The sequence below is a fragment of the Elephas maximus genome, chromosome 10 (genome assembly GCF_024166365.1).
Source record: "Elephas maximus indicus isolate mEleMax1 chromosome 10, mEleMax1 primary haplotype, whole genome shotgun sequence".
NCBI classification, from domain to species: domain Eukaryota; kingdom Metazoa; phylum Chordata; class Mammalia; order Proboscidea; family Elephantidae; genus Elephas; species Elephas maximus.
The window spans coordinates 47378648-47667005 of record NC_064828.1 but is presented as its reverse complement, the minus strand read 5'-3'; the positions used below and the strand labels follow the sequence as shown (position 1 = coordinate 47667005).

General features: G+C 39.4%; 4 protein-coding genes and 1 long non-coding RNA gene across 12 annotated transcripts; 2 read left to right on the top strand and 3 right to left on the bottom strand.

The window, feature by feature from the left end:
* The first annotated feature begins 18125 nt into the window (after positions 1 to 18125).
* LOC126084325 (uncharacterized) lies at positions 18126 to 25150 on the top strand. 2 transcript variants are annotated; one of them, XR_007519017.1, is made up of 3 exons: positions 18126 to 18405; positions 21286 to 21373; positions 24636 to 25150. It is a non-coding gene; the product is annotated as an uncharacterized LOC126084325 (long non-coding RNA). The 2 variants fall into 2 exon arrangements; XR_007519016.1 differs by lacking the exon at positions 18126 to 18405 and adding an exon at positions 19092 to 19428.
* Positions 25151 to 32620: 7470 nt separating this feature from the next.
* On the bottom strand, positions 32621 to 51243 carry PSMA6 (proteasome 20S subunit alpha 6). 2 transcript variants are annotated; one of them, XM_049898630.1, is made up of 7 exons: positions 51067 to 51243; positions 43414 to 43508; positions 42693 to 42774; positions 41617 to 41772; positions 37309 to 37487; positions 35599 to 35693; positions 32621 to 32835 (listed from the first exon to the last, which is right to left on the bottom strand). In XM_049898630.1, the coding sequence occupies exons 1-7, from the start codon at positions 51140 to 51142 to the stop codon at positions 32778 to 32780; spliced, it is 741 nt and encodes a 246-aa protein (XP_049754587.1). In that variant the 5' UTR covers positions 51143 to 51243; the 3' UTR covers positions 32621 to 32777. The 2 variants fall into 2 exon arrangements, with proteins under 2 accessions (XP_049754587.1, XP_049754588.1); XM_049898631.1 differs by lacking the exon at positions 51067 to 51243 and adding an exon at positions 45049 to 45187.
* Positions 51244 to 73176: 21933 nt separating this feature from the next.
* Positions 73177 to 220547, bottom strand: PRORP (protein only RNase P catalytic subunit). Of its 5 annotated transcripts, none has more exons than XM_049898601.1 (8): positions 220457 to 220546; positions 220019 to 220112; positions 217074 to 217121; positions 216239 to 216371; positions 170816 to 170926; positions 80216 to 80364; positions 77247 to 77442; positions 73177 to 74495 (listed from the first exon to the last, which is right to left on the bottom strand). In XM_049898601.1, exons 4-8 carry the CDS (start codon positions 216341 to 216343, stop codon positions 74364 to 74366), a joined length of 693 nt encoding a protein of 230 aa, XP_049754558.1. In that variant the 5' UTR covers positions 216344 to 216371; positions 217074 to 217121; positions 220019 to 220112; positions 220457 to 220546; the 3' UTR covers positions 73177 to 74363. The 5 variants fall into 5 exon arrangements, with proteins under 5 accessions (XP_049754558.1, XP_049754557.1, XP_049754554.1 ...); XM_049898600.1 differs by having other exon boundaries at positions 73188 to 74495; positions 218801 to 220112; positions 220469 to 220547; XM_049898597.1 differs by having other exon boundaries at positions 73188 to 74495; positions 218801 to 220112.
* A 524-nt stretch (positions 220548 to 221071) lies between these two features.
* Positions 221072 to 249027, top strand: PPP2R3C (protein phosphatase 2 regulatory subunit B''gamma). 2 transcript variants are annotated; one of them, XM_049898604.1, is made up of 13 exons: positions 221072 to 221153; positions 224798 to 224925; positions 228517 to 228621; positions 229199 to 229311; positions 229814 to 229911; positions 230779 to 230849; positions 238470 to 238602; positions 239883 to 239938; positions 240029 to 240104; positions 242355 to 242491; positions 243862 to 243999; positions 246380 to 246439; positions 247858 to 249027. In XM_049898604.1, the coding sequence occupies exons 1-13, from the start codon at positions 221096 to 221098 to the stop codon at positions 248044 to 248046; spliced, it is 1362 nt and encodes a 453-aa protein (XP_049754561.1). In that variant the 5' UTR covers positions 221072 to 221095; the 3' UTR covers positions 248047 to 249027. The 2 variants fall into 2 exon arrangements, with proteins under 2 accessions (XP_049754561.1, XP_049754562.1); XM_049898605.1 differs by lacking the exon at positions 247858 to 249027 and having other exon boundaries at positions 246359 to 246415.
* A 342-nt stretch (positions 249028 to 249369) lies between these two features.
* Positions 249370 to 274946, bottom strand: FAM177A1 (family with sequence similarity 177 member A1). The gene is made up of 5 exons (XM_049898611.1): positions 274636 to 274946; positions 262847 to 263020; positions 257788 to 257854; positions 256613 to 256710; positions 249370 to 251573 (listed from the first exon to the last, which is right to left on the bottom strand). The coding sequence occupies exons 1-5, from the start codon at positions 274798 to 274800 to the stop codon at positions 251364 to 251366; spliced, it is 714 nt and encodes a 237-aa protein (XP_049754568.1). The 5' UTR covers positions 274801 to 274946; the 3' UTR covers positions 249370 to 251363.
* Between the last annotated feature and the right edge of the window lie 13412 nt (positions 274947 to 288358).

Here is a 288358-nt window from a genome sequence, read left to right as displayed (position 1 = left end):
ATTCATTTTTTACATCTCAACCTTCTGTTTTTTAGTCTCATTTCCCCTAAGGTGGCAGAAAATTACCTCAGTCAATTCAGAGATTGGTGGTTCCCTCACTCCCCGCCACAGTTCCTAGGATTTGGCCTGTGTCCAGGTGGGCTTACACAGTACATGGGGGGAGGCCAGCCTTCTACGTTCTAGGCCAGCTGTCCACCTGACATCCACTGGAATCCCTTGTCTGGTCACTTCTGGGCTGCACCTTGTTCTTGTCCATGAGGCCTCTCTGTGGCTACACTCCCCTCCATGCTGTGCCCTGCCGAGTATGCAGGAAGCTCCGAAGCCCTGGTGTGAGTTGGATGCTCAGGAAAACCACTGAGCAGAGGCCAGCAGCCCATCTGCCCAGACACGCCACTCGACCATTTCTAACCTAGGTTTTGCCGCCTCCCCTGGACTTTTCCCCAGAATCCCAGGCAGTGCGCTTTTCTCAAGGACCCCTGCAACCCAACATCTATGTACATCTTATAACACCCCCAACTTTGACCTCTTTCCAACCTAACCCCCCCTGCCAAAAAAAAATCACCAAACCCATAACGGTGGAGTCCAATTCATGGCAAGCCCATGTTATAGAGTAGAACTGCTCTGTAGGATTTTCTTGTCTGTAAACTTTATGGAAGCAGTTCTCCAGGCCTTTTTTCCACAGAGCTTTTGGGTGGGGTTGACCCACCAACCTTTAGGTTAGCAGCTGATCACAAGCTGTTTGTGCCACCCAGGGACATAGATCCCCAAACCCAAAGACTCTATCTAGAGACTGGGAAGCTTACTATTTCTCAGCAAGTAGGTTTGCAAATCCATTCCTCATGTATTTTTTTTTTAAGGAATCAGGATTCTAAAACTCCGAAGTCAGAAAGACTCTTTCTTTCTGTACTATTTCTTTTCTTTCTGCTCTCATGTTCCTTCCCTAAGGCAGTGCACACAGAATGGCCTGAGTGGGGGTGGGGGTGGGGTGGGGGGGAGCGCTCCTGAGGCGGGAAGAAGGGCCAAGCTTCAAGGAACTGTCAGGAGGAAGATCAGACGGGTATGAGGTTGTGTTAAACCTTGTGCACTTCTCAGAGCGGCTCCCAACCACCCTGTCAGCTGCTCCCCTGAGTCCCTGCTGTTTCCTGCTTGCACTCTTCCCAGGGCCACATCTGACACCACCTGGGGCTGCTGTGGTTTATGTACTTGCCTGCACCCCTCCCTGGAAACCCTTGTGGCCAGGGGCCAGCCCATCTTGCTATCCTGCGGCATCTAGCCCCACGGGCCTTGCACATCTGGGTACCCAGTCAGGACAGATGGCATCGAAGTGCCTGCTGGCTTTCACAGGCCAGGCTGGCCTTGTCCTCAGTGCCCCCCAGGAGGGCCTCAAGGGTGGGACTTCAATGAGGGGGCCCTCCTGGGCCTCTGCTTTCTCCTGAAGCCTTTCCTCAGCTATCCCTCCAGGAATCAGGGGGAAAAAGTTTTCTTCAGAGAGAATTCCCTGGGGATGAGGCCTCCCCCAACCCAAGTTTATCCCCCCAACCTCCATCCCTGCTCTGCTGTGTCTGTTGGGGCCTGGAGGCTGGACAGTGTAAACCACCCTCACCACCACCAATGGCTGCAAGAGCGGAAGCTGTAGGGAAGTGCCAGGCATCATTCTTCACTTGACCACAGCTGAATTCATGCCTCTCGGTGTTTTTATCCACCCCCATTGCCCGACCCCTGCTTCCATCTTTACTTCTCCTCCAGCACAATCAAAGCCCCATCTCCTAAGGGTCCTTCCTGTGAGGCCCCACATTTCCTGGAAATGGAGGCTGTCATGTAATCTGGCCACCTGCCCAGGAAAAGGGTCCTTCTTCCTCAGGACCCTATCCTCCCTGGCCCTCTTTCCTGGGCAGGGCCAGAAAAGACCCCAGGGCTGACTCTCAGGACAGCATCTCCAGCCATCCAGCCTCTTCAAATTGTCCCTCCATTACCTGAAGTGAGCTTATCCTGCAACCTGACGTAGTTTTGTGCTGGCTTCTCCTAGGGCTTTGCTGCCTCTCCTTTTATGTTAATTAATCCTCTCTTCTCAGCAGTATCTCTGAGCTCCACTGGCAGGCTTATCTCACGGCCGCCACTCAGACTCAGTTCTGCAACAGATGCATTGGTGGAGATTGGGAGTCAGGAGGAAAGATCCAGTTCCACCTCTGGAATTTATTGGCTGTGCCTTGGTTTCTCTGAGCCTGTTTCCTCATCAAAAAGTGAGGGGAAAAAAATCGAGGAAAAAAAATCGATAGCTACCTCACAGGAGGCACTCCTGGGTAGTGCAAATGGTTGATACTCAGAGGCTAACTGAAAGGTTGGAGGTTCGAGTCTACCCACAGGTGCCTCAGAAGAAAGGCTTGCTAATCTACTTTCAAAGAATCCGCCATTGAAAACCCTATGCAGCACTGTACTACTCACACACGGGGTTGCCGTGAGTTGGACTCAACTTGATGGCAACTGTTTTTTTTTTTTTTTTTCTACCTCTGGGCAATGAGGGCTCCATGAGTGTCATGTATAGTAGCCATGAGTTAGAGTCAACTTGATGGCAACTGGTTTTTTGTTTTTTACTTCTGGGCAATGAGGCCTCCAGGAGTGTCATGTATGTATGTATAAAATGTTGTATGTGCTATCTATTATTAGTAGTGTTACATGAAAAGCATTTTGCGTAGTAATCAGTCCTACCCCATCTGGCATTGATCTTAGTCTTACTTCTTTTTTTTTTTTGCAAGGAGAGGGATGATTTTTTCTACCGTTTTCTCCCTCTTTTTACTTTTTTTTCTTTTAAATTAGAAAGTGGAAATGGTGGCAGTAGAAAAGAGGAAAAACAGTATAGGGTGTAGATGGAAAGATAGGCTATCGGTGGCCTGCCCACCCAGGACATGCGCCAACAAATGCTGCCGTTACTGAATAAAGTTAGGAAACTGGTGCTGCGTGCCTCATCCCTGCCAACAAGTGCCAGCTCTCACCCCTGCAGGCACAGCATGGGTGCTCCCAGAAGCCTGCACTTGGGAAGCAACCCCCACCCATAGACACCACGGGACCATGGATGTCCTCCTAGCTTCCCTGTGCCACTGTGCTTTGTCACAGCTGGAAAACAGGCCATGGGGGAAGACGCTGGGCCCAGGAGACAGGACCCCAAGGAGGCACGTGCTGGGGTCACTGCCGGCCAGGAGTGAAGGACTGTTACCAAACACCGTTTGTACTCTCTTTAAGAATAACTAAGAGTCAAGTGGATTTAAAACAGGCATAGTTTAATACGCGCAGCGAGTAGAAGACAAAGAGATCAGTCTCAAAGCACTGTTTCCCGGAAGAAAGGGCTGGGAGAAATTTTATACCATGCATAAAAGGGAAATTATGTTCATTGGATTTCTGGGAAATGGTGTGTATTTTCAAAAAAGGGATTGGGTCAGGCTTTTGGCAGGAAGTGGCTGGTGGACCTCTCTCTTCTGAAATGGGTCCGAGTACTATAGGTGACATAAATCCAGTGATTTTAGTTCCTTGGCATGAGTCTTTTGATTCCTAGGCTGGACTCATTATGGGATGGGGATATCCATCAGTCAACCAAATCATTTCTGCACCTGTGTAGGATTCTGGTTTTAGTTAGTTTGCCTGAAAAACAATCTTAAGGGGGAATGTTAAGGGAACTCTGGTTGCTTATCATTTAAAATTTAGCCTCAGGTTGAGATACTGGTTTCCTCATGTCTGGCCTTTGCCATATCTTGTTTGCCTTGGCATTTTTTTACAGCCTCTGTTCACAAGAGGGGTTAATTTTACCTGAGGACCCCAGACCTGTCTCAGGAGCACAGAGTGTCCTGAGAAGGGACGGCGAATCAGGAACCCAGGAAGTCAGCAAACTTGACGACAGGAGGTCCTGAAGGTCGCAGTGGTGGTTGGCCTAGACCGCAGGCAGGCAGAGTGGGAGATGCACTACGAGCCTGGGCCAGAAGAAGAAACTGAACCCACTGTCTGCTCAGCCAGAGGTGGGAAACACCCTCAGTGTCTGTCAGTGTGGTGGCGGAACGTCTAAATACATAATGGAACATCCACATAGTGAAAGGCTGAGCAGAAAGATGAGAGACTGAGTGATGTATTGATATGAAACAATATTCATGAAATGTTAAGTGAAAAAAAGCAAAATGCAGAACAGTGTATAAAATAAACTACCATTTGTGTTTTTTTAAAGGAGGAAGAATACATGTATTTGTTTGAATATGCACTAAAATATCTGTGGCCAGATACATTGGTTACCTGTGGGGAGAATTGGGAGAAAGAGGGAAGGGAGACCTTTCACTGTACATCCTTTTGTACCTATAAAAATCTTAGAAAAAAATAAGGACCCGTACCCATACCCACTGCACTGATTCCGGCTCATAGCAACCCTATAGGACAGAGTAGAACTGCCCCATAGGGTTTCCAAGGAGCAGCTAGTGGGTTTGAACTACCCACCTCTTGGTTAGCAACCTCAGTTCTTAACCACTGCACCACCAGGGCCTGAAAAAATAAGCAGATGAAATTAAAAATAAAAGAAAAAGCAAACTGATAACGCCCAAGGGCAGGCTGAGAGCAGTGGCATATCTATAGAGAGAGGCAGTGTGGTCTAGTGGTTGATTCATTTACAAAGAGGTAAAAGGGTGTAGGGGGACCGAAACGGGCTGCACAACAACCCTAATCAGTAGCAGCAGCGCTACCACTACCCATTGCAGAGTAGAACTGCCCCACCGGGTTTCCAAGGCTATAATCTTTAGGGGAGCAGATCGCCAGGCCGGTCTCCCATGGAATGGCTGTTGGGTTTGAACCACTGGCCTTATGGTTAGCAGCTAAGTGCTTACTACTGTGCCACTGGGGCTCCTTATCACTAGCACTACTTACTAGAATCCGGAAGGAGTGAGTCTGTGGACAAGGCCTGCTTGAGAGAAGCTGTGACCTTTCTTCCAGGGTCACAGCCAGCCTGGGTGACCTTGCAGGGAGGATGTCAGGGGGGTTGATACCGATCTCTGTCTCCTCCCTCCCTCTGGCCTCCTGCTGGGCTCCCCATGGGCCAGCCCGAAATGGCAGCAGAGGGCAAGGGCTCTTATTGATGCCATCCACACAGGTCTGCCTTAGGCACAGCATAGGGTGGAGAAGGGTGGGGAGAGGAGGTGCAGGGACAAAGGAATGATCTCTGAGATAACCTGCCTGCGTATAACTCACCTCCATCACTTTGTTGTTGTTAATTGCCATGCAGTCTCCTCCAACTCATGGCGACCTCATGTACAACAGAAGGAAACACTGCCTGGTCCTGCCCCACCCTCATAATCACCGATATGCTTGAATCCATTGTTGGCTTCCAGCCTAGGCGGTTCATCTTCCAGCACTGCATCAGACAGGGTTCTGTTGTGATCCATAGGGTTTTCAATGGCTAATTTTCAGAAGTAGGTCACCAGGCCTTTCTTCCTAGTCTGTCTTATTCTAGAAACTCACTGAAACCTGTCCACTTTTGGTGAACCTGTTGTTATTTGAAATACTGGTGGTGTAGCTTCCAGCATCACAGCAACACATAAGCCACCAGAGTACAACAAACTGACAGATGGGTGGTGGCTCCACCACTTATTAGCTGGGTATCCTTAGGTATCATGGCCTGTAAAACAGAAAAAATAATCATATCTATCCTAGAAAGCTGTTATGAGAATTAAATTCATTAATCGGTGGGATGTGCTTTGAACAGTGCAGACAGTAAACACTATAAACACGAGGTACAACTATTATTCATTACAGCTTCCTGTGTGAGACCTAAAACTTTCTATAGCTTCTACTGAGGCAAGATCCGATCAAGCAGGCCCATTCAGAGAGGTGGGGGGAGGATGTGGGAATAACGATGTTATTTGCAGTAGAGTTGATTCTGGCACACGGCGACCCCATGTGTGCAGAGTAGAACTGCTCCATAGTGTTTTCAAGGCTGTGACCTCTTGGAAGCAGATTGCCAGGCCTGTCCTCCAAGGTGCCTCTGGGGGGTTTCAAACTGCAGCCTTTCAATTAGTAGTCAAGTGCTTCACATTTGTGCCACCTAGGGACTCCCATGAAATACCAATGTTATTATTATTTGGTACCACATCTTCCTGCATGAGACTTAAAACTTCCTAGAGCTTCCTTCTGTACAGTTCCAACTCATAGCGTCACCACGTATAACAGAACAAGATGTTGCCTGCTCCTGTGTGATCCTCACAATTATATTTGAGCCCATTTTTGTAGCCATTGTGTCAATCCATCTTGTTGAGGGTCTTCCTCTTTTTTGCTCACCCTCCACCTGACCAAGCATGATGTCCTTCTCTAGGGATTGATCTCCCCTGATAACATGTCCAAAGTAAGCAAGACGAAGTCTGCTTCTAAGGAGCATTTTGGCCTTACTTCCTTCAATATTACGCATATCCAGCACCTCTGAGGACCAGGTCTGTGCTGGTTCCGCTGTGTCCATTGTCATTAAACCCTCGTTTTTTAACACCTGTAAGCTTGGTGGCATCATCCCCATCTTACAGAAACCAAAAAACCAAACCTGTTGCTGTCGAGTTGATTTTGACTCATAGCGACCCTGTAAGACAGAGTAGAACTGCCCCGTAGGGTTTCCAAGATGCACCTGGTGGATTTGAGCTGCCGACATTTTGGTTAGCAGCTATAGCTCTTAACCACTATGCCACCGGGGACTAAATCTCAGAGGGTGAAGCTCCCTTCTCAAGACCCCCTGCTGATATATGGCTGACTCCAAGCCCTGCACTCTCACTGCTGTATCCATGGGTCATAGATTACTGACCCCTGGCCCCTGGTGGTGTAGTGGTTAAGTGCTACGGCTGTTAACCAAAGCGTCAGCAGTTTGAGTCCGCCAGGCGCTCCTTGGAAACTCTACGCGGCAGTTCTGCTCTGTCTATACGGTCGCTATGAGTCGGAATTGACTCGACGGCACTGGGTTTGGTTTTGGTTTGGTTGATTTATATCATCAGCCACCTACTGGTGGAAACTTAGGTTATTTCTTATTTGTTGCTATTAAAAGCAGTGCCGCTGTGGGACACTATAATGTATATACACTTGCTTGGTCATAGTAGAATGAATCCACTATCAAAAAACCAAAAAACAAACTTGTTGCTGTTGAGTCGATTCCAACTCATAGCAACCCTATAGGACTATAGAGTATGACTGCCCCATAGGGTTTCCAAGGCTGGCACCTTTACAGAAGCAGACTGCTACATATTTCTCCCCTGGAGTAGCTGGTGGTTTCGAACTGCTCATCCTTCGGTTAACAGACAAGTGCTTTAACGACTGCATCACCAGGGCTCCTCCCATCCACTACAGAGTATTTAAGACATTGCCAACCACATGAGAAAACAGCCTTTTATACTCTGGGCTTCTTTCCATCAAGTCCATGTGATCTTTCTAGGGACAAATGGTTATTTTCTGTCAAGGCCCTCTTATTTTGGGCCTAAATCTGGCCCCTTTTGTACTGGACTTAATAGTGGCTAAATGAAAACTCCAGAGACTCAAATTTATTATTGTATCCACATATTTCCTATTTCCTTTGGCTTGTGTTATCTAGGGACTAGTGGCAAGAAAGTTTGATCCCTGCAAGAGAGGATTGTCTAACCCAAAGGTTACGTGTTTCCAGTATACCCAGTGAATAACTTCTCAACCACTTGAGACTATCTTGCTGTGCTGAATTCTGAGGAGCTGAGATAACACTAGGAACAGAAGATTCTAGACCATCACTCCCTTGCTCTTTCCAGTCCTGCCTGGAACAGCAAGTTCCAATTGAGCTGGACGTAAGGGATGGAAGTAAGACAAGCCATAAAGGAAGTGGCTGCCCCTCCCATTCAGGAATGTAGAAAGGCATGCTGGGAAAGAAGCCAAGAGGCAGGGCCAGATTAAGGCACATGAGGGCCCTAAGCACTGATAATCTTTAGTGCCCCTTCCTTTACTTACTCATGCATTCAAACAGGATATGTGAGATATATACATATATAAATACATATATACACCTTGTTTATTAACATATATAGAGTAATATTAAGCACCGTGTCCCATGCAATAGACAATAACAAACAAAACTCCTTGATACATGAATTAAAATTTTCTATGTTAGATAAATATTAATAATTATTTCTTGACATTTGCTATGTTAGCATTATATTAAACTATTATTGCAGTGTGATGAATTGCTTTTGTGTGGCCTTTTTCGTCATGGTCTTGTAACTCCCACCCAAGTGATTGGGTGGGACTGTGCAAATTAAGTAATTGTGGCCCACCAAGGGGATTGGTCAGCTTTGCCATCCTGCTAGGCATAAAAGAGAGCCAATTCCAGAGCAGAGAGGGATCTCACCACCACCACCAAGGAGGAAGGACCAAGAGTGGAGTGTGTCCTTTGGAGCCAGTATCCCTGTGCTAAGAAGCTCCTGAAACTAGGGGACTGAGACAGAACAGTAACACTGAAGACGGCCAAAAGTGGTGGCAGAGAAATGGTGGCAGGAGACAGTGTGGAGGGCTTCCTGGACCATGGAGAGGGAAAGCTAAGTGCCTCTGGACAGGAGGCTTGCTGGCAGAGTAGGGTGACTCCAGGCACTTGGAGTTGCTAGGTTTGCCAAGCCATGGAGCTAGAGCTGAGCACCTTTGGGCCGAGGCTTACTGGCAGAGTGGAGTGCCTCCGGGCACTTATTGGCAAAGTTAAAAGAGCTTTGTAATACTTGCCTTAGTAGGGCCTTAGCAGGGCAGAGGCCTGCCTCTGAGTGTGGAAGGGGCTGCCCTGATGGAAGAACTGTATCCTGAGCATTCCTCAACCTGAATTGTAACCTATTGCTTCCCTGATAAACCCCATAATCGCGAGTGTTCTCTGTGAGTTCTGTGTGACCGTTACAATGAATTATCGCACCCAGCAGAGAAGTAGAGAGTACTGTGGGAGGGACGATTGGTGTCAGAATTGGTAAAGATGACAGAGAGGGGACACATGTCTGACCTCCACCTCATAGGAATCAGCCTTAGGCTGTTGATCTTCATTCTCCTTCCCCCTTGTGAAGTTAGGGGAGGTCAGATGCCGTTTTTATAATTCCCTCATGCTGTTTTTATAATTACCCATGTTAGCATTACATTAAATGTATGCTAGATTGTGTCTGCGTGTATGCCAAACATTTTAAAGTTAAAGTTATAAATATTATTATTTACAAAACTTAGGATATAGCTCTGTACCTAAATGCTATAGGGTTAAAAAGTAACTTGACTGAATTCATTCAAATTCCCTCACTTAAGTGCCTTTCTTTGTGTCCTGTCTATGGGTATCTATGGGCCTTTGCTTTGGACAACTGGTGCCCCTGTTTTGTTGGTGCCCTAAGCACATGCTTACCTTGCTTATTGGGTAATCCGTCCCTGCCAAGGGGCCACAAACCAGAAGCTTCTGATTCTTGTCTGTAAAGCCAGTGCTGGGGAAATGGGATCTTTATCAACTAGAATGTAGATCAAATGGTCAGCAGCCCCTTTCACACCAACCAGCATCACATAGATGACATACAGCGCCTATGAGCCCCAGGTTGCTCATTAGCAACATTGAACCTCAGTGGGAAAGGGGGGAGGGGGTCAAGTACCTCCCCCAAAATGCCTCAGTGGTAAGAAGATCCTCTCTGGAATCAAGTAGCCATTTGCAACTGAACCTCCTGAGTGATCAAGGGGATCCCAGCCTGAACACAGCAGAAAGGACTGAACCAGACCATAGGCTCAAAAACATGTTGGCATTTCATTCATTCAATGAACGTTTACTGAGCACCTACTTTGTGGTGTGCACTGTGCTGTGGTTATTGTTGTTAGGTACTGCTGAGTCAGTTCCAACTCACAGCAACCCTATGTACCACAGAACGAAACACTGCCCAGTCCTGTGCCATCCTTACAATCGCTGTTATGCTTGAGCCCGTTGTTGCAGACACTGTGTCAATCCATCTTGTTGAGGGTCTTCCTCTTGTCCGGTGACCCTGTACTTTACCAAGCATGATATCCTTCTCCAGGGACTGGCCCCTCCTGACAACATGTCCAAAGTATGTAAGACACAGTCTCACCATCCTTGCTTCTCAGGAGCATTCTGGTTGTACTGCTTCCAAGACAGATTTGTTCGTTCTTTTGGCAGTCCATGGTATATTCAATATTCTTCGCCAACACCATAGTTCAAAGGTGTCAATTCTCCTTTGGTCTTCCTTATTCATTGTCCAGCTTTCGCATGCATATGATGCAATTGAAAATACCATCGCTTGGGTCAGGGGCACCTTAGTCTTCAAGGTGACATCTTTGCTTTTCAACACTTTGAAGAGGCCTCTTGCAGCAGATTTGCTCAATGCAATGAGTCTTTTGATTTCTTGACTGCTGCTTCCATGGGTGTTGACTGTGGATCCAAGTAAAATGAAGTCCTTGACAACTTCAATCTTTTCTCCATTTATTGTGCTGTGGCTTATTGGTCCAGTTGTGAGGATTTTTGTTTTCTTTATATTGAGGTGTAATCCATACTGAAGACTGTGGTCTTCAAGTCTTCTTCACTTTCAGCAAGCAAGGTTGTGTCATCTGCATAATGCAGTTCGTTAATTAGTCTTCCTCCAATCCTGATGCCCTGTTCTTTTTCATATAGTCCAGCTTCTCGGATTATTTGCTCAGCGTACAGATTAAATAGGTATGGTGAAAGGATATAACCCTGATGTACACCTTTCCCAACTTTAAACCACTCAGTATCCCCTTGTTCTGTCCGAATGACTGCCTCTTGATCTAGGTACAGGTTCCTCGTGAACACAGTTAAGTGTTCTGGAACTCCCATTCTGCTCTGTGCTGGGTAGGGGGAAATAATGGTGAACCAGGCAGAAAAAGCCTGTCCTTATGGAACTTATATTCTAGTGGTAGGAATACAACCAGTAAACAAATACACAGGATGATTTGAGATGATGGTATGTGCCATGAGAGAAATGAGAAGATAAATGTGATAGAGTATAAGGGTGTGTGGGATTCCTTTAGAAATGGAGGTCTAGGAAGGCCTTTCTGAGGAGTCAGCCTTTCGCCTGAAGGTGACAAAGGAGCCAGCCATGTAAAGGGTTTGAAACTCAGCCTGGGTGGGGTACGTGGTGCCCCAGCTGTGTAAGAAGAGAACCAGGCTGGAACCAAGATGGACTCAGTGACTGTCCTCATCTGCCCCAACAGTGAGAAAGGTTTGCTCCTGTTCTGCTGGGTGTAGTCCCTGAAGCCACAAGCTATGGGCCAGCATTTCTCAAAGTAGGGCAGGACCCCTGGGGGACATGTGAGGAGATGGTGTGCATTTGGGGCCTTTGGAGGTTATTGGTCATTGCTGAGGAGTGACAGGCCATTGAAGGAGGCTTGGGCCTCAGAACAACCCCTGGCTCTGTCCACCTTCCAGACCTTAGCAGAGCCTGGAGTCCCTCTCAGGCACAGTGCATCTGCCAAAGCCTACTCAGCCCTTCTGCTGAGGATGCCCAGGACTGGCAGGAAGTGGCCAGAGCCAGGGGTGTGGGGAATGGGGCTGCAGCCAATAGAGGCCTTGGGACATGCATGGGTCAGCGGAGGCCCTTGAAGTCCCGGACAGGAAAGTTCCTCAAAAGCAAAACCAGTCAAATCGCATCGTCTGGGACAGCTGAGGCCTCGTGGTCAGCCTGGACAGCCCAGGAAGATTCCATTGCAGAAATCCGCAGGCAGTGAGGGCAGGTGCTGGCCGGAGGTGCCCAGAGCCCAGCGGAGCCAAGTGGCCCTGGCGTCTTCTCACCTGCCCTGTACTGGGCCTGGGCTGACTATGGGCAGGGGGCTCAAGGACAAGGGGGCAACTCTGGGGAGAGACCACCCCGAGGCCTCTGCTGGGCTCCAGAACCTAGGCCCGAGCTCAGGCCTTTCTGTCTTGGCTCTCTTCCCCTCTTCTCCTGGTGTTCTAGGCTCTTGCTTTTCCCCCAGGGAAAAGGAGGCTGGGAGGCCTGAGAGCCCAATGGAGCTGCCAATAAGTGGCCAGGCTCGCAGAAGGCAAGGGCCTTGGCAAGCACCATATTGCCTCTGCAGGAGCCGTGGGACTAGTTATACTCAGCTGGCGGCAGCAGTGGGCTGGGAGTTTCCCAGCTCACTCTCCTCCCTCCTCTCTGTGTGGTAAACACTGCAGGGAGGTGTGGAGGCAGAGGGAGAGGAGCAGGCTGAGAGAAGCCAGAGCCAGGCCCTGGAGGGGTGCCAGGCTGGGCAGCTCAGCCACTCCTGGCTTCCAACTTTACTTAGAATCCTAGAATGTAGTGCAGGTCCAATCCCCTACCTCCACCCCACACCCCGGCCAGGGTCCCACTAAGAGGAGTAAGTGACCCCAGGTCAGTCACCCAGCTGGGCTCTGGTGGAGTGAGAATGGGGTGGAATGCACAGGAAGGTTCCAGAGAAGGGATGGGGCAGTGGTGGAGAAAGCACTACAACATATGTCCTTCCTTTTTCCCTACAAATCATGGGGACTTTCCCGGGGTCAGGGCTGCCATGTACAGCTGTGCAGGTGTGTGCTGAGTAATGCCTGGGGCTAAACCAGCCTGTGCTTTGCTGGTTGGGGCTGTGTCCATCTGAACGATGAGCTACGTTCTTCTAGGTCACACAAAGGCTCTGTGTGGGCCAATACCTGGTGCTCGTCAGGCAGGCCCGGGGAGGCTGCTATGGGCCCTGTGCATCTGGGTAGCTGCTGGCCTGGTGTGCTCTTCCCCAGAGGATGGGTCTCAGTGGAGAGGAGAACAGTGACATCCTCAGGGCTGCACGTCTGACCTGCTATGTCAGTGTGTCAGGCTTCTGGGAGGAGCTCTCTGCCCAGGGGCGACCAGCAGGTCTGCAGGAAAGGCCAGGCTGTGTCCTAACACTGTCCCCTGCCTGTGTCCTAACTTCTGCCATGTGGCAGGGTCACCTCACTAAACCAGTCATATTTCATCCCAAGGAGCCTGAGTCATACAGGATCGGAATGAGGCGTGTGGAAGTCGAGGCCAGGAGTCAGTGTCGTACCTGCATTTGATCTGAAAAATAGAGACTGTGAGGGTAAATTACCTGTCGGATGAGTACATTGGGGCAGGACAATAATTCCATACCTGTCCTCACATAACTCACCAGGTGTTCTGATACTTAATTAGATTTAGAAAAACAAATCTGGAAGCCCTACCTGCACAGTCAGCGAACATCTTTTGAATACCCCCAGGTCCCAAAGCCTCAGCAGGGAAGCAAAGAAACCATTCTCACTTGCACGGAACTTATGTTCCAGTGGGCTAGACAAACCAAGAAGCAAGAAAACACACAAAATCATCGCAAATTGCAATAAGCAATGTGGGGGAAATAGCATGCCAAAGTAATGAGTAATGGGCTTACTTTACATGCTAAAGGTGTGACTGAGCTTGCCTTAGTTCACTTCTGAAATAAGATCATAGAAAACCCACCCAAATCTATGTCAGAGGAAAAACAAGCCTTCGAAATACCTCCAGACCACACAGCCAAATTAAGAACAACCAGCTTCCCTGTATACCTACCCTGAGCTGCAGCTGCTCCCAGGGAGAGGGGCCTGTGGGAAGGCTTTACCCATGGCTGGAGGGCACAGGTGCCATGGGAGGGGTGCTCCATTTTCACTCAGGGGGCTGGATGGATTCGTGGAAAAGGTGAGGAGCTGAGGTTGGTTCTGAAAAGATGAATCCAAATGTGCGGGCTGGCAAAGGAGAGGCCTTCCAAGCAGGACGAGCAAAACCTGGAGAGCCAGGAGGAGGTGGAAGCCTCTGGAATGGGGTGCAGCAAGGCCTAGAAGAGAGGTCTGAGCCGGGGTGAGGAGCAGGCCTGGGGCCTGTGCAGCCAGACAGCTCCCAAGGGAAAGACACATTCCAGTCCTCTGTGGCCCCTGCTGTAGCTGTTTCTCTGGCTCCTTCGGGGCTTTCCTACACCTTCAACCTGGCCAGAGTCCTGAGAATCAGAGTCCCTCGGGGGCAAGGTCCAGGGGACTCCTGGGGGAGGAGGGCTCTGGAGAAGGACCCCCAGGAGAAGAGGCTGCTCCTCCTCAGACCTGGCTGGCCTGTTCCTCTTCAGAGAGTGCCAGGATACAAGAGCTGCTGCTGAATTTCTGGCCATTAACACAGAAACTTGGGGGTGGGGAGCTTGTCAAGAAGAGGAAGCAGCTGCTCCCTGGTCTGGGTCCAGCATGAGGGTACCCGCCAGTGGTTCTCAAACTTGTGGGCACAAGAGTCAACTAGGGGTGGAAAGACCTGTTAGCATGAAGAGTCCCTGTCCTCCTTCCTTTCCTCTGAAGTCAATATTCAGGGCGGGACCAAGGGATGTGCAGTTTTAACAAGCACCCAGATGATTCTGATGCCATGGGTCCAAGGCCCGGGAGGTTGGATTTATATGATCCAGAAGCCACCAGGTAGGCTGGGAACAGGTGGCCCACTCCAAGGCATGGCAGCTCCAGAGACCCCAGGGCTTCCCTTTGGTCAATATCAGTGCCCCCACCCTACCCCACCACAAAGTCTCAGAAAGGGGACTTTTCTTCCTGGATCCCTACCTGCTCATCGTCTACTCTAACAAACCAACAAAGGCTACACTAGAGACTCCAGAGCCTGCCCCGCAAATTATCAATAATGTTTTTTTCCTACCAGAAACACAGCCAAACAAAGCAAACATGAGGATTTGTGGTGGCCTTGGGTCTGGGAATCCAAGGCTGAAATGCATTTTGCCTACACAGAAGTCCTTGGCCTCTCAGCGCTCACACCTTGTGAGGATGTTGTCAATGGGACTAAGATGAATATTCCAGAAGGAAGGCTTGAAACCACCAGGCAACAGAGAGAGCTCACAGCTTCTAAGAACCAGGAGGTGGTGAGGTGTAAATTCTCTGCCCACCCCCACAGCTGTTAGTTGCAAACAGCAGGAAGGACTGGGCATTTTGGTGGTGAGGAGGGTCAGGGTGGGATGGATACAAGGAGGCAAAAGGAGGGCATCAGGGGTTCAGACATGCTGCCTCACCAGCCACCCCTTTCCAGGGTCAGGGGGTGGCCGAGGTGCTTGTTTAGGGGCAGATGCGCCTCACTGCACAAGCTTGCAGGCCGCAGTTAAGGTTCTTACTCATCTGCAGCCTGCTCTCTCCTAGATCCTGAGCTGCAGCCTGGCAGGTGGTGGGGAGGGTGGCTTGTCCGTGAGGCTGCGCCAAGGCTCTCAGTGAGGGGCAGAGCAGAACAAGGCTTCTGTCAGCTCTCCGCCAAATTGTCCTAGTATTCCAGTATGCTTCATGGGAGTCAAAGATTTTGCCCTGCTAATTCTCTCCCCTTCCCAGCCACACTCCTAGCTCTGGTCTGTGGCCTTTCTTCCCACAAGGGCTGCCATGTGATGAGGTTTGGAGGGGCTGCTCTGTCTGAGGGAGAGAGAAGCCCCTGAGCCCTAAACCTCTTCCCTGGCTTCAGGCTGGTGAGACTCCATGTAACCAATCGCAAGAGTAATTAGCTGGGCAATACCATCCAACAGGAGGCAAATTTTGCTTTTAAATCATAAGGCAAAGTTATTTCAACTTGCTCCTTTTTTGGCTTTATGCCTCGTTTGGCCTGCACCCTCATTGGGAGAGTTCAGTATGTAAAAAATGGGGAAGCTTTCTGCTCTATGGTTATTGTTATCTCACCATTGTCCATTCCCACTAGTCAGTCTTTTTGAGGCCTGAAGGGAGACTCTGGCTTTCTCTTATAGGTACAAACTTGGAGTTTGACTCGGAACTTGAAGTTGGGTGAGAACTGTAGAACTTGGAGCTATTTGTGGATTAACTCTGCTGAACTTCTTGTTGCACAAAGTGAGCCTGCATGGTATGGTTAGCTGCAGCCTGTGTGACACATGGCCCCCGAACCTCAAACAGACCTGACTTTGAATCACCGCTTACCATCTGTGTGATCCCATCTGTCAAATCGGCATGAAAACATCTACCTCACTGAATTGCTGTTGAGAGAGTCGAAGGAGGTGGTGCTGATTTTTAAAGCGCCTGTTCGCCAGCCTCTCCTTGGAAACCCTATGGGGCCATTCTACTGTGTCCTACAGAGTTGCTATGAGTCGGAATCAACTCGAGGGCAACAGGTTTGGTTTTCTGGTTTGGATCCAAGGTCCAGCTTCAGGGTGGCTGGTCACGTGTTCCTCCCACCTCTTCTTAATTAGGAGCAGGAACCCCTAGGATTCCATTCCCCACTGAGTGCTCATGGCCTGATCATGGCAGCAGCAGTGGCAAGACAAAAAGGGGGCTGGGAGAGCAAATAAAATTCCCATCACATGGAGTGATGGGGAGGGTAGGGAGAGCTGTAGGAATCAGATTCTGTGGGACTGTTGGTATCAGTCCATCTTGCCTGGATCACTGTTTGCATGGTCCCCCCACCCTTACCGCATTCTCCTCTGGAGATGGTAGTCCTCGGTCCCATGTATGGTGCACTCTCCCTCCCCCTACTTACTACCTATATACCACAGGAGGCGCACCTGAGGGCAGCCAGCTGGTACTGAAGCTGAGTTTTCTCAGGTCACAAGCTCCTTGTCCAAGACTTCCAGGCCGCTGGGGCCCACAGAGGGCTGCACGGCCAGGATTTCCTGCCACGTCTGTGTCTCCAAATTCTTCACTACCCAGGGCCACAGGGCTTAGAGGTGTTGGCCCACCTGTCTTCACTTTCTGCTCCAGGTAGGGCAAGGAATTTAAATTAAATAAACAGAGAAAAACAAATGCTAAGAATAATCATAAACTTTAATACATATAAGCCATTTGTGTATATTTAAAAAACAAAAACAAAAAGACCTCACTTACCCTGGGGGTTGTTTGCCTTTCCCTAAGTTGCATGACCCTCAGGCTCTCAGCATTCTGTTCCCTTGGTCACTAGGCCAAGCCTTGCTTTGTGTACTACACAGCACGCGCTGAGGAGGCACCCACTGAGGCATATGCGGCTTGTTCATTGGCCGCCCCCTTCCCCTCCCAGTTGCTGGGGAGAAGGCACGGAGGAGTGAAGGGCCTGCCTTGCCCACCTCTCCAGGTCTCCTTACTCTCCAGGTCTCCAGGAGACAGAGTCTGCAGGTTGCCTGGGCGGTCCTAGGAGCAGATATGTATTATTTTGTGGCAACAAGCAAATTTCCTGGAGGGGGTTTTTGGAAGAACTGGGAGTGGCCCAGAGGGAAGCAAAGGGAAAACAGGGGAGCAGAGGCTATGAGGAAAGAGGCTGAGCCAGAGGCTGCGGGCGGTGGAGGAAACCTGGTCTTGGCCTGAGGCCTCTGAGCTGAGAGCTGCCCTCCCTTCCCTCCCGAAGGATACCCGGGTGGGCGACATCGAAGCCCTCAGCCCATCCACAGGGCTGCTCTGGGAAGCAGGGCCTGAGCAGGCCCAGGCTCAGCTTCTGCGCCTGTGCTGACCTGTTGGAAAGCTTACCCAATTTAGGCCTTGTGTCAGCAGCAGGAGGGGTGGTATAAGGAGGGGCCAATCAGACTGCACAGTAAGCTGGAAAATTCCCACAGTGATTCTGCACTGGGGGCTGCACCCTAGGTGGGAGCCCTCAGCCCCAGGTTCTGTCTGACCTTGACTGCATGTGGAAGGGGGCTTCTGGAACTCTGAGGTTTGCAGGGCAGGGGTGGGGGCAACAGGTGCTGAACAGCTTCAAGGGGAGAGAACGAGAGACCTGGCCTTTGACCCTTCACTTTGTTGTTTTGTCTCTGGTACTGGCCTGACTATGGGCTTACTGGATGTGTGTGTTGGGTGGGGATAGAGAGGCTATTAGGAAATAAGGGAAGACAGACCTGTTTTTCACATAGAGAAGGTCTAACAACCCTCCAAAAGAGGCTGAAAATCTGAAAAGATTGGGCCAGATGGGTTGAAAGAAATCAAGCTGCTTCCACAGGCATCTCAAGACTTTAATAAAATTTAAATGACTATTAAAGCTGAGACATAGAAATTCTAAGGTTCAAGCAATAGCAATTATTTTTAGTACATTGCTGGGCCTGGGGCCTTGGGAATGAACCCTGTGGGCCCTGTTCTTAGAGAGTCTCTCGTTCAGTCCTTTGGTAAGGCCCTGCCAGCAGGAAAGCTGCTCGATGCAGTGCAAAACAAGATAGAAAGTCTCCTGACCAATGTTCTTCTCCTTTTTTCCCAGGAAGTCTGGCTACAGCAGGTGTTTTCTGTTTGTCGGTCTCCAGAACAGGAGCCTCACGCTCTCTGTGCCCCAGGAGGGTGAGAAGGATCCAGGTGCCAAGAGGAGTGTCCTCTGGACACTTGGCTGGATGCCCAGCAGCCCAGTGCCAGGCCCAGAAGGCCTCTCACCCCTGTTGGGCCCAGCCCAGGGGAGGAAGGAAGGAAGCCATGCAAGATAGGGTTTCCCCAACCCAAGACTTGGAATCCTCCTGGCTCCAGTCATCTGATAAGTAAGCTGGTTTGTTAGCTGACCACTGAAGTTTACAAAATCTGTTCTGGGTAAGTGGGCTTCAAGAGGCCAGAACTCTCAACGAGGACAGGAAGAAAAGTTGGAAGAGTTCTGGATGCTCTGTAGGGGCTGACTCGCTTCAGGACCTCCTGGCACAGCCCAAAGCTACAGAGAGGAGCTTGGCAGGAAAGTAGGAGTTTCATTTCAGGCCTCCCCGCCCGTTTCTTCTGTGCTCTTCTGCCTCTCCCTCTCCAGCTGTCCTGGCTCACACACTCCCTGGGTGAGGCACCCTGAGGCCTCCCGCCATCTACTCTGCCCCCTTGAGGTCCAGTTTAAAATGGAACAAATGCAGGGCTGGCCCTTTGATGCTGGATATATAGCTATTGGGAGCCATTGACCATGGCCTTGAGCAGGATTCTCCCCACTCCCAGCTCTGCCATGTTGCCTTGTCCAAGTGGCTGGACAGGGGTTCATGTGTCTATTTATTCCCCTCACTGGAAGTCCACAGCTCCCCTGGCTCCTCTGTGTAAGGGAGGCCCAGTGCTGGGGTTTTTGAGAAATGTGAAGTCAGAGCTGTGAGCACCTGCCGCCCTTCCTGCTTTAGAAGAAATGGTATAATACCCTGTTTTACAATGGTGTTTTGTTTTTTAAGTACACTTCACAGGGAAAAGAAAAGAAACAAAAAACCCAGAAGGGTTGTCCATGTAGTTTTTGACAGGAAGGGGGCATATCACGCATACTACAAATGAGAGTTGTTCAAGGCTTCCTCTCACCAATCACAGGCAGGTCTCCGCCAGTCCCTGGGGGTGCCTTCAACAGAGCCCACTTGGAAGGAGGCGAGAGGCTGCTTTTGCATAAGATGGCTTCCTGCCTGGCCCACTTCTGTGATCCACACTGCTGGGTGCAGGCAGGATGCGAAGCTACCACGACATCTCCAACATGGCTCACTTGGAGGAGAGTCTCTGCAAGGAATACCCTTAGCCCTTGGCTGCCATTGTCATCACTGTACCCCCCAGGCCCTAAGGTAGGGCCTGACCCAAAGGAAGGGCTCAAAAATATTTGCTGATCAAAAAAAAGAACAAAGAAAACTTTTCCCAAATCGAGAAGGAGGTGGTGCAATGATGTGTCCCCTTTGTAGCATTGCTTCCCTGGGTTCCCTCTTGAAGCACCTTTTCCTGGGTAACTGCTGGATACAGGCACAGAGATGAAAGTGACCCTCTCCAGCTCACCCTGCAATGATGGGTCTCTATGGGCTACTTTTTTGAAGGGGGTGATTTTGCCCCATGATGGCTCTGTCTATCTAAAACTTAGTGCTTGACTACTATCACCTGAGAAATGTCCATCTTCACAGGAGTTTTTGTGCCTTCTCTCTGGATGGGAACTTGTATGAGGTTCCCAAAACAAGTGCCATCCAGGCCCCCGGACACTGCCCAAGCAGCATGACCCTAGTTATACTGACCCAGCAAACGTGGCTCTGATAGTAGTTGTCAACTACACAGCTAGAGCTGGTTGATAATTGAAGTGTTGCTTGAGGCCTCTATCCCTGGAAAACCCCCATGAGGCTGGGTACTCTGAGGCTGCTAGCTGGGGCTCCCCCGAAACCATCCCTCCAACTGCCAGGGAAACCAGGTCTTTCCTGTTCTTCTTCTGCTTCTCCTTTTCATCCTCATTCCGGTCCCCAATGAAAGCTTAATCACTACAGCTTTTGGTAAAACCTAAACGACTTGTTTAACTCTGAGGTCTGTGGGTCACCTCCTGCAATAAGGTCAGATGTAGATTTATCTGCCAAGGATGACTCTAATCTGGATAGTCTCCTCTTGGGAACTGTTTCAAAGGGGCATTAAAAGCTTCACCAAAGTTTACGCAACACCACTTGCCATCTAGGACAACGGTGCATTCCTTTCTTCTAAATGCAAGTTTCTCTTTGTTTCGTTCCTATCCCTTTGGATCTGGGAGAGGCTTCTCACTGAGAGGGTTCTGTAGAAAGCCCTGGTGGGTACGGCTAGAGTCCTTGAAAGGGAAGCCCCGAGGATGCGGTTGCGACAAAGCTGGTCTGCCAAGAGGGGCTAATTGTTAAGTTAGACATTTGCACCTTTTATTTCCTTGATTATGGGGGAAGTGGTGGTTCATTTGTAGAATTCTTGCCATCCGTGCAGGAGACTTAGGTTTGATTCCCGGCCAATGCAGCTCATGTGCAGCAACCATCTGTCTGTCAGTGGGGGTTTACATATCAATATTGATGCCGAACAGGTTTCGGAGGAGCTTTCAGACTAAGACAGACTAGGGAAAAAGGCCTGGTGATCTACTTCCAAAAATCAGCCAATGAAAACCCTATGGATCACAATGGTGCAGGACCAGTTGTTTGTGGTCTGGGCAGCACTTCATTCTGTTGTGCATGGGGTCACCAAGAGTCAGAGGCCAACTCAACGGCAGCTAACAACTACATTTCTTCAGCTGACTTTAGAGGTCAAGGATGAGGTCAGCAAAGGTACAAATGGCATGAACCTAATGCATAGGGGTCACTTCCTAGAAAGCCATTGGGCTCCTCAGCTCACTGCTAAGCTGCCCACCAACCAAAATAGGAGTAGAGGTAGGATGAGCCCTGTCTCAGTCATCTAGTGCTACTATAACAAACGGAATTTTATTTTTCCACAGTTTAGGAGGATAGAAGTCCAAATTCAGGACACTAGCTCTAGGGGAAGGTTTTCTTTCTCTGTTGGCTCTGGGGGTAGGTCCTCGTCATCAATCTTCCCCTGGTCTAGGAGCTTCTCAGTACAGGGATCCCAGGCCCAAAAGATGCACTCCACGCCCCGGCGCTTCTTCTTGGTGGTATGAGGTCCCTCTCTCTCTGCTCACTTCTCTCTCCTTTTATCTTTTGTAGGATAAAAGGTGATGCAGTGGGATTGGGGGACGTCTAGCTCTTTTGGCATAACACAGTTTATAAAGAAAATGTTCTACATCCTACTTTGGTGAGTAGATTCTGGGCTTAAAAGCTTGTGAGTGGCCATCTAAGATACTCCACTGGGCCCACCCTGTCTGGAGCAAGGAAGAATAAAGAAAACCAAAGACATAAGGGAAAGATTAGTCCAAAGGACTAATGGACCACAACTACCACAGCCTCCACCAGACTGAGTCTAGCACAACTAGATGGTGCCCGGCTACCACTACCAACTGCTCTGACAAGGATCACAATAGAGGGTCCCAGACATAGCTGGAGAAAATTGTAGCACAAAATTCTAATCTAACTCACAAAAAAGGCCAGACTTACTGGTCTGATAGAGACTGGAGTAACCCCAAGAGTATGGCCCCCAGACACCCTTTTAACTCAGTACCGAAGTCACTCCTGAGGTTCATCCTTCAGCCAAAGATTAGACAGGCCCATAAAACAAACAATAATACAGATAGCTCAACCATGTAAATGAGAGTAAATGGGCACACCAGTCCAGGGGCAAGAATAAGGAGGCAGGAGGGGACAGGAAAGCTGGAAGAATGGAAATGGGGGACCCCAAGGTCGAGACGGGGAGAATGTTGACCTGTCACAGGGCTGGCAATCAATGTCACAAAACAATATGTGTATTAATCATTTAATGAAACACTAATTTGCTCGGTAAACCTTCATCTAAAGCACACACACACACACAAAAAGGTGAAGCAGGCCACACCCTAGAGAAACTCCCCTCACATTGGATCAGGGCTGTGACCTGAGTAAGAGTGTTGCATCCCACTCTAATCCTCTTTAACATGACCCAATCTTGCCTCATTAGCTACAGGCAGAAATTAGGATTTACAACACAGGAAAATTACATCAGATCACAAAATGGAGGACAACCACACAGTACGGGGAACCATGGCCTAGCCAAGTTGACACACATTTTAGGGGAACACAATTCAATCCACTACAAATCCCAAATACACTTGAATATGATCACATTACCTGCAGGTTACTTTTTTTTTTAATTAACTTTTATTGAGCTTCAAGTGAATGTTTACAAATCAAGTCAGGCTGTCACATATAAGTTTATATACACCTTACTCCATACTCCCACTTGCTCTCCCCCTACTGAGTCAGCCCTTCCATTCTCTCCTTTCGTGACAATTTTGCCAGCTTCCTATTCTCTCTATCCTCCCATCTCCCCTCCAGACAGGAGATGCCAACACAGTCTCAAATGTCCACCTGATATAATTAGCTCACTCTTCATCAGCATCTCTCTCCTACTCATTGTCCAGTCCCGTTCATGTCTGCTGAGTTGTCTTCGGGAATGGTTCCTGTCCTGGGCCAACAGAAGGTTTGGGGACCATGACCTCCGGGATTCCTCTAGTCTCAGTCAGACCATTAAGTATGGTCTTTTTGTGAGAATTTGGGGTCTGCATCCCACTGATCTCCTGCTCCCTCAGGGGTCTGCAGGTTACTTCTTACATTCCTTCTTAATCAGCAGCAAACACCAGACCTTTCTGCGGAGTGTTCTCAAAATACCCGTGCCCAGAGCAGCATCCTGGGAGATTCTGATTTGCTAGATCAGGGTGGGGGCCTGGCTGGTGTTCTTTGAAAAAGTTCTCCTGATGGTTCTGATGTGAAACCCTGGGTAAGAACCACTAGTCTGGCACATTTCAGGTTAAAAGTCTTCACTGCTTACTCTCATGGGATGTGGGCACAGTATGGTAGTGTTACAGAGAATCTAAAACCACACTGAACTCAGTGATTTCCTTCTTGCGTAGAGGGATCAGGGGGCAAATGTGCTTTTTGTTACCCAAGAGACTCTTTTTGAGTCATAACCAAGTACCAGCACATGAAGGTGTCATCTTTCATCCAAAGATAAGGTAAGGCGGGTTCCTAGGTCTGCAGACTACGCTGTTCAAATCTGAGGTCAGTCAGATTGACAGTAGGTGAACAGGATGAGATTGTGTGCAAGAGAACTTTGTAGACCAAGAAGCTGCTTTCTCCCTTCCATGAAGCTTGTGCTCTGCGTAGTGGCGAAGGCTTTGCCTTGGACAAAGCCAACCCACTTCATGAGCGCAAGGAGTCTGGAGTCACCTGGGCTAGGAGTTCTTTGTGGTCTAGAACTGAGAAAAGCAAGCAGCCCATGCAGGACTTGAACCAGAGTCTCTAGCCGGCATTATGACCTGCTGACGCAGGCTCATCTCCATTAAAATACCTTGGTAATGCTTCTATACGATGTACATACAAACACTTTCAAAAAAGTAAGAATATCTGTACCTTCTCTTTTGGTATTTTATTGGGATAACTTGGGCCTATTTGCTCAAAAAAGACTGACCATGTTAAGCAGTTGGAAAAAAAAAAAAAAAATCCATACTAGTGGGAACCCTGGTGGCGTAGTGGTTAAGAGTTTGGCTGCAAACCAAAAGGTCAGCAGTTCAAATCCACCAGGTGCTCCTTGGAAAGCCGGGGCATTTCTACTCTATTCTATAGGGTCACTGTGGGATGGAATTGACTCAACGGCTACAGGTTTGGGGTTTTTTTTTTTTTTTTTGGTATACTTTACAGTATAGATTTTTAAAATTATGTTTTATCTGATTCCTTAGTAATACATGATCATTGAAGATCATTTGGAAAATACATTAACATATTTAAAAATGAGAAAAACTATTCATAACCGCTGTGAACATTTTGGCTTAACTTCTGTGAATTTTTACCATGCGTTTTTTACATTGCTGAGATCATAGACTTTGTAAACTATCTCATATCCTATTTTTTTCCCATTTCTGTCATAAATATTTTTCAGTGTCATTTTAAACTCTTCAAAAATATTATTAATGGTAGCACAATATTTTATTGAACCATAATTATTTCTTAATCAATTTCCTTTTGCTGGATATTTAGGGTATTTTAATTTTTTCATAATAGACCTTATTAAAATTTTAGGAAATACAGGTGATTATAAAGAAAAAAATGGGATGTATTCGTAATTCCATCATCCAGAAATCATCTATTACTGTTAGTATTTTACCGTCTTCCTTCTACTGTTTTCCTTTCTGCCAGTGGTTTTTGTTTTAGGAAAAAGACTTCATGAATATCTGATGAAAGCTATCATTCTCTTTTGGGGAAATTAAGATAAGACATGCACTAACATTTGCATGCAGAGGGTCATCAAAAAAGAGGAAGAACCTCAACAAGATGGATTGATACAGCAGCTGCAACAATGGGCTCAAGCATAACGATTGTGGGGATGGAGTAGGACCGAGCAGTGTTTCATTCTGTTCTCTTGTACATAGGGTCACTATGAGCCGGAACTGACTCGATGGCACCAAACAACAACAACGTTTGCATACAGCTTCAGAGTTCTAGAGACCTCTATAGTTCATTCCAGAAATGCCCCACAGGAGGTTGGGGCATTTACCCACCAGCTCCAGCTGGCATTATTTCTCCTGCACTTCAAGTTGTGTTTGGCTTGCACAGACTAAGCAGGCTTTTGTGGCTTCAAAGAAGGCCTGAGGCTTCAGAGAAGCAGGAAATGCATGGAGCACTTGAAGTGGGATGCTGTTGGCTGGAGTCAGAACTGAACCACGTGGGGCATAAATCAGAAAGGTAGAGGTGATGGGTACCAAGAGTGTCTGCCTCTGAATCACACTGTTTATTTTGCATCATGTTTCTTAAATAATCTTACATTGTAAATGTTTTCCATATCATTAAATGTTCTTCAGAACGGGTTTTAATGGCCGTCAATATTCCACAGTATTGGATGCAAATGTAATTTATTGTACATAAAATTGTACTTGTTATACATAAAATTACTGAGGTAATTTTGCCTATCTAATTGTTTTCTAAGGATAAATTCTTATAATGTGAATTACTTTTTGTTTGCTTTTGATGCATATTCCCAAGTTGCCCTCCAAAAAGACTGAATTAAGGTATACTCCCACTAGCAGGAGTAGCTTTTAATTAGCTCACCATTCCTTTATACAAATATTTATTGAGCACTTGCAATTTGCTAAGTACATTATGTATTATAATTTCAGTTTTGCTGGCTTTATGGAAAATATGGCCTTGTACCTTGTAATTTGCATTTTAAAAATGATGAGACTAACAAATTTTTTCAAGTCTATTGATAAGAAAATTTTCATGACCTGTATTGTTAGTACATTTTTTCTATTGGAATGTTACTATTTTCCTACCATTTGTTCTTTGTTTATTGTTGGTGTTTTATCGTTAGCAAAATTTTAATTTTTATGTAGTCAAATATACAGATTCCTTCCCTTCATGATTTTATCCATTGTTTTTGTTTAGAAAGTGCTTCACCATCCTGAGATGTTATTAACCTAAACTTTTTTTTTTTTGCTCTTCGTAATGATTTTTTAAAAAAATTACCTCTTTACACAGCTTGTGTTTTATTTTGATATAAGGTATGAGATAAGGAATATTTTCCCCAAAATAGTTATTTTTCCCCAAGAATTATTTTCCTATTAATCTGTGGTGCTAATTTTTCACACATCAAATTCTTCTACATGCTAAGGCCTGTTTCTGGGTAATTCCAACGTTCAAAAAACATTCTGCTGGTATTTTGATTAGAATACTTGAAACCTACAGCATTAGTTTAGAGACAAGAATTGACTTTTACAACATTCAGCAACCCCATCCAGGAGTAGGATGTCTCTTAGTCAAGTTTTTTAATAGTTTCTTCATATGAGGCAATATTTCTAGTTAGCATTATTTCTAGGGATTTTACATTTTATTTTTGGTTGCCACTGTGACTGATACTTACATATATATATTTAATTCTATTTTCAGTATTTTTTAGAATTTTAAATCCAGCTATTAATGATGGGAGGGAAGGAAACAACTTGAAAAAAAGTGGTTGTAGATTTTATCTAATGGCCTGACAAAGACAAGTTTTGGGGTCAGAAAGTTATGAGATCTAGTCTAGTCCTGTCAATTTTTTAGTTGTGTGATCCTGTGCACATTACTTAACTTGATGAGCTATTTCCTCACCTGCTATTTTTTGTCCCCCATTGCTGTCATTTCCGACTCATGGTGACCCCATGTGTTACAGAGTAGAACTGTGCCCCATCGGGTTTTCATGGCTGTAATCTTTACAGAAGCAGGTCAGCAGGCCTTTCTTCCATAGCATTGCTGAGTGGGTTTGAACTGCCAACCTTTAGGTTAGTTGTTGGTTGTGCCACACAGGGACCTGCTATTGTTGTTAGGTGCCATCAAGTCAGTTCTGACTCTTAGTGACCCTAGGTACAACAGAACGAAACACTGCCCGGACCTGAGCCATCCTTACAATCATTTTTATGCTTGAGCTCATTGTTGCAGCCACTGTGTCAATCCACCCTGTTGAGGGTCTTCCTCTTTTCCGCTGACCCTGTACTCTGGCAAGTACGATGTCCTTCTCTAGGGACTGATCCCTCCTGACAACATGTCCAAAGTATGTACGATGCAGTGTCCCCATCCTTGCTTCTAAGGAGAATTCTGGTTGTACTTCTTCCAAGACAGATTTGTTCGTTCTTTTGGCAGTCCATGGTATATTCAATATTCTTCGCCAACACCACAATTCAAAGGCGTCAATTCTTCTTCAGTCTTCCTTATTCATTGTCCAGCTTTCACATGCATATGATGCATGGGATGCTATAGGGGAATAATAGTATAGGTTTATGCTCCCTTGGAGCCCTGTGGCACAGTGGTTAAGCACTCGGCTGTTAACCAAAAGTTCAACAGTCTGAATCTACCAGCCACTCCTTGGAAACCCTATGGGACAGTTCTAGTCTGTCCTATAGGGTTGCTATGAGTTAGAATTGACTTGACAGCAACAGGTTTGGTTTTTGGTATGATCCCTTGCGTAAAAGCCCAGGACCAAATGAATTTTGGAATTTAAAACATTTTGGACTTTAGATAGATAACATGGTGGTGTATAAACCATGTATTATGTAACTCTTCTGTTGGAGTCTAAGGCAGCACCCTGTTATCAAACACATTAACATTTCTGTAGAAATCAAGGAAATGAAGTAAGATAAACAAAGTATAAGGCCTTCCATCAGTTCAGGCCAGGTTTTACTGTTAACTTTTATAGCTTCCTGAATTTTGGAACTGTGGACAAACCATTAGGGACCCTGAACCTAGACTTAAAATAGTCTAAAGGAGATATTATAGGTCCTGCTTTAATAAAAGTTAATGCTTTTTAGGTGGTTGCCTTGGTTTTCTAGGTAGACAACCTAACAGCAAATTATAACTACTTCTCTCAATACCTAATTAATTTACATTATGATGTTATTAAATTTTAGGTTTTTTTAATTGTATTTTGTAAGTGAGGTAGACCTTCAGAACATATTTAGCCTTAGAATTTCTGACTCTTTAAGGTAGATCCTTAATGTAGTAATTTGATTGCAGCATAAGTTTGAATCCTGAATTTGGGGGCTAATGTGCAAGAATACTTTATGAAAAATGGCTATCGAGGGAAAGAAAGCCAGATGTTTATTCAAATAGCTCCACATTCATAAATGTCTGGACATATCCCTCTGTCAATTCTCAACAGTATCCTTATATTTCTTACTAGTTTATTAAAATACCCCCTGGGTAAAGATTTTACACTTTTTTTTTTTTAGCATTTGTATACTTCTGCATTAACTATTTGTTCTAGGTTGTGTTAAAGAAAAACACACACACAGAATTAGAGTATTTAATTTTCACATACATTGGTCTTCTTCCTTCTGTTTCTCCCAATTGTTTTAAGTAAAGTCCGCGTATCCACAGGTTCTGCATCTGTGGATTCAACCAACCGCAGATCAAAAATATTTGGAAAAAAACTTTTTTTTGTCATTATTCCCTAAACAATACAGTATAACAACTATTTACATGGCATTTACACTGTATTAGGTATTATAAGTAATCTAGAGATGATTTAAAAGTATACTGGAGGATTGCATAGATTATATGCAAATACTATGCCATTTTATATAAGGGACTTGAGCATCCCTGGATTTTTCTATCTGTGGAAGGTCCTGGAACCTCCGATACTGAGGGACGACTATATAAAATAACCAGTTTAATATACCTATTTAAAATTGTTTTATTCTTAATTCATCTAGAACTTAATTTTGTATTATAAAGAATATAAATTTTTCTATTAGATTTTTAGTTTTCATTCCCTAAAAGGTATCTTATTTACTGGTCTCTCATGCATAATTCCAGAGGGGTGATATCAGTCAAGGCTTAAGGATGTAGAAGTTTAGGGGAGTAAAAGACTCCACTTTCAAAATGATGGCAGCACCTTTAGAGAGCCTAATGGATTTGGATGGGTATTCCCAGAGCAGCACCCCCACACTGGAAGAACCCTACTTCCCTGCTAGGAAACTTTACAACTTATGACTCAGCTCTGAAGAGGATGTGGTCAATGAAGTTTCCTGCTGCTAGTGGTCACATGTTCACATGGCCTCCCCTTGTCTGCTGGCCTGCTGGCTGTGGAAACAGGAGCAACTCAGACGCCAGTGGTTGCTACTAGACCAGCAGCCACACTCACCTGTGTGAGGCAATGCCAAGAGCACCAGTGTCACCCAGTGTGAATGAGGACATGAAATTTATCGACCTTAGTCTTGCCTAGATTTTTGGATCATCTCTAACAATTAGTAGTTCAGGTCACCAGGGGAATCACTCTAGAAGTTTAAAAAACAACTTAATTCTCTATATATTTTTTTAAAAACTGATTATCCTAATCTATTAAGAAAACATTCTGCATCCCACTTTGGTGAGTGGCATCTGGGGTCTTAAATGCTAGAGAGCCACCATCTCAAACCAAAAACCTGCTGTCCAGTCGATTCTGACTGATAGCGACCCTACAGAACAGAGTAGAACTGTCCTATAGAGTTTCCAAGGACCACCTGGTGGGTATAAAGTGCCAACCTTTTCGTTAGCAGCCGTAACACTTAACCACTATGCCACCATGGTTTCGAACCACCATCTAGGAGGCATCAATTGGTCTCAAACTACCTGGAGCAAAAGAGAATGAAGAATACCAAAGACACAAGATAATTATGAGCCTATCTGATAGAAAGGGCCACATCAATCAGAGAAGAACTAGGTGGTGCCTGGCTGCAACCGATAACCGCCCAGGCAGGGAACACAACAGAGAATCCCTGAAGAAGCAGGAGAACAGTGGGATGCAGACCTCAAATTCTCATAAAAAGACCAGAGTTAATGGTCTGACTGAGACTAGGAAGACCCCGGAGGTCATGGTCCCCAGACCATGACTGGAACCATTCCCAAAGCCAACTCTTCAGACAGGGATTGGACTGGACTATGGGATAGAAAATGATACTGGTGAGGAGTAAGCTTCTTGGCTCAAGTAGACATATAAGACTATGTGAGCAGCTCCTTTCTGGAGGGGAGATGAGAAGGCAGAGAGGGATAGAAGCTGGCTGAATGGACATGGGGAATACAGGATAGAAAGAGTATGCTGTCTCATTAGAGGGAGAGCAACTAGGAATACATAGCAAGGTGTATACAAATTTTTGTATGAGAGACTGACCTGATTTGTAAACTTAAAGTACAATAAAAAAAATGAATAAATAAAAATACAAATTTAAAACAAACAAAAACCTGATTATTCTGAATGTACTGTTTGGTCTTTTTCCCTGAACATTGTTTATGATGGGAGCTCCAAACTTTACAACAAACCAGTTACTCAAACAGCTGCTTTAAATACTTAACCTTAAGGAAGCACAAAAAATACAAATATCTTACAACTTTCTATACTTTTGTTTCCTCAAAGTAACTACAATTTCTACTCTTAAAAATATTGGTTCTTTATTGAATACACATTAAATGTATTATCTTAAGACTACCAAACATCAATCATGCTAATCTTTTTATTATATTTAAAGCCGTCAATGGAACTTGGAATCCAAACTCAGGAACATCCTGCTTGAATGAGGAAATGTAAAATAAAGGCCTTGCCTTGCAAGCCAACTTACCATCAGAGCAAGTTTCAAAAGCAGAGTTTTAATGGTGCTGGTAAAACTGGATGTCCATCTGTAAAAAAAAATGAAACAGGACCCATACCTCACACCGTACACAAAAACTAAAAATTGATCAAAGACCTAAATATAAAACCTAAAATGATAAAGATCATGGAAGAAAAAATAGGGACAATGCCAGCGGTCCTAACGCATGGCATAAATTCAATACAAACAGTAACTAACAAGGCACAAACACTAGAAGATAAACTAGATAACTGGGAGCTATACTCATCTAAAGACTTCACCAAAAGGGTTAAAAGAGAACCTAACCTGTTGCCGTCAGCTCACAGCAACCCTAAAGGACAAAGTAGAGCTGCCCCATAGAGCTTCCAAGGAGAGCCTGGTGCATTCAAACTGCCAACCATTTGGTTAGCAGCTGTAGCTCTTAACTACTACGCCACCAGTGTTTCCAAAAGGGAACCTATAGACTGGGAAAACATTTTTGGCTACGACATATCTGACAAGGGTCTAATTGCTAAAATCTATAGAATACTTCAACACCTCAACAACAAAAAGGCAAATGATCCAATTAAAAAATGGGCAAAGGATATGAACAGGCACTTCACCAAAGAAGACATTCAGGCAGCTATGAGGAAATGCTCATGATCATTAGCCATTAGAGAAACACAAAACTACAGTGAGATACCATCTCGCCCCAACATTACTGGCACTAATCACAAAAAAACAGAAAATAACAAATACTAGAGAGGTTGCAGGGAGATCAGCACTCCTATGCACTGCTGGTGAGAATGCAAAATGGTACAACCACTATGGAAAATGATATGTTGCCTTCTTAGAAAGTGAGAAATAGAAATACCATACGATCCAGCAATCCCATGCCTAGGAATATATCCTAGAGAAATAAGTGCAGCAAATAAACAAATGCACACCCGTGTTCACTGCAGCGTTATTCACAATAGCAGGAAGATGGAAACAACCTAAGCACCATCAACATATGAATGGGTAGATGATGATACGTGACTAAACTGCAAAACATCTTACAACATGGATGAATCTGGAGGGCGTTATGCTGAGTGACATTAAGTCAATCACGAAAGGACAAATATTGTATGAGGCCACTATTATAAAAACCCAGACCCAGTGTCGCCTATAAAAACTCAAGAAAAAGTTTACACATAGAAAAAAACAATTTTTGATGGTTACAAGGGAGTGGGGGGTAATCACTAACTAGATAGTAGGCAAGTGTTAACTTTTGGTGAAAGGAAAGACAACACACAATATAGGGAAAGTCAGCACAACTTGACCAAAGCAAAACAATAGTTTCCTAGACACATCCAAACACCTGAGGGACTGATGGCTGGGGACCATGGTCTCGGGGGACATCTAGGTCAACTGGTACAAAATAGTTCATAAAATGTCCTACATCCTACTTCGGTGAGTAGCTTCTGGGATTTTCAAAGTTTGCAAGCAGCCATCTAAAATACATCTATTGGTCCCATCATGTTCAGAGCAAAGCAGAATGAAGAAAACGAAAGATGCAAGGAAAATATCGATCCAAAGGACTCATGGACCACAGCCTCCAGCCTGAGCCCAGAAGAAATGGATGATGCCCGGCTACCACCACCAACCGCTCTGACAGGGATCACAATGGTGGGTTCTGGACAGAGCAGGAGAAAATATAGAACAAAATTCAAATTCACAAAAAAAGACCAGACTTACTGGTCTGACAGAGACTGGAGGGACACACAAAACTATGGCCCCCAGGCACCTGCTAACTCAGAATTGAAGCTATTCCTGGAGTCTACCTTTCAGCCAAAAATTAGACAGGTCTATAAAGCAAACAATAACATATGTGAGGAATATGCTTCTTAGTTCAATCAAGTATAGGGGACCTGATGGGCAATGCCTGCCCAACAGCAAAGACGAGAAGGCAGGATGGGACGGGAAACCCAGGGTGTAAAGGGAAAGAGGGAGAGCGCTGACACCCTGCAGGGATTGTAGCCAATGTCACAAAACAATTTGTGCATAAATTTTTGAATGAGTAACTAATTAGTGCTGTAAACTTTCACATAAAATACAATAATAAAAAAGCAAAGTTTTATTTTGCTATTTATTAATTTTGCCACATAGCTAGTTTAAATTTCTGGCTATTAAAGTTCCTGAAGCCAAGGAGCTATAAACAAAATGAATAAAATTACACTTTAAGCATAATGAACATTTAAAAGTTTGCATGTACTAAAGGCTTAATACTTGAAACTGGAGGTAAACAAGACAGGATGCAATTATTTTCTAAAAGCACTGTTTTTATTTATACAGAGTCCTAACCACATCAGGGGTAGGAGGAGTGGGAGAAGTTCCTTTTCAATCCAGGGGCCTCCATAATGTTGGTTTGTTTTTACCAAATGCACTGGCAAGTGGCTTCATGGATTCCGTAAGCTAATTACGTTAGTCTCTTTCTGCTAGAGCAACGAGGTGGGCGTCAATCTCTGCTTCTGTAAGAATTCTAGACAGCAAAAGGGAAAAAGAAAAAACAGTGATTTACTTTTTAAAGGCTTGTTATTATGGAAAATTTCAAACACATACAAAAGTAGAGTAGTTACTATAAAGAATCCCTCTGTATCAAAAAACTATGCATCTATCAAAAAACCGCACTGCTTACCAATTCATGGCCAATCTTTTTAAATCTATACACCTATCACTCCTCTCTTGGATTATTCTAAAGGAATTCCTAGACACATCAACTCCATCAATGAACAAAACATTTACTTCTTTGACATCAGATCCAGAACTGGGTCCTCTGAACACAAAACGCTTCAGCTGCAGCTATGATACAAAATATTTAAGCTGAATAATATAAAGTATACATAATGTATTCTATTTTAGACCCTACATCAAAAATGCCTTTATACCTAGTATAACTCAAGTGTATAACAGCTGAGAGAAGAAAATTCATTGAGAAATTTAAGTGGATAAAAAAAAAAGCTGCTCAGATTCAGCAGTAGAAATCCATGAACATAAAAGTATAATTCTGTGAAGAGTCTAGTAGTAAGAGGAACTCCATGTTGAACACATGGTATTTTCTAAATCATGTTTGCCCAGAAAGGAACCAGCTGCTTGGCAACCTTGTTTAATGTGACCAATTATTACCATTTCACTTTTAAAAATTCAGTTTGGACTAATGGACCACAGCCTCCACCAGACTGAGTCCAGTACAACTAGATGGTACCCAGATACCATCACTGACTGCTCTGACAGGGATCACAATAGAAGGTCCCAGACAGAGCTGGAGAAAAACGTAGAACAAAATTCTAACTCACAAAAAAAGGCCAGACTTGCTGGCCTGACAGAGACTGGAGAAACCCCAAGAGTATGGCCCCCGGACACCCTTTTAGCTTAGCAATGAAGTCGCTCCTGAGCTTCACCCTTCAGCCAAAGATTAGACAGGCCCATAAAACAAAACAAAACAAAACAAGACTAAAGGGGCACACCAGCCCAGGGCCAAGGACTAGAAGGCAGGAGAGGACAGGAAAGCTGGTAAAAGGGAACTCAAAGTTGGCAAGAGAGAGTGTTGGTAAGTCGTGGAGTTGTTAACCAATGTCACAAAACAATATGTGTACTGTTTAATGAGAAGCTAGTTTGTTCTGTAAACCTTACCTGAAGTACAATAAAAGAAAAGAAAGGAAATGAGATGGAAGAACCCAGAGGGCAAGTTTTGGGAATCAAAATAGCAAAACTGTCTTTCCCTACTCCTGCCTAAAAACAAAAAGTTAAATTTGTCAAAGTCACATTTTTTTAGTGCAACTGGAGGCCATACAAGTAGTTTATATAGATGTTGAAAACAAAAAACGAAACCCACTGCCATCAAGTCGATTCCAACTCATTGTGACCTATAGAACAGAGCAGAATTGCCCCACAGGGTTTTCAAGGCTGTAAATCTTTATGGAAGCAGATTGCTACATCTTTCTCCCATGGAGTGGCTGGTGGGTTCAAAGCACTGACCCTTCAGTTAGCAGCCAAGCACTCAGCCACTGTGCCACAAAGGCTCCATTATTTAAGTATACTTACTATAAAAAAATTTAAAATGATACAGGACTTTTTGGAGAAAAAAGATCTTTGGTTTCTCTCTATCTAAGTAATCAATGGAAATAAACATTTTAAAGGTTACTATAGGAGAGTCTCAGGCTAGAAAACAAGAGCTATTTTCCGGTTCTTTAGAGAGATTTGTAAACTGCACCTACTGAAATTTTATTGCTAAAAAGTAAAAAAAAAAAAAAAGGTAATCTTTTCCTACCAGGAGAAAAAAAAAAAAGAAATGTTAGAGAGGATGGACCCGATTCTGGTTGTTGTCATTTTTTTAAATCCTATGGATTTTTCTTAAATCTTTCATGTTTATATCCCTTACCCGCAGGCAACAAAAAGAACAAACTGGAAAAAAATGCATATTAACAAAAAAGCCTTCAAGGTCTGGTTAAACTCAGTTTGCCACCTTTTTTCCCAACCATGCCCATGTGTCCTTATAGTTGTGATCTAAGAGCAGGTACATACAGTAGTTAAAATGCCTTCTGGCAGTTCCTTGCATCTATGAATTTAATTCAATTTATTTTTCACTATTCACAAGAACATCTGGGTCCATGGTATGGGAAGCATCGTCATAGGGCTGCTGGGAGGACTGAATAGGCTGATACATATTAAGCACCCAGTATGCATTTGAATCATGGAAGCTCTAAGGCTGATGTGTGGGAGTTAGTCTCTAAGTGAGTAAGAACAGACAAGCATCCAGCATCTGCAACTCAATTAGTTATATTCAAAATTTGGGGTTTCCCAAAGATCTCCAGATAAAGGTCTGAAGTGTATCAGTATTTCTTATCGCTTTCTTCAAAGCTCCACTTAAATAACCACTAAATAATCAAAGTTCTATCTGAAAAACTTGAAAACTACTACACTGGACTTGAATTACTACTGATCTTAAAATAAAGGACACTTATGCTTACTTTATTCCATACCTAAAAACTGTTATTTTATGGCACTCTTGGTGATATATAAAATCACTATCAAATGAGGAGGAAAACTTATGTCTGTCTTAAAGAGACATCCAATGAATTTTATAACAGATCTCTCAGGAACTAGAGAAAAAAACTGTAAACATAGTTCAAGAAATTTTTTTCCCCATGTTACAGGACAAAGGGACCCACACTTCCACCTTCCTTGTCTGGGACTTTTGCACTTGGCAAAATTCTTTAAGTACATGGCTGACAATATGACTCACCTGAATTTAGGATTTTCAACTGTAACTACTCCAACTTCAATTTCTGAAGGTTTGAAATCAATTGATAACACAGTAGACAGGCATGTAATTGCAGTCTAAAAAAAAAAAAATTAACATCAGGATATGGTATCTTTCAGAGATTCCAAGGACTTCTCATTCTGAGTTAATCACTAGCTATTCATTTTTGCTCCATGTTTCGGTGATGTAGTTCTATAGCCACATGTTACTAATACATTGCTTTGCTCTAGTATGTCACCTGCCAATGACAAGAAACTTGTTTCTACCAAGCCAAGCCACAAATTAAAGTGGTCCATCACACAACAGGATGGTTTATACAAAATGGTTTGCTTGATGATCATTATACACCAGGCACTATGACAGCACTTGGGGTGACGGGGGAAGAGGAGCCAAAGACAAATCTCCACCTTTAGGGAATTTATAGTAGTAACAATTTGAGTATGTTTTGTGTGATTTGGTATCTGATGAGATTAATATTTATGTACCAATTATGAACTGCAATTATTAGGAAAAACAAAACAGCAAAACATTTAAGAAGCATTTAAACAGGGCACTGTAACTCCCCGATGACAATTAGCTTTACATCTCATTAGTATAAGATATACTGTCAATCAACATAAAAGAAGTATGTGGTAATTTTTCCTCTGCCATTTAACAGAAGGATGTTGTTAGTCTTCAGAATGGCTGTATCCCAGACCCTCATATTCCAAAATCTACTAAAATTTTCGTTTTTAGTTTCTTGGCAATTAATAAGAGGCTTCTTTACAGTGTAAAATTACTAAATATTTGTATAAGAATCTTAGCTCGTCTTGTTAATTTAAGGAGCTCTGGTGGGATAGTGGAAACCTTGGTGGCATACTGGTTAAGTGCTACAGCTGCTAACCAAAGGGTCGGCAGTTCAAATCCGCCAGGCGCTCCTCGGAAACTCAATGGGGCAGTTCTACTCTGTCCTATAGGGTCGCTATGAGTCGGAATCAACTTGACGGCACTGCGTTTGGTTTTTGGTTTTTGGTGGGATAGTGGTCAAGCGTTTGGCTGCTAACTAAAAGGTCGACAGTTCAAATCTACCAGCTGCTCCTTGCAAACCCTATGGGGCAGTTCTACCCTGTCCTATAGGTTTGCTATGAGTCAGAATCAACTCGACAGGAACGGGTTTGTCAATTTAAAACTTCCCAACCATAATGATTAATGCCCTCACAAATCCTGCAGAAAGCTAGCTCTACTTCTGCATCGTAGCTAAAATTTCTCTACCAAGTCCTCCTGTGAGTATATTCTTACACTAGGGAGAGGTTTGCTTGCCTAAGAATTTGGTGTATGCCTGTTTTTCCTTTAGGACCACAGAGCAATATTACTGACTCTCTCTTTTCACTTTGCTACCAGAAAGCTTAAGTTTCAACCATGGCAACCATACAGGTCTTTGGGCATGGTCTTGATTCTATTCTTATTTACATTTTCTCATTTTATTATCTGTTTTGTTGAAAGCTGTTTCAAATACATTATGAAATGAGGTAATTAAGTGAATAAAGCAGTGCTCATTGTTCCCTTGTCAGCTAAAGGACATCAATTTTCTATTAAGCTGACAAACTTGGATCTCACGATGTTACCTAGGAATGGCCTTTACGAACTGTCAATTATGCAAAAATCTGAATATTCTATACAGTATAAAACGTCAGTTCCTTTTGGCTAACTTACTTCAACTGTCTGTTCAAATGTCCAATCAAATTTCTTCTTCACTTTTTTTTCAAGGAAGCTGGTTGACTCAGTTTGTTTAACTCCTGCTGCAGTGGCTTTAAACCCACAGTAATAACCTGCAGGATCACACTTGTACACCTGAGGGCCTTGTTCTTCATCTATACCAATTAAGATCATACCTAAAGAGAAAAAAAAACCTTATGAAATGTCTTGCACCTTTAATACAATAAAATTTTCACTTCCTTGGTGTTGTTAATCATTACTCTGACCATCAATTTTAATATGTATTTTGCTTTCAGGAAACTAATATACACACTAGGAGAGTAAAAAGATTACCTACAGACTGGGAAAAAGTTTTTAGCTATGACATTTCCCATCAGCATCTGATCTCGGAAATCTACATGATACTGCAAAAACTCAACAACAAAAAGACAACCCAATTAAAAAATAAGCAAAAAGATATAACAGACACTTCACTAAAGAAGAATTCAGGTGGCTAACAGATACATGAGGAAATGCTCACGACCATTAGCCATTAGAGAAATGCAAATCAAAATTAAAATGAGATTCCATCTCACTCCAACAAGGCTGGCATTAATCCAAAAAACACAAAATAATAAATGTTGGAGAGGCTGTGGAGAGACTGGAACACTTATACACTGCTGGTGGGAATGTAAAATGGTACAACCACTTTGGAAATGGATTTGGCACTTCCTTAAAAAGCTGGAAATAGAACTACCATACGATCCAGCAATCCCACTCCTTGGAATATATCCTAGAGAAATAAGAGCCTTCACACGAACAGATACATGCACACCCACGTTCACTGCAGCACTGTAGCAAAAAGATGGAAGCAACCAAGGTGCCCATCAATGGATCAATAGATAAATTATGGCATATTCACACAATGGAATACTACGCATCGATAAAAAACAATGATGAATCCATGAAACATTTCATAACATGTAGGAATCTGGAAGGCATTATGCTGAGTGAAATTAGTCAATTGCAAAAGGACAAATATTGTATGAGGCCACTATTATGAAAACTCCAGAAATAGTTTAAACAGAAGAAAACATTCTTTGATGGTTACGAAAGTGGGGAGGGAGGGAGAAAGGTATTCACTAATTAGATAGTACACAAGCACTAGTTTAGGTGAAGGGAAAGACAACACACAATACAGGAGAGGTCACCACAACTGGACTAAACCAAAAGCAAAGAAGTTTCCCGAATAAACTGAATGCTTCAAAGACCAGCGTAGCAAGGGCAGAGGTGTGGGGACCACGGTTTCAGGGTCCATCTAGGTCAACTGGCATAATAAAATCTATTGAGAAAACATTGTGCATCCCACTTTGGAGAGCGGCGTCTGGGGTCTTAAATGCTAGCAAGTGGCCAGCTAAGATGCATCAATTGGTCTCAACCCACCTGGAGCAAAGGAGAAGGAAGAATACCAAAGACACAAGGTCATTATGAGCCCAAGAGACATAAAGGACCACATAACCCAGAGACTACATCAGTCTGAGACCAAAAGAACTAGATGGTGGCCGGCTACAACCGATGACTGCCCTGACAGGGAACACAACAGAGAACCCCTGAGGGAGCAGGAGAGCAGTGGGATGCAGACCTCAAATTCTCGTAAAAAGACCAGACTTAATGGTCTGACTGAGAAGAGGATCCCAGAGGTCATGGTCCCCAGATCTTCTGTTAGCCCCAAACAGGAACCATTCCCAAAGCCAACTCTTCAGACAGGGATTGGACTGGACTATAGGACAGAAAATGATACTGGTGAGGAGTGAGCTTCTTGGATCAAGTAGACGCATGGGACTATGTGGGCAGCTCCTGCCTGGAGGGGAGATGAGAAGGCAGAGGGGGTCAGAAGGTGGCTGAATGGACACAGAAATAGAGGGTGGAGAGAAGGCGTATGCTGTCTCATTAGGGAGAGAGCAACCAGGAGTGTATACCAAGGTGTACATAAATTTTTATATGAGAGACTGACTTGATTTGTAAACTTTCACTTAAAGCACAACAAAAATTAAAAAAAAAAAAAAAGAAAACTGACATATAAAATACAAGTTATCACTACAGATAAATTAGGTAACAAATTACTGTTTCACAAAAAGATTTATCATAGACATTAAGAAATAGTTCGAATTATTACAAATGTGATTTACAAAACAATTTTCCAATCCTTGCTATTACCTAATCTCTCAAGACATCACCTGGTCAAACGAACTTGGAAAACACACTTTTCATATACCCCTTTTGGAGACAAATAGGTTACAATAGCATATTAAATGTTCTGACTCGTTCTGCTGTGAGCTGACGTATTTAACTCAGTAGTTCTTAAATTTATTTGGGCAAAGAAGGGTTTTTTTTTTTTCTTTTTTAATTTGAGAAATGCCTATTAAGGTTCCAGGGAGTTAACAGTGTATGCTGGGAATGCTGATACAAAGTGAAATACATCTAAGGACTACTTCCTTGCTTTTACGCCGCCCTCACCATTACTGTGAGTGGTAAGTTGTCCATACAAACCAAACTCAAATCATGTACATAACTTCATTACTACAAACCTAATCATGTTATCATATCACATACAAGTTAAATCAACATCACCACTGTCAAACTTCTTTCTACTCAGCAGAGCAGGTAACAAAGCATTTAAATAAGGATTAATGGTCTCATTCCTGCTTTCTCATATTCTAGATTTGAACCTCTTTTATATAGTGTCCTAGCATGTAAGATTCAGTATTGACAAATTATTCATATTGATAGATGTTTTATAGTGTACAAATGAGGAATTTTAAACCCTATTTTATTGACTATGACAGTGATCAGATACCTGCTTGATTATGTCACCCTGTAATTTAAAAATTTTTTTTTACATTTTATACTTGATATATACGAAGTACTAGGACAACATGAAAAAAGATACCCACTTACTGCCTGGAGGAAACAAGAAGTACTTCTTTACTGCAAGGTCTGGCAAGAAGAACAGAGTTTATAGGTGCGAAGGGTAATCAAGGCAAAAGGAAGAGCGTGCAAAAGCAACGAGCCATAGAAGGGCAGGATGCACTCAGGGATGACAGAAAGATCTGTATATTGCAGGGGCTTCAGATGAGTGAGGAAAGCAGTAGAAGAGAAACTAGTCAGAGTAAACTAAAAAGGACCTTACACATCATATTAAGAGTTTGGAATCTACCCTATAGCATGTGAGGAATCATTTTTCCTAGGGAACAACAATGAAAATTCAATTTTAGAGTGGCAACTCATGCAGCAACATGGAGGACAAAGTAGGAAAGAGAGAGAAGAAACAGGTGCATTTGATAGGTGGCAAAGACAACAGCCGATAAAGGAATGACAGAGGAGATGGAGCAGAAGAGATATTCTGATGTAAAACTTGACTAATCAGATGACCAGGGAAGAGGTGTGGAGGTTAGGAAAGATAAGTTGAGAATGAATACAGGAAAATGGGAATGCTCTGAAGCTGATTTGAGGACTGGCCTAAGGATAATCTGGAGCGACTGGCATGAAGGTAGTAAATGAAGCTGTGAAATGGGTGGGATCCCCCAAATAGACCAAAGGGAAGACCCAGGAGAGAATCCTGGTGAACAACAACATTTAAGGGACCAGCAGAAAAGGATGGGCTAAGAAAACTGAGGAAGAGGAAATGAGAATATCACTGAAGAAATGAAAAGTAATTTTTAAGTTAGAGGTCAATAGGGTCAAATGCTGAAGAGAAATCATTCCATCGACTGCCTTAACTCTCACATAGGAATAATACAATATCAGAAACAAACATGTACTGAATTTTCTAGGCTACTTTATTGCATTAAATCTAAAATCAGTAAATTTTATCCCTTTCCCAGTGAAATTTTACTTGTTTTTAAAAGCAGAAGTTTATTCTAAAAATATGAATCACAGGCTTGTATGTGACCCTGGTTCTTTAGGTTGGTCAAAAGAAACAGGTACATTGTCAAGATGCCTAATTTAGACGTTTTCATGGAACTGCAGAAGAGTACATTACCTTGCAATAGCCTACTATGACAGGGACGTGACTCTTATAAATCACACACTCCCAAACAGAAATATTTTGATAAAAGTCTAATAGCATCTAAAGTTTAAAGAAATGTCAAAAACATTGATAATCTTGTCAAACCTATCCATCATCTCTGATTTATAATAAAGATTTCCCTATCTTACATAATTTCCTTATATAATGTTCAGAACCAAGTGTTACTCAAATTATATATGTTCTTTTTAAAAAATTATAATTCATCAATTATTTGGGAGATGCCTCAATATACTTACAGCAACCGAGCGGCCTCATTTCAGCATTTTGCGTGTAGACCTGAGAAATATCTGCAATTCTTTTACATAGCATGTCCACAGGAATCTCATAGCCATACTTGTATTTCCAATTAGCTGCTTCATAGCGAGCCCTCTGTACCTGGGATCTGCTGTCAGCTGATAGCATAAAAAACAAAGGTTTACTTCTTTAGAAGGAAAGAATGAACCTCAAAGCCAGACAATTTTCCCACCATATACATATATATATCTAGCTATCATGAGTTAAGGAAAGGAGACGTGGTCTACTCTGGCCTAGTCTCCCACCAATGATTCAGCAAAAAAAACATGACTTAAAAAAGGGAAACTTTTTAAAAGATTGAGCTTTATATACCGTACTGCCCTTTTATGCTGAGCCCTTTAACAGCTGTCAAAATAGTTTCTACAAGTATCTACTAACTTCCAAAAGAACAAGAACACAATTATCAGAAATAAACATGCGGTGAGTTTTCTAGGCTAATTTAAAAACTTTTGCATTAAATTTAAAATCAGTAAATCTTATCCCTTTTCCAATGAAATTTTATTTGTTTTTAAAAATAGAAATTTATTCTTAAAAATATGAATCACAGGGTTTTAGGTGATCCTGGTTCTTTATGTTGGTCAAAAGAAAGAAAGAATGTTTATTTTGACATATTTTTTTTTTTTGGTAGGCTTGAATTTTCCCTTCATTTCAGAAAATAGAGAAGCAAAGTAATTTTTATAATTCTTACCCATTTCTAATAAGTGCTATTATTACCAGGTTTGAGCTATACTGAGTTAGGTCCCCTTAAAATACTAACTATATCTGAAATAAGATAAACCATCTTTGAGATGGGCCTCAGCCCAGTTTCCCTGGCAGTGACAAGGAGACCTAATTCTATTACATTTATAATTTTAAAAAAGCTCACAATACTCTGAAGATATTGACAACAGTCTTGGAGGACTATAAATCTACTCATTAAGTCACTAAAGGGGGCTTTAAAATGAAAACAAAACACAAAAATAATTTGCAGATAAGTAGCATAAGGCTTGTATATCTAAGTAGGTATTGAGGTGATTACCTGTCATTCCTGTCATCACACAGCCAATGTTTTCAGTTATCTTGAATAAGTGAGTCACTGTGCTGGAATCCAATAATTTGTCCTAATGAACAAAATAAATCAAGATAATTAAAAAATCACAGTTCTTTTTTAGCTATTAAAAAAGCAATGTTATAAAACTATAAGGAGCCCTGGTAGCTCAATGGTTAAGAGCTCAGCTGCTAACCAAAAGGTCGCCAGTTAGAATCCACCAGCCGCTCCTTGGGAACCCTGTGGGACAGTTCTACTCTGTCCTATAGGGTCCCTATGAGTCAGAATCAACGGCAATAGATTTTTTTTTTAATGGAACTATAAGAAAACTACATAAGAAATGTCTTCTGTTCATTTTACGGTTAAAACTAGTTTTTACAAAAGGGGAGGGAAACTCTGTTTTCCTTTTCTAGATGATTTGTTCCCTGTGGGCAAGAACTATATCTCACCAAAGCTTGTGTTGTCCCTATGGCAAAAGTCCATAAGATCCTATTGTGCTTACAAACATACCACAATGTTCAATACGGTAATTCTGCCTCCTCAGGTAAATTGTATGCAGATGCTCAATAAACACTTTTTGAATGACTGACAGGAAAACATAGTCAAAGCAAACATGTTAACTTATATAAGCAATAAAATATCTTCGTATAAACTCATGAAAAATTCTTGTATTTATTCCACAAGAATTGGCTATTTGGGCAGTATTACTTACAGGTACTTTCTTCTGTGTGACAATTACTGCACAGTCTTTCCCTCTGACAGCTACTGATGTAAGGCCACCCTGGTTAATAGCCTTAAAAGCATATTCTGGAAAAGAAGATATTTTAAGTAGAATAAATTATCATAAATTCACACAATGGAATGATATGCAGTCATTAAAAAGAATGAACTGATATGGTATATCATCCAAGACATGAGAAATCAATGATACCAAATGAAAGCTCTGATCTTCAGGAATGAAGAACAACAAAAATGGTAAATATCTGGATCATATAAAAAAAAAAAATGTTTTTTTCTTCTTTATTTCTTTAAAAACACCTATGAGTGTTGAAAGCAAAAACTTAGAACACTGTCTTGTGGAATTTTTAAGTATGTAGATGTATTACTTATAGAAAGGAGAGGGAGTAAATGGACTTAAAAGATTTTAAGGCTTGTACATTTTATGTGAAACGATAAATACTAACTCTAATAAGACTGGGAAAAGTTAAGGATATACAATATAATCCCCAGAGTAGCCACTAAAAAAAAAAAGTAGCCAAAAACTTAATATGTAAATTAAAATGAAATTGTAAAAACTATTCAAATAATCCAAGAGGGCAGGAAAGAAGTCAAAAAAGAACAAACAAATAAGCAAATAAACAAAACAGAGACCAACAGAACAATAAAATGTTAAGTTTAGACCCCCAAACGTCAACAAAAACATTAAATATTAATGGGTTTTACTCCAATTAAAAGGTACAAATTGTCAGAATGGATAAAAAGCAAGACCCAACTATATGCTGTCTACCTGAAACGCACTTTAATAAATGGAATGAAAAAGGTAACAGTATGCATTAAGAAGGCTGAAGTGGCTACATTAATATCAGACATGACAGACTTTAAGACAAAGAGTATTACCAGAAATGAAGAGAGAGATTTCATAATGGTAAATGGATAAATTCATCAGGAAGGCACACAATCATTAACTCATGTAAAGCACCTAATAAGAGAGATTCAAAATATGTGAAAGAAAAATGAACAAGATTAAAGGGAGAAACGGTCAATTCCACAATCATAGTTGAAGATTTTAACATGCCCACTCAGCAACTGCTAGAAATGGACAAAAAAGGAGTATACATACATGATCTGAACCATGCTATCAAACACCTTCACCTAACCGGTATCTGTAGAAAATGATAGTCAACAACTGCAGAATATATATTCAAGTGCACATGCTACATTTACCAAGACAGATCATATGCTGGGCCATAAAGCAAGTCTCAGTAAATTTTAAAAGACTGAAATCCCTAAATATTTGGAAATTAAACAGCACACTTCTAAATAATCCACAGGCCAAAGAAGAAATTAAATAAAATATTTTGAACTAAATGATAATAAATTGCAATATATCAACATTTGTAAGATGCAGCTAAAAGAATGCTTAGAGGAATTTTATAAATTGTGGTAGACAGAATCTAAGGTGGCCCCTCACGTGATTCTTGCCTCCTGGTGTTTCCACCTTTGTGTAATCCCCTCCCCTTGAGTGTGGGTAAGACCTTATAACTTGCTTCTAATCAACAGAATACGGCAAAGGTGACGGGATGTTACTCCCTGATTACATTACATTATATAAGACTAGGAGACTCACTCTAGAGATTCTCCTTGCTGGCTTCATGAAGTAAGGGGCCATGTGGCGAGGAACCGCGATGGTTTCCAGTCAAACAGCCAGCAAGAAGCTGGGGTCCTCAGTCCTACAATCGCAAGGAAATGAATTCTGTCAACAACTGGAGTGAGCCTGGAAGCAGATTCTTCTCCAGTCAAGCTTCCAGATGAGAACACAGCCTGGATGACACTATGATTGCGGCTCTGTGAAATCCTTAACAGAGTACCAAGCTAAACTGTGCCCAGGCTGCTCCTAACACACAGAAACTGTAAGATAATAAGTGTTTACTGTTTATGTAGCACAGAAAAATAATACAACAGCCTGAACTGATATTAGAAAAGATTTAAATTCTATGACCTAAGTTTCTGCTTTAAGAAGCTAGAAAAAGTGCAAAGTAAACCCAAATTAGAAAAGAAATAATAAAGACTCGAATGAAAAAGGAAACATACAAAAAGAGAAAATTAACAAAGCCAAAACCTGGTTCTTTGAACAACAACAAATTAACAAAAGTATAAACCCTGTGGTAGGTTGTAAATGGCTCCCCAAAAGATATCCACATCCTGACCTCTTGAAACCTATGGCATAAATAGGGTCTTCGCAGATGGGATTAAATTCAGGATTTTGAAACGAGATTAACATGGATTATCTAGGTGCACCCTAAATGCAATCACATGTATCCTTATAAAAGGCAGAGGGAGATTTTATGAATAGAGGAGAAGGCAACGTGAAAAGGGAGCGGAGAGAGATTTGAAGATGTTGGCCTTGAAGATTAAAGTGGTGCAATCACACAAGCCAAGGAATGCTGGCAGCCACCAGAAGTGGAAGAGGCAAGGAACAGATTTTCCTCTAGAGTCTCCAGAAGGAGCACAGCCCTGCTGATACCTTAATTTCGGCCCAGTCATGCTGATTTTGGACTTGTGGCCTCCAGAACTAAGTGAAAATAATTTTCTGTTAAGCCACCAAGTTTGCAGACAGCCACAGGAAATGGATACAAATTCCTAGCTAGATTAATCAAGAAAATAAGAGAGTACAAATTATCAGTATCAGGAACCAAATAGGGGTTTTTATCATTATAGCTATTACAGAGATTAAAAGGATAAGGAAATATTAGGAACTATAGTCCGGTGGTGCAGTGGTAAGAGCTCAGGCTCCTAACCAAAAGGTCAGCAGTTCGAATCCACCAGCCGCTCCTTGGAAACCCTATGGGACAGCTCTACTCTGTCCTTTAGGGTCGCTATGAGTCAGAATTGACTTGGCAGCAATGGGTGTTTTTTTTTTTTTTTCTTTCTGTTAAATCACATCTATATTGATGATTCTCATATCTTGGTCACTAGAGCCTTGATCTCACCTAAATTTCAGTATCACGCCATCAACTGCTTGCTGTTTTTACCTGGTTGTTCAGAATATGATTTTGGCCTTAAAAAATTCCAGTTATGGGCTATCTATGGTATACTATTTGTCTGTAATAACTGCCAACTCCCTTACACTATAATTTGTTTATAGACCTTGATCTTTCCCATACTCATGTCTTTGCTTCTTCATGCCCCTGCCTGGAATCCCCTCTCATTCTTATTCTCCACCGATCTAAAGTTTGCCCTTCCCACTCAAGCCTCTTCCATTTCCTATGGAGACTTTCTCTGATTGTCCCAGATGTGATTTTCAAATCCTTTTCTAAGTTCCTGTAGCATTTCCTATTCCACTGTTAATTTTAGTATTTTTTGGTGTATTTCTTTTTCTCCATATGTAGATTGGAATGTAACACTCCATATGTTCTATGAAGCTTGGTTATTAAAAAACAAGCATATTCTACTGGAGCAGGGCAGGCGTTCTGCAGGATATGTCTGTATTCGATTCTAATGCTGACTAAATGACTAAAAATTTTTTTATTACAATTTTTTTGAAGCTGCTTATTTTACCCTTCCCTAAACTTGTAGGCTGTAGTCTTTGATTTTCGTCATTAAACCCTTCAAGTCCTCTTCACTTTCGGCAAGCAAGGTTGTGTTATCTGTGTATTGCATTACTGATGAAGATGAAAGACTACAGCCTTCAGTATGGATTACACCTCACAACTGGACTGATAAGCAGCATCATGATAAACAGAGAAAAGACTGAAGTTGTCAAGGATTTCATTTTACTTGGATCCACAATCAATGCTGAAAGCAGCAGCAGTCAAGAAATCAAATGACACATTGCACTGGGCAAATATGCTGCAAAAGACCTCTTTGAAGTGTTATAAAGCAAACATGCCACCTTGAGGACTAAGGTGCACCTGACCCAAGCCGTGGTATTTTCAATTGCCTCATATGGATGCAAAACCTGGACAATGAATAAGGAAGACTGAAGAAGAATTAATGCCTCTGAATTACGGTGTCTGTGAAGAATACTCAATATACCACGGACTGCCAGAAGAACAGACAAATCTGTCTTGGAAGAAGTACACTCAAAATGCTCCTTAGAAGCAAGGATGGCAAGACTTCGTTTCATGTACATTAGACATGTTATCAACAGAGACCAGTCCCTGGAGAAGGACATCATGCTTGGTAAAGTAGAGGGTCAGTGAAAAAGAATTAGATGACACAGTGGCTGCAACAATGGGCTCAAATACAGTAATGACTGTGAGGATGGCACAGGACTAGGCAGTGTTTCGTTCTGTTGTACATGGAATTGCTATGAGCTGGAACCATAACAACCACCTTGTTGGCTACACAATTGGGAAGTGTGGCTCATTTCATAAACCATAGTGCCTCTTAATACTGTACTCTTTAAAACAGTGATCCTCAAGGGGTTCAGATCATTAGACATTTTTGTGTGTTTGTAGGGGGTTGGGGGATATGCAAGGTTTCAAGCAGCAGTGCTTGATGTCATTCATTACCTTTTTGGTGTAGTTATATACATACATACATATAAAATTTCAAATCAGTTTTAAGGAGGGCATGAGAAATCTGAGTTGAGAAACACTGCTTTAAAACAAGAATATTTTTAACTCCAAAAAGGCAAACAGTACTCCTCACCTGATTTGTTTGTGAAACTCCTGACTCTATTTAATCTACTATTTGTTTCTTTTGACAACATCCCTTACAGAATCATTTACTGAGCGCTTCCTATGTGCCAAGCACTGTTCTAAGTGCTTTACATCTATTAACATATTAAATCCTTAAAGCCCTATAAAGTAGGTGGAATTATTCTCTATTTTACAGATGAAGAAAGTTCTCAGAGCTGATGTGGAGCACGGATTCTGGCTTGAATACACAATGTATTTCTACATTTTATTCAGAAAACTGTCCCCTCCGGTCTGTCTCCAACAGTCAATTCCTTTCCTGTTCCATAGTCACGTGCCCTCTTTTTAGAAACAACCAAGCAATGTTCACATCTACTTGGCAGGCAAATCCAAGTGATTGTTCCTCTCCTCCCTTTGCCAAACTTGTCCAGCAAAGGAACAGCAAGCAGAAGAGGGGAGCCTGGAACTAAAAAACTTAAAAAAACTAGCCAGGCTTAATTTGCCCATCAGGGACTCAGTTTCCCCGCTGGCAACTTGGGGAATTCCTGAAATTAGATTTTAAAGTTAGGTGCTCTACATGTTGTTCTACAAAGCTTTTCTTAAAACACACACACACGCATACACATTGCACACATATGAAAAGCATAGGTCTTTTTCCCTATCTGGGAGCAAATACTATCAACAGTTTATTTATAATTGTGGTTAACACTGCAACTTTAAACTTCTATTTTTTGACTTATCAACTTTAGGCTACATTTATTTTTTGAGTCCCAACTATGGAAGATGAGAAGCATATTTACCCTTCCATTAATCTTTCCTTCTCTCATTTTTCTTACATTATTTTTCCACTATCAAGGTTAACAAGTTGTACTCTATAATTCAGTCTTATGTTTTGTGTACTGGTGGATTCTAAAATTTATAAACTAATAACCAGCATTTACAATATGATTATATACAAATATTTCACTAGAAAATCAAGCATGATAAACCCAGAGGAATGGAAATATTCCATGTCTACAGAGTTACTAAAAAACTAGTTTTAGTACAGAGTTACTAATCTAATATAGACCAAAAAAATGACCCAAAGAATCAAACAGGCACCCAGTAACATTTATTGAGCACTTAGTATGTCACAGGTACTATTCTAAGCACTCTACCTACATCACATTATTTAATCCTCAAAACAACCCCCTAAATAAAGACTTATTAGACCAACTTTGCAAAGAGAAACTAACTTGCCCAGGTCTGCTAGTATGGAGCAAGCAGGGGTCTGAATCCAGGTACGGTTCCAGGGCCTGGACTCCTCACCCTATACTGCTTGTTCATGCTAACTATTGTTTCACTTTCTTTTTCCTAGTAATGTCTAATTAGTGTCTTGAATAGCAGAGGGAGTCAGTTATTCAACAAAGCAGACCTTAAAATCATTCTACCTAGATATTAAACTTATTTTGAACTACATGTTCTCTTCCAAATCTTTTTAAACTATTAAAATGATACTATACTCAGCCTTTTTACTCTCCAAATCTAAGAAGCATTAAAGAGTATGCTTTATGACTGAATTTCACAATCAACACACAGAAACAAAGTGTAGGTCTACATGTGACTTTTCCTGTTCACATATTAAAAACTGTGAATCAGAACACTCAAAGCAGTAGTCCAATATAAAAAAAGTCTACAAAACTCAGGAATCAAACTCTAAAAATTAAATTTCCATGAAGATACAGTTATCAACTCTTCTACTTTTGATTACATTTTTTATTTGGGAATAATAAAAGTGTTACTGAGTTACTCAGTATGATTTTAGAACAAGTCAGAATAGTTATTTCTTGCTACATTATAAGCAGTATGTAGCCATACAGTGAACTCAGTGTCATTCCACATTACCTCTAACTCTATTTTTAAAATTTACAGGTGAAAAGCACTTCATTTATACCAACATTCTCCAAGCACAGGTAATATATTACTGTCTGCACCTAGGCACTGAGGTGCTAAACTCACTCAAAAATGAAACTGTCATGGGCCAGAATGTAAATCAGACTCACCTAATACTAAATTCTCTATGGCAAGAGGTCAAGGGTCGGGCTTATAACCATAACCTAAAATCTGACACCAATGCAAGCCAAAAAAATACACTGTTATGGTGAATAACTGATGGTTAGCTTAGGGTTTGTTTTTACTAAAGCTGAGTTTCAGTAAACAGCTAGTTCACCACATCTCATCTACAACAATTCAGAAGCTACTTTCAAACAGACTGGGTTAACAGGTGATGTAAATTTCAAGAGCAGCTCTACAATTGAGGACCACTCATTCTGACCACATCTCATCTACAACAATTCAGAAGCTACTTTCAAACAGACTGGGTTAACAGGGGATGTAAATTTCAAGAGCAGCTCTAGAATTGAGGACCACTCATTCTGATCTACCAGTTTTCCAAAGATGTCCTGAGCTCTGCAGATACTTGTAATTCGGCATTTTTCGTCTTCTCCATTTTTTTTACTTATCTGTCATCCCCTTTAAACTGTGAGCTTCAGTATGGGAGAGGGTATGACAGTTATCTCTGTATTCCTAAGACCAGCGGAGCGTCTGGCACGAAGTAGGCTCTGTCTGAATGCTTGTGTGGAATTCACCACAGGACAAGGAAGTCCATGTTGCACACAAAGGAAAATGGAGAGCGGGCGTTTTAGCTGGCTGCAATGGAACAAGTGAAGGGGCGCCAGCAAGCCAGAGTCAGGCATTACAGTCTTACTTCCCTTCATTCTTTATTATACACGGACAGCGCGGTAGCTCGCCGTGATGATGAGAGCTGGGCCGTCAGTCTTCGGGTCTCTGATCCCTCCTTCCACACAAGGGTGGGAACGCCACGGGGCTCAGTTTGGACTCGGTCCTTCTTTCCCGGATCAGACCCTGCTTCAGCCCTAGATCAGACCCTGGCCGCGTCTGCTTGCTCCAGGCCGCACCATGACAGGGCAATTAGGGTGGATCACAGGTGGACCCGGTTCACTCACCTACTTGGTAGAGGCGGCCCTCGGGTGAAAAAATGGTAATGTGGCGGTCAAAACCAGCGCTGGAACCACGAGACATGTTGGTACACCCACTATTACAAGCAGTCTCCGGGCGCTGCAGCTCCCACACTAGGCGACAAGCCCTTCCCGGAAGTTGCAGCGTTTGCTTCCGGAGCACCAGCCAGGCTTCATCCGCTTTTGCACGCTGAACCCGCGGCTCCAGCGTTACGGCGAGCGAGGGGAGAGCCCCGAGGCCCCGCCCCCAAGGGGGGGCGGGCAGAAGACCTTTGGTGTGCGCTTGCGCGAAATGCGTCTGCGTTGCTTGAACATACTGGGTGAAACCAGGGTGTTGGTGGTTTAAGGATTTCCTCTGTAGAATGGGGGCCGTGGAGGTGCAGTGGTTAAGCGTTTGGCTGCTAATCAAAAGGTAGACAGCTCGAATCCACCAGCCGCCCCTTGGAAACCGTATGCGGTAGTTCTAGTCTGTCTTATAGGGTCGTTATGAATCGGAATCGACTGCAGTGGGTTTGGTTTGGTTTTGCTTTCTGTACAATGAGTTGACTATAGCAAGAGCAAAGAAAGCTTTCTGGGGGCCTGGAATAGTGATTTGCCCATCAGTGTGGCCCAACTGCACTGAGTAAAGAACAAATCTCGTTAGTTTTGGCACCTGCATGTTCAGCCTGTGTCTGCATAGATTGCTGGCTTTATTCCTAACTCTTCTCTTTACCCACCCACTTTCCTTCCTACGGAAGGAAATGGATTTTAAGAGCAGCAACCGCCGCTTAAATTAGGCACAGAAAGGAAAGCGCACTAGGAAGAGCAGAATTTTCTTCAGATCAAGCAAGACCTTACTTTGACCAGCAGCCCCTGCAATTTTTGGTCTTAAACATGGAACTGGGGTTGAAATATGGGTGTAATAAGGAAACCACGAGGTTAAGCAGCCTTGACTGATAGTGAACAAGAACGGAGGGGACAGGGCTTATAGCAGGTTGGTGTTAGATGGATTAATGAGAGTAATTCCAAAGCAGGCCTGGTAGCTCCAGGTGAACAGCAGGTGGCTTTTCAAATTGTAAAATTGCACCTATTATGATTTTACCTCAAGGCACACTCCTATTTAAGGAAAATGCAAACCATGACGTCAGTTTTTTCCAGGTAAAGGCAGTTGTGCCAGAAAGGCCAGATACACCAAGGTTTCTGGCACTTTAATACTGAAATAGGGATTCTTTCCTCTTTAATTGTATTTTCTCTTAAACTTTCCATTAAAAAAAAAAATGGTAAGAACATCATAAGGAAACTCCAATTCTCAAGTGTGTTTTTAAAAAATGTTTCTATTTTATTAATCTGAAAAAGAAAGACCCAAAACTGAAATATGGTTAAGAAAATACTAAATGCAAACAGTGTCTGTGGCACACGGGGTACTTTCCAGATTTAGCTAATTCCCAAGTGTACTATTAAAAATTAGCCCTTGCTTCTGGTTCAGGTTCCTACCTTCAGGATCAATTTCTCTTGACCTTTTGAGTAATTTTGTTTTCTCAGATTCTGAGACAGCCTGGTGTACTGTAATTCCTAGTTTGCTGGAATAGTCATAGATAAAAAGAGTTCTATTTAAGGCTGCTTGGAGGGTGAACTCATTTAGTCCACAGCTTCAAAAGCCTGCTCTGTGTTGATCTCTGCCAGAATTTAGGTCTCTAGCTGGACCCTTCCTTCTCTGGAACTCAATCTTCTGCAATTCACACTGAGATGCAATGACACCCCCAAACCCAATATGTTTAAAACAGAACTCCTCATCTCTTCCCTCCCAAACCAGGTCCTGCTTCTGGCACCACTTTCCAAGTCCTCAGAGCCAAAACTTTGCAGCTATCTTCAATTCTCCAATACTTCCCCGTCCCCAGCCCCATAAAGGTCCCTGGATGGCACAAACGGCTTACATTTGACTATTAACCTAAAGGTTGGCAGTTCTAACCCATCCACTGGTGCCATAGAAGAAAAGCCTGGCAATCTGCTTCTGTAATGATTAAAGCCAAGAAAACCCTATGGAACTCAGTTCTACTGTGTAACACTTGAGATCGCCATGAGTTGAATTTGACTCAACAGCAACTTTTCTTTCCCCAGCCCCATACAATCCTGATCCCTCTTACTCTTCTCTCCTTTTATCTTAGATAATTCATAATTTTGTTCACTGTTTGTCTCTCCCTCTCTCCCCACCCCCATATAAGCTCTTTGTTTTGTTCACTGATACAGCTCATGCAACCTGAACAATGCCTAGCATATATTAAGTGTTCAATAACGAATGAATGAATCCCTTACAGCAAAAGGGTTAGGAGTGTATCCTTTTTTATTTGAACCTTAATTTAAATCCCATGTGTAAAACTTACTAGATATGTGATCTTACACAACGTCCCTAAGTCTGGATTCCCTTATTACATTTGGATAATAGATCCAACTAACGGGCTGTTGTGAGGATTAGAGAAGGTAAACAAGGTACTAAATTAAAATACCTAATACATAATAAGCACTCATTAAATGGTAACAAAACAAAACAAAACAAACCATTGCCATCAAGTCTGTTCCAACTCATAGCAACCCTATAGGACAGAGCAGAACTGCCCCATAGGGTTTTCAAGGAGCACCCGATAGATTCGAACTGCTGGCCTTTTGGTTAACAGCTGAGCTCTTAACCACTATGCCACCAGGGTTTCCAAACCAAACCCGTTGCCGTTGAGTAAATTCCGACTCACAGCAACCCTATAGGATAGAGTAGAACTGCCCCATAGAGTTTCCAAGGAGCAACTGGTGGATTCGAACAGCTGACCTTTTGGTTAACAGTGGTAGCACTTAACCACTGTGCCACCAGGGCTCCATCATTAAATAGTAGCTGTTATTGCCTTCTGTTATGGATTGAATTGTGTTCTCCAAAAATATATGCAATCCCATTTGGGAATAGACTTTGTTATGTTAATAAGGGCATATCAGTGTAGGGTGAGTTTTAAACCAATCACTTTTTAGATACAAAAAGAGCAGATTAGGCACAGAAGCAAGCACAAATGGGAGAAAGACAGACACCATGTGGAGACCTCCAAGGAATGCAATGAAGAGTGCTAGAGAAGCAGAAACAAGGATCTTCCTCAAGAGCTGACAGAAAAAGCTTTCCCCTAGAGCTGGCACCCTGAATTCGAACTAGCCTCCTAAACCGTGACAAAATAAATTTCTGTTCATTAAAGCCACCCAATTGTGGTATTTCTGCTAAAGCAGCACTAAGAAACTAAGATACTTTCCTATTCAGTCAGTTATCAAATGCTGTTGATTATGCCTGTGGAGTGATTCTACAACCTACTTTTTATTCCCACTGCCACTGTCCAGATTTAGACCCTTTCTACAGTTTGCTTGGTCTGGTACAGTAGAGCTTTTCTTGATGATGCATCCACACTCTTGGAATCATTTTTTCTAGAGCAAGATCTCATTGGGTTGTTTCTCTGCCTATATTCCTTTGGGCTCCCCATTATATACTGAATAAAATCCAAAGTCTTCAGCTTAGTGTTTAAAGCTGTCTATAAGCTGTACTTTACCTACCTTCTCCTCCACTTCATCCTCCTATCTCTGGGCTACACTCTACTGCTCTGATCAGCACTGCTTGATCATGCCTTAAGCTCTCCCGTTTCCACATACCACTATCCCTTTTGTAAGGACCATCTCATTCCCATCTCCTCCACTAAGAAGCCCAAATCTGCTGACCTGTCTCTTTCTCCCCTGTATGTCCAGTACAGATAATTTGCATCTTTTATTAGGTTAAGCAAAATGAAATGGCCGTTTTTGCAGGTCAAAAGATGGTCAAATACATACTTAATGGTCTGGATGTGACCAGAGGAATCCCAGCGGTCATGGTCCCCAAACCTTCTGTTGGCACAGGATGGGAACCATCCCCGAAGACAATTCATCAGACATGAAAGGGACTGGACAGTGGGTGGGAGAGAGATGCTGATGAAGAGTGAGCTAATTATATCAGGTGGACACTTGAGACTGTGTTGGCATCTCCTGTCTGGAGGAGGGATGGGAGGATAGAGAGAGTTGGAGGCTGCCAAAGTTTTCACGAAAGGAGAGACTAGAAGGGTTGACTCATTAGGGGGAGAGCAAGTGGGAGTGAGGAGTAAGATGTATATTAACATATGTGACAGACTGACTTGATTTGTAAACGTTCACTTGAAGCTCAATAAAAGTTAATAAAAAAAAAGGTCAAATATTAGCAATTATATGGTTCAACTTAAAGAGCTGTGTGCCTGGACTTCCTCAAAGATTGGCAGGGCAGGGGCCGGTACTTTTCTCTGTGTAGGCTCCACCACTCCAGCATGGGGCTTTTGCTCATAAGCGTTCTATAAATGACTGTTAAATTGAAGTGAAAACTGTAGAAAGAAAGGGAAAGATGACCCAATTAAGAAATGCTTTCATAGCTGCAATCCTTTACTTCCCATGTAGACGTGACTGCCGGAAAGCACCTCTGGATATTCACTTCCATGCAGTGATGGGACATTTCAAATCACACACACTGCAGGTAATGAGAATTATTTTACACATTCAAACAAATCCTGATCCCTTCTTTGAGGTTGCATTTAAGCTGGGCCTTGAAAGAGGCATAGCTTTTGGATGGTATATCCATTTTAATATTCATAAGGATACCCCCTGAATGATATCAACCTCATTTTCAATACAAACACAAACTGAAATCTGCAATTAGAACATCAGGTTTCTGGAGGGCAGTGGCTACATCTGTTTTGCTCACCAGTGTGTCCTCAGTGCCATACAGTGCTTAGTATGAAGTAAGCACTCAAGTCACCCACTGAAAAACGTTCTCACTATTGGAGTTTGCTATTATGTTTGTTTTTCTTTATTTGAACAGACTGAGAAATCAATGAGATACCAACTCCGACTCTCAAAAACCTAAGAGCTCAGAAAGTTTATATTAGAATTTGAGATTTTTTTCCACAGAGGTAAATGAATTCCTGTGGGAAATCTTTCAGAAAGACAAAACCCTTATTGATTTCACTGCAAAGGGAAATCCCCTGGATGCAGACTTCATGAATATGTGCCATTGGGTCCCAAGCAGCAGCTAAACTGTTCACCTACGTGGACTTCCCCCTGGGTTGGGGAGCTCGGCTTGGGTGAAAATATCATTTTCACCAAAGTCAGAGTACCAATACTCCTGCAAATCTGTGGGACTGGCTTGCTCTGCCTGTGTGGAAAGTCTGATCTTTCTCTCTGTGGGGCCACCAAGTTAGACTTTTTGAAATGACTTTCTGGTTTTTTGAAAAATTTTAGAGATGACTTGACATCTCGTGAGCCTTGGAAAATCTCCTGGGGGCCTCCAGTTGGTGAGGCCCTCATTCTCCCCTGAGGGTGGAGGTAGGTGGAAGGTAGGGGTTACCCACAAGGCAGAGGTAAAAAGTAGCAGCGTAGATTCCCCGTGACTGCAGATGTGGTGAATCACATGGTGTTTAAAGCGAGATTAAGAATTCAGCCCTTAGCTTAACGTCCTCTGCTGGCAGTTTCAGTGAGCCAGGGAATATAAAAATGAGGTTTATCTGTGTTCCCATGTGATATTAGCAGGTGTTGAAACACAATGCTTTGTGGGTTGACCATAAACACTGGTAATAGAATATATTCAGAGAGTTGGGAGTTCCTGATGCCAAGGAACCCAAAAGGGCTGTGACCAGGATGGGAGCTGGGATAAACAGCTCTGGCTGAACAGTGAGAGGGAGGTAGTGATCTGTCCAGCTCCCTGGCCAGAGTTCACCAATCCAGTGCTTCCTCAGAGGACTCCCTGAAGGGAAGAACCTAGCTCTGTTTGTATCTTTCCCATTTTTATCTTTCTCAGACCTATCTTAGTCCTGAGTTCTTCCTGCAGCCCAGTAGGTGTGGTTGGCTGCCTAGAAGTTCAGTCATTTTGGCCAAGACTTGGGCAAGGAGAAAAGGGTGATTTCTTTGCACTACAGTCCTATACTTTATGGGCAAAGGAGGGGGACAAAGGGGACACCAAATGGGAGGTGGGGTGTGGCTTCTTCGACTTACATGAGGCACTTAGGTACTCATAAGCCCTTCAAATCCCTTAACTGACCAGTTCGCAATAAAGCTTAACACCCCCCATCCTTCTTGTCCATAACACCTAGTGTGGTTCTCTTACACTGTTATACCAGCAGTGATTTCAATACAGTATCCATGAACATAATGGTCACACAACTAATATTATTTCCCTTCTACGCTATCCCCTTTCTTACCACTCAGTATAATTCTATGTCTGAATTCTATATGCCATCCCCAACAATGATAATGCTGCCCTTTGGTTTGAAAGAAAATAAACTTGCCTCAGCTCAACCCAAAGGACATTTAAATAAAACTATTGAAGAGCCCTTTCTATAGAGTCGAAACCTCTATAGTTCACCCTTGATTTTTAGATATAAAAACTTTAGTATTAACCTCCTAAAACTTTTGATATTTCTCTTGTTTTTCCAAACTTCCCCTTGAATGAAGACCCAATACACAGCTGAGCTCTTGTTTCTGGAGGCCAGTGACTTTAAGCCCTGAGAATTTGCATGGGTCTCCTCAGAATACTAGAAGAGCAATGTCAAGTGCCCAGCTGGCTTAACTGTTGGTGGTTTTTAACACACAACTTCCCCTTAGGCATGATAACACAGGAAGCCCTTCGGAACTTGAGAGAACAACAAATGTTCCAGTGAAAAATAAGATGGGGAAGGGAGGGGTAAGAGAGAGATAGGGTCTATACCTTCAACGTGGTCAGGCTCTGCTCTGAGAGTCAGAAGCATTCGGTTTGAATACAAGGCTTGCCATGGCTACCTGGTGATCATGGTATCAGTTTCTTATTTCAAACAGGTGAGTGTGCTGTGCCCACCTTAAAGACATACAGTAAAACATTATTTACTGTGACGCTAGGAGTCGGAACCAACTCGACGGCACTGGCTTTACTGGGTTACAGTGAAAACAAGCTATACTTGAACTCAGCTTCCCTCTTTGTGAAAGGAGGGGGTAACTGGTGAATAAGGCCTGGATTGTTGGCCGTTTTGTTTTAATCTATCCCTAGCCTAGAACAAAATCAAGTACTGTACCAACCTGCACTGCACACTGCTTTTATCCAGAAGTGAAACTCAGTCTGTCTTTTTAACTCAGAAAGTGGCCAGTTCTTACCCACCCTGTCCACCACACATGCAGTCTCATCCATGAGTGTGGATGGGGGATGGAAACTGTAGACATCAGTCAGCTCACTGAGCAGGTTTTCACTTCCATGGCCCTTCCCTACATCTTGGGATGTTTATGGATTTTATTTGGCCTTTATTCATTCTGTCTCCCCCACAAACCCCAGTCACGTGAGAAAAGGGAGGTGTAGTGGTTGGCCAGGCCCCAAGAGAGTAAGTCAAGAACAAAGAGGAAATAAGGCTCAGAAGTCTTCCCTACAGTCTAGAGGCACTTCCTCTTCCTTGAGGTTTCCTAATTGGCTTCCTCTAATTCCTATTTTTTTACCACAAAATTAAGTCGTCTTTGATCCTCCAAATGAGCCAAGTTCTGTTGGGGGTAATGAGAAAGAGAGAATGAATGAGGTTTCTGATAATTTTAACCAATATTTTCAGTCACCAATTTAGGAACTAGTTCTTAAGAACTCAGTTATTAATGGGAAAGCAAGAGAATGCTCCAGTTTTATTTTCTGGTTGCTTTGAAAACAACTTGATGGTCCTTAGCTGAGATCCTCTAACTTTACTCAGAGTTCATTTCAACCATAGTGGTGAGAGAAGCAGAGGAGGAAAAAATTTTCAAAAATCAACCACAGGCAACAGATCTAGGATATTAAAACATTTCAGACCACCCATCAGCCAAGCCATAGACAGGCCCATAAAATAAACAGTAATACCAGAGAAGAATGTGTTCCTTAGAACAATCTATCATACGAGATCAAAAGGGCAATATTTGCCCAACAGCAAAGATGAGAAGGCAGGAAGGGGTAGCAATTCAGGACGAAAGGAAACGGAGAAACTAGGACAGAAATGCAGAGAGGGCAGGCACATTGTGGGGAATGAAACCAATGTCACAGGACCCTTTGTATACAAACTATCAAATGGGAAACTAATTTGCTGTGTAAGCTTTCATCTAATGCATGATAAAAAATGAAAAGAAAAAAAATCCAAATATTTAAAACTCTTGAACAAGGTCTGACAGGTGCATACCTGTTGTCATCAAGTCAATTCCAACTCATGATGACCCTGTGTATTACAGAATAGAACTGCTCTATAGGGCTGTAATCTTTACAGAAGCAGATCACCAGGCCTTTCTTCCACAGCACTGCTGGGTGGGTTTGAACCACCACCCTTTAGGTTAGGAACTGAGAGCAAACTGTGCACCACCCAGGGACCTCTATAGATGCATAACACATTTTATTCCAGCTACCACAGTGCCTGTACACAGTAGATACTAAATAAATATTTGTTTAATTCATTTGAGACATGGGAAGGGTTAAATGGTATGATTATAGAGGGTGACACTGAGAAGTTATCATTATTTGTTAAGGTCCAACGAGACATCAGACACCACAGACTATGTTCCTATGGCTAGTCAGCTCACAAAAATTTACCAAGGAACAAGAGGGAATTCTTTCAAAGGAGAAGTGGGTATTAAATGTAAAAATAAGGAAGACATTTTCAAAAAACTTCTCCAAAGTAATTCAACAAACATTTATTGAGTCCTTTCTATGGGCAAGAAACTGGACACACAGATGAACCAGATAGGGTCCTCACCATAGGTTAGCAGGAAAGATGAAACATGATCGAAAGCAATACTAATATAAGGCAGCTCATGATATATAAGGAAGCGTCCAACAAAGCCTGGCAGATGGGGAAATTACCTTGGATCAGAAAGAATGTAAGAATGCTGGAGGAAGTATATATGAGCTCAGCTTGGAAGGACAATGAGAACTCTAACAGGTGTGTTAGATGTTGGACGCAGTGTGAGTTGCTCTACAGTGCAACATGGAGTGGGAGTGGCATGAACAGAGAAGCAAAGGAGGAAAAATAGAGGTTGTGTTTAGGTAATGGCAATGGCCTAGTTTGACCAGGACACAAAAACGTTCTGGATTAGGGTACAAATATGGCAAGGAAGGCTTGAACGCCAGGCTGAGGAACTTACACTCTAGTTGGAAGGCAATGGGGAGACATTTCATGTTGTTGAGCAAGGAGAGTGGCATGATTAGAATTGTGGTTTGAGCAGATGAACCTGGTAGCAGTATTTATGATGAATTAAAGATGGGGGCAGAAGGCCTGGTGATCTACTTCCAAAAATCAGCCAATGACAACCACATGGATCATAACAATCAATGGGGATGGCTCAGGACTCGGCAGCATTTTGTTCCATCATCCACGGGGTCAGCATGAGTCAGGGGCCAACTTGATGGTAGCTAACAACAACAAAAGATGGAGATATCAACCAGGAGGCTATTGCTAAAGTTCAAGTACAAGTTTTTGAAGGCCTGAACTGGGGCAGTAATGGGAATGGAAAGAACATCTGCAAGAGTTCTTTTTAATAACTTTTTTTTTCATTATTAAAAGTAATATGCAGAACAGAATTTCAAATTCCCATGGAATCCAGACTTTCTAGAGCCATTGAGGCTGGACAAACCCTCAAAAAAAAAAATGCCCTGAGATAATCTTTAAGCCTCACACCTTCACCCAAAAATAGTCCCTAAAGTCTTCTTGAAAGCAAACAATAAAAAAATAAAATGAAAACCACACCTGTTGCCATTGAGTCCATTCCAACTCATAATGACCTTATAGGACAGAGTAGAACCGCCCAATAGGGTTTCCAAGGGAGAAGACTGCCCCATCTTTCTCCCTCGGAGCAGCTGGTGAGTTTGAACTGCAGATCTTTCAGTTAGCAGTTTAGTTGAATTTGTCAAGGATGCCTGCCTTGAGCATTGTGCTCTATTAAGAACTATCTACATGGGATCAAACTGACAACAGCAACTTGAAAGATTAGATAGGAGACAGTGAATTTATGTTAAGGGGGGAAGAACAACTTGGAAAAGGAGCATGAGAATAGTTGCACAACTAGAAGAATGTAACTAATGTCAATGAATTCAAAAATTGTTGAACTGGCCTATGTTCTGCTGTGTATATTCTCAGCAAGAACAAAAAAGTAAAAAACAATAATACACTATTCACAGCACTATTTGTAATGCCTATCAGTAGTAGAATGGATAATTTGTGGCACATTCACACTATAGAACACTATTATAGTAATGAAAATAAGTGATATACAAGTTCATGCAACGATGCGGATAAATCTCACATAATGGTGAGTGAAAGATCCCACAAAAACCTACAGCCGTTGAGTTGATTTCAACTCAGGGCGACCCTACAGGACAGAGTACAACTGCCCCATAGGGTTTCCAAGTCTGTAATCTTTAAGGAAGCAGACTGCCACATCTTTCTCCCATGGAGCATGCTGGTGAGTTTGAACCATTAACCTTTTGGTTAGCAGTCAAGCGCTTAACCACGAGGGCTCCTTTGAGCGAAAGAAGCCAGATACAAAAGGATACATCCTGAATGATTCTATTTATATAAATTACAAACACTGGCAAAGTGAATCTATACTGTTTGTCTTAGTTATCTAGCTGCTATAACAGAAATACCACAAGTGGATGGCTGTAACGAACAGAAATTTATTCTCTCACAGTCTAAAAGTCCAAATTCAGGGCGCCAGCTCCAGGAGAAGGCTTTCTCTCTCTGCCGGCTCTGGAGGAAGGTCCTTGTCATCAATCTTCCCCTGGTCTAGAAGCATCTCAGCACAGGGACACCAGGTCCAGAGGATGTGCACACTCCTGACTGTCCTTGCTTAGTGGGAATAAGGTCCCCGTCTCTGCTCACTTCTCTCTTTTATATCTCCAAAGAGATTTACTAAAGATATAACCTAAGCTTATAAATTGAGAGCCGCCTCATTAACATCATAAAAAAAATACCCCTTGCCAATGAGTCGATTCCGACTCATAGCGACCGTATAGGACAGAGTAGAACTGCTCTGTAGAGTTTCCAAGGAGCGCCTGCTAGATTTGAACCGCCAACCTTTTGGTTAGCTCTTAACCCTATGCCACCAGGGTTTCCCATTAATATCACAGAGGTTAGGATTTACAATACTCAGGAAAATCACATCAGATGACAAAATGGTGGATGATCACACAATACTGGGCAACTTGGCCTAGCCAAGTTGATACACATTTTGGGGGGACACAAATTCAATCCACAACACTGTTAGAAGACCAGATAGTAGTTACCTTTGTGGGGGCAAGAAATAATGGAAGGGGACACACGGGGCATCTGGATTCTGGTTACAAACCTGATGAATAGTTTCCAATAAAACTGTGATTGTGATAAGACCAATGAGATTGTGATTTTTGTTCTCCCACTTTTTCTTTAAGGTGCTCCGGTGGCACAGTGGTTAAGCGCTTGGCTGCTAACCAAAAGGCCAGCGGTTTGAACCCATTAGACGTTCCGAGGGAGAAAGATGTGGCAGTCTGCTTCTGTAAAGATTTAGAGCCTTGGAAACCTATGGGGGCAGTTCTACCCTGTCCAATAGGGTTGCTATGAGTGGGAATCAACTCAACGGCCATGGGTTTTTACTCTTTCTTTAAACTTTCCTGCCTCTAGATGAAAACTCAGGTGGAACCATTACTTCTTTGTTCCTCTTAGATAACACAGTGCCGTGGTCACTTTAGGTAACATATACAGTCTCAATCTATAAATTAACAATAAAAACTTTAAACCTAGCGTTGCATCATTTCAACTCTGCCAGCTCAGGTCTGCTTCAGGCTGGAAGCCTCCAGTGGAAAAGGAATGGGGGTGTCATGGATTGAATTGTGTCCCCCCAAAATATCTGTCAACTTAGCTGGGCCATGAGTACCAGTATTGTGTGACTGTCCACAATTTTATGTGATTTCCCTGTGTGTTGTAAATCCTATCACTATGGTGAGAAAAGATGGATTAGTGGCAGTTATAATGATGAGATATCCAAGATTACACAGTGTCTTAAGCCAACCTCTTTGAGATATAAAAGAGAGAAGTGAGCAGAGAGACAGGGGAATCTCATACCACCAAGGCAGCAGTGACAGGAGTAGAGCACATCCTTTGGACCTGAAGTTCCTGTGCTGAGATGCTCCCAGACCAAGGGAAGACTGATGACAAAGACCTTCCTCCAGAGCCCACAGAGAGAGAAAGCCTTCCCCTGGAGCTGGTGCCCTGAATTCTAACTTCTAGCCTACTGGACTGTGAGAGAATAAACTTCTCTTTGTTAAATCTATCCACTTGTGGTATTTCTGTTATAGTAGCACTAGATGACTAAGACGTGGGTATGGTTGGCTTTTTCTCCCTAATGGCTGCTGGACCTAATCACTCCTCCTACACTTGCTGTTGTTTTGCCCCAGCCAAGGCTTACAATGGACCGAAGGGACCGGGGGTAGGAGAGGTAGGGGTGGTAGCTTAATATTTTCTAGGCTTAGCAAATGTTCAAGGCTGGTGTCTCTGCTAAGCCTGGCAGATGATTACAGCAGACCCTTCTTTTCTTGCCCATTTTTTTTTTAGGCTCTTCAGTAGTTCTCTAAAGGGCCCATATATATTTACATCTAGGTGGCCACTTGCAGTTTCTTCCTCAACCCCTGGGCATCTAGATGCTCTCTCCAGCTCAAGACAACTCTAGGACAGCTGTCTACAGTATTTGTGCCTCAGTAGAAATGGAGGCAGGAAGGGATATATTCTAACATTCTATTACACATGTTGTAAAAATTAGATTGCACAGAAGATTAAAAGAAGAAAGTAAAAATCATAATACCATCATCTGGAGATATCTATTAGCACTTTGGAATCAACACGCTATTACTTTTTCTCCAAGTATCTTCTTTCCTTCCTTCCTATTTACAAAATGTGATCATGCTAGACATAACATTTGCAACTGCTTTTTCATTTAACCATGCCAACACACAAAGAGCCACAGTATCATTTTAATGGTTGCAACCAGGGCTTTGAACCTGTTTAGCCATGGCCAACAAAGTGAAACCGGAACGGATCTGAACTTTTTAAATCTGGGTGAAGTGGAATAGTAACTGGAACGGGAAAAATTATGGGTCGAAGTCCTGGAATGGGAGACTTGGAAGCGGTATAGTGAACCCTTTCAGGGGCCTGGTGCATGAGATTGCATTACTGGCAGGACCCTGGAGAGCAACACACATTCAAAGCGGCATGGCTGGCCGCCATCTTTGAGTGAGGGAACCGCTGTTTTCAACTCTGTTCAAAATCCTAAGGTCAAGATATCTGGTTGCTATGCAATGCATATGCTGCCCTTGTTTTCTAAGAGGGAGCTTAGGTTTCTAAAGGGGTTTCAACCTGTAATTTTTCCCATCCTGTTTACTGTTCCAGTTCACCCAAATTTTAAAAATTCGTATCTGTTCCAGTTGTGCTCCTCAGCTGTGACTGAACCAGGAAGAACTGGTTTGAAGCCCTGGTTGCAACATTTAGAACTATGTTTATTTACTTTCTCCTTTCCTTGCCTTGGACATTTATTTACAATTTTATTATTATTAACACTATGATGAATAACTGTAACTCACAAAGTTTTTTTTTTTAGGATTATTTCCTTTGGAAAGGTAGTCAAGAGGTGAATAACTAGCCTGCAAGAGACATTTTAAAGGTGTAATCAACAGGATTTGGTAATTGATTAGGTATGCAACTAAAGAGGAAGGAGTAGGAAAAAATGGCATAAAATAGGGGAGGAATCTGTTTTGTTGTGGTGAAGACAAGTGAGTTGGTTTTAGAGTGGTTGAGTTTGAGCATCCACAGGCTACCCAGGTGGAGATGCTCAGCTGCAAATGTGGAATTGAGAGAAACCATGGTTAGAGATAGTTCCCTCCATTATGAACTTTGAGAAGTCTGGCTATGAAACTACCAGGTATTTGTAGGTGGACAGCAAAGAGCCAATGGAAAGGGATAAACTGGGCCCCGAGTCAGCAGTATGGAGGCAGGTACAAAAGGTAACCTCAGAAAAAAAAAGAGAGAACAGATTCAGAATAGAAAAGTTTACTGAAAAGGGCAAAATTGCTGAAAAGGCCTGTAACAGATGGCTTTTAGTTCCCGGTTAAGTCATCTGCTGAGAGTGAGAATGGTGAGGATATGACTCAGGACTTAGAATCACTGAGCTGGTTTTTTTGTTTTGTTTTTAAAATAATCTTGGAGATCAGTGAGGCCCTTACTGCTCAGACCATGGTCTGCAGCACTGGTATCACCAGGCATGTCAGACCTGAATCAGAATCAGCATTGTAAACCAGATCCCCAAGTGATTCTATTCATATTAAAGTTTGAGAAGCACTGTGGTAGCCCATCTTCCCCACTTAACAGAAAAGGAAATGGAGTCTCCACGAAATTAATTAACTTGCCCAAAATCACAAAGTTAGCTACTGATCAAGTTAAGATTGCAAAGGTTGAGAGGGTTCAGGAGAGTAATGGGAATTCAATGCGAGATGAAAATAGGACCTTTAAAAACAGGAGTGAAGCTCCAACACCACGATTTCATGACTTTTCTGGCAATACTATGGTGTGTAAGGGTGGAAGATGTGGAATGCTGTAGGGCAGCTCAAAATTAGATTTGGAATTGAGAAGATGGACATCACAGGAGGCAAAAAGAATGAAAGAATCTGCAGTGCTAGTGAAGCCAGCCCTGATGTGATTGTTTTGAGAGCGGGGTGGTTTGGGGAGGAAGGCGAGTGACAGGCCATAGAGATCTACTACGCTAGGAATGGATAGACCTAAGAACAGGTCAACGAGCTGGTGGATGGTATGAGGGAACTGGACAGATAAGGACGTTGTGGTCAAAATGAGGCACTTGAAAGCTTGAGAACCTAAAAATAGAGTTTTAAGTAATTAAAAAGGTCCATGTTGGCCATCTCATAAAAAACCCAGTTGTTGTCAAGTTAATTCCAACTCATGGTGACACATCTGCAGAGTATGAACTACAATCCCACAGGGTTTTCAAGGCAGTGACCTTTTGGAAGCGGATTGCCAGGTCTTTCTTGTGGGGTGCCTCTGGGTGGGTCTGAACCACCAACTTTTCAGTTAGAAGTCGAGCACTTAATCATTTGCATCACCGAGGACTCCAGCCATCACATAAGGAACCGGAATAAGGTGAAAATCATCAGACTTTAAGAGGTTAAGAAACAAAACCAGCATATGGATGGAGTTGAAATCCCTGGGGATACTGGCAGTGGGAGTAGATGAAAATATATTCTGTTAACATTTATAATGCACAAACTGTTCAATACTGACTTCTTCACAAAAACTTCCCTTGGGGAGAAGAAAACTAAAGACACAAGGGAAAGATTAGACCAAAGGACTAATGAACCACAATTACCACAGCCTCCACCAGACTGAGTCCAGCACAAATAAATGGTGTCTGGCTACCACCACCGACTGCTCTGACAAGCATCACAATAAAGGGTCCTGGACAGGGCTGGAGGAAAATGTAGAACAAAATTCTAACTTACACACACACACACAAAAGACCAGACTTACTGGTCTGACAGACTGAAGACTCCCCGAGTGTATGGTCCCCGGTTACCCCTTTAGGTCAGTAATGAAGTCGCTCTGGAGGTTTACCTTTCAGCCAAAGATCAGACAGGCCCATAAAACAAAATGAGGCTAAATGGGCACACCAGCCCAGGGGCAAGGACTAGAAGGCAGGAGGGGACAGGAAAGCTGGTAATGGGGAACAAAAGGTTGAGAAGAGTGTTGACATGTCATGGGGTTGGCAACCAATGTCACAAAACAGTATGTATATTAATTGTTTAATCAAAAGCTAGTCTGCTCTGTAACCCTTCATCTAAAGTACAATAAAAACAAATAAAAAAAAAACTTTTTCTTGGTGTGTCAGAGAACAAAAAGAATCACATGACTTGTTTAAAAAAAAGAAAAAGCTCTTTATCTATGTAAAGCAGTTCTTCCTTAGGCCTTCTCTTCAAAAACTTGGTCTGACCAGAGTTTATTTCCTTAGGAATTGGAGTTCAGAGGGCCTAACTTGAAAAAGACTCATTTCATCAAGGATTTGACCACACCTGCCAGAACAGGACAAGGTACATAAGGACATGACCTTTGATTTGAGCCAATAGCTATCATGGAAGTTGATAGCTTCTTGGAACACAAATTTCCCTCTGAACACAAGCAAGCCTTGAGTAATGTTTTGTAAATATACAGCTATGGAAGTAGTATTTTATGCGGGATAAACAATGCCCTAGGTTAATCTGGCAGCCCCTATTTTAAGAAGCCCTGGTGGCGCAGTGGTTAATGCTCACTGCTAACTGAAAGGCCAGTGGTTTGAACTCACCAGCCACTCCACGGGAGAAAGATGTGGCAATCTGCTTCCATAAAAGATTACAGCCTTGGGAACACGGTGGGGAAGGCTCCGTCTTATAAAGCCACTATGAGTCGGAATCAACTTGAAGGCAATGGATCTGTTTTTTGTGCCCCTACTTATGGATTTACATTATATGATTAGAGTACATGAGGAAGAAGTGGTAGAAGAATTTAACAAGGAAAAGTTTTCATTTTTTGGCAGGTGGGGAAAAAATATTACAAAAGAGTTTACAGAGAATGATCCTTTAAAAAAATGGCTATATGTTTATAGAAAAAGAGGCATATGTGTGTATAAAAATGTCATAGCAATAGATGCTCAGCTGTGGAGCAGAGGACAGAAGAAAATGCAGCTTTAGGCTCTAGGGCCAGGTCACTGAAAAGAGGAAGAAAATACAAGGATGATTTGTTTTTAAAGAATTAGTAGTACATCTTAGGCAAGTCTAGGTGAGGGACTTACCTTTGTGAAGACCTGCCATAACTACCTGTTTCCTGGAGGAGGAGGCTCCACTCCATCCTCCCAGCCCAGGATGCCCCTGTGCTCAGCAGAGCCAAGTGAACAGCAGAATTGCCAGGGGATTCTCTTGGCACCTATCAGGATACTGACATTCTGTGTTCCGCTGTCATCATAGAAAGCACAAGAAACCTGTTTTAACAATGGACTTTAAATATTTAGATGTGAACTAGAAACTGATACCTAATAAGGTTCTAGTCTAAATGAGATAATTTAGCCTGATCTCTTTAAAACAAATCTATGTTCCTAACATATTAGAAATTAAAGCCTTACAGCAATTTTTTAAATTTTATTGTGCTTTAGGTGAAAGTTTATAGCGCGCTTTTCATTCAAAAATTTATACACATATTGTTTTGTGACATTGATTGCCATCTCCACATGTCAGCACTCTCCATTTCCCTTTGTACCCCCGGTTCCCAGTGTCCATTCGTCCAGTTTTCCTGTCCCTTCCTGTCTTCTCATCTTTGCTTTTGGGCAGGTGTTGCCCATTTGGTCTCGTATGCTTGATTGAACTAAGAAGCATGTTCCTCATGTGTGTTATTGTTTTATAGGCCTGTGTAATCTTTGGCTGAAAGGTGGACTTCGGGAATGGCTTCAATTCTGAGTTAGCAGGGTGTCTGGGGACCATAGTCTCAGGGGTTCCTCCAGTCTCTGTCAGACCAGTAAGTCTGGTCTTTTTTTGTGAATTTAAAATTTGTTCTACATTTTTCTCCCGCTCAGTCCGGGATCCTCTATTTTGATCCCTGTCAAGTATTTACTTCTTGGATAGGATGTTAAAAAGAACCAGAGAGAGATGACTGCGGTCGTCATTTTTATGTGGTTGAAATTAATTCTTTCGATCAACTGTGTCGTCAGGAACTACCAAAAAACTTTCACGTCACTGCTGTTCAGAGCAAATAATCATGGTTATCTTAAGAATTTAAAATACTTGAGAAATGTGTATGTCTGAGGGTGCTCTGGTAGCAAAACAAACTATTTTTAGCTGCCATCAGTGACTAGATAATTGTCTTCCTGTTTATTTCATTTCCCAGTTGGGTATTTAGGGTTCTCTGGAAGCACCCTTCAGTCAGGTCAAATAGTGAAAACGAACACACTTGGGGAGAGTGGGTTTCAGGAAATCTTGCAGCAGCATAAAATAGAGATAAAAGAAAATTAAGGATTATTTCTCAAGCTTTATGACACTCATCTGTGTTCCTGCCTCTTGTTCTTTCTTTCACCCGACTATTTTCTATAGGTTCCTCCAAGGAGGTCTTTGAAGGGAACTCCTTTCATTTATATAGTAACGACTCAAGCATACTGCTTGTCATTGGCTGGGCATGGGAAGGGCAGGGAAGAGCTGGTCCTCCCTCCTTCTAGGTGCCCTTTACTCACTTACTCTTGTTCTCCTCCTGCCTCCTGTACAGCTGCTGGGCCATATAGATGCCTCATTTACCACCAGCCCTTATCCTCCCATGTAACTCCCACCTGGGATTCCCAGATTTAGCCAATAAGGTCGCCCAGTTAAATTAGAATTTCAGAAAAACTACATATATTTTTAGTATAACTATGTCACAATATTTAGGCCATACTTACACTAAAAAAATTATTTATCTGAAATTCAAATTTTAGTGGGCCTCCTGTATCTTATCTAGCTTCCCTCCTTCCATCCTATGGAGGATGGAAGGCTCCAGCAGCTGCCTGGCCCCTCTTACTCAGAACCCTATCTGCTTAAGTCCCAGCCCAGGAAGAATACCCAAATCTGAACACTACCTTGTCATCACAGTGGTCTGTGTTTCTATACTCCCACCCCACTCTGCTCATTCCCACAGGCTCCCTTAGACGGTTTTCACTCTGTGGATCCTGAATTGCAGAAGGATGGGAAAAATGCCAGATCTGGACTCCATGTCACTTTGTCCTCGATTCCTGATAATTTGGATTTTTAGCAAAAGAAGATTCAGTGATGGACCAGAAGTCGGGTGACTACATAATACATCTCTCCTTTCTATTCCTGCTTTTGAAAGGAGCTATCAGGGAAAAAGAGATCTAACATAAACACATATGATGCATTTTGCAGAATCTTAAAATCCATTAACCAAACCCATTGCCCTTGAGTCGATTCTGATTCCTAGTGACCCTACAGCACAGAGTAGAACTGCCCCATAGAGTTTTCAAGGAGTGCCTGGTGGATCTGAACCGCTGACCTTCTGGTTAGCAGCTGTAACTCTTAACCACTACGCCACCAGTGTTTCCTTACAGTACCTTAAAAAAAAAGAAAAAAACCAAAAGCGTTGCTGTTGAGTCGATTCCAACTCATAGTGACCCTATAGGACAGAGAAGAGCTGCCCCATAGAGTTTCCAAGGAGCGCCTGGTGGATTCAAACTGACCTTTTGGTTAGTAGCTGTAGCACTTAACCATTATGCCACCATGGTTTCCTTATGGTGCCTTCGGACACTTAAAAAAAAAAAAAGTGAGAAACCTGCTAGAGGACCCAGGAAGCAGTAATGACATTTATGTGCAAACCAGAAGAGAGAGGAAAAAAAAAAAAAAGAAAATTAATAGGAAGAACAGGGCACTTCAGGCAAGTTAGTACCAAACAAGAATAAGCTCAGGCTTTTCTCTTGAGAGATTTTCTCTTGCCTTGGGTCAGAGAGCAGCAGGAGGAAAAGACAGTAGAAATTCCAGGAGAATGACAGAGAGAAGCATGAAGCATTTCAGAAATATGTTTAAGTGCAGAGATGATACACTTTCAAAGCCTTTATCTTACATAATTGATTGACTTTAAAAACACACATTAACCAATCCAGAACAGTTTTTTAAAATAATTCTTTCTTCCCATTGTTTCTTGGATCCTGTTTGACTGGTAGCTTTTGTTGCAGTCAGGTGATGAGAATGAAAACGAGCAGCCCAAGGACCTCGTGCTAGCTGCCTTTGTTCTTTGAATCCCTGCCCAGGGTCATTGTGTCAGTGGGATTTCCTCTGAGCAGCCCCAGAATGGCTGCCCCCACTCCTGGGCAAAGCACAGATGCACCTCAATTTACCTTGAGCAGAAATTGGGGTTTTGTTTCTGAACGGGTATCGAAGAGTTCAAAATAATGTTGTAATTTCCCTACTACAATTTTCTACATCTGCAAGCCATTCTGGAAACCTAGGCCCTTTTTAAAAAAGGTTCTCCCTGTTCCCTTCCTCTCACTTTCCTTCCTTTCTCTTAAGTGGCTGACAACGAAGTTTCTAAGTACTAGATGCTCTATGCTTCAGTCAGTTTTTATCAATTACTCTAGCCACAGTGTTTAGTAGAAGAAAGAATACTTGACTAGAAATCAGACGATGTGGTAATTGTTGAAATGTCCCCACTAACTAGCTGCGGGATCCAGGCAAACCATTTCATCTTTCTGGATCTGTTCCTCGTCTATTAAACGAGCATGATGAACTCCATTACTCCTGCTCTAAAGTTTTGCAATTCTTGTATCCTGCCCCACCTCTATGTGCTTCTTGTGAGGAAGTTGCATTAAAGCTTTTAGCCAAGCTCAACAAATGCTTTTACATTTTTTTAAAAAACAGGATACTTCCTTAAAAAAAACAAAACAAAACTTAGCTTGCTGAAAACAGTTTTCTAAGTATGGAGTTTCCAAAATTTGGAAAATAAGCAGATTTGATCGCTGAGAGCTTTCTGAATCTCAGCATCATTACTGCTCTAAATTTATGAGACTAGACTAGAGCTCTCTGGTCTAGTCACGCAGCAGTGGTGAACCCAGTAAATGGGTAAGACGTATACAGGGAACACTATTTTTCCTGCATCATACTATAACTGTCTGCTCTCTATCATATTCTCCTTTGCAATTGATAGCTGTAAAATAATTTGTTCTGCATAACTTAGAAAATGCCAAGACTAACATAAATATTGTTCAAAATTTCACCACCCCAGATACCAGGTATCATTCTGTGTGCATAATACACACCCTATTTATACATATGCTGTTATGGATTGAATTGTGTTCCCCCCAAAAAATATGTATTATAAATCCTAATCCCTATACCTGTCGATGTAATACCATCTGGGAACAGTGTTTTTGTTATGCCAGTGTATGGTGTGTCTTAAGCCAACAACTTTTGAGATACAAAAAGAAATGAGACACAGAAGCAAGCAAGCACAGTTTGCCACATGAAGGTTGCCAATGGACCAACGAACAGAAGCTGAAAAGAGATGAGGACCTTCCTCCAGAGCCCACAGAGAGAGAAAGCCTTTCCCTAGAGCTGGTGCCTTGAATTTGGACTTCTAGCGTCCAACTGTGAGAAACCAAATTTGTTTGTTAAGGCTGCTCACTTGTGGTACTTCTGTTATAGTAGCACTAGATAACTAAGACACTTGTATATAATTTTATGTAAATGAAGTCATTATTTCACGTAAATAATTCTTTTTTATACCAATATATTTGACTGTTATAGTGTCATAAAAGTAAATGTATCAATTTTAAGTGTTTATTGTGATGAATTTTGATTAATATATACCTACACCTGTGTTACCATCACCCAGATCAATATATAGAACTTTTCATCACCCCCAGAAAGTTCTGTTGTGCTCCTTTCCTCAGGTAATCACTATTGTGATTTTTCTTTTACTGTACATTAGTTTTGCCTGTTCTTGATAAGCCATACAATATGTACTCATTTGTAATTAATTTTTTTGTTTATATGCTTTTGAGATTCATCCGAGTGATTCCATGTCAGTGATGTTTGTTATATTGACAAGTAGTATTCCACTGTAATGAATGTATTACAGTTTATTATTCTTTTGATGGATGCCTGGGTTATAGCCAGTTTTTAGTTATCCAAAGAAAGTTATAAATTCTACTCTTAGTGTAAGAGTATACTCACCTGAATAAGAAAATATGGTAACAGAAGACTGTGTCATCTACATGAAATGAGAACAAAACCTGATTGCCCATTGTCAGGAGAATGAATAAATGAACTGGAATGAATAAAAGTGAACACTATACAACAATGAAAATAAGGTACTTGTTAGTCATACCATAGACTATTTAGGGATATACACGTGTATAATGAAATTTTGAAGATAAGAGAATGATAACCACAAACTTTAGCAAAGTGGTTATTTCTGTAACATTTTAACTTTTGTCAGTTTTCATGAGAGAAAAATATACCACAGATTTTAAGGGATTTTTTTGCCTTAAAAATTACAAAGGATGTGGACATACTGCTTTCTTAGAGATGAAAGCCTTTCTAATATAAAAACTGGAATTTTGAAATTATTATTAATGACATTGTCTTGTCTGAATGACCCTCCCTCCATATTCCTAGATCTGGTGACTGAAGATGGCAATAGGCATAGAGAGTAAAAGAATACTTTCTTGGAGAAACTGAAGATCTGAACAAGAGGGGCACAACTGTGGTGGGCAATAAGAAAGGAATACATCAGACGACCACAGGCAAGTCAAGTAGATAAGGTCCCAAAAGGGGAGGGACATTAGGGGAGGTTTTCTCTGGGCAAGATGCAGCAGGGAATGGCGACTAAAGGGATTCAGAAGAGGGCCTGGGTAAGGAAAGAACTGTCACAAAGGGCTGCAAACATGAATATTCTAAGCTGAAATCAAGGGCACAGTGAAGTGTGAGCAGGCTAGCAAGGAGGTAAAACAAAGAGGCAACTATTAATCATTTTGCTAAACTAAGTTAAAAAAAAAAAAAAATTAATAGTGGACACACACACACACGCACATACAAAACCAGTATAGGAAAGGGATTATACAATGATGAAGAAATGATCATAGTCTAAACAGAAGGAATTACTCCCTTTCTTCCAACTCAAATCACTGGGTGACACGTAACTAAAAGTTACTGGTAAGCCTTTGGTATCTTCATCAGTTTATCACAGAGGACCCTTCAGTGTGGGTAGGAGATGACTCGTAGACAATGAGAGGATGCCAGAGATGGGTGAAGGTGTTTAGAAACAACATGAGTAGCCCAGAGCCAGAGGGACTGGTTCTGCTTTGATGGCCATGGAAGGTGAGGCCAGAGTAGCAAAATGGATACCAGAAGCACTACTTGTCACCTAACTAGGTGGAATAGCCGGCCCAACAGGAGAAACGTAGGCTTCACTCTGCACTGAGTTCCCCAACTATGGAGAAGTGTCTGAAAACAAATGTTAGGGTGAAAACATGCAACTGGTTATGAAAAGATCTTATATTTCATTTAATTGAAAAACCAATTTGCTGACATACAAACCAATTGGACCAAACTGTGTTAATAGAATTCTTTTATCTTCAGGACATAGGCAATACCCCAAACAAGCATCAACTTAAGAACTCTGCTGCCAATCAGGAGGGCACCCAAACACAAACTTAGCAGAGAGGGTTAAGCGTCTTTATGTCTTTCGGTGAAGGCAAAGCCATTTGTTTGGCACTTCATAGGAGTATCTTTCCACCAGGTCTTCATCATATGGTATATGCCACGAGTCTCCAGTTGTTTGCACCACTGTGTCATAGCTGAGAATATGCTGTTGAATTAAAAAGGGAACCAGACATTGAGAATAACATGATCAGGTTACCTGGCCATTTCCCTTTCTTTTCTCACAACTTCTCAGTTTGCTTCAGAGGCATATTCCCTCACTTCACAATGGATTTTTAAAGAGAAGCTAGCTCTGCAAAGATGAACCCTAGTGTTAAGAGGCTTCTTTTTTTTGGATTTCATTTTTAGAATTAAGAACTCTCTAGAGAAGCATTACATTTACAGGATATAGAATTCCTTTTGTCGCTTTTATCAGTTTTGTGTGTGTGAGAAAAAAATGAGAGAGAAAAATTTCAAATATACAAAAGTAGAGAAATAGTATAATGAACTCTGATGTACCCATCACTCAGCTTCATCCATTATCAACTCATGGTTACCACCCACTTCCTTGCCCTCTCCCACACCCAAGATTATTTTGAAGCAAATTACAGATATATTTCTTTTGTAAATATTTCAGTATGTATCTCTAAGATAAGGACTCTTATTTTTAAATGTAACATCACTACCATTTTTACATTTTAAAATTAATAACAATTCCTTAACAACATTAAATTTCTACTCTTTACATTTCCCCAATTATTATGTGTATATTTTACAGTTTGTTTTAATCAGAACTGAAATAAAGTTATTACATTATGACTGATTGAAATATTTCTTTTAATCTAGACACTTCCTTTCTGTCGGTATTTTTCTTTCAATTTTTTTTTGTTGTTGTTGAAGAAACCAGGTCAGTTGTCCTGTTTCCCACAGTCTTCCCTGTCTTCGTTTTCCTGAGTGCATCTCTAGGGTATCATTTGATATCATATTCTCTGTAAATTTGTTGTTTTGTATATTTTTTGACCATTGAACTATATTTTAACAGGGGCCAGTACGTTTTTCTGTAATAACTTGCCTTTGGATTTTCTTCCTTTTTTCTCACACAAGAGGTATCCTCCTTGTTGGGGGGGACGGGGGCAGTGGTTAAGCACAAGGCTGCTAATCAAAAGGTTGGCAGTTCAAACGCACCAGCTGCTTCGCAGGAGAAAGATGTTACAGTCTGCTTCCACAAAGATTTACAGCCTTGGAAATCGGTTTCCTATGGGGCAGTTCTACTCTGTCCTGTATAGTCCTTATAGGTCAGAATCAACCCCATGGCAATGGGTTTGATTTAAACTAGAATGAGTCAGAATCAACATGACTGCAATGGGTTTAAACTAGGATAAAGGAGCCCTGGTGGCTCGCCTGCTAACCAAAAAGTTGGTGGTTCAAACCTACCAGCTGCTCTGTGGAAGAAAAGACCTGGCGATCAGCTTCTGTAAAGATTACAACATAGGAAACCCTCTGGGGGCAGTTCTACTGTGTCATATGGGGTCTCTATGAGTCGAAATTGACTCAGTGGCACATGACAACACAAACTAGAATAAAGGAGCCCTAGTGGCACAACAGTTAAGACATGGGCTACTAACCAAAAGGTTAGCAGTTCGAATGCATCTGCCACTCCACAGGAGGAAAGACCTGGTGATCTGCGTCCATAGAGATTACAGCCTGGGAAACTCTATGGGGCAGTTCTACTCTGTCATACAGGGTCACTATGAGTTGAAAGTGACTCAATGGCACAAGACACCACCACAACTCAAATAAAGGAGTCTTGGTAGTGCAATGTTTAAGCACTTAGCAGCTAACCAAAAGGCTGGCAGTTTGAACTCACCAGCCTACCTGCAGGAGAAAAAGACCTGGTGATCTGCTCCTGTAAAGATTATAGTCAAGGAAACCCTATGGGGCAGTTCTACTCTGTCATATAGGGTCTCTATGAGTTGAATCAGCTCAACGGCACACAACAACAACAAACTGAAATCAAAGGAGAACTCAATTAAGACCCAGGTCGTAGAAATGGGTTAAACAGAGAAAAGGAGTTACTTAGCAGAAGTTAAAAAGCCAAATTTTATTAAAAAAGCAAAGATGTCATTTTGAGGACTAAGGTGCATCTGATCCAAGCCATGATATTTTCAATTGCCTCAATGAATAAGGAAGACCAAAGAAGAGCCGATGTATTTGAATTACGGTGTTAGTAAAGAATACTGAATATACCATGGACTGCTAGAAGAACAAACAAATCTGTCTTGGAAAGTACAGCCAGAATGCTCCTTAGAAGTGAGGATGGCGAGATCTCGTCATGTGTACCCTGGACATGTTACCAGAAGGGACCGGTCCTTGGAGAACGACATCATGCTTGGTAAAGTAGAGGGTCAAAAAAGAGGAAGACCCTAAACTAGATGGATGGACACAGTGGTTGCAACAATGGGCTCAAATAGCAATGACTATGAGGATGCTGCAGGACCAGGCAGTGTTTCATTCCATTGTACATAGGGTCACTATGAGTCAGAACCAACTCAACGGCACCTAACAACAACAGCAGAAGTAGAACAGTATGACAAGCCATCAAGGATAAGCGATCACAAGCTGCTGCAAATAAACTGAGGGAAAAAAAAAACCGTATGAGAAGTCATAACTGATGACATAATTGAAATCACAACTGATGTCATCCCAGGTGTTTACAATATGTCAACTCAGTAGGGGTTTGCCTATGGAAACTTTTGCTATGGCAGAGACTCAGTTTCTAGGAACTATTTCCAAATACCAAACTAAAATCGAGAAAAATAAAATGTTCAGAATTTTCAACTAGCTTAGCTGCAACATTCTGTTACTAGGCCACATTCTTACTATTACTTTACTGACATTATGCAGAGAACAGATAACATACCTGAAAGGATATTTTTGATCCTGGAAACCTATTAATAATTGCCAGCTGATGTCCTTGCTGCCATTTAAAGAACAGGCGTTGGGTCTTGGCATCAGGCAGACAAGCTTTGTGGTCCCGCATCAGGTCTTTTGTGATAAACTTGCAGTGGTTCCCTGAGTGCAGCGTGGCATACAGAAGGTACGGATCATCCTCTGAGCTGAGCCAGGCATAGAGAAAGGACACAATCAAGCAGAGCCCTGAAGGGGCAGAGAGCAGCATTTGTCTCCATGCCTTTTATTCTTCTATTTTTCAACGGTGCTCTGAATGCTCAACAGATGTGATCTCAGTGTTATTTATGACTCACCTGGAAATCCTTAGTGGGTAGGCAATGCTATCTAGAACACAGATGGAGAACTGAGGTGAGGGCATGCTGATGCATGGGGCACTAACAGCTCAACTGGGTTCGCCCACTGGAATGAAGAATTCTCACAGTTCCCTCTTCACATTCCAAAGTTAGTTCTCTGCGTTCCCAGGGATATTTTCCTATTTGCCACATCCACTGCAAAGGCACATCTTTTTACCCCTTCCCTCAACCCAAATTAAAAAAAAAAAAAAATCATCCCAGAGATGACTAAGGCTCCTAGGAGAATGACACTTTCTCCTCAAGCCATCCAATAACTGGCTGACCCCAAAGCTCTAATTGGTATCTCAAAGCAGCTTTTGGGCAGTCACCTGGATCAGCACCTGAAAGCATCTTTGGCTTTGAGAAGAGCCAGCAACCCAGAGTCTCCAGCACTGCCCTCAACATCAGCACTTACCATTTGAGTGTATGCGCTATACAAATAGCAGTAACTACCTACCTTGGCCCAGGAGGATTTGGACTGCAACATGTCATAAGCCTTATGCCTGGATTCAAAGTACCCAAAGTAGGACTAATTAAAGCTCATGTTATACTGAATTATTTCAAGTGAAATGATAATATGACTGGAATCTACCTTAAAATTTTCCAGGAAGGAAAATGGGGGATATATGAAATAAGATCAGCAAAATGCTGGTAATTGTTGGAGATGGGTGAGAGTTACATGGGGGTTCACTCTACTATTCTACTTCAGTGTATGTTTGAAAGGCTCCTTACGCTACATTAGTGGAAAATAGAGTTAATATTGGTGTAAATTTAAACATTCAAACCTGAAGCCATAGAAGATCAGTGAATCAACCTTTACAAGTGAGTTTGGAGCTTTAGCTGGTGCAATAAAAACAGAACCCAAACCAAGCAATGAGGCCAGTTTCCAACAGGTTTCTTGGTTATAACTCTTTGCATTTATCCAATTCTTCCATCTAATAATGATGATGATGATGATGGCAACTAACATATATGTTTACCAGGTATTTGATGTTGTGCCAAGAATTTTACATATTTATTTACACAAAGATCAGTGGTTTGAATCCACTAGTTGCTCCAGAGAAGGAAGATGTGGTAGTCTGCTCCATAAAGATCGCAGCCTTGGAAACCCTATGGGGCAGTTCTAGTCTGTGCCATTGGGTTGCTGTGAGTCAGAATTGACTTGATGGCTATGTGTATTTACATGTATTATCTCATTTAATATTTACAACAATCCCATGGAGATTGTTGTATGAAGAAAAGGAGACACCTTCCTGAATAGGAAGTGACAGGGCCATAATCTAAATGTGGGTAGACTAATTTCTAATCCTGTTCTCCCAATGCCAACCCAGTGTTGCCTAAAGTGATTTCACGAAAAGCATTGCTATTGTCTCCTACTCTTGAAGAAACGGAAGTGCCCCTCCCCTGAATAAAAAAAGACTTAGCTAAAGTTAAAAAAGGATCTGGATGAGGTGTTAGCTTCCTGCTTCATGCATGAATGCCATTTTATCTTTTTTAAGAATAAATGATTTTTGGGAATGCTGGTGAATCTTGAAGTTATCACATTCAAACTACTGCAACCTAGACTTGGAGTCTGAAGCACAAACTCTCATTATCCATGCAAAGTCAGAAATAAATTTTTGGCAGCATAAATAATATGAAAAACTCAACGCACGTTAAAAGTTGGTATGGGTTGTTGATCTGTGCTCCTCCTGATTAACTGGATTTTCTTACTTTATGGACACCGTAAATTTTGTTATTAACCACGTTTTCCATGTTCCTTCAGTTTCCAGGGAAGCTCAGGGTCAAATATGTAGCTCAGAGAAACTTTCTCTTTATATTTAGAAGAAAATACAGGCCCTTTGCTTGCTTACCAGGCCCACAATGTACTCTGTAATGTGGTCCTTGCCTTCTCTCTGACCTCGGAACCTACTACTTTCTCTCTTGCTGCAATACCCTATCCACGCTGGCCTTACTGCTGTTCCTCAAACATGCCAAGCTCACTCCTGCCTCAGAGTTCTTTGAATACTGCTGTTCTCTCTATCTGGTATGTTCCTCCCCTCCCCCTTTCTCAAATGGTCACTACTTCCCATTAGAAATGCCTTTCCTGCCCAACCCATCTACTACCCTCTGATCTACCCACTACCAAATCCCTCCTTTTCTATTTATTTATTCTGCTTTATTGTTTTCATAGTATTGATCACTGTCTGAAATTAACATTATGTATTTCTTTACCTGTTTACTGTAAATCCCAAGAAGGTAGGGATTTTATCTTGTTCACTACTGTTCCTCCAGAACATAGAAGGTGCTCATATTTGTTGTTTAAAGAATAACCTATTTAGGACCTATGGTATGCATTCTGTTTACTAATCTTACCCCTGACTTCATCTTCCTCTCATTTCTTCTTTACCCTGATTTCTTCATCTATTTCTTTAAGTTTTTCCTGCTATAGAAGCTGTATTTCTGTAAGTTGCCTCAAGTCTTTTTTTGGAATGAGGTTGAGTATACATACACGTACTAGCATGCATTTTCAAAATGCCAAAAGGAGGTAACTAACTAGCAGATGGTTGGAGCCTAGGGTAATTTACCTATTGCCCTCAATACTTACATGTCATCGGCAAAGAAACAGCTTGCTTGCTTTTGCACCTTTTCCATCTCATCCTTTCTCCACCGGGGATGCTGATTTAGCATGTGCTTCCGGCCCAGGACCAGCAGTCGCAGATTCTGCTTGGCTAGCTGAGAGACCACATTTAAGAGCTAAAAAACACAAAGCCAGCACCCAAGAAGGTCAAGAGAAGAATCTCAAATAAGCAGTGCAATTCTTCCAGCTGCTAACCTCATTGGTGAAGCACTCTTTTCTGGTAAGGGGTAAGAAAAAAAATTCCTTAACTTCCCATCTTTGTAAGCCTGAGAGAAATGCTTCCTTATTATGAATTAATGTTTAACATCTGACCACTTATTAGGCTACAGTCGATCCAAGGGGATTTTCTAAGCACAGACTAGATTCATTGTTTTTAAAATGTGTTCCCTAGACATCATTTGGAGAGAGATTGGAAGTTCCGGAGGGTTGGGGTTTTGCTCCTACATACCCCCAACCCTGTTTCAACTGACACAGCTCAATCTTTATGCATTTATACCTTGGTATTTTCCTAAGTTTTCATTTGAATAAAGAGTTCTACTTCTTTTTTTAAAACGTTTCTAACTGGCTGGACTAGATAGTGACTTTTCAACCAGTTTTTCCATGTCATGACTCCACTGCTGAGGCTGCTGCCTTGGAAAAAATATAGTCTACAATATGAAAGAAGAAACCACCCATAGCTTACTACCCAAAGATTGTTAATATGTATTTTTCAGTCTTTTTATTCCAGGCATTTTATACAATTTTATAAGCTATAACTTTATAAGTTAGGCTAGTAATCAAAGGAAAATACCAACACTAAGTCTAATCTCACAGATTCAAACACCTCAGAAGACACTGAGAACACATCTCCTTCAGAATGCATTCATAACATTAATTTTTTAAAGCTATGCTGAGATTTCAGATTATTTTCAATGAGCCCAGATACAATCTCAGATACAAAATGGCAACTAACTGTTTAACTGAAATGATAATATTTTTTAATTTCCATAAGAGCTTCCAGAAAGTTATTGTAAAAATGCGAAATAAACAATTGAAACAAAAACAGTTTTTTGATACTGATTGCTTAAGTTTCTATGTAACTGGAAGACATGGCTTAAAAGGAAATGGAATTGGTTCTTCACAGCTATTGCTTGGTTCAGGTAATGACCTTGATTACAAACTTAATATTAGGTTACTAATATTAAGATAAAGAAGGGGGCCAAAGGAAGAGTACGAAAGCCTTAGCTTGAACTACTCTGGGATGCCATCTTGTGGCTCAGAGGTCTACTAACAGCAGCTCTCTGAAAAAGAAAGAAAACAAAGGAGAATAAACAAAAGACACAAGAGAGAAAGAAGTGTACAGAAATAAAGGCACTCGCCTAAAATCCTGTGACAACCCAGCTATAAGCCCACTATTTCTGGGCTAAATATCAAGGCTGGATCCAATGGGTTCAAAGTTGCAAGATACCCAGGATGCTAAGGAAATAGAAAATTCACCTTCATTCTATGTTAGAAAAAAAACAAAACCAAGGAGGGACTTCTACTTCTAAGAAAATGGAATAGATGTAGTCTCCCCTATTCCTTCCACTAAGCACAACTAAAAACCCTGGACATTAAACACAGAACAAACATAAGAAGACTCTGAAAGGTAGAGAGAAAAAGGCAGACTGGTTATGGGCCTTGGGACGCAAGGAATGACATAGTAGTGCATTTCCTGGGTTTCCTTTTTTCCTCATATATCGCAGACTGGAACTGAAGAGGAAACCCTGGTGGCATAGTGGTTAAGTGCTACAGCTGCTAACCAAAAGGTCGGCAGTTCAAATCTGCCAGGCGCTCCTTGGAAACTCTATGGGGCAGTTCTACTCTGTCCTATAGGGTCGCTATGAGTCGGAATCGACTCGACGGCAGCGGGTAGTGGGAACTGAAGAAGCCAGCAACCCAGAAATGCCAGTGAGTGTGGATGAAAAAAGTCCCAGCAAAACTGCTCTCTCTAGCCAAAAGACCAGGAAAAAGACAGTCTGGCAAGACAGAAAGCTTTTAGCAATAACTGCTCTATCCAAACACCACAGAAAAAACTATGACCCCACATCCACTGATGCCAGCAAAAGCTAAGCAGGGAGCCTAGACACCCACCTTCGTGAGGCTGTAACAAGGTGCCCCAACACACCTGCCAAGGTAGTGGCACAGAAGGCCAAGTAGGGAGCTATGGCTTTCAACACTGCCAGCTGAGAATAAGCATGCCATCTACCCACCATGGCGTCACTGGAGAACATGTGGGCAGCCTTGACTTCCTTTGCCACTGGCAGTAGCAAGGTGACCCACCCCATCTTTCTCCTAGGGTGGTGCCAAAGGAAACCTAGTGGAGTCAGGACTTTTACCATCACCTAGTATTAATGAGGAAACCCTGGTGGTGTAGTGGTTAAGTGCTACGGCTGCCAACCAATAGGTCAGAAGTTCGAATCCACCAGGTACTCCTTGGAAACTCTATGGGGTAGTTCTACTCTGTCCTATAGGGTCGTTATGAGTCCCGACGGCAATGGGTAGTATTAATGAGGCCAGCCCAATGCAGTGTCAGCAGGGAATACATGAAGAGCCAGAACTCCCACCTCTGCCCGGTCGTAATAAAGATATTCCCCTCGGTTGTCAACAGAGGCCAAGTGGGAAATCTAGTCTTCTACCTCAACCTGGCAGTAATGAGGGGGTGCCTCACCCTTCCCCTGCTAACAGCATCATCAGAAAATGCCAGTTAAAATAGATGGTTTAAATAAGATCCAGACCAGACCTTCTGTTAGCCCAAGACTGGAACCATTCCCAAAGCCAACTCTTCAGACAGCGATTGGACTGGACTATGGGATAGAAAATGATACTGGTGAAGAATGAGCTTCTTGGATCAAGTAGGCACACAGGACTATGTTGGCGTCCCCTGTCTGGAGTGGAGATGAGAGGGCGGGGGGGTCAGAAGCTGGCCGAATGGACATGAAAAGAGAGACTGGAGGGAAGGAGTGTGCTGTCTCAGAGGGTGAGCAACTAGGAGTATATAGCAAGGTATATATAAAATTTTGTATGAGACTGACTTGATTTGTAAACTTTCACTTAAAGCACAATAAAAATAAATAAGATTCAGAGTCTCAAAACACAGTATGAAGAAGTTCAGGTTTCAACTGAAAATCACTCATTATAACAAGAACCGAGAACTAGGAGATGACAGAGATGTTAGAATTCTGACAAAAGTTTGAAGCATCCATGATAAAATGCTTCAATAAGCAATTATGAACACGCTTGAAAAAATAGAAAGGCTCAGGAAAGAAAAAGAAAGTCTTAACAAAAAAGAGGAAGATGTAAGAAGAACCAAGTGGAAATTTCAGAACTGAAAATCATAACTAAACTAAAAGTAGATGGGCTCAACAGCAGAATGGAAAAGACAGAGGAAAGAATTAGTGAACTGGAAAACAGGACAACAAAAATTACCAATCTGAACAACAGGGAGAAAGTAGACTGGGGGAAAAAAAAAAAAGGAAGAGAGCCTCAGGAACTTGTGGTACTATAACAACAACAATAACAAAAATCTAGCATTCATGCCATTAGAGCCCTGGAAGGAGAGGAGAAAAAAAGGTAAGGCTCAAAATATACTTGAAGAAATAATGACTGGAAGCACTTCATCTTTGACAAGAGACATCAGCCAATAGATTCAAAAAGCTGAGTGAACCACATATTAGATAAAAGAAATCCATGCAAGGAAACATCATGATCAAACTTCTGAAAGCTGAAAACAAAAGAAAATATTTTTGATCTAGAGCAAGACAAAGAGTTCTTAGATTTGACATCAATAACATGATCCATAAAAGGTAACACTGATAAACTGGACTTTATCAAAATTAAAAATGTTTGCTCTGTGAAAGACCCTGTTAAGAGGATAAAAAGACAAGCTACAGACTGGGAGAGAATATTTACAAATCAAATATCCAACAAAGGATTAGTGTCTAGAAAAAATAAAGAACTCTTAAAACTCAACAAAAAAGGAAACAATCTAATTAGAACATGAGCAAAAGACCTTTCACCAAAGATGTACGTATGTTAAATAAGCACATGATAAGAGGTTCAACATCATTAGCCATTAGGGAAATGAAAATTATAACCCAATGGGATATCACTACACACCTATCAGAATGGCTAAAATAAAAAACAGTGGTAACACCAAATGCTGGTGAGGATGCAGAGAAACTAGATTACTCATTTATTGCTGGTAGGAATTTAAAATAACATTTACATAACATTCTTGAAATGATAAAATTACGGAAATGGACAGAAAATTAGTGATTGTTCAGGGTTAAGAAGGGGTGAAGGCAGGAGGGAAGTGAGCGTGGCTATAAAAGGGCAACGTGAAGGATTCTTGCGGTGATGGAAATGTTGTGTCTTAACTGTATCAATGTCAACTGTGATGCTGTACTATAGTTATGCAAGATGGTATCATTAGGGGAAACCGGGTGAAGGATACACAGGATCTCCCTGTATTATTTCTTACAACTGCCTATCAATCTACAATTATCTCAAAATAACAAGTAAACAAACAATCAAAAAAGAAAACCGAAACAAAAAATCAACCAACAAACAAAAACCCAACAACAACTGGACCTTCCTTCTAAGGAAAGACAAAGGGGTGTGTGACAAATCCAATGCATACAGAATGGTCTATACCTCATAAAAGGCAGTCCTTTCCTTGAGACCATAAACAGGGAATAGGTTTAGAAGCGAGGCCAGGAAGAGTTTCCCTGAGTTCAGGGCAGTCCTGAACAGAGAAACCCAGATCTACCTTGGGCTGTTCTCAACCTAGGGAACTCAGAGATAGTAGGGACAGTTCTGGGCTTGCCTAAGGGGTCTGAATCTAGGCCACAAAAAAACAGAACAGCTCATTCTAGAGCATATTTAAAATTCTAAGTTAATTCCAGAAGTAACAAGGTTTCCTGGGTACCCAGTACCTCAGTGTTAACCATGGGATCGGATATCACTTCCCTGCAGTCCCCTCACCTCACAACAAGACATCACTGGTCCTCACCAATCCATACCTCCTGCTAGTAGTAGGGGGCAGCCTTACCTGGCCCAGCCTGTTAGAATGAGGAGATGGAGTCAAAAATCACACCAGTGGGCAGTTTTCTCATGCCAGACTCATCACCTTGGAACTCTGTTTTTTTTTTTCCTCTCTCCTGATTTAGGATTTTTGTTTTCTATACTCCCTACTATTTCACTTTTCTTTTCTACAAAATCATTTCTCCTTTAAATATTCTTCCTTTCTCCACTATATTTGCTTTATTCTGATTATTGTCTGGACTAAATTTTAATTTTCTTTCTACCATTGCTTCTCAAGGTTTCTAAAAGATAATTCTCCAAAAACCAGAAGAGTGAGAATAAATCTCAGGTCAATATTTGGTACAACCATTTTCTGGTCTGGCTTCCATCCTAATTTGATTTATCTCCTGCAGGAACAGATAAAGAGACTTTTTTTTTTTTTTTTAAACTTAGAAGTGATACACTTACTTTTGATATAAAAGTGCTGAAAGGTAGTTCCTGAGCTAAGGGTAAAAATATGGTTGGCAGGCTACATGTGTTAGAAATAACAGTGCGTAGGGATGCTCAGGAAGTAGAAAAGCTGCCTGGGAGGTGGGAGAAGCTGATGCGAGCAAGAGCTTGTCTGAGTAATTCCAAAAATCAAGTGTAACTTCCTTTCCCTATTTTTGACCCTTTACCTCCCACTCTGTGACCTCCGGCACTTCCTGGATTATATGGACTGTAGATCTTCAAAGATTCTAAAACCTTTGGATTTGAAGTCTACAGAAATTAGAAATTCTATTCCAATTTTGAGTCAAGATAACTACAATCAATGTACCTCATATATAAGAAAGTTCATTATGGGACGTCTTCAGGAAAGAACTTAAAAACAGTTTTACTATAGAAATTTTAAAAGATCAACAAAGGTAGGCAGAAGAGCATTATGAACTGCCATGTACCCATCACCCAGTCTCAACAATTATCAGTTATGGCCAATCTGATTTCATCTATATTCCCATACACTTCCCTCTCCCACATTATTTTGAAACAAATCCCAGACATCATATTTCATTTATAAACATGTCAGTATGTATTTCTAAAATATAGGGACTTCAAAAAAAGTACAATATCACTACCAAATCTAAAAAAATTAAAAATAATTCCTTAATATCAAATATTCAATCAGTGTTCCTATTTACCTGAGTCTTACAAAAATTTTTACAGTTTAGTTTTTGAATCGGGATCTAAAAAAGTTCCATACATTGCAATTGGAGAGGGAATTCCAGAACACTTAATTGTGCTCATGAGGAACCTTTACATAGATCAAGAGGCAGTTGTTCAGACAGAACAAGGGGATACTGATTGATTTAAAGTCAGGAAAGGTGTGCGTCAGGGTTGTAGTCTTTCACCATACCTATTCAATCTGTATGCTGAGCAAATAATACGAGAAGCTGGACTATATGAAGAACGGGGCATCAAGGATTGGAGGAAGACTCATTAACAACCTGCATTATGCAGATGACACAACCTTGCTTGATGAAAGTGAAGAGGACTTGAAGCACTTATTAATGAAGATCAAAGACCACAGCCTTCAGTATGGATTGCACCTCAACATAAAGAAAACAAAAATCCTCACAACTGGACCAATGAGCAACATCATGATAAACGGAGAAAAGGCTGAAGTTGTCAAGGATTTCATTTTACTTGGATCCACAATCAACACCCATGGAAGCAGCAGTCAAGAAATCAATAGATGCATTGCATTGGGTAAATCTGCTACAAAGGACCTCTTTAAAGTGCTGAAGAGCAAAGATGTCAAACTGAAGACTCAGGTGTGCCTGACCTAAGCCATGGTATTTTCAATTGCATCATATGCATGTGAAAGCTGGACAATGAATAAGGAAGACTGAAGAACTGAAGCCTCTGAATTGTGGTGCTGGTGAAGAATATTGAATATACCATGGACTGCCAAAAGAACGAACAAATCTGTCTTGGAAGAAGTACAGCCAGAACGCTTCTTGGAAGCAAGGATGGCGAGACCGCGTCTTACATACTCTGGATATGTTGTTAGGAGGGATCAGTCCCTGGAGAAGGACATCATGCTTGGCAGAGTACAGGGTCAGCGGAAAAGAGGAAGACCCTCAACGAGGTGAACTGACACAGTGGCTGCAACAATGAGCTCAAATATAACAATGATTGTAAGCATGGCTCAGGACCGGGCAGTGTTTCGTTCTGTTGTGCATGGGGTCACCATGAGTCGTGATCGACTTGATGGCACCTAACAACAACAACGACAACACTGCAATTGCTTGAGACTTTTTAAATCTCTTAAGCTCTTTCTCCATTTTGTTTTTTCCCTTGCAGTTAAGAAATGTGGCTGTTTGCCTTAGTTTCCTACATTCTCGATTTTGCTGACTGCATCCCTATGGTATCATGTAACATGTTCTCTAACCCTCTATGCTTCCTGTAAATTAGTAGTTGAATTTTGAGATTTGTTCCGATTCAAGCTCGGTTTTTTTTTTTTGGTGTATATTTATGTGTATACGCATATGTATGTATATATATGTGTGTGTGTGTGTGTGTGTGTATTTACATATTTGAAATCATGGTCCTGATCAAGTGAAAAGGCCAGTTCATTCATCAAACATTTACTGAACACCTTCTATGTCAGTCACTAGACAGGGGTATTGGGGATACACTTATCCCTAACCTAATGAAGTTTGGAGTCAAATGAATGTAATACCACATAATAAGTGCTAAGAAAGAGAACAAAGGATGGACACTGAATGTAGCATGGACTGCCAGAAGAATGAATAAATTTGTTTTGGAAGAAGTACAGCCAGAATGCTCCTTAGAACAAGGATGGTGGAACTTCGTCTTATGTACTTTTGACATGTTATCAGGAGCATCACGCTTGGTAAAGCAAAGAGTCACCAAAAAAGACGAATACCCTCAACGAGATGGAATGACACAATGGCTGCAAGAACGGGCTCAAACAGCAACAATTGTGAGGATGGCACAGGACCAGACAGTGCTTGGTTCTGTTGTACATACGGTAGCTATGATTCGGAACCAACTCGATGGCACCTAACAACAACAACGTGTATGTGTGTGTCTGACTGTGGAGTATGTAGAAATATGAACTCATTCTCCTTGATATCTTCTATTTTCTGTGTGCAACAGGAGGTGAGTCATTGGCAGAGTGATGGTGAGGGGGGGTGGAGTAGGAAGCTTGAGGGCAGTGGTACAGATCAGACACAGCTGGTGTAGGGATTGGGAGCTGACTGCAGACACGTAGAGAGAGCTAGACTGGGTAAAGCCCAGGGGTGGCTAGAGGCCTAAATGCACAGAAGCAGCAGCAGCAGGCACCATGGAGAGATTTATAGCGCTCAGCATCTTGGCTGCAGAATGAGGGAAGGCAACTGGAGAGATGGCCACCGTGGATGACAATTGGCTTCTTGTGCCACTTTAACATTTGGTCAAAAGGCACTTTCAGGTGGAACCATCATCCAAACATCAATAATCTACTTAATATCACTCTTCCTATTTACTATTATTAATTCAGGATACCGTTCCAAATTTATATTTGTATCTGTGGTTTTGGGTTTGGGCCTGAGCCAGGAATTCCTTACTTTATCTATTTATTTATTTTTTGCTCAAGTTTCCTTGTTTGTAAAATGTGGATGAGGTAACCATCCACCCCTGCAGCCACACACACACACACACACACAAAATCCTTAACAGTATTATGAAATTTTAACTGTCAAGTCATAATCAATAAAAATCTAAAACGATACCATTTACATATGAAAAGATTTTGATAATTTTCTACTATTTTTTACAGCAACTTATGCAGGAAGTCAATATTGTTTTCTCATTTAAAGAATAAGAAGACTGAAGGAAGAAGAAATTTGGGACATATTCAAGGTGTACCTGTGTGGCAATTTAGAAAGAATATATCTCAAAACCACCTGGCTTTCGAGGCCCGTTCTTTCTGGCAATTTCACCCCCTTTTACTGACTTTAGGAAACAACCAAGAGCCTATTTGACAAGTGTCCTGGGAAGCCATGTATTAGTGCTGATGTATGTTTCCTTCCTCAACCTACCTCTCCACCTTCTGTTCAACCTCTCCTCCTTTAGTGAATCAAGGTGAATGACTGTCAGGAGAAGCTGTTAATTTATCTTAGCCTTAGGGACAGGGCCCCCAATTCTATTCACCTAGTTAAGAGTTCAGCACTCCTTGGATAAGGAGCTTTGTTGGTGCAATGGATAAGCACTTGGCTGCTAATCAAAGGGTCAATGGTTTGAACCCACCAGCAAATCTGCGGGAGAAAGATATGGCAGTCCGCTTCTGCTTCTGTAAAGATTATACCCTTGGAAATTCTGTGGGGTAGTTCTACTCTGTCTTACAGAGTCACTACAAGTTGGAATCGACTTGATAGCAATGGGTGTGGTTTTCTTTGACTCCTTGGATAATGTATGTAGTTTCATTCCCTGACAGCTTCTGATGCTATTCAGAATGTGTGAAATAAATGAGTGAATGTGTGAACAGCTCTTCGGAACCATGGAAAATTCACAGATTCCTGCACTTAGCAGTGGGATAGTTTTCTTCTTTCTAAAGGACCTGATGTCGATGTAGAGCTTGATTAAAGTAGAAATTGTTCTCTCTGACGCCCCGGATAAGTAAAGTATTACTGAAAATGAAGAACAAAGTGGGAGGCCTCATACTACCTGATTTTAGACCATATTATACTGCCACAGTAGTCAAAACAGCCTGGTACTGGTACAACAACAGATACACAGACCAATGGAACAGAATTGAAAATCCAGACATAAATCCATCCACATATAAGCAGCTGATATTTGACAAAGGCCCAAAGTCAGGTAAATGGGAGAAAAGACAGTCTGTTTAACAATGGTGCTGATGTAACTGGATATCCATCTGCAAAAAAACGAAACCAAGACCCATACCTCACCACCATGCATATAAACTAACTCAAAATGGATCGAAGACCTAAATATAAAATCTAAAATGATAAAGATCATGGAAGAAAAAATAGGGGCAACGCTAGGAGCCCTAATACATGGCATAAACAGTATACAAAACATTACTGACAATGTACAAACACCAGAAGAGAAATTAGATAACTTGGAGCTCCTAAAAAACAAACACCTATGCTCATCCAAAGACTTCACCAAAAGAGTAAAAAAATTATCTACAGACTGGGAAAAAATTTTTAGCTATGGCATTTCCGAACAGCATCTGATCTCTAAAATCTACACGATACTGCAAAACTCAACAACAAAAAGACACATAAACCAATTAAAAAATGGGCAAAGGATATGAAGAGGCACTTTACCAAAGAAGATATTCAGGCTGTTAACAGATACATGAGGTAACGCTCACAATCATTAGCCATTAGAGAAATGCAGATCAAAACTACAATGAGATTCTATCTCAACCCAACAAAAACCAAAAACCAAACCCAGTGCCATCGAGTCGATTCCAACTCATAGCGACCCTACAGGACAGAGTAGAACTGCCTCATAGAGTTTCCAAGAAGCGCCTGGCGGATTCGAACTGCCAACCCTTTGGTTAGCAGCCGTAGCACTTAACAGGGTTTTCAACCCAACAAGGCTGGCACTAATCCAAAAAACATAAAATGATAAATGTTGGAGAGGTTGTGGAGAGACTGGAACACTTATACACTGCTGGTGGGAATGTAAAAATGGTACAAACACTTTGGAAATCGATTTGGTGCTTCCTTAAAAAGCTAGAAATAGAACTACCATATGACCCAGTAATTTCACTCCTTGGAATATACCCTAACGAAATAAGAGCCTTCACACGAACAGATATATGCACACCCATGTTCACTGCAGCACTGTTTACAATAGCAAAAAGATGGACGCAACCAAGGTGCCCATCAACGGATGAATGGACAAATTATGGTATATTCACACAATGGAATACTACACAACAATTAAGAACAACAATGACTCTGTGAAACATGTCATAATGTGGAGGATGTGGAAGACGTTATGCTGAGTGAAATTAGCCACTTGCAAAAGTACAAATATTGTATGAGACCACTATTGTAAGAACTCTAAATAAAGTTTAAACACAGAAGAAAATATTCTAAGGTTACAAGGGTGGGGAGGGAGAGGAACATTCACTAACTAGATAGTAGACAAAAATTAGGTGAAGGGAAGGGCAACACACAACACAGGGGAAGTCAGTACAACTGGACTAAACCAAAAGCAAAAAAAGTTTTCTGAATACAACTAAACGCTTCGAAGGCCAGAGTAGCAGGGACAGGGGTCTGGCGACCATGGTTTCAGGGGACATCTAGGTCAAATGGCATAATAAAATCTACTAAGAAAACATTCTGCATCCCACTTTGGCAAGAGGCATCTGGGTTTCAAATGCTAGCAAGTGGCCATCTAAGATGCATCAATTGGTTTCAACCCACCTGGAGCAAAGGAGAATGAAGAACACCAAAGGCATATGGTAAAGATGAGCCCAAGAGACAGAAAGGGCCACATAAACCAGAGACTCCATCAGCCTGAGACTGGAAGAACTATACGGTGCCTAGCTACCACCAATCACTGCCCTGACAGGGAACACAACAGAGAATCCCTGAAGGAGCAGGAGAACAGTGGGATGCAGACCTCAAATTCTCATAAAAAGACCAGGCTTAATGGTCTTACTGAGACTGGAGCGACCCTGACGGTCATGGCCCCTACACCCTTTGTTAGCCCAAGATTGGAACCATTCTCAAAGACAACTCTACAGATAGGGATTGGACTGGCCCATAAGATAGACAATGATACTGCTGAGGAGTCAGGTTCTTAGCTCAAGTAGACACATGAGACTATGTGGTAAGCTCCTGTTCGGTGGCGAGATGAGAAGGAAGAGGGGGACAGGAGCTGTTGAATGGACAGGGGGAATACAGGGTGGAGAGGAGGAATGTGCTGTCTCATTAGGAGGAGAGCAGCTGGGAGTACATAGCAAGGTGTGTATAACTTTTTGTATGAGAGACTGACTTGATTTGTGAACTTTCACCTAAAGCACAATAAATAAAGAAATTGTTCCCTCTCACAAGATGGTCAGCCTCTGTTACAGTACACACCGGGGCCAGGTGGGGCGTTTGAGGAACAAGGCATTATGCATTTTAATGGGGCCAAGCTTTTGTAGGCCTCATTTCTCTCAGACAAAATCATGTGAATACTCATGGCAAGGAGGAACTAAAGTGATTTAGTCTTTGACCCACCTCCTCTTTGCACATACACAAAGCTACAGTTTAGTACCTGAGCTGTGAAAGTATATTAGTTTGAAATAGAATGTTTATATTAATGAGAATGTTTTTAGTTATTTATAAATGGAGATATTTGAACTTCCATAAAAACAGAAGAGAAATTCTTAAAATAACCACGAACAGCCTACACACCATTCCAACATAAAATAATACCCATTTCTAATACCAGTCACACAGCTGTTTGAGAGACTAAAGCCAGAAAATACACCTTCATTCGCTATGCTATTGCTTCACTAAAGACAACATCAAGGTAACTTGGGGCTTGAACTGGATGGTCCTGGGTGGGGGTTTTCCTATGTCAGTCTGGCTGGATTTCAAGATATGATAGAGTTAAGTTAAAGGCAGACAAGAGAAAGCAAGAAAACTAAAGATTCTATGGATCTTCTTTCATATGCATTAGTTAATTTTGATAATTATTTCCCACAAACTAAAACCACTTTAGGGTCAAACACATTGACTGAGAACCTCAATTGAGGCTGCTGTGCTCTAGGACTCAGAAGACTACAATGCAATGTTTATAAGTGATGCGTTATGCTCTCCACAGTCTACACAGAAAAACAAAAACAAGGAAAGCCATAACTTACCCTGGAACAATGGAGTTTTCTATTTGTTTCTATGATGTTACCCTCTGCAGGTTAGCTAATAACCAGTTTCATTCCCTTCTTTGGGTTCCTCTCACTTTTCCCTTGAGCTAAGTTTTGGGAACAGAATACCTGTCCCAGAGATAGCCCTCAAGTGACTGCTATAGTCATCATTTTTCTATGCACCTCTGAGAATGCCACAAGAGAGTCCTGGGAAGCCCACCGAAGTTGTGGCTTGAGGCTTCTGGTGTCAAACATTCTCATTACACTTTCATTTGCCAGCTGCTCACTGCTGCTGCTTTGGCCTCAGTTCTACCTTTGATAGCTGTTGCTACTGGGTGGGGGGGGGCGGGCGGGGGTGAGAAGCTATTTATTTTAAGAAAGATTAATAACATCTCCTCGCTGAAACTGTTCAAGAGTTATATGCCATATAAGAGATAGATTAGCATTTGACGAAAATGGGAGAAATGGAATAATGTGAGAAAGAAAGAGTTTTAGAGGAGAAGCAGAAACTGGGGCAAGGAGGGAGAAGGAAGCTTCCATTCAGGCGGTACACAAGGACTGTTATCCTCGGAATTCTGGTGGTGTAGTTCCACAGAGTGGAGGCTGAGACTAAGCCAGAGTTCTATTTCCATCTCTAGGACCATGCACTTTGTGTACAATAGGTTTAAAACTATTTGATGGTGTAGTTCCAGAGTAGTGGCTGAGACTGAGCCAGAGACCTATTTCCATCTCTGGGACCATGCGCTTTGTGTACAGTAGGTTTAAAACTATTTGATGGTGTAGTTCCAGAGTAGCGGCTGAGACTGAGCCAGAGACCTATTTGCATCTCTGGGACCATGTGCTTTGTGTACAGTAGGTTTAAAACTATTTGATGACTGACTGACTCTATAAAGCTATATGAATCTCTTGGAAGAAAGCACATATAGGATACTCACATACACACACACAAATCGTTGCCGTCCAGTCAATTCCGGCTCATAGTAACCATACAGGACAGACTACAGCCGCCCATAGGGTTTCCAAGGAGCGGCTGGTGGGTTCGAATGGCTGACCTTTTGGTTAGCAGCTAAGCCCTTAAGCACTGCCCACCAGGGCTCCACTACACAAAATACTCCTACTTTATTATGATGTCATCTGTGATGCCAGTGGTTTACACCAGACTCACCATGTTCTATATCCTACTTTCCTCAGTCTTTGGTATTTTAGGAAGATTTCAGTGATCTCATCTTGTCCTTAGTCAATGAAACAATTCTACTGAGGAAGAGAAATGCCCTTCCTGCTCTGGGAACATCCTGTCAACTGTGGGATGTGTTTCCTTTGCACCACTGTCTCCTCTGATGCCATTAGCACCCACACAGTTATCCAGCCTTTTCAGAAAATGATGACATTGCTGGTCTGGATGGATTTCCCCAGCTAGCTGAGAGTCAGAGCTGTCTAGAAGACAGAAGATTTGGCTCCTGACTCATAATGTGACTTTTCTCCAAACATTTATATGCATTCTTTGGTCTTTTTAGTTTCTCAGTAAGATATCTGTGTTTCCTTTACCATGTGAGGAAGGAAAAGATAGGTATTTTGAAGACTGGAAACTAATTTCAGGAAGATTAAACATTGTGATACATTTTAATTTCTAATTTCAAAGTCCCTGTATAAGGAATAATTTTCTGGCCCTGGAAAATTACGTGAACTCTTTCAGGCTCACAGGACACCATTTAAAGATAGAAGAGAAAGAATACAGTGAGAGGGGCTCTGGAGGCTGGAAAATGGCTGCACTAGTTCACATAGGTTTTATCTTGGAAAGAGCCATACACAATTGTATAGTTCACTATTGCTTTTGCTTCCTGTGACAATCCTGTCAGTTCAAAATCTATAAAAGACCTGGGTATCTAAAAACATACCCTAGACATCTCCAGTAAATGTTCCAAGCCATCTATACAGCTCTGCTTTGGAAGGGCTTATACAGTAAATGTAACTGGATACACAAAGAGACTTTATCCATTTATATCCATTATTTAATAGTACAGTAATATTAATTAAGAGCACAAGCTTTGGCATCAGCCTATTTAGGTTCAAATTCTCGTACAAGCTGTATGGCCTCAGGCAAGTCACTTTTCCTCTCTGGGCCTCTGTTTTATCACTGCTAAAATATAGATAATAATTGGGTTATTATGAGGATTAATTTAGGTAATGCATATGGATACAAAGCACAGTGTCTGACATGCTGAAAAGTGCTCAATAAATGTTAGCTGTTATTAGACAGTACAGCTTGGATTAGTGAATTCAGAAACTCCCATCTCCACCCTTTTCTCCCCAACCCCCGCCCCCTCCCCCCAAAAAAGAGAAGAAAACGAACAGAAAAAGAGATTCTTCTGGCATTATCACTAACTTGGGTGATTTATATTAATCCCTCTGTCAGCACGTGTTAAGAGTAGAACATATGCTTTAAGTTAAGAAGGCAGATTGAACACATGCATCTAATTTTAATTTCACTTGAAATCCCACTAAAACTGTAATACAGAGAGACTTTCTAAGATGACAAACCCCCAAGGATTCGGGGAACAAGAGGGGAGACAACAGCAACAAAATTTTGAAGCTAAAAAGCAGATGGACAAGTGATAACTAACCTAGCAGATCCAACAAAGTCTCATCTGAAGAGGGGCAAGCTAAGAACCAACTCAATTTCTCTTAAGACTCTGGAACTAGAGCCAAAGGAGTGAGGCTGAATGGTGGTGTGTGGCTTAACTAAGGAGAAACCAGGTGAAAACCATTTAAGAAGAATTACATTCCTAGATTTGCACCCTCCTCCCAAATCCAAATTGCTTCTGCTGGAGCCAGGAAGGGAAATCTGGACAGGGTAAATCAGAGGGCCCCTAGGCTGGCCAAACACATTTGACAGCATGAGTACCATACTAAAAACAGATTATGTGAATGTGTGCATACTGACTGCAGAATTCAGAGAAACTCAGGCCTCTTCTATTACTTGGCTCCCAGAACTCTGGCAGCAAGATTTTTAACCTCTAGTCAGGAGACAGGAAACTCTTCTTTGGGGAATCTGACCAGAAGAAGAGAAAAAAACCCTAAAGATTCTGATTATTGGGAATTTCCCAATGAATGGCCCACCCAGGTCAACCCGACAGTGAAGTCAACAGTCAACAAGCCCTACCCACAGACTCAGAGCTTACAATTAGCTTTTTAGATCATGTTTAATCACAAGCTGACAATCAAGAATTACCAGACAGCTGTGGAGAGTCTGTGACATGCACCAGTCTAAAACAAATGGAGGGGAAAACAACTTTGAAAAAACAAAGACTATAAAGGGAGAAGGAAAAAAAAAACCCTCCCATTAAAATCCCCTGAGATAACAAAATGCATTCATGAAACAAACAATTTCTTTTCTCTGAGGGAAGAGAACAAGAATGAGCTCCTAAGAATTAAAACATGATTGCCTAAATAAAAAAAAAAAAAAATCAACAGAAAGGTAGGAAGACAACATTGAGGAAGTTTCACAGGAATGGGAGCAAAGAAATAAAGAAAAGGAAAATAGGTAGGAAAAAAAAGAAATTTAGAGGCTAGTCTGGGAGATCTGATACCTGAATAACAGGGGGTTCAGAGGAAGACCAGAGAAAATAGAGTGGAAAGAGTCAATGGTATAACCAAAAAAAATTTCCCTATGGGGGAGGGAGGGGGGAGGAAAAGGGGTATTCATTAATTAGATAGTAGATAAGTTTCATTTTAGGTGAAGGGAAAGACAATACACAATACAGGAGAGGTCAACACAAATAGACTAACCCAAAAGCAGTTTCCTTAATAAACTGAACACTTCAAAGGCCAGCATAGCGGGGGCAGGGGTTTGAGAACCATGGTTTCAGGGGACATCTAAGTCAATTGGCACAATAAAATCTACTAAGAAAACGTTCTGCATCCCACTTGGGAGAGTGGCATCTGGGGTCTTTTAAACGCTAGCAAGCGGCCATCTAAGATGCATCAATTGGTCTCAACCCACCTGGAGCAAGGAAGATTGAAAAATACCAAAGACACAAGGTAATTATGAGCCTAAGGGACAGAACCCGAACAAAAAAAACCCCACATAAACCAGAGACTACATCAGCCTGAGACCAGAAGAGCTAGATGGTGCCTGGCCACAACCGATGACTGCCCTGATAAGGAACTCAACAGAGAAACCCTGAGGGAGCAGGAGAGCAGTGGTATGCAGACCCCAAATTCTCATAAAAAGACCAGACTTAACAGTCAGACTGGGACTGGAGGAACCCCGGAGGCCATGGTCCCCAGACCTTCTGTTAGCCCAAGACAGGAACCATTCCCAAATCTAACTCTTCAGACAGGGATTGGACTGGGATAGGGGATGGAAAATGATACTGGTGAAAAATGAGCTTCTTGGATCAAATGGACACATGAGACTATGTTGGCATCTCCTGTCTGGAGGGGAGAGGAGAGGGCAGAGGGGGCCAGAAGCTACCCGAATGGACACGAGGAAAGAGAGTGGAGGGAAGTACTGTGCTATCTCATCAGAGGGAGAGCAATTAGGAGTGTATGGCAAGGTGTATGTAAATTTTTGTATGAGAGACTGATCTGATTTGTAAACTCTCACTTAAAGCACAATTAAAAAAAAAAAAATTTCCCAAAACTGAAAAATCTGAGTTTCTAGAATAAAACAGTCTACTGTATGTCCAACTCAATGGCTGAAAAAAGACTCATACCAAGTTACATCATTGTAAAATTTTAGAATATTAGAGACAAAGAGAAGATTCCAAAAGCCTCCAGGGAGAAAAAAAGCAGATCATGTACAAAAGATTAGGAATCTCAATGTCTTCAGAGAGTAACACTGGAAGCATAAAGCACTGTCTTCAAAATTCTGAAAGAATATTATTTCTGACCTAGATATCTATTTCCAGCCACGCTATCATATATAGGAGTAATATAAAGACATTTTCAGACATGGAAACTCTAAAAAATTTTACCTCCCATACACCTTTTCTTAAGAAGTTCCTGGAGAACTGTTCTACTAAAACAAGAGACTACTCCAAGAAAGAGGAAGATAGGGAACAGGAGATCTTATGCAGGAAAGAGGCAATGGAGATCCCCAAGAAGACAATGAAGGGAGATCCCAGGATGACAGCTGTGTATCAGGTACTGAGGGATATCAGTTCAGATTGAACAGTGACTCAAGAGATAGCCACACTGGGGACTACCATCACCAAGATCCCCACTTTTTAACCTCAGCACAGAATGCCTGAGTGAGCCTATACTTGGCTTGTCTTAACCATAGGATGGAGTTCCCGTACTCCCCTCTATGTCCTGCTGCCTGGATCAGTGAAGACTTGCATTTTACTGAAAATGCAAGAGATTTTTGCTTTGACCTACTCTTGAAAGCTGGAGGAAAGCCAAGGTGAGTTTAGAGGCAGAAAATGCAGAGCAGGCCACTCTGTTTGACCATATTTCTGTCAGCCGTCAAGTACCTGGTCCAAACTACAGCTCTGCCAGATGTCCTGACTATGGTGAACCGTTTCCTAAGACTCGCTCATGACCTTGAACCCTGACTTCCCTGGAAGGGGCTCTTATACTCTCTCAGAGAAGCCAAGGCCAGGTCACGAACCAAAGACTGTTCAGCTTATCTTCTCCCACTAAAAAACCCATTAATAACTGGGTTATTATCTTCTCCAGGAAGCTTTTATCTAATAGTGACAATATTGCCTTTTCCTCACACAGTTAGGGTTGAGCTTGCTACCTAAACAATAAAAAAAAGAAAGTTATTTACACAGAAGTCAGAATGATGTTACCTGGATGGTTGCAGGGGGGCGGGGGGGAGGGAGGCTAGGAGGGGAATGTAACTGGGGTAAGGCGCAAAGGGTGCTTCTTAAACTGACTGGTGGATACAGGGGTGTTAGCTTTATTTTTTAAAGTATACATTTATTTAAACAGTCTGTTTATACATGATAACATTTTATACACACACACACTCCCCCAGAGGCTTTATATTAATGTTGGATCATATGAAGTTGCCAATACTCTACCATTTTTGACCTAAAAAACCCCCCAGCAACTTTATATGTTTAAATCTAATAGTTCAGGCTCAGCAAGGTACCTTGTGCCCTTGGGGTAAGTTAAGAGCCTAAGTTTCCCCATATGAAAATGTAGAATAATAAAAAAAAGACAGAGGGTTTCTGTCTTAAATATAATGAACTCTCATAATGTGCGAGGCATGTGCACATAATACAAGCATGCCCGTCCTCCAAAAAGTTAGTGTTTAAGACTGTAGTGGGGAAATTCCTTTCTGCTTCCCAGAGAAAGATCTGGCAAATTTTTTATTCATACAACTATAGTTTAATGTAACATAACAATGGGGACTTATGAGCAGTTTTTAGAAATCCCCAAACCCTCACATTTCCCTCACTTCTCCTTTGCAGAAGTAGAGACACAGAAACTGGAAATGACGGGAAGCAATAACTGGGGTGTGATTTGAGGGATCGGTGTGAGAGAAGGAATGAGAAAGTATAGAGAGCACAAAATGTGATAATTCTCTAATCAAGGCAGAGACATGGGACAGACCGCATCGGTTCTGGGTAGAAGGGCTGTGTTGAGCCTCTTTCTCAGGGATAGAGATGAAAAAGTCACACAGACCAAAAAGAAGACTCGTCTTCTTTTTCTCCATTAGCTACGAGTTACTGGGCAGTTATGATGTGTCCACAGTACTTTAAATGTTTATATACATAGCACTATTCTCTGTTCCTACTCCTACTTTGCATATGAGAAAACTGAGGCTTAATGACATTAAAGAACTAGCTCAAGGTCACAGGCCAGTGAATAGCAGAACCAGGTTTCAAACCTAGGTACCCATGCTCTTCATCAGTAACCCTTTTATAATATATAACTTTCAATTTTGACTCCTTTTTATTCCCGGTCCCTTACCCTACAGCTAACTGTGACTACGACTCTTCCAGCAGCATCTACTGCTCCATCCTTAAGTGGATTTGGGGAATTTTTTTTTTTTCTAGGTACTTCTGTTCGAAAGCTTAACACTGCATGTGTCAAACCGGGATAGCAACAAGCATTATTTGGCAATATGTTGGGGGTACTTGAAGTCATAGGTCAAGCAAGGCACATCCTCCTGGAATGACCGTTTTACTTCAAGTGTTACTTTTTGGGGGGAAACCTCATTTTTAACGTAAAAACAAATGCAGACATAATGTCTTAGAATGCAAGATTTGCACTAACTTAAAACAAGTAGGAGTCCAAAGACATTCTATACTTGCCTCAGGCTACTTTAGGTGATACCCTCCAACCCTTTCTCCTCTGCTCTTAGGGGTACTCTGCAAATAGCATGAGGAGTGACCACTGGATTATAAAATAACTTGGCCAAGCATAGCACTCTACTCAGCCCAGGAACAAAGTCACAATATGGACCATGGCTTTAATCTGGCCATTTAAAGGCATTTCCAAAAGAGGCACTTGGAGATATATGAAAGGGATGTTAAAGAAAATGCAAGGTTTAGAACAATATGTTTAATGATAGCTTTTTTTGTGCCAAATAATTATGTAAGCATGTTTGTGCCAAAGGAGCCCTGGTGGTGCAGTGGTTAAGGGCTCGACTGCTAACCAAAAGGTTGGCAGTTCGAATTCACCAGCTCCTCCTTGGAAACCCTATGGGGCAGCTGTACTCTGCCCTATAGGGTCGCTATGAGATGGAATCGACTCGACGGCAGTGGCTATGTGCTCAAACAGTCTTCAAAGACACATACTGAACTGTTAACAGTGGTGTGCTGTGGGGAGTAGGAGTAGGGAGAGAACTGTCACTTTCTATCCTCTGATACTACTTGACTTTTTTCCCAATAAACACGTACACTACTTTCATAAAGAACATTTAAAAGTTAAAAAAACCTCAACAACAGTACACACAATAACCCCAAAAGATCAAAGCAAGCTAAAAAAGAATTCCTAAAGGTCTTTCAAGTCACTCGTAGTGATTATGCCTAAAGGTCATTCTGAATGTCAGCAGCATCCACACAGAGCAGGTTTAGCTGGAATTTATTCGGTTCAACTCAGTGAGTATTTATTTTGTGTCCACTATGACAGCACTACTTGAGGTACTGAGATATTTAGATCTTCATATCAATAAGATTCAATTCTTTTCTTCAAAAAGTTTACTCCATAGTAGGGAGACAGACATATAAGCAAATCATTGTAATATATATGATTCTAATGCAATACAAATAATATAAAATGGTATTCAGTCAGTGTGCCTGCTCTGTTCCATGTACTATTCTAAACACATGTCGAAATAAGGGTGAATAAGACATGGCCCCTGCTCTTAAGGAGCTTAGAGCCCAGTGGGAGTAAACACAAGGTGTTGGTAGAATTTGCACAACAGAGGGAGGAAAAAAGAGCTCTATGCAGAGTTTTAAGATAAAATGGGACTTCCCAGTCAGATGGAGGAAGGTGAAGGGAAGCACATCATAGATTCAAGGATCAGCAAATATAAAGGCACAGATAAGTGAAAAACAGCACGGTATTTAGGAGAAATCAGGAATTTTAGGATCAGTAGTGTATACTGTGCAAGGTGGAAGAAAGAAGGAGCTGAGAATAGGTAAGAAATGAGGTTAAGAGGTCAAATAATCAAGACTCTTGCATACCACACACAAGACCTTGGGTTTCATGTGATGAGAAGTCTCTGAAGGGATGTAGTAGCAGGGAAGTAACACTTTCAGATGTCTATTTCAGAAAGAGCACTCTCACTGAGGTTTGGAATGCAGGCAGGCTAATTATTAGACTTCTGCAATAGTGAAAAATACTTTGTATCCTTTTTTAATATTAGTCTTTGAAATCTGATGTATATTTTATACTGATATCACATCTCAATTCAATTAGCCACATTTCATGTACTCAACAGCCACACTGGCTATGGCTACCATATTGGACAGTGCAGGACTAGAGGGATTAATTTAGGCAGCAACATTGGCAGGATTTGTTGACTTTGCAAAGATGGAAAATATAGAAGTAGAAATATCTGTGATTTCTGGCTTGGGTAACTGGATGGAAGATGGTACCAACAAACCAAATAGATGGTACAGAAAGAGGAACAGGTCTGAGGGAAGAAGGAAGAGACAGAAAAAGTTTGGTTTTAGTAGGTTGACTTTGAAATGCCTGAGCACTAAGTTATTTGCCCAAGATGACCTAGCCAGTAAGTGACAGAGCCAAGATTTTGATCCAGATATTTAATGCCAATCCTTCCTGTTATGGATTCAATTGTGTCCCCCTAAAAGTATGTATCAACTTGGCTAGGTCATGATTCCTAGTATTGTATATTTGTCCATCATTTTGTGATCTGATGTAATTATCCTATGTGTTGTAAATCCCAACCTATATGATCTTAATAAGGCAGGATTAGAGGCAGTTACGTTAATGAGGCAGGACTCAATCTATAGGATTAGCTTGTATCTTGATTCAATCTCTTTTGAGATATGAGAGAGAGAAGTGAGCAGAGAGTAGAGGGACCTCCTACCACCAAGAAAGAAGAGCAAGGAATGGAGCGTGTCCTTTGGACCCAGGGAATCTGCACTGAGAAACTCTCAGACTCAAGGGAAGATTGATGACAAGGACCTTCTCCCAGAGCCGACAGAGAAAGATAGCCTTCCCTGGACCTGGGGCCCTGTATTTGAACATGTAGCCTCCTAAACTATGAGAGAACAAATCTGTTTGTTACAGCATCCACTTGTGGTATTTGTTACAGCAGCACCAGATAACTAAGACACTTCCCAAAGATTAAATCCCCTAACGTAGGCATTTAAAAAAAAAGAAAAAGGATGAGGCATGGGAGGTCCAAGTCTTCCTTTATTTTCATTCAGTATGAAATACCTTCACATTGATGTGTGTCAAAAAACAAAATCCCAAAACAACAAGGTATGTGACACTGTACATTTCATCTCCAAAGTAACAACTTCTTGCATTAATTACACAGCCATAATTTTCATTATTTTTAAGAAAAAAATAAGAGATTTTTAGAAACGCTCTCAAGTTTTAAAAAATCTAATTAAAAACATGCTTTCCAAGGCACTTTATTTTGCAAATATACAGCTAACCTAGAAGACATGGGATTTTAAGAGTTCATCAAAATCATCTCCATACCATAGGTGAAGATATTAATCTCTAAGAACAACCTAATAGTCAGAAAACTACTAAGACCTTTTGATATATTTTAGAATTAAAAAGTGAGGGGATTCAGTCTAATTCTACAACCAAAGATGTTGACTTGAGATAAATTTTGGTTCTCCTCCAACACTTGTACATCTAACACAGCAGAGGAAAAGTGACACCTCAAAAAGTAGGTGGGTGGCACCACAGCAGTTCCTGAAATTATTTGCTATCTCAAAAAAACTGTTGGTTGCCATGGAAATGGCTGTGATTACACACACACACACACACACACACACACACACACACACAAAGGTAGTTATGGATGGCAATAAACAAGCAAAGAAAATAATGTTTTCAAAGGAAAGATTTTCCAAAATAGGTAATCTGAGAAAACCCACCTTGGTAAATTTTAAAACAAAAAGAATGGTTTAAAAGTTGACCACTACCCAGGAAGTAGTAGCCACAACATTTTTTAAAGGATGCGAAAATAAGAACGTGTGTGCACAGGATGTAAGGAAACCAGAACTGTACGAGTAGCATCTTTGGTGGTAGTGAGGTAATGAAATGATTTATGAACCATCAGCTCTACACCAGGCAGTACAACATTCCTATTAAGACTTCTATTTCAAAATCGTTTCTAATTTTTTCTATAGAAGTCAGAAAAGAAGACCCTTGTTTTTTTTAGTTGGACAAGGAGGGACAGTTCATATGAGTGGGGAACTTGTCTCAATGTGACTTATCATTGAGTTGGTGTGACAGTGACAAGCCTTCATTCACATAGTGCTGATAGGCAATGTATGAAATGAAATAAGGTGTCACATGTTTGTTACCTGTCAAAGGGCACAAGAATCTTGTTTGTAAGATGTAGGCCAGGCATCTGCTTCTAGAATATATTGCACTTGGGAGTTATCACAAGAAACTAATTTTATGAACTATGTAGTCTGTTCTTGTTCTTCATTTGCTCATTGCCTGATCTAGCCAACTTTTATTTTACAATATGTTGTCAAGCTGGTATTCAAATGATGAGGAGAAAAGGGGCTCTAAGTTGATCACTTGCTTTGAAAAAATGACCAAAGTCACTTAGCTTCTGAGCCAGCTTCCTTATATGTAAAATGAGAAAAATACAAACACTTACCCCATAGGGATGTGTGATGATCAAATCAGATAACATATATAAAAGAGCTCGGTAAGCTGTAGAAGACTACCCATTATTATTGTTAAGCTATGAAAGCACAAACATCGTGGTACATTTATTTATAGCCCTGATATACCTTAAAAGATTGAGATTTTTAAGAGAATTAATAGGTTTTCATGAAAATCGAGTTGACATATTTCTTCAAATGTCCTTTACATTAATCCCTTGACTTTAAACACATCCATTTTCTCTTCTTTAGTTCTACTCTCAACATTTTAGTTCAAGATGCCATTAGGCCACATGGGTATATATGTGTGCACAGGAAGATGTATGTACAGGCATATGTACATACAGGTAGGTGTGTACATGCATATATATTTATATATATAATAAACCACACAGGGGACATGGCTACGGACACTTCTTAGACATAACCAAACACCTCGTGAGATTGGTTTTCTGAGTTTGAAGGCTTAGAACCATAGTCTCAAGTGGAAAACTCAGTAAATTGGCATAATATAGTTAGTTCACACAGTGTTTTACATCTTGATGTGGTAATTAGTGTCTGGCATCTTAAAAGCCTGTGAGTGGCCATCTAAGATACAACAATTAGTCTCTTCTTGTCTGGAACAAAAGAAATAATAAAACCAAAGACTCAGAGAAGAAAGTAGTCTACGAGACAAACAGTCTACACTAACCATGGCCTCATCCATGCTGAGACCAGAAGAACTAGATGGTGCCCAGCTATGACTGCTGACCATTCTGTTCAGGGACATAAATAGATGGATCCTGACAGAATGAGAGAAAAAAGTGGAACAGAATTCAAGTTCTTGAAAAGTCCAGATTGGACCGATTGAGACTAGAGGACTCCCCGAGACTATCACCCCGAGATACCCTTTAAGCGAAAATTATCCCGTGAGGTCACATTTTGAATAATGGATTGGCTCATAAAATGAAGAATATCACCTATGATAACCACAAAGAAAACTAACAATTCTATACATCAAAATAAAATACAAGAAAAACATAAAGACTCAGCAAAAACAAAATCAACAATGAAAAAGAGGAAAATAAAATTTATAAACAAAAACTACTCAGCACAAAAAACTAAGTGGAAAAAAACTGTCAACAACACACAAAAAAATACTACATCAAAAAATGACAGCACTAAACTCATGTTGTTGTTGTTAGGTGCCGTTGAGTCTGTTCTGACTCATAGCGACCCCATGCACAACAGAACGTAACACTGCCCGGTTCTGAGCCATCCTTACAATCATTGTTATGCTTGAGCTCATTGTTGCAGCCACTGTGTCAATCCACCTTGTTGAGGGTCTTCCTCTTTTCCGCTGACCCTGTACTCTGCCAAGCATGATGTCTTTCTCCAGGGACTGATCCCTTCTGACAACATGTCCGAAGTATGTAAGATGCAGCCTTGCCATCCTTGCCTCTAAGGAGCATTCTGGCTGTACTTCTTCCAAGACAGATTTGTTCGTTCTTTTGGTAGTCCGTGGTAAATTCAACACTCTTCGCCAACACCACAATTCAAAGGCGTCAATTCTTCTTCGGTCTTCCTTATTCATTGTCCAGCTTTCACAGGCATATGATGCGACTGGAAATACCATGGCTTGGGTCAGGCACACCTTAGTCTTTAAGGTGACATCTTTGTTCTTCAACACTTTAAAGAGATCCTTTGCAGCAGATTTACCCAATGCAATGCGTCTTTTGAATTCTTGACTGCTGCTTCCATGGGTGTTGATTGTGGATCCAAGTAAAATGAAATCCTTGACAACTTCAATCTTTTCTCCATTTATCATGATGTTGCACATTGGTCCAGTTGTGAGGATTTTTGTTTTCTTTATGTTGAGGTGCAATCAATACTGAAGGCTGTGGTCTTTATCTTCATTAATAAGTGCTTCAAGTCCTCTTCACTTTCAGCAAGCAAGGTTGTGTCATCTGCATAACGTAGATTGTTAATGAGTCTTCCTCCAATCCTGATGCCCTGTTCTTCTTCATATAGTCCAGCTTCTCGGATTATTTGCTCAGCACACAGATTGAGTAGGTATGGTGAAAGACTACAACCCTGACGCACACCTTTCCTGACTTTAAACCAATCAGTATCCCCTTGTTCTGTCTGAACAACTGCCTCTTGATCTATGTAAAGATTCCTCATGAGCACAATTAAGTGTTCTGGAATTCCCATTCTTTGCAATGTCATCCATAGTTTGTTATGATCCACAGAGTCGAATGCCTTTGCATACTCAATAAAACACAGGTAAACATCCTTCTGGCATTCTCTGCTGTCAGCCAGGATCCATCTGCCATCAGCAACGATCCATCTGACATCAGCAACGACATCCCTGGTTCCATGTCCTCTTCTGAAACCGGCTTGAATTTATGGCAGTTTCCTGTCGATATACTGCTGCGGCCGTTTTTGAATGATCTTCAGCAAAGTTTGGCTAGCGTGTGATATTAATGATATTGTTCTACAACTCCCACATTCGGTTGGATCACCTTTCTTGGGAATAGGCATGAATATGGATCTCTTCCAGTCAGTTGGCCACGAAGCTGTCTTCCGTATTTCTTGGCATAGACAAGTTAGCACCTCCAACACTGCATCTGTTTGTTGAAACATCTCAACTGATATTCCTTCAATTCCTGGAGCCCTGTTTTTCACCAATGCCTTCAGAGCAGCTTGGACTTCCTTCAGTGCCATCGGTTCCTGACCATATGCTACCTCTTGAAATGGTTGAACATCGACTAATTCTTTTTGGTATAATGGCTCTGTGTATTCCTTCCATCTTCTTTTGATGCTTCCTGCGTCGTTTGATATTTTCCCCATAGAATCCTTCACAATTGCAACTTGGGGCTTGAATTTTTCCTTCAGTTCTTTCAGCTTAAGAAACGCCAAGTGTGTTCTTCACTTTTGGTTCTCCAACTCCAGCTCTTTGCACGTGTCATTATGATACTTTACTTTGTCTTCTCGAGACATCCTTTGAAATCTTCTGTTCAGTTCTTTTACTTCATCAATTCTTCCTTTTGCTTTAGCTGCTCGACGTTCGAGAGCAAGTTTCAGAGTCTCCTCTGACATCCATCTTGGTCTTTCCTTTCTTTCCTGTCTTTTCAGTGACCTCTTGCTTTCTTCATGGATGATGTCCTTGATGTCATTCCATAATTCGCCTGGTCTTCAGTCCCTAGTGTTCAATGAGTCAAATCTATTCTTCTGATGGTCTCTAAATTCAGGTGGGATATACTCAAGGTCGTATTTTGGCTCTCGTGGACTTGCTCTGATTTTCTTCAGTTTCAGCTTGAACTTGCATATGAGCAATTGATGGTCTGTTCCACAGTCAGCCCCTGGCCTCGTTCTGACTGATGATATTGAGCTTTTCCATTGTCTCTTTCCACAGATGTAGTCAGCTTGATTTCTGTGTGTTCCATCTGGCGAGGTCCATGTGTATAGTCGCCGTTTATGTTGGTGAAAGAAGGTATTTGCCGTGAAGAAGTCATTGGTCTCACAAAATTCTTTCATTCGGTCTCCGGCATTGTTTCTATCACCAAGGCCGTATTTTCCAACTACCGATCCTTCTTCTTTGTTTCCAACTTTCACATTCCAATCACCAGTAATTATCAATGTATCTTGATTGCACATTCGATCAATTTCACACTGCAGCAGCTGATAAAAATCTTCTATTTCTTCATCTTTGGCCCTACTTGTTGGTGTGTAAATTTGAATAAACTAAACTCATACCCACCCATAATTACACTGAATATAAGTGGACTAAATGCACCAATAAAGAGACAGGGAGTGGAGGAATGTATTAAAAAAAAAACATCCATCTATATGCTGTCTACAAGAGACACGCCTTAGACTCAAGGATACAAACATACTAAAACTCAAAGGATGGAAAAAAGTATATCAAGCAAATAATAATCAAAAAAGAGCAGGGCTGGCAAAACTGATTTCTGACAAAACAGACTTTAAAGTTACCTCCAACACAAAGGATAAGGAAGGAGACTATATAATGCTTAAAGGGACAACATATCAGGAGGATATTACCATATTAAATATTTACACACCCAATGAGAGGGCTTCAAGATACATAAAACAAACTTTAACAGCACTGAAAAGTGAGACAGACAGCTCCACAATAATCATAGGAGACTTCAACACACCCCTTTCAGTGAAGGATAGAACATCTAGAAAGAAACTCAATAAAGACATGGAAGAGCTAAATGCCACATTTAACCAACTTGACCTCATAGACATATATAGCACACTCCAACCAACAGCAGGCAAACACACTTTCTTTTCCAATGCACATGGAACATTGCCTAGAATAGACCATACGTTAGGTCATAAAGCAAGCCTTAACAGAACCTAAAACATCAAAATATTATAAAGCCTCTTCTCTGACCATAGAGCCATAAAACTAGGAATCAATAATAGAAAAAGCAGGGAAAAGAAATCAAACACATCGAAACCGAACAACACCTTGCTTCTCAATACCAAATGGGCAATATCAAAACAGACCCAACTGAAATTAAAAGAATCATATCAGATTACTATGAAAGAATCATATCAGATTACTATGAAATCATATCAGATTACTATGAAAAACTGTACTCTAACAAATTTCTAGAAACACACTACCTACCTAAACTAACACAAACAGAGGTAGAACAAACTAAATAAACCCACAGCAAAAGAAGAGATTGAAATGGTAATGAAAAAACTCCCAACAAAAAAAAAGCCCTGGCCCTGACAGCTTCACTGGAGAATTATACCAAACTTTCAGAGAAGAGTTAACACCACTACTACTAAAGGCATTTCAGAGCATAGAAAAGGATGGAATACTCCCAAACTCATTCTATGAAGCCAGCATTTCCCTGACACCACAAAAGAGGACAATTACAGACCTATATCCCTCATGAACTTAGATGCAAAAATCCTCAACAAAATTCTAGCCAATAGAATTCAACAACATATCAAAAAGTAATTCACCACAACCAAGTGGGATTCATACCAAGTATGCAGGGATGGTTCAACATTACAAAAACAACCAATGTACTCCATCACATAAATAAAACAAAAGACAAGAACCACATCATCTTATCAATTGATGCAGAAAAGGCATTTGACAAAGTCCAACACCCATTCATGATAAAAACTCTCAGCAAAATAGGAACAGAAGGAAAATTCCTCAACATAATAAGGGCATTTATACACAAAGCCAATAGCCAACATCATCCTAAATGGAGAAAGTCTTAAAGAATTCCCCCTGGGAACAGGAACCAGACGAGGATGCCCTTTACCACCACTCTTATTCAACACTGTGCCAGAGGTCCTAGCCAGAGCAATTAGGCTAGATAAAGAAATAAAGGGCATCCAGATTGGCAAGGAAAAAGTAAAAGTATCTCTGTTTGCAGATGACATGATCTTATACACAGAAAACCCTAAAGAATCCTCAAGAAAACTACTGAAACTAATAGAGGAGTTCAGCAGAGTATCAGAATACAAGATAAACATACAAAAATCAGTTGGATTCCTCTACACTAACAAAGAGAATGTCGAAGAGGAAATCACCAAATCAATACCGTTTACAATTGCCCACAAGAAGATAAAATACTTAGGAATAAATCTAACCAGAGATGTAAAAGACCTATACAAAGAAAACTACAAGACACTACTGCAACAATCAAAAGAAACCTACATAAGTGGAAAAACATACCTTTCTCATGGAATAGGAAGACTCAATATTGTAAAAATGTCTATTCTACCAAAAGTGATCTGTAGATACAATGCAATCTCGATCCAAATACCAATGACATTTTTTAATGAGATGGAGGAAAAAATCACCAACTTCAGATGGAAGGAAAAGAGGCCCCAGATAAGTAAAGCATTACTGAAAAAGAAGAACAAAGTGGGAGGTCTCACACTACCTGAGTTTAGAACATATTATACCACCACAGTGTCAAAACAGCCTAGTACTGGTACAACAACAGATACACAGACCAATGGAACAGAATTGAGAATCCAGACATAAATCCATCCACCTATGAGCAGCTGATATTTGACAAAGGCTCAAAGTCAGTTAAATAGGGAAAGACAGTTTCTTTAACAAATGGTGCTGGCATAACTGGACATACATCTGCAAAAAAAAAAAAAAGGAAACGATCCATACCTCACACCATGCAGAAAAACTAACTCAAAATGGATCAAAGACCTAAATATAAAATCTAAGATGATAAACATCATGGAAGAAAAAATAGGGACAACACTAGGAGCGCAAATACATGGCATAAACAGTATACATAACATTACTAACAACACACAAATACCAAAAGAGCAACTAGACAACTGGGAGCTCCTAAAAATCAAACACCTATGCTCATCCAATGACTTCACCAAAAGAGTAAGAAGATTACCGACAGACTGGGAAAAAGTTTTGGCAATTCCGTTCAGCATCTGAACTCTAAAATCTACATGATACTGCTAAAATTCAAGAACAAAAAGACAAATATCCCAATTAAAAAACGAGCAAAGGATATGAACAGGCACTTCACCAAAAAAGACATTTAGGTGGCTAACAGATACATAAGGAAATGCTCACGATCACTGGCCATTAGAGAAATGCAAATCAAAACTACAATGAGATACCATCTCGCCCCAACAAAGCTGGCATTAATCCAAAAAACACAAAATAATAAACGCTGGAGAGGTTGCGGAGAGACTGGAACACTTATACACTGCTAGTAGGGATGTAAAATGGTACAACCACTTTGGAAATTGATTTGGCGCTTCCTTAAAAAGCTAGAAATAGAACTACCATAAAAAAAAAAAAAACCATACGATCCAGCAATTCCACTCCTTGGAATATATCCAAGGGAAATAAGAGCTTTCACACGAATGGATATATGCACATCCATGTTTGCTGCAGCACTGTTTACAATAGCAAAAAGTTGGAAGCAACCAAGGTGCCCAGATGAATGGATAAATTATGGTATATTCACAAAATGGAATACTATACAACGATTAAGAACAATGATGAATCCATGAAACATCTCATAAGGAATCTGGAAGGCACTATGCTAAGTGAAATTAGTCAGTTGCAAACAGACAAATACTGTATGAGGCCACTCTTGTAAGAACTCAAGAAAAAGCTTAAACAAAGAAGAAAATATTCTTTGATGGTTAAGAGAGTGGGGAGGGAGGAAGAAGGGTATTCACTAATTAGATAGTAGACAAGAACTATTTTAGGTGTAGGGAAAGACAACACACAAAACAGGAGAGGTCAGCACAACTGGACTAAACCAAAAGCAAATAAGTTTCCTGAATACAACCAAACACTTCGAAGGCCTGAGTAGCAGGGACAGAGGTTTGGGGACCATGGTTTCTGGTGACGTCTAGGTCAACTGGCATAACAAAATGTATTAAGAAAATGTTCTGCATCCCACTTTGGTGAAAGGTGTCTGGAGTCTTAAACCCTAGCACGCAGCCATCTAAGATGCATCAATTGGTCTCAACCCACCTGGAGCAAAGGAGAATGAAGAACAGCAAAGACATATGGTAAAGATGAGCCTAAGAGACAGAAAGGGCCACATAAACCAGAGACTCCATCAGCCTGAGACTGGAAAAACTAGATGGTGCCTGGCTACCAGTGATCACTGCCCTGACAGGAAACACAACAGAGAATCTCTGAAGGAGCAGGAGAACAGTGGGTTGCAGATCTCAAATTCTAATAAAAAAACCAGACTTAATGGTCTGACTGAGACTAGGGGGACCATGGAGGTCACGGTCCCCAGTCCTTTGGTAGCCCAAGATTGGAAACATTCCCAAAGCCAACTCTTCAGACAGGGATTGGACTGGACTATGAGATAGAAAATGATACTGGTGAGGAGTGAGGTTCTTGGCTCAAGTAGACACATGAGACAATGTGGGCAACTCCTGTCTGAAGGTGAGATAAGAAGGCAGAGGGGGACAGGAGCTGGTTGAATGGACACAAGGAATACAGGGTGGAGAGGAGGAATGTGCTGTCTCATGGGGAGAGCAGCTTGGAGTACATAGCAAGGTATGTATAACTTTTTGTATGGGAAACTGACTTGATTTGTAAACTTTCACTTAAAGCACAACGAAAAAAAAAAAAAAAAAAAGAATGTCACCCGTGAGTAATAAGCTCCTTTGAAAAATCATCTAGATGAGACCAAACGGTCAAAAATTACTCTAAAGCAAAGATAAAGAAGGTAAGGGGGCAGGGAAACTAGAGTCCTGGAAATGATACAACCAGAACGGAATGAATGAGAATGATGATGACACATTGTGAAAAATATAACCAATATCATTGAATAATTTGTGTAGAAGTTGTTAAATGGGAACCAATTTGCTATGTAAACATTCACCTTAAACACAATAAAATATTAAAAAAAAAAAAAAAGATGACATTAGGCCTTTTTATTGGTCTTCCAACGTCTAATTTCTCCTAGACCATTGCCAGGTTACTTTCCCTCCAACATTGCTTTCTTTGTGTCATTTTTTCTGTCATATTCATCCCTCACGTTCCAATTTCTGGGATCTGCAGGTAGTCCAAATCTGCAAGTATGAACAAACACAGAGTGCTACCTAGTGAAGGGAAGGCTAGATATGTGTTTTGGGAATTACAACTGTATACCAGGACATGGTAGTGTGGCACTGTGGGAATACCACAGACTGTGGAATTAAACTGGCATTTGAATTCTAGATGTGTTACTTGTATTTGTGATCTCAGGGAAGTGACATAAATGTACCACAGTTTTCTCATTTGTAAAATGAGAAGTTAATTATTCATAGGGTTGCTTAAGTAAAATGATCAGCTTTAACAGTGTTCAATGTTTCTGTCCCTTCACATAAAAGACAGGAAAATAAGATGTGTTAACTTAGAATGTTAAGGGCATTGCATGTTTCAGAGTTTTGTTTACTTCACTTACTGAGCAGCTATTACATCTAATTTAAAGTTCGGAAAGGTCAAAAGAGAAAATTTTGGAAAGTGGAACTATTTAACAAAAAAACTCACATCAGTTACCCAAAACAAATCTTTTATCTCCCTAGTCAAAACATGAACTGTAAATCTATTTTAACCATCAAGTAAATGCAATACAAGCCAAGAATGATAGAATAAGTAATAGAATAAGTATTAGTCTACTGAGTTTTTCCAATACAATTGTATTTGGGGATATTTAAATTTCTCATTTAAGGTTCTGTATTATCTAAAAAAAAAAAACAAACCATCTTTCAGAGGAATAGTAATGCACAAAGTGAAAGGTGAAATTGTATGGGAGTCTGAGACACGAAACAAAAAACCTAACTTGCTTTCCAGCCTCGCCAGTCTTGCTTGCTGTGTTTATTGCCTAGTTTCTGGGCGTCAACTCTCCTGAAACAGGAATAGTACAGAAATGAATTGGACATAGTTACTCACTTCAAGGATCTTACAGTCTAGTGGGAGAGACAGAAAACAAACAGAAAATTATTATGCAGAAATGTCAATGCCCTGGGTATGCCTATTTATGTTTATCAAAATGCAGACGAAGGTCATTTATACAGCCTAGGAGGGTTAGGGAAAAGATGTCAAAGCTGAGAGTTAGGTGATGAGTAAGGGGCTAGCACAGACAGAATTCTAGGCAGAGCGACAACTTCAGCAAAAGCATGGAGGTGAAAAACAGAATAGGTATTTGAACGTACAAAGCTTTTCTGTGTTTTCATACCAGCAAGGTTTAGGCAAAAAGTGGTGGGACTTAAGGCTAGGGAGGTAGACCGGAATCTGATCTGGGAAAGCCTTGGGTGCAAAGCAGTATGAAGGAGCTTTAACTTCTGGGCAGTAGGGAATCTTCTGAACGGGTTTAAGCTAGAGAGTAATGTGGTGATTTCGGCCTGTAGAAGAGAATAGATTTGAAAGAAACAAAACTGGAAATGAGAAACCAGTGAGGAGGCTATGGTATTTAAGTAAGATAATGACTTATGAGCAGGATAATCAGATTTTTGGGAAGCATATGGTAATAGAGGGAGAGAAGACGAATTGGGGAAATAAGTAGGAGGTAAAATTGGCAAGACTTGCGAATAGTTGAAAACGGGGGTTATGGAGAGGAAGGGGACATGGATCAACGCCAGGGTTTCTAGTTTGGATAGCTGGAAGGATTGTGGTACCACCTATTGGTGTAGAGGTCTGGGTAGAAGACGGTGAGTTCAGGTTTGGACATATTTCATCTGAAGTACCTGTCTAGAGAAGAGATGTAGATTTGGAACTTAACAGCGTAACGAAGTGGATGAGATCAGCCAAGAAGGGGCCTGAGATGGAACCTCAAGAAACACATAAAAGGCAGGAAGGGACAGACACCAGACAAATGGACACATGGAGCCCGGGGTAGAAAGGGGGAGCGTGCTGTCAAGTTATGGGGATTGCAGCCAATGTCACAAAATAATATGTGTATACATCTTTTAATGGGAAATTAACTTGAGCTGTAAACTTTCACCTAAAGCATAATTAAAAAAAGAAACATATTTAAAGGAGAAAAACAAAACAAACAAACAAACAAACAAAAAACCAAATCCACTGCCATCAAGTCGATTCCAACTCATAGTGACACTATAGGCAGAGCAGAACTGCCCCCATACTTTACCAAGGAACAGCTGGTGGACTTGAACTGCCGATATTTTGGTTAGTAGCCAAGCTCTTAGCAACTGCCACCAGAGCCCCTTTCAGCACATACTTGCTGAAGTAAGTCACAAATGACAAGGTGTGGTCACAGAGTATAACGAGAAAGATAAGAGTGTAGACTCACAGAATTCAAAGACATAGACAGTTTTAGGGAAAAAAATAAAGTATTAAACACAGAAAAAGTGAGTAGAAGGAGGAACTAAAAAATGTTCATTGGATTTGGCAATTAGGGAGTTACTGATGGCCTTAGCAAAAGCAGTTTCAATATAGTGATGAGGCTAAGCTAGACTTCGGAGAGGTTAGGGAGTAAATGGGTAGCAGAAAAGACATTGTATATCAATCTTTTGAGATGAACAGGAGAGATATTAGAGCAAGCTAGCTATTTATGAGTTAAGTAATTAATGTAATGGAGATCTAAGAGAACTGAGAATCAGAAAAACATGTCACAAAGAACCCAGAGTGGCATTTCAAGAAAGAGGTGGATAAATAGATCAACTGGTTGAAATCTGAAGATAGATGAGTGTGTTACAGGAGAAAGAACGTGGCCTCTGGAATGAGATATATCTGCTCCTGTGACTCTGTCACTTCCTAGTTATGTGACAGGTTACTTAACCCTGAGTCTTAGTTTACTCATCCTTAAGAAGGGAATGCCACTATGTAACTGTTACGAGAATTAAATGAGACACTGCATAGAAAAATGCTTAGCATAGCATCTCCTTGGTCTGAGAAGGTACTCAAGTATCAGCTCTTTTTTCCCTTCAGTGGTCACTGGTTACATTGAAGAGTGCCAGTTCAACTAAGCAGTGAGGATATGTGTTAAGTTGCCCAGGGTTAAGGCATTCAGTTATGAAATGAAATACGGAAGGAAAGTTGAAACAACAAAGAATTTGAGAGAGCTGACCATGTCTGAAGTCTAAAAGGATGAAGTGAGCAAAAGTGCTAAGAGGAAAGTGAAGCTCAGAGAGTAAGAACTCTCATGTCTAACGTACAATTAGCATACTTCCAAAAATTATCTGAAATACAGTTCTCTCAGTGGACTGTAAAGGACGAGATCTACAACAGAGATGACGTTTTTAGAAGTCAGGAATGGAAAAGACAAAAGGATAAACAAAGCCGCCTTATGGAGGAAAGGTACTGGTGGAATTGATAACTGATGCTGCTGATCGTTTTAGTAAAGATCTAGGAAACAAAATATTTGGGAAAATTAGTTTCCAAAGCAGATATGAATTCAAGTATCCTTGGACCTAATTATTAATGAATGTGAAACACACAGCTAGAGCATTTGTGGGCAGAAAATATTCCCTAATTGCACAATATTTAAACCTCTCCATCTGATTTTAACTACAGTGATGTGCAAGTAAACATACTTCTCAATTTTTCCAACCCTACATACACGAAGAATTCTTCTCATCAAACACACATTTCATTCTAATCACGAGTCTTGATGGAATAGCTTTCTTAGATTCAAAGTTATTTTCTAGATTGAGGGTGAGTATTATTAATAGATATTTCAGCTCCATATTTTGTTCATGGGGAGAACCTGACCTTTAAAGAACTTAAGAGAATGAAGCAAAGCCACAAGCAAGATATGGTATAAAGGAATCCAACAGTACTCTTTTTCCATGTCTCTCTTCCTAATAAATACACAAATCGAAACCCTGTCTTCAAAATGCAGGACACACACTTCTTACTATGCACACATTCAATAACCAAAAATCAAGGTGGAAGAACCACTGCATAGCTCAGGGGAAAAAAATGATACTGTGATTACTGTGAGGGAAAAGGAATTAGAAAAAGCATTTATGTTTCACTGGGAAAAATAAAAGAAGAAAAAGAAAAAAATCTACAACAAAGTTGTGCAAAGAAAAAATTCAATACTACAGAAGGCAAAGAAAGAGGTGGTTAAGTGATTTTTGGAGTGGCTTACCACAGGGAGCCTGAGGAAAGATTAAGGTTAGTTTCTCTACAAAATTCTCTTCCACCCCATAGGAGAGGACTGTATGCTTCCTTTAACTGAAATGAAGAGGTTTTGTTTTGGCAGTTGTTGGAACCTGGAGATTGATAGAATTTACTATAGGAAATAAAGTTTGACAAACATCCAAATTAACATAGTAGACAGGTCTGTTGCACAGAGCTGAGCTGCCTATGTACCGCACACCTCTAAGGGACAGTATTCACACAGATGACAATGTGAGTGGTGTTCTGTGAAGTCATGTGATACAGCAACCCTGATGGCAGCTGTCTATTAAAAACAATGTAAGCTCTATGAGGGCAGGGAGTTTTCTTTGTTTTGTTCATTGCTGCATCCCTGGCACAAACAACAGAGCTTGTGCTTAAGGTGATTGATAAATATTTGCTGAATGGGTGAATGGATAGATGAACAAAAAAAGGGAAAATGAAGTTTGAGAGCAGAGATGAGAGATAAAGTATATGCGAGAGCAGGAATCCTTAGAATTCAGCCTTGGGAGAGATTAAGGGATCCAGTAAAAAACACTGGAACCTTGGAGTGCAGTTCCTACCTGTTACAAAGGGAGAAGGGGGAAGGGATAAGAGATCAGTTTGGAGGGTACTGTCAGGTTTTACTGTTCTGTGGCATGGACTTATTCAGAGCCAAGCTAAAGTTATATAATTAAGTGGGGGGAGGGGTGTGGAAAGATCATGTTAGCATAGATGGGGATTTTCTTCTTAGTTAATGGGCTGAATATGTCAAGAAAAGTTCACTCGATTGCTTTTTTTTCTATAAAAAGCAACTACATGGCCATAACCAGAGAGGTGAAAGTCAGAAGAAAAAATTTTTTTTGTTATAATATGAATCTCCTGCCAAAAAACAAACAAAAGTTAAATTCTTGAACACATGATCCGGTGAGATGAACACTGCAGAAATGATCTGTAACTGTTGTGTACTATCCTAATGTTAGCTGTTTTAGTATCCATTTAACAGAGTTCATAAGATTAACCAGCCAATTACTGTCCACTGACCATATACTGTGCTTTAGCAAATAAATATGCATGTACATAAAATACATAACTTATACTATTCCTTGCAAATACTTAACTTTCAATCTGCTTTATTTATCATGTTTCAACTAGACTGAAAGCTGTTTCCTTACAACTCTAAACATTGTCTTTATAGGACCCATAAACATACATAGAATTTCTAAGTACGTGGGATATGGATGATTCTATGGTACTTCTTTTCATATTCCCTTTTTTTTTTTTAGTTACAAAAATCCATTTCAAGAGAACTGATGCCTCTGTATGTTCTATTATGACTCTTCCAATGGCATATCACAAACAATTCATCTCTGCTAACTTGTTCTAAATTCTGAGCAATGTAAAGGAGCTTCCTGAAGGATATTTTTTCTGTTCACGTTCTGTTTTTTTGCCAGGGTTATTTGGAACACTCCGTCTGTAATTTTCATTAACACAACCAAACAAAAACATATAGCTCACTGCCACATAAAAAAATCTACAGTTGCCTTCTCTGGGAGGAACTACTCCTACTCACAGCCAGTTGATGTTTATCAGGATATACTAGTTGAAAAATAAAAGAGCGGGAAGTTCCCTGTAACCAAAACAAAAAATGTTAAGATACTACTTAAATGATCCTTAGTAATACTTTTTTTTTTCCTATTCAGTATATATTTAGGAGTTTAATAGCTACACAACCCTCCAAATAAAGACAACAGGTCTATACTCTTCTCAGATGAGGTAATGTGATGTGCCAAGGAGCTAAAGTTTTATTTTATTTTTGAATGAGTAATAAATTCACATGGCTCAAAATCCAAAAGAAACCACAGTATCCAGTGAAAAGTTTCTCTTCCGATCTATCTGCCTAGCTCCTCTCTCCAGGGGCAATCAATATTATCCATTTCTTGGGTAGCCTTACACAGAGTCTTAATGTATCAGCTAGCAGGTATGCGTGTGTTTTCTTTACATAATTGGTGGCATTTACATTTTCATTACAGAATTGGTGACTTTGAGGCACTTCTCCCACTATGCCACGGATGGGAAATAGGCTGCTTCTCACATGTCTTCTTTGACTGAACAATAGCAGCTACGTTAAGTGCTGTGTTGTGAAGGAGTCTGAGGCCAGCAGACATGGTAGGAAAGTGTGTTGTGACTAACTGGCAATATCTGTTAGAGCCATCTACTCCTGTTCTATGTACTTACTTTATCTTATATATACCTGTATTACAGGAATTACCACACTTTACTTGGGAAGGGTGTCTGAGGGTAGGTATCCTGTTCTTTCTATGTAATGTAGGGTGCCTACCCAGCACAGTGCCTAGCATATAATAAGTACTGAAAAAATATTTGCTGATGGAATCCCACAGCAAAATTCCCAATATTTAGGGAAAACAAGAAAGTTTTTCATATCTTGAATGAACTACTTCCTTCCATGCAAAGATATACTTGATCTACCCTGGAAGTGAAGATATGTCACGAAGGCGTATTTGGAACACAAGTGACACTGCTTTCCCCATCCCTATCAGTATTTACAGCAATGCCATCTAGCACTTAAACTGCTTAAGAACAAATACCTATAATCCATCTGCAAAAAACTGAAACAAGATCCATACCTCACAACATGCACAAGAACTAACTCAAAATGGATCAAAGACCTAAATATAAAATCTAAAACAATAAAGGTCATGGAAGAAAAAATAGGAACAATGCTAGGAGCCTTAATATATGGCATAAACAGAATACAAAACATTACTAACAATGTACAAACAACAGAAGAGAAACTAGGTAACTGAGAGCTCCTAAAAATCAAACACTTACGCTTATCAAAAGACTTTACCAAAAGTATAAAAAGACAACTTACATACTGAGAAAAAATTTTTGGCTACGACAGATCCAATCAGGGCATAATCTCTAAAATCTACGGGACACTACAAAACCTCAACAACAAAAAGACAAATAACCCAATTAAAAAATGGGCAAAGGTTATGAACAGACACTTCACCAACAAAGACATTCAGGCAGCTAACAAATACATGAGGAAATGCTCACGATCATTAGCCATTCCCAAAAAAACCTAAACCTGTTGCCATCAAGGTGATTCCAACTCATAGCGACCCTATAGGAGAGAGTAGAACAGCCCCATAGAGTTTCCAAGGAGGGCCTGGTGGATCTGAACTGCCGACCTTTTGGTCAACAGACATGGCACTTAACCACTATGCCACCAGGGTTTCTGAATAGCCATTAGAGAAATGCAAATCAAAACTACCATGAGATACCATCTCGCCCCAATAAGGCTAGCATTAATCCAAAAAACACAAAATAATACATGTTGGAGAGGTTGTGGAGAAACTGGAACACACACTGCTGGCAGAAATGTGAAATGGTACAACCACTCTGGAAATCGATTTGGTGCTTCCTTAAAAAGCTAGAAATAGAAGTAGTGTATGATCCAACAATCCCACTCCTTGGAATATATTCTAGAAAAATAAGAGCCGTCACACGAATAGATATATGCACACCCATGTTCATTGCTGCACTGTCCACAATAGCAAAAAGATGGAAATGACTAGGTGTCCACTAATGAACAAATAACAAATTATGGTATATGCACACAACGAAATACTACACAACAATAAAGAACAATGATGAATCTCTGAAACATCTCATAACATGGATGAATCTGGAAGGCATTATGCTGGGCGAAATCAGTCAGTTACAAAAGGACAAATATTGTATGAGGCCACTATTATAAGAACTCAAGAAAAGGTTTAAACACAGAAGAAAACATTCTTTGATCATTATGAGGGTGGGGAGGGAGGGAGAGGAGTATTCACTAACTAGATAGTAGACAAGAATTATCTTAGGTGAAGGGAAGGACAACATACAATACAGGGAAAGTCAGCACAACTGGGCTAAACCAAAAGCTAAGGAATTTCCTGAATATAACCAAACACTTTGAGGGACAGGGTAGCAGGGGGAGGGATCTGGGGACCATGGTTTCAGGGGACATCTGGGTCAACTGGCATAACAAAATTTATTAAGAAAACGTTCTGCATCCCACTTTAGTGAGTGGCATCTGGGGTCTTAAAAGTTAGCGAGTGGCCACCTAAAACACATCAATTGGTCCCAACCCACCTGGAGCAAAGGAGAATGAGGAACACCAAAGACACAAGGAAAATATTAACCCAAGAGACAGAAAGGGCCACATAAACCAGAAACTCCATCAGCCTGAGACCAGAACTAGGTGGTGTCCAGCTACCACCAATGATCACCCTGACAGGGAGCACAACAGAAAGTCCCTGATGGAGCAGGAGAAAAGTGGGGTACAGAGCTTAAATTCTAGCAAAAAGACCAGACTTAATAGTCTGAGACTGGAGGAACCCCAGAAGACATGGCCCCAGGACCCTCTGCTAACCCAGAACTAAAAACATTTCCGAAGCCAACTCTTCAGACAAAGATTAGACCAGGCTATAAGACATAAAATGATACTCATGAGGAGTGAGCTTCTTAGTTCAAGTAGATGCATGAGACTAAATGGGCAGCTTCTATCCAGGGGCGAGATGGGAAGGCAGAAAGGGACAAGAGCTGGTTGAACGGGCATGGGAAATTTGGGGTGAAAAGGAGGAGTGTGCTGTCACCTTACAGGGAGAGCAACTACAGTCACATAACAACATGTGTATAAATTTTTATATGAGAAACTAACTTGAACTGTACATTTTCACTTAAAGCACAATTTAAAAAAAATACCTACAAAGACCCTTATACAGGATCCTATCATGTATGTAATTGCCTAGTTTCCAATTATTGCTCTCAAAAGAGAAAATAGTTGTACAACATGTGATTTCTGAAAAAAAAGTGCGATGGGGGTGTGAGGCGGAGTGAGGATGGAAGAAAATGGAATGGAAACATCATGAGTAAAAAAGAAAGTTTATGGTTGTTAAAAAAAAAAAATCCAGTGAATGAGAAAAATCAACAAAGATAGAACATTTCAATTGAAGCTTACTCATTAAACATATCTGCTAATCATTCTCACATCTCTCATCTGAACTTAATGCTTTCCATATAAGTACTGCCATCTACAGTACACATAGGAATCATAGTATTTTAGGGGAAATAACCAAAAAGACTAGCATACTATAGGCCAATGTCTTTAAGTGTTTTTAAAATACTTGCATTTATTCAAAATTACTTAGTATGTTTTCTCTTTATCGCATACTAGGAAAGGCAACAATAGTAGGCTGGTTATTATCTTTTAAAAATTAATATTGTGAAATCAGAGCCTATGATTTTAAGTCTTTAAATTACCTATTATTTAAGAGAGATGGTACAACCATTTTGGAAAATGATATGGTGTTTCCTTAAAAAGCCAGAAAGAAAAATACCATATGATCCAGCAATCCCACTCCTAGGAATATATTCTAGAGAAATAAGAGCTGTCTGATGTTTAGACATAGGCACACCCATGTTCACTGCAGCATTATTCACAATAGCAAAAAGAGGGAAACAACCTAAGCACCCATCAACAGATGAATGGATAAATAAACTATGGTACATACACACAATGAAATACTATGCAACGATAAAGAACAACGATGAATCTGTGAAACATCTTACAACATGGATGAATCTGGAGGGCATTGTGCTGAGTGAAACAGATCAATCACAAAAGGACAAATAATGTATGAGACCACTACTGAAAAAACTCATGAAAAGGTTTACATACAGAAAGAAACAATCTTTGATGGTTACTAGGGAGGAGAAAGGTGGGGAGGGAAAAACACTAACTAGACAACAGATAAGTGGTAACTTCAATGAAGGGTAAGACAGTACATAATACTGGGGAAGTCACTACAACTCGTCTAAGACAAAGTCATAAAAGCTTCACAGACACATCCAAACACCCTGAGGGATCGAATTACTGGGCTGAGGGCTGTGGGGACCATGGTCTCGGGGAACATCTAGTTCAACTGGCATAAAATAGTTTATAAAGAAAACGTTCTACGTCCTACTTTGGTGAGTAGTATCTGGGGTCTTAAAAGCTTGTGAGCCACCATCTAAGATACATCTACTAGTCTCACCCCACCCGCAGCAAGGGAAAATGAAGAAAATCAAAGACACAGGGAACGATTAGTCCAAAGGACTAATGGATCACAACTACCACAGCCTCCATAGACTGAGTCCAACACAACTAGATGGTGCCCAGCTACCACCACCAACTGCTCTGACAGGTATCATAATGGAGGGTTCCGGATACAGCAGGAGAAAAATGTAGAACAAAATTCAAACTCATGAAAAAAGACCAAACTTACTTGTCTGACAGAGACTGAGAAACCCCAAGAGTATGGTCCCCAGGGAAACTTTTAACTCAATACTGTAGTCATTCCTGAAGTTCACCTTTTAGCCAAAGATTAGATAGGCCTATGAAACAAACACACATAGTTCAACCATGTATATGAGGCTAAATGGGCACACCAGCCCAGGGGCAAGGACGAGAAGGCAGGAGGGGACAGAAAGGTGAGATGAATGGAAATGGGGAACCCAAGGTTGAGAAAGGGAGAATGCTGACATGTTGCAGTACTGGCAACCAAAGTCACAAAACAGTATGTCTATTAACTGCTTAATGAGAAACGAATTTGCTCTGTAAATTTTCACCTAAAGCACAATAAGAAAAAAAATTACCTATTATTCAACTTTGAACGATGAAGGATAAATTAAGAATTTATAATTTTGAGCTAGAATTAAAAAAAAAAATTATATTATGCCCACATTTCTATTTACTTTGTTTTGCTCTAAGATATAAATTGCAACTCTCTGAGGAGAAGCAAAGAGAGTCCCTGGAAGAAGTAAAAAGAGTCTCTTGTTTTTGGTGGAATTCCTTTTTACAGACCAGGGAGTAGGCTCGCCTAGGGATAGACAGGATGGAAGACAAGGAAAATTTATGTTGACCAAGAACATCAAAAACTAACAGACTGACTCAGATTTATAGGTATAAGGTGAAAAAGCCTGGAAGAAGGTATCCCAGGGCTCCCAAATAGACATTATGCCAATGTGTTATGTTGTCATAACATAGCTTTTGAGGTAAATAAGAGGAACCCATTAAAAAATAATTTTTTAGAATTGAAAGGAAGAAATCAGATTTTGGAGTCCACTCAAGAAAACCAACAAAATCACAAGGACAGTTAGAATTTCTTTTTTGTTTAACCAACTATTTTTAACTGGATATTAAAGTTCATCTTTCTTTTCTCATAATCTTACAACATATAAGGCTGTTGCAAGTTTGATGTTAGAAAAAAAAAGTTAGGCAATATTTATTTCTTTCTTTCTACTCTCCACTACCTATACCTCCAAAGTACTACTGGTATACACAGTGCTACTCAAACAGCATGCTCTAGATATGGAATCAGTCCTTCTCCTTTCCTATCCCCAACTCTAGTTATCAAAACCTAACCTAATCATCAAGGCCCAGATTAAATGCCAATGATTTCAGGAAGCATTCTTTGATTCCTCCTTAACTAGAAATAATTTTATTTAGCCTATGAATTTTCAAACTCTTGACTTAAATATTTCTTATGGCCTTTATAGATATTCTACATATTAACAATTTGGGTATCTATGGGATTATAAACCCCTTGACAAGAAGAGGAACTGCATTTTAATCATCTTTGCATCTGCCATAGTGCCTAGCACAGTGCCTGGCACATAACACACCAAAAAAAAAAAAAAAACCGAACCCGCTGCTGACGAGTCAGTTCCGACTCACAGCGACCCTACTGTTGAATAATGAATGTTCACATTTCAAAGTTTACATGGCTCACAATAAACTAAATAGTTCTTCTGAGAAACATCAGGGCACAAAGATCAACAACAGAAGGGTCTTTCTTAAATATTTCTCAGCCTAGGAGAGCGAGGATCTATACCAACTAGAGTAAAACACACCTAAACTGGTAGTTTCTATGAGAGTAACAACTGTTATCGTGTAAGCCACCAGCAGTCTAGTGACAACTTAATGCTTATAGCTTTAGTGAGGTTAAAGGCATGTGTCTTACAAGGGGCTAAATGCCTCCAACTCTTTTCTAATTGTTAATCTAATTTAAAGATTAGTCAGGTTGTACAGCTGCCAAGGAGATGTCACAACTACCAAAAAGGAAAGCGTAAACAAATTTTAAAACGTACCAAGTTTTGAGAAAAAAGGCAGGCATTAAACAGAATCCTTGGCCTTAGGTTCACTATTTAGTTTCTCCCTTCGTTACCATTAGAAGAGTCCCCTACTATAGTATTGAAATGTTCGAGTCTTCAGTAGATTTATTCAGAATCCCTAGTATGTACGTGTTATGTTATACCATGTAAAATCAACTGCAACTGAATTCTATTAAAACAATAAAGATTAATACATTTAGACAAGAAGCACAGAAAACCTATGCAGAAAAAAAAAAAAAAAAGCAGAGATATGGAAAAGAATTTCTGATACGTGCAAAACCTACATGGGAAAGAAGATAGGATGTGAACATGGATAGGCAGAAATAATTAGCAAGTAATAATAATAATTAAGACATAAATAGATGAATGGACACCATTAGTCTAACCCTGGACACAATCAAAATGCTTCCCACAATCCCACAACATACCACAACCAACTAAAAGGAGCTTGTGGTCAAGGATACAGACACAAACAAGTGCTATGGACAAACCATGTTAATTTGAAAGTTGGGAAATGGGTAGGTGAAAAAAGCAGACAATAACCAATGGGGAGGGAGCGCTGCTGTAACTAAGCAGCTCTTGAGGAAGTTATAACCTAAGAGGTCAAGGTGCTTACACATTTGACAAAGTCCTTAATGGATATTTTAAAAAATAATGTTTTAGGCTCATCAGGTATTTTCTGGTTTAGGCTCTGGCATTTTTCTCCACTGGAACTTAGGAAGCAAATAAATTGCAGAGGCTACATAATACAGCCTTTAGGACACAGATTCTGAAGCCTCACTTCCTGAATTCAAATTCCAGCTCTCACGCTTACCAACTGTGTAACCTTAGGGATGTTAGGTAACTTCTAAGTCTTAGTTTTCCTCATCTGTAAAATGGGAACCAACAGTAGTTGCTACCTCATAGGTGAATTCATTTGTTATGAGGATTGAAAGAGTTATTGTTTATAAAGCACTTTGGATGTATAGCTCACGGTGCTATACGAATGTTTGCTAAATAAAATCTGTTCTCCATAGTTTAGATTTTATCTGATTTAAGAAAAAGTTTAGCCCCCATGATTGAGAGGGTCTTCAGACATATCATGATGACAATACACGGAACTGAAAAAATGTTTTCTGTTTTTGAAAAAGTCCTGCCTTATCGTCTTTATTTTCTGTCCTTTCTTTTCTTTATGATTTCCAACCCTACCTCTCTAATGTTAGTTCAAAGATAGGTATCCAGGGAACAGTACATCTCTTCTTCAGGTTCTTTAAAAGTGTCCATTTCCCCCAAATCTGCTATGCTCTCAAGGAAATGAGAAGGGAAGAGAGGAATATTTCACTTTCTTTATCAGATATATAGCAGTAAGCACTGAAGTCAATGATGGGGTACAGTTTGAAGTCTGTTACGTTTCTCTAAAACCAAGTAGAGCTCCCACATAGAGGTGCTGGTGTGATAATGAAAGAATAATAATAGTAGAGCCTTCCAATAGTTTGTCAGTGAAAATCAAGTAGATGGAAAGTAAGCTAGTGGTCTCATACTTAGTAACAATTTCTAGCACACAGATAATGAGAAAACAGACTTGGAAGGTTAACACAAGGAGGCAAGTGTCACTGAGACTCATAACATTAGAAAAGAAGCTGATCTAATGGAAGGGAATGGGGAAATAGTACTACATGTTAAGAGGGCATACAGTCATAAAGAAAAAAGAATTCGTAAGCTTAAGGTAGAAGCATCAGAGAAAGCATTTGGGTGAGAAGAGAGAAATATCAGTGATACTGTTGTGGTCAACACACAGTGATGCTTTCCTAATACAGATTACAAAACAGATATAGACATGGTACACAGTACTAGCGGGAAATGTCACCTCTCCTAGCTTTGGGGAGAGGTTTCATTCTGGTAAAAAATAAAGCACCTGATAAATTGACACCATATTGACAATTTCATTTCTCAGAAAAAGAGGAAACAACAAAGAGAACTGCTGTAATGACTGACAACGAGGAAACTATAGGCAATACAGGAGTGACAGAGCTTCAAAAGAAGCGATCATTCTTGCTAGCTTGGACTTTTTAATAGCAAATGAAGAAAACCTTCGGCACGGGAAAATCTGAGACCCTAAGAAAGTAAATTTCAAAATATTCAGAGATAGGATGGGTTAATTCCAAGTTAGAAACTCTAACAGGGAGTGTGACCTAAGACAGATGGAAGGTAAGGCTTTAAAAGCAAAATTATAATTGATACTGATGAAGAAAAAAGAAGGGAAGCAAAAAAAAAAAAACCAGGTAGAGCTGCATTTACTAAAGGATGAATGCAAAGGGGAGCACAAACCCATTATAGTATCAGGAAAGTTAATCCCAGAATGAGGAATTTTTCCCCCTACTACATTGATCTTTTTTTTTTTTTTCCTTTTCTCTTACAGACCTGCTGGTTAAGTTCTACCTAGAGATGAAGAGACAAAAGACTTGGAATCTCAGCTTGGGAAAAGAACTTGGAAGTCCAAATTGGGAAGAGGCAGTATATACTAGGGTCTTGGCAGTAGCCAAAACAGACTATTTTGTGGCTTAAAGCATGGTCTCTGGGGACCTTACAATTGGGACAAAAAAACTGGGACATATGTTAAGTTGGATGGGGGTGCCGGATGATCTACAGGAATTACGGAGGCAAGGCTGGCATCATACAGTAGATCTGGGTGGTGTGCTCATATTTCTTTTGGAAGGACTGGCCTTGACTTCTCCCTCAGGTAACTGTTATTGTTGAACTTCTTGTTGCTTTTCCTGAATATGCCTGTATTTTTGTTTCTTTAGTTTTACCCTGAGGTTCTTCCTCCCTCTGACCTTTAGTATGGGTTTACTTTTTATTCCCAGGTGTTCCCTTAACATCCTATACTTAAGCTTATCATAATACTTATCACATTTTATAAGAGCCTATTTATTTGTTTACGCCCTCCCCCAGACTGGAATCTTAGATGGCAAGGATTCTGTCATATTCATCCCTAATGCCTAGCATATATTAGGCCTTCAATAAATATTTGCTGAATGAATGGCATGGAAACTATATCGTAGGGGAATAATTGAAATTAAAAGTGTTGTGCTTAGAAGAGAACAGACTCAGGAAAATATAACAGCTATCCTCATCTATCTGAATGGCTGTCATGCAGAAGGAGGCTGACATTACTTTTCCTCTTTCTTTTCGGTCTCTCCTCTCGTGGAGAAAATTCATGACATTTCCATACTGCCTCACAACAGTATTAACTAGTCACTAAATATGGGATTAAGAAATTTTTTTTAAATTTATTTTTGGAAGGGGATGCATATGTTGGAGAAGGCCTCATACCTTCTAGAATGCTGTATCAGAATGATGGAGAAGCAGTGCAAGTGTTATTGAGAAAGCCCCTCTTCTCCCTCATTTCTAATTGGATCAGTCTTTCTGATCCTCTATAGCTGTAAAGGACAGACCTAGAACTCATGGCTAGGTACTATCCTAGAACAGGTTCTTTAAACCTCTACAGGTGTTTATAAATGGCATGAATTATCAAAGTACAAATACAAAAAAACCTCACAAAAAAACAGAAAGAAAACAACAACAATAAAAGAAATGGGCTGACGTGTGAAATGAATGTGCCACCACTGCAAAGCCTGCGACTCCTTGTCAAGGGTATTATAAAGTGAGCCTGGCAGAAAAATGGGGTGGTATGGGGGCGGGGAACATGTCAGTAGACCTCTGAATCTAAGAATCTTTAATTCTAGTTATTCCTGCTTAGTGGGGGAAAAAATAATGAATAATTCCAAGAGGAAAGCTACCACTTGAGAATTTTTCTGCAATGTTTCTAGAAACTGACACCTCTACTCTCCAGGCAATAAAGAAGAGGAGATATATTTTGATACAAGCGTTAAGGAACCATATAGAAATTCACCAATAATCAACTGGTGATTTTATAAAGTTCACAGTACTGGCCTGTTTCCAACAAATGCATGAAGCTCTGCCCAACATGTCAGGTGCCATTAGATGTGGACTCCATGGAAATGTCACAATCACTTAGGGGATGCCAGCCAATCCAAATCATACAGGTAAGCAGGAAGGCATGCTCTTCTGAGTGGCCATCACGTATCTTCCAGTCCTCAGCACCCAAACAGTGCCATATAGAGACCACCAGCTTTCATAAATGCTGCACGTCCCTTTGCAGAAAAAATACCTTCACGGGTTCATCTCACTCTACCCTCAGCTTGCTATTTAATTTTACAAAATGGGCTTACAACATCTGAGAGTACTTCATAAGCCTTTAAAGAAAACATGAATAACTAAAATGAATCATGTTCCAATTTCATGTTCTTTTTTTTTCCCCTAGTCCAAGTGAAAATACATTTTAGAAAACACCTTGGTGCTTTGCCATCAAATGGTGTTTTTTATAAATCTAAATTATTTTATAAGACAAAAATACCTGAATAAAAAAGATGTTTTTCTCCTCCAGTTGAAGTTTTATTACAAAACCACTTTTTAAAACAGCCAAGTGCCTGATGGAGTTGGGTTGCACATGGATCATAAGTGGTAGATCCAAATCAGATACCTTTGCTCCAAAGCTCAAACCGGTCTATTTCACTGTCTCCCAAGTTAGTGTTCTATTGCTGTTAACAGTACACCCTGAGCTTGTCCACCAGCTTCTGTATTTACTCAGCTATTTACAACATTTTGGAAACCCTGGTGGCATAGTGGTTAAGAGCTACAGCTGCTAACCAAAAAAGCTGGCAGTTCAATTCCATCAGGTGCTCCTTGGAAATCCTATGGGGCAGTTCTACTCTGCCCTTTAGGGTCGCTATAAGTTGGAACTGACTCGACAGTAACAGGTTTGTTTTTTTTTTTTCCCCCAACATTTAATAAAAGTGTACTATGAGAAATCTACTTGACTACAAAGGCGAAAAGCACTCTGAGAACTGGAAGGAGTATAGCAACTAGTGGGGGAAAAGAAAAGACATACATAAGTCATTATAATCCAAAGTAAAGAGTGGTAAGGACCACAGGAAAGTAGAGACAAATTATTACTGAAGTTCAGATGAGGGAGAGACTACTTTTAGCTTGAAGTAAGAGTAGACTGGTGGAATCAGGGAAGTTTTTTTTTTTTTTTTTTTAAATGTGCCTATGTGATATCTCAGATAGATCCTCAACATTTTAAATGCATTATTTAATTTAATTCTCATTAAAATCCTTTGGGTAAGCATTTATACCCTTTTATAGATGACGAAACTGAGGCCCAGAGAGATTAAAGTCACACAATTAGTAAGTGGTAGCTCACAGGCAGAGCACATAATACCAAAATACATGCTATGGGTGATATGAAGGATGCTTTTTCAAATGGCATCAAGGTACAGATATAGTAGGTGAAAAGGAGGAATTTTACTTGATTCTAGGTTGGGGACTGGAAAAGAAAAAGGCAGTGAGGAAGACAGGATTGGGGTATGGCTGTACATCTTGAAACTAGAAAAGCTGGTTTGTCTCTGTCAATTCCAGGGTTCTCAAATGGGATGAGTTTGCCTCTGTGACATATGGCAATATCTGGAGACATTTCTGGTTGTTATAACTGAGGCGGAAGGGGGAAGGTTACAGCATCTAGTAGACAGAGACCAGGGATGCTACTAAATATCCTGCAATGAACAGCAGAACCCATTGCCAAAGAGTCAATTCTAACTCACAGTGGCCCTACAGGACAGAGTAGAACTGCCCCATAGGGTTTCCATGAGTAGCTGGTGGATTCGAACTGCCAACCTTTTGGTTAGCACCTGAGTTCTTAACAATTGCATCACCAGAGCTCCTCAACATCATTAGCCATCAGAAAAACACAAAATCAAAACCACAATAAGATGCTACTTTACACTTAGTAGGATGGCTATAATAAAAGACAGATAAGACCAAGTGTCGGTGAGGATGTGGAAAAAATGGAACTCTCATACACTGTTGATGGGAATGAAAATGGCGCTGCCACTTTGGAGAACTATTTGGCAGTTCCTCAAAAGGTTGATCATACAGTTACCATATGACCCAGCAATTCCATTTCTAGGTATATACTCAAGAGAAATAAAAACATATACCCACACAAAAATTTGTACATTGAATGTTCACAGCAGCATTATTCACAATAGCCAAAAGAAGAAACGACCCATCAACTGATGAATGGATAAACTGTGATATATCCATACAATAGAATATTATTCACCAACAAAAAAAACAATAAAGTACTAATTCATGCTACAACACGGATGAAGCTTGAAAACATCAGAGTAAATTAAAGAAGTCAGTAACAACAGGCCACATATTGCATGATTCCATTTATAAGAAATGGCCAGAATAGGCAAATATATAGAAACAGAAAGAAGATTTAGTGGTTACCTAGCACTAGGGGGAGGAAGAAATGAGGAGTGACTGCTAATGAGCATGGGGTTTCATTTCTGGTTGATGAAAATGTTCCAGAATTGGTTGTGGTGATGGCTGTACAAGTCTATAAATACCAATACTAATACCACTGAACACTTTAAGTGTCTAATTTGTACGATACGTAAATTATATATCAATAAATCTGTTGTAAAAATAATAAAGGTGATTATTACTATTAAAAAAGTTAACTCTTTTCACCTAGTTCAGAGATTAAAAAATGATTACACTCAATGTTGATAAGAACTGGCGCATTGTTTTCAGAAAACCAATTTGACAAAATATATCAAGAACTCTAGGTGTTTATAGCTTTTATCCAGTAATCAGAAACCTGAAGAGATTTATACACAAAATTTATGTATTATCTATATATTACGTATATTTTTCGCTGTTAATAAAACAGGAACAATCTCAATATTGAACAATAGGAAAGTGGCTATGTAATAATTAAAAATGATGGTTTTCAAAACACATTTAATATTATAGGAAAGGTCTCATCAAATGGAAGAAGACAATATATATATAAAAACTAGTTGCTGTCGAGTCGACTCCAACTCATAGTAACTCCATGTGTGTCACAGTAGAACTGTGTCCTATAGGGTTTTCAATACTGGTTTTTCAGAAGTGGATCACCAGGCCTTTCTCCCAAGTTGTGCCTCTGGGTGGACTTGAACTTCCAATTTTTTTGGTTAGCAGCTAAGCATATTAGCCATTTGAACCACCCAGGGACAGATATATATATATATATACACACACACACACACCTACATACACACATACATATATATGTGAACGATCTCAATTTATATTTGAGTAGTGGGATCATGTGTACTTTTAATTTTCTTCTTTGAATCTTTCTTATTTTTCTAAAATGAACACATACTGCTTTTATAATCCTCCCAAAAAAGTGCTTCAAAAAGTGCCAGTAACATCAAGAATTGATTCATATCACCTCATCTAATAAATTTAAGAAATTAGACACTTTCTCATGGTTGTGAATTTGGAGACACAAACTTAAGCTATGAAGCTGAGATTCTGCTCTCTTCAGTTCATTATAAGAAAATGCTAAAGCACTCACAAGTACCACAGCACCCTCTTTTGGAAGAAAAGCATTGCTCTATACAGGAAAACTGCTTAAAACACAAAGTTTGTACAGCTGAAAGGGTATTTAGAGATTATTAAACCTGCCCTTATCTTTCTATATTATCTTTCTATAAATAGGGAAACTGGGTTTCGAAAAGAAGAGGCCACCCAATATCATAGAGGGAGGTAACAGCATCAGATAATAACAGGGCTTATTTTTTCTGGTCTTCCCATTCTTTATTCAATAAACATTTTAAGGATTAAAAACAAAAAACAAAAAAAAAACATGCTTTCCCAATTCTTAGTAAGTCTGGAGCCCTGTACACAGACATAGTAGGCATCCAGATACTTAAAAGTATTATTTTAGAAAGACATGTCCATTTTTGCCTGTTGCTTAAAATAAATCAGAATAATTTTCAGACAATCCTGCAACAATAGTATTAATAAACACTAATTTACAAATGGATACATAGCTAGAGAGATATGACAAGAGGTGTGGAAGGGCATAAGGAAACACAACCATCTGCAGATATAGGTCTGCTGATGGCTATCTCTACATACATAACTGTAGGTGATGCTTACATATCAATATAGACAATACAGCACACAAGGGCCACAGTCAGGGTAACTTCTTAGACATAATCAAACACCTTATGGGACAAAGTTCTTAGGCTTGGAGGTGAAGGATCATAGCTCAGGCGACATCTACATCAACTGGTACAACATAGTTCATAAAGACAACGTTCTGCACCCTACTTTGGTAAGTAGCATCTGGGGTCTTAAAAGCTTGCAAGTGGCCATCCAAGATACAACTACAGATCTCTCACCATCCAAAGCAAAAGAGAATTAAGAAATTAATTAAATTATTAATTAATTAAAAATTAATTAATTAAGAATTAAGAGACCCAAAGGAGCAATTAGTCCAAAGGACTAATGGCCCACATGAACTACAGCCTATATGACCCCAAGACCAGAAGAACTAGATGGTACCCAGCTACCACTATTAATCGCTCTGACTGGGATCACAACAGAGGGTCCCCACAAAACAGGAGAAAAACTGCAAAACAAAATATCAAATTCACGGCCCCAAGCACCCTTTTAACTCAGTACTGAAGTCACTCTTGAGGTTCTCCCTTCAGCCTAAAATTAGACAGGACCACGAAACAAAATGAGACTGAATCAGCACACCAGCCCAGGGGCAAAGTTGAGATGGCAGGAAGGGACAGGAAACCTGGTAATGGGGAACCCAAGGTCGAGAAGGGGAGAGTGTTGACACGTTGTGGGGTTGGCAACCTATGTCACAATATAATATGTACATTAATTGTTTAATGAGAAACTAATTTGCTCTGTAAACCTTCATCTAAAGCACAATAAAAAAAAAATCAAATTCACAAAAAAGACCAGACTTACTGGTCTGACAGAGACTGGAGAAACCCCCGAGACTTTGGCCCTAAGAATGGAACTGAAGCCATTACTGGAGACCACCACTCAGCCAAATCAGAGGCCCATAAAATAAACAACAGTTGAGAGAAATGTGTTCCTTAGCACTCGAGAGAAACATGTTCTTTAGAACAATGTATTATACAAGATCAAAAGGGCAATATTTGCCCAAAAGCAAAGGTGAGAAGGCAGGAAGGGGTAGCAATTCTGGACAAAAGGCAACAGGGAACCTAGAATGGAAATGAGAAGAGGGCAGGCACATTGTAGGGAATGAAACCAACGTCATGGGACACTTTGTGCACAAACTATCAAATGGGAAACTAGTTTGCTATGTAAACTTTTACCTGATGTACAATTAAAAAAAAAAAAAAAAAGCAGACTAGGCACAAAGAAGTAAACACAGAGAAGATATAAGCCACGTGAAGATCACTAAAGAACCAAAGAACAGAAGCTGAAGAGAGATAAGGCCCTGCCCCCCAGAGCAGAGAAGGCCTTCCCCTAGAGCTGGCATGCTGAATTCAGACTTGTAGACTCCTGAACTATGAGCAAGCAAATTTCTGTTTGTTAAAGCCAAAAAAAAAAAAAAAAAGAAAAGAAATGCACAATCTTTGGCCCCAGAACTACTGAGTCAGAATCTGCATTTTAACAAGATTCTAAGTCATTCGTATACCCAATAAAATTTGATAAACTGAATAAATAAATAAATATAAAAGCACCATCAAAGGATGAGAGAGTAGAATCTTTCAGCTTAATTCTGAAAAGCAAAATCTTTTTTTGTTTTTTAAAGTAAAATCTTAATGAGAATTATTTGTTTGGGGCTTCTGAGAGAAATCTGTGGCTATGTAACTGACGTAATATTTTGGGACATTATTCTGGAGTAAAGTCCTATAATTTCATTATTTAGGCTTGTTTAGAAATAGTTATTCTAAAAAGGAAAGAAACAGTGAATAGCTCTTTTCTAAAAATATAAAATGATATAGAAACTTTCTTTTGAGCTTTAATCATTCTCCTACAAACAGTGAATAGCTCTTTTCTAAAAATATAAAATGATATAGAAACTTACAGTTGAGCCTTAATCATTCTCCTACTCCTAGATCTGAATAGAACCCTTGTTTCCCCTAGTGAAAGTTATTTTTGAAAGAATACCCTTGTGTTTTCTTCTTATTTGAAGGCTAACTGACAAAATGAAACAACATATTTTTTTTTATTGTTCTTTAGATGAAGATTTACAGAACCAACCAGTTTCTCATTAAACAACTAATACACATATTGTTTTGTAACACTGGTTACCAATCCCATGACATGTCAGCAGTCTCCCCTTCTAGGCCCTGGGTTCACCGTTACCAGCTTTCCTGTCCCCTCTTGCCTTCTTGTCCTTGCCCCTTGGCTGGTGTGCAGATTTAGTCGCATTTTGTTTTATGGGCCTGTCTAATCTTTGGCTGAAGGGTAAACCTCAGGAGTGACTTCATTACTGAGCTTATAATGGTGTCTGGGGGCCATACTCTCAGCATTTCTCCAGTCTCTGTCAGACCAGTAAGTCTGGTTTTTTGTGTGTGCGTGAATTAAAATTTTGTTCTATGTTTTTCTCCAGCTTTGTCAGGCACCCTCTATTGTGATCCCTGTCAGAGCAGTAAGTGGTGGTAGCCAGGCACCATCTAGTTGTACTGGACTCAGTCTGGTGGAGACCGTGGTACTTCTGGTCCATTAATCTTTCCCTTGTGTCTTTGGTTTTCTTCTTTCTCCCTTTTCCAGAAGAGGTGAGAATAGTGGAGTATCTTAGATGGCAGCTCACAAGCTTTTAAGACCCCAGATGCTACTCACCAAAGTAGAATACAGAACATTTTCTTTATAAACTATGTTATGACAATTGAGCTAGATGTTCCCCAAGACCATGGTTCCCACAGCCCTGAGCCCAGTAATCTGGTCCCTCAGGGGGTTTGGATGTGTCTATGGAGCTTCCATGACCTTGCCTTAAAACAACCTGATATTTTGATGAAGTGTAAGAATAACGTATAGCTTTTATTACCATCATCACTAACAGCCTTTAAAGGGAACTAGATACGATACGATAGTTCTTGGCAGATGATTGTCTATTGATGAATCTGATAAAATAGGAATCATCTATTATTTTGAAAAATATTATCCATGAGGCATGGTTTTAAGGGCTGGCAGTACAGCAGTGACTAAATCAGGCAAGGTCCTTGTACTCATTAAACTCAAAAATCTTGGGAGGTAGGAAATGTTAATAAACAAACAACAACAGCAAAAATGAATAAGGCGATTACAGATCACAGTAAGTGCTGTGCAGACAATAAAACAGGTATCCAAGAAAAATCTTTAAAATAACCTTTATAGTGTTATATACCCACCAAAATAACACATGACAAATGTGACAACTGAGGCCCTAAGGTCACCCAGTTATCAATCAGTGGTGGTGGTAGAAGAGGTGCTTCTCCTGCCTTCTAGCATATGGTGACGCTGCTGGTCTTTAGACTTACGGTGGGGGAAAAAAAGATTGGTTTTAGGTATAAGGTGAACATTTAGGAATGATTTATCACTTCAAGTTACAAAGTTTAAACCTGGCGCTGGTTGGTGGGAATATAAAGTCATATAAAATAGTTATGGGCCAGAACAGAGTAGGTTTGGTCAGTACTTAAAACAGAGGCTCTAATCAGTAAACAGTGAGCTCTGAGGCTTAATGTTGGCGCAAATATCTTCCCCTCAACTCTAAAGCTTGGCCACTGGGGAAGAAAGGAACCCTAACAACCTTGTTCTCTACCCCTCTCAGAATTCACTAACAGCATTCTCTCACTTTTCTCCCATCTGATGACCTCAAGGCTTCAGGGAAATGAAAAGTACTTATTCACCAGAAAGACTGGAGAACAAAAAAGGTACATTGTCCAAAGCACCACTTTCACAGCTACGTATAGTAACTTCTAGAGCAAAACTATGAACTAAAGGGAGTCACCAAACATTTAGCAAGTTTGAAAATTTACTTCCAGTCAAGCATTCATTCAACATTTTTTGTGCACTTACCATAAGGCAGACACTGTGCTAGACATTGAGATTTCTAATACAAAGAATAGTCCCTGCAATAAAGGAGCTCAGATAATTGTGATCATGTGACCAGTGCTGTAACTAAAATGAGAGCAGACTGCTGGGAGAGCATACAGAAGGGGCCAGGTGCCGAAGCTGAATAGGACTTGGGGGAAGTATGGGGCAGTGGGTTAGGGAAGACTTCTGGAAAGGGTTCTCAAGCTGAGCCCTGAAGGGTGGGAAGAAGCTATCGAGACTAAGAAGTTATGAGTACAAACTATGCTGATAGCACAAATTTGGACTGTTGGTAGACTGCATATGTTCTATTTCAAAATGATGTCAATGCCTAATTGAAACAAACAAAAGTCCTTGATGACTTTCATTTCTGAAGCTGCATTTTTTTCTGTTAACTGAACAGATGTGTGGAAAGTTGGCAAGGTCCACAAAGAGAGAACAAGTTAGAGTGTGCTTAAGCGAAGGCTGTGGCATCACAAAACCTGTGTTTGAATCTCAATTCTGACATTGACTAGCTGTAAAATTATCATGTGCAAGTTTTTTGGCTTCTCTAACCCTCAGTTCCCACATCTGTAAAATGAGAATAATACTTTATAAGAACTGTTGTGAGGATTTAACGAGATAATATATGTAAAGTCTCAGAACGGTTCCTGGCAATGTGAAATTCTAAATAGAGGCAGTTAAAACTAACAAAAAACAAAAGATGCTGCAGCCATTATGAATCAAAGTAATAAGTTAACTGGAAATACCATCTTGGCTTAATATTTCTGAACAATTTAACAGAAAGATCAGTTTGAACGGGTAGGAAATAAGAAATGTAGTTCCTGTACATAGGGTTAAGGGTACAATTACAGTTTTTGTTTTTTAAAATTGTGATTTTGGTGAAACTTTACAGTGGAAGTCAGTTTCTCATTACACAGTTAATACACAAATTGTTTTGTGACATTGGTTGCCAATCCGGCAATGTGTCAACACTCTTGCCTTCTTTACTCCAGGTTCCGTGTTTCCATTCATCCAGTTTTCCTGTCCCTTCCTGCCTTCTCGTCTTTGCTTTCGGGCTGGTGTGCCCATTAGTCTCGTATACATGATTGAACTATGAAGCATTTCCCTCACATGTGTTATTGTTGGCCCTATAGACCTGTCTAATATTTGGCTAAGGGTAAACCTCAGGAGTGACTTCAATACTGAGTTAAAAGGGTGTCCAGGGGTCATACTCTCAGGGTTTCTCCAGTCTGTGTCAGACCAGCAAGACTGGTCTTTTTGTGTGTGTGTGTGTGTGAATTTTAATTTTGTTCTACATGTTTCTCCTGCTCTGTCCAGGATTCTCTATTGTGATCTCTGCCAGAGTAGCTGGTGCTGGTAACCGAGCACCACCTAGTTGCTCTGGACTTAGTCTGGTGGAGGTTTGTGGTAGCTGTGGTCCATTAGTCTTTTGGACTAATCTTTCCCTTATGTTTTGGTCTTCTTCATTCTCCATTGCTCCTGCTGGGATGGGACCAGTAGATGTATCTTAGATGGCCGCTTGAAGGCTACTCACCACAGTCAGATGTAGAACATTTTCTTTACAGCCTATGTTATGCTAACTGAGCTAGATGTCCCCAGAGACAACGGTCCCCAACCCTCAGCCCAGGAGCTCAGGTCTCTCAGGGCATTTGGATGTGTATATAAAGCTTCTGGAAACCCTGGTGGTGTAGCGGTTAAGTGCTACTGCTGCTAACCAAAGAGTTGGCAGTTCGAATCCGCCAGGTGCTCCTTGGAAACTCTATGGGGCAGTTCTATTCTGTCCTACAGGGTCGCTATGAGTCGGAATCGACTCGACGGCACTGGGTTTGGTTTTTGGTTTTATAAAGCTTCTATGACTTTGCCCTGGTCAAGTTGTGCTGACCTCCTCAGTACTGTATACTGTTTTATCCTTCATCAAAATTACTACTTATCTACTATCTAGTTCTATTGTATAAAGGGTCACTATGAGTTGGAACTGACTCAACGGTGCCTAATAACAACAACTATCTAGTTAATGCTTTCCCTCCCCACCTCACAATTACAGTGTTAATCATACTCTTTCTTCTATTTAAGACATTTATCATTTTTTATTTCCCCTAAAAGATTACAAAATCCTTGAGGGGAGAGACTATGTTTCTTTCACCTTTGGACTTTTGATACACCCAGCACAGGGCCTTGAAGCAAGGAAGTCCTTAAGAAAATACTTGACAAAAAAAAAAAAAAAAGGATTAGAATATTCAGATAAATGTTGTTGGGGCCAGTGGAGATAGCCAAAATAAATCTATTATCTTTGTAGCATAGTAATAGCTCTCAAAAATATATTCAGATCATAGAGTAGTTAGAATGTGATTTATTAAAAAAGTTAAACAGTCTTCTTAGGAGGTAACTTTGTGACTAGGGAGGCGAGAGTCTTGACATACACCTTCAATTTGAGCATACTAAGTCAAATGTAAGGTCTTGTGGTCTCCATGACCCATTTCTTTTTCAGCAGAAAAAATATTTTTCTCATTTCTTTCACAAATCTTCTCCCAACATTACTTTCCAGTAACACAACCATTTGATATGAGTAACAACTTTAACACAGGTTTAAATAGGGAGGGAAAAAAGTTAAAAGGGAGAGAAGTAAGTAAGCAGAATATTACCTGAAAACATAAACTGTTCCTTTGCAGGAAGTTTTCTGTGGTTGCCAGATTAAAGGAAATAACGGATACCATTTGCAAAACACAAAACTTAAGATAACTACACGAGGTATACATATTTAGTGGTTCAGAATTTAACAAACCAATTCGGTCAATAACCTTGGGATGTTCTTGCTTATTTTCAAAGTTTTTTTTTTTTTTTTTTGCTTCAACACAAGATGATCAGTCCTATCAAAAGAACATCTTTAGATTAAAATCTGGATATTATTAATAGCAAGATCAAGCAAAACGTGTAATAAGGCTTAATGCACATTAATAAAGAATTTCTTTATTCTTATAGGCTAATCCTAGGAAAGTACAAAGAGGACTCTACTATAACGCACTCTAAATGGAATCCAGAAAGTACCATAAAAATAATTTTGAAAAACTCTTATGGCTTTTCATGTCACAGGGGAATAGTAATTGGCAATTTAGAAAGTTCAGAAGACAGCTGTGCTGTCTTATTAGGCAGTATTTCTCCAAGTGTATCTGAAAGACCCATTAGTCCTTCAAAACGTTCTGTGAAAAAAGTTCCATAGTCACATAATACACTCTTTCTTGGGAAACAACTGCACGCAAGTATTCTCCTTCCCTCCATACCTCCTGTTTGAGGCTAATTCTTCCACCTATGTTTTGGACTCTATCACTTCCCTCCGTCTCAGATGCTTTATCATTCACTCCTTTTTTCTGGCACAGCCAGCCTCAATCCCTCATCCAGATCTTCTCATTTGTCCTGTCACAGGTTGAACTGTGTCCCCCAAGAAGATATGTCGAAGTTCTAATCCCCGGTATCTGTGAATGTGACCTTGTCTAGAAAGGGGGTCTTTGAAGATGTTATCAGTTAACGTGAGGTCACACTGGAATAGGGGAAGGCCTAATCTCTTTATTATTAGTGCTTTATTAATGGAGGACAAGAGACAGGACGAGAACTCCATAAAAAGACAGGCAGATACAGAGGGAAATGGTCATGTGAAGATGGAGGCAGAGATTGGAGTTAGGCTACCACAAGCCATGGAACATCTGAGGATACCAGAAGCTGAAAGAGATTAGGAAAAATCTTTCTCTGGAGACTTTGGATTGAGCACGGCCCTGCCAACATCCTGAATTCAGACTTTTAGCCTTTAGAACTGAGATAATAAATTTCTGTTGCTTTAAGCTACCCAGTTTGTGGTACTTTTTTACAGCAGTCCTAGTAAACTAATACAGACCCCCTCATTAGATCACACACCTTCTCTCCCTCCAGGTACCACTCTATTTCTATCCTCCCCTTACTGTCTCCATTTCTCTTACTCCTCAGCCTACTCCAATCTGGCTGCTGATTCCTTTCTTTCACCTCAACAGTTCACTCTAACGTCACTGATGATTTTCATACCACAAAATCCAGTATTTTCTGATCCTCATTCCCTTTGATAGTTTTCTACAATATCTGACAATACTGACCTTGGCCTCCTTTGGCTGCCATAATAACATAATCTTCTACTTTACCTTCAACTTCTATAGGCATTCCTCTGTCTTTGCAACTTTATCCTCTTCTACATAAGATGTAGGTCTGGAGTTCCTTAAAACTTGGTACTAGATTTCTCCTTTTCTCATTCAATGCAGTTTCAATTAATCACCCATAAGCATTTGAGTTAAAAATTTCTATCTTCTCCCCAGACTCCTCTTCTAAATGCCAGATATACATCTACATATCTCCAACTACCTATTAGGTATCTCCTTAGACCTAGGCATCTTAAACTTAACACCTCTAAAACCACACTCAAGATTTCCCCTCCATTCCTCTTCCAATATTCTTGCTCTCAGTAAACAGCAAAACCATCCATCCACTTAAACACACTGCTACCTTGGTACCTGTCTTAGTCATCTAGTGCTGCTATTAACAGAAATACCACAAGTGGATAACTTTAACAAAGAAATTTATTTTCTCACAGTCTAGTAGGCTAAAAGTCCAAATTCAGGGCGTCAGCTTCAGGAGGAGGCTTTATCTCTGTGTTGGCGCTGGGGGAAGGTTCTTGTCATCAATCTTCTTGTGCTCTAGGAGCTTCTCTGCACAGGAACCTTGGGTCTGCTTCTGGTGCTGCTCTTTTGATGGTATGAGGTCCCCATGGAAACCCTGGTGGCGTAGTGGTTAAGTGCTACAGCTGCTAACCAAAAGTTTCAGATCCACCAGGCACTGCTTGGAAACTCTATGGGGCAGTTCTACTCTTTCGTATAGGGTCACTATGAGTTGGAACTGATTCGACAGCAAGGGGTTTGGGTTTTTGGTTTTGAGGTCCCCATGTCTCTCCGCTCACTTCTCTCTTTTATATCTCAAAAGAGACTGGCTTAAGACACTATTTAAGCTTGTATATCTCATCGATATAACTGCCACTAATCCATCTCATTACACCGTAGTGATAGGATTTACAACACATATGGAAATCACATCAAATGACAAAATGGTAGACATACAATATTGGGAATCATGATGTAGCCAAGTTTACAGATATTTTGGGGGGATACAATGCAATCTATGACAGTATCATCCTTGATCTCTGTCTTGTACTCACTTCCTAAATATTTAAAAATTCATCCACTTGCTATCTAGTTTGTCTCTCCTTCTCTGAATCTCTTTGTGTTTCAGTGCTGCATTCTGGGGGAATTTCTAAGTACTTACATCTAGTTCATAAATTCTTTATTGTGTGCAGTCTAGAGTTTATCCTGTCTATTGAACTCATTATTTTAATGATTACTTTTCATTCAAGATTTCAGTGGTTCTTTTAAATATCCATTTGTTCTTGTTTCATTTCTGCCTGTTTTTGTTTCATATTTTCTTGCTTGTCTTAAATGGAAGTTATTCATTTATACATGAGTATACCAAACATATTTAAACTTTAAAATAGTTGAGACTTTCATAGAATTAATGTCATCTGTGAATTTACATTTTAATTTTTTATTTTGTTGGTTGTTTTCCTTAGCATTTTTTCATATTATGGAATATTGGTTTGCAGACTCATTTTCATTTCAAGTGAGAGTTTTTGTTTTCTCTCTCTCTCTCTCATATTCTCTCTCCTCTCTTCTTAACACCCTCTATACTTATCCTCTCCTTCAAAAGTTTTGAGATTACTTGTCCTCTAGTTCTACTGTTCACACTGGGAATATCACAGATCCAGTCCTTGGGTGGTTGTTACCGTGTTTCTTGTTTCTGTGCCTCCTTTGCTGGGGTTTGCAGCTAATCACAAGACATAACTTCAGATAATAGTTGAGAAGTTATTTTTCTTACTCCAGCTTCCTTTGTCACTTTGAGGGGGTCCCAACCTTGCCTCAGCTTTAAGCAATCAACCTGGCTTTGCCCTCATCTCCAGTGGTGTACTTTTAGTTTCTATTACCCAAAAGGAGTCAAATTCTCTGCCATCTTATTGTTCTATGACTCAGAGTCAAACAGATACATGGTTTTATCTCTACTCAAGATTTAACATTTTTAATGTTGTTTTTTTTTTTTCCAGCTTGGCAACATCTTTTTGGTTTTCTGTTCCTACATTTCATCTCTCATTGGTATTGTCTGGTGCAAAGGTGGTTCAATAAAGTGAACCTATGGAATCACCTTGACTGGAAGTCACCAATCCATTTTCCACACTATAGCCAGAAACTATGCTTTCAAAACGCAAATATGATTGTGTCGATTTTCTGCTTCCCATCACTCTTAGGATAAGGACACAAATTCTTAATGTCTACATGGTCTAGGCTCTTTCAGCCTCTGTGCTCTCCTTAGTACTCTCTGTTCCAATCACTCTGGTATTCTTTCAATCTCTTATACTTAAGACTGAAGGAGAGTTGATGCCTTTGAATCATAGTGTTGGAGAAGAATATTGAATATACTGTGGACTGCCAGAAGAACAAACAGGTCCGTCCTGGAAGAAGTACAGCCAAAATGCTCCTTAGAAGCAAGGATGGAGAAACTTAGTCTCGCATACGTTGGACATGTTATCAGGAGAAACCAGTCCCCGGAGAAAGACATCACACTTGGTAAAGTTGTAGACAGGGTCGCTATAAGTAAGAACTGACTCGACTGCACCTAACAATAAGAACAACACACTTGCTATGTTCCTCTTCACTACAGGGCATATGTTATTCCCTCTGCCTAAAATAATCTTTCCATCCTTCTTTATTTAGTTAACTCCTACTCATCTCTCTGATCTCAACTCAATTGCCATTTTCTTCAAGGACAGCTTGCCTAACCGACTTGTCAAGGTCAAGTTGTTGATTTTTTTCTCAAATGCCTTCATAGCACTATGTACCTTTTTTCTTTTTTTTGATAGCACTTATCATAATTCATAGTCACATATTTATACGTGTAATTTTGTATGCATTTCAGAGATTATTATTATACTAACATCAGACCATAAGCTCCTTGAGTTCAACAGTCATATATCCATTTTGGCTTACCATTGTATCCCCAACCTCCTGGATGGCTGAAGAAAATTCAAACTCTTCAATATGGTATTTAAGGTACTCCAAACCACGGCCACAACAAATATTTTAAACCTCATTTTCCACTACTACGAACTAAACTATGCCCCAGCTAAACTAGTTTACTATGTTTAAGTACATCTTTATTTTCTGCCTCCAAAAACTCATGGCTGAAACCACTCCCTCTACTTAGAACACCCTCCCCACTAACTCTGCCCAGTGAAGCTCATTTCAAATGCCACCTCCTTCATGATGCCTTTCCTAATCTCATCTGTACCTCTGTTATAGTGTTAGTATGTTCCCTCTCTTATTTGGGTGTTTTATCACCTCTTCTAGGTTATAAGTTTCTGAGGCATATTATAAGTTTCTAATATAGAAGAGTGTATTAGAGACCACACAGTCATCTCTAGAAACATGTAACAGTCAATATTCATTGAGCTGGATTTGAACACAGAAAATTAAACTTACTTTTCTTAGTTTGCAGAAGATACCTATTTTATTAGAAAGTGGCTATGCTGTATTTACACCCCATTAAACTAAGTCTTCATAAAGTAAAACAAAACCTTATCGGTTTTACATTATACAAAACAAAGGTTTGGTTGTTTTCTGTTTGCTGCATTGAAATATAAATAAGAACACAAGCAGAGCACAAAGGTTTCTCAAGTGGCACAAGGGAATGCAAATAAAGCTCTGTCAGTATTTATGTATTCCTTCTGCCATCAGATCTTTGAATATCCTAATTTCCAAATGGGGCAGCAACACGGAGAGCTTAAACTCTTAGGGTTTTTTTTTTTGTGTGTGGGGGAAGAGTGGGAATGGAGCAATAAGGAGAAGGTGGAGGTATTCCCCACTGAAGCTGGAAATGTACAGCTTCATGACTACAATGGCAGTCTCATTCTGAGACCATGCCACATGCCAAGGAAAATCTGGACAGGGGTTTCCTTGAGTTGGCAGGTTCAAGGACCTAGGTTAGCAAGTTAAAGGAGAGAGGAAAACCACAGAGATAAGTAATCTCAGGGTGTAAGGCTCAAAGGGCAGAGAACAGAAGTTGCAAAAGATATAAAGAAAGAAGCCTCAGGGCAGACTGGAAAAGCAGCAGACCAGAGAAATAATGGAAAAGATTCCCATCTGTGATCACAATACGTTTTTAACGCTGTTAAAAAGAACTCTTACACACTTGAAACAATCATCAGAGAATTCCATGTAATCCTCAAATGCTTAAGTCATCATTGCAATTATATTTAAAAAAAAAAATGGGCAGAAGTGCTAATTTCACTAGTATGTACAGCTAAACTAGTGAAAAACACAGGTACATCTAAACAAAATTAATGCAAGTTGCTTAATTTTTCCCATACTTGGGAAAAACATTCTCAAGTTCTAAAGCATGTCAGACCACAGAAAGGGTAAATTCTTTTCTTTGCATTTTTACCGACTCTAAAAATAAACCTTTATTATTTTCCAGATTATTAAAAAAAAAAAAAGCTCATTATTTAAAAAAAACTCTAACGTTACACAAACACGTAATACAGAAAGTCAATGTTCTGTATAAGTCTGCCCTTTAGAGGTAACTAGCTTTAACGCTGGGTAATAGCCACTTTTTGATTACTTGAGGCACAGTAATAGCAGAGCTGCTCTGACCAAGTTTATGTGGATTATTTCAATTTCTCTTTTTGCCTGTAACCTTCCTACTCCACTGCTAGGGAAAAAGAAAAGGAGAAAGAAAATTCAAAATACATGCTGATTCTCCAAAGCAGGCAACCCACAAAGGAGATTAACCTGGGGCAGGGGTGGGGGGGGGAATCAAAAGGCCAAATTGTGACAAAGTGGCAAAAACAAATATACTAATTTTCAAAAAAATGGAGTAAAAGTAGGAAAAAATACTAATATTTCCTTTTTATTGTCCTCAATAGTCAAAAAGGGATAGCATTTTTTTTTTCTTTCAAAGAAGATTGAAGCAGACTCTGTAATTATCTATGCTTTTTAGCTTTTAAAATAGTATACCGCACATCTTGTACCATCTTATAGTGCCAGGTTAAGGAAATGCTAAAAAAACACACACACAATGATGGGGGTATATAAAAGGACACAGGAACCAACTAAAAGAGCTTCCAATGTCCAAAGCTGGAACATTTTGAGCAACGAAATATATATTGAATTGGATTATAACTCAAAGTAGAAAATAAATATCCATGAATCCATACTGAAATAAATAAATATGTAAATGAGGAAAACAGACAAATTTTCCGTGCAGAATAATTCCAAATAATTTATGTAGATAATCTGCCCTCAAGGAGGTGGAGTATAACTCCCTACTCTTTAAGTGTGGACTGTGCATAGTTACTTCCTTCCAAAAAGTACAGTATAGAAAGGGAGGGGCAAAGAAACTTCATAGTGGAGAAACCTGACAGAAATTACCTCAGCCAAGTGATCAAACGTAACATCAACAATGATAAGTCATGTTGATGGTATGTACTCTTAACGCAAGGTGATGAGAATGGCACCTTACCTTTTTGACTTTCATCCCAAAAACCTATAACCTCAGTCTAATCATGAGAAAAATATCAGACAAATCCCAATTTAGGGTCGTTCTACAAAATACCTGACTACTACTCCTCAGAAATGTCAAGGGCATCAGAACTAATGAAAATAAGAAACTGTCACAGCCAAAAGGCACCTAATGAGACGTGTTGACTAAATGTAATGTGGTACTTTGCACTGCATCCTTAACAGGGTGAAAAAAAAATCAGTAGGTACAAACTAAGAAAATCTGAATTTTAGTTAATAATAATGTATCTGTATTAGTTTATTGTGACAAATGTACCATACTAATACTATTGTTGTTGTTAAGTGCTGCTGAGTCAGTTCCGACTTACGTACGACAGAACAAAACTCTGCTCAGTCCTGCATCATCCTCACAGATGTCATTATATTTAAGCCCACTGTTGCAGCCACTGTGTCAATCCATCTCATTGAGGATCTTCCTCTTTTCTGTTGATCCTCTACTTTACCAAGCATGATGTCCTCCAAGAACTGATCCTTTCTGATAACATTTCCAAAACACGTGAGGTGAGGTCTCGTCATCCTCGCTTCTCTAAGGAGCATTCTGGCTGTACTTCTTCTACACAGACCTGTTCATTCTTCTGGCAGTCCATGGTATATTCAATATTCTTCACCAACACCATAATTCAGAAGGATCAATTCTTCTTCAGTCTTCCTTATTCACTGTCCAGCTTTCTCATGCATATGAGGCAATTAAAAACACCATGTCTTGGGCCAGGCGTGCCTTAGTCCTCAATGTGACATCTTTGTTCTTAAAACTTCAAAGAGGTCTTTTGCAGCAGATTTGCCCAATGCAATACGTCATTTGACTTTTTGACTGTTGCTTCCACGGGCATTGATTGTGGATCCAAATAAAATGAAATTTTTGATGTCAATATTTTCTCTGCTTATCATGATGTTACTTATTGGTCCAGTTGTGAGGATTTTTGTTTTATGTTGGAGTATAATCCCTACTGGAGGCTGTACCCTTTGATCTTCATCAGTGTTTCTAGTCCTCCTCACTTTCAGCAAGCAAGGTTGTGTTATCGCCAAACTGTTGGTTGTTAATGCGTCTTCCTCCAATCCTGATGCCCTGTTCTTCTGCATACAGTTCAGCTTCTCAGATTATTTGCTTGCATATAGACTGAATAAGTATAGTGAAAGGATATAACTCTCACACTCATCTTTTATGGAAACTCCCTATACTATATTTGCAAATTTTCTGCAAATCTAAAACTATTCTAAAATATTTATAAAAAGAAAAAAAAACTTTTAAAAAATATCATTCTCCTGGATGGGGACAGTAAGTATTAGAAAAAGTTTATTCTTTCCAAATTAATACAAAAAATGTAATACCAATAAAAAAGGATATTATTTAAAGGGGACATAAGAAAATGCTACATTCCTGAGTTGCACAAATAAATGGCCACCCTCTTTTTTTCTATTTTCTATAACTCATTCTAACCTTCAGTTAGAATTGACTCAGCAGCAACAGGTAAAGTACGGTATCCCCTGACAAGCTTAAGCTTCCCAAAAGGCTGTGTAGCTGATTTCTTCATTACCAAAATATATTCTTAAAAAAGCATTTTCTGTAACATTTTGAGATCTAAGGTGGATCTCAAGTTAGGGTGGCAGTACAGTAAAGTATGGATAAGAGCTTGGCTATGAAATGGACTGTCTGCTTTGAATACTGGCCCTACCACTTATTAGCAACTGTGATAACCTAATTTAATCTTTCTCTGTCTCAGTTTCCTTAGTGTAAAGTAGAAATAGTAATAATATCTACCTCATAAGGAGCTTGATGGCATAATGGTTAAGCGCTAGGCTGCTAACTGAAAGGTCAGTGGTTTGAACCCACCAGCAGCTCCACAAGAGAAGAGACCTGGTGATCTGCTTCTACAAAGATTACAACCTAGGAAACCCTATGGGGTACATCTACTCAGTCCTATAGGGTCGCTATGAGTCGGAATCAACTTGACATCACGTAACAACAACCCACCTCATGGAGTAGTGTGGATTACATGAGGGAATGTAATATTACATAATGGTAATTCTCAACACATAGTAAGAATTCAAAGTATGTTAGCTCCTCCCTGTTGTGGTACTGAATTCTTTGGTTCTCATCTCCATGGACAATGTTAAGACCATAAACAAGTTAAAACCATGAATAGAACCTATGGTTAAAGACACTATCACGTGTGTGTGTGCATGCGTGTATGTGATGTGTCATGTTTAGACGGGCAGGAGGATGTGGCTAATGACCACAGCCTGGCATTCTTGCACAAGTGACTCAGGTAAGCCAGGATTCAATGAGAAATCAAAGACTGAAGGACCAAATGTTATGATGTCTATATGTCATTTTCCCTCTTTGATCATATGCAGAGTGATAACCAGGTAATGGACACTGAAATGGAACTTCTAAAACAAAATATTGCAAAGTAATTAAGAATTTGTATACTTGCATGTTTTCACAACCATAGAACTGCTGTGGCCTGGGATTTCCACTTTCAAGTTTTTATTTCGTAAAAAACTGACATTATTAAAATACTGTATGTGCATTTTACAGGGTTATTTTGGCCCGTTTGAACAAATGTTGTTTCTAGTCACCCTCCACGCTTACACCTAGTAAGATGGCCTAACAGATGAGAAATTTTTTTAAAAGGTTGTCCTGTCATCCATTACATGTGTAGATCTTTTTCTAGGGAGGGAGCTCTATGATAATTGAAAAACGTCAATTTAGACTCATTCTGTAACTTTATTATTTTTTTTTTTTCTGTAACTTTATACATACAAGTAATTTCTAGGCATTTATGGTTAGAAACTGCTTGTATGTATAAAGTTATAGAATGAATCTAAATTGAAGTTTTCCAATTACAAAAAGACAAAGACTGAGTGAGGATAAAAAAAAACGTTCTTCTGATTAAATTAAATGACATCAGGTTGAGTTTGCAAGTTCCTTTTTTCACATTAAAGAAATGGTGCTCACTGTAATTATTTAACAAAGATCAAAGACAATTCTGATACTTGAAACCGCCTAGTAGACTGTCTCTTCAAATCGTAGCATGCTTATTACATAACAGGAATATTGGGGATACATGTTTTTTTTTTTTTTGGTTTGGTTTATGCTTTCTTATTAGACTTAAAAACTGTAATAAAACTAATACTATAAATTTTTTAAAGAAGGTCTAACAGTGCTGTGGATTATTGTGGACCTGAAGTGGAAGATCAGCTTATCCATTTTCCAAAGGAGTCAGAGGGCATCATTCCTGCTACCAGGCCCTCTGACCAACTTCATGGCATTAGTGATATTTTCCTTTTGCCTCCTTTTCTCATTTTAACTTTATTTTACTTAAAATTTTTTTTTCTGCATTTTATACATTATTGTAACCATCATATTTTATGAAACAAGGTGGGACAGAAATAATAAATAAAGAATACCCACTTGCAGGGGGGTGAATACTCTACAGAACTATAGACCATTTCTAATATTACCTGGAAAAAAAAATGTCTAAATGAATCACTGCAATAAAACCTAAGATCTAAACTGATCTTAAAGCAACCGGTCTTAATTTTCTTTAGCTAGGAGGAAAAAACTGCCTTTACTAGTGAAATGTTTGAAAAGGAAACTATTTTAAAAGGAAAAATTTTGTTGTTTTCAAATAAATATGTTAACACAAGATCAATTATTAATTAAGAGTTACCATTGTAATAGCTTGGTAAGAGCAATTTACATAGCTTCAGTTAAAAAGTTTAAGTAAATTTACTACGCACTCTGGAAATAACTTGCCTTGCTGATTAAACAAATACACATATTTAAATTTTGGTTAAAGTGGGTATTATCTTTTCATAGGTAACCAACTTCTACTTACCACATTCCTGAGGAAGGTGTTTTAAAATACTGCCATAGAAGCAAGATACACACAATAACGATTCACAAAGACAATCTCACCACACCTCAAATAGTTATTACATAAACATTATCAGTGACACATCAATACAGGGAATCAACTTGACATTTAAGATTTTGCTAAAGCGATAACAGATACGGGAGCTTGACAACACTGTGTTCCTAAACAATGCTGTTCTGAGATACACGATCACCGGACTAATCCAACAGGGAAAATTTTGTTTCAAACACTATGCAAAGTGTACCTTTCTTTCCGGGACATTTGAAAATAAAGATATGAAGCCAAATTCACTATAGAAGCTTTGCTTGGCTTCATTCATTTTTCTACTTATTCCCTTATTACTTCACTGAAAACCCACCTATCTGACAGTTGATCATTCACTTCACTAGCAGGTGGTACATGTAAGAACAATTCTGAGTGGTGCAGACTATTCCAGCAGGCACACGACAAAACAGAGCTCTAACACACATTAAGCAGGAAGAGTGGGTGGAGCAGTACGTAGAATGGAAGGAAGCACCCAGTCAGCTTGATAAATTGTTTGACCTAGTGTAATGTGCCTTCTTTCAGTTATCATGTCATGAAAGAAGAACAGAAAGAAAACCAAGAGCCACTCTTCGTGGTCTTCAGTGAATTCTGGATTGGTGTCCATTAATGCCCATTTATTTTCCCAGGTCACTTATAGCATCCTTGACTAACCAGGTGTAACTATTTTAAAAATAAAAAAATCAAGACTAGGCCTACCTTTTTTTTCATGCTATAATCTTAGAGATTAGAGAACTCTTTATCAGTCCTTCCTGAACCCTAATGAAATAGAACTTAAATGCTGCTACTAGTTAGCTGCCTTAAGATTCACAGTCCAAGTTTATGATTTCCACTGATTTTCTTTCTTCAGACCTCAGGCCCATGAATCCACACTAACAGTAATTTGTCTGGATGACATTTCAGATTCCCAAGGGGAAAACATCCAATTTTATTGTTTTGACAGTCCATATAATTACATTCAGACTCAAGTTTTTCCCAGTTAACACTTCCTCCTTGGGCTACTTAACATGATATATACAAGGGCTGGAACTTGACAGGACAGCCTTGTTTTTTCACGTCTTGAAAGCTTTCCACCTTTCACAAGGTGCAGTCTTACCACTTTTCTATAGCTCGTTTCAGTGGGAAACATTTGACTTTTCCTTCTGACAGGTTTCCACCTTACACAGGTTCCGGATTTTGCAAGTTTTACTGCATATATTTATGTTAAGTTACCAGTTGCCATTGAGTTGATTTCAACTCAGGGCGACCCCACATGTTTCAGAGTAGAACTGCACTCCATGGGGTTTACAATGGCTGTGATCTTTCAGACGTAGATCGCCACACCTTTCTTCCGAGGCATCTTTGAGTGGATTCAAACTGCCAACTTTTCGGTTAGTAGCCAAATGCTTTACTGTTTGCATTACCCACGGCCTCTCTCTCTCTATACACATCCTTTTTTTTTTTTTAAAGTCATGCTCCAGGTAACTTAAGCCATCATAATACTAATATAACTCCTTGATAATTGTTGGTTATGGAAACACCACAAGCTTCTATTCTGAAAATGGGAGACATGTATCACTCTTAGGACCAAGTTCCAGTTCCCTAAAATGAGTTTCATATATTTAGTTAAAAAAATAGATTTCCAATCTAAGAATCACTAAGTGAACTACGTAACTTCTAAAACTTGCATACTTTTGTAAAACACCATGGATGCACTTGAGAAATTGTTCTTCTATAATAATGGTTATCTAAATGTGATCCTCAGACCAGCAGCATCAGCATTACCTGGGAACTCTGTAGACCTGCCAATCATCAGCTCCACCCCAGGCCTTCTGAATCAGGAACTACGAGGGTGAGGCCAGCAATCCCTGTTTTAACAAGCCCTCCAGGTAATACTGATGTACATAAAAGTTTGAGAATCAATATTTATGGTATAGTAGAAACTATAGTGTTTAAGTTTATAATATTAAGGTTTATTTAAAGTTTGCTTATCTTTAAACATCTTTTTAAAAATAACTGTATTTTAAACAAAATGCAGTCATCTGTAAATAATTTGCAACTTTTTTTTCTAATGTATCATGAACATCTTTCTATGTCAGAACATGTCACTCATCTGCTGTATTCAGTTGGCTTCGGAATAGTTTGCAATTTTTGCTATTAACAAAGATATAATTAACATTTTAAAAATATCTCTGTACTTATGCAAATATTACTGCAGAACAGATTCCTATAAGTGGAACTCATAAATCACAGTATACTCCGAATAGATATACTGCCAAACTGACTCACTAAAAATTTGAACTAACTTACATTCTGATTTAGAGTATAGAGAGTACCTGGTTAATGTTTTCTAATGTTTATAATTAAGAATGACATAGTTTATACTACAAAACAAACACTGTATATACTAATACATTATAAACACAGTTCAGATACAACTTTCCTATGAGTGAATTTTTTGGATAAGCAATAAAACTTTTCAAACCCTTTGTGTGGAAAACTTTCTAAAAAAGTATAATTTTCTTGCCTTCTTAAACAGAATATAATGGATAGTTTAAGATTTTCTCTGCAATTATAAACTGTCCAAAAATATTACAATTTGCTTACCTTCTGAAATAGAATAAGCACAGTTTAAGATTTTCTTTATGATTTTGAATATCAAATATTGTACTCTACTTTCTTTAACATAATAATAGCTTTTGAAGCTACTGAGCTAAATGGATACAGAAGGCTGTATTTTTTTTAGCTTCTTATAACAGAACAAGGGGATACTGATTGGGTTAAAGTCAGAAAAGATGTGCATCAGGGTTGTATTCTTTCACCATACCTATTCAATCTGTATGCTGAGCAAATAATACCAGAAGCTGGACTATATGAAGAACGGGGCATCAGGATTGGAGGAAGATTCATTAACAACCTGCGTTATGCAGATGACAAACCCTTGCTTGCTGAAAGTGTAAGAGGACTTGAAGCACTTACTAATGAAGATCAAAGACCACAGCCTTCAGTATGGATTGCACCTCAACATAAAATAAAAATCCTCACAATTGGACCAATAAGCAACATCATGATAAACGGAGAAAAGACTGAAGTTGTCAAGGATTTCATTTTACTTGGATCCACAATCAACGGCCATGGAAGCAGCAGTCAAGAAATCAAAAGATGCATTGCATTGGGTAAATCTGCTGCAAAGGACCTCTTCATAGCGTTGAAGAGCAAAGATGTCACCCTGAAGACTAAGGTGCACCTGACCCAAGCCATGGTATTTTCAATTGCATCATATGCATGTGAAAGCTGGACAATGAATAAGGAAGACTGAAGAAGAACTGATGCCTTTGAGTTGTGGTGTTGGCGAAGAATATTGAATACACCATGGACTGCCAAAAGAATGAACAAATCTGTCTTAGAAGAGGTACAGCCAGAATGCTCCTTAAAGGCAAGGATGGCGAGACTGCGTCTTACATACTTTGGACATGTTGTCAGGAGGGATCAGTCCCTGGAGAAGGACATCATGCTTGGCAGAGTACAGGTCAGCGGAAAAGAGGAAGACCCTCAACGAGGTGAATTGACACAGTGGCTGCAACAATGAGCTCAAGCGTAACAATTATAAAGATGGCTCAGGACCGGGCAGCATTTCATTCTGTTGTGCATAGGGTCGCTATGAGTTGGAATCGACTCAACGGTACCTAACATCAACGTTAGCTTTTCTCTCTCTCACCTGTTCAGCAGTCTCTTCTCCCTGTTGTAAGCCTGCCTGCCTCTAGCAGTCATCCCACCCCTCTTCCCCCATCCTATGCACACACACTCGAATTTGCTGCTCCTCTGAATGAAAGCTGTGGACTGGAGAACTGTGTATAAATAATGTAGAAAGGCCTGAGAAATTCTCTCATAATTGATGTACTTAGGCTTTGAAGCTAACTAGATCTGTTCTACCACTTATTCACTTATGACCTTGAACAAACTGAGACTGTCCCCTCCCTATATAAAATGGAGGTAATGTCAACCTCATAGAATTAATGAGTACTAAGTAAGAAAATGAATGCAAAGAGACTAGTTCATAGTGACACTCAGTAGCTGGTTACTACTATTATTACGTTGATCATCACTATTACTACCAACATTACTATCACCAGGGGTTTTGTAGTATTGATTTTGACTCTTCATAGGCCATTCTTTGTTGCTTTTGATTTCTTGGCTATTCTTCATATGGCTCAGGTTGCTGGAAGACTACGCTCCACAAATATAGTGTTATGTCTATTTTTATTTATTTTCTTTTTGGTTGGAAAATTGGTATTGTGATACACATTTAAATTTTTTAGCTTTTTGTTGCTGAAATACAGCTATTCTTTTAAATGATAATTCTTCCAAAAATAGATTTAAAAGATAAAGACAAATTTTTATGACAGATGAACAACTAACAACATCAAAGGTTTAACTGGGTAGAAATGTACTGAGAAAAATCTATTTTTAAAAGCCATGCATACTAAATGCTCAATAGTGGAAAACAGTTTTTATATCTGTTCTCAAATTTTCCATAATGAACAGTTTTACTTTGATAGTCAGGGGAAAAAAACCCTCAAAATAAATGTAAAAAAATATTAAAGGGCTAAGTACCTTGATGGATGTATACTTTGTGAAAGGCAATTACTTTGAACTGGGTATAAACTTAGGAAATAATCATGATTTCATTTTTCCAGCAAACAACTGTATATATCCTACATCTAAAAAACTAGTATCTGTACCAATCCAAGCGTTCATTTTTTTCAGTGTGATTCACCACCAAGTGCCTTGAAAGATGATATAAACCTGGTAAAGACAAATGTGGTGTACATTATGTGGTGTACAGAAACTGATAACTAAAAGTACTCACAAATTCACTGAAGCAACTAAGTTCTCAAGTATTTAATAAGTTTACAACTCTTAAGCTTGGACTGAATGGATCCCATAAGCAAATTACTACTAAGTGAAACAATCAGGAAGTATCACTCTTACACTAATGCAACAGTGCTCAGATCACATGAAAACACTTTCTATTAAAGCTTGTTTTGTAAATCTTAAAATTTTAGAGACAAACAAATGATATAGAAACAGCACAATATACTAGCTATCTCTCAAATTTACTTTTATTCAAGCACACCTTGGGAGAAAACCAGATGTACAGTCTATGTGTCCTTTTGCCCACTATCAATCAAAACATACATGGAACCAAAATATGATGGAAAATGGCATGCTAATAATTAAAACTAGATTAAATTTAAACTCTGAAATGGCCAAATTAAGAGCAGCCCTAGCCCAGATGAGTTGTACCTATGAGTAGCTGACTAGAGGGCAATTCTCCAAAGTAAAACAATAACCAAGTTACACAAAACTATCAACTGTACTCCCCAGACAGCTTTAACTCAAATACGCAGGCTACAGCCCAGAGAAAAACACACTGTTAGGATAGGGTTCAAAGTTTATGATACTAAGTCACATGTACCAAAAGTACACCCTGAATATTTGATAAATTTTATAATACTTATTCTTCACAACTCAAAAGAAAGAGGTATTTCACTTTGGAAAAAAAAAAAAACAGCAGTATCGGTTAAGGGCACTGGCTCTGAAGTTACACTCCTTGGGCCTGTGTCCTAGCTCTGTTCCTTACTGGCTATGAGACTTAAGGCAGGTTTGTAAACTTCTCTGGACCTCAATTTCTTCACTGACAAAATGATAATAATGTCTTTTTTCAGAATTAAATAATTTAGGTAAAATGCAGTAGCACGTAGACCAAAACCTGACAAAACCACTGCCGTTGATTCTGACTCATAGCAACCCTATACTACAGAGTAGAACCACCCTGTAGGGTTTTCAAGGCTGTAAAACTTTATGGGAGCAGACTGCCACATCTTCCTCCTATGGAGTGGCTGGCGGGTACAAACCTCCAACCTATCAGTTAGCCACCAAGTACTTAATCACTATGCCACCAGCATGTATACAGGAACTGTTTAATGAATGGCAATGATCATGATGATAAATGTATTTAAAAGCTATGATTTGTTTTTCAGTTTTATCTGGCCCACTTTTTAGGTACAACAGAAAACAGTAATAATTTCTCTTTTTTAAACAAAGATATTTAAATCAGATAATTATGAAGTCACTCAAAGGTGAATCACTTTGTCATTACATATTTATACCAAATCAGCTGGGAATTCCAGAGAAAAGGCTATTTCTATTTTAACATTTGTATTTCCAGCATCAAATTCAGGGTTTTGTACGTAATTAATGCTCATTAAAGTTTAAACAGTTTAGCAAAAGAATATATTAGATAGACTTTTGTGGGTCAACTGAAAACCCAACTATCTTTATTTGCTATTTGCAGGACAAAATGAATTTAAGTCCCAAATATTAATTTAGGTATTTTGAGGACATGACCCATTTGTAAACTGGAGCCTAGTATAGGAGGCAACTTGATTAGGTGTAAACAACATTAGTTTTGAAATGAGTATAAATTAACCCAACCGTGGGTAAATCAGATACATTTTCTGGTTTAAAGTTTAATGCAGAAATAATTGGATTAATAATTACTTGTGTTAACTCCTAGTCCTAAAACACTGTAAGAGTCACCTTTTAAATTCCATTTGAAAGAAACAAATGTTAATCAGCTGATCAAAATTAAGAAAATTCTTAAAAATTACCTCCAATCACCTATCATTTCTAACCATTACTAATCAACAACGGCTCAGATGAAAGTAGATGGGGAAAAATGGCAAATTTTGGATTCTAGATTTTGATGCAGTAAAAAATTCAAACACCTCCTCAAAGCAGACACGGGGGCAGTAAGTTCCTCGAAAGTAATAGTAGCAGCATGATACCAAGTTTTGGGAACCAATGAACATGATATTCCACCTTTAAAGCCAGCCCTTATGAAATGGCCTTCAATCAGAGCAACAATTATACGTACAAGAATACTTAAAAGTTAAAGATGCATAATAAAAATTCCACTTCAATATTTATCTAACATTTACCATCATAAACATTGTATTTATTTATTAGTTTCCTTGCCACTTTATCATTACTGAAACATAATTTCAAGCACAGTTGGTGTCAAACCCCACAACATTTCAACAGTTTGGGTGACAAAATATGCCCAGGGTTATGTACACACAAAAACACTGACCATAGTTGGTTGTATGCTAGGTTCTTTGTGGTATTGAAACATTTACAAGAGGTTATGTAAATCAAAAGAAAGAAATAGCTTGGATGGCAGAAAAAAATGAGACCTCACTGCCAAGTAAACGCTACTGCCAAATGACCTTTAATGGCTAATATCCCCACCTCCATTTTCTCTCAGAGTAGTAAAAACCACTAAGTGATGGCGATCGAAACAAATTCTGCCGTGTTTCCAGCAAACTACTTTCTATTCAATCCCCCAAGCATGCTGTAAGAATGAAAGCATTCAGTGCTGATGTCTGGCCACAGTTCTTCTAAATTACATTATAAATTTTCGTTCTGCTGAAGCCATTTTAACCAATTCTCAGCTATCTACAGAAATAGGGAGCAGAGTTTTTAACAGCTGGCAAGATTAACTAAAATGATATATTTCTCCCCTATACATCCTTTACCAGAGGAGCTCATGAACAGTGAAAACCTGAAAGGCAAGCTGCAAAACGAACAAGGAACACAAGCATTAGGACTGACTCATGGATAGGTATGTGGGGAGGGAAGGAAAGATGAGAGAAAAAATGTAGGATAAGAAGCTTTCCACTTTATATCCTTTTGTGTTCTAGGTGAAAGGTTAATATATTTTCCCTGCCCCCTGAAGGCAATCCCACATAACCAAATATTAATGATGACTTGGGCGTTCATAAGAAAAACTCATCTTCTAAAAAATGCAAATTGTGAAAGTATGTGCAAAGTATGAGTCAGAGTGACTTTTAGAATTCCCACTGTGATCATTCTAGGAAAAAAAAATCTCAACAAAAGTATCTTTCCACACAAAATTCAGTGAAGGAAATACCTGATATTGAAAAAAAGAATCCAGTACTTGATACTGAAAAATACACAGTTTTGCACTGACATGCTGAAACTCATTTCTAGCTCCTGGACTGAACTTGAAGGTTACCACGATCATAACAAGCAAGACACCACCAACCTCAGTGTGGTAGTCATTAGAGATGTTCAAAAATACTAATTCTCCCTCTCCTTCCGGGTACCTGGTAGGATTGCCTTCCCTGTTCTGTTGAACTCAGCTGTGGCTATGTAAATTGTACTGGCCAATGAAATATAAGCAGAAGTGAGGCTATCATTTCTGAGCAGAAGCTTTACCAACCAACACTGTGTGCATTTCATCATTTTCCTTTTCCCTCTGTCACGGGCACTGGAACTATTTCAGAGAGTCAGTCTGGGTCCTGGAATGAGGATGATGATGACACAGATGACCCACAATGGGCACATAGCAAGAATAAGAAATGATTTACTGTTTTAAGTCACTAAAATTTTGGATTATTCCTGCAGCATAATCTAGACTATCCTGACAATATACTTAGTCTTTTATTTTCTGTATACTGTAGATAAACTTCTTATTTAGTTACCTTACAAAGAAGTTGGTCATTTACTTAGTGGCTTGAGTTCAGAGTCTAAGTATCAGTTTAAAAGGAATAAATACCTAAGAACTGGCTGAAAAATAAAATGAGGAAAGGTTATCAGTTATTTAAATCGGGAGACTAAACACATCCTAAAAAAGCTACCATGCTTTCGTTTCTACAAAGTTGAGATCATGGACAACTAAACGTACAAACAAGTTTTTTTCTTTTCTATTTATTGGACTATGTGCCAGGCACTGCAAGAAACGCTTTTCATTCATTCCTCCACATTTAATCTTCACATAAAGCACCAGGAGGTTCAGTAATTTAGCCTAGATCACATAGCTAATAAGTAAAGCAAGTTGCCAAGAGTAAAACTCAAGGAGCCTTTCAGAGTTAAGCTTGAAAAGTAGATGTGACAAGCGGCCACCTAAGATGCATCAATTGGTCTCAGCGCACCTGGATCAAAAGAGAATGAAGAACACCAAGGTCACAAGATAATTATGAGCCCAAGAGACAGAAAGGACCACATGAACTAGAGACTTACACCATCCTGAGACCAGAAGAACTAGATGGTGCCTGGCCACAACCAATGACTGCCCTGACAGGGAGGACAACAGAGAACCCGAGGGAGCAGGAGAATAGTGGGATGCAGACGTCAAATTCTCACAAAAAGACCAGACTTAATGGTCTGACTGAGACTAGAAGAATCCCAGCAGTCATGGTCCCCAAACTTTCTGTTGGCTCAGGATAGGAACCATTCCTAAAGACAACTCATCAGACATGGAATGGACTGGACAATGGGTTGAAGAGAGATGCTGATGAGGAGTGAGCTACTTGTATCAGGTGGACACTTGAAACTGTGTTGGTATCTCCTGTCTGGAGGGGAGATGGGAGGGTAAAGGGGGTTAGAAACTGGCAAAACGGTCACGAAAGGAGAGACTGGAAGGAGGGAGCGGGCTGACTCATTAGCGGGAACGTAAATGGGAGTATGTAGTAAGGTGTATATAAGTTTATATGTGAGAGGCTGACTTGATTTGTAAACTTTCACTTTACAATAAAAATTATTAAAAAAAAAAAAAAGAGTACGAAAAAACAGGTGATTATTTCCTCTTCTCCCAGTTCTCTTTTTCTTTTCAAGGTTGTTCCACATTACAGAAAATGGAGACTATGTGTGTATGCCCCAATACAAAAGTTGCTCTCACCAGTAAAACACCTGAGGAAGGCAAACACACCAAGAGGGAAGCTTCTAGAATACAGCTACAAATCATGGTACAAATCATGTCTCTCAGAGTGAGTTGGGGTAAACATTTCAGGAACAATGACTGGTGAATACTGCCTCTTAGAAGGTTATAGGCTCCTTGACCTCTGCCTGTCTTCTTTCTGGCTGGAGAATGTTGTTTTGATGCAAAAGCCCAGGGGTAGATGAAACCAGGAAAGCAAAGGCAAGTGCCACAGATACTAAACCTGAGGAGGGTGTTATGAATTGCATCCCCCCAAAATATGCATTGGAGTCCTAACCCCTATACCTTTGGATGTACTCTTGTTTGGAAATAGGGCTTTCTTGTTTATGTTAATGAGGCCATTATCAGTATAGGATGTGTCTTAAACCTAATCACTCCTGAGTTATAAAAAGAGCAGCTTAGACACAGAGGCAGTCACAAGCTGCAGAGATAAGACACTCTGGTGAGGGTCATCTACAAGCCAAAGAACCAAGACTTCCCAGGGCTGCCTACGATGAAGGAACTGACACTCAAGACCCTGAGTGGGACTTAGAGCCTCCAGAACTGTGAGAAAATAAATTTCTGTTCTTTAAAGCCAAAAAAAAAAAAAAGTAGATGTGATTTCTAATTGGTTATATAATCTAATAGGCTACCCATTCATTTTGTCATTTGCTAAGTATCTACTGAGCACTTTCCTACGCACAAAGCACATTTCTTTCTCAGCGTTGAGGATATAACAGTAAGCAGGTTCTCCAATCTTAGGGCATTTACATTCTAACAGAGGAGACTAATACAGTAAATGAAGAAATGTACAGAAATGTATAGCACTAAGTGCTATGAAGGAATTAAATCAGTTACGTATTGCTGTGTAATAAACCACTCCCACACTTACGTTTAAAATAACCATTTATTTTCTCATAAAACATGGGCCAGCAATTTGGGTTGGGCTCAGCTAAGTAGTTCTTCTGTTCCACATGGTATTGGCTGGGCTCCCTCATTTGCTCACAATCACTTGGCAGGTTGCCTGAGGGCTCTCTGGCCCAGATGACCTCACTCACATATCATGGGTCTCAGCTGAGATGGCTGGTTTCTTGTTCTTTTTCCGTGTGGTATCACATCTTCAAGGTCACTAATCTGGACTTGTTCACAAGGTTCGTATAGCATAAACTGAACAGCCTACTGAGTCCTCGCTTGGAAGTCCCACAACATTACTCTGCCACTTTCTATTAGTTGAAGCAATCATAAAGCAAGTCCAGATTCAAGAGGCTGGGGAACAGACTCCATTTCTTGATTAGAGGAATTGAAAATAACGATGATGAGGATCAGTGGCCGTCTTTAATCTACCACAGATGTAAATCAGGGTGATCTAATTGCGAATGTGGGCAGAAGGTGAATATGCAGAGTGGGGTTAATTTAGAAGAATAAGGGAAGAATCCTCTAAGGAGGTACCATTTGAGGTACTGTTAATGATCCAGTCATATGAAGAAGGAAGACCATTTAGAGGCAGGAAGGATGGCAAGTACAAAAATCTTGAGGCAGGAATAAATTTAGTATGTTTGAGGGACACAGAGTGTCTAAAATTCCATAAAAGACAAAGAAAAAAACAGGAGATAAGATTCAAAAGAGAGGTAAATACCAGATCATGAAAGGCATTATAATCCATGGTAAGGAACTTGAATTTTATTCTAAGTGTATTGCGAAGTCATTGAGACAAGAGTGAAAAAGCAAGGAGACCACTTATGAGGTTATTACAGTTTAGGTGAGAGATCATGTTAGTGAGATGGAAAGAAGTAATCAGATTTGGGAAATATTTGGGGGTACAGCAAATAAAACCTGCCAGTTAATTGGATGTGAGGCTAGCGAAAAAGAGTAATTGAGTCTAGGAATCCTTGGTTTTTGGCTTGAACATTTAGGTGGACGGTAGTGCCAATTACTGGCTTCCATTTAAAAAAAAATTGAATACAACTTTATTTCTCTCTCTCCTTATCTATGAAACATATTTCTTCAGAAGTCTTTGTAAGAGTCAAAATAACATGCGGTTGGAGGATGGCTGTTCATAAAAAGAAATCCAATCCACTATTTCTTCCAGCAGGTAGTGACAAAAGGACGTGAGTTCAAGTGCTACATAAAGGTTGACGCAAGTGCTATACAGGGGTTCATACCTAGGACTTTTTAATTTAATCATTTTTTTCTCCCAAATTACAACATATTCTGAAGAATTGAATGTTACTACCATATTTTTTATGCAAATAGCGTGCTCCTTCAGTTTGTTTGCCAACTGCGCCCTTCCCTTGTGAGATATTTTCATAAGCACCACTACGCCAATTTTTTTTACAGATTGCTGTAAAAAAAAAAAAATAGTGCAGCATGCGTACGAAAATACCTCACAGGAGGAGGGCATGACTGACAAACAAATGTAGAAAGACGATGTTATCTGCGTAAAAATACGGAAAATCATTTTGCACTACTATTTTATTCTTTCTATTTTAGAGAAATATTATTCTCCATTCTGACATTACAAGTAAAATTTAAAGAGTCATACACAAACACAAGAATCACTGTTAAAAGACAACAGGATTCACAATATACCATGTATTTCTTGTTTAAATAACATATCCACGAGCCTAATCTTGTCTCTAGTATTCCCACTCCTAGCCTAGAGCCATATGCCTGTACAGTTTAAAACACCATCTGCCATGGAATAGGTTCTCAATAAACAGTAGCTGAATCAACATTCAAACTGCCTCCCAAGATGCTGTAACTGTCCTTCTCAAAATGAAGGCTATATAATTAATGTGCCAGTCACTTAGAACCTTTCCCACTTCTTTAAAAACAAACAGAATGCTTTATTCTTCCGAAAATCTGAAACCAAAATAATATTTTTTTAAAGCAGGATACATTGCTTTCTTTATATTTGCAAAACATCTACAAGGTAAGGAAGAAGTCTTGTTTTGCCCAGATTTACAAAGAAATGAATTAGAAAGGACCAAGGCTAATCCCCTCTGAATCTAACTGTACTCTAAATTACATTGGCTATCATCTACACAAGATTAGATTGTATCTCTAAAAATGCAGATACTACAAATACAGTAACTTAAACCATAAAACTCTTAGAAGAAAACATAGGTGAAAATTTTCATGACCTTGGGTTAGTCAATGGCTTCTTAAATATGATACCAAAAGCACAAGCAACCAAAAAAAAAAAAAAATAGGTAAATTACACTTCATCAAAATCAAAAGCTTTAGTGCTTCAAAGCACTCCATCCAGAAAATAAAAAGACAATCCAAAGAATAGAAGAAAATATTTTCAAATTATGTATCTGATAAGGATAGTGTCCAGATTATATAAAGAACTATTACAACTCAACAATAAAAAGACAAATAACTCAATTAAAAATAAATAAAAGATCTGAATAGCTATTTCTCCAAAGAAGATATACAAATGGCCAATAAAAACACGAAAAGAATCTCAACACCATTAGCCCTTTGGAAAACACAAATCAAAACCACAATGAGATACTACTTAACGCTCACTGGGATGGCCATAATCAAACAGATAATTATAAGTGTTGGTGAGGATGTAGAGAAATCAGAACCCTCACATACTGCTGGTGGTAATGTAAAATGGTGCAAACACTTTGGAAAACTCAGGCAGTTCCTAAAGAATTTAAACATAGAATTACCATAGATTCAGCAATTCTACTTCTAGGTACATACCCCAAAGAATTGAAAACAGATATTCAAACAAAAACTTGCACATGAGTGTTCATGGCTCCATTATTCATTACAGCCAAAAAGTGGAAACAACCCAAATGTTCACCAGTTGACAAATGGATAAATAAAATGTGGTATTTCTATACAATGGAATATTATTCAGCCATAAAAAGGAATGAAGCACTACCACATGGATGAATTTTGAAAACATTATGCTAAGTAAAAGAAGCCAGACACTAAAGATGACATATTACATGATTCCATTTATATGAAATGTCCAGAATAGACAAATCCATAGGGATAGAAAGTAGATTAGTGGTTGCCAGGGGTTGCCAGGGAGGAGGGACTGGGTAGTGACTGCTAATGGTTACAGGGTTTCTTTTTGGGGAGATGACAATGTTCTAGAATTAGTGCTAATGCTCGCATAGAATCAACTCAATGGCAATGGGTAATGTTTGCACAAACTTGCAAATATACTAAATATCACGAAACTGTATACTTTAAAAGAGTAAACATTACAGCGTGTGAATTAAATCTCAGTAATAACAATAATAAAAGGAAAACAATGCAGACAATAAAGACTGAGATACGACCTTAGTCAAGGCCCCCAGTATGCCAAAGTGAAATCTAATCAGGAACTCTACAGTCTCCAATTCTGTTTAGTCATCACAGAATCATACTTCCTCACTATTAAGACACCAGAAACTGTAAGGTGAACCATTTATTTAGTAACAAATTTTAAGCAAAAAAAAAAAAAAACCAGAAAGTTAATTTTTTCAGTAACCAACAAAACTGTATATTTATCCTCACAGTTCCATACCACAGTCTTTTTCAGGATCACAATCAGCATTTAAATATAAACCCTCATATATAAGACTAAAGGCTCCTCTGAATCATTTTTGGCTGTAACAGTTGTGCACATCCTCAAAGTGACATGACACACCTCTCTCCTTAAAACCTGTGTTCTTCATCATTACTTTTATAGCACTTATAGGAAAAACAGCACGACTCCAAGACAGATTAAAGAATACTGACATTGTATCTGTATCTCAGAATCCCTGGGTGGTCCATATACTTAACGCATCCAGCTACTAACCAAAAGGTTGGAGGTTCAATTCAATCAGAGGCACTTGGGAAAAAAGGCCTGGTGATCTACTTCCAAAACACCAACCACTGAAAACCCCATGGAGTTCTACTCTGACACACATGGGGTTGCCATGAGTTGATGTTGTCTAAATAGCAACTGAAACTGATACCTGTATTTTGCGTTCAATTATTGCTTTTTCCTTCTTTGAACTATGCCATTCTGAAATTTAATCAATTTCTCTTGAATGTCTACGGGAAGCTTTTGGCAGAAAAGTCTGCAGTCTGAGTGATAGCTTTTTTAAATGCAAAACTCAGTCACAACCTCTCCTTTGTTTTAAAATTCTGTACTTTAGTCTGAGAAATGTGTCAATTTACACTGCCTTTTACTGCACAGTCAGAAAACCTTTGGCAAATACCTAAAGTTAAGATTTAGTTTAAAACTGAACAGTGTGGGAAGGTACCACTACAACTAACTCAACTGAGGTGACAAACGGATGAATAGATAAATGCTGTGTATGGCTAAATTTGCACATGTCTAGGCAGTTACAAGCACCAAGTCTTAACTCTACATGGTGGCAGCTGACTTTCTTCAGACATCAATTACAAGACATACTTTGACTTCAGTAATATTAAAATATAAAAAAAGATGCATCTGAAAACAGAAAAATAAATTCACTAGAACTTGTTCATTAATCTCTATCGCCCTTGAGCTGGAAGCTGAGATCAAGATATGTGATCGTGGTAAAACCCGCTGCAAACGGGTCGATTCCAACTCAGAGCAACCCCATATGACAGGGTAGAACTGCTCCATAGGGTTTTCCAAGGAGCAGCTGGTGGACTGGAACTGCTGACCTTTTGGTTAGCAGCCAAACACTTAACCATTGCGCTACCAGGGCCCTATGATCATGGTGCTACTCCCTAAATAACAAATGTAAAAATGTTCCTTTCCCATTAATGAGCTTACAGAAAACAATGTTGGATATATAATTAACCAAACCCGTTGCCATCGAGGCGATTCCGACATATAGCAATCCTACAGGACAGAGTAGAACTGCCCTGTACAGTTTCCAAGTAGCGCCTGGTGGATTAGAAATGCCGATCTTTTGGTTAGTAGCTGTAGCTCTTAACCACTACGCCACCAGGGGTTCCATTATGCAGCTAGTTCATGGAAAAACATAAAGATCTGTACATTATTCCACACAAAAAAAAAACTGGAAAGATTAAAAATCTCAAGACTCACAGAACTATAATTCCTAATCTATATACGCTTATAGGCAACTGTATTAACAGAGAGAGAGAAAGAATACAAATAAGACAGCCAAGAATATTTTCTTTCTGGAACCATTTTATTGTTGCTCAGAAATTTTAAAAACTAGTTTGACCTCAAAGAAAGTGACAAAATGGAAAAAAAAAAAAAAAAAAACTGTCCATCCCTTTTCACTTAGCAGACTCATGGCACAGATGTGCCTAAATAGTTGAAGCAATCATGAAATAAGCAATCTTGAAGAAATGTGCTATATTTGGGTACTTTTATACACTGTTGGGAGGCGTATAAACTGCTACGATCATTTTGGAAAGCAACTGGGCAATATGTAGCGAGACCTTTAAAAATATTCATACCCTTTGACTCAAGAGTTCAATTTCTGGGAATCTGTTCTAAAGAAATAATTTGAAATGTGCACAGAGATGGTCCTCAAGGCATTCCTTACCATGGTGAAAAATGGAAAACAATCTAAAGTGCCCAACAATAGGGAAATGATCAAAAATTGTGGCGCAGCCACCGGATATGGAGTATCACATATTTATTTTAGAATATTTGCCAAGAATGTCTTTTAACTTTTTTCTCTTCTTGACAGTGTTTTTTTTTTTTTTTTTTTTAATTAAAGCAATATATGCTCAGGGTGGAAACCCTGGTGGCGTAGTGGTTAAGTGCTACGACTGCTAACCAAGTGGTCAGCAGTTCGAATCCGCCAGGCACTCCTTGGAAACTCTATGGGGCAATCCTACTCTGTCTTACAGGGTCGCTATGAGTCGGAATCGACTCGAAGGCAGTGGGTTTGGTTTTTTTTTTCGAAAGTAAAAGTGAAAAAAATCCTCTCATTCTTTTATACTCCACTGCCAGCTACCAAAGACAATCACTGTTAAGCTTTTGGGCGTGTGTATAGCTTCTTTTTTTTTTTTTTATAGCTTCTTGGCATATACAAACTTACCTAACAAACATTTATCTATATCTGAATAATCTTTTGCTTTGTTTTTAACACAAGTCGGGCCATACTAAACATGATGTTCTTCAACTTGCTTTTTACACTTAATATATTTTGGCTATTGTTCCATTTTAGCATATACAGATCTACCTCATTCATTGAAACAGATGCTTCAATATTACCATATTTTTACACAAACAATCCCCCAGCAACGTATTTTTGTAAGCACACTATGCTATTTTTTTTTTACAGCAACATGTAAAAAAATTGGCATAAGAGCACTTACAAAAATACCTCGTGGTAGGGGGACACGGTTGGCAAACAAACGTAGAAGGTGCGCATTATCTGTGTAAAAATACGTTATAGCAAGCCCTGGATTGATAGGTATTTAGGTTGTTTCCACTTTTCTACTTATAAACAACACTGTAATTAACACGCTTGGATATACAGCTTTATGTAGTAATGTAAATCTATTAATTCCTCCAAACAGAATTTCAACATTTTAGATGTTGAAAGTTATACCCAAATCACCCACCAAAAACACTTCACCGATACCCTCCTACCTATCTGGTACTGGCTTCAACCCTTTATTGTTATTTAGGCACCTGAGTTTTGTGTTTTCTTTTTAACTCCCCTGACCCGGATGGCATGACAGGGAAAATTCAAAGCAAAAATCACAACTTCATTTGGGAAGTTCGTTTGAAGAGTAATTACAGTTATGAAAAACGAAGTGCTGTGTAGTCAACTCTGCCCATGGAGACCCATATGTGTCACAGTGGAGCTGTGCTCCACAGGGTTTTCAATTGCTGATTTTTCTGAAGTAGACTGCCAGACCTTTATTCCGAGGCACCTTTGAGTGGACTCAAACCTCCAACCTTTGAGTTAGCAGCCTAGAGGGTGAACCGTTTATACCACCCAGGGACTCCAAACACAATAATAGTTACATCCATTGTTGGAGGAATGGTCTGCCCTAAGCCTCCCATCCAGGTTACCTAAGTGAAGGCCTTGGGCCCAGAGCATTCTCTGATAAGGAGCCTGGGAATGGGGCTGCCTTCTCTCTCCCAGTTTCTTTTCCTTATCAGAGAAGGCTTCCTTCTGTTCCGGGCACACAGTAACTTTCTCTGTCTTTTGCACAAGTGCAAGCACCATACAGCACCTGGCCAACCCCACTTCTTCTATATCTGTTCCTGGCAGGGAGGGAACAGGGTCTCTCACACTGTGGCACAAGAGGGGAAGAGTGCCAGACTGTAAAACCTAACCTCGACGGGTAAACTGAAGAGGAAACATGCTTTGGAAGGCTGAGCACTACTATTTGCTGAGTCATTCTTATATATAAGCACCTGGCTTGTAGTCATTTTGTCCACCACTGCTATAAAATCTTTGCCCTTCCACTGCGGAGTGTGAAGATTTGCTTTGGTCCTGCCACCGCCCAGGACTTTTCTTGTCTGTAAGTCTCCCTAATAAACACCTTTGCTTCCAGTCGAGAGCTGTCTACCTCTTTCTCTGGTCTCTTGGCACCCTCCATTTTTGGAAACAAGTTTTACTTAACTGGTCCATGCCTGGACATCTATGAAGTGATGCTGGAGGCATGTCAACTAGACCATCTCCAAGCATCTTACTCTCTCCAAAAGAGTTAGCCAACTTTGAGTTATGAATTTCTGGAAAGCAAATTTTTGGTGCTTTGCTATAATGAAATTTTTTATTTCTAACAGATGAATTGGGACCTGTGATGATGGTGCTACTCCCTAAATAACAAATGTAAAAATGTTCCTCTCCCATTAATGAGCTTATAGAAAACAATGTTGGATATATATGAGCACTTTTGATCCTGAGCTCTACCAAACGTAAGTTATGAGAATTTCATGCTTCTCTTTCTGGCATTACCTCTGTCAACATTACTGCCTCAAAGGCTGCTTCAGGTACGTAAGAGACAAAAACATTTTCAATTTCCTTTTGCGATTTTGTTTTAAAATAAAGCATTAAAAGATATACACTTGATCATAAAAATGTAGGCAAAGCATAAAGGAAATGAATATAAAAAAATTTCTTAAGATGAACTTGTCCTTTATTAGTACTGATAAGTTTTTCTGAATATAAATGGCAAAAATAAACTACAGGCAGAACACGGGTTAGGAAGTCCAACTTATGGACAACTCATACTCAGTAATGAACTGCCGTAAAGCCTATTATATCAAAATTTTGAGTTAAATACATACAACGGTTTGAAACAACAAAGGTACACACTACTTTGTTGACTCTCACGAAACCAATGCATGGTTTGGAAGTGTTTCTTAAATGTTTCATATGCACAGAAAGGTAAAATACATACTACATACTAAGACAAACATTTGACTAACCGACGCTAAATAAGAACCATATGTACCTACTCTGACTTAACTACAAATTCAACTTAAAGACAGACTTAGGAATGGATCTTTCTTGTAACCCAGTGACTGCCTACAGTAACAGCTCTGAGAAAAAGCTTTTATCTTGCTGGCAGTTTTCAATTACAGATGAATGGCCACAGATTGCCAACAATAAGGACCACAAGCTCACTCAGGAGCTCTCTACCATCTAGTTTTGATGTTCTAACTGCTTGCTAAAGATTTTCTATAGAAAACAGCCTCAATTTTCTAATCTGTAAAGTAAGGATTAAAATCACTGATCGCTGCTGCTATGAAAAATTATGGTGTTTTGATTAGAAACTAGTAGGACATTTACAAATTGATAAAACAAATGATTAAGGAAAAAAAACACTGTTTAGGTTAATTAACATACTATGTTTGTAAAACAATTATAATGAGTGATTAACGTGGAGATTTTCAAACAAAGGGATGGGGCCCACAGGGAAATGGTACAGTAACCCCAAAGAGACAGCAGAGAACTAGTAAAAGGTTACCTAGAGGTATATAAAAGGGTTGAATTGGCCCTTCATAACACAGACTTTCTTTTAATCTCTCACTCTTGCCCAGTCTTTAAGAGCCAGAGAGATGAAAAAGTGAATCTTGAATGAGTTGTTGGTCACTACGGCACCTTTAGAAACTTAATTTTAGAGAAAGGAAAAATGGGAAGCTAAGAGTCCCAAAGAAGATCACAAATGGGAACAATAAATATTTCTAGAGACCTTAAATAAAAAAATAAAAATTGTACTTACAACTTGAGATTCACGAGCTTTAGGAAACATTTTAGCAACATTGAGCCCATCGATGACAATATCAAAAGGAGGGCAGTCATTATTTACAAAGTTCTGAAATCTCTTAAGTTCCTATAAAAGAAAAGTCAAACAAAACATTAACAAGAACTTAAGGACTTTATTATAAACATTTTGTTATTATTTCTATCATTTACAATACTCACCCATTAAAAACACACACACAAAGACACTCTCAAAATGAAACGTGAAAAAGGCAGCCTAATGGATGCAATTGCATATAATTATCACATACACCTTATAATTTCATACTACCTTACAGTTTACAAAGTGCTTTCACATGTTATCTTATTTGACCTGTAACCAGCCTACCTACACTGCTAAATTGACCCATATGATGGTCATAAAATATCAGAATCTTGGAAAGTCATGGAAAAGTGAACCTCAGCTATGCCAGTCTACCAGTGTAACTATGTTAAAAGAACAAGATTCTATAATTGTAGCTCTTCTTTTGTCGTCAAGAGGTTTATTTTGTTTTGAAGAGCTGAAGATTTAATCATTCATTCAACAATTATTTGTTTAGCATCTGCTATGTGCCAAGTGTGTTATTCTAGGCACCAGAGATATAGAAGTTACCAGAGAGACGAAAAACTCTGACTTAATGGAGTTTGCATTTTAGTGTGAGGAGACAGAAATATAAACCAAATAAATAATATTAAACAACAAGTGTAATGGAAAAAAAAGAGGCGGGTAGAAGTTTCCACTTCGAGTAATGACAGTTTGTATGGGCTACTAGATAATAATATAAACTCCAGATTAAAAAACAGAACAAAACAACTACTTGAAGGTACTAGGGAATGACCAAAAGCTGGTAGAAACTGGAGGGGACACAGCACTTATAGGAAGGTTTGGTGGTTTTAAAACATGTCTGCAAATTCTTTGGCACTCCTCCCATCAAAAGGTGGAGTCTAAATCCCCTCTACTTGAACATGGGCTGTTATATCTGTGACTGCCTCAACAACCAGAATGTGTCAAAGTGACACTACGTGACATCTGAGGTGAGGTAATAAAAGACAATTCATCTTCCACCTGGCTCTCACTCTCAGGATGCTTGCTCTTGGAACCCAGCCATCATACAGTGAGATAGTCCAGGCCACAGCCACAGGTAGGTACTCCACCTGACAGTCCAACTGTCAGCCAATATCCTATGCCAACCACCAGAGACAAAAAATAAACTAAATAAAGAAGTAAATTATATTAACCGTCAAAGGTAATGAATTTGCAGTGGAAAACAGGTATTCAAAGGAAAACTTGTAGACAAATGTTCATAGCTGTAAACAAACCAAATGTTCACCAAGCCATGAAAACCAAAACCAAACTCACTGCCATCGAGTCAATTCCAACTCATAGGGACCCTACGGGACAGAGCAGAACTGTCCTACGGGGTTTCCAAGGAGCAGCTGGCGGATTCGAACTGCTGACCTTTTGGTTAGCAGCCTGAACTCTTAACCACTGTGCCAAGGTTAAATAAAACATAGTATATCCGTACAATGTAATATTACTTAGCCATAAAAAGGAATGAAGTACTGATTCATGCCGCCACATGCATGAATTTTGAAAACATTATGCTAAATGAAAAAAGCCAGACACAAAAGGTGACGTATTGTATGATTCCATTCACATGAAATGTCCAAAACAGGCAAATCCACAGAGAGAGAAAGTAGATTAGTGGTTGCCAAGGACTACAGGGGAGGAGGGAATGGAGAATGACTAATGGTTACAGGGTTTATTTATGGGGAGATGAAATGTTCTGGAATTAGATAGTGCTGATGCTTGCACAATCTTGTGACTATAGTAAATACCACTGAACTGTATCTTTAAAGGGTGAACATTATAGTGTATGAATTAAATCTCAATAATAATTTTTTTAAAAAGAAAAAAATGAAGACTACAAAAAACTGGATATAACTTGGTCAAGACCCCAAGTATGCCAAAGTGAAATCTAATCAGAAACTCTACAGTCTCCATTTCTGTTTAATCTATCCTGTAATCTTATTTTCTCACTATTAAGACACGAGAAACTGTAAGATGAATCACTGATTTAGTAATAACTTTTAAGCAAAAAACAACAAAAACAGTATACTTTTTCAGTAACCAGCAAAACCACATATTTATCCATATAGTTCCATACCATATTTTTTTTTCGGAATCACATATTAGCATTTAAATATAAACCTTCATATGTGAATCTAAAGGCTCCTCTGAATCACTTTTTGCCAGGGAAAGGCAGTTACGCACATCCTCACAGTGACGTGTGACACACCTCTCTCCTTAAAACCTGTGTTCTTCATCTTTACTTCTACAGCACTCTTAGACCAACAGCGTAACTCCAAGACAGATTGAAGAACACTATGGTTGTATCTGAATCTTCGAGTTTCTTGGTGGTGCAAATGGTTAACATGGTCAGCTGCTAACCAAAAGGCTGGAGGTTTCAGTCCATCCAGAGGCACGTTGGAAGAAAGGCCTGATGACCTACTTGTGAAAAATCAGCCATTGAAAATCCTATGTAGCACAATTAGCATATGACTCGGCAATTTCACTCCTAAGTATATACTCAAAAGAATTGAAAACGTGAATTGAAACAGATACTAGTACACCAATGTTCATTACAGCATTATTCACGATTGCCAAGAGGAAACAACCAGAGTGTCCATCAGCAGATGAATGAACAAAATGTGGTATATCCCGTACAATGGATTATTATTCAGCAAAAAAAGGAAAAGCTATTGATACATACAACGAGAATGAATCTCAGAAGCATTATGATAAATGAAAAAGTCAGACATAAAAGGCTACTTATATACTGCATAATTTCATTTACATGAAATTCTGAAAAAGGCAAAACTACAGAGCAAGAAAGAAGATTAATGGTTCCAGGGAATGGGGAGAGCGAAGTGACTACAATGGAACACACTGGAGTTTTCTGAGTAATGTAAATGTCCCGTCTCTTGATTATGATGGTTATTACACAACTGTATACATTTGTCAAAACTCACTGAACTGTACATTGGTAAATTTTATTACAGGTACATTATACCTCAATAAAGCTGATTAAAAAACAAGAGAAAGAAAAGCCTAAACCAATACATAATACATTGCATCTCTAAAATAACTGCTGATCCACACGCATGGTTTCATTTCACATGTGACTTCTTTTGGTTTTCTCTGTCTGACAACTCCAGTTGGGTGGGATCATCCTCCTCCCTTTCTGCTCAGTGAAACATTTTGTTTTAAAAATTCTCTGCTTGAATATATTTCCCACAAAATGTTTAGAAAGTTCCAATTAACATCAAATGAAATAGGGATAATATTTTTTATAAATGAAAATAAAAGTATCAAGGAGAAACACCACCACCTACAATTTTTACCTACAATATGGCTTCTTTTTTCTATATAGCTGAATGAACCAAGGGAAAGAGAACAAGTGCATTAATTTCTAAATTAAAGTTTCACTAATAATTAACATGGAAATTATTTCCCACTATGCTTCTAATTTCTCATTTTAATGCTGCTCTTACTACATTGTATTTGTCAGGAGTAACGACAAACTAAAGTAGGTCAATATTATTGGCAAAGAAGGAATATCTGTGAAAATCAAGAGTCAAACTACATAGCCTATAAAATTCCCTCTATCCTATGGTGTTAACAAAACTTGGAAATCCCTTAAAATCACCAAATGGAAACAGTATACTTGAGATAGTTGATTTGAAAGGTGAGTCTCAGGAGCCTCTGTGTAATTAATAGGATGTGTAATAAAATTCCCATCCAAAGATTATTCTCTTGATCCATGTCTTCCAATATAGAAACAAAAAATCCAAGAGCTTTTTGTTTGTTTGTTTTTAAATAAACTTCCACTTACTAAAGATGTTACTAGTCAGGGAATCTGTGTAATACTTCTGGGGGCCCCCAAGTAGCTCACTTTTCAAACTAAACAAATTTGTATCACTACATTCAAAAGCTACTGGGCATGGCATACTGATCTTCAAGGCATGACAAAGAAAGAGCTGACCTACTGAGATAGCATACTAAGTGTGGCACAGAGCTTTACAAATGTGCAAGCTTAGCTGTTTTAATGGAAGGTAAATTTAAACAAAGCACAATTATTTCTTTCTAAGGTTATTGCTAGGATTGTACTTTGATTCTAGATTGACCAGTATTTAAGCATTTGTTTCTTGGCTGTCAATAAAGGAAGTCTTTAAAAAATAGCTTTACTGAGATATAATTCACATACCATACAATTCATCCACTGAAAGTATACAATTCAGTGATTTTTAGTTCATGAGCACAGATGTGCAACCATCACTACAATCAATGTTAGAACATTTTTGTCCCTCCTAAAAATAACTTCATACCCATTAGCAGTTGATTCGCATTTCTTCCCAACTTCACCCCAGCCCTAGGCAACACTAACGTACTTCCTGTTTCTGTACATTTGCCTATTCTAGACATTTCATACAAAGGGAATCATATACTATCATATGTCTTTTATGTTTGGCTTCTTTCACTTAGCATAATGTTTTCAAAATTCATCATGTTGTAGCATGAATCAGTACTTCGAATTTTTTATTGCCAAATATTTCATTGTATGGATATGCCAGATTTTATTTATCCACCTAGCAGTTGATGTACATTTTGGGTGTTTCTACTTTTTGGTTATTATAAATAATGCTGCCATGACCATTCGTGAACAAGTTTTTGTCTGGGTATATGTTATTATTTCTCTTGGGTATACACCCAGGAGGAGAATTGCTGGGCCATATGGTAACTCCATATACAGCTTTTTGAGGAACCACCAAACTATCTTCCAAAGTGGCTGCACCATTTAACATTCCCACCAGCAGTGGTATAAGGGTTTCCAATTTCTCCACACTTGTTACTGTCTGTCTTTTTTATAACAGCCATCCTAGCAGGTGTGAAATAATATCTCATTATGGTTTTGATTTACATTTCCCTAAGGACTTAACCAAGAAAAAAAAAAAAGTTTTTTTTGTAAGGACTAATGATGTTGAGCATCTTCTCACGTGTCTAAAGGGAGCTCTTCATCTCTGTAACATACACCAATTACTTGGCGCTGAATCAACTCAACTCATGGTGACTCCATCTGTATCAGAGTAGTACTGTGCTCCACAGGGTTTTCAATGGCTGTGACCTTTTGGAAAAAAGATCACCAGGACTTACTTCCAAGGCACCTCTGGATAGGTTCAAATAGACAACCTTTCAGTTAGTAGCCAAGTACTTAACTGTGTATGCCACCCAAGGACTCCAGTGTAGCTGTGCAGAAACTGTAAATATTGTGACTTACAACAGTAAAAAAAAAAAAATTAGTTGTTATTAATTCAAATACCTACAGAGGCCAGCTGGTAACATAAGTAAAATGGCCCAAGTCTAGGAAAGTATAACAGAGTAGGCAAAATGATAATGGCAACTGACCTGAGCCTCACTGTCTAAGATTCGACAGGAAAGGCTGAAGACTAGGAAACTGACGAGTGCAGATCTGTTATAAAAGAGCAGCCCAAGGCTCAGTTCCAGCTAGTTGTGGCCACAAAAATTAAAGGCCCAGAGTAAGCAGACTGGAATTGTGAGGAAAAGTAAAAAATCTGGCATTTTGAAATCTTTCCAGTAACTAAAAAGATAAAATAAAACACAAAGAAACCAAACAAAACACATATATGGGCCAGGTTTCACCAGGCCATAAGTTCTCAATACATTTACTTTGTCAATCAACAGATTTTCACTGAGCACCTAGTATGTGTTAAACAATTTTCTGTTGAATAAACAAAGTCCCTTCCCTACCCTCAAGGGGTTTATATACTAGAAGGGAGGACACAAGAGCTCTGGTGGCACAGTGGTTAAGTGCTTGGCTGCTAACCAAAAGGTCAGCTGTTCGAACCTACTAGCCACTTCACAGGAAAAAGATGTGGCAGTCAGCTTCCATAAAGATTACAGCCTTGGAAACCCTACATCCTATAGGGTCGCTATGAGTTGAAATCGACTCAATGGCAGCAGGCTTTTTTAGGAGAGACAATCGATACACAAGTTAATAAGTGAATAGATAATATAACTTCAGTTAGAGAAAAATGCCTTGAAGAAAAATTAAGCAGGGTAAGATGTTAACACTGCTTTCCCTATTTTAGATATTGTGAACAGGGAATGGCCTTTCTGCTGAAGTGACATTTGAACCATAGACTGGAATGAAGCGAGGGCATAAACCATGCTTCCTCCAGGAGAAGAGTCTTCCAGGCAGAAGAAACAACTGCCAAGCCACTTACTAAGCACAAAAGAGCTTTGGATGTTTGAGGATTAACAACTAGGCAACTTGGCAGCTGAAAAAATAAGTATAAAGTCTATACGATTATGCATTGAGTTAAAAATTTTTTTTAATTTTAAAAATCAACTCTTCTTTATAACTATAATATAGGAAAAAGTAATGCGAAGGCAATCCTAACTATTTATCAAAAGTCTTAAATCCCTTACCTTATCCAATCTCTTATTACCAACAATGAAGCAAAACTGATATTTATTTTTATTGTTGTTACCTAATCACAAATGAAGAGCAATCAATTTGTAGCAAGAAAGAAATAAAACGATGACACAGCTTATATGCCACACATGGCACAATCACCTCTAGACAAGAGGGGACTCTCGCACCTGCCCTCAAGTAGCTGACTTCATAATGATAAATGACCCTCACAACACACCTGGCAGTAGAATGTGACTCTTTTATTTATTATTCTGTCTACATCATGGATGAGAAAACTAGCAGGTTAAGCAACCGCTTTTTCTCAATAAATGATATGTAAAGAGATGCTAGTACTTCTTTTTTACTTCTCTACTCAGAAGAGGTTAAAACTCTTCAACTTTTTAGAACAATGGCCCATGTACTACAGGACATGTTTATAATGGCTTACTTCTATTCTGAGACTTTGATACAAATCTCACCAAGAAATTCAAAACTGAGCTCTCATTTATTCTGTTTAGTTAATGTTCTACTCTAGAACAGCAACTAAGGGGAAAGAGAAGGAACACAATAACACATACTCAAAATCATATATCCTAAGAGAAACTGATCTTAACATATGAACCATATCCAATGTACTTCAGAGGCCAGATTAATATTTTTTAAAGATTTTTAAGAAAGGGAGTATTAAAACAACTGACTTTAGTCATCGTGGATGTGGAAAAATAGGGGAATACCAGCTATTTTGGTTGGAAGCACTGCTCTTAACATGGGAACAACAATAAAAAACGTATCTCAACATCTAATGGCCAAATTACTTCACGTGTCTTCTTCAAACCATGAGATTCAAATAAATCCTAAATAAAAAGACAACTCACATGACTGATGTAGCAAGGGAAAAATGAAGTCACCTGTCTGGAAAATGTTACTACAATTTAACAAGTAACACACAAGCTAGAGATCTTAAGTACCTTCTCAAATCTTGTTAAACTAAAAATCATTTAGAAATCTTATATTCATTTAATACCAAGTTATGCTGTAGGAGACAGTTTTCATTTAGTAGCTATAGTTTTAGGAATATAGTCCCCCATTTAAAAATACGTACAATCTTATCTGAGTTTTCTGATTCCAATTAAAAAAAAAAAAATCTTGCTACAAATATCTAGAAATGCTGGATAAAATACAACAACAGCAACAAAACTTTTTATTTTATTTATTTATTTTTGTTGAGAATATACACAGGAAAATATACACCAATTCAGCAGTTTCTACATGTACCATTTGGTGACACTGATTACATTCTTCCAGGTGTGAAACCATTCTCATCCTCCTTTTCTGAGTTGTTCCTTCCCCATTAACGTAAATTCACTGCCTCCTAAGGTTCCTTTCTAATCTTTCGAGTTGCTCTTATCAATTCAATAACAAATTTTTTAATGCAGACATAAAACTCCAAGTCCCAGAGATGAAGCAAGATCTGAAAACCAGAATGCTAAGGAAAAAGTTGATTCTGTGGTTGTCCAGGAGGAGCATTATAGAGGAGAAATGGAATGGCTATTAGCAAACAGGGGCTTCGTTTTTAATATCCCTATGAGAGCTGGGGGTGTGGGTTTTTTATGAGAGCTGGAGATAACTGTTGGGCCCAAATGAGGGGAGAAATTGGAAGTAAACTCCTAAGTAAAACTGGAGCCTTTACAACAAATGAGCACATTGCTTTAAACACAATGCAGAAGCTTCTGTATCTCTCCAGAGCTCCAAGTAGAGAAAAAAAACATCCCTTAAGAAAAAGAAACTCTAGTCCTGTGTCTTGAATAGATTTGGAGTGCAAATTCAGACAAACTGTGTGACACAAAGCCATCATGCTCCTAGTTGAGAAATTAACATTAAAAACTGGTCTAGTCCAGTAATATCCCTTGGGCATCTGGCAAAAGCACACAGAAAACCTCTCTGAAGAGATACTATTAACAATTTAGGCCATAAATAGATTCCCATAAAAAGAGAACACCCCTCTAAAAATGAATTCGCAATTTTAAAATTACAAAACACAAGAGGATACAACCCACTGTCTAAGAGTCACCTGACACAACAGAAGGATTAGAGCCCAAAGAACTGAGAATAAAAGACAATAGAAAAATTTTAAAGACAATATAAAATACATTAAACATAAAAGAAGACTCCAAACATTAAGAAAATACAGAGACCATGAAAAAACAGAGGGGCAGATTTGAAAGAAAGCTCTAAAATTAAAATTCTAAAATTACTGAAACTAAAAACTAAATGGATGAGGGGAGCAGTCCAAATGTCCATCAACTGGTGAATGAATAAACAAATATTCAGACACTGGAATACTACTCAGCATGAATAGTAAAGAACATGTAACAACATGAACAAATTAAAAAAGGTTATATTAAGCGAAAGAAACCAAACAAAAAATACTATATATTGTAGGATTACACTTATATGAAATTTTAGTAAAGACAAAGCTATAGAGACAGCAGATCAGTGGTTACTTAGTGGAAGGAGTTGTTGTTGTTAGGTGCCATCAAGTCAGATCCAGCTGACAGCGACCCTGTGTACCACAGAACGAAACACTGCCCAGTCCTAAGCCATCTTCACAATCCTTGTTATGCTTGAGCCCACTGTTGCAGCCACTGTGTCAATCCATCTTGCCAAAGGTCTTCCACTTTTTCACTGACCCTCTACTTTACCAAACACGATGTCCTTCTCCAGGGACTGATCCCTGCTGATAACATGTCCAAAGTACATGAGACAAAGTCTCACCATTCTCACTTCTAAGGAGCATTCTGGTTGTACTTCTTCCAAGACAGATTTGTTCGTCCTTTTAGCAGTCCATGGTGTATTCAATATTCTTCACCAACACCACAATTCAAAGGAGTCAATTCTTCTCTGGCCTTCCTTATTCTTTGTCCAGCTTTTGCATCCATATGAAGTGACTGAAAATACCATGGCTTGGGTCAGGTACACCTTAGTCTTCACGGTAACATCTTTGCTTTTCAATACTTTAAAGAGATTTTTTGCAGATTTGCCCAATGCAACGCATCTTTTGATTTCTTGACTGCTGCTTCCATGGCTGTTGATTGTGGATCTAAGAAAACTGAAATCCTTGACAACTTCAATCTCTTCTCCATTTATCATGTTGCCTATTGGTCCAGCTGAGAGAATTTTTGTTTTCTTTATGTTGAGGTGCAATCGATACTGAAGGCTGCAGTCTTTGATCTTCATCAGTAAGTGCCTCAAGACCTCTTCACTTTCGGTAAGCAAGGTTGTATCATCGGCATAACGCAGGCTGTTAATGAGTCTCCCTCCAATCCTGCTGCCCCATTCTTCTTCATATAGTCCAGCTTCTTGGATTGTTTCCTCAGCATAGAGACTGAATAAGTAGAGTCAAAGGATACAACCCTGATGTACACCCTTCCTGACTTTAAATCACACAGTATCCCCTTGCTCTGTTCAAAAAATTGCCTCTTGATCTATGTACAGGTTTCTCATGAACAAATTAAATGTTCTGGAATTCCCATTCTTTGAAAGGTTATCCATAATTTGTTATGATCCAGAGAGTCAAATAAATGCCTAAGCATTTATTCACATAAACACAGGTAAACATCTTTCTGGTATTTTCTGTTTTCAGCCAGGATTCATCTGACATCAGTAATGGTATCCCTTGTTCCACATCCTCTTCTGAATCCAGCTTATATTTCTAGCAATCCTCTGTTGATACACTGTTGCAGTTGCTTTTGAAAGATCTTCAGCAAAGAAGAAAGCAAGAGGTCATTAAAAAGATAGGAAAGAAAGAAAAGACCAAAATGGATGTCAGAACAGACTCAGAAACTTGCTCTTGAAGGTTGAGTAGCTAAAGCAAAAGGAAGAAATGATGAAGTAAAAGAGCTGAACAGAGATTTCAAAGGGCAGCTAGAGAAGATAAAGTATTATAATGACATGTGCAAAGACTTGGATATAGAAAACCAAAAGGGAAGAACACGCTTGGCATTTCACAAGCTGAGAGAACTGAAGACAAAATCTAAGCCTTGAGTTGCTTAAATGACATAGGAAGCATCAAAAGAAGATGGAAGGAATACACAGAGTCACTATACCAAAAAGAACTGGTCAACGTTCAACCATTTCAGGAGGCGGCATATGATCAGGAACTGATGGTACTGAGGTAAAAAGTCTAAGCTGCACTGAAGGCACTGGTGAAAAACAAGCCTTCTGGAATTGATGGAATACCAACTGAGACGTTTCAACAAATGGATGCAGCACTGGAAATGCTCACTTGTTTATGCCAAGAAATTTGGAAGAGAGCTACCTGGCCAGCTGACTGCAAGAGATCCACATTTATGCCTATGCCCAACAAAGGTGATCCAACCCAGCGTGGAAATTAATGAACAATTAAAGCATAAGGATAAAATAAAAGTAACAGCAGACAAAGAATGCGTTAGTTTACCACTCTTTTTCTGTCAGTGAAAAACTTCTGGAAGATGTCCAACAAAAAGTTTGAGGTTTGGTGAGAATGTGAGGGCTGAAACTATATAGGCCTGGGAGTCACTGGCAGACAGGTGATAAAGAAAACCAAAGGAATGGGTGAGACTGTACAGGGAGAGAGGGTAGAATAGGAAAGGAAGAGAGAGGAAGCCCTGGGAAACACCAAAAACTTAGGGGATAGGCAGAGGAAAATGTGCAAATTACTCACTGAATTGCCTTCGGACATCTCTTACTCTGTGGAGCTGTGCTTTATTAAAAAGAAAAAAATTAACACACTTTATTCTGAGGTTTGACAATCAGGTGATAAGCTCTTTGAGTGGCGGTGTGGTGCGAAAAGAGCACAAGCTTTAGGATCAGACAGCTGTGGGTCTGATTACAAGCTCTGCCATTTATTGATGACATTAGGCAAGTGGCAGCCTCTGAACCTCACAGATAAAAACAGAGATAACAGCAGCTACCCTGCATGGTTGCTGGAGGGGTAAACATATGTCTTAGTTATCTAGTGCTGCTATAACACAAACACCACAAGTGGATGGCTTCAACAAAGAGAAATTCATTCTCTCGTAGTCAAGGAGGCTAGAAGTCTGAATTCAGGGTGCCAGCTCCAGGGGAGGTCATTCTCTCTGTTGGCTCTGGGGGAAGGTTCTTGTTATCAGTCTCCCCCTGGTCTAGGAGCTTCTCAGAGCAGGGACCCCAGGTCCAAAGGACACGGTATTCTTCTGGCTCTTCTTTCTTGGTGGTATGAGGTCCCCCTGTCTCTCTGCTCGCTTCTCTCTTTTATATATCAAAAGAGACTGACTCAAGATACAACTTAATCTTGTAGATAGAGTCCTGTCTCATTAATGTAACTGCCTCTAATCCTGCCTCATTAACATCATAAAGGCAGGATTTACAACCCACAGGAAAATCACATCAGACGACAAAATAGTGGATAATCACACAACACTGGGAAGCATGGCCTAGCCAAGTTGACATACATCTTTGGGGGACATAATTCAATCCATAACAACACATATAAAATACACCACAATTTTTTTACTCTGATGGTCACAACATAAGTTAATCCAACTGTTCTGAAAAGTTTTGTTGACAATATATGGCAAAATCCCAAATAATGTTATCCTATTTGATCCAGTAATTTTACTTCTGGGGTGCTAAAGAAACAGTCCTCAATCTTTAAAAAGTCACATGCATGTATAAGTTCATCAAAATATTATTTATCATGGTAAGAAATTGGAAATAATACAAATGTCCAACAATGGTAGTATTTATCGTACATAATGCATGTACTATTATACAGATACTGAACAACAGAATAAAAGAGAAAAATGCTTATATGTCAAGGGAAGAAAACTAGAAACAAGAAATATCCTAGTTAAAGTAGCAACTAGCAGTTCTCCCAGAATTGCATTAAAATACTCATAAAGATAACATTTAAAAACTATCAACAGTGCTGTAACCTAAAGAGCAGAAAAGTTTTGGAGGACTCTACTAACCAAAATGATTGATGGTGATTCCTTGAGACAAGCAATCTCAGCACACTGGTAAAGCCTCTGAGGCAAAAGAATACAGGTGACCCAAAATAAAGGAGAAAAAAATAGCTTTAGCTCACTTTAAGGAACAAGGTCTGCACTAAACAGAAAAAAAAATATATATATATATATATATACACGCATATATATACACGCACACACATAGTGATTATCTCATCACATGACAAAATACCTTCTAAGCAAGTTTCCTTCTCCAATCAAAAAAACAAACAAACCCACTGCTGTCAAGTCCATTCTGAATCATAGCAACCCCCCAGGGTGTCCAAGGCTGTAAATCTCTGTGGAAGCAGACTGCCACATCTTTCCGTCGGAGCTGCTGGTGGTTTGGAACTGCCGAACCTTTCAGTTAGCAGTCCAGTGCTTTCACTACTGCGTTACCAGGGTTCCTTTCACTCGATCCAAGGGGCCCCTTATTTGCTTTCTCCTACTCCGATTAAATGACTAACCTCCAAGGCAGAACCAAGTAGAGAATGCAGCATCTTTGGATGCTTTATCACCTAAATAAAAGTGATACAAACAGCAAAGGGACTGAGTGAGTGTGTGATGAGACAAGAACACGCCACTAAGGAGTAGTCTTTCATATGCTGTTCGAAGAACTACAAACCACATCTAACTCTGACTGAGACAAGCCATAGTGGGAAAAGATCTCATCTCTGTGCAGTCTATCTTCGTCACCAGATAAACTGGATCAATTTCCTGATAGGTCCAGATCTGAAAGGTGGAAGCTGCCAGCATCCAAAGGGTTGATGAAGGGTGTTAAGTACATTCTACCTATCTGCCTACTGAAAAATGCTGAGCATTAATGGATCTCTTTGCATTCAAGAATGACACAGCAGGGGCAAAAAAAAATTCATCACAGGCTAACAAAAACTCTGTCCCAGGCTAATACTGCAACATAAGTTAGATAAGGAGTTTTGCTTTAAAGATTCGGATAAGGGGGCCTATTTCTGAAACTCAAAGAAAATTTAGAAGATCTTTGCCTGAAGCCCAAAAACAAACTCGGTTACATCTATGAAGATAGAGAAAGAAGCTTCAAGACAGAGAAACAAGCTTTATCTTCTGGCAAAGATAAAGCTGAAATGCAAGAAAAAACAAAATCCAACAGCAGAATTAAAACCTGCACTGAAGGCAGCAAAGATCAGAACTGACACACCAGAAGATGGACTTTGTGAACTGCAGGACAAACTTGGAGAAAATTCTACTAGAACGCAGGGGAAGAGAACAAAAAGAGAACGTTAAGAGAAAGAATGTGATAGCTATGAAGGGCACAAGATGAGGATTCAAATTAAGCATCACATGGATGTTCCCAAGGAATAAGCCAGAACAGAAAGATAGGAACCAATCATTCAAAAAAGAAAACTTTCCTAAGATTAAAATAAAACTTTACTAAGATTAAAAAATGCCTAAATCTTTAAGGACTCATGAGATTTCGGGAAATCCCACAAAATTTTTAATTTTGAGGCTAAAGGAAAAAAAATTCTGTGTGCATCCAGGCCAGATAATAACAATAACAGAGATATTTATATGTGCTTTCCATGTGTCATCCAATGTCCTAAGCGCTTTACATATATTAACTCTTTAATTTCTCTACTAACGGTATGAAGTAGATGTTACTATTTTCCCCACTTAACAGATTAGGAGATTGAGGCACAGAGAGGCTATGTAATTTTCATAAGGTTTCATAACTAGTAAGTGGTAGATTTGAGATTTGAAACCTAGAAGTCTAAGTTTAGAGTTCATGCTCTTATCTGCTCCACTATACCTCAGAGCAACAGAAATCAAGCTGTAAACCCCAAAAGCCAAAAAACAACATAACAACTGCGTTTGAAGATCACGCAGTAATCCACACATGGGGCCTGAACCTCTTGGCACCTGCCTTCTAAGAGTTTTTCCTTCTTTCTGGATGGTACAATATGAATAAGTAGTGGCCTGTGCTCCTGCCAATGAAGACTACTGCCCTCCCAGTCAGATAGGTGTAAACTACAGTGAGTAAGAAATGCAAATGTCCTTCATGAGTTCTTTTGCTGATGAATCCTATTTGCTTGCCTTTTTGATGTGGTCAAATAGCCACCCCTTCTCCTCTATTCCCTAAAAAAATAAATAAATAAAAATAAGACTAATAAGGATTAATAGGATTCCACCTAACAGAGATCTAATGAGGTGATTTACAGCTGCAGGTCACAACTCATTACTGTGCCAGGAAATCAATAGGTGACAACCAGCATTTTTTAAAGAAAATATCAGAGTGCATCATTATTGCAAAAGTACATAAAACAGGTCATTACATAAAATGTATTTCTCATTTGAGTTGTAGTCAAAAACATTTAAAAGCTTCTGGTAATGGGACGCTGTCTCACAGACAAAACATGATTTTGCCCTATGGAACAGTATGAATACTTTTTATCATGTTGTTGCAGTCGCGTGCGCTGAGTTGATTCGAACTCACAGCGACGCTGTAAGACACAGCAGAACTGCTCCATAGGGTTTCCTAGGCTGTTATCTTTACGGGAGCAGATCGCCAGGTCTATTTTCCCACAGAGCCGTTGGTGGGTTTGAACCACTGACCTTTCAGTTAGCAGCCGAGCACTTAATCATTGTGCCATATATGCTCTGAAAAGTATGTTAAAGAAAGTGCCAGAACTACAGCCATAGGGTTTAGCTCTACTAGATATTAAGACATTATAAAACCGTGTGGTATTGTCATATACACAGACTAATGAAACAGAACAGAAAGTCCAGAAACAAACCCAAATATATATTAGAGAATTTAATATATATCAAAAGTGGCATCCCAACATAGCTGAGGAAAAGAGGGGTTGCTAAATAAATTGTGTCAGTACAACTGGGTGATCAGCTGGGAAAAAAAAAAATCAAGTTGGAACTATGGCTCACTCAAACCAGAAAAAACTCCAAATGGATTGAATATTTAAAGGGAAAACAACACAAGTACTAGTGGGGAAAAAGAGGCTTTTTATTTTTGTTTGTTGTTTGTCTTTTTTAATAATCTTGTAATGGAAAAGATATTTCTAAATATGAAACTCTGGACCCATAAAATGAAAGTTTGATGAATGTGACTATTTAAAAATTTACATGAAAAAAAAACATAAGCAAAGTAAAAAAAAAAAAAAATGAAAGCCTTGAAAAGCATTTGCAATTCAAATCACAGATTTCTGAAACAATGAGCTCTTACAAGTCAAGGAGAAAAAACTCCACAACCCAAATTAAAAATGGATACTACAGTTTGCAGAAAAGAAATAAAAGTGGCTCTTAAACCTATGAAAAGATGCTCAATATTACTTATGAATATGTAAATCAGCCTTATGTTGAGATTCCACTTTGCACTGCAGACTGGCAAAAAATTAAAATGTTTGATGACACACTGGATCACAAGGGTATGGAGAAACAAGAATTCTCAGGCTTTGCTGGCAAGAGTGTTTATTGATATAGTTTCTATGGAGGCCAGTCAAATTGATATATCTCCACTGCCCTGCCAATTAAACTCATAGGAATCTATCTTACCCTTGTATTAGAACATGTGAGAAATTACAAATGTGTAAGATTATTCATACCATTTTTGTAATAGTGAAAGATGTGAAGCAATCTAAATATCCATAAATAGCAGGTTGAGAAATTATGGTCATTTCACACAATGAAAAACCATGTAGGAATCTAGGAAGGTTTTTTAAAAAAATACAGTTGGAAGAGGAAGAAGAGAGTAGAGGAGGAAGAAGATTATCTATTTTTTGTCTTAAAAAAGGTAGCCCACTATCAACTACATATAGAACTGAAAAGGTTTCACTAATGAGTTCTGATCCATCCAGTATTACATGTCAAAGACACAAGTTCTCTAAGAGTTAGGTATACTTCCAAATAGGATTTTCTACTAAACATCCCAGACAGGAGAGAATTTACTCACAAGCATAAAGTTATTTCCAAAATCTTGCCTGGACTTTGGGGAACTAGACATATCTAACCTCAGGTAAGGGGCCCTGGTGGCACAGTGGTTAAGAGATTGGCAGCTAACCAAAAAGTCGGCAGTTCCAATCCACTAGCCACTCCCTGACAACTTGAAGGGGCAGTTCTACTCTGTCCTATAGGGTCGCTATGAGTCGGAACTGACTTACTGGCGATGGGCTTGGTTTTAGTTTTTTAACTCAGGTAAACACAGTTTAGAGATTAAATTTCTAGGTGGGAACAAAAAGCTACATTCCTTTTAATCCTACTTTCCTCTCATATCATATCCTGAAAGATCTATAGAGAAAAGCTAAAAGACAGACAAAAAGACAATATATTTTTAATTGCACAATCTTGCTCCCAAATTAGAAAGAAGTAAATCAGGCAAAGAAAGGCAAGAGAAATAACACAGCCTGGATCCTGCAAATGCATATATACTGCTAACCACTTTTTAAAAAAAATTCAGCTTTCCGTTTAAGGAGTTCACTCATATTTACACACCCTGGAAATCCCCTCTGCCTCACAGCTAACCAGGAACCTCGTCTAAAGCACACACGTAATGCCTAACTTCCCTCGTTCCTTGGAAGGAAACATCAGGATATTTAAGCCCCTTCATGGGTAAGCCCAAAACAAAACAAAATTAAAATATTGTACAGACAGGACTCACTGAAAAATTTTTCAAAAGGGAACACTTTTCATATAAGGGAGACAAATGGCTTAAAGAAAAATTGAGCACTATAAAGAGACAGAACTTAACTCAGTGTTCAGAGACAGTTCCCAGAAAAAAAGCATTTATACAGAGGGTTGCCCAAGCTCTTTTTAAGAATGTTTATAGAGTTTTCACTGTTCACTCTATAAAACTGACCTAACTCAAAATTTTCCCTTTAACAATAACATCTGGACACCATAAAATTATTATCCAAATCAGGTACACACATAAGTCCTCAGAGGAGCTGTGAAGATACTGGAAGCGCCCTGCTGTTGTTGTGTGTCCTCCATTCCAACTCATAGTGACCCTATACGACACGGTGGAACTTCCCCACAGGGTTTGGCAGGCTGTAATCTTTATGGAAGTGAATCACCAGCTCTTTTCTCCCATGGAACTACTGGTGGGTTCGAACTGTCTACCTTACAGTCAGCAGCTGAGTACTTAACCACTGCGCCACCAGGGCTCCTTGAAAGAGCCCTGCACTAGAAATAAGCCAATCTGCGTTTGCATTTTCTCTAGTGGGCCATCCATTAGGTGACTGATTTTGCTCAAGTCACTTCACCTTTGTGGGCCCCGGGTTCCTCAGGTATAAATTGGTACTAATAATACCTACTTTAAAGGGCTATTGTAAGGATTAAATAAAATTAAATAGTTCTAGTACAAAAATACCTTAGCCCCCAAATGTGCTTTAAAACCAAAACCCAAGCCTGTTGCTGTCAAGTCGATTCCAACTCACAGCAACTCTACAGGACAGAGTAGAACTGCCTCACAAGGTTTTCAAAAAGCAGATGGTAGATTTGAACTGCCAACCTTTTGGTTAGCAACCGAGGTCTTAACCACTGTGCCACCAGGGTTCCACATGTGCTTTAGATAAGTAATTATACTACAAGTTTTACTTACAGCTGGCCACCATTCATAACTCTGAATTTTAATATAAGAGACCTAGAAAATAACTTTCCCTGCTTCCTGTTCTTGACTGAGAAATGGGCTCCTATGTTCATATTGCAGTAGAGTGAGTAGATGGATCCCTGTAAGGACCTAACTGCTTCCATACGTGTAAAAACGACAAGCATACATTTCAGTTGTTCCCAGGTATATGATTCAGAAGCCAAAGAGACCATTCAGCCTGTCCCTTTCACAGGCTCTGGACTGACACTGGATCCATCCCCTTTGCAGTATACATGTACAAATCACGTGTTCTCTGCTGGGGGTGGCCTCCACTGCAACCTTGTAGAACGTTTTACGCTTTATAATGTGCATATCTCTTCTGATTCTATCCTCAAAACAATCCCGTGAGAAAATTGAGACACAGGGGACAGGACATTATGACTACATAGAAAATACAGAAGCTCTATTTCTGACTCCCAGCTTACTCACTGAACTGAATGAGCTACTACTTCTTTTGTTTGTAAAATAGAAACAACAATTTATCAGTCATATATGCATATTTTATTTGGTTATCTGCAAAAGCTAGCAGAAGTTTAAAACTTTTTCACAGCTATGAAACAGGAATTCACTATCTTCTATACTCAATTCTATTGCTAATTAAAAAAAGGTCTAGGTTATCTTTTTGTCATTTTTTTGTATGTTACCACTTTTACAAAAAAGACAAAAATAGGTACACATACAGAAATCCATGTTCTTTGGTGGTTATCCGGGATGGGAGGAGGAGGGAGAAGGAATCACCCTCCAGACAGTAGACACTTGTTATTTTTGGTGATGGGAAAGGCAATACTGAACACAGATGAAGTGTGCACAATTTAATCCAGGCAAATGATGACAATAAGAAACACAACAGGTCAAGGAATGTTACTGGTAAATGATCTAACATACACAATTTTGCAAACACAGCAGTAAAAATCAAAAAATATATGAGTGGCTACATAGGTAGACATGTATGCATATATGTGTACAACAAGGTATATGTGTGTATGTACATGTGCACACATAGGAGTATCTATAAACCAAAAAAACCAAACCTGTTGTCACCGAGTCAATTCCAACTCACAGTAGCCCTATAGGATAGAGTAGGATTGCCCCATATGGTTTTCATGGCTGTAATCTTTATGGAAGCAGACTGCCACATCTTTCTCCCGAGGAGCGGCTGGTAGGCTCGAACCACTGACCTTTCGCTTATCAGAGGAGCACTTAGCTCACTGTCACTAGGGCTTCCTGGAGTATCTGTAGGTATAGGTATATATGTGTTTGTGTGTGATGCACATATGCTCATATATACAAGAAAGCACACAGAGGGCACAGCCACAGACATCTCCCGGACACAACCAAACACCCTGCTGGACTGGTTTACTGAATTTGAAGGTTTAGGACCACAGTTTTGTGGGACAATTCAGTCAACTGGAACAACACAGTCCATGAAGATTATATTCTACATCCTCGTTTGGTAAGCAGCATCCGGGGTCCTAAAAGCTTGCAAGAAGCCATCTAAGATACAACTATTGGTCTCTACCCATCCAGAGCAAGAGAGAAAGGGAACCAAAGGCTCAAAGATGAAACCAGTCCACAGGACTAACTACCCACACAAAACAAGGCCTCATCTACCCAGAGACCGGAAGAACCAGCCCAACCACCACCACCATCGACCACCCTGACCAGGGTCACAAAAGATGGTCCTGAATAAAATAAGAGAAAACCCCAAAACAAAACAACTCCCCCAAAAATAGACCAGACTTACTGGATCAGCAGAGACCAGAGAAACCCCTAAGACCATTGCCCCAAGACACCTTCTAAACCCTGAACTGAAACCACTCCCGGAGGTCACCCCCAACCAAACCACAAATTGGCTCATAAAATAAACAATATCACCCATGAACACAGTGTTCCTTTTAATCATCTGTATCTGACCAAATGGTCAACACCCATCTCAAAGGAAAGACTAGAAGGTTGAGGGTGGGGGTAGGGATGGGGAGGAAAGCTAGATTAATAGAAGTAGAACAACCAGGAAGGAAATAATGAGAATGCTGATACAATGTGGAAAATGTAACCAACAGCACCAAATATGTACAGAAATTGTTAAATGGGAACCTAATTTGCTGTGTAAACTTTCACCAAAAAAAACCAATAAAATATTTATTAAAAATAAAAAAAAAAACATATAGAGGTGTTCTACTTAAAATATTTCAACATAGGAGCTCTCACAGATAGGAATAAAATTACATACAAAAATAGATCAATTCCAGAGTATCACTTTGGGCTTTCTTAAGAAAACAATAACTTTTAAATGACATTTCTGAATCTTATCTACTCAAAATTAAGGAGTGTTTATAAACACAGACAGACAGAAGGAAGTATACCAAAACAGTTCCAATGATTAACACTGAGTGTTGGGATTGTGCGTGCACTGCAATCTTCTCCTTCTCCTTTAACATTTTTCAGTATTAACCAGAATTTCCAAAATGTTATTTTCAGACTCAGAAAAGAAAGTAGTTGTTATTATTGTTTTTAATCTATGAGGAGGTAAGATCCCTGGGTGGTGCAAACAGTTAATGTGCTCGACTGCTAGTCAAGAGGCCGGCAGTTTGAACCTTAGTTCAGTGCTTCAGAAGACAGGCCTGGCAATCTGGTTCTGAAAGGTCACAGCCTTAAAAATCCTACGAAGCAGCTCCACTCTGCAAGCATGGGGCTGCCATGGGTCAGGACCGACTTGACAGCAACTACCAACAACAACGAGGAGGTTATCCGTGAATTGAGAACCCATCAAAATCAGATTTTCTAAAAGGGTTAAAAGGCTGTTCTACTGAGAAAAAAAAAAAAAAAATTAGATGGGAATACAGAAGAGAGAATGACTCTTAATTTTTAAATTCCTGGAACTTCTAGTGCCTAAGTTAAACATGGTATTGCTATGAGGCCAAATTGATTGAACGGCACCCAATAACAAGTTAAACACCACTAAATCTGACCAATGTTAAGAATACAGTAAACTCTTGTGTACCACAAGTAAGAAAGTAGTCTATGGAAGTTTTCCATGAGGAGAGTAGAAAGAAAATGGGAAGTATTTTACTCTGAAAGAAAAGCAAAAGGTGAAAAGAGTCCAACAGTAAATGACAGAGTCAAGAATACTCAGGTAGAAATCTTGGGGATATCCCGGGAACACTCATTATCTCAAATGATGCATCTTGTACATCTCATCAGTGGTTTTCCCTTCCGTGTCTAGCTTATACAAATACCTGAATAACTCAAGAGCAATGTACAACTGGAAGATGAGTCATTGCACCAGTAATCAGCGAGATTAAGGGAAATTCTATTTTCCTATGAACTTTGACACAATTTGAATGTTTCATTGTTCCTGCCAGCAATTACTGCTAATTCACGTTTGCACACCTTTCCTTCTGTCGCCATTAATTATGTAAGGAATAGCAAGCACTTTTCCCCTCTCAGAAAACATGTATCAGTCTAATAAGTAGGCACAACTACTGGTATAGTGAAAATGGCATGTGTTTCCAGAACGAAAGATCTGGCTCTGAACCCTGACTTCATGACTTACTAGCTGTGTGGCTTTGGCAAGTTACCGAGCTTTTCTGAGCCTACATTTCCTCATTCTATAAAGTGGAGATAATATTCCTTCCCTCATAAAGTTACTGTAAAGAATAAATGATATAATTAAATAAATGGTAGCTGTGGCATAATAAGTCCAAACACTGGACAATTAGATGTATAAAAACTATCAAATATTTATTGCACCCCTACTGGATGCCAGAATACAAAGAAGGGTACTCTGTCCTTGAAAAAGTTTATAATCATGTTACAGAGACAACAGATAATGACATGAAAAACTAAGTACCAAAACAAGAACACAGAGTACAGGATCAATGGCCAAATGTGTGCCAGAGTTAATAAATGCTACAAGTTCAAAGGAAGAAAAGATAAATGCATACTACAGAGGTCAGGAAAGGCTTCATGACAGAAAAGGGACTTGAGGTAGGCCTTAAGGGAAAAACAGGAATTGGAGATAGAGGTACATTTTAGATGAGGGAAAAAAAGAAGAGGAAGAAACAGCAAAGCATGCCCAGAGCCAGTGAGTACATGGCTTTGGCTGAAGCAGGTGTTTTTGGAGTGGAGCAATAAATGATGAGGCCTGAATGGTAAGCTGTGGTCAACCTGTGGAGAAGGAGTTGCTTTCAAGGTAAGACTGGGAAACTGCAGGTTTTTGGGCAAGGGAGTAACATGACTAACTCAATGTTTTAAAAAGATGGATCTGGCAATAGTGTGAAAAAGGAATGGAAGGATGAGATTCTAGATTCAGGAAAACCAGTTAGGAGGTAATCACAGTTGTTGAAGTTGAGATGCTAAAGACTGATTTTTGTTGTTGTTGTGTGCCATTCAGTTGGTTGTAACTCACGGTGACCTATGCTGTTAGATGTCGTTGAGTCGGTTCCAACACACAGTGACCGTATGTACAACAGAATGAAACACTGCCTGGTCCTGCGCCACCCTCCCAATCGCTATGTTTGAGTCCACTGGTGCAGCCATGGTGTCAATTCACCCCACTGAGAGTCCTTCTCTTTTTCACTGACCCTCTACTTTACCAAGCACAATGTCTTTCTCTAGAGACTGGTCTCTCCTGATAACAGGTCCAAAGTACATGAGACGAAGTCTCGCCATCCTCGCTTCTAAGAAGCATTCTGGCTGTACTTCTTCCAAAACAGATTTGTTCGTTCTTCTGGTGACCCTATAGGACAGAATAAAACTGCCTCATGGCTTTAATCTTTATGGGAGCAGATCGCCAGGTCTTTTCTTCTTCGGAGCAGCTGGTGGGTTCAAACCACTGACCTTTCAGTTAGCAGCCAAGCGCTTAACTGCTGCCCCACCAGGGCCCCTAAAGGCTTGTTACACAAGATAAAATGAATGGAAATCGAACAGCAGGGGCAGAGATGAGAAACGCTGCACAACAGGATTAGTGACTGATTAGACATGAACGGTTAAGGATTAAAGAGTTAAAACTCAAAACCAAAAACCCACTGTCGCTGAGTCAGTTCTGACTCATAGTGACCCCAGAGGGTTTCCAAAACTGTAAATCTTTATGGAAGCAGACTGCCACATTTTTCTCCTGCAGAGCCACCGGTGGTTTTGAACCACCAACCCTTTGGTTAGCAGTCCAGCACTTTAACCACTGCACCACCAGGGCTCCTTTAAAGAGTCAAAATCAGCTTTAACGGGTTTAGTCTGGGTAGTAAAGAAAGAGTCACAAAGGAAACTCAAGGGTGAGGTGGGAGGTTAGAAGGGAAGAAACACTGATGAAGAATTTTATTTCCGACATGTTGAATGTGAGCTCACAATGGCATATTCACATAGAAATGTTTCATAAGCAGTTGGCTACATTGGTTTGGCATTTGAAAGAGTAGTCAAAATTAAAGAAAACAATTTGGGAGTCACATGGACAAGAGAAGTGCTAAAGCTGAGGAAGCCCCATCCTCTTTCCAGAAATATATGCCCTCGTTGCACGGAAATGGCCTTCCTGGTAAGCTGGGCACTGACTGAGCTCCTCCTAGTGAGGAGAAGAGACAGAGTCTGGCTTAAAAAACCGGGAGAGCCCAATATTCATACAAATCCTCTTTAAAGAGGCATGCAGATTGTGGGGTAAATCTTTGTGAACAGTGACACAAGCCTGGGTATGAAGGTCTGTGGTGCAACATGAACTAAGTAGCGAAGATCCTTCCTCGGGTGGACATTGTCACTAGCAACTGCTCAGCCCCATTAGGGACTCTAGAGGCTTAGGAAAACTGTGATGACATACACTGCACCTGTTTCTTCTCTATCTGTCCACTTTGTTTCTGATACTTTTTGTATTCTTAGCTAAACAACCAGGGAACTTCATCAAATTTTACCCTGGATGTATGCGTGGTATCTACCTACTAATCCATAAACTGCTTGAAACATCGCACATACATTTACACAAAATTTTCTAAAAAAAAATTGAGGGGCCTCATAAAGCATTCATGGGCCCTGGGTCAAGAACCCCTGATGTAGACATAGTAGAAAAAGATTAATTGAATCTTGGGAGCAGAAGAGAAAGATGAAGCATCAAAGGAAAAAGAGCAGGGATTTTCATTTGTTTGTCTTTTAAGCAATAAAGCACCCTTTTAAATGAAATCTTCATGGAGCTCCAACATATGAAACAGATGCCATCTGCACACTAAACCTCTCTAACTACTCGAATCTTCCTCCTAAGATACCTCACAGGACTCCACGACCTCATGGAACAGAGCCTGAAAACCACCAGGGTTGAATCACAAAACAAGAGAAGGAAGAGTTATGGTCCTTCTCTCTCTCCCCAAAATCCACTGTAAAGTTCTGCCCCAATACAATGACAATAAACTAAAAGTAAACTTACATGTGGATTTAAACACTAGTTCAGCTATACTGGTCACACAGCTAACTGTCAGGGACAACGGATGCTGTGCTTTGGATCTGATCATTCAGCTCTGCTAGTTCTTGAAGTCATCTGTCGGTTTATTTTGGCACTTGTTTTCTAATAATCATATAAAGCTTCTCCGACTGCAGGTATAGAGGCCCGGTATTAACACAATGGCAAGTGAGTTGGGAAGAAACCACATCAAAATTTTCTGTCTCCAAAGGTCTGGCCCATGTTTAGATGTAATTGTTACTGCTGTTAGCTGCCATCAAGTCAGCTCTGACTCATGGACACCCCCCCGAGTGCAGAGGAGAACTGCTCCATAGGTTTTCAAGGCTGTGACCTTTCAAAAGCAGATGGCCAGGCCTGGCTTCCACAGCACCTGTGCGTGGGTTCCAGCTGCCAACCTTTTGGAAAGTAGTCGAATGTTCAACCATTTGCCCTACCCAGGGTCACCTCGGAAGAAAAGCCTGACGATCTACTTCCAAAAAAAAATTGGCCATGGAAAACAACTCTACTCTGACACACATGGGGTCACTATGAGTTGGGGTCAACTCGACGGCCCCTGGTTTGGATGTCATACAGGCTCCTAAATATATTTTTAAAAAATGAACCACAGTTATCAGGCCGTGGGAGATTTACAAGCACTGCAGGAAATATATTAATTTATGATAAGGCCTTTCACCATTCAACCTTTCACCGTTCAACCTTTCACGTCAACATGTACTCTACCAATAAATCCTTTTCCTGTCCCAGTGACATTGCATCTGGGCAAAGTATTTGACGGTACCTTATAATATTTTCCTAAAAAATATCCTTTGCTCACTTTTCTCATTTTGGACGATTTCACAGGTTAAATAATCAGTTCATCCAAAAAGATACGAATTTATACAACATGAATCTGCATTTTTATTAATATGGCAGAGTACAATTTTGCCGTTATTTTTTCAGCCTGCCTGCAAAGAATCATACCGCTCATTAGGGCAGTGGCCTGCCAAGAGAGAAGCCAGCCTTTGAGACAACCTGAGCTATCTGCTAATGCAAACCATCTGAGAAAACCCACTCCTGGCACAAATGCAGTGAACTCATTAAAAACAACCACTATGTTTAACCTGTCACTAGGTAGCTCAATCCACACACATTCTACTCTTCCAATTATAAGTCTCCAAAAGAAAACCCAGCTCTCCTAAGTGCAGGAAATCACATTTTACTTCCCCACAGCTGCTTCACAGCTGAGGAAAATGCGAAAACAAATAGGAAATGTGCCTAGAGATCTTATTAACAACGAGTGGAAATCCCCTGGCTCCACATTTCCCTGTGAGCACCACCAAGGACATCTACACTCAGGTTTACATTTCTCTTCGAGGAAGGCCTAACCACACCAGAACTCATCTGCAGCTGCCACCTGCACACAAGGCAGTGGCGGATACACACTGGAGCATTCCAGGTTGCTGCTTCAGCTACAGTTTTCACTACATGATGTATTAACATGTACTGAACTTTTTTTTTTTTTTTAATTCCGACCAAGTGTTAATAACCCTTTTGCGAAGGAAAAGCAATGGAATACAGTAGATTTTCTCTCCACAGCCGACTCTGAATGTGAATTTTTTTACTCTATCAAGAAATTTCATCTCTCATTTGAAAACGGAAAAAGGAATATATTACCAAATGTGCAAATGACAATGACAATTTTCAGTATTTTAAAAGTATTATTTGCTTAAAGATTTTCACTTTCTATAGTGACATTTCATCTTTTATAATGAATACTGGGTGGTACACATGGTTTGCTCTTGGCTACTGACTGAAAGGCTGACAGTTTGAACCTACCCTGTGGCACCACAGAAGAAAGGCCTGGTGGTCTGCTTCCATAGAGATTACACTCAAAAAAACCCTACGGCACTCAGTTCTCCTCTGCAGCACAGGGGTCACCATGAACGGGCATTGACTCAACTGCAGGGGATTTGGTTTTTGTGTTTTTATGCAGTGAAACCTGTGAGAGCTGGAACTCAACAGGACTTATTTTTCTGAGTCTCTCAAGTTTCCCACCTTCGGCAGGGTACAGTCTTACCTCTTTTCTATCATTCGTTTTAGTGGAAAATATTTGAATTTTCCCTCTCTGACAGGTTACCACCTTACACAGGTTTCAGTTTTCACAGGTGTTAATGTACTACATTTGCTTGTGGGAAAATACTACAGAAAGACATTGTCTCTGCATGAAATTCATAAGGATGCACTGTTTTATAATTTCTTTCTTCATTACTTTTATCATAAAAACTTGTGTATTTATTTAATGTAACAGCTTTTTAAAAATATTTTTGAAATGGAAAATTTCAAATATACAAGAATAGGTAGAATAATATAATAAATCCCTATGAAACTATAACTTTATCAACTTATAGCCAATCTTGTTTCATATATAATCCCGCCTACTCCATCTCCCATTTCCCAATTATTTTTGAGGCATCTCTCACATCGAAAACCCTGGTGGCGTAGTGGTTAAGTACTATGGTTGCTAACCAAAGGTCAGCAGTTCGAATTCACTACCCACTCCTTGGAAACTCTGGGGCAGTTCTACTCTGTCCTACAGGGTTGCTATGAGTTGGAATCAACTCGACTGTAATATTATCTCAGATATCACATCATTTCATCCATAAATGTATCAGTGTATAGCTCTAAAATATAGAGCTTTAAAACTTACAACTCAATAGCATTATTACCTATACCTAAGAAAAAAAAAACAATAATTTCTACTACCTCTAATAATCAGTGTTCAGGTTTCTTTGATTGTTCAGACCATGAACTAAGGACCCAATACGTTCCATACACTGCAAATGGTTGACATATCTCAAATTGCTTTTAATCTTTAGGTTCTTAATCTTCTTTTTGTGAAACTCTTTCGCAGAGTTTCCCGTGGAATGGATTTGGTGACTGTATTCCTAAGGTAAAATTTAACATGTTTCTTTGTTCCCTGTATTTCCTGTAAATTAGTAGTTAGATCTAGATGCTTAATCAGGTTCAAGTTTGATATTTTCATGTTACAAATTCTTAACTGTTCTATTTCCTGTTTCTTAAAAGCTTAGGGGAGAAGAAAACCACTGGCCAAGCTTCAGCCTATAGCTAAACAGTAGTGCAAAGAGATAAGCAGGTGTCATATGCTCTTCTCAAGACTTAACTTGGAATTTCTATGTTAAAATATTATGGAAAGCCAGCAAGATATTCTAAAGAACTTCACAGATCAAAAGGTCAAAAATGATTTGATGCCCCCTTTTTTTCCTCCCAAGGGGCTCCAGTGGCATAGAGGTTAAAGCGCTTGGCTGAACTGAAAGCCTGGCAGTTTCAAATCCACCAGCGGCTCCATGGGAGAAAAATGTGGCAGTCTGCTTCCGTAAAGATTACAGCCTTGGAAACCCTTTGGGGCAGTTCTTCTCTCCTATAGGGTCACTACGAGTTGGAACCGACTCCGACAGCAATGGATTTTTCTTCCCTCCCAGACTGACATTGTACTGGATAAAGGCTCTGCGCTTTTATTCACCTAAATCAAACTTTCTACTCTACAACGCATTGTCTTCAGGGCTTCTTCCGCATTTCTGCTCCCACTAGGAAAAGCTGACCTTTATCTTATTTTTCTTAACACATAACTAGGTTGCCTGGCAACAGTTACAAATATTTCAGGACTCAAAGGGACCTTGGAAATCATCTAGTTCAAATCTTCTCCTTTTAAAGATCACGAAATAGAGAACCAGAGTAATGAACTTTCCCATGGTGAGTATGAAGATGATGATAAGCAACCTTACATAAAAGCACAATTAAAACTAAGAAAGAAGCAGAATTAGGATTTGAGCAAAGGTTTCTTGAACTTCTCCAAGAATACAAACCCCCTTCTACTTTGCATTTTTGCAAATGATGTATTCTGCATGTACAGAAATGTTTCAGATAACTGCAGCATGCTCCTTTAAATGCCCAATTTTATTGAATTTTAATCCTGTAAAGTCTAGATAATCCAAGATGGAAATTTATCAGAAATAAACTGCATGCTTTCTTTTAGTAAAAAAAGAACACTGAACAATATCTTAGTAAATTTCTTAGTGACCCAGTATTTTCATGATGAACTCTGGGCTGCAGAGTCAGCCTCCAGCTCATGGTGACCCCCTGCACGATGGAGCAAAATGCTGCCCAGTCCCGCTCCATTCCTGCGACGGGCTGTGGATGGGACTGTTGTGATCCACAGAGTTTTCACTGGCAGATTTTCAGAAGGAGATCGCCAGGCCTTTCTTCCTAGTCTTAGTCTGAAACCTGTTTAGCATCGTAGCAATATAGAAGCCTCCAGTGAGGACGGTGACTACACAGGCAGTGCACTAGCCAGGAATTAAACTTGGGTCTCCAACATGGAAGGCAAGAATTCTACCACTGAACTACTACTGCCCCCAAATGAGCTGCCGTTGAGTCAGTTCTGGCCCATGGCAATCCCCATGTGTGTCAGAGTAGAACTGTGCTCCATGGGGTTTTCAACGGCTAACTTTTCAGAAGTGGAATCCCAGGCCTTTCTTCTGAGGCACCTCTGGGTAGACCTGACTCTCCAACCTATTGGTTAGCAGCCCCAAGTGCATTAAGGCATTTGTACCACCTGGGACTCCTCCAGCACTCTAATCCACATTAAATTCCCCACTCTAGCATTGCCCTCAGACCTGCCCCCCAAAAGGTTTTCCTAAGTCTAAAAATCACCAATCCTATTCTAAAACACCAGCAACTAAATACCTACATACATACCCAATGCCGATTCCCTTATAAAACCAATCTCAGCTAGGCTTTAGGAGGAAAGTGCACTGCTTCAAACTAATTCTTATAAAAAAAAGACTGGACCCCAGCTGCTCTAATTTCAGCTAGTGCTCTAAGAGAAAATAGAGAAGTTCTGGAAAGATGAAGGGAACTATCTGGAGTCCGGAAGGAGACTGGAAGGAGTCAGTCTGGTTCAATCTTGAGTTTTTACCCTACTGTACTTCTAAACTCATTGGTTTTCTAGAAGTTTCACATTTTTGTCCATAATTCTTACACCAGCTCACTTGGATGATGCAGAAATCACATACCCATTATTTAGTTTTGATTATGCTGTGGGTGTAGGTGAGGAAGGGGTGCTGGGAAATAACATTAGTGATCTCGTTAGTATCCATTGGATAAGATGTTTATAAGTTCAGGACTACTTATTCATTAATAAGCTTTTACAAATAATCACGTAAAAATAGCTTTAAAACTATATTTTGCAGATAATTAAATTTCTCTCTCAGGTTTTTTATCTGCAAATTTTCAAACCTTGTCATTTGCCACAAATTTTTTAAATTTGAAAAAAAAAAAATAGTTCATAAAAATGACTAGATCTTCAAAAAAAAGTAGAAGGTTCTCAAGAGCTCAGTTCATATCTTTTACAGTTTACAGCTGTCACTCTGAAGCCACTGTTGGGATCTCTGCCCTCCAAACTTAAAACAATTAAAAAAAAAAAAAAAACCCTAAATTAGATCAGCTCTTCACTGACATTTCATTTGGGTCACATGTTCTGTCTTTAATTTGTAGTTAGAGAAACACCAGAAGGCCTTCCCACTGTCAATTAACTGAAGCGATATTATCAAGCAGAACAAACGGTTTGATTTAAACTTAACCTTAAAAACTCAATTAAATGTATCACATGCCATTTGCCTTCATCCGATTTCTTTTTTAGATAGCAGAGCCCCAAGTCATTTACGTTTTATTTAAGAAGTTCTAAATCATGGGATCACTGAGGCTGCTATTGAGATTGACGCTTCATTAGAAGTTCAAAATGACAGGATAATGGTAAGTTGTTATTTCCTTCTTTGTAGTTATCTATTTTTATTGAAATTTTTTATAATTTATAATTATTTTTATAATCAGAATAAAAACCACTTCCATTTTAGAAAGAGAATGATGATGATGAAAGAAGTAATCTCAGTTAATAAAGACCAAAAGAGAAGACCAAGTCGATTCCAACTCACAGCAACCCTTCAAAACAGAACTGCCCCATTGGGTTTGTAAGGCTATAATCTTTACGGGAGCAGACTATCACATCTTTCATAGGGCGGCTGGTGGGTTCGAACTGCCGACCTTTCGGTTAGCAGCCAAGTGCTTTAAACACTGCGCCACCAGGGCTCCTTAAATGAGAACAGAAGGAACTGAATTGATACACTGAATAGTGGGACTGTTGCCTTTGTTTTGTTTTGTTCTAACTTCCTTTGTTAGTATGTTTGTGTAATAAAATTGAGGGAAATAAATTTTACCTATACTTCAAATAAAAAAAAAAAAAGGAAACCACATTTTAAACAAAGTTGCAAAGGTTCCCAAGATCCTTTCTGGGGTTGGCAAGGTCAAAACTATTCTCACAATACTAAGATGTTACTCGCCTTTTTCACTCTCATTTGCTTAAAGTGTACAGAAGAGTTTTGGTGTAGTATCAAAGAATAGCCACAGTTACCTGAAAATGATAACAAAATTCTCTTTTCCAACTTCTCCATAAGGCTGCATTTTCCTTACTTATTTCAACCAAAGCAACATACCACAATAGACTGAATGCAGAAGGTATAAAAATAATGTCTTCCATTAAACCATATAATTGAATCACATAATTTGGAAATATGTAATACAATGCCTCTCTTCTCTTTTTTTTTTTTTTTTGTTTGTTTTGGACAATACAGTTATTTTTCATAAAAAATATGTAATTAGTATTAACATGAAATAGTTCTTATATTGTTATTTTAAATAAATTAATAAATATTTTAAAGGTTCTCAATTTTAATTTCTAATTCAGAAATCTCTGGGTCCTCGACAATTTTTAAGAGTATAAAGGGTCTGAAACCAACAAGTTTGAGAAGTGGTCTTCTAAAGTATTTCTTACTCTATAAAAGAAACAGAACTCTACAAAAGAAACAGAACTCTACAAAAGAGTATTTCTAAAAGAAACCAAAAAAAAGCTACTTAAGACTGAATTTATAGTTTATAGAACAAATGATTAATATCTAGGATTTGCTTCAAAATAATCTGAGGGGCAAGGGGGGAATGGGTGGAAGTATGAATGAAATAAGAGCAGCCATGAGTTAGTAACCACTGAAACTGGGGGATTCATTACACTGTTCTATCTCTGCATATGTCTGAATTTTCCCCTAATAAAAAGCTTAAAGAACTAAATGTGGAAAAAAAAAAAGAAAATCTGATTGCAATTTAACATATTACTAAGAACAAAGGCAGCTAAGAGAAAAAAAGAACTAAATAATACTGAGTTACTTATTTGAAGAACTAATTAAAATAATTAATATTAAACTAACACTATCCATGCAGCTCCAAATTCACTTTTTGATCTTTACTGATGCTTACTCAACTACAGTAAAACCTGCAAAAGCCGGAACCTGTGTAGGCAAAAACCTGTCAGAGAAGACAAATGCAAACATGTTTCACTGGTAGACAGTAATAGTAAGTGATAAGCCTGCACTCTGTCAAAGGCAGAAAACTTGCGAGACCTGGAAACACCAGGCAGCCCCGTAGAGTTCCAGTTCTCAGGTTTCACTGTGGTTTCACATAGTTAAATTGGTGTATGCATAACATTTGAAGTTCCACTTTGTTCCCTTAAAATTCACATATACAGCTTTCATCTCTACCTATTACCACTACTCTGAGTTAAAAAAAGACATAGATACTTTTCAGGCTAATATTAAAAGCAGCTCACCAAATCCTTTAACTTGATTGACCCAGGTGGAGAAGGATAATTTTTAGATGCTACACTATTGCCATCTGCTGGCTGTGTTGTGTAAGTACAGTAAATGTTAGAAACGCTAAGATATAACCTGATATGACTGCGGTTTTCTCCCAAAATTATCCAATATAAAAGAAGCTTGCCATACATTAAAAAAAAAAAAAACCCATTGCCAGTGAGTCAATTCCAACTCACGGAAACCCCATGTATTACACAGTAGAATTACTCCATAGGGTTTTCATGGCTGTAATCTTAACAGACAGAAGCAGATCACTGGGGCATTTTTCCATGGTACTGTTGGGTGGATCTGAACTGCCAACCTTTAGGTTAGTATCAAGCACAGACTGTCTGCACCAACAACAGACCTGCCATAGTCAGGCTTCCCCAAAATCTCACATTAGAACAGTGGTTCTCAACTCTGGCTGTGCTTTAGAATCATCTGGGAGCTTTTAAAAATCCTGATGACCAGGTGCCACGTAAGAGGAATTCAATCCGAATCTTTACGTTACAAAAATGAAAATCAAGCCACAGATTGGGAGAAAATATTTGTAAGATATATATCCAACAGCGGCCTCATATCTAGAATGTATAAACTCTTAGAACGCAATGCCAAAACCACTCAATTTTTAAAATGGGCAAAAGATTTGAATGCTTCATCAAAGATAAACAAATGGCAATTAAGCACATAAAAAGATGCTCAACATCAGTAGTCATTAGGAAAATGTAAACTAAAACCACAATGAGATACTACTTCATCGATTACACTGACTAAAAGAAACTGATCATACCAAGTGTTGGCAAGAATGTGCAGTTAATTTTATCTCCTAAAATGTTCTAATTAACAGGGATCAAATCCATGGTGCTAAAAACCCTGAGCAAAAAGTTAATGGATGACAGGATAGTCACATGGTCTCAAAGTATTACTCCATAGACTACTTACTAATTTGACAGGGAAAAATATACCTTTACAGTGGAGAGGATTAGCAGCCACCCTCTTAATCCAGTGAATACACTTTACATCAGCAATAGTGGGAACAACCTAACAGTATGGGCCTGCTGTAAGAAGCACACAGCATTACCCATGTAGTACTGTCAAAAGCACTTAAGCTGAATCTAATAAAGGGGAAACAATCAGACGGACATTTCAAAATCTTGTTACTCAAAATGTGGTCCAAAGACTAGAATCACATCACTTGGGAGCTCAATCAAAACACAGAAATCTCAGGTCCCACTTCAGACAACTCAATCAAAATCTGCATTTTAGCAAGATCCTCAGGTGATTCACAGGTACAAAACTGGAGAAGCCCTGTGTAAGACAAATAACTCAGATGCTTCAAAAGAGTCACTATCATAAAAACAAAAAAAGAGAGTGGGGACTGGTCTGGATTAAGAGAGATAAAACAATCAAAAGTGCTGGGGAGCCAAGATGGCAGAATAGAGGGACACTTCCAGCGAGCCCTCTTACAACAAAGACCCCCAAAAAACAAGTGAAACGAGTATATTCATGACAAGCTAGGAGCCCTGAACATCAAAAGCAAGATTAGAAAACGAACTGAGGGGCAAAGGGAGGAAGAGACAGTTCAGAAGCCGAGAGGAGTTACCGGACCTGAATTGCAGGGAGCCCTCAGGCACCATTCCCAGGAGCGGTGGTGGCAGGCTGGTACTAGCGTTCGGCCGTAGTTTCCTCAGGGAAAAGCAGCCAGCCACACAACCTACTCACACCTCCGGAATCAGAGAAGGGCGCTCTCAGCAAAAGCTAGCTACTTGCCTGTACTTTACTATCCGCTCCCCCGCCCCACTCCCACCCCTCCCCACTCCCAAGCCGGCTTCAGTGACTGATTTCCCTGGGCCTGAGATAGGCCCTGTTGAGCACCTATAGCCATCCTCCTGTCTTTGGAGAAGGAATAAATTTGCAATTGGGGGAAAAGATAATTTGCCACTGGGGAAGCTCAGGACAGAAGTGGCTCCTGTCCAGGCATAAACGGTCAGTAGACTCTGAATACCTTTGCTCCCTGCATGGACCTGTGTGGGGCTATTTCAGGAGAACAGGCCCTTATTGGCAGACTCCAACTGTTTCAGCTGTGGGGCAGAGAGGTGGTTGTTTGATGTTTGACATTGCTTTGCCTATTAAATAGGGTCATCACCTACCCACATCAGGGACCTAAGGACTGGTGGCTCCACTCAGGTCACCCAGCCACCCGTAACAGGGATCCAAGGATAACGGATACCTCCAAGTCCTTACAACCAAAAACACTGGGTGCCCCTAGTCCATCTGCAGAACCCACCCACCTGTACGCTCTAGGAAACAGGGACATGTTTTCCTCAGAGACACGTGGGGGACGATTCTCAGCCCCCTGCCTTGTTCACAGAGTGTGATCCCCTGCTGCAACCAGATACCAGTACCTACACTAATCACTCCTGCCCCTCTAAGACCGTAGGACAGAGCCTGTACCACACACTTGATTATCAGCTACCTGGGCACCTGAGCTGAATTCATACAAGAAAAGTGAATGGACTCCTAGACTGATATACCTGATAACAGCTCTAGCCATCTGGGGATAGGATGTCACAGCTCCAAAGGTGAAAACAATCAAGCTAGCTCACTCAAGAAACCCATTCGGCATATCAAAACAAAGCAAAGCAAGAAGCTACGACACAGTAAGCAAACATAAAATGAACTAACACAATAACTTATAGATGGCTCGGAGACAACAGTCAGTATCAAGTCACATAAAGAAACAGACCATGATCGCCTCAACAAGCTCTCAAAACAAAGTATCAGGGGATCTTTCAGAGGAAAATGCCTTCCTGGAATTACCAGAAGCAGATTACGAAAGATTAATATACAGAACACTTCAAGACATCAGGAAGCAAATAAGGCAATACAGAACAAGCCTAGGAACACACAGATAAAGCAATTGAAGAAATTTAAAAGATTATTCAGGGACACAAGGAAAAATTTAATAAGCTGCAAAAATCCAGAGACAGACAGCAATCAGAAATTCAGAAGATTAACAATAAAATTACAGAAGTAGACAACTCAATAAACAGTCAGAGGAGCAAAATTGAGCAAGTAGAGGGCAGAATTTCTGAACTTGAAGATAAAGCACTTGGCACTAATATATTTGAAGAAAAATCAAATAATAGCATTAAAAAAAAAATGAAGAAACCTCTATCAAGAGAAATAACCCACAAGTGATTGGAGGAGCAGAACAGGGAGGGACAGAGAAAATACAGAGAGAATTGCTCAAGTTTTGTTGGCAGAAAACTTCTCTGATATTGTGAAAGACGAGAAGATATCTATCCAAAACGCTCATGAAACTCCACGTAAGACAGATTTTAAAAGAAAGTCACCAAGACATATTATAATCAAACTTGCCAAAACCAAAGATAAAGAGAATTTTAAGAGCAGCTAGGGATAAACGAAAAGTCACCTACAAAGGAAAGTCAGTAAGAATAAGCTCGGGCTAACTGGAAGAACCACACAGGCAAGAAGGCAAAGGGATGACTTATATAAAAAACTGAAGGAAAAAAATTGCCAGCCAAGAATCTTATATCCAGAAAAACTGTCTCTCAAATATGAAGGTAAAATTAGGACATTTCCAGATAAATAGGGAATGTGTAAAAACCAAACCAAAACTACAAGAAATACTGAAGGGAGTTCTTTGGTTAGAAAATCAATAACATCAGGTATTAATCCAAGACTAGAACACTGGGTAGAGCAATCGGAGGTCAATCCAGATAGGGAAATCATGAAAATAAATCAAGATGAAAAAACACTAAAAACAGGGAAACAGTGATGTTATTATGTAAAAGATAACATTAAAACAATAAAAAGGGACTAAGAAACGTAGTCATAGCTCTTCCATATGGGGAGGAAGACAAGGCGATACAAAGAAATAAAAATTAGGTTTAAATTTAGAAAAATAGGGGTAAATAATAAGGTAACCACAAAGGAGACAAATGATCCTACACATCAAAATAAAATATGAGAAAAAAATAGAGACTCAACAGAAACAAAATCAACAACAACAAATATGAGGAAAGGACAATATATAAAGATAATCTACTCAGCACATAAAATTAAGTGGGAAAAAGAAACTGTCGACAACACCCAAAAAAGACATCAAAATGATAGCACTAAATTCATACCTACCCGTAATTACGCTGAATGTAAATGAACTAAATGCACCAATAAAGAGACAGAGAGTGGCAGAATGGATTAAAAAACACAATCTGTCTATACGCTGCCTACAAGAGACACACCTTAGACTCAGAGACAAAAACAAACTAAAGCTTAAAGGATGGAAAAAGTGTATCAAGCAAACGACAATCAAAAAAGATCAGGAGTGGCAATATTACTTTCTGACAAAATAGACTTTAAAGTTAAATCCATCATAAAGAATAAGGAAGAACAAAATATAATGATTAAAGAGACAATATATCAAGAAAATATAACCATATTAAATATTTATGTACCCAATGACAGGGCTGCAAGATACATAAAACAAACTCTATCAGCATTGAAACGTGAGATAGACCGTTCCACAATAATAGTGGGAGACTTCAACACACCACTTTCGGTGAAGGACAGGACATCCAGAAAGCAGCTCAATAAAGACATGGAAGATTTAAATGCCACAATAAACCAACTTGACCTCATAGACACATACAGAACACTCCACCCAACAGCAGCCAAGTATACTTTCTTTTCTAGTGTACATGGAACATTCTCTAGAATAGACCACATATTATTAGGTCATAAAGAACCCTTAGCAGAATCCAAAACACTGAAATATTACAAAGCATCTTCTCTGACCATAAGGCCATAAAAGTAGAAATCAATAACAGAAAAAGCAGGCAAAAGAAATCAAACACTTGGAAACTGAAAAACACCCTGCTCAAAAAAGACTGCATTATAGAAGACATCAAGGATGGAATAAAGAAATACATAGAATCCAATGAGAATAAAAACACTTCCTATTAGAACCTTTGGGACACAGCAAAAGCAGAGGTCAATTTATATCAATAAATGCACACATACAAAAAGAAGAAAGGGCCAAAATCAAAGAATTATTCCTACAATGTGAACAAATAGAGAGGAACAAAAGGAACCATCAGGCACCAGAAGACAACAAATAATAAAAATCAGAGCAGAACTAAATGAAATAGAAAACAAAAACAACTGAAAAAATTAACAATACCAAAAGCTGGTTCTTTGAAAAAAATCAACAAAATTGATAAACCATTGACCAAACTGACTAAAGAAAAACCGGAGAGGAAGCAAATAAATCAAATAAGAAATGAGATGGGCGATATTGCAACAGACCCAACTGAAATTAAAAGAATCATATCAGATTACTATGAAAAAGTGTACTCTAACAAATTTGAAAACCTAGAAGAAATGGATGAATTCCTAGAAAAACACTACCTACCTAAACTAAAGCAAACAGAGGTAGAACAAATAAATAGACCCATAACAAAAGAAGAAATTGAAAAGATAATCAAAAAACTCCCAACAAAAAAAAGCCCTTACCCGGATGGCTTCACTGCAGAGTTCTACCAAACTTTCAGAGAAAAGTTAACACCACTACTACTAAAGGTACTTCAGAGCATAGAAAAGGATGGAATACTCCCAAACTCATTCTCTGAAGCCAGCATTTCCCTGATACCAAAACCAGGTAAAGACACCACAAAAGAACAAAATTACAGACTGATATCCCTCATGAACTTAGATGCAAAATCCTCAACAAAATTCTAGCTAACAGAATTCAACAACGTATCAAAAAAATAACTCACCATGACCAAGTGGGATTCATACCAGGTATGCAGGCATGGTTTAACAGTAGAAAAACAATTAATATAATCCATCATATTAAATAGAACAAAAGATAAGAATCACATGATTTTATCAATTGATGCAGAAAAGGCATTTGATAAAATTCAACACCGATTCATAATAAAAACTCTCAGCAAAATAGGAATAGAAGGAAAATTCCTCAACATAATAAACGGCATTTATACAAAGCCAATAACCAACATCATCCTAAATGGAGAGAGCCTGAAAGCATTCCCCTTGAGATCGGGAACCAGACAATGATGCCCTTTATCACCACTCTTATTCAACAGTGTGTTGGAGGTCCCAGCCAGAACAATTAGGCTAGATAAAGAAATAAGGGGCATCTAGATTGGCAAGGAAGAAGTAAAAGTATCTCTGTTTGCAGATGATATGATCTTATACACAGAAAGCCCTAAGGAATCCTCCAGAAAACTACTGAAACTAATAGAAGAGTTCAGCAGAGTATCGGGGTTCAAGATAAACATACAAAAATCAGTTGGATTCCCCTACACCAACAAAAAGAACATCGAAGAGGAAATCACCAAATCAATGTCATTTACAGTAGCCCCCAAGAAGATAAAATACTTAGGAATAAATCTTACCAGAGATGTAAAAGACTTATACAAAAAAAACTACAGTACACTTCTGTAAGAAACCAAAAGAGGCTTACATAAGTGGAAAAATATACCTTGCTCACGAATAGGAAGACTTAACATTATAAAAATGTCTATTCTACCAAAAGCGATCTATACATGTAATGCAATTCCGATCCAAATCCCAACGACATTCTTTAATGAGATGGAGAAACAAATCACCAACTTCATATGGAAGGGAAAGAGGCCCCAGATAAATAGGCATTACTGAAAAAGAAGAACAAAGTGGGAGGCCTTACTTTACCTGATTTTAGAACCTATTACGCCGCCACAGTAGTCAAAACAGCCTGGTACTGGTATAACAACAGATACAAAGACCAATGGAACAGAATTGAGAATCCAGACATAAATCCATCCACATATGAGCAGTTGATATTTGACAAAGGCCCCAAAGCAGTTAAATGGGGAAAAGAGAATCTTTTTAACAAATGGTGCTGGCATAACTAGATATCTATCTGCAAAAAAACGAAACAAGGCCCGTACCTCACACCATGCACAAAAATGAGCTCAAAATGGATCAAAGACCGAAATATAAAATCTAAAACGATAAAGATCATAGAAGAAAAATTGGGACAACGTTAGGAGCCCTAATACATGGCATAAACAGGAGACAAAACATTACTAACAATGCAGAAGAAAAACAAGGTAACTGGCAGCACTTAAAAATCAAACACCTATGCTCATCTAATGACTTCATCAAAAGAGTAAAAAGACCACCTACAGACTGGGAAGAAGTTTTTTGCGATGACATTTCTGATCAGTGCCTCATCTGTAAAATCAACATGATACTGCAAAAACTCAACTGCAAAAAAACAAATAACCCAATTAAATAATGGGCAAAAGGTAAGAACAGACACTTCACTGAAGAAGACCTTCAGGCTGCTAACAGATACATGAGGAAATGCTCAGGATCATTAGCCATTAGAGAAATACAAATCAAAACTACAATGAGATTTCACCTCACTCCAACAAGGTTGGCATTAATCCAAAAAGCACAAAACAATAAATGTTGAAGAGGCTATGGAGAGATTGGAGCACTTACAAATTGCTGGTGGGAATGTCAAATGGTACAACCACTTTGGAAATCGATTAGGTGCTTCCTTAAAAAGCTAGAAATAGAACTACCATTAGATCCAGCAATCCCACTCCTCGGAATATATCCTAGAGAAATAAGAGCCTTTACACAAACAGATATATGCACACCCATGTCCACTGCAGCACTGTTTACAATAGCAAAAAAGATGAAAGCAACCAAGGTTCCCATCAACAGATGAATGGATAAATAAATTATGGTATATTCACACAATGGAATACTACACATCCATAAAGAACAGTGATGAATCGGTGAAACATTTCATAACATGGAGGAATCTGGAAGGCATTATGCTGAGTGAAATTAGTCAACTGCAAAAGGACAAATATTGTATAAGACCACTACTATAAGAATTCAAGAAATAGTTTAAACAGAGAAGAAAATATTCTTTGATGGTTACGAGGGGTAGGAGAGGGGCATTCACTAATTAAATAATGGATAAGAACTACTTTAGGTGAAGGGAGAGACAACACACAATACAGGAGAGGTCAGCACAACTGGACTAAATCAAAAGCAAAGGAATTTCCTGAATAAACTGAATGCTTCAAAGGCCAGCGTAGCAGGGGCGGGGGTTTGGGGACCATGGTTTCAGGGGACATCTAAGTCAATTGGCATAATAAAATCTACTAAGAAAACATTCTACATCCCACCTTGGAAAGTGGCATCTGGGGTCTTAAATGCTGGCAAGCAGCCATTTAAGATGCATCAATTGGTCTCAACTGACCTGGACCAAAGGAGAATGAAGAACACTAAGGATACAAGGTAATACGAGCCCAAGAGACAGAAACGGCCACATAAACCAGATACTACATCAGTCTGAGACCAGAAGAGCTAGATGATGTCCGGCTACATCACACGACTGCCCTGACAGGGAACACAACAGAGAAGCCCCGAGGGAGCAGGAGAGCAGTGGGATGCAGACCCCAAATTCTCGTAAAAAGACCAGACTTAATGGTCTGACTGAGACTAGAAGGACCCCGGTGGTCACTGCCCCCAGGCGTTCTGTTGGCCCAGGACAGGAATCGTTCCCAAAGCCAACTCTTCAGACAGGGATTGGACTGGACAATGGGAAGGAGAGAGATGCTGGTGAGGAGTGAGCTTCTTGGATCAGGCGGACACTTGAGACTATGTTGGCATCTCCTGCCTGGAGGGAGATTAGAGGGTAGAGGGGTTTAGAAGCTGGTGAAATGGACACGAAAAGAGAGAGTGGAGGGAGGGAGTGGGCTGTCTCATTAGGGGTAGAGCAATTGGGATTATGTAGCAAGGTGTATATAAGCTTTTGTGTGAGAGATTGACTTGATTTGTAAACTTTCACTTAAAGCACAATTAAAAAAAAAACAAAACAATGAAAAGCAATGAGTAAACGTTGATTGAATCCTGGATCGAGGGATGGAGGGAAGTTATGAAATACATTTTTGGTGGATAACTGGGGAAATCTGCATATCAACTTTTTATTCCATAACACTGAATTAATGTTAGTTTTCTTAAATGTGATAGCACTTAGTTACATAAAATTTTCTTTCTTAGAAGATACATGTTGAAATATTTAAGATACAGTGTCATCATTTCTGCAATTTACTTTCAAATGCTTCATACAAAAACAGAGAGAAAGCAAATGCATCATAATATTTAATAATTGGTTTCTCTAGACAAAGGGTATATAGGTGATCATTGTGCTACTTTTTTCACTGTTTCTGCAGGATGAAAAAAACATTTTAAATAAAAAATTGGGACTAGGAAGATTATTCAATTAGCACACAACAGAAATGGTCAGTCTTTGGTAGCAAGCAACATGATTCACACAACCTTGCATCTACCTTAACACCTGACTCAGGAGATACATATAAGTGCTCAATAGAGGTATGTTGAGAGAACAGGGAATTTACTGGCTTAAAGTATGTTTTAGCTGGCTGAAACTCCTACTAAAGCACTAAGCGCTGCTACAACCACAAGGCTGTCAGACATACATGGAACTAGGATTGCTACTGTAACTTCGGATTCCATGAGAGGCAGTAGAGTATAATGGCAAAGGTTTTGAGGTCAGTCAGACCTAGATTTTATTAGTGGGGTGTCCTTGGGCAGATTTACTCTCCCAATGTCTGAATCAATTTATCTGTAAAATAAAAATAAAACAGTACCTTTTAGGGTGGTTGTAAGGATTAAATGAGATATAAGACAAGGGATGTCTGTAACCAACAACACACAAGCTCCACAAGATAAGCTAGATGACCGGGATCTTCTAAAAATTAAACATTTATGCTCATCAAAAGACTTTACCATAAGGATAAAAAGAGAACCTACAGACTAGAAAAAAATTTTTGGCTATTGTAAGTCAGACAAAGGTCTAATCTCTAAAATCTATAAGAAAATCCACCACCTCTGCAACAAAAAGACAAATAATCCAATTAAAAAATGGGCAAAAGAAATGAACAGACACTTTACCAAAGAAGACACCCAAGTGGCCAACAGACACATAAGGAAATGCTCATGATCTCTGGCAACAGAGAAATGCAAATCAAAGCCACAATGAGATATTGACACGAATCAATAAAAGAAGAAATAACAAATGTTGGAGGGGCTGAAGGGAGATCAGAGCTTTTATGCACTGCTGGTGGGAATATAAAATGATACAACCATTTGGAATATGATATGGCACTTTCTTAGAAAGCTAGAACTAGAAATACCATATGATCCAGGAATCCCACTCCTTGGAATATATCCTAGAGAAATAAGAACCTTTACACACCCATGTTCATTGTAGCACTGTTTACAATAGCAAGAAGATTGAAGCAACCTAGATGCCCATCAGTGGATGAATGGATACAAAAATTATGGTATATTCACACAATGGAATACTATGCATCAATAAAGAACAAGGATATATCTATGAAACATCTCATAACATGGAGGAATCTGGAAGGCATTATGCTGAGTAAAATTAACTAATTGCAAAAGGACAAATATTGTATGAGACCACTATTATAAGAACTCAAGAAAAGGTTTAAACACAGAAGAAAATATTCTTTGATGATTACGAGGGTGGGGAGGGAGGGAGGAAGAAGGGTATTCACTAATTAAATAGTAGACAAGAACTATTTTAAGTGAAGCGAAAGACAACACACAACACAGGAGAGGTCAGCACAACTGCACTAAACTAAAAGCAAAGAAGTTTCCTGAATAAACAGAACGCTTTGAAGGCCAGCGCAGCAGGGGCAGGGGTTTGGGCACCATGGTTTCAGGGGACATCTAGATCAACTGACATAACAAAATCTATTAAGAAAACATTCTGCACCCCATTTTGGTGAGTGGCGTCTGCAGTCTAGCAAGTGGCCATCTAAGATGCATCAATTGGTCTCAACCCACCTGGAGCAAAGGAGAATGAAGGACACCAAAGACACAAGGTAATTATTAGCCCAAGAGACAGAAAGGGCCACATAAATCAGAGAATACATCAGCCTGAGACCAGAAGAACTAGATAGTGCCCGGCTACAACCAGTGACTGCCCTGACAGTGATACAACAGAGAATCCCTGATGCAGCAGGTGAGCAGTGGGATGCAGACCTCAAATTCTCATAAAAAGACCAGACTTAATGGTCTGACTGAGACTAGAAGGACCCCAGAGGTCATGGTCCCCAGGCCTTTTATTAGCCCAAGACTGGAACCATTCCCAAAGCCAACTCTTCAGACAGGGACCGGACTGGACTATGAGATAGAAAACAATACTGGTGAGGAGTGAGCTTCTTGGCTCAAGTAGGCACATGAGACTATGTTGGCAGCTCCTGTCTGGAGAGGAAAGGCACAAGGGGACAGAAGCTAGCTGAAAGGACACAGGGAATACAGGGTGGAGAAAAGGAGTGTGCTGTCTCATTAGGGGGAAAGCAACTAGGAGTACCTAGAAAGGTATATGTAAATTTTTATATGAGAGACTGACTTGATTTGTAAACTTTTCACTTAAAGCACAATAAAAATTTTAAAAATTAAAAAAAAAAAAAAAAAGGTGTGTAGGGTCTGGGCTCTTAAAAGCCTGTAAGCAGCCATCTAGGATATTCCACTGGTCTCACCCCTTCAGTAGCAAGCAAGAATGAAGAAAACTAAAGATACAGGAGAAAGATTAGTCCAAAGGACTTATGGACCACATTTACCATGGCCTCCACCAGACTGAGTCCAGTACAATGAGACAGTACCCATCTACCGCCACTGACTGCTCTGACAGGGATCACAGTAGAAAGTCCCGGACAGAGCTGGAGAAAAATATAGAACAAAATTCTAACTCAAAAAGAAAGAACAGACTTGCTGGCCTGACAGAGACAAGAGAAACCCTGAGAGTACAGCCCCCAGACACACTTTCAGCTCAGTAACGAGGTCACTCCTGAAGTTCACCCTTCAGCCAAAGACTGAACAGACCCATGGAACAAAACAAGACTAAAGGGATGCACCAGCCCTGGGGCATGGGCTGGAAGGCAGGAGGGAACAGAAAAGCTAGTAACAGGGAACCCAGGGTTAAGAAGGGAGAGTGTTGACATCTCATGGTGTTGTTAACCTATGTCATACAACAAAGTGTGTACTAACTGTTTGATGAGAAACTAGTTAGTTCCGTAAACTTTCATCTACAATGCAATTTAAAAAAAAGATAATGGATATAAAGTACTTAGCATTACTTTAAGTATTAACTGTCACTTTAGCAACAAAGCCAGCTCAAAGGTATTCTATCAATGGCAATATTGTTTTTATGGACCAGATTTGGACTTTATTCTGCAGTTAAACATCTTAATATAATCTAGGCATATTTTCTGAAACTTGTAAGTGATGTGAGAAAGCAAAACAATTATCCCTTTTCATTTTTGTTTGGAACCTTGAAAAAAAAAGCACTCAGAAAGATGATGGGCAACCTTTCGCCAAGAATGACCAACAGGAAAACGTTTTACTTCTTCAATTAATCTTACCAAGCCAGCATAAAGTATTGCAGATTAGCAAAATAAAGTTACTATAAATGACTTAAAACATTCCAATTCAATACTAAGAAAACATAATTTTGTCAAGTTACCCTAAGCTCTCTTAACCAGAAAAGTTGTGAGAAACCAGCATGCTTTCATGGGAGTTTACTGAACACAGTTTTCTGGAAACAGTTAGTTGAAGTGTATTTTTGCCCAGATGTACAATGACTGATGTACAAGGTCTGACATCAATAGATGGATAACAGTCTAACCCAATCATTCCATGAAATGTTAAAGCAAAACACTCTTTTCTAAAGGTTGGCAAAGAATGGTTTGGCTGCTTGGTTTTAGAAATAAAGTTCACTGAAACACAGCCATGCCCGTTCATTTATATATACTGTTTAGGCTGTTCTTTCTACAACAGCAGAGTTTCAACAGAGATTGTATGGTCCGCAAAGCCTAAAATATTTACCTTTTGGCCTTTTATAAAAAAAAGTTTGCTGAAACATGCTCTAACCAAGCAATTCCAGAATGCAATAAAACCTGCTCCAGACTCACCTCAGGTGTCGTCTTTTTATATTGGTCACCTCCATCTATCACATTTCTCATGATATTTTCCTTGAGAAATTCATACTCTTCTGGACTCAGGTAAATAGACTCCATGGTTTTTCCACAACCCGAACATCGACCACTGTAATTATAATTATGTTAAATAATGCCCTGGAAAAAGAACTTAATTCTAAAATGAATAATCCTAAGACATAAGGAAATTGAAAGGTAATAAAAACATGAAAACCTTCATAATCATCACATGCATGTTTTTTTATAAAACTGATATTACACATCACTGTGCCAGGAAACCCAAGATAGCACACTGTTGAGCACGCAGGTGAAGTTTCTGAAGTCATTCAAAATACACAACTGGGTCCTGAAAATCCAGGAGAAAATATTTTACGGCTTCACACCAGGCTCACTGTACCTACAGGAGAAATGTTCTGCAAATTCTCTAATACAAAATATAGCTTTTTTCCTAAGGTTCTCTAATTATAGACTTCATTATCCTATCCCTGTTGTTGCTGTTAGGTGTCGTCAAGTTGATTTCCACTCATACCAACCCCATGAGTCTGAGTAGAAATGACCCATAGGGTTTTCTACGCTGTCATCTTTACAGGATCAGATCACCGGCTCTTTCTCCCAAGGAGTTGCAGGGTGGGTTTGAACCACCAACCTTTTGGTTAGCAGCCAAGCACTTAACTGCTATACTACCAGGGCTCCATCCTATCCCTAAAAAAAAGGTGTTCTTAATTTCTTTTCCTTTCTTTTAACCAATAGCAACAAAGCCTACTAACCCTGAATTAAACAAGTTAAAAGTAAACTAAAAATTGGCCTTTACCTTTTCTGGATTGTGGTGAATTGTCCTTTCCATTGTTCTCCAGGAACACTACAAAAGAGATTGTAAAAACCAAATCATCACAAGATTAAATTCCTACTGAATCAAAAGCTATTTAGTGTATTTAGAAACTCTGTAAGCAAGAGCTCTGAAAAGTTAAGATTTTCCTAAAATGGTTTAATTGAAAAGTGGTTGTTACACTGTGATGGGATTAAGGAACTGATGTACCCTACTCTGAATTTCCTCCTTCCCCTCAGATCCCCTCCTGCCACCCTACTCTCATCTTCTTTAACTCCAAATTTATCTCACTGGTGCTGTATAGAAAGCAGTTGACCTTAGTAGTGTAACCTCTAAACAAAACCCAACTCTAACCTTCTCCACAATGCCGCCAGAGATTTTTCTAGCCCAGAATAACTTCTCTCTTATGTTATTATCTTATACACCACGGTTATTTAACTGTCAGGTATTGTATTCCCAGTTAGGGTGTGGATGCCATCCTAAGAGATCTTCCATCATAAAGCATTCTCAGTTCTTAGCCTAACTGGAGGCATTAAAAAACTATTTATATATTTATTTGCTCAATCATCTTAACCTTTACTCTTTCTCCTTGCATATATTACCATCAAATCCTATTGGTTCCATTACCTCCCCAGTTACTTTATTTAGGACCTCATCATTTCTCGCCCAAGCCTACAATTGCTTCCAACAGATCTCCCCATTTCCAATCTTAATCCCTCCCCAGTCTACACTTCTCAATGCCTTGGCAGTTCCCTTTCTAATACCGCTTCAAAACCAGCACTCTTGACTCTCAGGCATTCAAAGATTTTCACAGTCTGACGACTCCTCCACTCGTATTCAAAATCTTTGTTAAATGACTGAATGATTACTTAGCCCAAAAGACAATTAAGTGTAATTTTCACTTCAACACTTTATAAATACGATTTGTAGTAGAAAAGTAAGAGAAAACCAGAGGGAAGGGATATATTTTTAGAAAAAGAATCTAAAGCAAATTAAAAAAAAACTAGTTTTTTTTTTTTAGTTTTTTTTTTAATTAGTGGTGGAAAAATAAAAGACTGGAGCAACAACAGGCATGTAGCCAATAACAAAAAATAAAAGCAATGGGAAAGTAAAGGAGATGGCCTTGGAGAGAAAGCAGCCAAATGATGGAAATAGCCAAAGGAACTAGAAGCATGAAGATCTCCCATTTTAATATCTGCATATCAGATTTGATCACGATCCCCCTGTCAGCTCTAATCACCTAAACTGATGAAGAGCAGAGACTAAACAGAATACATACCTGCACACCAGTCGCTAGGTTTCAGGGGAATTTCTGAAAATACTAATGTGAACCAGAAATAGCTCCAGCCAAATGCTATTACCTTTTCTTCCTATGAACTCTAGTCACAAGTACTGACCATTAAGCATCAACATCATACTAGGTGACTCAAAAAACGAATCATCCTTCTAAAAGGAAAAAATACATGAAAACTATAAATGCTCTAAAATTTCCCTTTTATGCGATGGGTGGAGACTAACACACATTATTTTCACTGCTACTTTTTAAAAAACTTTTTCAAAAAGTTTAAAATTTTTTCTTGAAACAAATCTTACTACGAGATGGACAATAAGTACACTCTGAATAACAACTGTTCTCAGCAATGACCAAAAAAAATGGGCTACTTTTATGTATAGGTATTAAAAGCACACATCTAAAAACAACTCACAATTACCTCTCAAACCATGCTTTTATACTATGTGCAAATGACTCCCCAGGATATAGCTGATTATTTCTCAGATACAAAAGAATGTCTAGTAGTTTGTTTGCATACTGATGGTCCTTTATATCTTTTCCAAAATCAAAGAAGGCTTCTAAAGTTTCCAACATAGGTATAAGATCATGACCTAGCAATTTCTGATACAGATTCCAAGCTGTGTTTACATCTTGATGAAGGAGGGCTCCCTGGATACAGTCATCATAGTTCCTTTTTGAAGGGATCATGACTTTTTCGAAGTCTTCTAACAGCAGCAAGGCCTCTCTCCATCTGTCTGTATGGATTAATCCCCGGATAAGAAGACTGTAACCCGCTGGTTCTAAAATTTTGTATCTGACTTTCATGATTTCATAGACGTCAATAATTTCTGATTTCTGCTTATGAAAGACACAGAGATATAAATACTTCACCAGTAAATCATAGCTTACAATACCATTGTTTTTTGCAGCTACCCACGCCAACAGAGATTTGGCCACATCTATAGAGCTACGAGAGTAAGTTATCTGTGAGCTGATCCAATTTTCGAAATTGCCCTTTCCTTTGAAATCTTCCTTAAGTTTATCCCACTCCTCTGAATTCAAAGGTCTTGTTGGGAGTTGAATAGTGTCCCTCAGAGGCGATGAGACAGGCTCTTTACTCTGAGGATTCATCTCTGCTCTCTTCCGAGCTGCTCCAGCTGCAAAAAGATGAGGAGAATCAGAAGAAACTTGCTTATTACTTCCCTCATCTCCTTTCCTGTGATATCTGGTCTTGGCTTTCAGGAGATTCAGTGCTTTGGTATTCTGTGGAGACGCTGTTTTAAGAGAAAACCACCTCTGTCGGTTCCAGATGCCATAGCTGTCCACGAGAAAGAGAGAGTGAGGAGAGTATCCTGGGACTAGCCCAAGGTACGGGTTATTCTTCCAAAGCTTAGAAAAGCTTCGAAACCCAGACAAACAGAAAGTCATTATGCAGGGAAATCAGCACCAGATAGCGAGAAAGATGTTCAAAAAGCCTCTACTTCTACAGCAAAATTAGGTGCTTGGGGGTGGAGCGGTAGGAAGAGGACGAACAACTTTTAAAAAGACTTCCAGTTTCTCCTTTAAAGATAAATCAGGGTTCTTCTTTTGGGAATAGATGATAGCAACGAAGACCGGTTAGCTATCTCCATTAAACAACGGTCAGGGGATATCCGACCTCGGTGGCAGGCCCCAGAACTAGGGGACACGGCAGAAAATCCTGCTCTCCGAACTAGGATCCTCCGGTGCTTGTTATATTCCCCACCGCGAACCTGAGGAAAAAGCACAAGGCGGGCTCATATCAGCTCACGTGGATCACGAATGTCCTCAAAAGGGGCAGGATCCCCTGACAGCCTTGCTGAAAAGGGGGCGCAAAGTCGAAAATCGCGACCAGGAGTTGCTAAACCCAGGCCCGCCAGCAACAAAGACAAACGCGAAAGTCAAAATATAGGGGGCCCTCACCACCGTTCCCCGGGCCGCAGCACGGGCCAGAAGGGGTGTGGACTGGGGTTAGCCGAGTCAACAGCTCAGGTAAGGAAGAGAGGTCCACGAACCGCCCGGCCTTGACTGCATACCGATGGAGCACAAACAAAATTCACTTCATTCAACAACTCACCACATCACTCACGTTGAAAGCAGCCGTAAATACGGCGGAAACTACCGCGTCCACAATGCACCGGGACAGTCCCGGCCCGCAGGGGCCTGAGCAAAGCGGGCGCGGGCGTTCCGCTAGGCCTAGACACGAGAAAAAGGGTGATTTCGAGGCTTTTAGCGGCAGAAGGCGCTGCTGGAAACGTGTATAAGATTCAGGGAACCTTTAGGGCCTCCAGATAACCGCAATGAACAAGGGAAACAAATTGTGAAGGAAAAAAGCCCTCCCCCTGAGCCGGAAACTCCAGTGGACTCCTGAGTCACGTGGCAGACACGCGTTAAAGAACCAAGACGAAAAAAAGCACGGCTTTCTTTATCCGGCCCCTTTAAAATCGAGATGGATGAGGTTGGGAAGACTCCTTAAGGAGAACCATTTTCCTTTTTAACTTCTGCTTTCCGACCGTAGCGTAATCGCCGTATTCTCCGCGACTACTACCGTAATCGTTTTTGTTTCTTTAACCCAGACTTCCGCCCATGTCCAAGATGGCCGGTTGAGCCGCTTTCCCAACCCTTTCGGTTACCGGGAGGCATCTGACGTCCGAGCTGGTCGGGGGTGGTGCAGTTAGTCAAAAGCAAATGCAGGAGCTGCAGCGCGGAGTTCGCCATGGACTGGAAAGAAGTTCTTCGCCGGCGGTTAGCGACACCTAACACCGGTCCACACAGTGAGTTTGGAAAGGGCCACCGGCTGGGATAACCCGGCCCAAACTTCGGGGGTCGGATGGGGAATAATGGGAAGGAGGAACCACTGGGAGCCTCACTCTTCCCTTCTGTAAAGCCGCCCCTGACAAAGGGGGCGGAGTGGATTGTGGTTTCGAATCCAGAGAGGTTTGGTCTGAACTTTCCATTGAGAGGATTGAGGTGAAGAAGAGTCATTCACTTCCATGGTCTTCACTTAGACTTGTGAGGAATAACTGAGAACCCCGGCTCCAACAACTCTCAGACCCTACCAGAACTTTAACCCATTGATCTTGCCGCCTTTTACTGTCACACTTCTTGTGCTTATTTCCCTGCCTACCTGTCTTTGATTTCAGAATCCAGTTTTCTTGTCCCTTTCCTTTTCTTCACACTCAACCTGTTAACCAATCTGGTTAAATCCGTCTTTCTTCTTATTTCCCTGCACCCAGGGAAGCTGAAAGTGACTGGAAAAAACAGAACCGTGATGAGTTCTCTCTTTTAATTCGTGCCCAGTAACCTAAACTAGGTCTTTTAGACACTTTTACCATGCTTTCCCTGGTGGCACAGTGGTTAAGCGTTTGGCTGCTAACCAAAAGGTTGGCAGTTCCAATCCACCAGCCGTTCCTTAGAAACTCCGAGGGCCAGTTCTCCTGTGTCCTGAAGGGCCACTATGAGTCGGAATCGACTGGATAGCAACCAGTTTGGGTTTTTTTGGTTTACCATGCTTTCTAGATGTTAACTCTCCTATACTCTAAGGTAATTCTTTTCACTCCTTCTCTCTCCTCATATCTCCAGTATGTCCTACCCACTCCCTGCTTGTGATGAACTTGTTTTTTACATCACTGAGAGAATAGAAACAAGCAGAGGAGAACCTCACCTGCTCCCATTTACCATTTCTGTCTGCCCCTACATAGATGCCCATACAGTCTTACTGTTAAAATGATGAACTAACTGTCCATGCTTCTATTTGAGACAGTCCTTCTCCTCTAGCATTAGAGCATTCCCTCCTATTCACTGAGTTCACTCCTGCATTGTCCTCTCTCATGCATCATCAGATTTCCCTTCTCTACTGGATCATTTCCATCATTACTGACAAACATGCTGTAATATTCCTGTATCTTAACAAAAATCATTTGGTCCCACATCCCCCTCTAGCTTCTGACATATTTCTCTGAACCCATTGTAGGAAAGCTTCTCAGAATAGTTGTCTATACTTGTACTTTTTCCACTTTCTCCTACTGTTCTCTTTTGAACTCAACTTTATTCTTTCACAGATATTTATTGTATGCCTGTTATATTTCAAATACTGTTCTAGCTGTGCAGTGAACAAAACAGACAAAAATCCCTGTCCTTATAGAACTTACACTTTAGTGTGGGGAGAGACAATAAAGAAAATAATTAGTAAATTATATACATTATACAAGGTCCTGTTTAAGGCTGTTTCCTTCATCAGCATTTTAGATCCCATCCTTTGTGCTAGATCCCATTCTTACCTACTCAAGAATGTACTCATGCAGTTGTCCTGTCTTCTGTATCATCAGTTTTTATTCTTCTACGGCTGGGTTGCTGGTCAGTGCATGGTTGTGTTCGTGCATGTGGATTCTGTCTGTAGCAACAAATTTGAATACGTTAAAAACTGTGACTAGGAGAATGATGGCTATATGTCTAAATACTACCCTTAAGCATTCAGAGTGGCTTAGGCTAATCCATTCCGTAAATCCATTTCAAAAAACATTTGTTTAGCACCTACTAAATACCTCCTAGTAGAAAACCTGATGGCATAGTGGTTAAGAGTTTGGCTGCTAACCAAAAGGTCAGCAGTTTGAATCTACCAGGCTGTCTTTGGAAACCGTATAGGGCAGCTCTACTTTGTCCTGTAGGGTCACTGAGTCAGAACCAGCTTGGCAACAGGTTCTTCTTTTTTTTTTTTTTAAGTACTTACTGGAGCCCTGGTGGTACAGTGGTTAAGAGCTCAGGCAGCTAACCAAAAGGTTGGCAGTTCAAATCCACCAACTACTCCTAGGACAACCTAAAGGGCAGTTCTACTCTGTCCTTTAGGGTTGCTATGAATCAGGATTGACTGAACAGCAATGACTTTTTTGGACCTCAGGTGGCACAGTGGTTAAGAGTTCAGCTGCTAACCAAAAGCTCAGCAGTTAGACTCTACCAGCCACTCCTTGGATATCCTGTGGGGCAGTTCTACCCTGTCCTATAGGGTTGCTATGAGTTGGAATCAACTTGACAGCAACAGGTTTGGTTTGGTTTAAGTACCTACTAGGAAACATGGGGAGCCCTGGTGGTGCAGTGGTTAAAGCTTGGCTGCTAACCCAAAGGTGGGCAGTTACAATCCACCAGCCGCTCCTTGGAAACCCTATTGGGTGGTTCTACTTTGTCCCATAGGGTCGCTATGAGTTGGAATCAACTCGACGGCAGGGGGTTTAGGAGCCCTGATAGTGCAGTAGTTACGCGCTTGGCTGCTAATGAAAGGTCAGCAGTTCGAACCCACCAGCCACACTACAGGAGAAAGATATGGCAGGATGCTTCCGTAAAGATTTACAGCCCTAGAAGTCTATGAGGCAGTTCTAGTCTGTCCTATAGGGTCACTATAAGTTGGAATCGACTCGATGCCAGTGGGTTTGGTTTGGTTTTTGGTAAATACCTACTAGGAACCCTGGTGGCACAGTGACTTGGCTCCTAACCAAAAGGTTGGCAGTTCAAACCTACCATCCACTCCACAGGAGAAAAGATGTGATGGTCTGCTTCTGCAAACATTACAGTGTTAGAAATTCTGTGGGCAGTTCTACTCTGTCCTGTAGTGCCACTAAGAGTTGAAGTTGACTCAATAGCAATGGGTTTGATTTTTTTTTTAAGTACCCAAAAGAAAGGGAAAATTATGATTTGATATGATATTAAACTTTAAGATTTCAGAAGAGGACTAGGTAAGACCCATGGTCTTTCTGTGAAACTGAGTGACAGAAGTGGAGTAGAGGTGAAATCTTTTAGAGTTGAAGGGATCAAGGTCACCCACCTAAAAGTTTAATTCTTCCTAGGTGATTGCAGGACCTTGAGGTTAAGAGCATCATGGTCCACAAATAAGTGTGGGGGAATGGCTGGATGAGAGTGGTACATGCCAGCAGCAGACAGGTTGGAGGGTAATAACGCCCTATGGTGCAAGCTTTAGAGGGAGGGTTTTTGCATTAGGTGGAGAAATAGTAATTTGGAAGGGACAGGCTGAAACTCCATCAGGTCAGGGGCTGTGCTTGTTTCGTCTCCCTTCTAGCCAGAGGCCTAGTACAGTACTTTGTACATAGTAGGTGCTCAGTAAATATTTTTGGTTGAATGAATTAGGAATACTCCAGAGGTTTGTAGGAGAGGCAGTGACTTGAGGAAGAGACAAGCTTTAGTGATACAAAGAAGAGGAAACATTTTGAGAAGTGGCTGAAGATGTAGCAGAGCCTGTTTACAGTGGTAGGTAGTGATCCTTTTTATTTCAAAAAAGTTAATATAGCATGTAACATAATTGGGAAGGCCTTGTAGCGCTGTAACAGTTTTAATTTGACTACAGTATATAGGATGACCTGAGTAAAAGTATTATTTGACTTTAACAGTGCTTGATTTGTTTTGTTACCAGAAAAAAAAACTGAGCAAGAATTAAAAGATGAAGAAATGGATTTATTTACCAAATACTACTCAGAATGGAAAGGAGGTAGAAAAAACACAAATGAATTCTATAAGACGATTCCCCGGTTTTACTACAGGGTAAGTGGTATCTAACCAAATGCCTTGCAGACTTTGTAATTGTAAAAGTGGCATCAGGATTTTATATTTTAAAAATAAATAAATCGAGCATTATATTTTCAATTTCGTATATTTACCGTCTCATTCTAGTTGATCTTATCACTATTATAAAACACTTTGGATTGATAAAATCTTAAGTTTTAATATATAAGTTGTTATAAGAACATAGTTGTTACTTGCACCCTTTGACCTACGGACTTCTTTTTTTTTTAATTTTTATTGTGCTATAAGTGAAAGTTTACAAAGAAGTCAGTCTCTCAGGCAAAAGCCTACGTGCACGTTGCTACATACTCCCAATTGCTCTCCCTCTAATGATACAGCCCGCTCCCTCCCTCTGCTCTCTCTTTTCATGTCCATTTCACCAGCTTCTAACTCTCTCTACCCTCTCATCTCCCTTCCAGGGAGGAGATGCCAACATAGTCTCAAGTGTCCACCTGATCCAAGAAGCTCACTCCCCACCAGCATCCCTCTCCAACCCATTGTCCAGTCCAATCCCTGTCTGAAGAGTTGGCTTTGGGAACGATTCCTGTCCTGGGCCAACAAAAAGTCTGGGGTCCATGACCACTGAGGTCCTTCTAGTCCCAGTCAGACCATTAAGTCTGGTCTTTTTACGAGAATTTAGGGTCTGCATCCCACTGTTCTCCTGCTCCCTCAGAGGTCCTCTTTTGTGTTCCCTGTCAGGGCAGTTATGTGATGTAGCCGGGCATCATCTGGCTCTTCTGGTCTCAGGCTGATGTGGTCTCTGGTTTATGTGGCTCTTTCTGTCTCTTGGGCTCGTATTACCTTGTGTCCTTAGTGTTCTTCATTCTCCTTTGATCCAGGTGGGTTGAGACCAAGTAATGCATCTTAGATGGATGCCTGCTAGCATTTAAGACCCCAGATGCCTCTCTCCAAGGTGGGATGCAGAATGTTTTGTTAATAGATTTTATTATGCCAATTGACTTAGATGTCCCCTGAAACCATGGTCCCCAAACCCCCACCCCGCTGCTACGCTGGCCTTTGAAGCATTCAGTTTATTCCGGAAACTTTGCTTTTGGTTTAGTCCAGGCCTGCTGACCTCTCCTGTATTGTGTGTTGTCTTTCTCTTCACCTGAACTAGTTCTTATCTACTATCTAATTAGTGGATACCCCTTTCCCGCCTTCCCTCCCTCCCACTTCTTGTAACCATCAAAAAATATTTTCTTCTCTGTTTAAACTGTTTCTTGAGTTCTTATAATAGTGGTCTTATACAATATTTGTCCTTTTACAATTGACTAATTTCACTCAGCATAATGCCTTCCAGATTTCTCCATGTTATGAAATGTTTCACAGGTTCATCACTGTTCTTTATCGATGCATAGTATTCCATTGTGTGAGTATACCATAATTTATTTATCCATTCACCTGTTGATGGGCACCTTGGTTGCTTCCATCTTTTTGCTATTGTAAACAGTGCTGCAGTGAACATGGGTGTGCATATATCTGTTTGTGTAAAGGCTCTTATTTCTCTAGGATATATTCCAAGGAGTGGGATTGCTGGATCTAATGATAGTTCTATTTCTAGCTTTTTAAGGAAGCACCAAATCGATTTCCAAAGTGGTTGTACCATTTTACTTTCACACCAGCCGTGTATAAGTGTTTATGGACTTTTTTAAACAACCCGTTTTTATTATGAATATTGGTAGTAGATATTCTATTGTATTATATTGTCAGGTTTTTATAACACTTAGGCTTACTTGGCTACTCATGTTACACAAGGTGTAAAAAGTTTTTCTTCCAGGCTAAAGTGAAAAATAGATCGAGAGTGGAAAACTTAAAGTGTTACACTTATGTATTTCCTCATACCAATATTTCCTTGTACCAAAGTTATAAAGAAGTTTTTGAAGGGCTGTCATGTAAGATTTAATTTTAATCTTAGAAATTATTAGAGAGATACTCAGGTTTGTCATGCATAAACACATTTAGTTTATTGCCAGGTACTCATGGCAAGGCATACAAGTAAGATCTCGTGATATTAACGTGGACCGGAACATCAGAATTAGTCATTATAGTCACAGTGTTAGTTCAGTGATTAGAGTACAGTTCTTTAGACTATGGGTGTTTACCTTTTATGAGTGGTCTCAGGAGGAAGGCTTGATCATAGCTCAAACTTGGCAGAGGTCCCTCATAGATAGGGTCCGAGATTGACAGCAGCAGGCAGAGTATCAGGCTATGCCTCTGACAGGGTCTCCTTTAAGGAGAGTGTCAGAGTTGAGAGGGTGATATCTGACTCTGCTTTCTCTCAGTGAGTGAGCAGAAATTCAGGGTTTATATATGGATTGTTTACCTTGGCTTCATATAACACAGGCTAGTGTGTGACGTCAAAGACTAGTATATCTTTTCTCTAGGGTTAGAGATTAGCCAAATGTTGCATCTTCAAGGTCAGAGATTAGGGAATTTGTTTAGATCAGGGCTTCAAACTGTTTCATTCTGGTTTGAACCCCTGCTGAGAATTTGCATGTCTGACAAGTTCCCAGGCAATGCTAATGCTGTATAAAGACCAATTCTGAGAACCATTAGTAGAGCAGTGGCTCTCCAAATGTGTTATACTTAAGAATCACCTGGGGATTTTGTTAAAATGTAGATTCTTATTCAGTAAACCTGGGGTGAACATGCAAATTCTCAGCAGGAGTTCAAACTGGAATGTACCGATTCAAAGCTCTGGTTTAGATTTCTGTTTCAAGACTCGTTTACAAAGATTAGCTACAAAGATTAGCTACGTTATGTCACAGCGTGCTGTTATGTCACAGCATGCTGACGCAGGGTTGGCTTAACAGTTATTTACCACAGTTTTCACACCTACTTTTGTAAGTTCAGAAATTGTTTACTTCTAAGTCACATTATAAGTAACTTATGCATCTGTGGCTTGAGAATATTATAGAAGCAACATAACAATGCCTTAAACATATTAACAGAGTCATATATGATTTAAGAACGTTACAGAATCATACGTGATTTGAGAACATTACAAAAAGCATACGTAACAAGGAGATATAAATTTAAAAGTGAGACCTTAAGAAAGCCTTTCATAGCTGAAAGTGAAGTCTACAGAAAAGGTTAAGACGTATTCAGTATTACGTAGAGGAGCCCTGGTAGTGACGTGGTTTAAGTGCTCAGGTGCTAACTGAAAGGTGCACGATTTGAACCATCAGCCACTCCACAGGAGAAAGATGTGGCAGTCTGCTTCCATGAAGATTTACAGCCTTGGAAACACGATGGGGCAGTTCTGCTCTGTCCTATAAGGTCACTATGAGTGGAATCAGTGGCAGTGGGTTTTTAGTATTATGTAGAATGCAACCACCACTATTGGATAACCTTGAAATCTTAGCTAGATATCTCTTAAACCTGTAAACTTCTAAACTCAATTAATTATTACATTATTTGCAAAGATAGTAAACTGTTCGTTTAACTGGCATTCTTAGGTGGTGAGGTATTAATATAAGTGAATTATTCAGATAATTGATACTTATTTCATCAAACATAAACTTCTTCTAAAATTTGCATGGAATAAATAACTGTACAATATATTTTTAGCTGCCAGCTGAAGATGAAGTCTTACTACAGAAATTAAGAGAGGAATCCAGAGCTGTCTTTCTGCAAAGGAAGAGCAGAGAACTGTTAGATAACGAAGAATTACAGGTAAGAATGGAGTAAAATGTCGCTGAAGACGTTACCCATTTCCTGTTTGTTCTGCTGAAGCCTTGGAGGATCTCGTGGTGCCTTTTAATGGAGTCAGCACTGCGGAGTGGGCAAAAGCACAGGCTGTGAAGCAGTGGTTCCCACGGGAGCTTGCGTGGCCCCATCCCCGAAGCATAATGTGGTTTTTTTTTTAAGTCCCTGGGGGATTCTAACATGCAGCCAAGATCGAGAAGCACTGCTCTAGGGTCATACTGCAGGGGTTCAAATCCTGGCTCTGCTCTATGCCCTTGGGCAGTGGACTTAACACCTCTGTGCTTCAGTTCTCATTGATAAAGTGGGGTGAAACAGTGCCTGCACCATATAGTTATATGGTTTAAAGAGACCCTGTATATATGAAAAACTTAGTAGGCACTGCGTAAATGTTAGCTGTGGTTTTGTTATTGGTAATCAAAAGGACGGTAAGGAGCGGGATTCATCTCAACTCTCTGCTATCAGACTTTCATTTTAATGGAAATGACACATTTAACATGTTTTTAAATTTTGTTTTGTAACTTACATCATCTTCAATTCTCCTAAGAACTTATGGTTCTTGCTGGACAAACACCAGACGCCACCTATGATTGGAGAGGAAGCAATGATCAATTATGAAAATTTTTTGAAAGTTGGTGAAAAAGCTGGACCAAAGTGCAAGTAAGAATAATATAATTTTACAAAAGAGGAGGTTATGTTAAGCATTTTTAAATGCCTCAGATGTTAATGAAAATGTAAGTTTGAATGACATTTTGAGTCAATTTGAGTTACTAATGGAATTTAATAAAATTATCTACAACTATGAAAAAATTACACGGGTGTGAATTTATTGAAAGAAATAATATAGGTTATTTGTGGTACTTTAGGCAAAGAAAAAAGAATGCAAAAATATGTGACTTAATATTTTAAGTTTTTGATATGTAAGTAATCTCTATAGTTCTCACTTGGATATTCTTTCATTTTGGTCTTTAATTTGGTTGAATAATTCATACAGCCATTAAACATTTAGCCATTGTTCACGAGTTGTTTTAAAATTTATAATTGTTTTATAATTTTATACAATTTTATGTTTTATAATCATTTATAAGTTACTTATTGTTTGCTAATTCATATTTTTGCATTATGTTGGCAGATCATTTTCATCTTTGTTTCCTTTTCTTAGGCAGTTCTTCACAGCAAAAGTCTTTGCTAAACTCCTTCATACAGATTCCTATGGAAGAATTTCTATCATGCAGTTCTTTAATTATGTCATGAGAAAAGGTAATTCATTTTTATTGTGCTTGAATGCCTCAAAAAGGAAGCAAGTAGGTTTTTGGTCTGTGCTTTTATAGTCTCTCTTCCATGTGACACAACTGTGTTATCAAATGTGAATGGCAGACTTTCTGGTCTTTCGATCAAGATTTTTAATACTGTTAATCATGAGTCTGTCATGGAGCTTACTAGAGCTATGATTTTTCTACCATAAATTTGGGTTCATTATTATAAAAAACAAAAGCAAAACAAAAACCCACCCTCATATATCCTAAAGATACTAGCTAACTAGAACTATTGAAAGCTGAACCAAGAGTTTTAATGTGTGGTTACTGGAAATAATTTCGTTTTAATTCACTGGTAATTTTGCTTCACCAGTATATTACAGATTGTCCAAGAGGATAGTTTCAAATCCACAACTGTAGCAGATCTGTATCAAGGAACATTTATTAAACAACTTAGAGTTATTGTGATTTCTCTACGTACCATAATGATCTGTGAAGCCCTGTGTGTTCCATCTTTAACTAATATTTAGTTGCTATAATTAACCTCAGTGGAATAAAAACAGCTTTATTAAAGGCACAATACTACACTGGCTATTCCCTGTTTGGTGGGACACCAAGTTTAGTAGGTAGAGAACAATATCCTCAGAGGCATAAATTTCATTCTAGCTTTAGACATGGTAGAATTGTTGAAATCTGCCAGTAACTCTATGGCATGTTTTATTTTGAACAATTTTGAGGTTAATGCATAAGTAATATGTGTGAGAAGAAACATGTTGATAGAGCTGTTGGGTTAGCTCTTTATCTCCTTTTGTCCAAATGTTCTAATGGATAGATCTTAATAGTCACATTTCATTTTCTTGTTTATTGTCAGTTTGGCTTCACCAAACAAGAATAGGACTCAGCTTATATGATGTCGCTGGACAAGGGTACCTTCGGGAATCTGTAAGTGTTAACCAACTTTAAAAGCTACTACAGACACCAGAATGTTAATGGTAATTATCACTGATCTGTGAACTACAAGCGATTTCTTATTTTTGTTTCTCTTTTTGTTTTTACAATGTGTTACTAAAAATTTTTTGAGAATTGACCATAAAAATTCCTTTTAAGATTCTTTTCCTCTAACCTTTAAAAATAGTCTTTTAAAGGGGAAAATAAAAGGATGTAGTATTTGTTATGGATTGAATTGTGTCCACCAAAAATATGTGTTGTAAATCCTAACCTCTATGCTTATGGTTATAATCCCATTTGGGAATGGGTTGTCTTTGTTATATTAATGAAACAGGATTAGTGTAGGGTTTATCATGACTCAATTTCTTTTGCTATATGAAAGAGATTAAACACAAGCTAGCAAGTAGAGACTGAGAAAGAGAGCCACATGAAGATCACCCAGGAGCAGAAGTGCAGAGACAGGTACCTTCCTCCAGAGCAGATGAGAGAGAAAGCCTTCTCCTAGAGCCGGCACCCTGAATTTGGACTTCTAGCCTCATTAATTGTGAGAAAATAAATTTATGTTAAACCCACCCACTTGTGGTATTTCTGTTATAGCCGCACTAGATAACTAAGATATTATTTTAATAAGATTAAAAATTGCTAAAGGAACAGTGAGAAACTTTTGGTTATGTGACTGTTTTAAAATTTCAGGACCAGAAATTTTCTCTTGTTTAAGATATGTAAGAGCAAAACGTGACCGTATTCTCACCTATAGATTTAGGATTGTAAGGCCGGTTACCAAGAGGTCATTTATTTCCTATTAGGTACTAATGTAGATGGGTCAGGTTATCAACACGTAATTACAATCTCATGAGTCCGGTGTGGCTACGCTTCTTGTAAACTATATGGATGTGCTGTTTTTCCAAATGTGGAATCCTTTTCAGGGGCATTAGGGAGAAGAGAAGGGAGTTAAACATAAATGTAAACCAGTTTAATTAATCACTTAAATAATTATTCAAATATATGATTTAAAGAAATGTAAATTCCTCATTATGATTTGGTATGGTGCCTATCGTAATTTGGTGTACTCTGTTGTGTCCAGATTTCTGTAGATAAAATTTATCATTCTAAATGTTTACACTTTGAAACCTTTCTAGGGACATAGTACAATTCTTGTCCTTTAAGGTTTAGACCAACTTGACAGTAAAAGAATCTTGCCTATGTTCATCTCTCTCTAGCAAGAGAAACATAATTAGCTACCTATACTTTCCTAGCTCTGAGAATTCTTGCCAGCAGTTAGTTTGCTTATATGACACACTCCCCTGTTACTGCTTATCTGTTGTCTTTCCATGGATGGAAACGGAAATTGAGAGATGAGGAGATGGAGAAGAAAAGCAACAGTATACTTCTAGGGTTGTTGTTTTTAAAAGGTAGTACTTTTCCTTCTCTCAGTGAAGGAAAACATTTTTCTCAAAGAAAATAAACATTTCTTTCAAGCCTGGTACTTTGCCTTTTGAAATCAGACTTTGTATCTTCCTAATTTAAAAGACAGTGATTTTCAGAGCCAATATCTGTAATTTCAGTAATATATGCAGACTTTCATTCACTTGCTAAATCTTAAATACGCACTTCTTGGACACTTACTTTGTGCCAGGTGCTATTCTGACCTTACTCTCATGGACTTTTTTTCTAGCAAAGTGAGGAGACAGACACTAAGTTATAACCAAGATAATTTCAAATAGTGACAAGTAATATGGAGAAAATAAAACGGGATAAAGTGAAAGAGTGTAAGACAACAAGGGGCTGGGAGGGCTAGTTTAGGTTGGCTGGAAGAAGGGATTTTCTGAAATACTAATCTTTGAGTCTTAGCTATGAAGAATGAGAAAGAAACTAGCTTTATGAAGATACAGTATAAAGAGAATGGCAGCAAGTGAAATGTCTCCAAGGCAAAGATAAACCTGACCTATTCTAGGCAGAAGGAAGCCAGAAAGTCTAGAGCACATGAGCAAAGGTTAGAGTGACAGGACATGAAGTCAGAGAAGTAGGCAGGAGGCACATGTCAGACCTGTTAGACCACAATAAGGAGTTTAGATATTATTCTGAGTCCAAAGACCTATCAGGCCACAACTTCCAAGGCCTCCACCAGACTGGGTCCAGTACTAGGTGGTGCCCAGCAACCGCCACTGACTGATCTAACAGGGTTCACAATAGAGGGTCCCAGACAGAGCTGGAGAAAAACGTAGAACAAAATTCTAACTCAAAAAGGAAGACCAAACTTGCTGGCCTGACAGACTAGAGAAACCCTGAGAGTATGGCCCCTGGACACCCTTTCAGCTCAGTAATGAGGTCACTCCTGAGGTTCACCCTTTAGCCAAAGATTGAACAGACCCATGGAACAAAATGAGACTAAAGGGGTGCGTCAGCCCTGGGGCACGGACTGGAAGGCAAGAGGGAACAGGAAGGCTGGTAATAGGGAACCCAGGGTTGAGAAAGAGTGTTGACATGTCATGGGGTTGTTAACCAACGTCATAGAACAATGTGTGTACTAACTGGTGAGAAACTAGTTCTGTAAACCTTCATCTAAAGTACAATAAAAAAAGATTTTATTTTGAGGTTAACAGGAAGCCATTGAAAGTTTTAAGCTATATCTGTCAGGATATGATTTACATTTTAAAAGACCACTCTGGATATTATGTGGAGAAGGGATTTTAAGAAGCTTAGAGTGGAAGCAGGAATAGTTGGGAGGCTACTGCAGTGTCTGTGTCCAGATAAGACATGATAGGGGCCCAGACTAGAGGGGTGGCTGCAGAGAAAGCCAAAAATAGATGAATTCAGTGTGTATTTTGGATTCCTCCTCCTCCCCCCTGTTCTTCCCCTGAAAAAAGACAAAAATACTTGCTGCTGAATTGGATGTTGGGGGCAGGAGGTAAGGAAAAGATAGGAACCAAGATAAGTCTTCAAATTTTGTTTTTTAAAACTGCTGGAATAGGAAAAAATGAGTTAGGACCAGAGTTAGAGATGATATCAGTTACCATTTGCTGTCAAGTCAGTTCCAACTCATGGAGGTCCCATGTGTGTCAGAGTAGAACTGTGCTTCATAGAGTTTTCAGTGGCTGATTTTTCTGAAATAGATTACTAGGCCTTCCTTCTCAGGCACCTCTGAGTGGACTCGAACAGCCAAATCTCTTGGTTAGCAGCCAAGCACAGTAACCATTTGCACTGCCCAGTGACTCCTACGGATGCTAAGAGTCCTGTTTTAGACACATCAAGTTTGAAATGCCTATTGTTCTACAACTTAAATTATAAAACATCTCAGATATACAAGAAACATATACTTTAAACTGGCTAAGGGAGAAGTAACAAAGTTTTTAAAATAAATATAAGAAACCATGCGATACTTCTAAATATATAATTATGGAATAGGGAAAGCCTTTGTTAAATATGACAAAACTCAGAATCTTAAAAAAAAATTAATAAATTCAGCTAAATAAATATATATATTTTTTAATTCAGTAAGGCAAAGACCATCATACCCAAACCCATTATTGTTGAGTTGATTCCGACTCAGAGCAACCCTATAAGTCGGAGTAGAACTACCCCATAAGATTTCCAAGGAGTGACTGCTGGATTTGAACTGCTGACCTTTTGGTTAGCAGCCTAACCTCTTAACCACTATGCCACCAGGGCTCCAAAAACCATTATATACAAACTTAAACGAAAAGCAAGAAACGGGAAAAATAACTGCAACCCATCAAAGAGAAATGGCCAATAATACTAATATATTAAAAGCTCCCAGAAATCAAGAAGAAAATGGCTGTTAATTAACCCATGGTTTCTTATATTTATTTTAAAAACTGTTACTTAACCCAGTAGAAAACTGGGTAAAGGATAAAAATAATTTGCAGAAAGTAAAATACAAATGGTTCTTACTCTTAAGAAAAGATTTCAGTTTCATTTATAGTAAGAGAAAATGCCAAATAAATCTACGCTAAGATAATCGCTTTCACCTGTCACACTGACAAAGATCAAGAGGTTTGATAATGCTTCTATGTGAGGGAATGTAAAATAGGCCATGGATTCCCAGACCTCCTCAGTTCACAGCGCCCTTGGTGTCAGTCATTTTTTTTTTTAATATATGTAATTTTATGTTGAGATTATAAACAGCAAAACATATACCAAGTCAGCAGTTTCTAAATGTACTATTTAGTGACATTGGTTGCATTCTTTGAGTTTTGTAACCATTCTCACCCTCCTTTTTTTTGTACTTTAGATGAAGGTTTACAGAGCGAACTAGTTTCTCATTAAACAGTTAATACACATATTGTTTTGTGACATTGGTTGCCAGCTCCACGACATGTCAGCACTCTCCCCTTCTCAACCTGGGTTCCCCATTACCAGCTTTTCTGTCTCCTTCTGCCTTCTTGTCCTTACCCTTGGGCTGGTGTGCCCCTTTAGTCTTGTTTTTTTTTTTTAAATGGGCTGTCTAATCTTTGGCTGAAGGGTGAGCCAATAAAGTCAGGAGTGACTTTATTACTGAGCTGTAAGGATGTCCCGGGGCCATACTCTCAGGGTTTCTCCAGTCTCTGTCAGACCAGTAAGTCTGGTCTTTTTTTTGTGAGTTAAAATTTTGTTCCACATTTTTCTCCAGCTTTGTCCGGGACCCTCTATTGTGATTCCTGTCAGGGCAGTCAGTGGTGGTAGCCAGGTACCATCTAGTTGTGCTGGACTCAGTCTGGTGGAGGCTGTGGTAGTTGTGGTCTGTTAGTCTCACCTTGCTTTTCTGAGTTGTTCCTCCCTCATTAACAAATTCTGTGCCCCCCCTGGTTCTTATGTAATCTTTTTAGTTGCTGTTTTCAATTTCATCCCATATAAATAGCTCTTAAAAGAGCATAATGCTCTGGCACACATCTTTTACTAGTTAAGCTAAACTATGGTTTTAAAAAGACTGGGGGTTATTTTTGCCCTAAGATTTAAAGATTATCTCATGGCAATAGTTTCAGGGGTTCATCCAACCTTCATGGCTCCAGGAAGTCTGGAGTCCATGAGATTTTGAAATTCTGTTCTGTATTTTTTCTCTTTTGATCAGGATTCTTCTATGGAATCTCCAGTCAAAATATTAAGTAATGGTACCCAGGTACCACCAGTTATTCTGGTCTCATGGCAAAGGAGGCAGTTGTTCATGGAGGCAATTAGCCACATATTCCCTATCCTCCTCATATTCCTGACTCTCCTTCCTGTGTTGTTGCAGGCAAATAGAGGCCAATTGTGGCTTGGAATGCTTTTTGCAAGCTTTTAAGACCCCAGGCACTATGCATTGAACTAGGAGGTAGAGCAGAAGCACTCAGCCTGTCATTAGGCCTGTTAACTGGGATATCCCATGAAAGCAAGACCCTAAACCTCCAACCAAAGAAACCAAATTCCATGAGGTTTTTGGTTGTACATAATCAGTGCCAGCAGTTACTCTTTCTTTTTTTGTCATTGTTGTAAATATATCACACAACTTTTGCCAATTCAACTTTTTACAGTTGTACAACTTATTGACAGTAATTCCAGTAATCAGCTGTGCAACTCCACCCTTAGTCATCACAGTATTTCCATCACCATTAACCCCTTCCTTCTCCCCTTTCCTCCCACTACTGGTAACCACAGATAAACTTTGTTCTCTATATAATTTGTCTTTTTTGTATAAGTGAGGCTATACAGTATTTGTCCTTTTGTGATTGACTTATTTCACTCAGCATACTATTTTCCAGCCCCATCCATATTGTAGTGTATATCAAGACTTCATTTCTCCGACTGGCAGAGTAGTAGTCTATTGTATGTATGTACCATATTTTGTTTATCTCTTCATCTGCCGGTGGGCATTTAGATTTTTCTCCCTTTTGGCTATTGCGAAGAGTGTTGCAGTGAACATTGGTTTATAAGTCTCTTCTTTCAAGTCTTTTGGGTGTATATCTAGGAGGGGAATTGCTGGGTTGTAAGGGTTGGCAGTTCAAATCTGCCAGGTGCTCCTTGGAAACTCTATGGGGCAGTTCTGCCCTGTCCTATAGGGTCGCTATGAGTCGGAATCGACTCGACGGCACTGGATTTGGTTTTGGTTTGGTATGGTAGTTCTAGGTGTCAGTGATTTTTCTCACAGTACCTCTAGGCCAAAAGACATACCTGACAAATTCGTTTATTATTTAGTTATGGCTGACGTGCTCAGCTGCTAACTGAAAGGTTGAAGGTCCACGTCCACCCAGAGGCACCTGAGAAGAAAGGCCTGCTGATCTGCTTCCAAAAATTTAGCCGTTGAAACCCAATGGAGCACAGCTCTGTTCTGATACACGAGTCGCTGTGAGTTGGAATCAAATTGATGGCAGTCGTTTTTTTTAAACAACTTAATGAAAGTATTCATATACTAACAACTTATTAGCTGTTTGAAAAAATGATACACACAAAAAGAGAGAAAATATTTTTACTTCATTCTTAAACGACAGTTACTAGTGGGATGTATTATAATCATTGAGCACTGTATTCAAACCTCATATCCGCATATCCATTGATTTTTGATGGTGCTTGCTTTTTTACAGCAACTACCAAAAACCCGGCTTTGCAGAGACTGATGTCATCAAAAGGAATACCTAATGCTGAAAGTGTGAAGTGCCTCGAGCTAGTAGATTGTGCAATGTCCAAATTTTAACATATGTTAAAATTTTTAAATATCATGCTATACGTTGTGAGTTTACTTAGAGCATACAGGGTACCTTGGTGCACAGTTTGGGAACTGTGGAAACAGCCATTCTACTGCTAGTACTAATGTAAACTTAATGGAGCCTTTGTGGGGATGTGGGAAATTTGCCAGTATGTATCAAAATCATAAAACTGCATACCCTTTGGCCCAGCAGTTCTGCTTACAGAAGTTTATTGTATAGATACTCGCTCACAATATCTGTGAATGAAAAATGTATCAAGTTAGCCCTTGTAGCATTGTTTTTGAGTAGCGAAAGACTGGAAAAAACCTAACTGTCCATCAGTAGAAGACTGGTTAAAATATGACTTATCCATGCAATGTAATAAAAACCAAAACTCATTGCCATGGAGTAAATTCCAACTCACGGTGACCTTATAGAAATAATATGTAGCTATTTAAAAAAAAGTATCAGCTCTTTGAGAGCCCGTATGGAATGACTGTAAGCTATATCGTTAGATGATAAAAGTAAGATGCAGAAGAATTTAAGTGTTACGCTGCTATTATAGCCTGTGTAAAAATAGGGAGAGAAAAACACGTATGTATTTTTTGGCTTGTACATACCTAAGTTACTTTTGGAAGGACACATCAGAAGCTGATAATATAGGTTACCTCTGGGGAGGGGAAATAGGTGAGAGGGAGACTTTTTACTGAATATCTTTTTCTACATTTTGAATTTTGAACTGTGTAGAATGTTAATTATTCAAAAAACAAAAAGTAGATTAGTAGAAAAAAATGAAAATAACACAGCTTCACCACTAACAGTCACGAATTTATTCCATCATTAATACGCTGTTAATGCAGATAATTTTTAGCACCGAAGTTACATTCCAGTAAGCTAATGAAGAGTCGAGAACAGACATTTGATGCTTTAAAATTATGTTTTGTTTTCATTCTTTCAGGATTTAGAAAATTACATATTGGAACTTATCCCTACTTTGCCACAGTTAGATGGGCTGGAAAAATCCTTTTACTCCTTTTATGTCTGTACTGCAGTTAGGAAGTTCTTCTTCTTTTTGGACCCTCTAAGAACAGGTAAAAGAAAATCTTATCTAACTTAAAAATTACAAGAATATCATTATTTCTAAATGCCAATAACTAGAGAAAAGTCTTGAAAATGTCATTTAATTACTTTCCTAATAACATCATTGTCATTAGTAATCTGGTGAATTTCAAGGGAGTGGAAAAGCACTCAAAATAGCAGGAGTGTTTTGGTGTAGATTTTATATCAAGCTCTTCTTTTATCATTTACTGGCACCAACTATGACCAGCTCTGTGACAGTGGAAACGCCACCTACCTCTCAACAGTTTCTTCATGCCCAAAATGAAGAGATATGAACTAAGGAATCAAGCACTATGGCTCCTCCCAGTTCTTATGTAATTTGTAGCCCTTAATTTGTGATGTGCTGGACGATTTTCTCTTTTTGATGAAAAGTATGCATTTGGGAAATATAAGAACCATTTAACCCTGATATATTTTTCTCTTTCTTAAATAAATGGTCCTGTATGGGGAGCAGATCAGTAATTTGGTCTCATTCACAGTATGCTTTATCAACTGTCCTAACCGGCTCGCACTTAAATATGTATAAGAGACAGGCACAGAGAAGGCCCGAATCAAATACTCAGTTCTCCTTCTGTTGTTAAAAATCCAGCTAAGCGCATTGCAGTACGTGGTAATTGACAGCCTTTTTTAAACTCCTGCACTGTAGGCACATACACATCTTTTCCTTTGAAGTTTTACAAAATAATAATAGCTAACAGTCTTGACTGTTCATTATACACCAGGCAGCATCCTAAGCATTTTACAGATTCTTTCATTTGCTCCTCATAACCCCATGAGAAAGGTACTGTTATTGTCCGCATTCTATACATGAGGCAACTGAGATCTAAGTAGATAGCATATCTGGAAGTGGCATGCAAGATTTCATCTGTCTGCTCTTAACCACGCCTCTATTGCTTCCTATTCTCCCAGAACCTTCCACAGAAAAATGGAGACAGTATCCTTATTTATCATATCCGTGTTCACAAAATATTCAACACAGTTTTTTTTTTAGGAATCTAATATCAATGTAATTTAGAAAGGATTTATCACTTGTGTTTATATAGTTAGGAGTATACATGTAGACATACAAGTAGACGTTTATTAAATGTTCCCTGCAGGCTTATGTAATAAGGACTTTTAGAGCATAAGAGCTGAGAAGCTTTTAAAGCATCAGTTGTTTGATACCTGTTCTAGAATAATACCTTTTAAAAATTGAGTTGCTCTTGTTTTAAAAATGAAATTAAGTAATTGTGTTTCTTTATGTTCTATAAAGGGAAGATAAAAATTCAAGATATTTTAGCATGCAGCTTCCTAGATGATTTATTGGAGGTAAATATGGTTTTTTTTTTTTTTTTTTTTGAAACTAATTATAACACTTGACAGTTCCCACCCTCTAATTTTGTCTCTTTGTTCATTTAGCTAAGGGATGAGGAACTGTCCAAGGAAAGTCAAGAAACAAATTGGTTTTCTGCTCCCTCTGCCCTGAGGGTTTATGGTACGTTGCTATCACAATGCTGAAACTTGAATTATCCATTCCTCAGTTAATTTGTTTCCAGAGGACAGTTTTATACATAGGCTAATTTGCCTTAAGATCAAGATATTCTAATTACCTTAAGATCCAGTATTCAGGATTACTAAAGCTTACTTGTTAAAATACTATTGTGTTTTTACTTTGGTAAACTTTTTGTAACTCTTTTTAAGATATTACACTTTTTTTTTTTTAAATTTTTGTGCTTTAAGTGAAAGTTTTTAAGTCAGTCTTTCATACAAAAATTTATGTACACCTTGCTATATATACTGATTGCTCTCCCACTAATGAGACAGCATACTCCTTGTCTCCACTCTGTTTTTTCTTGTCCATTCTGCCAGTTTCTGACCTCCTCTGCCCTCTCATCTCCCCTCCAGACAGGAGATGACAACATAGTCTCATGTGTACTTGATCCAAGAAGCTCATCTCTCACCAGTATCATTTTCTATCCCATTGTCCAGTCCAATCCCTGTCTGAAAAGTTGGCTTTGGGAATGGTTCCTGTCCTAGGCTATCAGAAGGTCTGGGGACCATGACCTCTGGGGTCCTTCTAGTCTCAGACCATTAAGTCTGGTCTTTTTACGAGAATTTGGGGTCTACATCCCACCACTCTCCTGCTCCCTCAGGGGTTCTCTGTTGTGTTCCCTGTCAGAACAGTCATCAGTTGTAGCCAGGCATCATCTAGTTCTTCTAGTTACAGGCTGATGTAGTCTCTGGTTTATGTGGCCCTTTCTGTCTCTTGGACTGATAATTACCTTGTGTCTTTGGTGTTCTTCATTTTCCTTTGTTCCAGGTGGGTTGAGACCAATTGATGCATCTTAGATGGTGGCTTGCTAGCATTTAAAACCCTAGATGTCACTCTCCAAAGTGGGATGCAGAATGTTTTCTTAATAGATTTTATTATGCCAGTTGTCTTAGATGTCCCCTGAACCCATGGTCCCCAAACCCCCACCCCTGCTACGCTAGCCTTCGAAGCATTCAGTTTATTCAGGAAGCTTCTTTGCTTTTGGTTTAGTCCAGTTATGCTGACCTCTCCTGTATTGTGTGCTGTCTTTCCTTTCATCTAAAGTAGTTCTTATTTACTATCTAATTAGTGAATACCCCTCTCTCTCCCTCCCCTCTCTCGTGACCATCAAAGAATATTTTCTTCTCTGTTTAAAGTATTTCTGAAGTTCTTATAATAGTGGTTTCATACAATATTTGTCCTTTTGAATTGACTGATTTCACCCAGCATAATGCCTTCCAGGTTCCCCCATGTTATGAAATGTTTCACCGATTCATCACTGTACTTTATCGATGCATAGTATTCCATTGTGTGAATATACCTTAATTTATTTATCCATTCATCTGTTGATGGGCACCTTGGTTGCTTCCATCTTTTTGCTATTGTAAACAGTGCTGCAGTGGACATGGGTGTGCATATATCTGTTTGTGTAAAGGCTCTTATTTCCCTAGGATATATTCCAAGGAGTGGGATTGCTGGATCATATGGTAGTTCTATTTCTAGCTTTTTAAGGAAGCACCAAATTGATTTCCAAAGTGGTTGTACCATTTTACATTCCTACCAGCAGTGTGTAAGTGTTCGATATCTCCACAACCTCTCCAACATTTATTATTTTAAGGTATTACACTTTCTTATTTTGAAATTGAACATACAGAATGTAATTTCTTCCCTTCTCGTTGACTAAGGCACATCATTATGAACATCAGCTGTTGTCTTGCATCGTGGTAAAATGCTACTCTCAGGCCACAGAGGAAGGTGTTCTAGGGCTTGGTTTGCCCTTCTATTGACTTTCATTAGTGTGCTACATTATTCTGTCAAGTGGTTCTTCTGACTCCTTTATGGCATCCTTGATTTCTGCTTTCAAATGCCAGCATCAGTGCTTTTTGTTGACCCTGCCTCCATCTAATTTAGAAACCTGGGGAAGTTCTAAAGGTTGCAACTGAGAATGATCTAAGTGAAATAGCCCAAAGGCCATGGCCTGCATGTCTGATTTTCTTTGACTGTTTCTAGTTTAGTGGTTGCTGCGATCAAGATTGCAGGTATAGCTAATGTTATTACAGTAAGAGCACTACCCTAACTGTACTTATTAGTTTGAAAATTCAAAGTACTAACCAGTAAAAAAAAACAAACTTCTGCTAATGTCTATCGTTTTGTCTTTTTTTATTTAAACTTTATCTTGATCACAAGTGTTTTTTCATCATCTTTCTTCCCAAGGCCAATATTTGAATCTCGATAAGGATCACAATGGCATGCTCAGTAAAGAAGAACTCTCCCGCTATGGAACAGCAACTATGACAAATGTGTTCTTAGACCGTGTTTTCCAGGAGTGTCTCACTTACGATGGAGAAATGGTAGTAGTAGCTGAAATCTCCTGATATGTTAAAAAAAATTTAGGTGCCCCCAGTTTCTACAGGACCTTTTCTTAATGTGATACATTACTTTTATATCAGTGTGTAACAGTATCTTAAGGAGCCCTGGTGGCTCAGTAGTTAAGTGCTTAGCTGCTAACCAAAAGGTCGGTGGTTCAAACCCACCAGCAGCTCTTTGGGAGAAAGATGTGGTAGTCTGCTTCTGTAAAGATTATATAGCCTTGGAAACCCTACGGGGTAGGTCTACTCTGAACCATAGGGTCGCTATGAGTCGGAATTGACTTGACAGTGATGGGTTTGGTTTTGGGAACAGTATTTTGAAAAGTCTGAACCAGATGAAATGATCTGAGACTCAGATACTTTGATCTTAAGATAGATTTGCTTAAAAACCTTATTTCCTGTATGGACTCAGGGTAAATAGAAAATTTTTATACCTTGTTCATTTGTCCTTTTATCACTGTAATGCAACGTGCTTGAGAAGGAAAATTGTAAATAGCATTTTAAATCTCCATTCTTGCTATTAAAAATGTGTTAAGAATCTGGTAAATTTTCCAAAGTAAATGCTTTAGAAACAGTCATATCATCAGAAGAGAACAGGGTTTTAGGTTTTATCTTTTAGCCATAATAGCACTTTGGTAGACATCATTGTTAGCCAACTGCAAAGCAAGAGGGGAAAAAAGGCACAGAAACTCTGCTTTGTGACTCCCCCAGCTGTTGACAGTTGATAGGAAGGACCTTGTAGTATACTAATGACTTCTGGTGAATAAAGAAAACTGGAGGCCACAACTATGGATGGAGTTAGACCATGATGAGGCTGCATTTCTTTAACTCTTTATACTTCAATTGGTGCAAAAATTCTTGATCATAGCCTACAAAATCCTTTATAAGAATACAGAATTTTTTTCTAAGAAAGAATCTCCCAAATAGTCTACTTATTTTCATTATGCAAAAGAAGTAATCTGTGAGTATCCCTTTGGTGTAGGGAAAGCTCTGTTCTCTTCCTGCCTTTCTAGCTCTTATGTGTACCCTTCTTTTTTTGGATGAGAACAGTTTGAGCTTAGGTAGAATATCTGGCAGTCTCAAGATGGTTTTCTTAAAAACATCCTTATTGGAAATCATCTGATTTAAAAACTTGAAGCAGTATTTCAAAATAGCTTTTTAAATATAATGTTCTGTTAGTTTCAGATAATTTTTTTCAAAATGACTACATTGAAATGAAGATGTAAATTTAGTGGTAGCGTATGATACCTTGGTCACTGTAGTCAAAATAGCTTTAAATCATCAGATTTTCACTTGAAAAATTAATTCCAACTGAGGCTGTAATAAATGTTTTTTTTTTTTTTTTTTAATAGGACTATAAGACCTACCTAGACTTCGTTCTTGCATTAGAAAACCGAAAAGAACCTGCAGCTCTGCAGTATATTTTCAAACTGCTTGATATTGAGAACAAAGGATATCTGAATGTCTTTTCCCTTAATTATTTCTTTAGGGTAAGTCTTACCTGTAGAAAATATTTTGTGCCATTTCATTTAAATTACCTAGTGACAGTTTTACATGATTTGTAATTTTTTAACTTAACAAAAAGACTTATATACAACAGATTACAGAAGGAAATCAAGATTTTTTTTTCTTTTTTAAAAATATAAATTGGGCTAAATGAAAGCTGATTTCGGATATAGAATACTAAAAGTGTGTATTATGTATATGTCAGGGGCTGTATTAGCCATTGGATATACAAACATCCATGAGAAATCTGTATTCTTGGTGATCAAAGAATAGTGTATAAAATCCTACGGAAGCTTTAATTGAACAATTAGGAAACGTATCTCTTTTCCACAGTTTTGCACACTTTCGTAGCTGCAGATTCTTTTAATTGCTGTGCTGAAAAAATAAATAATAATAATTTAAAAACTGGCCAGAATCATCTGCTGCATTTCAGTGTGAAACATTTACTGAAGCACTTATTTTGTGTCTTAGTTGGTCTCAGATGGGTTCTTGGGTAGAAACTGATTGTATTTGATAAGCATTCAGATACACCCCGTATATAAGTAGGAATGTCTGCCCTTGTGAGACCAAAAATACTCCTCAATTTGAATAGTGACTTTTCCACTGTATGGAGTAGTTTTGTACGGTAATATCCCACTCCATCACCATATTTCCATAGCTAGTTTTTAGAAGACTATGTGATTTAAACACTAAAAAAGACAGATTCACATCTTTGTCATAGACCATTGTTCCCTAAAGCCTTTTTCTTTTCCATTTTAAAACATTTTTGGTGTCTTTAAATAACTGTTTTCTGAATTTATCCTTATGAGTTTCATAGCATATATTTCATAATTTCATGGTAAATTCTCTAAAAGGCTTTCCATTATGAATTTTAAGGTAATTAAAAAAAAAAAACCACTATAAGGATAAACTACAGTCCTTGTATTAAAAAAGAAAAACCAAACCCACTGCCATTGAGTCAATTGCGACTCACAGCACCCTTATATTACAATATTTTTTTTAATCGAATACTATATGAGCTTAAATTAATTGCTAATCTGAGAGGGTAATATCCATCATACATATGCCCCCACTTTAGGCAAACCTATTAAATGAACATTCAGTTTTAGAAAAGCAAAGTATGTCTTTTGGAAATTAAACACTCGACTGTTTTTCATAAAGATTTCTTTCAGTATCTTCTACTCTTAGAATATTAAATTGTGTTTATAAAATACATTTAAAGTATTTCATGTATGCATCTATGTTATCAAAATTTTATTTAGGTTTAGGTGTATGAACTAAGGTATAAAGCTCTGGCACCGAACCCTGTTATCCAGGGCTGGTTGTAGAGTATCCCAGTGGTAAAATAGGGCCTGGATGGTGCACTTTAGATCACACAGTTCAGGTCTATCACTGTGCTTATAGTAGTCGAGAGTGTACTCACAGACACTCACCTACGTAGTTCAAAGAGATTCCCTGCAGATACTCTGATATTGGTAGCACCTAGGGATGGATTATCCAATAATCAAGGTAGGCATGGGCTTACTTGTGCTTACTTACTTCTCTGTAGTGAACAGTTTCACATGAATTTCTCCACACCACACCAAAGTGAAACCCATGTGAAACTGTTCACTACAGATAAGTAAGCACAAGGAAGCCCGTGCTTACCTTGCTTATTGGATAATCTGCCCCAACTCTGTTGCTGTCCAGTCAATTCTGACACATAACCACCTGTGATAGCACCCTGTACATAGTAGTCACTTGGATCATATTTAGTTGAATATTTACCAAAAATTTTAAGGTGTCACATTTTCTATAGTGAATGATTATCACCTGAAATATTAGTCCAACTGGATCATAGTAGTTCCTTAAGTTGATTTTTTTAAAAAATAAAGTTTATAAAAGGGAAGAATTTGAGGGAGGTCAACCTCCATTTTTTCTGTCAAGTAGAAGGCAAGGTATGGGGTGGGAAGAAAGGGTGGATTGGGGGCTTCAAGAATGGTGAAAATATGAACAGTGTTGATGGAAAATGGGAGGAGCATAATGGAATAATTGCTGAGCCACACTGAGGGTGCCACTTGAGGCTGGGGATTCTGTCTTCGTAGTAGCAGCAATCTGCCGTCTTGTGGCATTTTCTTCTGAAGTTCTCAGTAGCTGTGGTATAGGATTAGAAACGTAGATGGTTATACTGATCCAGTGTTCAGGTTTTGCTGACTGGGTGTGGAACAAGATCAAAGAAGTTGAGAATATCAGCAGGAATGGTTGAGACAGCGAGGCTTGTGGTCTGATAGGAAAGGAAGGAAAACCTAGGAAAGACTGAATTGGGGCAGGAGGATGGTTGTTATATGTTTTATTTTTTTACAGATTTATTTCTATTAAATACAGGCCATACAGGAACTAATGAAAATCCACGGACAAGATCCTGTTTCATTTCAAGATGTCAAGGTTACTTTTTCCTTTAATTTATGTAATACCAGATAATCATTTATATTAAATGAAGTTTGTATGAAAGCAATTCAGGAGATATGAAGTACTGTACAGAATCAGATATTTGCTATCATTTGTTCTAACTGATATTTAAATCATTAGAAACTGAGACCATATTTGGACTGATTGATTTGTATAGCTTACGATGTTAGCATTATCAGTCTTGTGTTCTCATTGGAAGCATTCATTCATTTTCTTTGAAAATTAAGAGGATCAATATAGCCTGTGTCCTTTCACAGTCTGTTCCACTATAAACTGAATTTTTAACTTGGGAGCTGTTTAAGTTAGGGTGTGTTTTTGATACGCTACTTCAAAGGGTTTGCTCACTTTGGTATGAGATTTAAGGAGACATCAATCCTAGTATGGAAACCACCACTATTTGAAACACATGCCGCTACTTAGCATTTTCAGACTTTCACCAACTATTAAAAAACATTCAGTATCCAGTACTCATTCAGGTTCAGGTTCAGTAACATAATAAAATGCCCTGTTCAGTTTTAAGCAAGTATAAGATAAACGGCTATTCTGGTTTATTATGAATCAAGCAAATTTGAAACTTTGCATCAGGCAGTTTAAGAACTGGTCATTTTAAACTGCAACGACACTAGACAAGGAAGCTTCACAAACATACAAAATTAAAAGCTTATACACTTACCTGAATTGTTCTAACCTTTTCCACTCCCCTGATATTTTTTGTTGTTGTTGTTCAGAATATACACAGTAAAACATACACCAGTTCAACAGTTTCTACATGTTCAATTCAGTGACATTGATTACATTCTTCAGGTTGTGCTTCTAATCTTTTCTTAATGCAATTTGCCTCTGTAGACGCTACTAAAATACCGAGTAATTTTACTACAGAAAGAGTAGAAACATGTACTGATTCCCTGGAAATACTCATATTAATACTTAACTTCCTCCCCTCTTTGCCATCTTAGGTCCGTGATAGGTTGACAGCAGTCTTGGAAATGAAGCCTCGTACCTTGACTCTGAAGCAGTTAAATTTTTACTCCACTTAAGAAGTAAATCACCAATCAGAAGACAGTAGTAAAGTTTAGGGAGGCAATATATTCAAATAGCACTGCACTAGATAGATCTGTCATTAATTAGCAATGTAGCATGTGTTAAACTCTGAGCCTATTTCTTCATTTATAAAATGTAGAATAGCTATCACATAGCTAAGGGAACTTCCAATAAAATTCTGTGATTATAGGTAGAGAAAAGGAGATTACATATCTGTTAAATGGAAAAGAAAAACCAGAACAAAAAATTTTATAGTAAGATCAGTGTGAGCCCTGAGTTTTAGAAATTATGTGATGGAAATTCTTAAAGTGAATCAGATACCAGATTTCACTGTATTTTTTCCCTCTTTACAGGATGAAATCTTTGACATGGTAAAACCAAAGGATCCTCTGAAAATCTCTCTTCAGGATTTAATCAACAGTAATCAGGGAGACACAGTCACCACCATTCTAATTGATCTAAATGGCTTCTGGACATACGAGAACAGAGAAGCCCTTGTCGCAAATGACAGTGAAAACTCTGCAGACCTTGATGATACCTGATCTCTGAAAGCTTGAAATGCTGCATACAAAACCTTCGAAGCAGAATTCTTAAAAGTGGTCAAAATAAAACATCTGCCTGTAGAACACAGCAAATGTGTTGGTTACTGCAATAGGACCAAATAACTGCTTTTTGGGAGGTGGTAAATTCTGGTCCCATTTAACTTCTTATGGCAAGTGTGGTTTGCTTAAGATAGGTGTCCACATCCACTTTAAATCTGTGTACTCTTTAGAGATAAATGTTTTGGGGTTTTTTTTTTTTTTCTAAATTTTATTTTTTTGTTGAGAATATACACAGCAAAACATACACCAATTCAAGTTTTTACATGTACAATTTAGTGACATTAATTACATTCCTTAAGTTGTGTAACCATCCTCACTCTCCTTTTCTGAGTTGTTCCTCCCTCATTAACAAGCTCACAGCCCCCTAAGGTTCTAATCTTTAGACTTGCTGTTGTCAGTTTGATCCCATACAGATAGTTCTTAAAAGACCATAATGCTCAAGGCAGACTTTTTTTACTAGTTAAGCTAACCTATTGTTCAGTTTTAAGATACCTGAAGGGATATTTTTGGTTTAAGGTTTAAAGATTATCTCAGGGCAGTAGTTTCAGGGGTTCATCTACCCTCCATGGCTCCAGAAAGTTCAGAGTGCATGAAAATGTGAAATTTTGTTCTGCATTTCCCCCCTTTTGATCAGGGTTCTTCCATGGACTCTTTGACCAAAATGTTCAGTAATGGTAGCTGGGCAACATCCAGTTATTCTGGTTTCATGTCAAAGGAAACAGTTGTTCATGGAGGCAGTTAGCTACACATTCCCTATCCTCCTCCTATTCCTGACTCTCCTTATAAAAGTTAAGGTTTTATGAAATGTTTCTGACATTAATCACTAAGAATTTGAATATTGGAGGAATAGTGTAAATTATGTCATTTAACCTTCAGTCTTCTGAAGTATTACATATTAAATAATAGACTTTCCATTTATTAGCATAGTTATTTCTGGGTTAGAAGTGTTTGGACATGATCTTCTTTTTTATAGGATGTTTCCAATTAAAAGTATTCAAACTAATATTTTCATTAAAATCATTGCTATAAAAATGTCTAGCTTTATTAACTAGTACCAGGTTTATATTTTATAAAGCATAACTCTTGTTAAGAGCCATGAGAATTTATGTTAAGTATAAAAGGCTCTTTCTTCAGTTAAACTAACTGTTGTGTTTGACTTTTGAGATGAAAGATTAGAAGAGGGTAGAATATCATGAACTATGATACAGAGGGATTAGTAGTTATTAAAAGGCTTGAAACAAATTAGGAAAAAGTGAAAGAGGCTTAAAACAAATCATTTAATGCATTTATGGGAAATTTTATAGTTTACATAAAAAGTATAAAAATTTAAGGCACAGGTAATAACTGTTTATAAACATTACAGATTTTCCACTGTTGGACAAGTAGAGAAAAAAATTTTAAGAAATATAAAACCTTCATAAGTCACTATTTTCTTTCTGCTACGATCAGAAAAGTTCCTAGGTGATCTCCTCTAGATACTAGTGCCTCTAAGAAGATTTAGAACATCACCTTTAGATATTCATGCTTTCACTTGATACTCAAATATGAGTTGGAGGTACTATCTCATCAAGTCAAAAACAAATTGGAGAGAGGTCAGATGAGCATGCTTTAAAGCTGTTGGTAAACTGTAATTTATGGTGACAGTTATACAACCTACATGGTCTGAAGAGTTAATTCTTTAAGCATTAATTAATAGTTTATACTCAGTGAATACCAAGATTACCATTAAAAAAACCATTACATACTATGAATCACTATACCATAAATCCATATAACTGAAGACTGCTAATGAAGAATTTAATTATTGTTCCTAAATCCTTCAAATTTTAGCTGAAGAATTTAGTAGCCAAACCTTCATGTTCATGGATGATAGAATTCCATAATAGGCCCACTGTACCTATGTTGTTTCTTTGAAGACATATTTTACATAAACATTTAAGATTGAATGCTTAATGCTGTTCAGAAGGCTATTAACATGGCCATTAATTTCTAAAAACTTTTAATTTTTAAGTTTGTGAACAGGTTTAAAAGCATTTCTAGAATAATCCACTCATTAATTCTTATCCATGTTTGGTTATAAATCACAGTCATACAGCTATATCATAAGGTTCTGAACATATTTTTAGGAATATTTTCAAAATTAGCTTCATATTATATACTCTTGTGAGGTTTGCAAACGGTACAGTGGGTAGAGAAATGGCCGACCTGGTTCGAGTAAACTGACCACCTCACTACTGCTACTTCAGAATGGTGAATGACAGCTACTACTGCTCTTTTGTACAATATTTAAGTGAGCGCCTGAGGGGTTAAATCTTCATTTGTACCTCCACTCTGAATCAGAAGATGCTATGGGATTAATCATCATGTATTAATATTTGAATATAAATATATTAATAAATTCATTCCATAACTAGCACTTTGAACTGTTAGGTTAACTGAATAAATAGTGAAAAGAACATGTAACCTGCACCAAAAAATAGAAACTTAATAGTTTGTGCTGTTACAAACTGGAGTCTCCGGGTGACACAAATGTTTTAACACGTTTGGCTACTAACCAAAAGGTTAGAGGGTTGAATCCACCCAGAGGCACTCAGAAGAAAGGCCTGGCAATCTACTTACAAAAAACCAGCTGTTGAAAACCCTGTGGAGCAGAGTTCTACTTTGACACACATCGGGTCAAGTGGTCTGACTGTTACAAAGTAACTCGTTACAAAGTAACTCAAACACTCTTCCAAAAAATAAGGTTATTCTCAATGATCTTGTGCTTCCATCTTAATCCTTTTATTACACACTCAAAGAACCAGCCTTAGTGCAAAATTAATGATTAAAAATTATATATAAATGCAAGGCAACATGAGAAAATCTAAGGGAAAAAAAATCCTTATTTTGAGACTAGAAATATCAACTCCAATGAGTCTTAATCAGCAATTTACCCATCTTTCACAAACACACAAGATAATTTTTTTTTAAACTCTTCCTAAGTGGCAAGTCAGGCTCTAGCATGCCCTTAACTTTTTTAAAGATCTTTTTTTTAAAAAAATCACTAATTTGATACAATAAAGGCATAGTACAAATATCTAAATTTCAGATCTGGCTTTTGCTAGATAAAGCCCAAGAATGAAGAAACATTTTCCCGTTCTGGATAACTTAATAATTTAAAATATAAATAACTATATTAAGTCCCACTAAATAGAGAATGTGAAAGTTCATTGTCCAAAAACAACCCCGGGGTTTGAAGTTTGACAGTCATTTCATTTCTAGGGTGGGACAGTGACTGGGTTTTGTTTGCCTTCCATCGTTACTTCACAGTCTCCCTCCATTTCAAAACTGATATTCACAAACGAAGTAGAAACCGCTGTTCCAGGCTGGTCTGTCTGAACCACAGAATCAGCCTGCAGCTTTTTCTGTTCTTGATACTGTCTTTCAGCTTCTTCAGACATCCTGTTTTCCTCCTCTTCTTCTTCTTCCTAAAAGGGGAAAATATCAATAACTGTTGAAGTATAAATGTCTAAAAGGGAGAATATTTTTTCTCCCACTGTCAGCTTGTTTTTTTTGGTTTTTTGGGGGGGTTTTTTTAGGTCAAAACATTACTGTCCTGTCCAATTTAGTTTAGTCTAATTAAGACAAGACTTAAACCTCCCCCTCCCCATTCTCAAATAACTACTGTTTAACATTTTAAGAAAGTGAAGCTATTTTTAAAACATTATATTTGCACTACTTAGATAAGACCTGATAAGATTTTGACAAGGATGATGTCTTTTCAGATAAATCTAAATGAAAATAGCTAATACTACATATATCACTTGAATTATCAGGTACATTCACTAAATAGTACAGCATGGACGGTATTCCCATCAGAACCTAATGTACATATAAGGCAGTTCCTGCCCTCAAGATTTTACAATCTAGTAGGAATGTTAAGACATATAAAAATAGTATTAAAAAAGAAAGGAATGCCACTATAGAGATTTAGAAAGGGCTAATGAATTATAGCTCTAAAACTACTAAATTCAGGAAGAAAGTGGCATTGGTACTGGACCTGCCATATGGTTAGTCAGTACAGAGCGAGTAACCTATCTAGGAAAATTAATCTGGCACTTGTTTCAGAGTTAACAAGAGTGAGAGCCATCTAGGAGGCTATTACAATAGTCAAGATGAGTTAATGAGGCTCTAAACAAGGCTGGTAGCATTAAAAATACTCATTTGTTCATAAAATATTTTTGAAACTACCTAACATATAAAATCAGCTGACCTTTCCAGACTCCTCTACAACTCCCTCATTGTGTCCTATGCTCTGGTGACAATAAACTAATATTCTTGTCATTTTCCCAAACACATAATGTATCTTTAGGCCTCTAAATTTTAGCTTTAACTCAACTGCCCTTCTCTTTTGCTTGAAGGAGAATAACAACAGACTAATCGTTACTGCATGCCCACCAATATGTGCTAAATGCTATTCTAGGCATTTGTATATATTAGTTCATTTAATCCATACAGCAATCCTGAGCTATGGATACTGCAATTCTTGTCATTATAAAATGAGGAAACTGCAGTTAAGTATTTTGCCCAAGGTTACAAAATAAATGGCAGAGCCAGGATCAGGCCCTTTGGTTCTTGAGCCCATGCTCTTCAGAACTAAAGCTTTCTTACTCTTTAAACTCATTTCACCCAACCCTAAAACCTCACTATATCTGCAGACAGAACTGCTCTCATCTTTGAGCCTTATCAAGTGGCACATACACATTTCTGTTACACTACTTGTAGTTTTCTGTACGCCAGACCCACTCCTCCTTTCCCTCCACATTCAGTCTTTGTGTCGTAAATACAGAGACTGCCTCTTGCGTCTTCATTGTGAAACTGGAATAATAATCGAAAGAGAGGTGTCCGAAGATGAAACAGAATAATGCATATAAGGCACCTCACATGGCACCTTGCACAATAGTTAAAAAGTAGCAGCTGTTTGAAAAAGACAGCTCCTTCCATCTTCCCAGGATTGTAAAGATACAAAATGTTTGATGAATTGGTGATAATACGGATAGCTAAATCCTCAATCCTCTCTACCTCAGCATTTGGTAACCAGAGCGTCAACTAAACCCAACAGCTATTGAAACTGCTCTGGGGCAGCAGCAGAGTCACACAAATTGGAACTGAAGTGTTCTTCCCTCTAATTCACAGCTGCTGGGAAGAGAACTAGATTTGAAGTTGAAGATTTGATATTATATCCAGATCTAACACTTCCTAGTTTTGTGACTTTGGCCAAGTAACTTACACTTCTCTGTACCTGTGTTATTATATAATTATCGAATACTATTTACCTCACTGAGAGATTATGAGGATAAAGAATAAAACATTTGCGAAAGTGCTTTACATGACACTAAGCCCACAGAAGAAATTCAACAAATATTTATGGAGGGCTTACTGTATGCCAGGTGCTGCTATAAGTTCTCAGACTGAAAAAAAGAGACAAAAATCCCGGTTCCTGTAAAGGTTATATTCTAATGGGAGCATGACAGAAAATAAAAAATAATTTATCCAGCATGTTAAAACCAAAGCTACATCCTGACAATCCTAGCACTATTTAAAAAAAAAACAGAAAATAACAAATGCTGGAGAAATTGTGGGGAGATTGGAATTCTTACGCACTGTTGGTGGGAATGTAAGATGGTAACAACCACTATGGAAAATGGCACCTCCTTAAAAAGCTAGAAACAGAAATACCATATGATCCAGCAATCCCACTCCTAGGAATATATCCTAGAGAAATAAGAGTAGTCACACAAATAGACATATGCACACCCATGTCCACTGCAGCATTGTTTACAATAACAAAGAGAAACAACCTAAGTGCCCATTAACAGATGAATGGATAAACAAATCATGGTACATACACACAATGGAATACTACACAATGATGTAGAACAATGACGAGTCTGCAAAACATCTCACAACATGGATGAATCTGGAGGATATTACTCTGAGTGAAGTAAGTCAATCACAAAAGGACAAATATTGTATGCGACCACTATTTTTAAAAACCCTAGAAAAAGTTTACACACAGAAAAAGACAATCTTTGATGGTTATGAGGGAGCAAAAGGGTGAACAGGGGAAATCACTAACTAGATAGTAGACAAGTGTCAACTTTTGTGAAGGGAAAGACAACACACAATATAGGGGAAGTCAGCACAACTTGACCAAGGCAGTCAAAGAAGTTTCCTAGACACATCTCAACACCTTGAGGGACTGAGTTGCTGGGGACCATGGTTTCGGGGGACAGTTAGGTCAGTTGACATAACATACTTAAAATGTTCGACATCCTGGTTTGGTTAATTGCATCTGAGGTTTTACACACTTGTGAGTGGCCATGTAAGATACATCTATTGGTCTCATCTCGTCTGGAGCAAAAGAGAATGAAGAAAACCAAAGACACATGGAAAATATTAGCCCAAGGACTAAAGGACCACATGAACCAGAGCCTCCACCAGCTTGAGCCCAGAAGAACTAGACAGTGCCCAGCTATGACTACCAACTGTTCTGAGAGGGGTCACAACAGAGTCCCAGGCAGACAGGGAGAAAAATGTAGAATGAAATTCAAACTCACCCAAAAAAGACCAGACTTAATGGTCTGACAGAGACTGGAGGACTTCCCAAAAACATGGCCCCTGGACACCCCGCTAACTCAGAAATGAAGCCACTCTTGAAGCCAACTTTTCAGACAAAGATTAGACAGACTATAAAGCAATAACACATGTGAGGAACATGCTATTCTTAGTTCAGTCAAATATACAACACTTAACAGGCAACTCCTGCCCAAAAGCAAGACGAGCAGGCACGAAGAGATAGGAACTGGACGAATGGACACAAGGAACCCAGGGTAAAAAAGGGGAGGGTGCTGTTGCATTGTGGAAATTGCAACCAAAGTCACAAAACAGTATGTGTGTAAATTTTTGAATGAGAAACTACGTTGAGCTGTAAATTTTTACCTAAAGCACACAAAAAAAAAAACCCAGTACGCTCCCCCCTCCAAAAAAAACCACTAGTTGCCATCTAATAGAACTGTGCTACATAGGGTCTTCAAAGCTATGACCTTTCAAAACCAGATCAACAGGTCTTTCTTCCAAGGTGCCTTAGTAGTTGAGCACTTAACAGTTTGTGACAGCCAGGGAGTATGTTAGAGGTATTAAGTATGAAGGATAAATAGAGCACGGTAAAGGGAACTGGAAGTGCTGGTAGGGGGAGGGTTGTGGGGGGTTGTAATTCTAAATAGGGTGGTCCAGCCTAGGTTACTGAGCAAAGACTTAAAAGCGAGGAAGTCAGCCACACATATATCTGGGAGATAATTCCAGGCAGAGGAAATAGCCAGTGCAAAAGTATGAAGAGAGAACATGCCTAATGTATTTAAGGAACAACAAGGACAATACCTTGGCCAAAACAGACTGAGGAAGTATTAGAAGAAACAAGTCAGAACATAATATTGGGCGGGGGGAGGGGGGAGAGGGAGGAGTAGGACAGAGAGTGAGAACATACAGAAACGTATAGGCTCTTCACAATGCTACGGATCTGACATATCATTCCCTTGATTCTTGACCTCAGACATCCAAAAGTAAGTCTGATATAAATATGCTTGACTTTCATGCTTGATACTTTAGGATGTTAGCGCTCCTAATGCTTATATCAAGTTCTTATGATGTTCTAACATGATTAACTTGTTTCTTTGTATCTTTTGCATATTAAATAGGTTTGTCTATGAACTACAAATTAATATATTCAGAGTACTACGAAGTTTAAATTATTATACTTTATTCATTTCCTAGGATAAAATCTAAAAAACATATTAATTGAAACTCAAAATTTAATATTAATCTGGTCGATAAATCATATCCCAGGGTATACAATATTGACACATCGCCATAACATTTATTCCGTAATACCATTTACTGAACACCTATCATGAGAGGCACTGTGCTGAGAAAGCCCTGTATCATCATCTCATGTGATTCTTACCCTGTTTAATCATATCATCATTCCTATTTCACAGGGGAGAAAACTGAGGCTTAGAGAGTTATACAACTCACTCAAGAACATTCACCTAGTAAGGAAGATGGGATTCAAAACTTGTAGTTTAATTCCAAAATCCACTCCCTTAATCACCATACTATCTACCTCATCCCCCTTTCCTCAAAAGCACTATTGCCTGGCACTAAATGTGGAGCACATAATATGTACTTCATTAAAGCTGTCTTCTTTATTTTTTCCTTTCTCTATTTTACTTTAAGCCTCATCATCCAGGTCCCTCAATTCTTCATAAAATCTAGCTTAGTTCTACATACAGATCATATAGAAATTGAAGCATTTTTTAAAATCTAAAATGTATGTTAATTTGATAAAGTAATGAATGACACCAGAATGAAAAGCCCAGCAGAAGGGAGCTTACATATGTTCATTATGCAACCCATCAAGTTTATAGCAAACCAAACTTAATCAAGAAAATGTAAAAAGGAGACACACCTCCTTCTTCATCCGGTAATATTCATCAATGGCATATTGATATTTTGGGGTGCTGATGCCCAAAACAGATGCAATCTTCTCTCCAAGAAAGTCACACACTAAAGATACAAAAGTTAAATGACTTATACAATTCCATAAACATTTTTTGAGCAGTTTCTATTGCAAGGCATATTAGGAATACAAGTTGCAGTTCCTTCGCTCAAGGAGATTATGAAAACCAAGCCCATTTCTCTTCTGTACATCTTCCTTGATTATCCCCAAGAACCACTAATGGCTCCCTCTGGGATCCCAATACTACTTTGTATTCATACCTCTATTATAACACCTACCACCAGGTATTATAATAACCTGTTACATGTCTATTTCGTCCAGGAGAAATACTTCTAGAGGGATGAGATATGCATTGGGCTGGAGAAGAGGAATAGCTTGGACTATAATGTTCACTGAGGGCCTACCATGTGCCAGGCACTGTGAAAGGTTGAGAGTTAAAGAACTTGCCCAAGCTGACAAAGCAGATCCAATTTCAAATCCAGGTCTGAATCTAAAGCTTATGCTCTTTCCTTTACACCAAGATGTCCAGCATGTGTTGAGCGTTCAGTCAATGTTTGTTGAATGAATTACTATTCACAATTAGCTTTAATACAAAGCAGAAAGTGATAGAAGCTATGACGGAGTTAAAACTGGGAGAAGAGGAAAGTTTTATGGTATAAAACCTATATTTAAAGTTAGCATGACTGAATGATAAATTGATAATGCATTTTCTTCAAATAGGAATTGGTTATATATCAAGAAATAAAATATGTAAATGTAACAATGAATTACAACCACAGGCTCAGAATAAGCAGTCAGAAGGAATGAGAACAATATCAGTAGGGACCAAATGACAAAATGGCAAAATAGTTGCTAACTGAAACGGTTCAAGAGCATGAAAATCATATTTAATATAGTTATTTTTCAGTCTTTTTTTTAACACAACCTGGAGCTGAAGATGTTTTAAGCTGAAATACAAGTTAGATTAAGATACTAGGTCTATCAGAGCTAGCCAGCTGCTGAGGGACAGGGTGATTTAACTCTCCATTGTTCCTCTTTCATTTTGGAAAAATACAATTTAGCAAAGCTCCTATTCTTGGAGAATATTATATCAGTTATATAATATTCAAACAGAAAACCAATACCTGAGAGGGTTGATGTGGCAGCCCGAAGCATGTAAAACCATAAGTAGGGGCCCCAGGTAAGTTTTGTCTGCAACAAGAAGTCAGGTTAGCAACATCCATACCTAAACTCATTTTATAATCTTCAGGACAGAATAAAGTAGTCAAATACTTTAAATAAAGTAGTAGCTGGTATGTATTCTATAGACAATACCACAGGCTATAACACAATCAAATATTTTAAAACCTTTATAGATAGAATTTCACAAAGACATCATGCATTCGCCTTTGTAACTACAACCACCCCAAGCCCAATGAAGAATAAAAAAAAAAAGACGCAGCCATCAAATGGAATTGGTAAGTCATACAATTGATCACCCATGGGTCAGTAAACCGTTTTTATACTTTTTTGTCTTTAATGTTCATAAGTACAACGGAGAGTATGCAGTCTACAGAAAGAACTCTGGAGATCACATAGTCCAACAGACTTACGTTATAGTGGGGAAACTAAGGTTCACAGAAATTTAGCAACATAACTAATAAGCTTTTAATGGCGGGAAAACTAAAAAATGAGTTTGTTTTTTTTTTTTGCTTTGCTTTGCTTTAAGGATTAAAAAGGGACTAGACCATGCAACTGAAGACAAGCTCAGTATGTATGTGGTAGCCCAGACCACTGGCAGAACGCAATCCATAATTAATGTTGGTTCTGACTTTTGTGAAGCTCGCCAAATAGATGATAGTTTGCATCTGTGGATGAAACCAGTAATGCAGGCATGTTTCACTTTAACAATATTTTTGTTTACAAAAAGAAAACAAAGTATAGAGCCTGCAAATACATTAATACTTTTTAAAATATTGGTTCCAAAGAAAGGAGAAAGAGATAAACATGCCCATAATCATCCTATTAAAAAGGCAAACACAAGAATATCTGTAAGACTGGGTAAAAGGGCTAGAGCCGAGGGAAGGAAATAGCATATAATCCAGTCTTAACGTGAAAAAGCAGGTATGCCAATTTCTGTGATAGTATTTATGTCTGAAAACGCACAGGTGTAAGGTGGATCTTTTGTCTCTATTTACTCAAGAATGAATATCCAAGCAAACAAATTCAACGAAGAAAATAATGGCTCCCTTGATCAAATCTGCTGTATCTCCTATATTCAGAGTAGAAGCGGTCTCTTACGTGGGGATATGGGTAACTTTAGAGATTTTGTTTAAGATGTTGACATTAGTGTTTACTTTATGGTTTACAAGAAAAGAGACAGTGTCAGAAGTATAGGGAATGAAACCAATTCCTGTAATACATAATAAACGATAAGGCCAAGAAACAGAAAAGGGCTAGGTATGCTTTGGAGGAAAGGATATACTTCTGAGTGGACCAATTCTCCTGGGGTTGTTTGCAGAGAGAATAAATGCTAATATCCAGGCTATGACTACTGAAGAGGCAACTCTGCTCCAAAGCTGAGGAGCTGGATAAGGAATCCTGAAAAACATCTATCATTATCCCACACAGTTATACACAATCAATGAATAGAGCTCTCTGTTTGGACACTGACCTTACTGAATCAAAAGGACAGTGGCTCAAGAGTCTGTACTGGAACCCTGCCACCTCTGCCAGCGTCACCACTACCATCACTCCAGTAACAGCAGAGCTGGGACAAGATCACTGGAACCGTCAAGCCTTCTAGTGCATCGTGCTAAAAACTCAAACTCACTCATTCTTCTCTCCATTAAGACCTGCTATCTTTTCTTTCTGTTTTTAAACAACTTATTTTGATTATAAAACTAACACTTGCTTATTGTAAAACACTTCAAAAATACAGCAAAGTATAAAATGAATTTAAATCACCCATTTTTCTATCATCCATAGGTTACTGTTAACATTTCAGTGTATCTTTCCACTCTTTTTCTAAGCACAGATCTTTTTTTTTAACTGTTGTACTATACGCTTTCTCTATCCTGCTGTTTTCTCCCATTTCCCCCTATATAAAAAAAAAAAAAAAAAAAACTTTTTTTTTCTTTTTTATATAGGGGGAAATGGGAGAAAACAGCAGGATAAAGGAAGTGTATAGTATGCTTAAATTCCTAAAAGTGGAATTACTAGGCCAAAGGATATAATCCTTTGGAAAGGTCACACTGCAAAATTCCACACCAGAAAATGGACCAACAAATATTCACCAGTAGTGTGTGCGATTACACGTTTCTTTGTACCCTCTACACACAGTACATTCTCCTTTTCTTTTTGTCTAACAGCCAAAAAATGAGCCCAGATAACTTTTATTTCTGACTATATTACAAAAGACATCAGCCCATTTATATAGGTAAAAATTATGTGCATGATCAAGTTTAAATGTACGTGTGTGTGTATGCATGCATATTTGAGAAAACTTAATTGGAACTAAATCAATGGTTAAGGGAATGACAAAAAAATGTTTATTCTTAAGGCACAAGGTAAAATCTAAGTAATTACCACACGACTGTAAGAACCTAGATCTCCATTTCTTATTCTCTATCAAGTATCATATACCAGCAGTATTACTCTTAAATCTTTATTTTAAATATCAGGTTTTTTTTTGTTTTAATTGGGGTCTGTAACTACAGGATACTATCTTTTCAAAACTCTTTTATTCTATTAGATTTATGATGCATTAGAAGCAGAGAGAAATGAAAAGTCTGCTCTTTACATTAAGTGAAGCCAGATCAGGCTTCAGAAATTAAAAATTACTCCAATGGACAAGTGCTGGCTGTTGTATCCGGCAAAGTTCTGGCAGATTATACAGATGAAACAGATGATACATTCAAATTAGCTAATATGAGAAGAGTTTAATAAAGGGACTATTCATAAAGATGCAGACAGTGTTTAGAAAACCAACAAAGAACAGAGTAACACCCCAGGGCTAGTAACAATAGGGGAACCATTACCTCCTATCTATCCCTGAAGGGGTAAGAAGAGGGAGCAGTTTACTGGGAACCAAGAAAGACTAGCCAAATAGACAAGGCCTCCCAGTAGGAGCTGTAGCCTTTAGCAGGGAAAGCAGGGAAACCTGCTTGAAATTAAACCACAATGTATTCTATTAATGTCTAGATTTCCCTCCCTCAAAAAAAAAAAAATTGGGGGGAAAAAACTGCTTGAAGGTTTATTTTATGACCAAAAGTCCATCTTAAGCTGCAGCTTTTAAAAAAAAATGGTGATATATTATTATTAATATGTACATGCATAAATAACAAACCAAATGAAGTCAATGAAAAATACCAAAGAAATAAATTCTCTCTTAGCAAAAGGTTTAAGTAATTATTACTGTTTTGTCTCAGTTAAGGTAGTCAACATGGATAGTCCTATTTGCTAATTATAAATTCTTCATAAATTGTACTATATTTTTTTGTGAAAATTTTATTTAAAATTCAGGTAAAAAATCACTTTTCTCAGCTTCAGGCTGAGTTTATAAAATAAAGCTTCCCATCGGCAGTATACTAGCAGCTCCTATTTCTCAAAAAATCACTGTACTCTTGAAGACATTAACTACCACCAAAGAAGACTAATTTTAAAACTTCAGAATGGATACTGTAAGATTTAACCCATCATACAAATTAACTTCATAAACTCTAAAATGATGGTGAGTAAGAACTATAGGGAAAATTAAGATATCTGTCATGGATTTTTCAAATTCTAGTGGAATTTGAAGATTTCTTGTGCTACTTACAATTATATTTGCTTTGTTAACTAATACCACCTTACATGTATATAGATCTTACTCATTTTTCAATGAATTTGCATCTGTATTATCTCATTTAATCTTCAAAGATTGGTAAATGTTATCTCTATTTTGTTTATAATCATGGAATCTGAAGGGAGTTGAGAGTTAAGTCTTTGCTCAAAACTACTAAAGAATAGAGTCAGAACTAAAACCAAGCTTCTGATTTGCCAAGCTGAAGGAAATACAGACATCTTCTTTACCACCACCCAGGGACCCATTTGGGCCTAAAGATTCAAGAAAACCCATACATGGACATCCTACATATACGGTCATTTTAAGAGTGTATTTTTAAGAAAGTAGTAAGGATGCATCCCTTAGATGACTATGCTTTTATTACCAATTTCTATGTAAATATACAGCAACTTTTGTGACAATAACTTTTAAAAACATATACATCTACATAAAATTGTACAAACAAAATAAGAATTCCTTCAAAATTAAAAAAAATTTATTCTAACAATTCTCCCATTGCATAGAACATTTCTGTAATATTCCACATGCATTAGGGATTGACTTCAGAGTATATATTCACAATGTTTTTCTGTAGTAGAAAATCTTGATCTGATTTTTTTAATAGTCAAAATTCATTTACAGCCAAGTCTAATGAAAAATGGGTAGGAACATTTTGTTTTTAAGTCAAATATAATAATTCTCTATCCTGTTACTATGCTTTATTTTCTTCAACGCATTTTTCAGTCTCATATAGCATATATTTATTTATTGCCTATCTGCCCACTAACATATAAGAGCATAAATTTATTTTGTCCATTGCTGTATCACCAGCATCTAAAATGGTACCTATAAGAAAGCCAGTAAAAATTTCATCAACTAGACTCTCAAAATGACTACTTGGAAGGGGAATATGTGACTATAACTTTATAGTCACGTATTTTATAATTTGGAAATTTTCAAAGTTAGCTGTAGAGGCACACAAATTTAAGAGCTGTAGACACCTATCTTCTAATCAAAAGTTGGGACAACAGAAAAAAGAACTCTTAAGCTTTGCGTAGAAAATATCATGGCAATAAGGTCCTTAATTCAACGAGTCTGTGATTCAAGTACTTTATTTAGTAAGATAGATCTTAAAGAAAACTATACTGACAATGAACTCTTGACACCCAAAAACAAATTGCTTCGGGCTACTGAAATGCTGGAAATATTTCCATCCATTTTGTAAGTATACTATTTTCTACTAAAATCCTAAAACGTAATTTTATAATCAGAATACAGTTTATTTAAATCTCAAAGATACTTTCCATTCAATATGGAAGGAGAAACAAATTAATCAAAACAAAACCTTTTGACAAAAGAATTGTCAGTATCAAACCTACCGGATCAACTGTAGGCAAGACAGCTTTCTTCCCTAGGCCATCGATATCATCTTCATCTGTGCTATATTCTTCCATTGTTTCACCACTAACAAAGTGGATGACTCTCCTTGGGACTTTCTTCTTTTTTCCTATGACTCCCAGTTCTACATTTTCAAAGCCTCTTTCATTACTCATCTATATCAATAATAAGAAAAAAAAATTATGAAAATGTGAGTTTCAAATGACATTAATTTTCTTTCATATGACAGACTTTTATTTTATTCTAGGGAATAAAGAATCATAAACAAGTCCTTAAACAGTTTTTTTTTAAACAAATAAAACAGATCACACATTCAAAAGAGCATATATAGCATATGTGTAAACTTTTTGTGTAAGCCAACAGCTAAGAAATTGAGCACCATACTTCAAGCCATAGCAACCCCATAGCTATAAATTAGTGAAGACATGCAGGACATCAATCACTTTAAAGAATAATGGCAATTATGTGATGTATAATGTCTTAGTTATCTGGTGCTGCTATAACAGAAATACAAGTGGATGGCTTTAACAAACAGGAATTTATTCTCTCACAATCTAGTAGGCTAAAAGACCGAATTCAGGGCACCAGCTCCAGAGGAAGGCTTTCTCTATTGTCAGCTCTGGAGGAAGGTCCTTGACATCAATCTTCCCCCAGTCTAGGAGCTTCTCAGAGCAGGGACCCGGGGTCCAAAGGATGTGCTCTGCTCCTAGCACTACTTTCTTGGTGGTATGAGGTCCTCCTGTCTCTCTGCTTGTTTCTCTCTTTTATATCTCAAGAGAGATTGACTCAAGATACAACCTAATCTGGTAAATTGAGTCCTGCCTCATTAACATAACTGCCTCTAATCCTGCCTTATTAATATCATAGAGATAGGATTCACAACACATAGGATAATCACATCAGGTGACAAAATGGTAGACGGTCACCCAATACTGGGAATCATGGCCTAGCCAAGTTGACACACATTTTGGGGGCACACAATTCAATCCATAACATATAATACCAAAGGAAAAACATAAACAAATACATATGTTAGATATATAAAAGTTTTTATCAGGGAACTCGCCTACATCTTTGGATTTGAGCTTAACTATATGCGAAGAGGAAACCCTGGTGGAGTAGTGGTTAAGTGCTACAGCTGCTAACTGAGAGGTCGGCAGTTCAAATCGGTCAGGTGCTCCTTGGAAACTCTATGGGCCAGTCCTACTCTGTCCTATAGGGTCGCTATGAGTTGGAATCAACTCGATGGCCATGGGTTTTGGTATATGCAAAGCATATTGAACATACCATAGAGTGCCACAAGAACAAACAAATCTGTATTGGAAGAAGTACACCCAGAGCTCTCCTTAGATGCGAGGATGGCGAGACTTCATCTCATGTACTTTGGACATGTTATCAGGAGGGACCAGTCCCCGGAGAAGGACCCGTGCTTGGTAAAACATAAAGTCTGCAATAAAGAGGAAGACCCCTAACAAGATGGACTGACACAGTGGCTCCAATGATGGGCTCAGGCATAGCAACGATTGTGAGGCTAGCGCAGGACCAGGCAGTGTTTCATTCTGTTGTACGTAGGGTTGCTGTAAGTCAAAACCAATTTGAAGGCACCTGAGAACAACAATATCTGGGCAAAACAAGAGTAGTTTAGCTTAACTCTGAACCTTTTCTCAAAACTGGAGTCTCAAATTCAAATGCCTTTAGGGCCAAACAGGTTCCAAAAATGAATGAAGCTATATAGGCAGTGACAGACTCTATGGAGAGTGTATGCCCCAACTAACGGCACTTAAATTGAAAATTCTGTAAACACTGTGCAGGCCAAATAAAACTGATTTGTAAGCCAAATCTGGAAAGCAGTTCATTAGTGTGCTATTTCTATCTAATGAACTTACAAATTTCTTAGTCAATAACACATAGGTGACAACAGAGTTTTCCTGACAGTAAAAATATTTAAAAAATATGGAATTCTAATTTACATCCAAATTTGGCTCCTGGGGAAATGTTAACTTTACTTCATCCATATTAGTCATGTTTCAAATTCAGAGTAAATGCATACTGTAGGAGAAGGTGAAGATCTTTTCACTGTCACCCTACCTAAAGTTTAAACTCCTAAAAAAGCCTTTTTTGTTTGTTTGTTTTGCATCTTTTTACTAGAACATTTTTAAAAATGCATAGTACATGTAATTGTGAAGAAAACTCTGGTAACAGTGGTTACTCCTGGGGATAGAAACTAAGATGGAGGAGGCAGTACAGACAAGGAAATGAACAAAGGGATCTTCTTTTTGTCGTTTTTTGGTTTTTTATAATGAGAATACCTTCATGTATTACCAGTATAATTTTAAAACTAAGCCAAAACAAATGGTACAGGGCTACAAGGCTGCTGTGATTAGAGACCGCATGGGTGGGATTCTCTTGGCTAATCATGAGTTCAAAAATTTTGTCCTCAAGCAACTTGAAAGATTAGATTGGAACCCTAGGGGGCAGTGAGTTTGTTAATGAAGGACGAAAAACTCAGAAAAGGAAAATGAGAATGGTTGTGTAACTTGGAAGAATGTAATCAATGCCACTAATTGTACATGTAGAAATTGTTGAATTGGTGCATGTTTTGCCGTGTATATTCTCAACAACAAAATAAATAAAATCTAGAAGTAAACAAATTTGTCCTCTAGTAAGTATTCTTACATTTGTAGATAAAACATAATTTGAACTCATGGTTATTATGCAACCACTAGAAAAGCTATTTGAACTGCAGTAGCAGAGACCAGATTATACTAATAAAATAGTGGCCTAGACTTGCCCAGTTATGCAAGCGCAATCAACTTTACTGTTACGCATTTTTTTTTCTTAATCCTCTCAGGTCTTTCTTAGAAAAGAAATATGGTTCTTCTCTGTCCTTCACGTCCCAAAGATAAGTTTAGTCATCAGCTATGATATGAATCCAGGCACAGCCAACCCAAAGAACACATGGATTGTTCCATAACACACAGGACATCATTGACTGCAACTATGTCTGCAGATCACAGAAACGTTTATGGTGTAGCATGGGCTATCTATGGGTTGACTTGGGAAAAAAAAAAATCCCAATTCTCCCTAGCCTATTCTCAGGGTTCAAACAAATCCCAGTTCTTAGTAAGAAAAGAACAGCCTCTTTATTGTGTCCTTGAACAAAATGGACAACAAATAGTGCCAAATTACTAAGGCCAACTTTCTTCCACCCTTAGTCCCCAGGGACCAGAAGTCATTTCTGCCCAATCTCACGTTTCCCCTTGAGAATGATATGGTTTATGGTTGCTCTGACATCAACTTTTAGACCATGACTTAGCTTTTTAGGTCTCTTTATTTTCTATGCAAGGGAAAGAGAGAGAGTTAGGTCTCAAGGCCTCGTACTAACTGGATAAATCTAATGTCAAAGAAACAGCCCCAGTCTGTGAATAGGGCTGAGGTCATTTCCAGTACATCACCACGTTCCATTTCCCATTACAGCCAAAGCAGCTTCTCACTGCTCCTTCTAGGGCAATCTCTTATTGGCTTAATTTTCCTTCTAAGACACAGGCAAAGGAGAAGGGGTGTCTCTCACTGGCTCAACTACAGTACTTTTTCTTCCTTAGACAACATTAATAAATCGAAACATTCTGGCTGAGTCATAAGGACTAGTATAAAATTATTTACTATCTCCATTATCCATGACTCTTAGGTATTATTCTTTCCAAAACCTTAAAAAAAATCTACAGAGGTTGAAACATTCATATGTTTCAATCTAATACCAAGGTTAGGTAAGCATAAACGGAACTTTTAGTAATATTCTCTAGACATAATTATTTACTTCAAAATAACATTTTATTTGTTCTAATCATCACATTTTGGGTGGTTTTAATCATCACATTTAATATACACATTTTTATTAAAAAGAGTTTTATTCAAGGCTTCTCTTTTTAAAAAAATCATTATTCTGTTATTTGGTAACCCACCTACCACCGCTGTTGAGTAGATTCCAACTCATAGCGACCCTATAGGACAGGGTAGAACTGCCCCATAGAGTTTCCAAGGAGTGCCTGGTGGATTCAAACTGCCGACCTCTGGGTTAGCAGCCACAGCACTTAACCACTACTCCACCAGGGTTTCCATTATTTGGTAAAGCCCACTTTTTAGGCTTATCATCTTAAACATCTTAAAAGCAGATTTTTCTGTAAAGGGTCAGACAGTAAATATCTTAAGCTTTGCAGGCCATATAGTCTCTGTTACAATTACTTTTAAACCCTGAGAAAGCACCTATGGATAAAAATAAATGGATGCAGCTGTATTCAATTAAACTTGACCTACAAAAAAGGTAGCCAGCCAGATCTGGCTAACAGGCTATAGTTTGCCAACCCTGATCTTAAGGAACCAGACTGGCACGTGAAAATCTATGAAAGGCAATCTATGACACGTGATTATGACCTCTATTTGAAGGAAAAAAATGAAAGGCAATGAAGGGAGGCACTGATGAGTAACAGAAACCTGAAAACAATTTGGCACAAAACTTCTTACAATTAAAAATAAAAGCTCTTTTCTGAATTTTGCAAAAGTTCATTCTTAAAAACAATAAATCTTAAAAATAGAGAAAATTTTCACTATAAATTATACACATACCATTTTAACAAACTTCAAAGATCTGAAAAGATAGTTTCATTACACCAGGAAATTATGTGATGCAACATCAATGAACATTTTATTACATTTTATATTTTATGTTTAACCAGGCTCTAAATCTGCTTATCTTGTTCTCAGGCAGGTTTTTCATGGCAATTTTCCTTTTATATGTAGAGGGTCAGAGAAAAAGATGAAGACCCTCAACACGATGGACTGACAGTGGCTGCTAACAATGGGCTCAAGCATGACAACAATTGTGAGGATGGCGGAGGACCAGGCAATGTTTCGTTCTGTTGTACACAGGGTCACTATGAGTAGGTACTGACTCAATGGTACCTAGCAACAACAACAGCACCCAGTATTTCTTTACTGAAACATGTACTATACTTGGAATTGTTTATTCTATGTTGCCTTCCCCCACTAGACTGTAAGCAACATAAGGGTAAGCACAGTGTATATCCTCACTGATATATCCTTTAGCCTAAAGTTCCTGACACATAGTAATTGCTTGGTAACAGAAGTGCTGGATAAAGAAATGAATGAATAGTAATGAATATTTTAACTCCCTTAATAATACTGAGTCTGAGATTTTTGGTTAGAAGTCTATGCAGAGAAGCTGCTACACGGAATGTCACAACAGACAGCAGGTGGCCTGGTTAGAAGCCTAATTCTAAACAGACTCCCTTCCCTACATGGCACTTCGGGTTTCTAAGTTCTGATAAATATGTGATGGGGTGTAGAACAGCAGCCTCTCTCCACCCAAGTCTCCACCTCATTTGCCTCTTTCCTCTTACTGTGCTCAACCCTGGGCATGAATCTGGGGTTCAGGAATGAGAATATACAAACTATTTATGTAGTATGAACTCATTTGTGTTTAACAAAAAAGAAGAGATAACACATGCATAAAAAAGAACCCTGAAAGAATACCCTGGAAACTTGACAACAGTTACTTTTGGGGAAGGAGAATGTGAGAAAAGAGCAGTGGGGGCATTCCTGTGAACTTTTACCTACTGCTCTACAGCCTTCTTTATTGTTTTAGCACTTATTTTATTTTTTTACCAGGAATATGCAAACATCACATGTGGTGTGATGGATCACTTCTGTGTAGCCTCTCTCACCATGGTCTTTTGTAACTCCCACCCAAGTGACTGGGCAGGACTACGCAGCTATTATTATTATACCCCACCAAGGGGACTGGTCAGTTTTGCCATCCCACTGGGCTTGAAATGAGCTACCCGAGAGTCAAGAAAAGAGAGAAGAATTCCAGCACCATCAAGAAAGAACAGCCAGGAGCCAGCATATCCTTTGGACCCAGGATTCCTGCACTAAGAAGCTCCTGGAAGCAGAAGATGAAAAGAGATTGAGCTGTGACCCTGAAGATGGTGAAAAGGGGTGGCAGGAGTGACCCGGGAGCAACCCAGCAGTAGGAGATGGGATGGTGGGCTTCCCGGTCCACAGAGGGGAAAGCTGAGTGCCTTTGGGCAGAGGCTGAGGGCCAGAGAGAGGCGTGCCGGGGAACATGGCTGAGAAGAGGCTGTCCTGATAGAAGAACTGTATCCTGAGTGTTCCTGGGCCTGAATTATAACTGTTAGTTCCCTAACAAACCCCATAATCATGAATATGGTCTGTGACTTCTGTGTGGCCATTGCAATGAATTATCGAACCCAGTAAAAAGTGCCTTGGGTAGGACAGTTGGTGTCAGAGTTGGTAAAGGTGGAAGAGAGGGGGCCATGCAGCCTCATATGAATCAGCCTTGGGCCGCTGATCTTGATTCTCCTTCCCCCTTGTGAAGATGCCGCCCCAACTCGTTTTTACACCATAATACCACTAAGCCAAAACAAAGAGCCTTTCATCAAACATTTACCTGGTAAATCATTACAGACATGCTTACTTTGCTATTAGATTTGAAGCTGAAATAGCAATGGAAAACAATTCTAGTAACAGAAAGAAAAAAAAAATTGAGTATGTATCAAGCAATATGGAGTTAATAAAAGGTTCAGTTCAAGTGTATCTGTCAACAGCATGCCTCAACTGAAAATGAAAGTGGCTCCCTAATGAATTGTGTTGTTCCCTGAATTCCTTATTGCAGATCACCTTTCTCCTTCAAGGTAGCAGAAAAAAAAAGGAAGTTTCATATAAAGACTAGTATGTGGAAAAGTTTTTAACACAAACTATATCTTACAGTATGTTGTTGTTGTTAGGTGCCGTCAAGTCGGTTTACATAGCGACTCTATGTAAAACAACAGAACAAAACACTGCCTGGTCCTGCATAATCCTCACAATCACTGCTATGTCTGAGCCTATTGTTGGCAGCCACTGTGTCAATCCACCTCGTTGATAGTCTTGCTCTCTCTTTTTGACCCTCCACTTTACCGAGCATGATGTCCTTCTCCTGTTACCAGGACCAGTCCATTCCGATACCATGTCCAAAGTATGTGAGAGAAGTCTCATCACCTTCCCTTCTAAAGAGCACCTGGCTGTACGTCTTCCAAGACAGACCTGTTCCTTCTTCTGGCAGTCCATGTTATACTCAATATTCTTTGCCAACACTATAATTCAAATGTATCAATTCTTCTTCGGTCTTCCATATTCATTGTTCGGCTTTCGCATGCATATGAGGCGACAGAAAATACCATGTCTTGCATCAGGTACACCTTAGTCCTCAAGGTGACATCTTTGCTTCTTAATATTCTAAAGAGGTCTTTTGCAGCAGATTTTGCCCAATGCACTACATCATTTTCTTGACTGCTGCTTCCATGGGTGTTGTTTGTGGATTCAAGTGAAATGAAATCCTTGACAACTTCGATATTGTCATGGATTGAATTGTGTCCTCCAAAAATGTCTGCCAACTTGGCTAGGCCACGATTCCCGATATTGTATGATTCTCCACCATTCTGTCATCTGATGTGATTTTCCTGTGGGTTATAAATCCTACCTCTGTGATGTTGATGAGGTGGAATTAGCAAAAAAATTTTTTTTATGTTAATGAGGCAGGACTCAAACTATAAAATTAGATTGTCTCTATATATTTACACTGAGATATAAAAGAGAGAAGTGAACGGAGATGCAGGGGGACCTTGTACCACCAAGAAAGCAGCACCAGGAGCAAAGCATGTCCTTTGGACCTGAGGTTCCTGCACAAAGAAGCTCCTACACCAAGGGAAGACTGATCACAAAGACCTTCCTCCAGAGCTGACAGAGAGAGATAGCCTTCCCCTGGAGCTGGCACCCTGAATTTGGACTTTTGGCTTCCTAGACTGTGAGAGAATAAATTTCTCTTTGTTAAAACCACCCACTTATGGCATTTCTGTTATAGCAGCACTAGATAACTAAGACAAATACTTTCTCAGTTTATCACGGTGCTGCTTATTGGTCCAGTTGTGAGGATTTTTGTTTTATGTTGAGGTGTAATCCATACCAAAGTCTTTGAACTTCATCAGTAAGGACTTCAAGTCCTCTTCGCTTTCAGCAAGCAAGGTTGTATCATCCACATAGTATAGGTTGTTAGTCTTCCTCCAATCCTGATGCTGCATTCTTCTTCATATAGTCCAGCTTCTCAAATTATTTGTTCAGCATACAGATTGAATACGTATGGTGAAAGGACACAACCCTTTTTTGAGGATTTTAAACCACACGATATTCTCTTATTCTGTCCAAACAACTGCCTCCTGGTCTATGGACAGGTTCCACATAAACACAATTAAGTATTCTGAAATTCCCATCCTTCGTAATGTTATTCATAATTTGTTATGACCCCCATAGTAGAATGCCTTTGCGTGGTCAATAAAACACAGACTATGAAGAAGGACTTGGCAATCTAATTCTAAAAAACTGGCCAGTGAAAACGTTATGAATAGCAGCAGAACACTGTCTGATATAGTGCCAAAAGATGAGCCACTCAGGTTGGAAATAAAAAAAAAAAAACGTTGCTGTCGAGTTGATTCTGATTCATAGCGACCCTACAGGACAGAGCAGAGCTGCCCCACGGAGTTTCCGAAGAGCACCTGGTGGATTCAAACTGCCGACCTTTTTGGTTAGCAGCCATAGCTCTTAACCACTACACCACCAGGATCTCCTCATGTTGGAAAGCACTCAAAATATGACTGGGGAAGAGCTGCCTCCTCAAAGTAGAGTCGACCTTAATGACGTGAATGGAAGTAAAGCTTTTGGGACCTTCATTTGTTGATGCAGCACGACTCAAAATGACAAGTTACAGCTGTAAACATCCATTAGTAATCAGAACGTGAAATGTACAAAATGAGTCTAGGAAAATTCGAAGTCATTAAAAATGCAATGGAATGCATAAAGATAGATATCCTAGGCATTAGTGAGCTGAAATGGGCTGGTATTGGCAATTCTGAATCGGGCATTTACATGGTTTTTTGGTTGGCTTGGTTATTATGCTGAGAATGACAAATTGAAGAGGAATGGTATTGCATTCATCACCAAAAGAACATTTCAATATCTATCCTGAAGTGTAACGCTGTCAGTGACAGGATAATATCCATACGCCTATAAGGACGACCAGTTAATACAACTATTATTCAAATTTATACACCAACCACTAAGGCCAAAGATGAAGAAACTGAAGATTTTTACCAATTTCTGCAGTCTGAAATAAATCATACATGCAATCAAGATGCACTGATAATCACTGGTGATTGGAATGCAAACACTGGAAACAAAGAAGAAAGATTAGTAGTTGGAAAATACAGCCTTGGTGATAGAAAGGCCTCTGGAGATCGCATGATAGAATTTTGCAAGACCAACGACTTATTCATTGGAAATATGTTTTTTAAACAACATGAACAGTAACTATACGCGTGGACCTCACCAGATGGAATACAGAGAAACCAAATCAAACTACACCTTGTAAGAGCCATATTTACATTCAGGGACTGTTATGGAATAAACTGTGTCCCCCAAATAATATGTGTTGAATTCCTGGCCCTTTTAACTGTGTGTGTGATCCTCTTTGGATACAGAGCTTTCTTTTCTTATGTTAATGAGGTCATACCAGTGTAGGATGGATCCTAAACCTAATTACTTCTGTATTATAAAAAGACCAGAATAAACACAGAGATACAAACACACAGGGGAAGACAGATGCCATGTGAAGATCATCTACAAGCCAAGGAACCCCAAGGGCTAACAAGGCAAAGACCCTGATTTGGACTTTTAGCCCCCAGAACTGTAAGAAAATAAATTTCTGTTCTTTAAAGTCATCCACTTGTGGCATTTATGTTGTTATCACAGCACTAGATAACTAACATAGGAATCATTCTATAGGAGTCTGTAGTTCAAGGGAAATGTCTAACATTCAGGCACTTAGTCTTAAAAACAGAGCTTAGTCCACTCATGTATACAAGACTAACGGGCATACCAGTCCAAAAGCAAAGACAAGAAAAGAAGGGACAGGAAAACAGGACAACTGGAAACAAGGAACTTGGGGTACAGAAGGGAAGTGTGTCGACATATCACGGGGTTGGCAACCAATGTCACAAAACAATTTGTATATTAACTGTTTAATGAGAAACTAATTTGCTCTGTAAACTTTCACCTAAATCACAATTTAAAAAAAAAAAAAAGGAGCTTAATTCTCACTGAGGGTGGGAAGATTTCTACACAGGAGTAACTTGAGGTTTTTAATTGCCAAAATTGTATACTCTTGAGCTGGTTTCAACTAAAGTGCTTTCTTCATTAGTTTTACTTGGCCAAAGATCTTTTTTGTTTTTTAAATTGTGCCTTAGATGAAAGTTTACAGCTCAAGTTAATTTCTCATACAAAAATTTATATACCTATTGTTATGTGACCCTATTTGCACAGCACACTCCCCCTTTCCAACCTGGGTTTCTTGTGTCCATTCAGCCAGTTCCTGTCCATTCCTGCCTTCTCATCCTGCCTCCAGACAGGAGCTGGCCATTTGGTCTTGTGTATCTGCCTGAACTAAGAAGCACATTCTTCATGAGTACTGCTTTATGTTTTATATTACAGTCTAAACTTTGTCTGAAAAACGTGCTTCAGGAATGGTTTTAGTTCTGGGTTAATGAAGCATCCAGGGGCCATGGCCTCGGAGGTTCCTTCCGTCTCAGACCATTAAGTCTGGTCTTTTTATGGGAATTTGAGTTCTTCCCCACTTCCTCAGGGACTCTCTGTTGTGTTCCCTGTCAGGGCAGTCATTGGTGGTAACCATTGGTGGTAGCTGGTCAAAATAAATCTAGTTCTTCTGCTCTCAGGCTGATGGAGTCTCTGGTTTATGTTTGGCCAAAGATCCTTAACTACCAATTTAGACTACTAAATCCCAAAGAAAACAAGAGCCCCTAAACCTTATCTAACTCTCAACACCTGCGGCAACGTCCAATAATGTGCGCCTGAAATGCAGCCAGTCCAAACTGAGATAAACTTTAACTGTAAAATACAGGATTTCAAAAACTCAGTACCAAAAATAGAATGTAAAATATCTCATTAATAATTTTATATTAATTACATGTTAAAATATTTTTATATACTGGGTTAAATAAAATACAATATTAAAATTAATTTCACCTTTTTAAACACTTTTTAAATGCGGTTACTAGAAAACTTACAATTACATATGCACCTCGCATTGTATTTCTATCGGACAGCGCAGCTCTGAGCCTTAGCTATCTCATTGTTAAAATGGGGATACCACCACCCACAGCAAGGGGTGGTTATGAGGATGAAGTGAAATGAAGCCTGTAATAGTCGCTATTAGCTAACCAAAAGGCAGGTGCCAAGTCAGGCCGTCTGCACAAGGAGAGGCTAAGTGACTGGAGCCACCGTCACCTGGCTTCCAGCTACTCTGAGGGCAGCCTCTCGGGGACGCACCCTCCTCCTTACGCTGGCTGACCCGGAAAGCCGTGCCGCCGCACAGTCTGCGGGGCTGCCATCGAAGGGGCTGGTGAGGGCGGCCCGGGCTGGGAGGAGGCCTCCGCCCCTCGCCAGCTTCTCTGAGAGGAGACGGGTATCGTGAGGAGGAACCCCGGAACGCACCTCCAGGAGGTGGCCTGCTCCGAGAAGGGCCCGGCAGCCCAAAAGGGCAGCCCACGGATAAGGCAGAGAAGCAGCTCCGCGGCCGCGGCCCCGGCCCCGGCTTGGCGCCACCGCCTCCGGGCGCCCCACCTACCTGCGGCGCCGTGTCTCTGAACGCCGCGGCGGCCGCAGCCCCGGAGGCTGCGTCCGCTTCTCCTCCTTCGACGCCGCTCACCGGTTCCCGGTCCATGGTCGTCGCCGCCACAGGGCTGCTGACGCTGGCGAGATACAGCGTAATGGCCGATAAGCCTACATCCATCCTCCGCCTCCCCGCCCAGTCGCTGACCAAGTCCCGATGTCGGGAAATGGCACTCACCGGCAGCGGCCGCCTAGCGCCGCGCCCAGCCACGCCACAGGCCCGGCCGGCTCCCAGTGCCCCTCCCTCCGCAGCCTAGTTGGCCGCACACACCGGCCTGAGAGGCTCAGGGGAGGGGCCGAGGGAGGCGGGGGGGGGGGGGGCGGGCGAAGCGAGGCGGGGGCGGTGCCTTCTGCAGCATCGCTTCCGGCCCGGCCCACATCCAGAGCTGGCTGAGCCACTACCTGGCACCACCCGTGACGTCATGCGTTGTACCAGTACCTGATGACTGGAGTCGGAATTTCGGGTCAGTCACTTACCAGCTGCGTTTGGGGCAAGCAACCCCCAGAGCCTTCGATCCAGACTTGTAAAATGAAAACAAATGTTTGGTGTGCTTCAAAGGCTTGTAATGAGATGTGGTTGCTGAAAAATGCATAGTAAAATGTACGGCTAGTGCTACATACTTCACTCCTACCATGGATGTTATGACGGACCAGGCAAAATGCCCTTGAAATACGAGCCTTCCAAAAATACCCTTGAAATAAGAGTCCTAAAAGTGAATTTTGCTCACACTTGTCAAAAATAAGTATAACTAGAAAAAGTTAAGTGAGAAGATCTTAAGGCGAGCAGAGCAGCAGCATGCTTCCAGCTTGACAAATGTGAGGAACATTTTATTATGTGTTTTAGGGTTTGTTTTTGTAAAAGATCTCAGACTTCTCCTATTTTTCCCAATGTCCAATCATATAAAATCATGATTGTAATGATTATTGCATGACTTTAATGTCAAACTAGTTTGAGCATCTCCAGGTAGATGGCTTTTTATTATACAATTCTAGCATGAAAAGTCTTCACCCAAATATTCACAAATTTGTAAGTCAAAAATAAAGCACAATTATTTTGGCCAGGGGAAGTTAATTTAAAATACTTTAAATTCCATTTTCATGCCTGTTCCAATTCACAAATCTTCTAGCATATGTTATCTGACATGGTACCTGCAGGCCCAACACCCTTACAGCTTTAAGTATTTCTTTCTCTCCCACGCAAAAGGTCTTTTCCTTACCCTCTAGTATTTTTGTACACTTTCTATCCTGCTTATAATTATGATGAGCTAAAAACAAAACCAGGCTTAACAGCAAAAGTCGGTAATTTAAAAACCATCTATACATTAACTTAAAAAATTAGTTAGAAATCCATAATCCTCTATGTTCTTCTGATATGGTCCGTTTAGCTTGGTGTTGAGTTAAATAAGTTAGTAACATGACCTGGATGCTCTCTGGTAGTATTATCAAGGACATGCCAAAACAGTGAAACCAAACTCTGCAATAAATTGAAAACAAAAATAGTTGACTGTTGAAGACTTCATGGTCTTCATTAAAAAAGGATATCTGTATCAGAAGTATTCAAAATCTCTTCCCTATATTACTTGCAAGAAGGGTAAGCAACAATCTTACTAAAAATTTGTGGAATTATTATAAATGCATTATCTTATTTTCCAAACTGACAAAGATCAAATTACAATTTTCACTTCTGAAGAGGAACTTCTCAGGGTTTACAAGTCTATTTCTTAGTTTACTGAAAATTCAAAATGCAAGCCACATTCCAGCATGAACTGTATTTTCTATGAACAGGTTATTTTTAACACAAATGGAACTGAAAAGCAGTTTATTACAAATGAACTCAAAGCAACATAAAAGCATTGAAATTCTACTGGTTTTACTTTGGGCATTTACATTTCCAAACTGTCACTATTCAACTAAAAGTGGGCAACAAAGTAATAAGTCAGATCTTTCCTTCCTTGTCTTTGAGGTAGTAGTAGTATCACTATGACAAAACAAAAATAAATTCAGATACGGTAAAACCTATGAAAGCCGGAACCTGTGCAAGGCGGAAGCATGTCAGAGAAAGAAAATGTAAATATTTCCCATTAATAGTGATAGAAAAGTGATAAGACTGCACCCCGTCAAAAGCCAAAAACTTGTGAGAGCCAGAACAACAAGGCAGTCCCACTGAGTCCTGGCTCTCATGGGTTTCACTACATTACATTTAATCTACTTAATTGGGGACTTTAATAGGGGACTAAATGTATCATTTAATGTACATACGGAGTTAAAAAGGTAAATTTGGAGGCATAGCTAGCATGGCACCCTAGACAGATGCATCATGCACCGAAGAGCCGAAAATCTAAGTGAAACAGATACAGATGTCAATACTGGAACTCTTAAGCATCAAATGAAGGGATAAAGAAAAAGATCAAACAATGAACGGAAGAAGAAACTGAAGGAAAACAGAACGAGACAAGATATGGAGTGGAGGTCCCCTGCCAACTAACACAGCACAGCATCACCATCTTGGAGGATAGCCATCAAGGACCTGAACAGGGAGTTCAGGAATGCAAATTCACAGAACTCCCAACAGGAGACAGAGTACCTGGTAACCAGAGAAACAGGCTTTCCCACCCCTCAACCTTCTGCCCTGTACACCTCCTCCACACCTCCTGACAGGCCACACCAAGCCACCTTGGCTGGTAAGCTATGGGCCGGCAGCCGGCCCAAGTCCACACCACCCCCACCCACCAGATCCTGCCATGCTATATTTTTTATTTTCTCATTTTCTCTTTATTCTTCTCACCAAACCCCATATCCCACACCACACCCCTATACCTTTCCGACGAGCTACACCATGGCACCTTGCTTAGAGAGACAACAGCTCACCACCGGCCCAGGTCTGCCCCACTCCCACCAGCTGGCTCATGCCACACCATTTTCTTTCCCTTTCCTCTTTTTCTCTGTACCTCCCACCTAGTCCATACCTCTACTCTTTCCTGTCTGGCTATGCCCCATCACCTTGGCTAGACAAGTCTAGAGAGAGACCAGCCTGTCACAAGCTTGAGTCTACTCTGCCCACGCCCACCTGCTTCTGGCAAACTATTTTTTTCCCTTTCTTCCTGTCCTTTCTCCCTCTCACCTAGCCCATACCTCACCTCTACCCCTCCCCACCAGGCCACACCTTACTGCTATGGCTAGAGAGACACCAGCCCCCACCCCCACCTGCTTACTGCGGCTGTGCCATTTTCTCTTTTTTCCCTTTCCTCCTTTACTTTCTCCCTCCCACCTCACCCGTGGCGCAACACCTTGGCTATGCCACAACACCTTGGCTAGAGAGACACCAGCGCACACCAGCCTGGGTCTACACTGCCCCCATTCACTGGCTCCTGCCAGGACATTTTTCTTCCTTTTTTTTTCTTTTTTCCTTTTCTTTCTCCTTCCACCTAGCCCATACCTCACCTCTACCCCTTCCTGCCAGAGCACAATGTACCACCTTGGCTAGAGCCAAGGTCCACCCCACCCTCACCCACTGGCTACTGCTGCACCATTTTTTTCTTTTTTTTACTATTTGTTGTTTCTCTTTCCACCTTTTCTTTCTCCCTCCTACCTACCTCTGTAACCCACCTGTACCCCTTCTCACCAGGCCATGCTGTACCACCTTGGCTAGAGACACACTGCCACGCCACCAGCCTGGGTATGCCCTGCCCCCACCCACCGGCTCTTGCTGTGTGATTTTTTTCCTTTTCTTTCTCCCTCACACCTAGCACCATACACCACCTCTATCCCTTTCCAACGGGCCCACCACAGGTAGAGAGCTACTGGCCCACCGCCAGCCTGGATGCCCCCAACACCCACCCACCAGCTCCCACTGCACCATTTTTTTCTCTTTCCTCCTTTTCTTTCTCACTCCCACCTAGCTCCATACCCCACCTCTACCTGTTTCCGCTGGGCCACACTATGCTGCCTTGGCTAGAGAGGCACCGGCCCACCACATCACAGGTCTACTCTACCCAAACCCAACAACTCCCGCAACACCTTTTTTTTTTCTTTTCTAATCTTTGTTCCCCCTCACCTAGCCCTGTACCCCATCCCTCTTCCACTGGCCCTTGCCATGCCACCGCTGCTACAGTGTCCCCAGCTCAGGCCTGCCACCACCAAGGCCTGCACTGCCCCTCCCCTCCAGCCACTCAACCAGCTGCTGAATGGAAGGACGGGAGCTCATACCTCTTCCACCTGACACTCCCGCCTATCTGGCAAGAGGCTGTGAGTGTTCCCACACTGCTGGACCAACATCAGGAGGCAGACTACCTGCACAGTCTGCCCTCAGCCACTTCACCAAACCAGTAAAGCAAAGCAGGCTCACCCTACCTGCTGCTGCCAGCCCATCTGGACAAGGTGGTAAGAGCTATCATGCCCAGAGACAAGTAAGCAGCAAAGCACACTTGGACTGCCTTGACATAAAACAAACATACACTCAATAAATAGGAAAATAATACCTTAATGTCTTTGAGAGAGAGAGACAATATTAAAACATAAAAAAAGTAGAACAAGAAGGTTCCAGCAAGTAGCCAAAATAAGAATCCAATGACCTTCTGGTAGAAAAAAAGGCAGTGGAAATACCTGATATGGACTTCAAACAGCTAATATTTAAGGCTCTCCAAGAGAACAAGAAAGAGATCAAGGAAAACAGAAAAAAAAACAGACAAAATCATGGAAAACAGAGAAAAGCATAGCCAAAATCAAGGAAAACACAGAGCTGTAGAAGAATTCAGGAAAATAATACAAGAACAAAACATCAAAATAACCCATTATAAATCATACAAAAACAGCAACTAGAAAGCCAGATGATAAACAATAAAATTTCAGAAATGGACAGCTCAACAGAAGGTTTTAGGAGCAAATGTGAAACAACAGAAGACAGAATCAGTGAGATTGAAGACAAATCCATGAATGCCACTTTGAGGAAAAATCAAAGGAAAGAATGAAGAAAACCTAAGAATTACATGGAAGACTATCAAGAGCAAAAATGTGCATGTGATTGAAGTTCCAGAACAGGAGAAGTAAATGGAAAACACAGAGAAGACTGCTGAAGATCTGCTGGCAGAAATTTTACCAAATATCATGAAAGACGAAAAGTTGACCATCCAAGATGCTCAATGAACCCCAAAAAGGATAGACATAGGATAGACCCCAAAACAAAGTCACCAAGACAAATCAATCACACTTGCCAAAACAAAAGACAAAAAAAGGAGTACAGAGACCAGCTCAAGAAAAACAAAGTCACTTACAAAGGGGAAACAATAAGACCAAACTCAGATTACTCAGCAGAAACTATGCAGGCAAGAAGGCAATGGGATGACAAATATAAAACCTTGAAAGAAAAAAAAAAAAAAAAAACTGCCAACCAAAAGTAATATATCCTGCAAAACTCCTTCTCAAATATGATGTTGAAATTAGACATTTCCAAATAAACATAAACTAAGGAAATTTGTAAAAACCAAACTAAACTTACAAGAAATATTAAAGGGAGTCCTTCAGTTAGAGAACCAACATCAGACAACAACCAGAGTCTAGAACACAGGACAGCATCAGCCAGATACCAACCTAAGTAAAGAACTCTCAATAATAAACCAAAGCTAAAAGACTTAAAACAGGGAAACAGAGACACCAATCTATAAATGATGACAATGTTGAAACAATAAAAGGGGGAATAAATGCTGTAGGTATAAAATTTTCAAATGGAGAAGGCATGAAGGTGATATAAAGTACTGGTTCAAACTTGGGAAGATAAGGGTAAATTTCAAGATAACCACAAAGGAAGTTCACAAACTTACTCATAAGAATAAAAAAGAAGAAAAACATAAAGACTCAGTAAACACAAAATCTATCATAATGAATAAAAGAAAAGAAGATTCACAAACAAAAGGAACTCAGCACAGGAAAGTAAGAGAAACAAAGTGTCACCATCACACACAAAAAACACAATATGAGAGCAAATAAAGTCATACCTGTCGATAATCACACTGAATATAAATAGCTTAAATGCACCTGTGAAAAGAGACAGAGTGGCAGAACACAAAAAACCACAACCTATCACTAGGCTGTCTTTTCTACAAGAGACACGCCTTAGGTGCAAATACATAAACATATTTTAAAAAATCAAAGTGTCATGGATTGAATTGTGTCCCCCCAAAATATCTGTCAACTTGGCTAGGTCATGATTCCCAGTATTTTATGATTATCTACCATTGTGTCATCTGATGTGATTTCCCTATGAGTTGTAAATCCATCAGTATGATGTTAATGATATGGATTAGTGGCAGTTATACTGATGAGATCTACAAGATTGGATAGTGTCACAACTCAATCTCTTTTGAGATATAAAAAAGAGAAGTGAGCAGAGAGACATGAGGACCTCATCAAGAGCGAGAAAAACAGCATATCCTTTGGACCTGGGTCCCTGGGCTGAGAAACACCTCAACCAGACGAAGACTGATGACAAGGACCTTCCTCCAGAGCCGATAAGACAGAAAGTCTTCCCCTGGAGCTGACATCCTGAATTTGGACTTGCAGCCTACTAGACTATGAGAGAATAAATTCCTCTTTGTTAAAGCCATCCACTTGTGGTATTTGTTATAGCAGCACTGGATGACTAAGACACAAGATGAAAAAAAAATATAGAAGCAAACAGTAACCAAAAAAGGTCAGGAGTAGTAATACTAATCTCAGATAAAATAGACTTTAAGGCGAAATCAACCCATAAAAGACAAAGAATGACATTACATAATGATTAAAGGGACAATCCACCAGGAAGACATAACCTTAATAAATATCTATGCACCCAATGAGAGGCTGAAAGCATTCCCCCTAGAATGGGCACAAGACAAGGATGACCTTTATCAACACTCCTATTTAATATTGTGCTGGAAGTCCTAGCTAGAGCAATAAGGCAAGAAAAAGAAATAAAGGGCACCCAAATTGGAAAGGCAGAAGTAAAACTATCCCTATTCACAGATGTTATGATCCTAAACATATAGAACCCCAAAAATTCCACAAGAAAATGACTGGAACTAATAGATTCAGCAAGCGAGTAGCATGCAAGATAAACACACAAAAATCAGATTACTATGTACCAAAAAAGAGAACTTTGAAAAGGAAATCAAGAAAACAATTCTACTTATAATAGCCCCTAAAAAGATAAAATACTTAGGAACAAAGCAAACCAGGGACGTAAAAGACCTATACAAAAGAAAACTACAAAACAGTATTGTGAGAAACCAAAAGATTTCTACATAAATGCAAAAATACAGCATGCTTATGGATAGGAAGACACAACATTGTGAAAATGTCAATCCTAACCAAAGCGATCTAAAGATACAATGCAATCCTGATCCAAATACCAACAGCATTCTTTAACAAGATGGAAAAACTAATCATTAACTTTATATGGAAGGAAAGAGGCCCTGGATAAGCAAAGCATTATTGAAGAACAACAAAGTCAGAGGCATCACACTACCTGATCTCTGAACATACTACATAGCCACGGTAGTCAAAATAGCCTGGTTATTGATTCTGTATACCAATCAAGAACCCAGGTGTAAATCCATCCACCTATGGTCAAGTGATTTTTAACAAAGGGCCAAAGTCTATTAAATGGGGAAAAGATAGTCTCTTTAACAAATGGTGCTGGCAAAACTGGATGTCCATCTGTAAAAAATGAAACAGAACCAAGACTTCACACCACATACAAAAACTACCTCAATATGGATCAGACCTAAATATAAAACCTAGAATGATAAAGATCATGAAAGAAAAAATAGGGACAACGCTAGGGGCCCTAATACATGGCATAAATAAAATACAAACCATAACTAACAAACACAAACACCAGAAGTGAAACGAGATAACTGGGAGCTCCTAAAAATTAAACACTATGCTCATTAAAAGACTTCACCAAATGACTAAAAAGAGAATCTACAGACAGAGAAAAAAAAATTGGCTACAACATATTTGACAAGGGTCTAATCTCTAAAATTTATAGAATACCTCAACACCTCACCAACAAAAAGACAAATGACCCAATTAACAAATAAGCAAAGGATATGAACAGACACTTCACCAAAGAAGACATTCAGGCAGCCAACAGACACATGAAGAAATGTTTGCCATCATTAGCCATTAGAGAAATGTAAATCAAAACTACAATCAAATAGCATCTCACCCACACATTACTGGCATTAATCAAAAAAAAAAGAAAATAACAAATGTTGGAGAGGCTGTGCGGAGATTGGAACTCTTATACACTACTGGTAGAATGTAAAATGGTACAACTACTACAGAAAACAATATGGCACCTCCTTAAAAAGCTAGAAATAGAAATACCATACGATCCAACAATCCCGCTCCTAGGAATATATCCTAGAGAAATAAGAGCAGTCACACAAATAGACATATGCACACCCATGTCCACTGCAACATCATTCACAATAGCAAAAAGATGAAAACAACCTAAGTGCCCATAAACAGATGCATAGATAACTTATGGTATATATACACAATGGAATACTATGCAATAATAAAGAACAATGATGAATCTGCAAAATAGCTCACAACATGGACAAACCTGGAGGGCATTACGCTGAGTGAAGTAAGTAATCACAAAAGGACAAATATTGTATGAGGCCACTATCATAAAAACCTAAGAAAAGGCTTACACACAGAAAAAAACAATCTTCCATGGTTACAAGGGAGGAGAGGCCTGGGGAGGGGAAATCACTAACTAGATAGTAGACAAGTATCAACTTTGGTGAAGGGAAAAGACAACACACAATATAGGGGAAGTCAGCACAACTTGACCAAAGTCATAGAAGCTTCCTAAACACATCCTAACACCTTCAGGGGCTGAGTTACTGGGGCTGAGAGCTAGGGACCATGGTCTCGGGGGACACCTAGGTCAACTGGCATAACATAGTTCATAAAGGAAGTGTTCTACATCCTACTTCGGTGAGTAGCCTCTGGGGTCCTGAAAGCTTATGAGTGGCTATCTAAGATACATCTATTGGTCCCAGTACATTGAGAGCAGAGGAGAATGAAGAAAACCAAAAGCAACAAGCTAGATTCAGAAGACGTGGAATGAAGTATAACATTGCTGATGTCAGATGGATCTTGGCTGAAAGCAGAGAATACCATAAAGATGTTTACCTGTATTTTACTGAGTATGCAAAGACATTCGACTGTGTGGATCGTAACAAATTAAGGATAACATTTTGAAGAACAAGAATTCCAGAACACTTAATTGTGCTCATGAGTAACCCGTACATAGACCAAGAGGCAGCTGTTTGAACAAAATAAGGGGATACCGCATGGTTTAAAATCAGGAAATGTGTGCGTCGGGTTGTATCCTTTGACCATATTTATTCAATCTGTATGCTGAGCAAATAATCCAAGAAGCTGGACTATATGAAGAAAAACGTGGCATCAGGATTGGAGGAAGACTCATTAACACAACCTTGTTTGCTGAAAGTACTTACTGATGAAAATCAAAGACCACAGCTTTCAGTATGGATTACACCTGAACATGAAGAAAACAAAAATTCTCACAACTGGACCACTAATCAATATCATGATAAACAGAGAAATGATGGAAGTTGTAAAGAATTTCATTTTACTTGGATCCACAATCAACAGTCATGGAAGCAGCAGTCAAGAAATCAAATGACATATTGCATTGGGCAAATCTGCTTCAAATGACCTCTTTAAAGTGTTAAAAAGCAAAGCTATCACCTTGAGGACTGAGCTGTGCCTGACCCAAGCCATGGTATTTTCAGTCACCTCATATGCATGGGAAAGGTGGACAATGAATAAGGAAGACTGAAGAACTGATGCCTTTGAATTACAGTGTTGGCAAAGAATATTGAATATACCATGGACTGCCAGAAGAACAAACAAATCTGTCTTCAAAGAAGTACAGCCAGAATGATCCTTATAAGGCAAAATAGTGAGGTTTCACCTCATATACTTCAGACATGTTATCAGGAGGGACCGGTCTCTGGAGAAGGACATTATGCTTGGTAAGGTAGAGGGTCAGTGAAAAAGAAAAAGACCCTCAATGAGATGGACTGACACAGTGGCTGCAACAATGGGCTCAAGCATAGCAATGACTGTGAGAATGGCGCAGGACCAGGCAGAGTTTCATTCTGTGGTACATAGGGTTGCTATGTGTGAGAACTGACTCAATAGCACCTAACAACAACAAACACGTTTGTTTTCTTAACAGAAATTTGGTCCGATTTTTTGTTGTTGTTGTTGAGAATATGCTATCGATATTCAACTCCAAGAATTTTCTATATGATATTCATCATAAAATTTTAGCTTTTCGATATTTTAGAAATATTCTGCCTAAATCCAGAAATCTCAATGTTGAAGAGCTGCGTAGCTTAATCTGAAGTGTGCTGAGCCCTGAATCTTCTAATACTGACATAAAAAACAAATACTATAAAGATATAAGAACTGTAACAATTAGAGATGTCTTCCCTAGATGGTGCAGTTAACATGCTTGGCTGCTGACAGGTTGGAGTTTCAAGGTCACCCTGAGGTGCCTTGGAAAGCCTGGTGATCTACTTTCAAAAAATCTGCCACTGAAAACCCAATGGATTACAGTTCTACACTGACATACATGAGATCATGAGTCAAAATCAACTCAATGGCAACTAATTGGTAACTTGTGGATCCTGTCATGGCACGATCAAGACATTCTTTTAACAAGAAGAAATTGCAAAAAATCAAGGGACAGACCTTGTTGAGGACTGAATTGTGTTCCCCCAAAATGTCTGTCAACTTGGCTAGGCCATGATTCCTAGTATTGTGTGGTTGTCCACCATTTTGTGATCTGATATGATTATCCTATGTGTTGTAAATTCTATGATGTTAATGAACCAGGATTAGAGGCAGTTTTATTAATGAAGCAGGACTCAATCTACAGGATTAAGTTGTATCTTGAGTCAATCTCTTTTGAGATATAAAATAGAGAAGCAACCAGAGAAGAGAGGGACCTCATGCCACCAAAAGAGAAGCACCGGGAGCAAAAGCACATCCTTTGGACCTGGGGTTGCTGCACTGAGAAGTTCCCAGATTAGGGGAAGATTGATGACAAGGACCTTGCCCTAGAATTGACAGAAAAAGCATTCCCCTGGAATTGGTGCCCTGAATTCTGACTTCTAGCCTCCCAGACTATGAGAATAAACCTTCTTTGTTAAAGCCATCCACTTGTGGTATTTCTGCTACAGCAGCACTAGATAACTAAGAACAGACCTCAACTGGGGATTTTACATTCCCTCTAATTCCTATCAGGAGCCTTAGAAACCTTTTGAGGCAGTTCTTCTCTGTTTTAAATTGTCACTGAGTCGGAATCAACACGATGGCAACAGGTTCTATTTCCTAGCAAGTGCAGTCTCAACCATGTAGATATTTATTGCACTACTTCTGCCAGAACTGAGATTTTGAGCCCTTGGATGTCCCAATGTCATAAATAGTAGGCCCATGACATCCAATAACAACTCTTACCTCTTTTGGGTCACTGAGCAAGATTCCTAAAATAGGGACATATGCAGATATTACACGTTCTCCTCACTTGATACAGATATGAGGCCTCTTTCCGGAAAAAGGCACACAAACTTACATTGTACCTTGCTTAAGAAAAAGATGCCACAGTCAGTCAAATTCCTTCCGCTTTCTATGAGAATGAAAAGCCTTCTACAGCAGTGTCAGAGGAATCTCAGGCCCACCTAGAGGATTTTCTTACTTTTGGGATCATCTGAATTACCCCTCTTACGAGGAAGTACTGCTTTGCATTTCTTGGCTGTTTTTCCATTTATGATCCATTTATTTTCCATTATGATCCAAGAAATGCACTGTTTTAGGCTAAGGAAAGAACCTTTCAAGCCACGCGAAACTAAAAGATATGCTCTTGAAATGATTTCAAATGGAAAGAGAGAAAAGCAACGAGAAAATTACAAACATTAGCATATGTATGCCAAACTCAAAAGAACTTCTGTGGCAGTCAGCACATTAATATTGTCAAAGGAAATTTACCATAATTACTAGCTTACAAGATGTATTTTCACTTAAATAAAAAGGTGTCTAGAAATTATTTTGTACTCTGTGTGCCCATACTAGAGATGAAAAGTCAATACAAGAAGGGTAGGGCCTAGATCTTAAGTGAGCCAACTGCTTAACACTAAAGTGGCAAAGAAAAAAAAAAAGTGGCCAAGTGTGGGGAAAAAAAAACTATCACAACAAAATTTTATATCATATTAATATCTACTTTACAAAAAATTAAGAAGCCACAAGATGCACAACTGATACAGAGGTAAAGTAAAATTCATCCTCCAACATGTGAGATGTAAAGAAGGCACTAGGTTTCAAGCTTAATGCAATAGCTGAACATGCATGGTAATTCAACTTAGTAACTGGAATTTGGCACAGAATTTTGAAAATGACTCAAGTTTCTAATCCTGTGCATGCCAGTAATGAGAATTATCTAGATTCAAGCTATGATAATGTGTTTCAGGTTTTAGATATAATAACTTACATGGCCTTACTAAAAATTATTGTTAGGTTTTCAGGGAGATCAATACTTAGATTTAGTTGCTATTTAGCCATGATTTTTACTGCCACAGCAGTTTTTATTTGAACTCAAATTCTTTGGTTACAATCTGTATTCAAATAATACTTTCTTTTACTGCATACATAAGCATAAAATGAAAACTACATTTACTATTTTACTTTAAAAACTTTTCCTGTTTTTTACCAAATATTTATGTATAGTAATCTGTAAAATAAATTTAAATTTGTTTTATACTATGGTATTTTTACTAGTATTTTATACTATGATTTTTTTTTTTAGACCCTTGGAATTCACTGATGTAAGTATTCATGTTGTATTAATTTTATCTTTACATTGCTGTTAGGTGCCATCAAGTCAATTTTTGACTCACAGCAACCTAATGTGATAAGAGTCAAACTGCCCCATAGGGTTTGCTAGGCTGTAATTCTTTTCAGGAGCAGATCGTCAGGTCTTTTCTCCCATGGAGCTTCTAAGGGGGTTTGAACTGCCATTCTTTTGGTTAGCAGTCAAGTGGTTAACCACTGTGCAACCAAAAAAAAAAACACCAGGGCTCCTTGTATTTACATTAATACCAATGATATGGGGCTCTATTTCCAGTAAGATTCTGTGTTTTGCTTCCCATGTATCAGTATTCACTTGTTACATTTTATTTCTTTTTAGCAATAAAAACTATACTTATATTTAAACTTAGAATATTACTGCATGTCAGAACTTAGGACTTCCTCTCACTGCAATATACTGTATTTGGAAACCCTGGTGGCCCTGTGGTTAAGTGCTACGGCTGCTAACCAAAGGGTCGGCAGTTCGAATCCACCAGGCGCTCCTTGGAAACTCTATGGAGCAGTTCTACTCTGTCCTATAGAGTCGCTATGAGTCGGAATCGACTCGACGGCACTGGGTCTGGTTTTGGTTTTTTGGTATTAAACAAAATAATGGTTTATATTACACATTTTAAAATTACTTTTACTACATGATGGAAGTATTTTAATTTTTTCAAAAAAATTCCTCTATAAAATTGTGATGCATTGTATATATACACCTTTACATCTTATATGCCAGCAAAAATAATACT

Bases quoted from the DNA above. Each gene is read 5' to 3' on its own strand.
- PSMA6 (XM_049898630.1), bottom strand. From the start codon at position 51,142: ATGTCTCGTGGTTCCAGCGCTGGTTTTGACCGCCACATTACCATTTTT. The intron at 43,509-51,066 runs GTGAGTGAACCG...CTTCTTTTCCAG, and splicing joins GGGCCGCCTCTACCAAGTAG to AATATGCTTTTAAGGCTATT. The intron at 35,694-37,308 runs GTAAGTTAGCCA...TTTTTTTTTTAG, and splicing joins CATTTGAACAGACAGTTGAA to ACTGCAATTACATGCCTGTC.
- PRORP (XM_049898600.1), bottom strand. From the start codon at position 219,789: ATGACTTTCTGTTTGTCTGGGTTTCGAAGCTTTTCTAAGCTTTGGAAG. The intron at 216,372-217,073 runs GTAAAGGCCAAT...TTATAATTACAG, and splicing joins TTCACCACAATCCAGAAAAG to TGGTCGATGTTCGGGTTGTG. The intron at 80,365-170,815 runs GTAAGTACAATT...TGTGTTTTTTAG, and splicing joins AAGCTCGTGAATCTCAAGTT to CTCTTAAATGTGGTCTCTCA.
- PPP2R3C (XM_049898604.1), top strand. From the start codon at position 221,096: ATGGACTGGAAAGAAGTTCTTCGCCGGCGGTTAGCGACACCTAACACC. The intron at 230,850-238,469 runs GTAAGTGTTAAC...TCATTCTTTCAG, and splicing joins AAGGGTACCTTCGGGAATCT to GATTTAGAAAATTACATATT. The intron at 242,492-243,861 runs GTAGTAGTAGCT...TTTTTTTAATAG, and splicing joins TCACTTACGATGGAGAAATG to GACTATAAGACCTACCTAGA.
- FAM177A1 (XM_049898611.1), bottom strand. From the start codon at position 274,800: ATGGATGTAGGCTTATCGGCCATTACGCTGTATCTCGCCAGCGTCAGC. The intron at 257,855-262,846 runs GTAGGTTTGATA...TTCTTGTTGCAG, and splicing joins TCTTGCCTACAGTTGATCCG to ACAAAACTTACCTGGGGCCC. The intron at 251,574-256,612 runs GTGTGTCTCCTT...TTCCCCTTTTAG, and splicing joins ATTACCGGATGAAGAAGGAG to GAAGAAGAAGAAGAGGAGGA.